This window comes from Rattus norvegicus, chromosome 7 (genome assembly GCF_021556685.1).
Source record: "Rattus norvegicus strain SHRSP/BbbUtx chromosome 7, alternate assembly SHRSP_T2T, whole genome shotgun sequence".
Taxonomy (NCBI): Eukaryota; Metazoa; Chordata; class Mammalia; order Rodentia; family Muridae; genus Rattus; species Rattus norvegicus.
The window spans coordinates 124,776,857-125,020,649 of record NC_141540.1 but is presented as its reverse complement, the minus strand read 5'-3'; the positions used below and the strand labels follow the sequence as shown (position 1 = coordinate 125,020,649).

General features: G+C 50.5%; 5 protein-coding genes and 1 long non-coding RNA gene across 19 annotated transcripts; 3 read left to right on the top strand and 3 right to left on the bottom strand.

Annotated features, from left to right (window-relative positions):
- The first annotated feature begins 900 nt into the window (after positions 1–900).
- Positions 901–5,905, top strand: LOC148004905 (uncharacterized). The gene is made up of 2 exons (XR_015624905.1): positions 901–1,087; positions 3,490–5,905. It is a non-coding gene; the product is annotated as an uncharacterized LOC148004905 (long non-coding RNA).
- Parvb (parvin, beta) lies at positions 4,987–92,057 on the bottom strand. 10 transcript variants are annotated; one of them, XM_087558272.1, is made up of 13 exons: positions 71,744–71,832; positions 52,982–53,071; positions 50,865–50,935; positions 43,604–43,706; positions 31,205–31,345; positions 29,012–29,127; positions 26,350–26,408; positions 22,066–22,085; positions 16,538–16,599; positions 16,074–16,142; positions 11,415–11,516; positions 7,740–7,812; positions 4,987–7,594 (listed from the first exon to the last, which is right to left on the bottom strand). In XM_087558272.1, coding segments are annotated over exons 1-13 (984 nt in total). In that variant the 5' UTR covers positions 71,745–71,832; the 3' UTR covers positions 4,987–7,517.
- Positions 92,058–110,575: 18,518 nt separating this feature from the next.
- Samm50 (SAMM50 sorting and assembly machinery component) lies at positions 110,576–134,764 on the bottom strand. The gene is made up of 15 exons (NM_001004241.1): positions 134,682–134,764; positions 130,896–131,006; positions 129,060–129,161; positions 127,417–127,504; positions 125,936–126,042; positions 125,393–125,523; positions 125,099–125,186; positions 123,444–123,572; positions 122,944–123,015; positions 121,704–121,790; positions 119,819–119,889; positions 116,826–116,893; positions 114,358–114,504; positions 113,799–113,940; positions 110,576–110,760 (listed from the first exon to the last, which is right to left on the bottom strand). Exons 1-15 carry the CDS (start codon positions 134,700–134,702, stop codon positions 110,715–110,717), a joined length of 1,410 nt encoding a protein of 469 aa, NP_001004241.1. The 5' UTR covers positions 134,703–134,764; the 3' UTR covers positions 110,576–110,714.
- A 2,858-nt stretch (positions 134,765–137,622) lies between these two features.
- On the bottom strand, positions 137,623–158,808 carry Pnpla3 (patatin like domain 3, 1-acylglycerol-3-phosphate O-acyltransferase). 2 transcript variants are annotated; one of them, XR_015624264.1, is made up of 9 exons: positions 158,564–158,808; positions 155,550–155,782; positions 154,183–154,248; positions 152,614–152,823; positions 150,287–150,347; positions 147,838–148,378; positions 145,864–145,996; positions 140,240–140,344; positions 137,623–139,680 (listed from the first exon to the last, which is right to left on the bottom strand). XR_015624264.1 is itself a non-coding variant. In NM_001282324.1 (9 exon segments), coding segments are annotated over 9 exon segments (1,278 nt in total). In that variant the 5' UTR covers positions 158,751–158,796; the 3' UTR covers positions 138,155–139,589.
- A 36,363-nt stretch (positions 158,809–195,171) lies between these two features.
- Positions 195,172–206,216, top strand: Pnpla5 (patatin like domain 5, triacylglycerol lipase). 3 transcript variants are annotated; one of them, XM_087556580.1, is made up of 9 exons: positions 195,172–195,288; positions 195,825–196,057; positions 197,649–197,714; positions 197,961–198,170; positions 199,640–199,700; positions 200,513–200,698; positions 202,662–202,788; positions 204,567–204,683; positions 205,279–206,216. In XM_087556580.1, the coding sequence occupies exons 2-9, from the start codon at positions 195,851–195,853 to the stop codon at positions 205,385–205,387; spliced, it is 1,083 nt and encodes a 360-aa protein (XP_087412706.1). In that variant the 5' UTR covers positions 195,172–195,288; positions 195,825–195,850; the 3' UTR covers positions 205,388–206,216. The 3 variants fall into 3 exon arrangements, with proteins under 3 accessions (XP_087412706.1, XP_087412705.1, NP_001123969.1); XM_087556579.1 differs by having other exon boundaries at positions 195,178–195,454; NM_001130497.1 differs by having other exon boundaries at positions 195,201–195,466; positions 205,279–206,205.
- Positions 206,217–212,169: 5,953 nt separating this feature from the next.
- Positions 212,170–236,189, top strand: Sult4a1 (sulfotransferase family 4A, member 1). Of its 2 annotated transcripts, none has more exon segments than NM_031641.2 (7): positions 212,170–212,371; positions 222,039–222,169; positions 223,788–223,868; positions 224,284–224,410; positions 227,636–227,730; positions 231,546–231,684; positions 234,750–236,189. In NM_031641.2, coding segments are annotated over 7 exon segments (855 nt in total). In that variant the 5' UTR covers positions 212,170–212,202; the 3' UTR covers positions 234,863–236,189.
- Positions 236,190–243,793: the final 7,604 nt, after the last annotated feature.

Here is a 243,793-nt window from a genome sequence, read left to right as displayed (position 1 = left end):
ACACCTCCAGACTCACAATGTCATAGGAACCATTCAGTCTGGGAGCTGATAGAGCCCCTCTTTACTGTACAGTTTTGAGTAAGCTGAGCAGGGCTGGGCTGGCTAGCGCGGCCCTGACTGGCTCTCTCCACAGATGTAGCCAGCTGGCAGCTGATTATAAGAGCTTCTCTTCCAGGCTCCGGTTAAGCAGGGTTTATGGCTGTTGACTGCATGACCTTCATTCCCCAGCAGGGAAGACAGAGCCCAGAGACTCTTCAAATCTCCTTTAGTGTCACTTTTTGTTATTGTCCCTTTGGGCGAAGCAAGCCAGACTGCCAAGGCAAGAGTCCGCACAGGAAGGTGTGTTACCCCAGGGCATGGAATGGGGGTGAGGAATGGGCTAAGATTACACCGGTGGGAGGAAATGAATTTGGGCACTGTGGTAAGGGTCAGGGCTGTGCTCAACAGGGTCTAGCCCAGAGCCATCAGGCTGGGGACAATTGATCCAGCACGGAAACAGATGACCAACCACTGAGGATCGACTCACTCAACAGCAGAGAAAGCTAAGCCAGTCCAGTAGCCTTGAGTGCAGCTACCAGTAACAGAGGATCATATTAAACCAGTCCCAGACCAGGGTCCACAGAATGGCTTGCTCCCCTGGGGGCGGGGTAAAGCATTTGTTTTAAAAAACAAAACAAGGCCAGGCCCTGAGATCTCCATCTTTGCCCAATCTGAAAGACAGATCGAAGCTCCAAGGGTGCATCCACTGCCTCTTCAGAGAAAGATCCAGAGGGAGCCTCGCCAGGAGAACTCCAAGGACATCAGCTGCTTCCATGCGACCTTCTTACCAGACCCTCAGCTCTTCCCCTGAAGCTCAGTCAGCACGTGGGATTCTTGTTTAAATCAGCCCAGAAGACAGGCGCTCTCTCAGGACAGGCAATACACACAGGCGCATGCGTGCATGAACACACACACACACACACACACACACACACACACACACACACGCAGAGGCTGCAGCAGAGAGGGCCTCCTCTACGAGACACCTAGCTCTTCTCTCTTATGACTGCTATCAAGTCAACAGGAGCCCGTGGACAGGTCGTAGCAGGTAAGCTTCCCACGTACGCATGGCTCGCAGTGTGCTAATGCATTGCTCCCCCTGGTGCACAGGGCAGTCAGAGGGTTCAAGCTCGTCATTGAACCTATAAGAGATTATCTATACATCCAGTGTGCTCTGAACTTTCTATTTCTGTTCATAGACCCCCCCTGTCATGGCAACAGTGGGCAGCCCTGTTCTAGATGCCTTGTGGGGACACCTGTACGCTAGTCCATGACCCTCTAGAGATCTACTTGTCTAGAAATCTAAGGACAATCCCTCCCAAATGAAACTGTAGGGGTTGACCCTTCTCTTGCAGCTGAGGAAGAGGCTTTGTGTGCTTGGTGATAGAGGCTCCTTGGACGCCAAGGCCACATATGCCAATGCCTGGACCTCAGTGCTTGCGAGGCTGCCTGCTGGGGAGAGAGGTCTATAACTGACCCTAGCGGTAGTGACCACAGCCCAGGCACCCGGTTCTTCTGAGCCAGTGGGTCCACAGAGGCTCCTGAGCGCAGAGTGCACGAGGATGTTAGTGCAGATGTCTCAGTCCTGTCTTCAGAGCTGTGGGTGCAATGGTGCCCAATTATTTCACAACTTCCTCCTGTTGAGAAACTTGACCCACGCCCCAGACAGCTTGCTAGCAAGTTTTAGGATAGACTAAAACTTGAGCAGGCTGTGGTTTGAACGTGTCCCTCACCAAAAGTTCACAAGTTGAGACTGATCCCCAGTCACATGCTAATGGTGTTTGGAGGTGGGGCTTAAGGGAAAGAGACAGGATTAGATGATATTCTGAAAGTGGGGTTTTCAGGCTTGGTGCTGTAAGAAAAGGGAGGACCTAAGCTAGAACCTTTATTCTACGTCTCCATAAACTGTGCTCTACCCTCTTGTCCTGGAAAGGCCATAACTGATGTCAATTCCACTGGAGAACGCACTCCCCAACCTCTAGGACCAGGAGCCAAACCACCTCCGTGTTTTATAAATTACCATCTTAAGACATTTTGTCATAACAACAGAAAACAAAACTGAGACCGTACCCCAAGCAACCGTGGACGCTGAATTGTTCACCAGGCACTACAAGTCATTTGATATGTCGGTCCACAAAGCCAGTGAGTCAAAATGTTCCATGTGTTCAGTGCAGAGAGATACACACCAGGCCAGACTCCAACCGTCCCTCATCACTGGAGTTCATGAGCAAGTGTGGCACAGCATAGATGTTCAGTAAATAGTTCCTTCTGTGTGGGACCAGCATAGGGGTCCCCACACCTTGCCCAGTGCAAAGACCACCCTTGATGGTGATGAAGCTGAAGCGGGGGCTCTACAACAGGCCTCACCTTCCCAGCTCTAAGAGATTGTCCGAGGTTAGCAGCATCCCGGCTCTAGCCTGGGAAAGGTTGCACAGGTCACAACATGTGTCCCCTTCCTGGTCTGAATTCCCTGTGGTCACAATCCCCAGACTGGTGGTGACAAAGGAAGGAGGGACCCCACACAAGCCCAGAGACTCCTGAACTGGGGAGTCTGACAACAGACAGCCCAGGAGAATGGAATAAAACATTTCTGTGAGGAAAAAAAAAGGGATACAAAAGCCTGGGCAACCTGTGGAGCCCTCAGCTCTGTGTCCTCTTCTGAGCTGGCTTTGAGCTCCTTTACATGCTTAACCACACCGTGCTGCGCTCTGTCACCCTAGTTGACTAGGAGCCATCCATACAGTCTCCTGATCCAGAACTCAGCTGACTCTGATCAATTAGGACACCCCCTACACCCTAGGAAAAGACCCTATGAGAATAACCAATCAGAAGGTCCCTGGAGGATCACATGTCACAGCTGGTCTCAAATCATTAGTGTCTAGCATGTGATCTTTAGAAGTTTTTTTCCCCCCAACTTGACACATTCTTGAGTCAACTTGGCACATACTAGAGTCATCTGGGATGAGAAAGGCTCAATTGAGAAAACACCTCTATCAGATTGACCTGTGGGACATTTTCTTGATTAATAATTGATGGGACACGGGCCAGCCCACTGTGGGCAGTGTCACCTCTGGACAGGTGTTGCTGGATTTTATAAGAGGGCTGAGCAAGCCATGAAGAGCAAGCCGGTAAGCAGCATTCCTCTACAGCCTCTGCTTCGGTTCCTGCCTCCAGGTTCCTGCCCTGCTTTAGAACCTGCCTTACTTCTTTCAGTGAAAGTGTCAGGTAAATTAGAAGCTGAATTAAATCCTTTTTTTTTCCTCCAGGTTGGCTCTGGTATCTACCACAGCAATAGAAAGCGAACTAAGACATCACACACACACACACACACACACACACACACACACACACACACACCCCTACCTATTCCTTAAACAGGGTCTCATGTAGCCCAGGTTAGTTTGAACTCACTGTACAGCAGAGGGTAATTTTGAATTCCTCATCTCCCAGCCTCCATCCCCCTGGTGCTGAGATGATAGACCTACGCCACCGTGTGTGATCTATAGTGTTGGGGCTTGATGTTGTAGTCCGGTCTGCTCTTCAACTCGAGGCTCTCTTCCTGTCTCAGCTTCCTAACAGAGACCTGGAGTATCTAGACAAGGATTCTACCAACTGATCTGTGGCCCCGACTGCTGAGGAAAGATCCCGCCCCCTTCATCAAGAGTAACAGATAATACAAAAGAAGATGAACTGACTACCCCAGGAACTGGCAGTTTACCTCAGGGTGTCCCAGACTGAGCACAGTAACATTTGGGAACACTAATTCTTTCTTGTCCAGTGAACTGTAGGACGCCAGTTGCAAGCCAAGCCTCCCCAACAGGCTGGTAGCTCAGAGTTGTGAGAAGCAAACCATAGCCAGACATTACAACACATCGCCTAGGGACACGGTGTTGGAGATGGCTGGTTTCTCTCCTTCAGAATTGGAAGGCTCTGGCGAATTAACCTACCAGCAGTCACTGAAAAACAATGCTGGGCTGGAGCCCAAGAAACCATCCAACGCCTAAATCCTTCCCAGCCACAGTGTGACATTTTTAGCTAGCCTTTTAAAAGAGTCTACGTGTGTGCACACATGTTCCTTTTTGTTGTGAATCAGGGTGCACAAACGTCATAGCATGTGCGAGCAGTCAGGGATCAGCCTCGGATGTCAGCTCTCAGGGATTCTGATGTTCCGTGCTGTGTTCACCAGGGTAGCTGGCCCTTGAGTTTCCAGAGAGTCTTTCTCATGGACTCCCAATACCTCACCCAATAAATAAAGCTGGAGATTCAAATTCAGGTCTTCCCAATTATACAACATGCACCTTACCCTTGGGCTATCTCCCAACTCTGTCTGTTTAAATAGTATTAGTCGCTTGCTGTCCAGGCCAGCTATGCATTTGTGAGCAGGGGAAAATGTTTTGAGACAGGCTCTCACTCTATAGCTAGGGCTACCCTGAACTATGTAGCCCAGGCTGGCCTTGAACTCTTTGTTTCCCAGTGAGCATCACTCTGTAGAGAAAATGGACCAGAAGCATGGGACTTCTTCAAAGGAGGGGGGAACAAAATGCCAAGTTAAGGTTGCCATCACAGGCTGGCTTCGACTTCCTACTCCTTCCACAGAGAGAGCAGGGGAGCCCATCCCCCATCCCTCCTGCTCCTCACCGATATCTTTTATCAGACTCCGCCTGGGAACATCAGAGGGAGAGTTCAAGCCAGCCTGGCAATGTGAAGTGATGCAGTCCCAGCTCTGGGCAGGGAGAACGGACAGGAAATGTGTGTGAAGCAGCTCTGCAAAGAGCCAGGGGCCAGCTGGTGTATCGGAGCTCATAACTAGAGTAATTCGGAGCACACTGTGACACCCCCCAGCTCCGTCTCCCGCCTGAATGTCTGGCACAGGAAGCCACGAGTTTGAGCTGTCGCAAGCACGCTGTCCCTGCTGTCTGCCAGGAGGGTCTGATCAAAGCACAGCCGGGGGTTTAGTGGTTTTTATTTAATATCCAGAAATCCAAAGGACACGTTGCTTCAAACAATTAAAAAGACAATGAAGTATTACTGCACAGGGGGGCGTCACCAATTTGGCTGCTTGGATATAAGATTCCCCCTTTGTTGGTTGGCCTGCGATGAGGATGCAGGGGCCCGTGAGCTCAGGGCTTGCACGACTGGGTGCAAAGTGGGCACGAGAGCTGCCTGGAGGTCCACAGAGGTCTGGAGAGCTGGAGGGGATGCGCCAATCAGTACAGGACAAAAGGGAGCAGCTCCAGCCTTGGCCTGCAGACCTGGGGGCAGGAATGCAGACCTGCCTGTCCCTTCCTCAAGACCCCAAGGGAGTGACAGATGATGACATTTCTACCAGTTTCATTGACCAGACCTCTCTTCAAACAAACAGTATCAGAAGAGAATGAAGATCCAAGCAGTAGAAAGTTCCAGAACTTCCTTGAATTAGCAGCTCAAAGAGAGGTTTTTGCATTCCAGGGGACCCCAGGGAGAACTGTGGGAAAGTTTGGGGGTGGGCACTGGTTACATGGAGGGGGTACTCCCTTTTTTCTGTCAAGAAAGCCTTGCCTTACATGGGTGACCCTGGAGTTGGCCTAGAAATCTTACTTATTGGTGCCTTTGTCCAGACTATGGTTTGAATGCCAACTCCATAGGAAGAGACAGCGAGGACAGCCCTTCGCTGGTGTGTAAGAACCACACTTCCATGCTCAGTCAATGGGGAAGGTCACGCCTTCATGGAACCCTGGCTTCCCGAGTCCTGCAGACAGGACCAGGCAGAGGAGCCTGCTTGGGTTCCAAGGGGGACATGTGTCCTCCAGATAGGGAATCCCAGAGAACCACCACCCTTCCCAGGACAATCCTTCCCTTCAGCAGCACCAAGCTCCCCGCCCCAAACCACCTGTGAGCAGAACAAACCGGACCCAGCAGCTCCCAGATGCTGCAGTGGTTCCGAGCCTGTGAGGAAAGCGGCACAGAACCTTCCAGTCCCGGATATTTTGTCAGTGTGGCTCTTTAATGTCACCGCATCCCACGGGGAGACACGGTAATGCCGTTTTAATTATCTCTCTCCCCTACTGGGAAGCCTCCTTCACCAGAGCGGCTATTCCAAGCCCTGTCCCCAGCTTAGCAACAGCGGAAGCAAGGGGAGACATTAAACTGTTTTCTGGAACTTCACTGTTGGTGTTCAGTTCAGTATCAACACCTCACCCTACAGCCCCGGTTTGTGGTAAGGTGGGGATCAGGAAAGGAAGGCTCCCTGTAGCTGCACGGATCCTGTCATATGGCAGGTGAGAGGGAGGAGTATCATGAGAGGGGGAGTGAACCATAGAAGCAGGATTCCTGAGACAAGAGCCAGCCCACCTCCAGAGTCAAGGGGAGTGAGTGATGAATGGCTTGAGGAGCAACAGGGTTTTCTCTCATAGGCTGTGTTGCAGAGGATGCCAGCAGCATCTATGAGGGATGTGGGCATTTCGTATGTCCCACTGCCAGTTAAGACACACCCCACAAACCTACTCCTGGCTGGTTGGAGGGAGGCTGCACTTGGAGACGGGGGTCTTGCAGATATCATGGGGTCATCAAGGTCATACAGGGGATGGTTCCACTTCGAAATGAAGAGGAGACTAATACAGGAGGAGGAATGGTGTGAAGGCAGAGAGAGGCAACCTGCCAGCACCTCTGTCTCCTACTCTCAGCCTCCAGAGCTGCCAGACGCACGCCTCTGTAATTCTGGCTGCCGGTAGCCTGTGGTCAGGCAGCCCTCATAATGGATTCCCTCCCTCTTGTAAAGTCTCTAAAAATGTATCCATTCCCTAACAGGGCCTCAGAGATGGAAGGTTCCAACTCCGAGCCGGCTCAAGCTGCATGTTCAGAGCCAGCAAGAGACCCAGACATGCCCTTGTACAAGCTGCCCTGGGGCCCCAAGGCATTCTGGGTCCTGAGAGTTCATGTAAAAGGTCAGTTAAAAATCAGCAAACCGCAAGACAGGATGGGGGTGGAGACACATGTCAGGAGTCTAAATCTTCTGAGATTCAGGAAAGAAAAAAACCCGAGAGGATCTTTTTACTGAGGCGAGACCCTGCTTCCAGGGAGAGCCCAGCCCAGGGGATTCCTGAGGACAAATGGGGCGGAGTCCCTGGAGCCAGGGCTGTTGCTGTAATTGCTCCGTGGGTTGGAGCACAGGTGGACAGCCCTTTCCAGCTGAGGGCTAGGCTGGGCCTTTGTTCTCTTTCATCTTCAGGGGAGGCAGAGAAAAAGAGGAAGTGAGGCCTCAAACTGGAGTGGGTGTTTGAAGCACCAAGTTCTCAATGATCTAATCAGCTAGGGAACCACAAGGGAAAAGGGTTTAAAACCAAACCAGGCAGGGAGCAGAGAGCAGAGGCATTACACAGCTAGACCTGGGAAGCCTGAGGCCTCCCTGAGGAGACGGTTCCTGGGAAATCAGGGACTGTGGATGGACACGACCATTTTTTTCTTGTCTAAAACTTGTCCCTGAAGAATCGGCTGCTCTGTCACTCGACGTCCTTGTACTTGGTGAACAGTGTGTAAAGGACCCGCAGAGTGGACTTGAGGTCCAAGTTCACGACGTCTGCAAAAAGAAATAGAAAGTGTGGACTACACATGCAGCGGGAAGATGCCTGCCATCTATCCACAGGACTTGAAGGCTGCCTGGGGCCACCCTGCCTCCTGCTGTCTCTCTCTCTACGCTCTGAGCTGCTCTGGTGGGCTGTTACCTTCAGGGCGTGCCTTGGGCTTCTTGAGTCCCCCGTCCAGCATCAGTTCAAAGGCAAAGGCCACGTTGTGCACCTGCCAGGGGTAAGACAGGAGCAGGGTCAGTGACATTAAGGTCCACGCCCCCCAACACCCGACCATGTTCACCCAATGCTTCCTTCTACACAGAACTGACTCTTTCTCTTTGTACAAAGCCCGCTAGGACACGGGACGGGACACAGGGAAAAGCACACACAGGGATAACTCAACATTTCCTCTTCCCCTAATCAGAGATCTGGGTTCGATGGAAGAATGGCAGCTCCCAGCCTGCCCTCCCCCCACACAGGATCCTAGCCAAGTGCTCCCTCTGAGCCAGAATCTACAACACGGTGAGAAATGACAGAGAGGGAGACTGAGGCTGAGAGAAGACAAGTCCCTGGCAAAGGCGCTCAGCCCCTCAGGGTGCTCCTCTGAACACAGGGCAGCTTTGTGCTACCTGGTCAGATAACTAAAGAGTTGTGCGATCCGGGCATTCCTGGCTGTGTTTCTGTGGGGTAACCGGCCCTTGAGGTAATTGGGGACCCTGTTGGAATTGAGGTTAGCTCAAGGACCAGCATGGAGGCCCCTGGCCCTGGCCCCTAATCACCCTGCCCTGCCCATCCAATTGGACACTCAACTGAGGCTTCCATTCTGCTAACGTCGGCTGGAGAAGCTCCAAGTGGGAGCCTCTTTGTCTGATTTAAAGGCTACAGGAGTCAAGGCCAACCAGACCTGCCCTGAGCAAAGGAAGATGGAAGACGGACCATCAAACCAGCAAGTGCGTAGCCGCCAGCTGGACAGGCCTCAGGGTTCACAGTGACCAACTGTCTCTCCAATGGTACACTGTCTGTCACTCCACCCTGAGTGAGCCAGGAATGCCAGCCATGTCCGTTATGCATTAACAGAAGGCAGGAACCCACAGGGTTGCCCAGTCTTGTGGTTCACTCCAGCCCCACCCCCCACTCCCACCCCAGTGCTAAGAGTGAATCCTGGGTTTCCTGTGCAGTTGGCAAATGCTCTCTGCCTTGAAGCTACTCCTCCAACCTAACGCTTGCTTTTGCCTTGTGGTTTTTTTTGTTTGTTTGTTTGTTTTGTTTTGTTTTTTTGTTTTTTTCTGAAACATTCTCATTTAGCCCAGGCTATCCTCAAACTAAGTACAGGAAGATAGCTTTTGACCTTCTAATCTTCCTGCTTCTGCCTCTCGAGTGCTGGGATTACCAATGTTTATCACTGTGCCTGTTTATACAATGCCAGGGCGTGTGTTTGCTGGACAGGTACTCTACCAACTGAGCCACACTCCCCAGCCCAAGATCTTTGGTTAATGATTCTGCTATTGCTTGAGGGAGAACCCCTTACACACCCCCACTCTGCTTGCCAAATCTTTGCCTCCTTCAACATTCTTGAGATGCCACCAAGATGCCTGGGGCCAGAACAAAGGACCTTCAGCTTCAGGTCTCAGAGCTGATCAGAGAAACTGCCTGCCTCAGTCCGGTGTACGGTCCTCCCAGCCCTTGGGACCAGGAGACAAAGACAGGTCAAGGTTTATAGAGGTGTGACAATCACTGCCATGGTGGCCCTCACCATGACCCCCAAGAGGAAGAGGTCAGAATAAATATGTGAATGTGTAAGAAAGGGACCCAATCCTCATGCCTGCCTGAGGAGGAGGCCCCATGTGCCTGCACAGTCCAACACCCTGACCTCCCGTCTCCCTGTATGCTCATCACCAGAGGTTTCCTTGATTTGTAGGGCAGGGCAGTGACCTGCATGGCTGTTCATCCTGATTTCAAAGAGAGAAAGCCAAGCTGAGGAACGTGGCTTCTGCCATCTGGACAAAGCCTTGTTTGGACAAAGACCCAGTTCTACTGGTTAAATCCACTGTTCCCAGCAGCCTCCTTAATACAGCCACATAGTGGTCTGAATATGCAAGAACCTGTTCACCAGACAGTCTGACCTCTGGTTTCTACAACTCCAGGAGCTCCGTGGTCCTAACAAGCTCTGTACCGTTCATCCTCACTGTATTCATTCTCCCTCCATCCCCAATATGGACTCCAGCATGCCAAGACCTCTCTAATCTGTCCAATTCTATCTCCACAGGCACGATAGGAACGGCATTTGGCCATGAGCAGACAGACTGCTTGGTGCCAGGAACCGGCAGATTGATAAACACTGGCCCGTTCGTTCTCGGCTGTCACCCTGGCTCCCACTGCGGTTGCCACCGTCTGCCTCCGTACCTCATGGGCCTCGCACTTTGGAAAAATAAAGTGGCAGGTGCCATGAGTCCCAAGCAACCCAGACTAGTCTCTGCCAAGTCCCCAGAAGTGAAGCACTAACTCTTCAGTGACAGACCTCACTGCAGAGAGCCTGGGAAGGACGGAGGGCATGGGAAGAGCAGATACGGGGGCATGCTCAAGGCTGGCTCAAAGCTCAGAAATAAAATATACATGCATACACACAGTCCCACCACACACACATATACACAGACATGTATACACACAAACACATACATACACACACATACACAAACAGGCGTATATGAGGATACATACACACATACATAAATACAGAAACACATATACACACATACATAGACATGCATACTTATAAAATGAATGCACATACATATATATACATACATGAGTATATATACACTCATGAACACAGAGACATATATATACATATGTAGACACACATGCTTATACACAGACACATAAATGTATATACATATACACATATACATACGTACACACATTGACACACACAATCATGTATAGATACACACAGGAACATACACATATATAGACATACAGACACATACACACACATACACACACACACACACACACACACGGAGCTTCAGATGACACCAACTTTAGATAGACAGTGTCTGGGGACTCTGCAGCATACTGAACCTCCACCATTGCTCCCTAACAATACAGAATGCAGCTACTTTGCACATCATTTGCATATTTGCATTAAGTATCATAAGCCACCAGACAGGATTTAACATCTACGGGAGGAAGTGCGTAGGCTTTATGCTTTATGCAACACTTCACTTGTGGGATTTGAGCATCTGCCTGCTTCGGTACCCAAGGGGGCCCTGGATCTGGTCCCCAGAAGATTCAGAAGGACTATTGTAAATATTTGAGAAAAAGCCCAGTGTGGCAGGAGGAAAAATAAAAGAAAATTGACATAACAGGAGGCATGTGCTGCAAAGCCACATGTGTCATCCTGGGACATGACATTTGGAGGCTCCCAAAACAGCGAAACCAAGGGGGCTATGACCAGCATCATTAAAAACAATATTAACCTGGGGGAAAGACATGTTAGGGACATGACCAAGCAACACACTTGCATCATATAGTGGCATGCACGCCACAAAGGGGTTTCCCAGTCTGTCTCCAGGGAGCTCAGATTGAATCCCAGATGTTGTGAGGCTTCACATTCTAAAGGATACCGATAAACACACACAGACACACACACACACACACACAGACACACACACACACACACACACACACACACACACACACACACGGAGCCTCAGATGACACCAACTTTGGATAGACAGTAACACAGTTGTTCATTGTCAGCAAGGGACATTCCTTCTACCTACCCCAGTGAGCATGGCTGGGGCCACTCCCAGGAAACAGGACACTTACCTTCTGGTCAAAGCTGTCAGGAGTCAGGTAGAAGTTGTGGAGGGGGACAAAGTAGTCTTCAAGGAGGCCCAGGAGTAGAACCAGGTACACACCATCTGCAAACTGCAGGCAAAACTCAATGACAATTCTGGGGCATGAGTGAGATGGACAGACACCCTACGTGTGTGCAGGAGAATGCGGGACTACCCTATAGGTTGCAGTGCCCGCTCCAGGACCCCAACTCGACCCAGCAGTCCCACCCTATCCTGTGAACCCTCAACAGAGTTCAAGAAAAGAAGCCACAGGTTGGGGGAACAGGGGGGAAGGGGAGAGGACAGGGTGGGCAGCAATCTGGATGTAAAAATTAATAAATAAATTCATTGAAGAAAAGGAAAGGAAAAAAGGAGAGGAGAGGAGAGGGGAAGGAAAGGGAGGGGAGGGAAGGGGAGAGGAGAGGAGGCCAGTGCCCTAAGACACCACAAGAGGGGACCAGGGGTACAGAACAAAGGACCTCACTCTCGACACCTATGTTCCTCTTTGAGCAAGCCAGGAAGAAGCAACAGCTCCATTTGCAAAGGTAGCAATTAGTGCCTGAGATTTATTACACCAAATTAACCGTTTAAAACAGTTTTTAATACTTTTTAAGATTTACTTTATATGAATGAAAGTTTTTTCCCTGTGTGTACATGTGTATATGTACCACATGTGCCCACAGAGGTCCAAAGAAAGTATTGGATACCCTGGAAATGGAGTTACGTACAGTTGTGAGCTGTGTGGGGACGGGAACTGATAACAGGAATATGAACCATCGGCCTCTGTCTCTAGGGGTTTTATTCTTGGGGGACCTCACACATGTAGGTCACATGGCACCTGTCCTCTCACACCCCAACTTCTGTTGACTTCTTCCCCTGTTTAACCATTTTAACTATGGTGACTTATACATCTTCACTGCTTAAAGTAGACAAGGTTTGTGTATGCTCCGCCCAGAGAGTGGCACTATTGGAAGGTGTGACCCTGTTGGAGTCAGTGTGGCCTTGTTGAAGGAAGCGTGTCACTGTGGGCGTGGGCTTTGAGACCCTCATCCTAGCTGCCTGGAAGTCAGTCTTCTGCAGCAGCCTTCAGATGAAGATGTGGAACTCTCAGCTCCTCCTGCACCATGACTGCCTGGATGCTGCCATGTTCCCACCTTGATGATAATGGACTGAGCCTCTGAACCTGTAAGCCAGCCCTAATTAAATGTTGCCCTTTATAAGACTTGGTCCTGGTGTCTGTTCACAGTGGTAAAACCCTAACTAAGACAGCTGGTAACCTCACTACTGTGCAAGAAATATTCAGAAGTCTTGAGTTTGAATCTATTTTTAAAATTTTTTTAGAATTTTTTTGTGTATGAGTGTTCTATCTGTATGTATGTATGTATGTATGTATGTATGTATGTATGTATGTACCTATATGCATGCCTAATGTCCACAAAAATCAGAAGAGGACATTGGATCCCCTGGAAATTAAAAATGGTTGTGAGCCACTGTGTGGGCACTAGGAACCAAACCCAGGTCCTTCCTCTACAAGAACAACAACTTCTCTTGACTGCTGAGGCATCTCTCCATCTCCCTTGATTCTTTTTTATTTATTTGTGCACACACACACACACACACACACACACACACACACACTATGGTGCACATGTGGAGGTCAGGATCAAACTCAAGTTGTCAGGCTTGGAAACGAGTGTCTTCACTGACCATTTTGATGAACCATTTTGCTGGGCCCTGAATTTGGCCCTTAAAAACCTATTAACATGCAAAAGGCAGCTTCCAATGGGACCGGTACTCATTGCCAGTGACTCCGGGAGAGAATGGCATGCCCACAGAACACCTCCACCAGACTTCCGGGATGCCCAGGCTGAACTCCGGAGAGGTAAGAGGGATGGGAAGCCTTGGAGGCCTTCAGCTTCCAGAGACTCCAAATAGGTAAGTGAGAGCCTGAAGCAGGGCAGGCGTCCCTCTGGAGACACTCACCCGACGGCGTTTACATGGAAAAGGGAACATCACAAATGCCTGATTTTAAAAGCCAGGAGCCTAGGGGGAAATCATCTCTAACAAGCAAAGGGCATCAAGTCATTGGTTAGCAGGTGGCAGGCCTTCTAGGAGACCACTCGGGGACCAGCCACCAAGCACAGATTTAAGTGGATTCCAGGGACAGCTAAAGCAGACTTTACCAACCTTACATTGTATGGTAGCCCGGAAGGAAAAAAAGAAAAGAAAAACAAGCAAAAAATGCAGATTTTTCCCCTGAGCAATGGCACCCTGGCTGTGTGTTCTGCAGGGTCACATAAGAGATGCTGGACGGGCTACAGCAGGCGTGGGTTAGCTGCCCACACAGTGCCAGTTTCCATGACCAGACCTTCGGAGGCCTCATGGTGCGTGCTGCTTTGTGCCTACAACTCCGTGTCTGATTTCATTTCTAGATGTTAACCCCCTGAGGAAACAGACAGGGCACAAATAACTGGGCTGTTCGCCTGCCATGCAGCATCCAATCCCAGGGCTGCTTTACTCCAGTGCAGGCCTCACACCTGAAGGGAAGGGAATTATTTCAACAGGGCTGGGGAGGGAACCAAGGGCCTTGAACACGCTCAGCAAATGCTACCAACTGAGCTGCACTCCCAACCCACGAAGGCTATTGTTGATAAAAAACAGTGCCAGGCATAGTGGTGCGTGTCTATAACCCTGGCACTCAGGAGGCTGAGGCAGGAGGATGACCAAAAGTTTAAGGCCAACCTGAGCTACAAAGTGAACCCAGGGCAAAGGAGAATCCCCTGTCTGGAGGAGACGGAGGGAGGGAGGGAAAGAGGGAGAGGATCAATATAACTGACAGACTGAACAGCAAAATAGCTTCAGACAGAGACATCCATCTCTCGCAAGAAGATGCCCATGTATTTAGGGAGGAAAACAAAAAACAAAAAAAAAAAACAACGCATTACACAACAGCTGTCCGGTGTGATCGACTGTTATTAACGGGAGTGTGTTGTTTTATGCATGAGCACTTTGAAACAGACCCAGGCGGAGTTGCGGGTGGGGGGACAGCAGGGAGGGAGGGAGACAGCTTTCCACTTTAGCTTCCCGAGCTTCAGAAAATCTAAAGTGTCACACAGCCAGTGTGCTGCATGAGCAAACAGCCAAGAATAAGTGATGAGCTTGCAAAGCACACACACATACATGCACAGGCAAGGCGTGCACGCACACACACAGACACACACACAGACACACAGACACACACACACACACACACAATCTGCACTGTCTTGCAGACCACACGGCCTACACCCAGAATACCCAGGAGAAGTGCTTGGAACAAAGCCAGGGGTGCAGCGCCCTGGGGGTGATAGATGAGGGCAACTTTTGTTTATTTTCTTTATCTTCATTTTCAGACATTTCTACGATGAACCTGAATTACTTTTTTTAATTAGAAAAGCAAATGAGAGAAGTTAAAGAAAGAGGAAGCAATAGAAGAAAATGCCCAGGGGTTTAGGAGGGATCAACAGCATATTAGGGATGTCTGCACCATGGATTCCAGCTCAAAACCCAACCACACAACTAAGCTGGGGAAAATTCAGTTGGGCCTTCCAGGCATGTTGTGTGCTTGGAGACGGTCACCACACCACAAGGGCGCGTCTGACTTGAGGAAGGAGTGTTTGAAGTACAGATAGATGGCAGAAGTGTTTGGTCCCTAGTCCCCAAATGGAGGCTAATTTTATTACTATTCCTGTAACATGTACGACATATGGGGCAGGGCATCAGGTTAGTGTCACAGTCCCTAAGTAATTTGAGGACAGCTTGCAGGAGCCAGTTGTCTCCCTCTACTCTGTGTGTCCCTGGGGATCAAACTCAGGTCATCAGATTTCTTCAGCAATTACTTTTACCAGCTGAGCCATCTTGCTGGCCCCAGGTCGGATGGGGCATTATTTCCACACTGTCACGGGATCAAACGTGAGGCCACCGTGTCTCCCCCACTGAAGCAGAGGGCACAGAACGTTCTAGACTCAGGGACCCTCACAACAAAGGACATGTGACAGGGTTGGATGAATGCTAAAAGTTGAACTGTCTCTCTCCAAAATAAGTTGGAATCCTAATCCCTAGACCCTGTGCCTGTGACATCATTTGGACACAGGGTCTCAGTTTGCCCTTGTGTCCTGAGGGTGGGCTCTATTCAAGCATGACATTTCCTTGCTCTCAGGCATCCATTTCTGGACCCTAACTCGGGGAAGCAGACGGGCACAGACAACCTTGTGCAGCACGCAGACGTGCAGACACAGATGCAGACACAGGAGGAGGCCACAGAAGATGGAGGAAACACATCTATGGATGGGAGAACACGGGACCCTGCCTGCAGAAATGCAGCAGAAGCCGTGGCAAGAGTGGGAAGGAGCTAGCCTGCCCACACTGTGACTCTGGACTCCCAGCCTGCAGAGCCCCTGGCTTTGGCCTTCCATCTCTGGTTGCCACAGCTCCAGAAAGCAGAGGGTCCAAGCATCCAGCTTGCTAGGGCTGGAGCAATACCGTGAGCTACACTCTGGGAGCTCCTCCTGAGAGAAACAAGGTGGTTCCGCCTATTCCCGCACCCCACCTGGGTTGAAAGCTGCTAGAAGCATAGGCCAGAGGGACCCTCCACCGAAGCCCCGCTTACCTGGGTCTCCAGGTCAGTGACCTCCAAGTTTAGCTTGTTCAGGTGTTTGTTCACAAACGTGATGAGAGACTGACGAGGCAGAGAGGTAAGGGCATCAGCAGCCTTCTCCAGACACCCTGACCTGAACCCCCAATATGGCAGGCTGACATACTCCAAACCCTCCCTCCTCTGATGGCTATCACAAAAAAGGTTGTGTCGAGCTCTGTGCTCTAAGCCAGCCCTAGTTTTAATGGCCCAGTGCCAGCCAGCACCAAGCTGTACGTTCCGTCTGGTCTACATGACCCTACTGTAAGAGAGCATGGCCACAGCACACATTGCTGAGAGGGGTCAAGGCAAACTTTAGAGATGTCAAAGGTCTCTCTCATCCCCATATCTGGGCCTGCCTTGGGTCTGCAGAGAGTCTAGACAGAGTCTGCAAAGGCACAGGTCCCATGGGGGGCAGGCTGGGGAGGGAGATAATCTACCTTCTTCACAAGGTTGAGCTTGTCCGGCGCGTGGTCGAAGAGCGTGTCGAAGGCATCCCGCTCTGCGTGACATGCAAGAGAGAACACAGAGAGTTCTAGAAAGGACTCCGCCTGCCCTGATCCCAACCTTCGACTATCGGCTCTAGAAATAGCCACTCTGCTCTCCCCGGATGCTCTGCCTTGGGGTTCCAGCTTGATCCCTCTGGTTTCTGCCAGAGCGGAGGAGCCCTCAGGTTGACCCTGCCCCCGAGCATAAGTGAAGCAGAAGTCGCAAGCTGTCTAGTGAACAAGGGCTGCGTGAGGCTGCCTTGGTAGCAGGAAAGCTTTGGGTATGGGCTACCAGGTCGCACGTGGGCACCCGCATGTTCTCATCACTCGAAGCATCCCTGACTCTCTTTTCCTAAACGCTCACTGTGACCCCCACTTCTTCTCTTGGCCACAGGTCTGCTGCCCCCATGCCTGATCCACCTCTTACCTCTGGATGGCCACAGCCTCTAGCTCCACTGGCCTCCTCTCCCTCCGCAGCCAGAATCTCTAAAAGTGCAGCCGGACAGCTTCTCACCACTGGCCCATCAAAACCCTGCCTCTCATGCTCTTAGACCAAGGCCCGTCCTCTCCCTCATGGGTATAAGGAGATGGCCACGCTCCTACATGTCTCCCAGCCTTTACAAGATGTCCTCTAGGCCCACCTGCATCCCTCAGGCACTAACATGCCCCCAGGGTCTTTGACAGAGCCTCACTGCACCCCCCCACCAGTTTGCTCTCCAAGGTCACCTCCTCTGAGGGACCCAGGCTTGTACTTAGCACATCTTGAAAATACAGTTTCTCCTTGCATGCTGTCTGCTGCACTTTCAGCTCTTAACTCTCCAGGAGAGGTGGATGATTCTCTTACTCCTGGCCCTGCCTCTGACTCCTGCGACAGGGAAAGCTCAGAGAGGGGCTGCAAGGCGGCTCACTTCTCCCTGAGGTACACCATGACCTCCCTCTTCCCCGGTGAACCACGACCTGCTCACTCTAACTGCCACATGTGTGCAAGCTGCCGCCGGAAAAGAATCAGCACAGAAGTCCCCATCCTTCCCTACTTGAGGCCACCCGAGGACAAAATTAGCATCTAAGAAGAACAAGTTGGGGAACAAAGGGGAACACTGGAACCCCAAGACTCCTCCCTAACCACAATGGACACCCCCAGCCCACCAGGGATGACAACAAAAAACAAATTAAATCTGAACATCTGCGTGTGCCTCTGGCTCAGGACACAGGCATTCCAAAGTGTCTTCGGGTGGCCTGGGGCTCATTGTATCAGTGTGGCACGCCCCTGGGGGCAGATTATAATGCTAGTGAGACGTGCTGACACATGAGTTTGTGTGAACTACACGTGACAAACACACACTCAGAAAAGCCTACTCTATGCAAATGAACCAAAATACCCTCGCTATGCAAAGGAGGGGAAAGCCTACTCTACCATAACAGGAAAGCCTCAGTTCTGCACTGGGAGGCGCCACTTTCTCCCTCGGAAGCGGATGTTCCTTAGTCGGCCCTCGGCCCTCGCTGCTGACTGTGTGTCTCGGCTCTACTCTTTGTTCAGGGACACAAGAACCTGGAATCCCTCCAGAGGTGCCCTCTTAACCCAAAGGTCTGCTTAGATAGATGACTGGAGCCCGGGTCAAGCAGAGGCCAGAGGACTCCAGGGCCAAGAGCATGCGGTATCGGGGGAGGGGAGGCACTGAGAGGGACCTGGGCTCTGACTTCTGTCTTCTCGGTTCTTGGGGAACTGTGCTTCTAAGAAGGAGCTAGCAGAGAGGCCTTCCACTTCCAGCTCCAACACAGAGAATTCTGGCGGGAAGGGCACAGGGAGACTTGTCCCACCTCGGGATAGGGGTTGCTGAGGAAGAAGAAGGAGGGGAACAAAGAAGGCTGGGGTGAGCTGAGAAAGCCAGGGTTCCTGGGAGAAGAGCCAAACAGAACAGTCTAAAAGAAGGCCCCTACCAACCTAGCCCCAAGATGGTGTCAGATTCCAGCTCCATCCAATCTGAGGCCTCTTCCTCAGCCTGGGGGAAGGTGAGAAGCTAAGTGAAGAGAAGAGGCCTTTTGAGTCCGCATGTGTTCATGAGCATGTGTCTGTCAGGGGAAGGGAGGCAGTGCCTTGCTCTAAGGGCTGGTGGGGACAAAAAGCCACCCTCAGTTAGCACCAGATGTCATCCATTTCCATAATCAGCTAAGTCAGATTATCCCCCAGAAAACAATCTGTAAAGGGGCAAAAGGAGCTTAGTCCTCTCAAAGCGGTGCAGCCCTGCAAAGCGGCTTAGGCAAAGCCCCAAGAGCTCAGACTCTTGACGTCACTGGTTTATTTAGCAGGGCCACTGCTGGGCAGGCAGAGTGTGTGTGGGAGGCTGCTGGGCGCCTCCCACGCTGGCTGCTTACCTGGGCCTAGAGGACCCACCATGTGACTCCATAGCCAGGAGGAGGGACCAGAGGTTCTAAAAAAAAGGATGGTGGGGACAGGGCAGAGCTGGGTTCAGATCCTCACTGTGTAACTTGAAAGCCCACAGACTTTAAGTCATTTCCCTAGCCAAAGAGCTCTTCCTCTGTAAAGCAGGGACAACTGCGTCTGTTCCCTACTACCCCTGTGAGCATCAAGAGTCAGGGTGGGGCCATTGGGACAAGCCCAACTCCCACGCATGTCTGGGTCCCCATCAACTTCCCTCCTGCACTGGAGAAGTCAGTAACTTAGAAAGTCATAGACAGGAGGGTCCCAGATCTGTACCCGGAGCCTAACTCAGCCTCATTTAGACTAGAAGGTTCTCCCTGATTTATGTTTCTGACTCCTCTTGAAAGCAGAGGCTGGAGCCATAGTGAGCTACATAGCCACCTGGCATCAAGGTGCTGCCCCCAGTACAAGGATGGGGGCACCTGCTTTCTACAGGTCCCCTCCTATAACCTTCAGCTTCTGGGGTTTGGCCAACTGTGTCAGGCTGGTCTCTGGCAGCATCCAAGTTTGCACCCATGGGCAAGAGGTTGGAAGAAAGAGTCTGAGCCAGGCTGGGTGGAGAGATGGGAAGAGGAAGGGCATTGTAGCCAGAGTGAACAGAACATGCAAAGAGAAACACCCAGAGCTAGAGTCGATTCGAGAGCAGGGTGGCCTGGGAGGGAGGCTGACAGGAATCGCATCCTTTAGCAGTGACCAAGGTGTGAACATCAGGTCAGAGGTTTGCTCTGCTGGAGTGGTGAATGGGAAAGACTGGGTCACAGCAAACTGAGCCTGGGATGAGGAGGGAGCCTCAGCCCTTGCCCACCCGATCCTGCCAGCATCAGAAAGGGCTCCCGAGTCGGGGAACCAGGGAGGAAGGGCCACTAGCTAGAGAAAAGGCAACCGGCAAAGGCGTTGCTATGGAGACCAGGCTCTAACCTCCTAGCTCCCAGGAGACTGGTTTCCAGGGAGAGAAAAACCTGATTGTACCTCGGGCAGGACAAGATGCTGATGGGAAGAGGCTGGGCACCCTTTAACCTTACTGGCCTTAGGGCAAAGTGACCAGAGAGGACACACTCCACCTTTGCACAGCACTCGAAGGCCAAGGAGGCTGAGGGAACTTGTTCAAGCAAAGCTCAGCTTAGGGGGATCAGCCTGTTGGCTTGGAACCTCCTCACACCCGACAATGGTTCAGGGAGGGCTGCTGATATGATACAGGCTTGGGGTGAGCGGCTGCCTACAGGGTACTCCAAGAGCCCTGAAGAAGGGAAGATGCGTCTCCATGTGCCCACAAGCATAACACTTGCACCAGAGTCCCAGGGCAAGGGAGCACACACACAAACCCTGAGGCTCCCGGGAGCAGGGCTGGCTCAAAGTTTGTCAAATGACTGTAGACATTACAAAGACAACCCAAGGGTGGTGGGGAGGGTGCATGCTGGTCTGTGTCTGGGGATCCCTGGTGAGCGACAGTTAAGCCAACACAGGAGAGAACCCTGGGTAATTTAGCAGGAAGGCATCTTAGGCTGAGAGGAGTGGGAGTGAGAGAGTCACAGGGTTGGGCCTGGACTCCCAGGAGGTGAGAGAACAAGACCACAGGGGATGTGATATCTGGAACATCCTTAAAGACCGCCATAGGAGACTGTGGACAGGAAACAGACATGACAAGGGGTGCTTTGACCTTCCTCCTCAACACTGTGTTCTGAAGCCAAAAGTAAATGCTGGGTGGAAATAAACAATGCACCAATGGTAGGAGTGTGACCAGACTCTGGCAGAGCAATGAGGCCAGAAGTGACCAGAAATCCTGGGACAGCCATGTGCTACTCCCCCAAGAGGATGCCTGGGAGCCCAGGGACTCACTGTACCAAAACTAAGGCTGTCAGCCGCGTAACCGGGAGACCTCCTTGCGTCAGCACAAGTGCGAGGCGGGGGCGGAACTAATTGCCTGTCACTGGCTAATAGCCTGCTTCATCTTATGCAGAGCCGGCAAGAAGTGAAGTGCGTACAGCCTCAGAGGAGGCTTCTTGTGGCCTCAGATGTCCCCAGCACTGTGACTGAGTCCTGGTGCACCTGGCTCTCCCCTCGGGAGACACACGCTGTGCACCTGACCAGGTGTTCTGACCAGCTGTCCAGCTCCCAAGATACCTGGCCCAGGCTCACCTCCCCCAGGCCAAGCCAACTCTTTTCAAACCCCCTGAACCTGAAACAGGGCCAATCCGAACACAGAAGTGACAACTCCACTCTCAGGTCCTCAGTCGTCATCTTCCAGCCTCTGAGATCCCCCGGGGGGTTCAGAGCCTCCTCTGTGTAGAGGAGGTGACAGGGAGAGACTGATCTCTAAACTAGCCTGCACCTGGACACCAGCAGGGGTCCCACATGACCCATGTCTGCCACCCCCCCACCCCCACCCCTGTCTCCCCTGGGAATTTTCCCAGCAAGCAGAGCACCTGTCCATCGGAAAGGCTCAGGAGCCACATGGCCACAGCTTTCTCTCAAACGCAAGACCTTCCTGACTATCAGAGCTTTCTGAGGAGATGGCTCATCCTTTATCCCTCCTTTACAAGCTCCAGGTCAGAGAAGGGTTTTGGAGGTGACACTTGCACCTCCACACCCAACCCCAAGGATTCCCTAGGGTCAGACACACACACACATCTAGAAATGAGCTGGGAGCTTCTATCTGGCTTCCATTTATTTTTTCCTCTAACAGCCTTTCCCCTTCCTGCCTGGCTGGAGAACACTCTACTGTAGCTTTCAGTCTTAAACTTCTCCCCAGCCTGTGCAGCCAGGCTTCACCTCTGGGAATTTAAATGAAGCCACAGGTTTTTGATCCCTTTGTCTGCCCTCTCTTGCCCAGGAGACAGGGTCAGGTGACTGGGTAATTACCTCCTTTTCTCCCTCCCTCCCTGCGGGTAAGCTAGAGACTTTCTCCAGGCTATCCCCTCCCTCCCTACAATCTCGCTCCTCCCACCCAAGTTCACGTGCACAAACTTGAGAACTCCAGAGCTTTCTGGACTGTGCGTGCCTAGGGGTCTCAGCTTGTCCCACCCCAAGCCAGGGTACTTACCAAACCGGCCCATCATGATCCTGTGAACAAGAGGAAATGGTCAGATGGTGACTTGGACCAAGTCTTATGAGGGGGACCAGTAGAGTCAACCAGACCCTAGCACTCAGCCTCAAGGCCCCCAATAGGAATGGACACCCCACCCCCATCCCGCTCTAGCCTCAAAGAGGTGAAGGGCGTGTGCAGGTGACTGATAATCTGCACAAGAGTGACAGCAAGCTGCCCTCATTCCTGACACAGTGATCACCCTGGATACCATTTGGAGGGGACAAACATAATGGATCATGGGAACCGGGAGCATGTGGACTCTGGCAGCCACGCCCATCAGATAGAGCAGTGTTTCTCAACCTATGAGCTGAAATCCTTCTAGGAGTGGAATGACCACTTCACCAGGATCGCATATCAGATATTCACATTATGATTCATAACAGTAGCAAAATTACAGTTGTGAAGTAGCAACGAAAAATAACTTTATGGTTAGGGGTCACCACAACATGAGGAACTGTATTAAAGTTTGCAGTGTTAGGGAGGTTGAGAACCACTGAGATAGAGGGCGGATGTGGAAGGAACTTGGGGCTAGAAAAAGCCATTTGAATGCTAAAGATGAGCGAGAATTTGTGAGAACTTGGAAAATAGGCTGGGAGACCTGGCTGGTGACGTTTCAGAGGGAATTTTAAGAGTCCTTCAAACACTCTATGGGGGTATTTATGTGATATTTTAAAGATAATCTGTGGCTCTGGTCAGCTGGGACTGAAGGATCAGCCATGATAAACAAGGGACCAGCATCATTAAGGTGAAATTTGGGAAGTGTTTCCTCAGGGCCAGCATTCAGAAGCTGTGTTCCAGAGGCTGCCTCTGGGGCTGGCATCTGACGTTGGTAATGTGTAAGAGGTGGTGCTGGTTTTGAAGGCAGGAAGGGGTCATGGAGAACAGCTGAGGCTTGGCACTGTGAAAGACCAGATGAGGCCATTGATGAAGGGACAGCCTCCACTACAGTAGAAGCCCTAGGATTGAAGGGGTCCTGGGGAAAGGCCGAGGCTTGGCAAAAAGTGGTAGGGTTAGAGTCCCTGAAGAGAGGCCAGAAGGCCATGAAGACCACAGCATTTCAGAAATGCCAGTACATGGGATGAGTACCAAGGACATTGGCAGGGGTGGAATGGAGTCAGAGTGAGCTGAGGAGACAAGCTGTGTATGTTGCAGAGAAGTGAGGTAGAGCTGGCCAGGCTCCTTGGAGCCCAGAAAATAGAGAGTCCCACATGTCAGACACTAAGCTATTTGCACTGCTGGAGTTTAGTTTTCCTTTAGGTTCTCTGTGACTGTGACCTGTATTGTCTGAGAAAGCAGGTTGAACAAGCCAGTGAGCAGCATTCCTCCATGGCCTTGGCCTCCACGTTTCTTCCTTGAGATCCCAACCTGACTTCCCTCAGTGATAGACTTCAACTGTAAACTGAGCTAAACCATGTCCTCTCTAAGTTGCTTTTGGTCATGGTAGTTTAAATAGGTATGGCCCCCATTGACGCATATGTATGCATGGCCCATAGGGAGTGGCACCGTTAAGAGGTGTAGCCTTGTTTGAGGAAGTACATCACTGGGAGGGGGCCTCCTATGCTCAATCTCCATCCAGTGTGGAACACACAGTCTCCTGCTTGCTACATTCTGATCCAGTTGTGGAACTCTGAGCTCGTCCTCCAGCACCATGCCTGTCTGCACACTGTCAGGCTTCCTGCCTTGATGAATGTCTTAGCTCATTATTGAGCTAAACCTCTGAAACCTTAAGCCAGCCCCCAATTAAACGTTTTCCTTTACAAGAGTTGCCATGGTCATGGTGTCTCTTCACAGCAATAAAACCCTAAGACAGTCATGGTGTTTATTTCAATCATGGAAAGTAAACTAAGATCGTTTGGCTACAGCTAACCTAACCATCACTTCTGCATTCCCTGGTCACAAGAATAGGGGTGGGTTAGACAGAACAAACCCTAAACTGGGGGTTGGGGGGGAGAGAGGAGGCTGACAGGCAAACAAAAAATAATCTAAAAACCCTCAGCTACTTCTTTCACTACCTATAACAGTCTTTGTCTACCTAGAACAGTCTTTGACTACCTAGAACAACCTTTGACTGCCTAGAACAGTCATTGTCTACCTAGAACAATCTTTGACTACCTAGAACAGTCATTGTCTACCTAGAACAGTCTTAGACTACCTAGAACAATCTTTGATTGCCTAGAACAGTATGTCATCCAGCAGAAATGGCTCAATAGATGTGTCTCCCTCCCTGACTCCAGGATGCTCCTGCCCCTGAAAAAGCCACTGTGGTTACAGAACTTTCCAAGCCCCCACCCTGGGCCTGATTTTACATTCTTCCCAATCTTCTTCTTGTCAACCTGACCCCCTCTCCCCAGGCCTGGAACAGAGGAACCATAGTTAGCATGCACCCTGCTCCCATGACCAACTCCAACGTGCACACACCAGAGTGCTGGACACAGCTGCTGGGCTGTTAGGACTGCATCAACCAACCCCTGTCTCTCTCTCTTTCTTCAGGTTTTGATGCCCAATGATTGTGGAGCCCCCAGCACCTTTTGCTGCCTTCTCTGGTCTCCCTCTCCCTAAGCAGACTGCAACAGACAGATTTGGCTTCCCACAGTTGTGCAGGTCCCTGGACTACTTGTTCAAAAGGTGGAGTCTGTTTTCTCAAATCTCTGACCCAAGATGACTTAACTCTTACCCACAGAGAAAAAAAGAAATGGTCCAGGAATCCAGGATGAGGGGACTCAACCTCTCAAAACATGACAGGAACTGGAGAGGAAGCTCAACCCATGAGGACAAAAGGCAGTATACAAAGCTACCTTGGTCCACCAGACTCTGGGAAGCCCTCACGGACATATCACAGGACCCGCCACAGCAAGGTTAGCAGGACCGCCTGGCTGAGCCATTCATATGGCTGAGTGCGGGCTTATGAGGAGATGCAATGACTTAGGGGTGGTGTCTCCAGAGACAGGCCAAGTCCCCACCAAGTCCCCACCCCACTCTCCATTCCTGAACTCACACTTCTGCAGCCACAGACACACAGTGCTGTCACAACACACATTGGCCTGCCTCCCTACACAACCCTACCTCCCCAGCTACCTGCCCTTCCCTGGACCAGAACACACACACACACAGATGCACACATGCAAGCACGCATGCACTCACACACACAGAGAACATGTCTTCAGCTTATCTGACAGCCCACTTGCCATGCCTGAGTGGATTCTGTACCAGCCAGCTGCTGGAAGGCTATACTGAATACACGGCCTTAGCATCTCTGCGAATGGAACTGGTGAGCTAGCCGACACCGTCCATGTTTTAAACACTGAAAAATATTTCATCAGAAGAAGCAGAGGTGTTGAGTTCCTAGGGTCCATTCTGGGGTACCATGGGGTCGCACACATGGTACGCTATCTGGTTGGCTATGAGAAGGTCAAGTCTCTCTAGGCTTTTGAAAAGTCTGGCTTTCTCAGAGACCAGAGGACTCAATAGTGTCCACCTTAGGACAGTTCTGACTGGTCACACGGTCCCTCCCTCTAAGAGAGCAACTGTTGATAGACAAGAGAAGAGAAAGACCAGGAAAAAGCAGGAAATGACCGGCCTGTGTGAGCTTGAGCCTCCGAGGCCATCCTGAGCTAACACACGTGGCAACCCCTGACATTCTTTCAATTTTTTTACTTGTGTATAATGTTTGTGGTGGTGGTGGTGTGTGTGTGTGTGTGTGTGTGTGTGTGTGTGTGTGTGTGCATGTACAGGCCAGAGACTGACTCTTCGCCTTATTTTTGAGACAGGGTCTCTCATTGAACTTGAAACTCACTGTCTGGCTAGAAACACTGACTGATGGGCTCCAAAGATCCCCCTGTCTCTGTCATCCCCATGATGGGGTTATAGATATATAAGCCTGTACCTGAATTGTTTTTTAATTGTTTTTTAATTTGGTGCTGAAGATTGGGTCCTCGTGCTCACACAGTGAGCACTTTTCTGACTAACCCATCCCATCAGCTCACCTCCTAAAATAAGGAAAATTAGGAACGAGAGACTCTCTGAGGTGAGAGACTGACATAGAAAACCTGGGAGAAACTGTGTGGAGAAAGAAGGCAGGCAAGTACTTGCACAAAGAAATCACACACTAAGACTAAAGAGTATGGAGGAATACAAGCTCCCATGTCCCAAGGCTCCCTGGGGCCTTGCAGGAGGCATGGGTCCCTGAGGGTCAGTTGGCATGAGGTACAGAACCCTGAGGAGCAGCCGCCATCCACTTACTCTGTGGTCGTGGTCAGCTCCTCTGAGATGTGGCTGGAGTGCAGCAGGCCTTCCCGCTTCTGAAAACCCCAAAGCAGACAAATCATCAAGACACAAACCACAGGGCAGGAGCAATGTAGAGAACACACATTGATCTCATGGGAAATCCCCTCGTGGGTGACCCTGGGCAGGACGCCAGCTTAGAAAGGACCACACCCCAGTGTACACTCCACACCTGGACAGGTATACTCCAGATGACCACAAGGGAGACCCTTTCAGTGCCTGGGACTACCCCCAAATTGTTCTCCAGGGTATCCTGCGATATGGTCACTAAACGAGACTTGAGAGAAAGATCCCAAGCAAGAAACACCAAATAAAGACCATATCCTGTAGTTGAGGCAGGAGAGATGAGTAGTTCATAAGTCATGCTGGGGAGACTCCAGAGGGGAAAAATTTGGGCAACTGGTCAAACAAGATCCCCCTAACATGTCTACCCAGGACTTCGGAACCTGCTTTTCCTTCGCGCCTTCCGATGCTAGCTAAGAATGGCCACATAGTGATCAGCTCTGCAGCTGGGGTGAATGGGCCACCCCAAAAGAAAAGAACAGAAGCAGAGGGCCATGGCCATGAACCAGGGACACTGAACACAGCCATCCTAGGGAGAAATAGAACAGGGCAAAGAGGGCTGCTTTCCTGAAGCTGGCAGTGCTAGGAAATCCACCTGCCACCCGGAGGCCCTAGTTAGTGGTCCTTCACCCCAGCAACTGTGGCAGGCACACAGGGGCAGCCCACATACATCAGGGGTTCCCAGAGGCTAGCCAAAGTAGCCACAACCACAGCTCCCTACTTGAAACACCTGAGGGACAAGACAGGAACCTGACTCCTAACTAGGCAGTCCTCTCACCCTTCCCTGAGCTGGCCCTAGGGATCTGGTAGTCTGGCCCTTGTTAACAAGTAAATGCAGCTGGAGACTTTGGCGTGGCTCACTCTCAGTCTCATTCCAACTGGCACTCTACAGAGCCCACCAAGGAAGACTCTGGGTATTTGGTTCACTTATTTGCATAAGCATGAATGAGGTGCCTGTTGATTGCTAGGCATTGGCGAAGTCATTGGTAAACTCAGAGACGGATAATTGAAAGGCTAGCAACATCATCCCAAGTCCATAGGCCGATCCTGAAGCCCTGAGAAATCAAGAGGTCTGCCCATTTCTTCCAATGCTGGGGGGCTGGGGTGGTAAACAAGGCTTGGTTCTCATGCCTTCCAGCCGTGAAATGCTACATGCCTGGCCTTGCCCCATCTCAAATAAGCTGGTGGGTCACCCAAGGAAGCACACAGACTGTCCAGAGGACCTCAGGAGAGGCAGAAAGAAGCTCTGAGTAGGGACTGGGGGACTGAGAAGCTGCTATCTAGCTGGACCTCCTTGCCCAGTTTCTTCTACTTTGGGCTCAGTGTAGACAGCCCAGGAAGTGCAGTCAAGGCACGGTATGCTGGAGGGGGCTTGCAGGGGCAGTCAGATTTTCCAAAAACCCAAGCTTGTCTTGGACCAGCGTGTAAGACTGAAAGAAAATACCCAGATGGTGAGGCCGCTCAGTACTCTTGAGGCCTGGGCTGACGTAGGTAGGTTTAGGAACCGTTTTCCCATGTGTCCTTGGGAAGCCTCTCCCGGCCCGCTGCCTATGAGCCAGAAGCCAAGACTAGGGCCGCAGGAATGGTCCCCCTGAGTCTGCGTCACTCTCGCTGACCACAAACATCCTGATTGGGAAGGAAGCAGGGAGAAATGGCAGGTGACCTTCCGCTTAATGTCAGACAGGGCTTTCCCAGCAGGGGACCACTAAGTTCCCAAGGCAGTGGAGAGGTCGGAATGGCTTCAGAAAACACAGGCTCAGCCAGGTCTCCGTGGACCACAGACCACAAAACAGATAAGTTAAAAATTCAGAGAACAGAATGTAGCTGAGTGTCTCCAGACGCATAAACACCGACCTACAGGTCCCAAATGTGACCGCAGCCCTTTGGCAGATAGGATGGTTCTTCCGGGCCAAAACGGGTTATCCTCACTCAGGGTCCCCAGCAGTTCAGGCCCATGTCTGGCATCCAGTAGGTGCTTAATACATGATTCCTGGTGAAACTGTGCCAAGTGTGGCCCACCTGTGTGCTCGAACACTAAAGCACACAACAGTACACACAGCAGATCCACTCCTGCCTCCCACCCCCATTAACAGGACCCCAGGTCCTGGCTCCCTTCTCTGAGTAAATCAAGAGAAATGAACCTTAAAAAAAAGAGATAATGGGAGATGATGGCTTATAATACAGAGCCAATGTGGAGAGCCTTTAATTTGGGCGTCGATTTCATTCTGCCGGTCACAGCCTCCTCCAGTGAGTAATAAGCACATTCAAGGGGATTGAATTCCGACTCGGTGGCTCTGGAGAGAAATGAACGCTGTCTCCAGAAATCTGGGAAATTAAACCTCAACACCCGTGTGCCGCTCTTGAAATCAACGCCATTGTTCCCGCTCCAATCATTTCTCCGAGAACCAGGGTGAGGTATGCATTTTGTCAAGAGCGGAAAATAAAAGGTAGGCTCTCGGGATGCAGGGGAGAAAAAAGCTGAAAAACCGTAAGGAGAAAAAAAGTCAGCTTGCCTCGGCTGGCGGAGATGGGCGACGAGACGGCCCAGCGTACTCACCCGGACGACCACCACCTGCACGGTGACGTGTTCAGGAAGGTGGATGGGGGCCCTGAAGTGCATGGCCAGGGAGACGAGGAGGTGCAGAATGGACACCAGGTTCTTCCCGTGGATAGCTTTGGGATGGAGAGGGAAGGAAACAGAGGCCTCGAGTCAGAAGCTGTAGAGAGCAAGGCACGCATCGCAAGGGTCTCTCTCTCTCTCTCTCTCTCTCTCTCTCTCTCTCTCTTTAAGACTTTATTTATTTATTTATTTATTTATTTATTTATTTATTTATTTATTTATTTATTTATTTATTTTATGAGTACACTGCCATTCTCTTCAGACACACCAGAAGCGGGAGGTTGGATCCCATTACAGATGGTTGTGAGCCACCATGTGGTTGCTGAGAATTGAACTCAGGACCTCTGGAAGAGCAATCAGTGCTCTTTTTTTTTTTTCTTTTCTTTTTTTCGGAGCTGGGGACCGAACCCAGGGCCTTGCGCTTCCTAGGCAAGCGCTCTACCACTGAGCTAAATCCCCAACCCCTCAGTCAGTGCTCTTAACTGCTGAGCCACCTCTCCAGCTCCTTAAGGGGACCTCTAGGGAAGGACAAAGAGACTCCAGATACACAGGGATGATAAGGGGCTTCTGCCTGCCGATGCCTGACTTGTCTCTGTCCCATTCTGGTTGCTACAAGGCAACTTGACAACCGTGGTTTTATTTTTTTTGTTTTGTTTGTTTGTTTGTCTGTTTTACAGCAGGGTCTTACTATATAACCCTGGCTGGCCTACATCAGCTGGCCTGAAACTCACAGTGATTCACCTGCCTCAGACTCCTGAGGGCAAAGATTAAAGGTGTGTGACACCATGCCAGGCCCTGAAACCACGTTTAAGAGCACTGCGTCTTTTGAAGAGAATGGCAGGTTACAGAGAGAAGGACACGTCACAGTCACACACCCACCATAATAACACATGTCATTATCATTGACAATGGGCTAACTTCTGCTGCTAGGCAATCGGCAGCCCCCATGGGGATGGGTGACAAGGATAGGGACTGCTCTAGGCTGCAGTCAGTCCTGGCTGTCTGCCCTGACTCCCCGAATGTAAAATTTCAGACTGGGTTGGAGTACACCTTTGGAGGGATTTGCAGCTGGTGGGACATCTCCTACCCACAGCCCCAGCAGCTGGGGAAGAAAGATGGGTCAACCCAAAGTTATGCCAAGAAAGCAGGGGCAGATTTCTTCCATCCCCATAGCCAAGACCTGGGCTCCCTATGCAGTCCCCGGAAACCTGGCCCTGAAAGGGCAGTCTCTGGCATCCTACCACATCATACCTGCTGTGCAAAGCGACAGAGGAGGTAGGGACATAAACAGGACAGAAGCCATCACCTTTTTAGTCATCTCATCCCTTCCTGCTCCCTCTGTGATGACACAACCCCCTCAAGCCAACTGACAAGTGACATTCCTGAGCTATCATGACCTCTTGGGCATCTACCTCAGTGGGCCACCCCCAAATAGGTTCACTTTGTGTAACTGTACTGGGTATTTGGTGGCAAGTCCCAACAAGAATTCCTTGGGCTAGACATAATCCCAGCATTCAGAAGGTAGAGACAGGAGAATCTGGAATTCAGGGCCAGCCTTGGCTACATATTGAGTCCAAGGCTAGCCTGGGCTACATGAGACTCTCAAAATCAAAACAAGGCCTGGGAAGATGACTCAAGTTCATAAAATCCTGCCACGCAAGCATGAGGACTCAAGTTGGAGTTAAAACAAGCCAACTGTGGTGCCACGCCCTAGTAATCCCAGCACTGGAGAGTTGGCAGTGGAAGGATCCTGAGCTTGCTGGCCAGCCCCACCTCACCGCTGGTGAGCTGCAGGTCTCAATGAGAGACCCTGTCTCACAACAAACGAGGTGCATGGTTCTGAGGTTGACCTCTGACCTCCATACACGTGCACTCGGACCCACACAAAATAAATCCTAGAGCTGTACCTCTGAAGGACAGACGGTCGGGGTGGGGAGCACCGTGCGTTGGTATATGATTGTGCCCGTAACTGGGTGCTCCCCAGAATAGCTTCCCCAGACCTCTCTTCTGCCACTGGCCTCTGGCAGAACAGATCGAGAGGGTACATTGATTCTTAATCACAAGACTACCTGGGATGATCAATGACAGATGACGCCTCCAACAGTCCCTCCCCACACAGAGGCCACTCACAGTCCACATTCCAACGCAGCGGCCAGCCGTGGGGCCGGAGCAGGTCTTGCACGGCTTCCAGAACTGTCTGCAACTTCTGCTTCTGCCCGATCTCAGACTGCGTCACCTCTGCCACATTCAGCTTGCAGTGTGCCAGCTTTTCTGTGGAGACAAGGACACTTGTCATTAGGCACAGTGTCAGAGCGGGAGGGGCTGGAGCAGGGGCAGTAGGGATCCAGCCTCTTAGCCCAAACCCCTGGGCCAGTAGTGCTGTGCTGAGCCGGGAAGCTCTGGACTTGGGAGGCCATTTCTACTGAGAGAAAGTTACACTGCAAGTGAAGGGGAAGCAAGGTTGAAGGCAGGGAACAGCTTATGTGCAAGAAATGGAAAAGAATCCTTCAAGATGTAGCTGGGGAGACCAAGTATGGTGACAGCCAAGCACCAGAAGCCTCGGTAGACGGAGAGAGATGGCTCAAAGTTTGGCCTCTGGCCTGCTGTTAGCTGGTACCTTTTAGATTTGCCTGGAAAGCTGGACCTATGAAACCGCAACCTCATGGCTGAGACCTGACCGTGACAGCACCAGCTGACATGACAACACGGATGGAGATGCCTCAACCCCTCCCCCCAGGTGTAGAGCCACAGGCTGCTGAGAGAAGGAATACCAGTCTTCTCCCGGGAGATGGAGCCCCTAACTGGTTATTCAACACCAAGTGGTCAGCCTTGAATGCACACACACATGAACAGCAGAAAATGGAGTCATTATGTTACATGCACGTGCACATGCACATACACACACACACACACACAAAGAGAGACAGACAGACAGACAGAAAGACAGAGAGACAGACAGACAGACAGAGATAGAGGAGGGATAAAAATAATAAAGAAGTAGTCATGAACTTGAGAGGGACTGGGGGACACGGGAAGGTAGAAATGGTATAAGATAGTACTCATGTATGAAATTCTCAAAAACAAAACAAAACAAAACAAAACTTACAGAGGTGGATTTCTGTGAGTTCCAGGTCAGCCCGAACAACATAGCCAACTCTGGGTCTGTCAGGGTTACATAGTGAAACCCTGTCTCAAAAGGTTGTCATCGGACCCCTACACATACACACACACTCCCCCTACACCATACAGTACCCCTACTATTGGTAATAATTTTAAAGCAAAAGATGCAGTCGGGGGTGCAGAAGAGGAGGTTCCTGGGGTGACTGATGCCCCGAGGGTGTGAGTAGGGGAAGGTGTCAGTGGTGTCCTACCCTGCGGATTTTCATTAACACAATAAGAAAATCTTAGCGCTGCCTCCCTGCACTCACAGGCGCTCACAGTCTCCCCTTCTCCCGGCTCTAACATTTTCACACCGTATGAAGTTTGATTGGAGATTTGCCGAGTTTGTGACTGTGTCATTTCTAAGAGCAAGCAGGAAGAGCTCTGGTGAGAACTGTCACATTCACTCGGAATTCAATTACCTGGACGAGACCCAGCCGCCTTCAATTCCCTTCGGGAGTGGGGGAGGCAGCAGGTGAGAGCAGGTAGCCACAGATACAGCAGCCAGCGCTCCGGGGGCTCAAGCTCAAAGTAGGGAGCCCTGTTCCCCCTTAGTCTTTAATTCCAAGATGCGATGTTTCCTGACAGGTCTCCTCTGCCAACCAGCAAAGGCTCAGACCCGGGGTGACTGCAGGCAATTTTCTAGAGTGTGATTACAGCGTCCTTAGCCAAGGATGCATGGCTGCCATCAGCCCCATTGTCACTGAGATCGTGAACCCCCCCTGAGGTCACACAAAGCTCTGCCCGACACATTTTAACTGGGCCCAGGACTTCAGCGTTCTTGTCCCCCGATTTCTGGCTCCTGCAGTTGGCAGGGCCAGCTCTTCTGCAGTCCTCAGGGTGAGATGGCACATGACCATCTACCACACACAGGACAGCCTTGCCACCACACACGTTCACTACACAAACAGCTACTGGGCTAGCCTAGGTGCTGGGAAAGCATGAACAAGAGAGGCCCTAACTGGGGAGACAGATGGATGTGACAATTGAGGACAGTAAAGAGACACGTGACAGTTTGGGCAGAGGTGAGCGTGAGGGAGAAAAACACTGGTGATCCCACGCTGCCTCTGGGGATAGGAGTGCCTGCGTCCATGGATTCTCACTACCTGTCACCTGTGTCACAGGGACACCCACAGCTACATGTGGGAACAACAAGAAAATACACAGCAAGCCACGCCCACAGGGGTGCAGCAACCAAAGGGCATCGAGCAAAGCAGAGCATCGGGGAAGGAAACAGGGAAGGAAGGTCAAAGAGAATCCAGAACGCCCTCTTGTCCCTTGCCACCAGCCATGTCACCTGGAATGACCAGGAGGAGGCAGAGAAGGGGAAGAAACTGAGAGCTTTGGGGAAGAGCAGAGCAGTGGCCTACAGGGGCTCCTCCCAGCTCTGAGGTCCGAGGTCTGAGACAAGGCGTTGGCTGTTTTCTTCCCGTGGCTTCTCTCCGTGTCCCCACATGACTGTCCCCACTGTGTACAGCTGTGTCCTAAGCTCCCACCCACACATGTTTTTTATGAGTCAGGGTCTCCCTATGTAGCTGAGGCTGGCCTTGAACTCTGGGTCTTCCTGCCTGAGCATCTCAAGTGCTGGGGTTGGGTGTGCAGCACTTCCCCATCCAGTCTCTTCTCCTAAGGGCCCTAGTCACACTGGCATCATTACCACCTCGTTCCAAATCGATTACTTCCTTGAAATGTGTCTCTAAATGCAGCCACATTCTAAGGTCTGAGAGTTAGGGCGATGTCTTAGTTAAGACTGTTATATTATCGCCGTGGTGAAACACCGCGCCCAAAAGCAGCACCAGAGGAAAAGGTTTATTTCGAGATACATCCCAGTCATAGTCTACCCTCAATGGCAGTCGGGGAAGGAATTCAAACAGGGCAGGAACCTGGAGGCAGGTGCAGATGCAGAGACCATTGAGGGGTGTTCCTTATGGTTTACTCGCCCTTCTTTTTTTCTTTTCTTTTCTCTTCTCTTCTTTTCTCTTCTTCCTTCTTTTCTTCCTTCCTTCCTTTCCTTCCTTCCTTTCCTTCCTCCCTCTCTCTCTCTCTCTCTCTCTCTCTCTCTCTCTCTTCCTCTCTTTCTCTCTTTCTCTCTCTCTCTCTTTCTTTCAAGACATTACATAATCCTGGCTGCTCTAGAACTCACTCTGTAGACCAGGCTGGCCTTAAACGCACAGAGATCTGCCTGTCTCTGCCTCCCGAGTTCTGCTTTCTTATAGAAGCCAGGGCCACCAGCCCAGGGGTGGTCTCACTCACTAATTAAGAAAGTGTCCTAAAGCAGTGGTCCTTACCCTCTCTAATGCTGCAACGTTTTATGCCGTTCCTCCTGTGGTAGTGACTTCCAACCCCCAACCACAACATTATTTTCATGGCTACCTCATAGCTGTGATTTTGCCACTGTTATGAATCACAATGTGAATATTTTTGGAGCTAGACGTTTGCCGGAGGGGTCACAACCCACAGGTTGTGCACCACTGCCCAGTAGTCTTGCCTACAGTCCAATCTTGTAGAAGCACCTTCTCTCAGATGAGTCCAGCCAGAGTCAGTGGACATGAAAACTAGCCAGCACTGACGTCAATATATGAACGTGGGATTAGGGGATATGACCTAGCCCCAGAAAGCTGGCCTTGCACCCCTAAGCGTCCATGATGCAGTAACTCTACAAAGCAGGGAAGAGAGAGTTCTCTGAATATCAACCACACATTGATCTGGTTGGGACGGCGGATGTGTCATCTTCCGACACAGAAGAGACAGAGAAAGGTTAAGGTGACCCTAGAGCACAGCATGCAACTGGGGGTGAAAGCGTACCTCAAAAGGGCTAAAGGTGTTCCAGTGAGTACCAGCTAGCCCAGGAGCCCCTAAGTATCCTACAAGGGCACTCCACCCAGCCCACCGCCTTGAGGTAAAGCCCAGCCCTGCCACAGGGATCCCCAGCTGTCCCCAGCACTCCTTCTCAAGAACAGGAGCTCTTCTCGGTGCTCTGATGGCTCAGCCTTGATGAATGCCACACTTCCAAGTCCAAAGGCCCATGTCCTCCACTTGAAACATCTCCTCAGGCCGGGGACGGGACTCAGCAAGCGACACGCCTGCTCTGTGAAGTGTGGGAAACTGAGTTCCATCCCAAGAATACAAAAGGCCAGATGTGTCCATGCACGTGCGCGTACATCTGTGTCCCAGCATACATCTGTGCATACATCTGTGTCCCAGCATACATCTGTGCACATACATCTGTGTCCCAGTATACATCTGTGCATACATCTGTGTCCCAGCATACATCTGTGCATACATCTGTGTCCCAGCATACATCTGTGCCCCACCATACATCTGTGTCCCACCATACATCTGTGTCCCACCATACATCTGTGTGCATACATCTGTGTCCCAGCATACATCTGTGTCCCAGCATACATCTGTGTCCCACCATACATCTGTGCCCCACCATACATCTGTGTCCCAGCATACATCTGTGCATACATCTGTGTCCCAGCATACATCTGTGCCCCACCATACATCTGTGTCCCACCATACATCTGTGTCCCAGCATACATCTGTGCGCATACATCTGTGTCCCAGCATACATCTGTGCGCATACATCTGTGTCCCAGCATACATCTGTGCGCATACATCTGTGTCCCAGCATACATCTGTGCATACATCTGTGTCCCAGCATACATCTGTGTCCCAGCATACATCTGTGTCCCAGCACACATCTGTGTCCCAGCATACATCTGTGTGCATACATCTGTGTCCCAGCATACATCTGTGTCCCAGCATACATCTGTGCCCCACCATACATCTGTGTCCCAGCACACATCTGTGTCCCACCATACATCTGTGTCCCAGCATACATCTGTGTCCCAGCATACATCTGTGTCCCAGCACACATCTGTGTCCCAGCATACATCTGTGTCCCAGCATACATCTGTGTCCCAGCATACATCTGTGTCCCAGCACACATCTGTGTCCCAGCATAGATCTGTGTCCCAGCATACATCTGTGTCCCAGCATACATCTGTGTCCCAGCATAGATCTGTGTCCCAGCATATATCTGTGTCCCAGCACACATCTGTGTCCCACCATACATCTTTGTCCCACCATACATCTGTGTCCCAGCATACATCTGTGTCCCACCATACATCTGTGTCCCAGCACACATCTGTGTCCCACCATACATCTGTGCGCATACATCTGTGTCCCAGCATACATCTGTGTCCCAGCATACATCTGTGTCCCAGCATACATCTGTGTCCCAGCATACATCTGTGTGCATACATCTGTGTCCCAGCATACATCTGTGTCCCAGCATACATCTGTGTCCCAGCACACATCTGTGTCCCAGCATACATCTGTGTCCCAGCATACATCTGTGTCCCAGCATACATCTGTGTCCCAGCATACATCTGTGCCCCACCATACATCTGTGCCCCACCATACATCTGTGTCCCAGCACACATCTGTGTCCCAGCACACATCTGTGTCCCACCATACATCTGTGTCCCACCATACATCTGTGTCCCACCATACATCTGTGTCCCACCATACATCTGTGTCCCACCATACATCTGTGCGCATACATCTGTGTCCCAGCATACATCTGTGTCCCACCATACATCTGTGTCCCAGCATACATCTGTGTGCATACATCTGTGTCCCAGCATACATCTGTGTCCCAGCACACATCTGTGTCCCAGCACACATCTGTGTCCCACCATACATCTGTGTCCCAGCATACATCTGTGTGCATACATCTGTGTCCCAGCATACATCTGTGTCCCAGCACACATCTGTGTCCCAGCACACATCTGTGTCCCAGCATACATCTGTGTCCCAGCACACATCTGTGTCCCAGCATACATCTGTGTCCCACCATACATCTGTGTCCCAGCATACATCTGTGTCCCAGCATACATCTGTGTCCCAGCATACATCTGTGCCCCACCATACATCTGTGCCCCACCATACATCTGTGTCCCAGCATACATCTGTGTCCCAGCATACATCTGTGCCCCACCATACATCTGTGTCCCAGCATACATCTGTGTCCCAGCATACATCTGTGTGCATACATCTGTGTCCCAGCATACATCTGTGTCCCAACACACATCTGTGCATACATCTGTGTCCCAGCATACATCTGTGCCCCACCATACATCTGTGTCCCACCATACATCTGTGTCCCAGCATACATCTGTGCGCATACATCTGTGTCCCAGCATACATCTGTGCGCATACATCTGTGTCCCAGCATACATCTGTGCGCATACATCTGTGTCCCAGCATACATCTGTGCATACATCTGTGTCCCAGCATACATCTGTGTCCCAGCATACATCTGTGTCCCAGCACACATCTGTGTCCCAGCATACATCTGTGTGCATACATCTGTGTCCCAGCATACATCTGTGTCCCAGCATACATCTGTGCCCCACCATACATCTGTGTCCCAGCACACATCTGTGTCCCACCATACATCTGTGTCCCACCATACATCTGTGTCCCACCATACATCTGTGTCCCAGCACACATCTGTGTCCTACCATACATCTGTGTCCCAGCATACATCTGTGTCCCAGCATACATCTGTGTCCCAGCACACATCTGTGTCCCAGCATAGATCTGTGTCCCAGCATACATCTGTGTCCCAGCATACATCTGTGTCCCAGCATAGATCTGTGTCCCAGCATATATCTGTGTCCCAGCACACATCTGTGTCCCACCATACATCTTTGTCCCACCATACATCTGTGTCCCAGCATACATCTGTGTCCCACCATACATCTGTGTCCCAGCACACATCTGTGTCCCACCATACATCTGTGCGCATACATCTGTGTCCCAGCATACATCTGTGTCCCAGCATACATCTGTGTCCCAGCATACATCTGTGTCCCAGCATACATCTGTGTGCATACATCTGTGTCCCAGCATACATCTGTGTCCCAGCATACATCTGTGTCCCAGCACACATCTGTGTCCCAGCATACATCTGTGTCCCAGCATACATCTGTGTCCCAGCATACATCTGTGTCCCAGCATACATCTGTGCCCCACCATACATCTGTGCCCCACCATACATCTGTGTCCCAGCACACATCTGTGTCCCAGCACACATCTGTGTCCCACCATACATCTGTGTCCCACCATACATCTGTGTCCCACCATACATCTGTGTCCCACCATACATCTGTGTCCCACCATACATCTGTGCGCATACATCTGTGTCCCAGCATACATCTGTGTCCCACCATACATCTGTGTCCCAGCATACATCTGTGTGCATACATCTGTGTCCCAGCATACATCTGTGTCCCAGCACACATCTGTGTCCCAGCACACATCTGTGTCCCAGCATACATCTGTGTCCCAGCATACATCTGTGTTCCAGCATACATCTGTGTCCCAGCATACATCTGTGTCCCACCATACATCTGTGTCCCAGCACACATCTGTGTCCCAGCATACATCTGTGTCCCAGCACACATCTGTGTCCCAGCATACATCTGTGTCCCACCATACATCTGTGTCCCAGCATACATCTGTGTCCCAGCATACATCTGTGTCCCAGCATACATCTGTGCCCCACCATACATCTGTGCCCCACCATACATCTGTGTCCCAGCATACATCTGTGTCCCAGCATACATCTGTGCCCCACCATACATCTGTGTCCCAGCATACATCTGTGTCCCAGCATACATCTGTGTGCATACATCTGTGTCCCAGCATACATCTGTGTCCCAACACACATCTGTGTCCCACCATACATCTGTGTCCCACCATACATCTGTGTCCCACCATACATCTGTGTCCCAGCACACATCTGTGTCCCAGCACACATCTGTGCCCCAGCATACATCTGTGTCCCAGCACACATCTGTGTCCCAGCATACATCTGTGTCCCAGCACACATCTGTGTCCCAGCACACATCTGTGTCCCAGCATACATCTGTGTCCCAGCATACATCTGTGCACATACATCTGTGTCCTTTAGGAGCAAGAATCAAGGCGCAAACAGGAGAAGCCCCTAAGGCTGATGAGCCATCTATCCTGGAGGGAGCAAAAGTAAGCGAAGAAACCCTGCCTCACACACAGAGGAAGGAGAAATGACACCTGAGTTGTCTTCTGACCTCCAGGTGTGCACCATGACACACACCTACATTCACATGTAGACACACATGCAAAAAAATATAATTCAAATAAGTAAAGAATGCTTCCTCCTCCTACTCCCACACACTCCTCAGGGTCCCACATGCTGATCTCACCGGACTTCTGGCTGCCCCCGTCATCCTGACCAGTCCTGGCTCCACCACTGAAATCAGCTTGGCCCTGTTGTTCAGCCAACGCCACTTTATTTGCTCTGTCTCTGCTTACATCAGAGCCACCAAGAGGTCACTGCTTCCATCAAGGTCACTCCTGGGATCTCTGGTCTCGGGGCCTCGTGAGGTACCACTGTTGCCCACACGGCCGGGCAAAGGATACGCGGACATCCTCTCAGCCTCCAATGCTCTCCCCACTGTCCTTTTCTCTGTCCAACCCACTCCACACAAGAGGCTTACAAGCTGCTTCTTTCAAGTACCGACTGGAGATATTCAAATGAGAGGGAATAACAACCACTTCACAATACAAAGGAAGCAGAGCCCCGGGCAAGCATCGAGCCTCGCAGGACAGGGCCTGGAGGAGCAACTGAATGCGAGTCACAGCGGTTTCGACTTCAGGCCGGGCAAGCAGAAGGTGGAACCAAAAAAGATGAGCCCAAGAGGTCACCAACACCTGCCTGCCTCTCAAAGATGGAGGCTGGTCAATTGATGGCGACCAACCACGGCCAGTAGACGCAAAGCCAGAAGTCGTCCAGCAATGATGAGAGGTGGCACCGCCCGGAGGGATTGCTCCCATGAAACAGCTTTGCTATGGTGAGTGTGTGTGTATGGGGGAGGCAGGGTCAGAGGCTGAGAGTGCTTGCTGCTCAGTCACGAGGACCAAGTTCAGATTCCAGCACCCAAGTCAGGTGGCTCAAAAATATCTGAACTCAGCTCCAAGAGGAAAGTCTGGGTGTGGCAGTGCCCACCTGTATTCCCGGCTGCAAAGGTGGAGACAGGAGGCTCCCTAGAGCTCACTGGCCAGTTAATTTTGCCAAACTGGTGAACTTCAGGTCCAGTGAGAGACCATGTCTCAAGAAATAAGGTGGATGGCAAAGACATCTAACAATGACCTCTGACCTCCACTCATACACACATACATGCATACATGCACCTGTGTACACACATGCAAACACACACACACACACACACACACACACTCAAGCCTTGCCACCACCATCTCAATCACCAGGTCCAAGAGTCAGAATAGTGCCTCGCTCAAAGCTCTGGAGAAGAAGCGAGTGGACCACCCGGGGTAGCCTCACCATCCATTGTGACCTTGTGACACACCATTCAGAGCTCATCGTGCTGCCTTGGCCTCACTTGGGGGTCCATCATCTCAGATGCTCAATCTGAACATGTGGTAAGCAGCTGGCAGCAGATGGAGCCGAGTATGTGTTTACCAAGGTTTCTGGCACACGAGTGCCCGTAGGAGAATATCAAAGAGCAAAGTTGAGCTCCAACGTTTCACCACAAAACCACAATGGCATCTTCAAAACCATCCTCACGGTCCAGCTGCATCCTTTAAATCTAATTATTAATTGGGCAATAGTTGCACACACCTTTAATCCCAGCACTCTGGAGGCAGAGGCAGGCGGATCTCGGAGTTCCAGGCTAGTCCGGTGTCTAGAGCAAGTTCCAGGACAGTCAGGGCCACACAGAGAAACCATGCCTCAACCTCCCACCTCAAATTAACGAATGTATTAGGTGTGGGAGAGCCTGTGTTTGCAGGCATGCACACAGCAGCATACACGTGAAAACCAAAGGTTAGCTTTCGGAAGTCAGTTCTCCCCTTACACCAGAGAGATCTCAGGTATCAAAGGCCGTCAGCTTAGGGCAAGCACCCTTCAAGCATCTTACTGACCCTCCAGCTTGATTCTTGAACCACAAAACCTTATTTGAAAGTTCTGGATTTGAGGGTTCTTAACCAAACATCCACATTCACTCTTGATCATTCGGTATTCAGCCCACTGAGGAGTTTGGAACCCCTCTCCAGGGAACGGTTGGTTCTGCTGTGCTAAACATCACCTCTGGGTGGCTGCTCTCGGCAGCAGGCTCCACACAGACAGACTCCCCAAATCTTCACCCATCATTCACTAGCTGCTCAGTCCATATCTCTGGCCTCCATGCTCCATTCCTATGGCAGCTTTACTCTCCAAAATACCTGTCTATGTCTGCATTCCACTCGGCTAGAGCCATTTCTGAAGCCTGGTTGCTTGGCAAACAGCTCCCTGAGTCTCGCCCCGCTCCGACCCCAAACCCCCATCCTATCCACTCTGCACCCAGAAACCTAAGTGACCTTTGTAAACACAGATCATGGTATGATCTTGTTCAAACCCCCAGTAGCTCTTGTGATAGACATGGAAGAAAAGCCCGTGTCTACCAGGTCTGACCCTGTCTATCTTCCCAGCCCAGCCAAATTCTAGATCTCATCTCCCTCCCTGCTCCACAAACCTGCCTCAGCCTCTGTGCCCTGCTTGCCTGGCCACAGACCCTCTGCTTCTGAGGTTAGATATGGAACTCTACTGGGCTGTGAGCTCCCCAGAGAGGCTACCTCGGCCACCCAGGCATTCAGCACCCTCTAATATCACTACTCCCTCCTTTGCCAATCATCACCTTGGCTAAGAATCTGACCTTCCCTATCGGCTGACCCTGTGCGTGTACAGCAAGGTGAAGCTATGGGCTCTGCACTGGTCCTGGCAAAAAGGCATACTCGGTAACACTAAGGAAAGCACATCAAGGCTGGAGTGATGACTCAGCCATTAAGAGTGCTGGCTGCTCTTTCAGAAGATCTGGGTTTAATTCCCTGCATCCACAGGGCAGCTGGCAACCGGCCATAAACTACAGTTCTAGGGGGATCTGATGCCCTCTTCTGGCCGCCACAAGTACTGCATGCACGTGGTACCCAAGACACCTGTGCAGGCAAAGCATTCATCACTTAAAATCAAAATAAATAAACTTTTAAAAAAGAAAAATAGACGAGTGATCTACATTGGTCCATCTTCTATAGGACAAGATTCCCAAGACCTTCAAAGATATCATAAGAGACAGAAGAGAAAAGGGGGAGGGATATTAGGGCAAAAGAACAGGGTAAAGTGATCGGTATTCACTGGATGGAAAGGCATTTGGAGAGGCTGGGTCCCTGGGCCTGCCCTTGTGCTGCTGTGGTAAGGAAAAACAGGACCTGTTCAGGACCTGTGCCCAAGGCACCCGATAAACAGCTGAGAAAGAGAAGCCAGTGGAACCTCAAGAGCCTCACCCCCGACCCCAGCCACCAAGGCGGCCAGAGATGACATCATAGCCCACAAGACATGCTCACGACAGGCCCAGCCCTGTAAGAGCCAGTCCTGGGACTGTGTCGTCCACTGTTTTTCTTTTTGAGAGAAGCTTTGGTATGAGGGCTAGGCTAGTCTTAAACTAGCAATCCTCCTGCCTCAGCATCCCAGGTGCTAGGACGACAGGCATGAATCACCGAGCTAGGGTGAGGCATCGTGAATTTAGGGCACTGCCGTTCCTCAGCCCCGACTTCGTTCTCCATTCTGGCCACTCTGCCCTCATTTCCCCCTGAGGCTCAGACCCCAGTGCTTCACATGGCCACCCACTTTAGCCAAATGGCACCCATATGGCCTTTAAATACCCTGGAGACCCACAGCATCTGTCACTGTCTGCTCAGACAGACCGAGTGCCCCAGAAGGGTAGGGTGGATCAATGTCTGCTTCATGACTCGCTGACCTAGAAGCCAGTGTTCAGCAAGGCTCAGGAACATTTGATGGTGAGGCTGTCTTCCTGACCATCCTTCCTTCCGCCCATCTCTCCTGAGAACGCACTCAATCATCCTCAGACAGAACTTGGGGGGACAGCAAAGCTGGGAGCACGAGTCAGGACAGTGGCATGTTCTCTCACACGGGTCTGTTGGAGACCAGCCCTCTGCTCCCCTCCCCCATCCTGATGGTGTTTATAACTAAATGAAACGCCAGTGGCCTGAGAGATGACATAAGGGACCTGACTTCTCTCTCTCCTCTCTGAACCCCATTTCTTTATCCGTGATGGCATGAGCATCCGAGAGGACCTACTGCAGCCCCAGGGCTGGGTACACAGGTCCAGCAGAGAAACCATGGAGACAGAGAGCAGTGAACCCACAGAGGGGCCACTAGGAGGTATAAGCCAAGCTTTGGGTCTGTTCCTAAGAGCCCAGGGCATGAAGGATGGTGTTACATGGCGGGGTCCTGGCACTCACCCAGAAGTTTCTGTAGCACCTGGCCATCGTACAGGTCCTCCTCCAGCTGCTTCACAATGATGCGCTCCTCTGCCAGCACGTCGTTGATCCAGTCCAGAAGCACCTGGGAGAGGAGAGAGGCGCTGTCAGAGTTGCTAGATAAAGCCAGGGTCAGGGCAGGTTCAGGTGGGCAGCGGACCAAACACACTAGGGCTACAAGACACCTGCCTGGTGACCTCGGAAGACAACAGGTGTCTCTTGGTCCACGGCCAAGGTAGGAGTAGAGAGCTAGACCCACACATGGAGCTAGGACTTCCTAACAGCTCCCAGCAGACCCTGGCAGGACCAGGCAGGCTGGGAACCTGCAGAGACCGTGGGTAGAAGATGACACCTATCTCCCAGCAGAAGAGCTCACAAGTCCACCTTCAAGGACGGAGCGCTTGAAGGCGTAATGTTTTTGTACACTGTGTGAAGTTTACCCTTGGGTTATTCAAATACTGAGTTCTCTGCCCTCGGATCTTGTTTCAGTCTGGACACGGCACTGTAAATGCTTACACCAAGAATCTCCTGTCTCACGTTTATGTAAACAACTCTTACCATTTATTCTCTGCCTTGTCAATAAATGCTGATCACCCAATGGCTGGGCAGAATAAGGAATAGGGTGGGACGTCCGCCAACCAGAGGAGGGAGAGAAGGAGAGAGGGAGAGAGGGAGGCTCAGATCAGCGAGGAGGGTGTAGGATTTGGAGCCGTGAGGAAAGGGTCTGGTAAGAGATCATGGAAACACACCTGAAGCCCAAAGAGCCAGATCAATAGTAATCTGCAAGTGTCATGGGATGTGTCTGGGAGTTAGCAGGCTAGCATAGAAGTTTAAATTACATCATTTAACTGCTCAGCTATGGAGGCGCAGTTTTAAATAAATAATTGGTTTTTCTGTGTGGTTATTGGGGAATAGTGTGAGGTAAAGAAATACAGACACCAGACTCATGAACTGCTACGTTTATATTGAAGACGTTCTACTTGCAGGCGCTAAATGAGCAAGTGCTGGGAAGAGAGAGGAAAGGGGGCCGTGAGCCATTACCCCCACCTGTCCCCTCCTAGCCTGCACTTCAGCAGCCCTGAGTCCAGAGTCCCGGCATGGCTTCTGTTCACCACACCCTGTAGACTGTTTGGCCAATGGAGAACCAACAGACTGCACCGCTCAGATCCCAGAGCTGTGTGATGGTCACCCCAATCCACTTTAGAATGTCTCCTGTCCCTGTAGAGAGACCAGGCCTGCCCCCTACCCCAATCTCCCGTAGTCAATGAGATTACACAGTATGCAACTCCTCCCTCATGCCCGGCTTCTCCCTCAGCGCAGTGTTTGAAACCCGTCCCCATTACAACCCCTATCTCTCCCCAACTTCTGCCCGAACCCTTTACCACCGCATGACACAAATGTAGGTACATTTTAGTTGTCTTCCCCACCGGCGGACCATTGGGGTTGTGTAACTTTCTGCGAACCCTCACAGTCAAGGTTTCCATTTTTCCAGACCTGACTCCACTCAGTGCATTGGGAGACATGCTACGGTAGCAAGCCACCTGCACTGTTGAGTGTCTCTTGGGCAGGGGGCTTCTCAAGGACAGCACTCATTCACTGTCAACTCCCAGAATAAAGCAGATGCCTGCCCAGGTTGCAGCCACGACTCTCAGACTGTGGCTTTTCCATGCCAGCCAAATGAATTAAGCTATCTAGTCGGACACCTTAGCCTCTAAGAGGGGGAGGTCTGTGACCACTCTCAGAAATATCAAAGTGCTCAAGATCCAAACGCAGTGTCTCATTACTCCCCGACACAGCAGTGATCTGAAAAACTCATCACAAAGTCCTGACCCATCAAGTCCTGACTAGCTTCCGAGTGACCACTGAAGACTAGCCCAGACCGATGCTCACAGGGAGCACAGAGCCTATGACACACGAGTGTCTAGGGTAAAAGGTCACACAGCCTTGTAGCCCCTGTGTCCAAGCACGAGGGGGAGGGGACAGAGTCGGAGCCCTCTCCAGCTCTCTGGCTGAGTGGACTCCAGTCTGGCTTGTGTTCTTTGGCCACTGGGCTGTCTCCTCTGGGCAAGGAAAGCTAGGAGGTAGGGCCTGGCTGGAGGAAACAGGTTGCAAAGGGTCATATCCTGGATGCCTACTTGTCCTCATGCTCAAGAGTCTAAGGTTTGCTCTCACACTGAGGGCTGCAAACCACAGCAAGGATTCCTGTTACAAAATGGTAAGATCTCAACTTCACAAGGAATGAAAAAGTGATGGCGTGACGAGGTCACCGTGGTTACTGTGGCGGCTTTCATCAACTGTGCACAGCCAGAGTCGCCTGGAAGAGAAAATGCCTCCACTAGCTTAGCCTGTAAGCAAACCTGTGGTAGATTTTCTTGATTGGTGATTGACATGGGAGGGCCCCGCCCACAGTGAATAATGCTACACCTGGGCAGGTGGCCCTAGGTGCAGTAGGAAAGCAGGCTGGGCAAGTCAGTGGAGCAGCACCCCTCCACGGCCTCTGCATCAGTTCCTGCCTCCAGGTTCCTGCTTTGAGTTCCTGCCCTGATCTCCCTAGACAATGACGGACGAGCTGTAAGTCTTCCCTCTCCAAGGTGTTGTTGGTCATGGTGTCCAGCACAGCAACAGAAACCCTCAGAGGACAGGAAAGGGTGAGTCTTCTCTGCCTGCTGTCAAGAAGGGAAAGGAAGCATGTGCCCGACTTCCTTCCCACCTCCATCTGGGAAAGCTGCTAAGCCCTTATTTCTAGGGTCTCCCCTGAGGATAAAACACGAGTGAGTGTCCACGCCAGGTGCCACCCTGGGCAGTGAGGATGAAGAGAGATGCAGTGCAGTCCCTGCCCACAAGGGCAGTTACCTGTCCTGGGTGTTAGGCTGAGAAGGGTGCAGGCATGGAAGGTGGACCTCTGTCGCTGTGTCTCTCTGGTCACTGCCCGACATGCTCACGAGGCTCTTGTCACTCTGCCCATCTCAACAATCACCAGAACATGCTGAACCCCTGTGTGCCACAGGACCTTTGCACCTGATGTTGGGCGGTGGGCTATGATGTTTGCCTAGGTACTGATTAAGTCTGCTTAAACACCACCTCCCTGACTTCTTTGCAGGGAATGGCAGAAGGGAGTGAGGGTTGGAGGTGCCCCCTTGCTGCCTAATTGCATTGCATATTCACTTGGCTCTCGTCATGCCTGTCTCCCAGGTACACTGCATGAGCTTGGTGAGTGAGCCATTTTGCTCAGCACTTGTCCCCAGAGGCTACGACAGGAGCAGACTCAAGGTCTCGAACAAACCAAAGAACCGCCTGGGGAAATTCACATCTAGAAAGGGCGTAGACCTTTCTATAGGACTTTGCTTCCGGATGCTTCCTTCTTCAAACGCAGTCCTGCTAGGAAATCTCGAGAGAATGCTTCCTCTACGCGCAAATCGAAAAGTTAGGGAAGGAAAACTAAAACGAACAAAAACCCCATATTTAGATCTCTGACCTGCCCCAAGCCCAAAAGCAAGAACAAAAGGCCAAAAGCTCAAAGAAAAAGAAGAAAAAAGTCTACACAATGGCCCAGGCTTTCAGGTCCAGGAGGCAAAAAAAATCCTCTCTGGTCTCACCGCCACCCCAGAAGAGGTGGAACTGACTTGGGGACACCACCCATCACCCCATCATTCTGCTCCCGGCCATCCTTCTTAATCTTTCGTTTTACAAAAGAGCTGTTAAAGATAGCATCAGCCATTCTTTTGGGGGAGGCGCTCGTCTGCGAGCTCCAAGTCCCGAGGGCGAATGAGGAGGACATATATTAATTACATCTTTACGCAGCATTCGATCACGGCCAGCTCTAAGAGCTTTGCTCTAACCAGAATAAAAAATTACTTTCCCCTTAGTTCCCTCTGAATTATAATCGGGTCTGCAGTCTGTCTTCCCCAGAGCCATGACAGTTACGGTTTAATCACTTCCAAACAGAGTCCTGGCTGTGTTGTCCCCCGGGGTATGGGGATGCGGACACCTTACAGAAAGGGGTGGGAGTCCGTGCGCCCTGACTATGGCAGAGCAACTTCACAGGACCCTAAGGGGAGAAAACAGCCACATGACAAGGGTAAACCTTTCCCAGTAACTGAACAGCGAGATATGAAATCTGCTTTTGGAAGGAGGCACAGTCCAGCGTGAGGTATCTTGATGCTTCTGGCTAGCGTGCTTAATAAAGGACTGCGTAATTGTGTTGGGTTTTTTCTTTCCAACACCAAAAGGCATCACCCCAACAGTAATTCTCTGACCTCAGGGGTCTGTGGTCAGCGTGCTATGACTCACTGCCCAAAGTCAAGCACCCCAGGTTACTGGCTCAGTCATTGATCATCAGAAAAAGAAAAAAAAAAAAAAAAAAAAAAAACCACCCTCCAAACGGCTTCCCTCCCAGAGATCAACAGTGCTAAGCCCTTGACCTCATGCATGCATGGGTCCCCTTAGGATCATCCTGCATCGGAAGCTAACTGGGGACTCTCCAAATGCCCTCATTAGCAGTGACCTGGGTGTGACCAAGAGTGTGTGCTGCAGAGATCTCACACTCAGGCAACTCTGAGGGTTCCCGAGCTCTGTGTCAGGCCCTAGGGACAAGGTCCAAATCAGACACTGAGCACAGAGGCCTAGCAGAAAAGTGCAGGACACTTTTAACAGAACAGTTAATGCCATGAAGTATCTCAGCCATAAGCCTCCAACACTGTCTACCTACAGGGAATCTGGTTGGTTCCAGCAGCACTAGAATAAACGGCCACAGGAAGAAACGCCAGCAGAGGACACCAGGGTCTTTGAGGCTCCTGGGCCCACAGAATACAGACAGGTCCATTTCTAAAGAGATGCCCATGACCAGCTCCCCATCAGACCTGGCCCCTCTCCGTACCCATCATCAGATAATGAATGGCACTCCACTTTCCTCTGAGTTGGGACTGGACCTTCACCCTTTAATAACCCAACAAGCACGACAGATGCTCAAAATAGTTTTTAATAGTCAACCTCATTCCAGCGCCTGCCCAGCCAGGGCCAGGGACTTCAGACAAAAGGCAGAGGGCAGCTCGCAGCACTGCAAACATGATAGTCGTAAAGTAGTGGGCGACAGAGAAGGCCACCGAGACACCAGAGGGAAGTCAGGGAGGGCAGACACCAGGAGAGGGAGAAACAAAGCCAGCCAGGCTTCCTCAGAAACTCAGCCCTGGTCCCAAAGACTCCGAGGGTCTGTGAAGGACAGACGGCCACAATGACCATGTCCAGCAGGACAAGACTGTCAGCCAGATTGTCCTCTGACCTGCTCAGACCAACATACCAGAGAGGTTTTAAGTTTTAAAATACCTCCATGGGGGTGGGGGCAGGCGTATGGGTCAGCAATGGAGCAGAGTCCTGGGTGCCTGGGTAGGAGATGGCAAAAGGCAAAAAACTGAACAGCACCCCCACAGTGGGTACCCATGGAGGTATGGCTGTCTGAGAACTCGCTCTGTAAACAAGGCTGGCCTCAGACTCAGAGATCCACCTGCCTCTGCCTCCAGACTGCTGGGATTAAAGAGGTGTGCCACCACTGCCCAATGCAATGGTTAATATTAATTGTCAACTTGATACAATCAAGAATCAACTGAGAGGAATGCTTACATCGGTTTGGCCTGCCGGCATGTCTGTGAAGGACTGTCTTAATTAGTAAGTTGATGTGAGAAGATCGAGCCCACCGTGGGCGGCACCAACCCCTAGACCTAAGGGGTCCAAATAGGATAAGAGTAAAGAAACCAGCTGAGCACATCAGGCAAGCAAGTAAGCATGCCTACATTCATCCTCTCCGCTCTCACTGTGGATGGGACTAGCTGCTTCAAGCTCCTGCCACCTTGGCTTGCCCACAGTGTTGGACTATAATCCAGAACTATAAACTAAATAAACTCCTTGTCTCCTACATAGTGAGACCCTGTCCAAAGGGGGAAAAAAGGAAAAAGAAAAAGAAATCACCATCTTTGGATAGCTGTAACAGACATTTCCAGTTCATGTTTCTACAAGGGCATAGCTGGCACGCAACCTTGATTCCCCTGAATCAGCCCTTATGAAAGCTCAGTCACAAGCGGTGGCCTGAGCAGGCTCTCTGCTACAGTGAAGGTGGGACAGCCAATAGAGAGCCATCTATTTCAGGACACTGTCTGTCACATGCAGCATTTCAAAGCACCTGGTCACCCAAGCCAATTCTGGATCTCCAAGGCAGGACACCATCTGCTTGCCTCTGTCTCTGGTGGGTGGCCTTCAGGAGCCCTACTATGGCTTAGATCTGAGCAATCAAAGCCTCAGGCTGTCCCTGGACGGGATCAGCCATGTGCTAGAGAAGAGCAGGCAGATGTCCCTGGCAGCCACGGAGACACAAAGCCACCTGCCTGTTACTGTGACCTTTGTGAACAAAGCCTTTTGCTGTCCCACCTGGCTCCTATTCACACTACCACACATGGTCCCCAAGTGTTTCAGTTTCATTCTGTCACTGTGTGAAAACATTCTGGTTAAAGGCAGTTGAGGGGAGGAAAGAATTTATTGACTCACTCTACCAGCTCAATCCATCTGAGGGAACTCAGAGCAGAATTCAGCTCATGAAGGAGCCTGAAGCAGAAACCATGGAGGGACACTGCTTGTTGGGTCACTCACAGGCTCATGCATAGCTAGCATTCTAATATAATCTAGGACTGCCTGCTGAGGGAATGGTGCCACCCACAGTGGGCTATGTCTACTGATATCAATTAACAACCAAGACCATCTCCCACCAACTACAGGTCAAGTCTGATCTTTGAAATCCCTCAATTGAGACTCCCTTTTCATGTAACTCCAAGGCTGAGTTAAGTTGACCATTAACTAGCTAACTTGGACACCAAGGCCTCTTCAGATGAGACTCCAATAGGGGGAGACAACAACCTGTTCCCCAAAACAACTTAAATCCACACCTCATGAAGCTACAGACAACCAAGTATGTAGGTAGGATATATTGGCTCAAAACAGACTCAACACAGTTCTTATGAGGACCATGTGACAGCCTGTAAAGGCCCTGGTCAGCATGCCCTAGCATGGGAGCACCTAGAAGACTCAAGTTCCATCCATTCTTCAGCCCACACTCTATTCCTCACCACCCCTTTCTAATGTAGCCTCGAAGACACTTTCAGGAGGCTCAAGTCTTTCTTGTATCCACAGGAGTCCGGATCCCCCAGAAGAAGGCCCAGAACCAACAGGGATGGTCCAACCACATCAGACTATGACTCACCTTGACCAACTCCTTGAACTTGGGGTCTTCTCTAGAGGTGGGATCGATCATGGTGCGCTCCTCATTCTCCTCTGCCGAAGACAGAAAGGACCAGAGTGAATGGGGGTTGGGGGAAGGGTTGACAGGGATGCCAGGGGTGAACTCCCTGCTCACCCACATGAATCAGGAGGCTGGTGGAAAAGCAGAGACCATCATGTTCTCTGTGAGAACAACTCACATGGCTCTGTCAGCCAGACAAGATCGGAGATAAATCATACGGGACAGCTGGTGGAGATGAAGCCAGACTCTAGCTCCTCAGTCTTGGGCTCCAATTGCTCTGGCAGCAAGTCTGAGCCACGACGGCATGAGTAGAGAAAAGACAGAGTAGCCTCAAAAATGCTCTACCGGAACCAGAGAGCTGAAGAGAGCTTTGAGCATCAGTACCTGGGTCACTGTTCAACTAGTCATACAGGAGGCTGCGTGGTGCCTCGGAACACAAGGAAACAGACGGGCAGGCAGTAACATATACAAAACAGTATTGCACAGAAGTACTAGAAACAGCCAAAACACGCAGAAAGATGACATTTTACCCCTTTCCCCTGTGCGTTCCCCCTCCATGCCTGGCTCTGACAGACAAAAGTCCGGTGGAGTTCACGGGGAGAGCAGGACAGGAAGGTGGGGAGGGAATGAAGGCAGAGTAGCCAGAACAGAAAAGACCAGTGTCCCACAGAAGCCAGGGTGCCGTGGGCTCGCTGACCACAGTGGGGGCTGGGAGGAAGTCCAGCTTCCCAGGCAAATAGCCCGGAAGCACCTGCTGCAACAAGCAGCTGCAGAAGCCGTGACAGAGGCATGCCCTTCTGTGGGGAGAGACATCACGAGCCAGTGGTCTTGGGTACCAAGCCATCTCTGGGCCACACCTGCTTCCGCCATGAGACCCTAAACGGCCTTGTCATGGAAAATCTGACTAGACGGGGATCTCCCTCTGAACCAACGTTTAGAAATAAGCAGTGTCCCAAACCTGCCGTCCACAGTGACTTGCTGCCAGAACAGCAAAGTCAGGAAAGAGTACCTTGGCTGACGCCCTATCAGCAAGCTGCAAGGACCCAAGGTTCTTCCACAATCACAGTTCCCACATGGCCAGCCACAGGTCCAGCATGGATGGATGGCTCTTTGTGGTAGCCAAGGAGATGTATAGGGAGTTTGGGATATGTGCCTAGTTTTTTAATTTCTTCGTGCTTTGAGACCTCATTGTCCTGAACTGTCTGGTTTTGTGTGTCAGCTTGACACAAGTTGGAGTTATCACAGAGAAAGGCGCCTCCCTTGAGGAAATGCCACCATAAGATCCAGCTGTAAGGCATTTTCTCAAGTAGTGATCAAGTGGGGAGGGCCCAGCCCATTGTGGGTGGTGCCATCCCTGTGCTGGTGGTCTTGGGTTCTATAAAACAAACTGAGCCAGCCAGGGGAAGCAAGCCAGTAAGCAGCATTCCTCCATGGCCTCTGCATCAGCTCCTGCCTCCAGGTTCCTGCCCTGTGTGAGTTCCTGTCCTGACTTCCTTTGGTGATGAACAGCAATGTAGAAATGTAAGCTGAATAAACCCTTTCCTCCTCAACTTGCTTCTTGGTCATGATGTTTTGTGCGGAATAGAAACTGTGACTAAGACAGACCCACTCATCCCAGGGAGACTGTCCTCCAAGGGTGACTGTCCCCTAGCCTCCTCTAGGGGATCATTGGGTTCCACACCCTGAGCCAATCAAGACTCATCTTTTCTCATCTCCTAGATCAGCTATCCGCTATCTCAAGCCAGAACCTTGGGCCTGGCGCTCCTAGAGTTACACTATCCAGTCCTCAGCTCAGTAACCAATATAACTCTTCCTCCCTCTCCTCCACTGCTTACCCAACCATGCCTAACCACCCCCCACCTCCCAACCCCCTGGGATCTGTGACCGTAAACAGTCATGTTCCCAATGCTAAGTCATCTACACCTGCATGCCAATAAAATCTTCCCCGGAAGACTGGGGTGGAAGCCTGCTTCTCCCTAGAGATCTAGGAATTAAGACTCCAGTTCTCAAGCATCACCCACCCACATAGGGTCTCACACCAGGGATGGACACCGAAGGAGGCCAAGTGGCCATGTTACCTAGCTGGGTGTCTTCAGGGTGAATGTCCACCAAAGCCGGGGCCATTGGAGAATTGATGGCGCTCTTGCCTTCTTCCTGCAAGTCGGTCACTGTGGGACAAAGAGAGACCAGGTCAGTATGCAGGGAGCCCAAGAGAAAAGTCCCATGCTTCTAACCTGCTGCTGACATGGGCATCCCTTCCTGTTGGGAAGCCCAGAGCGGCTGGGGAAAATACTCCCAGCCCAGACACCTGCCATTTTGCTTGACATCGAGCGGTTCTTGTTGCCTCCCAAGCATGACCAGTCTGTCCACACTGTTCTTTGAAACATGGGAGCTTCTAATGGTTCCCAGACCTGCCTGAGGCTGCTTTGATAGACAAAGCTTAGACACCCCCCCACACACACCCAGCAAGACCAGAGAAAATGGATGGAAGTTCTTTCTCTCTCTGGATCTGGGGTTCTAGACTCGAGGTGCCAACAGGCCTACTTGCACTCCGGGTGGTCAGAATTTAAAGTGTGCCACGTCCTTTAGGATGGACGTCTGATGAAGGTGCCGTGAACTCTTACATCCTGTACTTTCCTTAGAGGCTGGCATCTCAGATCAGAAGCTGCCTCAGCTGGACACAGCTCTCTGCTCTGGGAACAGTTAACCTCCTAGAGGGTATCCACCCACAGTCAGCCTGTGATGTCCCCTCTCACCTCCTCACTTCCCACCTTGACTCTGCAGTCATAACAGCCAGCCCTCAGTTGCTGATACTTGGGCCTGCATGGAAATCTGCTTGGACGATGTCCTGAACCCAGGGAAGGCACGTCCACACCCCTTTTTCTCCCCAGACACCCCACAAATTCTGCAGGTGCACGCACACATGTGCTCCAGGTGATAAGTTACTAAATCTTTATTACCGTCTCAGTCTCTCCTGGCCCCTGGATGGGCACGCTTCCTCCTAACATCTTAAATCTCTATAGAAGGTCATAGGATTGGGATCAGGGCCAGTGGGCAAAAGAAGAGACTAAGGAAGTGAGCCCAGAGTCTATGTTGGCAGTTTATGGGCCCTGAGGCTGCTATCTGCTCATAAGCAGTAGGTATACAGGCTGGGGGAGGGAGCAGTTGTAGGGTTCAGACTGTGCACCCCAGTTCTATGGCAACACACAGGATCCTTCATCTCCCCAGAAATTCCAATGGCCCTTGGTCACAGCTATGAGGTATGTGTGTGCCCAGGGAGACACAATATGACACAGGAGCCTGTACAGATGCAGGGCTTGGCCCTCAGATCCAGAGGTGACAGCCACAGCACCGCCTGCCACTTTTTATAGCCCTGAGAGAGGCACGAATCACTTGCTGGCCACACATCCTGCCTGAGATCTCTGGGAGCAGGTGTCCCACCATTTTGTACCTCCATAGTGGAACTCATATAGAGACAACCCCTCTAAATTCTAAAAGGAGACCCTCTTGTAAACCCATGTTCAAGGCCATGTTATTCACAACAGCCAAAAGCAAAATCAGCACAACTGTTCATGGATTTAAAAAACAAATACCAGTCACCTCAACACTTCAGCACCTTACGTGCTGGTCACCCAGCACCTACAACAGCAGGGGACGGGGACAATATCATGTATACCACAAAGGCCTGTAGGAGCAGGGGGCCCTACCCTGATGGCTGGGAGACCCCAAGCCAGTCCTGTTCACCCCTCTGACCCTACTGCCTCAGGTGGAGTTTCCTGTTTGCTCTGTTAGGTCTCCAGGCAGGCTGACAAACACCAATCCCCAGCTTGGAACAGGACACACGACAGGCTCTTGGGACGTGGCTGTGGATGCAGCTCTGGGGATAACCCATCCTCTGCCTCCAAAGGACAGATGTCAGCTCTAACATCATCAAAGACCCTGACGTTCAGGATTTTTTTTTTTGAAAAGGAGACCCTCTTGTAAACCCATGTTCAAGGCCATGTTATTCACAACAGCCAAAAGCAAAATCAGCACAACTGTTCATGGATTTAAAAAACAAAACAAAACAAAACAAAACAAAACAACAACAACAACAACAAAAAAACAGGAAAAATCATGATGGCCACACCCATGGGGATCCATAAATGTGACTCAGTCTTGAGAAAGCTCTTCATTGTTGAGCCATCCCTCCAGTCCCTACTAATCATTTCTTAATCCCCCAATCCTCACTGTGTGTGCGTGTGTGTGACTCTAGAGGGAAGCGTGCAAACATCAAACAGCTCCGTGAGTCAGTGACCACCAAGGGGTGTGGACTCCCCTTGCCCCACCTCCCAAAGATCCATCCTGGGGCACCAGAAAACAGACCCAATTCCAGCAAAGCCCTGCACTTCGTAGGTGAGATAGAGAGTACCAGAAAGAGGCAACCACAGCACCCTGGTGACCAGCGGTTCCACCCCGCTAACTTCTCAGAGAAGAGAACAGCAGGTCCCCTATGCTGAGGCCACGTGCAGTGGCTAGAGTAACAGTCAAAGAAGAATAAGAGTTTTGGTTGAGAATAAAGTTCTCCAGGGAGACTTCAGTGAACCACACAGGAGAATCACACGAAGGAGCCACCATTCCTCTCAGAAAGACCCCAGAGCATGGGGCTAGAAAGACAGCTTGGTGGGCAAAGTGTTTGCTGAGAAACCATAAGGGGCCGAGCCTGAGCCCAACAGTAAAAATCTAGCTGGCACTGGTGGTTCAAGCCTTTGATCCCAGCATTGAGGAAGCAGAAGCAGGTGATCTCTGTGTTCAAGTCCAGGCTTGGTCTACAGAGTGAGTTCCAGGACAGACAGCCAGGGCTACACAGAGAAACCCTGTCTCAAGACAAAAACAGGTAAACAAAGTCCCCACAAAAAAAATTCAGGCATGATGGCCCCTGTAATCCCAGGACTAGGGAGGCTAAAATGGGTGGCTCCTACCTAGGCAGGGGCATGAAGCCTAGGGCTGGGGGAGAAGGATGCAGGGTTGGGGGGTAGAGGGGTGAGGGGTGAGGTCGGAAATCTCAGTTGGTGACGTGCAGTGGAATGCCATTATCAAAGCACAGAAACTAGGTCACATAAAACAAAAATTTCCGTGCTGCCCTTGAACATCAAAAACAACGCTAAACAGGGCCAGGCACTGCGTGACCTTAATAAACAAGAAGTGCACACCAGAGCCTGCCAGGCTGTGAGCCACACGTTCTCCCTGGGGTGGTCCTTCCTGTTCAAGGCCTTGGGGAAACAGACTCAGAACCTAGGAAAAGTACTGAGAACTTGGCCAAAGCCACCAAGTCCCAACTCAAACCTTACTCTGCCTCAGGCAAGCCCCCTGCATCTCACTGTGCCTCAGTTTCCCCACTATAGCACAAAGGTGGGAAGGAGTCCCTGCTTTCTCTTCAGAGGAAGGTCTGGAGCCCTCTGCACCTGGCCTGGGTTGCACACATGGTGTATATTAAAACCTACGTAGGAGATAGGAGGGAGATGGAGGTCAGAGAGGGATGGAGTGTGGAGGCCAGCGAAGGCAGAGGAGTTGGAGGTCAGGGAAGAGGGAGGGGAGGACAGAGAAGAAAAAGCACAGAGTGTGACTGAGACAAGCCTCTTGCCTACTTATGGATCTCCAAAGCCATAGAGGGTCTTCTGTGACTGATGGTGGCTCCCTGAGGAGGCTCAGGAGAGACACTGTTGTAGAAGAACAAGGTGAACCATGGGAGACTCCCTGGGGAGGCATCCAATAAATTGGTCTTGAAGGAAGTTCAGACTTGGGAGCAGCTTTAAAGACTACAGAGCAGGGGCTGGAGAGATGGCTCAGTGGTTAAGAGCACTGACTGCTCTTCCAGAGGTCATGAGTTCAATTCCCAGCAACCACATGGTGGCTCACAACCATCTGTATTGAGATCTGGTGCCCTCTTCTGGCCTGCAGTCACATATGTAGGCAGGATGCTGTACCTAAAATAAATAAAATAAATCTTAAAAAAAAAAAAAAAGACTACAGAGCAATGTATGGTGGGAGGGACCCAGTCCAGGGACCCACAGAAACCAAGGGTAGACAGACTCCCAGTCCATTGCCCCGGCTTGGTTCGTCGAGGTCTCCCACTCTGCACTGAATGGTTTCCAGTGTTAATCCAATGGGCAGCTTCAGAGGACCCACCAGTTTTCAGAGGATTTTTCTTTTTAAAGAGTCAGTACCTTTTACCCGACCAGTAACCACCTCAACAAGCTAATGGGTTTCATCGAATCTCAGGAATGCTGAGATTTTTAAAGTTATGGTCCAGGTGCCCAAAAGGATTCACACTTCAAAGATGCCACTGGCCGTGCCCAGTCCCAGTCCTGAGGTAGGTTAATGATGGCACTCACAGGAACCTGCCGGCTGGCTTTCCCAAGCATCCTCACTGTTCTGAGGTGAGTGCCTTTCCACAGGCAACTCGGCAGCCAGACCTGAGGAGTGGGCGTCAACCCGGTCCTTCTGGCCAAGGGGCCCTCTTACTGCACCGAGTCTCCAGGACCCTCGGAGAGCCAGCTGTACAGAAATACCATCTGAGGACAAAGAGGAGGAAGCTAGGAGGGAGATGGAGGCCAGAGAGGGGTGGAGTGTGGAGGCCAGGGAAGGCAGAGGAGTTGGAGGTCAGGGAAAGGGAAGGGGAAGACAGAGAAGAAAGAGAGCGCAGAGCGTGACTGTGACGAGCCTCTTGTCTACTCACGGGTCTCCAAAGACTTGGCAAGGCTTAAAAGGCAAAAAGTTAGATGTGGGGACGCATGCCTTTAATCCTGACGTGGAGGAAAATGGCGGCAGAAGGGTCAGCTCAAGGTCGCTCTCAGACCCACAGTGAGTTGGGGGCTAGCCTGGCCTACTGAAGACCCTGTCTCAAATTTTTCTTAACCAAGATTTAAAAGAAAGCAACCTGGAGAAGAAAAGAAGAAAAAAAAAGCCACCTTTCCTGACTTACAGTCACAGAGGGAAGCTATGACTTCAGAAGCTCACCCGGGCACCTCCTAAGAGTAAGCTATTTATACCTCGGGCCAAGCCCGGTGCTCACAGCTTTGATTTTGGTTTTTTTTTTTATCCTTTTTTTTTGTATGGCTCCATTTATATATTTATTATTTATACCCAGGCTCTTAAGGAAAAAAAAAGGGGTTTTTTTGGCAGCCTTTTTTTTGTTGTTGCTTCCTTTTGACATTATTAGGAAAGCAGGGCTTTGAAAGCGGGCTGGGTGACAAACAAGCCTCCCTCTAGGTGGAGGAGCAAGGCCGGCCAGCACCTGCAGCCTGCCTCAGCTTCTCATTCCAAGGGATAGAGCACGTCTTCTGGAAAAGTGGGGCGCAAGACCCTCATAGTGGAAGGATACGAGAGCCTAAAGGGGGCTCGGGGATGCAGGCTCTGGGAACCAGAGCAACAGTGACCCCTTTTACTGATGTCCACATAGCAACTGCATCACACTGACCCCAGAGTACCATACATACTCTTCTTGGTGTTCACAGAGAACAAAGGACCATGGCGGGGGTGGGGGTGGGGGGCTCGGGGGTGGAAATCTCAGCAAACCCACTCTGAACCAGGATCAAAGCAAAAATCTCACAAAAGGGGCCATGCCACACCTGCTGCACATCAAAAGAAGAATTTGAAACCAGTAGGAAGCTGCCTCAATTTGGGCCACTTAACCAGCCCGCCACAGGCTGGTGCCCAGCAGTGCCCTGCCCAGATCTACTCAAAGACAGAGCACTCTACGGAGCCTCAGAAGAATGGAGGGGACAAAGAGTCCATTGCCTATCTCTCCCATCTCTGCTCTCAGCAAAGGACGAGCAGGGGCCCCACCCCGTGAGCCGGCAGCGAGACCCCAGGACACCTCTGATAAACAAGTCCAGGAAACAAGAGTTTTCCGTGAATTTTCTAACTCCGAAGACGTTCTAATTCACCGTCCACAAAGGGCTTCTTCAAAGCGGCTCTGAAAAGCAATCACACTGCTGTGTGTGAGGCTCTTCCAGCTCAGACAAGTCAAGATCTGACCTAAATAAGATCTAAGTGAGAGTGAAAATATCATCAGCCTGGGAGTTGGGACTGACTGCTGCCGGCGACATTTCCGACATCCACGGACACGCAAAAGGCAAGGGACAGAACTCAAGGAGGGGAATTATTCCTGACGGAAGACCCTGATGTAGAAGTCTGGTCCATGACACCCACCAAGTTCAGCACCAAATATGAGGACAGCAGGCAGGACAGACAAGGCCACACCCTTGAAGTGGGGCAAGGCTAGGAACCCAGGGAGAGAGTGTCTGACTCAGACAGGGCAAAGAAGGAATGATGTTCAAACATTGTGCAGTAAACATCAGAGAAATGGCCTCTTCACCATCAAGAGGCCCAGCTGGATGGCTGTTCATGAGAGATGGGTTTGGTCTTCTCACACGGACCATGATGGAGGGTATTGAGCACAGGACAACACTCTGGTGTGTTAAGTCAGTAATTTCTAAGACAGGGCAATTTCGGAACTGTGTTGGCAAGGCCTAGGAATAGGATGCAACGGGGACTTGAACCATTGATTTATGAGCTTGTTCTGCTGGGGCATAAGGTTCCATTCTACTTCACAAGGCACAATAGATTCGGACACTAAAAATAAAAGTGTGTGCATTTTAATAAGGTACATTAAAAAGGAGGCCATCGGCCCACATCTGAAGCCACTGCGGAAGACGTGTCTGGTTGAGACTGTCTAAGTAAGATCCCTAGAGCCTTTGGGATCCAGGAAGGCTGTTAGAGGGTGGGGCCTACCTCCAGCCCACCTGCTGATGGCCACTGTCTGCCATCATGCTCTGGCTCCAATAGCCAAGCTTACACTGGCTTACTCCACAGGTACCAGCATGATGCAACTGCCTGTGAGAGCTGTACCTGACACGGGGACACTCTGGGCCTTTGGGTCATTTTAAATAGAGGGGATGCCATCAGACTCAGCCATTTTCCCAGCACCCCAAGGTGTCCCTGCATTGCTCAGGGTGGAGATCTCCTGAGTAAAGCCCGTGGGGGTTTCTAATGATTCCTGATAAGAGGTTGGCCTCCCACAAATCCAGCAGTGCCCTCTCCTTCCCCACCCCTGTACCTTCCTCAAAGCCTGTTGGAGTCAGGTCCTGTAGATCACACACCCTACACTTCCTGATAATGGGAGAGCCCTCCTCTTATGTCTTTAGAAGTGCCTAGGATATACTCTGAGTGCACCTACCACCCTGGAAGGTGCTAGGGCCACTCTTCCAGGTTCCCACAGTTCACCATTCTCGTGACAGAGGCAAACTCTTAGCTTGAGGTCTCAGATTATCACCATGGTCATGCATCCAGCACAAAACCAGGCCCAGGATTCATGTACAGAGGACACATGGGAGATAGAGAGCAAAGGACTTCAGCCGGGGACAGCTACCCAGAACGCAGTTGGTGGCTGTCACCTACAGTTCACCTCCGGCCACTTCACTGATGGAAAAGTGGTGTCCCATTAAGGCTCACATTAGCCCAGCAGTCGTGGGTCACCAAGAACCCAATTACTACAATGCAGCCTTGATGAGGCAAGGAGAAGAAGGATGTCGCCTGGAGATTGGGGGGGTTGATTGGGGCAGCCAGTCTCGAGTCACCCTCAGCCTCTTCTACTTTGAAGGGCAGACCAACTATTCACACAGGCTTCTCTGACACAAGAGACGCCCATGGCAGGGAGAATGCATCTGTCTCAGGAACTAGGTCTAAACTAGGTCTGATGACCGCACGCTGCCTGATATCGCGTGTGTGTGTGTGTGTGTGTGTGTGTGTGTGTGTGTGTGTGTGTGTGCGTGCGCGCGTGCGCGCGCGCGCGCGCGTGCAGCTGAAGCTCAGAGCTAGAGTTAAACAGGCAATTCCTTCAGCCCCAAAACAGAGTCCTTTTCTTCCCCTCTGTCCCCCAGGGTGATCAGAAAAATGTTAGAACTACAGAAAAATGACTTGAATAGGAAGAAGGTTTCCAGGTTCACAATAAAATGTCAAACTTGGCATATAGGCCCCCTGGGCAGGCTGAATCAGGAGGGGGGGGCAGGGCAGCTCACTCACAGAGAACATGGTCCTTGAAGAATAAAAGGCAGCCTAGCTGTCTCCTCACATGCAAAGCATCATGGGTTTCTTCAACCCACCCTCTAGCCCAGCTGTCCTCAACCCGAGGGTCCAGACCCCTTTTGGGGTTGCACTGTCAGATATCCTGCATATCAGATATTATTTACATTGTGACTCATAACAGTAGCAAAATTACAGTTATGAAGTAGCAGTGAAAAATTTTTATGGTTAGGGGTGGGGGGTCACCACAGAATGAAGAACTGTATTAAAGGGTCATGGCATTAAAAAGGTTGAGAACCACTGCTCTAAACACAGCAGGGAGAATTCTGGAGGCTAGCCCATTGTCAGCCAGATGTGAGCTGCTACTGGTCTCTAACACCTTGGGTATGCCCTCCTCTAATCCAGTCCACTGTGCTCCCTAACCACTGACCCATCCAGTCCTTCCTCCAGCACAGTCCTCTACTGCCTCCAGAATCCATTCCACGGACCTGCCACAGTGTCACCAACCACCTGGCCCAGCTGACTTTTCCAGCACCTTTTCCTCTGCTCCCTCCGGTGGAAGCTGCCTCCCCTAAAGAGCTCAGAACACAGTGCCTTTACTTAGCCTGTGCACCCTCCCTGGTGCTACATCCCCAGGCTACCACTGGAACTGCATCCAGAACTTTCTCTCTGCCTGTGTGTGCCAGGAAGTCATCTCCCAGTTCTGAGCCCCGAGCTGAAGGTCCCTACAATCCAGACAGAGAAACAGGGAGGAAAGCTCCCCCTCCCCCATCACAGAACAGCCATGGACACAGCATCCCTCACCACAGGAGATGGATAATAGGTGGGCAAGATCGCAGGGCTGTTGTGACAACCGTCTGCTATATGGAGAGTGGCTAAGGATGAGATTTATCTCTCTCTGCCTCCTCCTCGCCCCATCCCAGAGCTGGCCATATCCAGCACTTCCTAGACTCACTCCACCTGAGCTCACCTGAAGAGAACCGAGTCAAATCCACGCTCTGGAAGGCTCAGCTCTCTGCCAGTGCCTAGGGCAGAGGGCCTCACCAAACGATGCTCAGGGGACTTAGAGGGTAGGTGCCAAGGTCACCAATTCTCAAAGGACCCAGATGTCAAATGCCACCCTAAAGATGAGGCTCAACCTATTCAGAAGCTCCTGGATTCTCTGCCCAGGCACCTGAGGTACAGGTAGTAAGGTCTCTCACAGACGCCCACCAGGCTAGAGGGATAAGCAGGATGAAGGATGACTCCTCCTGGCCGCTGACAACTCCGCAGAGGCACAGGCCCTCCAATTTCCCTGCAAAGAGCAGGTGTCAGACTCCAGCAAGCACAGCGTCTATGGGAGGCTCAGGGTCACCTAGGCTCAAAAGGCTGTGGTAAAGTTGAAAATGCAGGCCCAGGGGGAAAGGAAGACTGGAGGCACAACCATGGAGTGATGAGGGCAAGCAAACAGTGCAGGCCTCTGGGGAAGATCAGAGACCTCTGGAACATCAACTTCAGGTGCCCAGGTCACTACTAGGGTCAAACCCAGGGACTCACACATGCTAGGCAAGTTCTCTGTCATTGAATTACATCCCTAGCCCTTCTTTTTTGAAGCTGTCTTAGTTAGGGTTGCTATTGCTATGATGCAAGGGTTAATTTGGTTTACAATTCCACACCATAGTCCACCACTGAAGGAAGCCAGACAGGAACTCAGGCTGCAGAGGCAGGAGCTGATGTGGAGGCCATAGAAGGGTGCTGCTTACTGGCTTGCTCCCCATGGCTTGCTCAGCCTGCTTTCTTATAGAACCAAGGACCACCAGCCCAGGGACAGCTCCTCCCACAATAGGTTGGGTCCTCCTCCCTCAGTCACTAATTAAGAAAATACCCTAGAGACTTGCCCATAGCCCAACCTTATGGAGATATTTTCCCAATTGAGGTTCCTTACTCTCAGATGGCTATAGCTTGGGTCAAGTTGCAATAAAACTAGCCAGCCCAGTGGCTCAGGCTGTCCCGGAACTCTCAATCCTCCTACCTCAGCCTCTTGAGTGCTGGGACTACAGTATGTGATACCATGTCCAGCCAGGGTCACACTGCAGGGTCACCAGTGCATAGCGGCTAGTCTAGAGGACTTCAGCATCATGACTTGATTCCCCACCTCTGACGAACAGCTAAAGTTGCACCCTGCACCCCATCCCTGCACATATGGGCTCCCCAGCTCCATTCTCTTGGCCCTGACCCTAGGCTCAGGTGCTGATGACCAATGACTCTAAACCCCAGGCCACAGCAGGCCTTTGCTGTAAGCCTCGGAGTCCCTGGCTTATGACTTTTGATCCCACTTCCTTGCAAATCAATCACACTGCCTTTTTGACAAGTGATTTTAATTATGGTTGGAGGGTGGAGTGTGTGCAGAAGAACCGGGGGGAGGGGGAGTGCAAAAATCCAAAAGAAACAAACAACAGAAAAACAGAACTCAGATTTCACTGCCCACAGTGGTCACACATCACACTGTCCCTCTGAGAAAGTTGCACAGGGTGCTCACCAAAGCATGCTGGGAATGAAATCTGCTGGTCGCTCGAAGCAGCAGAGCAAGCCTGGGCAAGCTCAACACAGATAGAGAAATTCACTGTATAGAAAGAAAGCAGAAATGATAGCGAGAGAGTAACTCCTCAGCAGAGCTGGCTTCCCAGCTGTGGAACTAGCATTAATTAATCTGATCGGTAATGTCCCCACATACCCAGAAGTCCAAAGCGGTTCTGCTGAGAAAATAAGAAGATTAAATCATTAAGCCATTAACAACAACAACAAAAGGGCTCTACTGTACACCTGCCACGGGGAGACCCCCTCACTGGGCTGAGAGCGGGAACGCTATGTGCATGGCGCCCTCTAGTGGTCATCTGTACTATAGCTATCTGATGAGCCGCGGTTTGGGGGGCGGGTCCAGTTCATCTTCTTTGGCAGAGATAAAAGCTATGACCTGGATTGGGGGTGGGAGGTGGGCGGGACACTAGCACTGGACTCTGCAAGCTTGGCAGATGAGGAACCAGGGCTGAGAGCCTATGTAGACACGCTCCCTGCCCCTGACACTCTTGGGACTAACACACACACCCCACATGCTTCCCCAACACATTCTGTTCCCTTGCCATCTCCTTTCTTCCGAGGCATTGTCACAGTTTGGTACATCTGTGCCAAAGGTTTAGCTGCCATCACTTCTGTAAAGGGTAAGCATGTCACCTGCTTGTCTCCTGGCTCATGGCGTCACGCAGAGAGCACACAAACTGCTCAGAGAAAGCTGGCCGGTCCTCGGTGAGTTCAGGAGCCACTGGGCCAGCCCTCCTCAGCTTTAACCAGCTTTTTATTTGTTTTTATTTTCCCCATCTAGGTCTTTGGAGAAGGATCTTGAAACATAGCCCAGGCTAGCCTCAGACTCACAATCCTCCCAGCTCATTGGTCCAAATGCCGATATTACAGGCATCTACCACCATACCTGACTTAGCATTCCTTCCTAGGGACACTCATTGTAGCTCCCTGGACCTCTTTTCTCCTGCATCTTTTATGACTGCATGGTGCTTCCCCTTCTGTGATGAAGAAAAGGCCTTTGAATGCAGACTGGAGCTAACTCGGGAGTACAAGTGACCCGAGGAAAGAGAAACCACCATGAGCCTAGACAGTCTGGGAGATGCAGTGTGTTGATAGCTGGGGAGTTGGTGGGACAGCACGGGTCCTTCCCAGAACTGGAAGAGGTCAGAGATGAGAAGTAGATGAGGTCACTGAAGCCTCCAGAAGGCTGGAAGGCCCGGCCCTACTCTTGACTGATCATGACTTTCAGGACTGCAAGGTAACAAATGGACTCCCATTCTACAAACAGACTCCCATTCTAACTAAGGAGGCTCTGGTTCCTTGTTGCCACAGCCCTACAGAAACAAACAAGGGTGTGGTTGCACATTGCATTAATCCCAGCACTCGGAAGACAGGCAGGTCTCTGTGAGTTCAAGGCCAGTGTGGTCTACAGGGTGAATTCCAAGATAGCCAGGGCTACATAGGGAGACCCTGTCCCAAAAAGAAGGAAAGGAAGAAAACAAGAAGAGTAGCTACCAGCAGCCTTGCACTGCCTGATAGACTCTCTCTCGCTGGCCATTCAAGAGCTATTGAAACAGAGAGGCCTGGGTCGCACAGCAGAAAGACTTAAAAAAAGGAAGAGCAGTTTGACCTCAGTGTAGATAACGCCGCCCTGATCCTCACAGCAAGGCAGCCACTGGTCCTACTCCTTGACACTGAGGTCTGGGGAAGTTGATCTAGAAAACAGATTTCCCAACAAGCATTGACTTTTATGTGCAGAGACCCACATGATGGGACCCTCAGCACCTGAAGCCACCTCCCCCGAGCTAGCCTTTCAGAAGGCTTAGCCCAGCAGCCTTGGGCTAAAAGGTGGTTGGGCCCAGCTACCTCTAGCTTTCCTCCCTGCCTGGCCATTTAATAGTTCCCAGGAGTAGTCGGAGGGGTGCTAATTGCTTGCCCTTTGCAGTCACAGCTGTGCCCCATAAGCCTCCCTCCTCCTGAAGCTTCATGTTCTCTTTGTCCCCGAGGCCACCTCCTTGGCCTCTAACCAGCAGGGCAAGCATATTCTCTACCCTGCTCCAGTCCCTGGGTAACAAGTTATTGAGAACTGTGCAGACATTTTCAAACCCACACACAGGCCCCCAGCTTCCTTGAGGCCCTGGAGGAGGTGGCCCCAGAGCTGTGTTTTGAAGGTGGCTGGCCTGCCAGGAAGATGAATTCCATCCTCCTATTCCTGGTACGTGGGGGACTCATGAACAAACAGGGAAATATATCCTTTGCTGTAAGGGCCTGTGACCTGCTCAGGTGTCATAATCCAGGGGCAGGAAGTGTTGCTCTGCCAAGGTCCCTATCAGAAAGCTGGCCCCTCTATATTCTCCCTTTTCCTCATCTGGTCCCATTCTGCATCCAACTGGAAGTCCCCAGCCCAGAGGAATAAGAGAGATGCCAGGGGAGGGGTCAGAGACTTCAGGGATAGCTCCATGGAGCGGGAAGCAGACCCCCACCCAAGCCTGCCACCCACTTCCTCCCTGTAGTTGACTGCAGCAGGCTGGAAGGGTGTGGCCACTTGACCGGGGCAGGAACGTGGCCAGGGAAAGGCAGGAAAGTGCTGGGTCTCATTTCAGCCGAGTCAATTCTGAAGTCCTTTTGCACGCACACACACACACACCCACGCACAAATAAGAGCTGAGTACCCAGCATTGACTTCTCTCTGCTTCCTGCCTGTGGGGTGTCCTCCTGCCGCCATGGAGTGAAGCAGCAGCTCACTGAGCACTTCACATGCCAAAAAGGCATCATATGGTCACTTAACAAACAGGTTAACAGCCTGGGGGGAGAGGGAAGGGGGAGTTTGGAGCCCCTACTGAGAGCCAGTTAGCTTGACCAGCTCCTACCTCCCATTCCCACTTGCTGAGTGACCAGAGTCCAGTTGTTTAACCTCTCCGGGCTCCAGTGAAAGAAAAACTGTTACACGGACTCAGAGCTTGGTGCACATCAACTGTTCCAATGCTCCCACATTAAAAAACAAACAAACAAACAAACAAACAAACGAGCAAATGGATGCTGGGACACCCTACAATGGGAGGGCTTCTCCTCAGACCTGCCCCATGCTAAATGCCTCCCACTGGATGCTCCAATGACAAGGCAGAACTGGAGAGATGGCTCAGCAGTGAAATGTGGTACCCACCAAGTCTGAGTTCCTTCTATAGGACCCCTGTGGTAGACAGAATAGAGTCCCCTCTGACTGCCTCATGCTTGTGGTGGCATGTGTGCACACAAGCACACAACACACATACACACACTCACACAAATCCTAGCCATGGCTTGTCCCTGACAATGTCCCAAGTCCCATTCTTCTCGCCCCCAAGATCCCCATGGCCCACCAGAGTGACAAAAGCTTCAGCCGACAAACCAGGTCCTCATCTCCCTTGACTGCCACAAGATAGCCAAGGGCCCTCCTTTCCCATCACCTTTCCATGGAAAGGTTGGCCCAAGCTCCATTCTTGCAAAGCAACCCCCATAGACCAGGACCACAGCAGGGCTGGCTGAGCCTGGCCTCTGCTGAGGACGACTCACTGTCAGGAGCTTGCAGCTTCCAGGGGGTGTCAGTGCTCTCCAGGCCCACAGCAAGCAGCTACTGGCACTGCCCAGGCAGGGGGACGCTCATGTACCATATAAGGATCCCAGGGACATCACCATGACTTGCAACTGTGCAGCCCCTGAGGAAGCCACAGAGGCCAGGGCTGCTTGACAAGATAGCGCCACTGGCTGCATCATGTGTAGCTTCAGAACCACTGGAGCAATTCCACCTACCAGCTACTCCCCCATGAGCCCGGGTGGCACTGAGAATGGGGAGGACTCTGTGAGGAAGTGAATAGGAAATTCTCAACTCCGAGTATCTCCAGGGGTCTGGGCTGGAGGCTGGGGAAGGGCAGAGGTCTGCCGTATCTCGGGACAGCTCTATGAGGCCCCAGTGGAAGGTGATGTGACACAGGCACAGAGGGCCAGGGAGCAAGCATCTCCTGGTTGTCAAGTACACAGAAGACCAAACTTGAGGGTGCTGAGCGCCTGTCACTCGTTACCACGACAACAGAAATCAAATCTGAGCAGCAGTTTAAGCCAAGCAGAACTGCCTGTTTTGTGTTTTGCTTTTGTGGGGACAGATCTCTATACGAACTCCGAATGGCCTGAAACTCTAATCCCACTGCCTCAGCCTGGGATTACTGGTGTGTACCAGCAGTCTTGACTTCTTGGTTCTGCTTTTGTTTTTTTTGCAAAAGAAGGTTCTGGAAGTGGGGAAGAGGAAGCCACAGTAGAACTCCACGGGCTCTGCCTACAATATATCCGCTTTTCTGCAGTCACAGAACACTCTGCCTGGGCTCTGAGCCCTTCCTGCCACTCTGCAGTCAACTGTAAAGTGAGGACGGTAACCCTGACGTACCTCTCAGGTGCTCTGTGACCGATGAACTCCTATAAGGCCTGGCATCTCAGAAGATGTCCAGCTGCTATTGCTTATAAGTGTGACTGCAACTGTGTGTAATCCCGGTTGGGCAGTTTCAGACTGAGGACCATGCTTCAGAAACACCTAGACATCGTAGATCCATTACTCCACACGATCTCCCAAAGCCACCGAAGGAGGCTAGAAACACAGACTGGACAGGACTGCTGTGCCCCACCAGAAGTTCAGAGTCAACTGTCCCTGATCAGCAGTCACACTCGGCACTAATGACCCAAGTGCAGCACAACAGAACCTCAACCACATCACACGTGACCACGTGCTGCGTGGGGACCACGTACTGTGTGGGGCACACGCACTGCACTTTCATCCCTCAGGAGTTGCTCACATGGTGTGTGCCCAGACAAAGAGTGCTTGCTGTGCTCTGACGCCATGATGACCACTGTAAGAGCAGCAAGATCTTCCTGCCGCATCAGTCTTACTGGTCTATCAGCCTATAGCGGGTTACCAATGCTTCACAGACATTCCACAGCCCAGGTAGGTTCAGCAAGGAGAGGGGGAGCCACCCCGCAGGGAGGTCAACATCCCTCAGCTTTGGGACAGGCAGTCAAAGCAGCACCACAGTAGATCAGGGCCAGGAGGGAGGACCCACCAAGATGTGCAAGGTAGCAGTTGCAACTTCCCTCATCCATGGACCCTCTGCACCACCGGCCCACATAAACCTCTCCTCCCTTAAGCTGCCTGTCAGGTGTTTGTTGATGCAATGAGAACATTAACGCAGCATCCAGAGGAGGAAGGCGGGAGTGGGGGTTGTTTACAGTGTCCTTAGCCTGTACAAGAGCAGTGTCTCAGACGCTGCAGAGCCTGGAGGGGATGTGCTCTGAGGCCATGAGGAAACACCTTTTGCCTGAAGGCAAACCTGCACCTGGGTTCCTGACCCACGTTCCTAAAACCCTTGGCATTCCCCAAGCAACAGGAGCATTTGTTTTTTAATTTATTTATTGTTTGTTTGTTCTAAGGAGGCAACTTGTGGAAGTTCTTGGTCCTAGAAAGACTAGAGCAGCATGAGAAGCTTGGAAACACCAGCTCCTCCAATCTTCTGGAGAGGAGAGGAACTGGGGGCCAAGGTCCTCATCTGCCCCACCTTTGTGTGCTGCCTCTGTAAGATCCCTGACCTAGGGCAGTTTGTGAGGGCTCCCTCGTTGACAAGATGCACCCTGATGCTAGGACAGTGGCCTGTCTTAACAGATGCTCCTCTGGTCAGTCACTCAATATGGCCCTCCTCATCCCACTGCTTATCCTGATCAGTTTCCCAGGGTTCTGCAAATGAACCAAACCAAGGAGGGCATAGAAATCCCAGCAGCCCTGTCACAAGCTACAGCCTGCGCTTATGCCTGAAGTGGAAGTGGGGTGGTCTTGCGGGCTGAGCCTCAACCCGCAGCTCTGACGCTCTTTGGGTGAGCAGGAGGGCACCCCGCTGGTATGTCCAGAGAACTGCTTGGCGTGACAAGATATCCCCACATGCCTCCCTGCGGTGCACAGAGCCACATGTGGCCACCTGTCCGTGCAGCATCTGTCTGTCTCCTGCAGTTCCCAACAAACTAGCCAAATGCTGTCCAAATCGTTCTGTGAGTTTTGAGTTTACAAACCCACTTGCTAAAAAAAAAATCCGTAAGGCCAATGAAGCGTGTTCAGTCACTTGGGAACAAGCTCCGTGAAGCGGGAAGTTTAAGTTCCTGGGGTACAAGCACCCCACTACAGTCAAACAGACATCCTCTGCCTCCCTGGCTTCAGCCTTTACCTCTGAGAAGTACCCACGTCGTATTCTTTCAACACCTTGTGCTTTGGGTTGGCGACTGCTGTTTATAACAGACCTGGTGCAGTGGCCAGGGCTCCCAAACACAAGCCAACAGTGGTCTGATGGAGAAACCTGTCACAGAAACCTTAGGCAGCAGCCTCAGTGACAACTGGGATCTGAGGTTTCCATGGTAATGGAACAACAGAAAGAGAGTGGGAGACAGACTTCAGTTTTTGAAGAAACGTGTTATATCTCCTGAGAACCAAACTTGAATTCTTGACATGTAGCCAAGAATGGCCTTGAACTCCCTATCCTTCTGGCCACTACCTCCCCAGCGATTTGATCTGAGGTGTGTACCCCAACGCTAGGCTCTCAACAGGCTCGGTGCACGAAGATGTCTTTTAACAGTAGCACACATGAAGCCTGGTTATACGGTGATCTGCCCAACTCAAGCTCAGAGCCTCATAAGTAGCTGCTTCATAGATGGCGAACGCTGTGCTTGTGGTATCTTCATAGCATCCTGAGAGCAGATACACACATGTGCATGCACACTCGCGAATGCGCACATACACGCACACATACACACACATCTTCTAGCTCATCCCTAGTTTCTCCTGCCTGGCTATTTCAAGGGTCACCTGTTGAAATCATTCTGCAGGGAACCATGATGCATGCCCATGTTCCCAGCACTTGGGGGTGGGGGGGGGGAAGCAGGAGGGTCTCAAGTTCAAATCCAGCCTGGACTTCAAGTGAAATAGGGAGGGGAAGGGAGGGAGAATAAAAGGAAGGAGGAAGGGAAGGAGGAAGGAAGGAAGGAAGGAAGGAAGGAAGGAAGGGGAAGGGAAGGGGAAGGGAAGGGAAGGGAAGGGAAGGGAAGGGAAGGGAAGGGAAGGGAAGGGAAGGGGAAGGGAAGGGAAGGGAAGGGAAGGGAAGGAGACTAGTTCCTCTTGGCCTGATATTGAGGTTAATGATGCTTCCATGACCCTCAGCCACGAAGTCCTAACACTGAGCTCCCCGAATCTCTGGCCACTCTTCCCGCCTCTGTGACTCAGGGAAGAACAGAACATCCAACAGGATAAGCAGAAGAAGGTTAGAAAGGAAGAAAGTGTGTCATGGGATGTCACATCTACTCTCCCCTCCACTCTGCTCAGCATGCATGCCACGGGCAGAATGTCAAGCGCTATTTAAAGCCACATGACAGCAGGTCTCGCCTGTGTTTAATGACACACAGCCTGCGCCTGTCAAACAACCTCTCAGAAGTTCAGCGAGACTTCTGAGAGGAAGCTGTTCACGAAGCCGTAAGCTGAGGCCGTCTGCATGCGAGGCACGGCCCTCAACCCTCAACAGGGAGCACCCTCACGTCAGGGACAGGGGTATCCCTGCATCCCTACGAGCATATCTGGGTGCTGTGCCAGCTCGTTCAGGTCCCCGAGGCGGGTGATGGACGGTCTTCATTTTAACAGCGTGTATGTCAGAAAAGATTATTTATGCGGGCTGAAATCATATCCCACAAAACAACACAGAACCCAACAGCATCTGGAGTTGGGTACTGTGGACGCAAGCGGGGTCTCTCAGTCTTCCTCACTGGACAAGGGCAAATCCCCTTGGAGATCCAGGGTCTGAAAAGAACTACTGGGTGCAGAACCCAGATCATTCTACACTTGATCTTAGCCAAAAGGCCGAGAAGCGATAACCCAGATCATTCATCAGTCATTTTGACTATCTCTACCCCCATCATCCCCTCACCTCTGGGAAATAATAGCCAGAAGACCGATAAAAAGGCAGCGGCGTGGCAATGCATGCCTGTCAACCGGCACCAGGCAGGAGGAGCAGGAGTTCGATGTCATTCTTGGTCGTGTAGTGAGTTTAAGGCCATCCCGGCTACACTAGAGTTGATTTGATTCAGTCACTAACAGAACCCTGATGACTGTGGGTTGAGTAAATGCCCTTTGGAACTCTCGTCCACTTGGGGCCTGAGAATCTACTCACTTGAAAGTAAGGCATTCGAAGATAGGCTCAAGATGAGGTGACAGTAGATAAAACAGGAGGCTGCTGTTTGTCCCAGTCAGCAGACGCACAGAGAGAACGTCATGGCAGAGGCAGATACCCGGGAGGACGCCAAGAGATACGGGAAAGGCGTGTCACAAAGGGCAGACTTCAGGCAACGGCTGCAGCTGGAACGGACAGCAAGGATTCTCCCTGGCTGGCTGGGATGGCTGGGCTGTGGTCACCGCAGAACAGGGTGGAGCGAACCCCACTTACAGTACTAGGTGCTAACACAGAGCTAACCGTGTCTTGACGTCTTTCTAATTATTGTTATTTTCTTGTGGATTTTTTTTTAAAGCGGTGGTTCTCAGCCTTCCTAATGCTGCGACCCTTCAATACAGTTCCTCGTGGTGCCGTGGCGACCCCAACCATAAAATTATTCTCTTTTTTTTAAAGATTTATTTATTATATATATGAGTACACTGTTGCTGTCTTCAAACACACCAGAAGAGGGCATCAGATCTCATTACAGATGGTTGTGAGCCATCATGTGGTTGCTGGGAATTGAACTCACGACCTCTGGAAGAGCAGTCAGTGCTCTTAACCGCTGAGCCATCTCTCCAGTCCCATAAAATTATTCTCATTACTACTGTGATTTGCTCCCGTTCTGGACTGCAATGGAAATATCTGGGGGGGTGGGGGTGGAAGTTTGTCAAAGGAGTCACAACCCCACAGGTTGAGAAACACTGTTTTAAAGACTTGTTTTAGTTTTAATTATGTGTTTGTGGGGGGAGGGGTTTGCACACATGAGTATCGGCACCTGCAGAGGCCAGAGGCTTTGATCCCTCTGGAAATGAAATGAAAGGAGGCCGTGAGACACCCAACATGGGTGCCGGAAACTGAACCCAGGTCCTTTGTGAGAACAACGCATGCTCTTAAGCTCTGGGCCGTCTCTCCAGCCTGTACGTCAGTGGGTTTTTGAGACAAACTCTCCCTACCTGGTCCAGACTGACTTGGAAATCCCTACGTAGACAAGCCTGGCCTCGAACTTTCTCCACTCCCTTGTCTCCGCCTCCCAGGCTGGCTCTGTGGCTGCTGTTGGATTTTTGAGACAGGCTCTCACTGTGTAGCTCAGACTGCCTTGGACTTGCTGTGTCGTGAGCGCAGGCTGGCTTTGACTTGTGATGATCCTCAGCCTCAGTCCCCTTCCCTGGGATGGGCTCCAATTATTATTTTCAAGATCCCAGTTAGCTGAAATATAGTGGCTTACTATATAACTAAGAATGACCCCCTTCCCTAGACAAAGGGGCAGTAAAATTGGGAGAGATTCTGTCAAAGCAAAGTACCTGCCCAGAGAGGCTGGATAGAAGGGTCACCATTCTGGATCCTACTTCACACCACATGTCTGACCGAACTGTGACTCCCTAGAACCTGAGCCTATGGTCTCAGAGCTCTCAGGCCCCAAACCCAGGCTCTCTGGCCTCGGGCCTCACTCCTCCACCAGGCAGGCCTTGATTCTGAATGACTGTTTTAACCACCTCCTCCCTCCAGAGCACCCAACTTTATCCACCAGCTCCCTCCTGGAGTGGCCAAGTGAGGCCCACTGTGCAGGGCTAAGTCTGCTCCTAGCTCTGACAAATGCCCAAGGACTGCAAGGACAGCCCCAACCAAGGTCACAAAGCCTCTTGGATGACACATGGGCTCAGTGCGCCACCTGTCCCCCGACTTCTCCCTTGGCCAAGATCCAGCATGGAGTGCTGTCTTTGGAGGCTTTATAAACACAAAGGGTATTTTTAGTAGCCGTTACTGCCCCTCAGCGATTCCATTAGTTTCAGAGGCAAATAATTCCCTCCCGTGCAACTTGATAGGCTCATGCGACAATCACTCCCACCAACGAATACTTATTGAGCATGCCACCGCACGCTGTACCCTGCCTGGCTCATTACTTTAAAAAATAAATAATTTGCTTAGCTAATGATCATGAATCCTCTAATTTAATTTGCTCTTAAATGTGTTTAATTTTCCCATAATAGAACCGCACACTCGGAAACCAAGCATTTCTTCTGTGGTGAAACAGGCGGCAAAGAAGTGAAGAGAGATAAGGTCGGAGGGAAAGCCTCTGACCCTAGCACTCAGAGGCAGAGGTGAGAGGGTTGTGTGTTCAAGGCCAGCCTGGGCACCAAGGTGAGACTGTCTCAAAATACAAGGACGCAGGCAAGGGAATGAGGTTGAGCCCCACCCAGATCACTGAGCCACCAGGCTGGAATATGTGAGGCCTTGGAGAACAGTGTGGGGGAGCTGTCAGAACTTACTGAAATACTAGGTAAGCAGAATAGAGGTGGCTGTGAAGTGGACCGGAGGATTAAGTGGTACCCAGCTTTTACATGGGTGCTGGAGATTCGAACTCAGGTCCTTGTGCTTGCATGCCCTACATGTTTCAAACGTCTAACCATGCTTGTAGCAGACAGGCGACTCACACAGAAGACAATCCACAGGAAGTACCCACACTCTGGGAGCATGCTCAGTTGATAAAAGGCTTGCTGTCAAGCCTACAGACCTGAGTTCGGATCTCCGGTACCCGCATGAAAGTGGATGCTGGCTCACATGTAGCACGTCATCTCTGGGGAAGGATACGGGCAGATCTTGGGGTTTCAGTGGTCAACCAGCCCAGCCTAAATACCCAGCTCCAGATTCAGTCTCAAAACATAAGGTGGAGGGCTGGAGAGATGGCCAGGGGTTAAGAGTGCTAACTGCTCTTCCGGAAGAGCCAGGTTTGACTCCCACCACCTGTAACTTCAGTCCCCCCGGGATCAGATGCTTTTTTTTTCTGACATCTGATCACCAGGCACATATGTGTTGCAAAGACATACATGGAGGGGGCTGGAGAGCTGGCTCAGCGGTTAAGAGCACCGACTGCTCTTCCAGAGGTCCTGAGTTCAATTCCCAGCAACCACATGATGGCTCATAACCATCTGTAATGGGATCTGATGCCCTCTTCTGGTGTGTCTGAAGACAGCTACAGTGTACTCATATAAATAAAATTAAAAAAAAAAGACATACATGGAGACAATACACTCATTTGTTTAAAAATGAATTAGTTAATTAATTAACTAATACTGTGGAAAGCAATAAAGGAAAAAAAATTGAAGTTAATCTCTGGCCACACACAGAAAGGTTTATTAAACACACACACAGAAACACACACAGACTCACAGAGACAGAGATACACACAAACACAGGCGAGTACATCAAACACAGACACACAGAGAGAGATGCACACACACACACACAGGCTCACACAGAGAGACATAAACACACATACACTCACACACACTCACACACACACACACACACACACACACACACACACACACACACATGCATGCACGAGCCCACGCACACACACTAAAAAGGAGAGGGGACTAACTAGAGCGTCTGATCTATGGCATCAAACTGTAGCACAGACCAAGACTTGGCTGATAACAGTTCAGGGCAGCTGTCTCTCAGCCAGTGTTTGTCAATAAAGCTTTATTGAAACAGAGCAAGCCTCATCTGTTTCCACACCATCTATGACTACCACACAGCACAGTTCAGTGGCCCCCACAGGCTTTTGAAGTTGCACCTTTTACAAAAGACCCCAGCTATAGATAAAGTCTGAAAATAAAGAAGAGAAACTAGGCTCAAACTAGGCCAGTATCTACAGCAACATAAACTCAAGAAGTCATAACAAGGCGTGGCCTTGAGACCATCTCTTGATTAGCCCCACCCTGGCCAGAAGGAAGTCCAGTGAGATTGACTGTCCCCACACTGATAACAACAGACATTGAGTCAGGGAGTCCAGAAGCAGGCAGGTTCCTAGGGCCTTGTGTGTAACCTAGAAGTCAAAGCAGACATGAAATAGAACCCCAAAGGCCCAATGAGCTGGTTCTTGGTGGGACAGGTGGAGAGGCAAACTTCCTGACTGCTCTGCCCACTCCCTCAGCTCAGGAGGCTGGCACACATCTGCAATGGCAGCATACCGGAGGTTGAGGCAGAGGATAGACACATTAAAGGACAGCTTGGCCTACATGGTGAGACCCTGTCTCAAAATAAAGTGTGGGAGGCAGCTCAATGGTGCAATGCTCACCTAACTTGCACTAGAGCCCCATGCATGATCTCTGGTGTAGGAAAAACAACAGCAACACCCACCCGCCCTTCTGTGTTGTGCACGGCTATGCCCCTGACGAGCCACCTCCCAGGCAGCCACCTGTCTCCACTCACAGTTACAAGGTGCCACTTTGAATTTGATTTCCAGTTCCTTCTCTAGGGCTGTTGTGGGCCCCTTGGGCTCCCTACAACGTGCTCTGAAATGGTGTTTAAAATTAGATCACTCCGACACAAGGAAAATAATAACCAGTAAACAGGGCTGATGATTCGGGGACACGGCCTCAGAGGGCTCTTTACTGCTAGAGGAATCCAATATCTCCCATCGACCTCAGCACACGCTCACCCTGTGTGGCCTTCACCACCGTCACACCATGGGTAAATACCCCTGTTAAAAAGTCGAGCCCGTGGGGTGGGCACACACCTCAGTGTCCCGGTGCTTGACTTGCCTGAGTGAAGCCCTCATTCAGTCACCCCCTCAAAAGGGTAGAGCAATAGCAGGTTTATTAGACAGAGGCTAAATTTGGGCTCAGAGACTGAGTGCCCATGCTGGTCATGGTTGTTTGCCTTTCACTGTCACTGCCAATCCCTCACAGAAGTCTCCCGTGGGGACCAAGGCTCTGTGAGACCACTCAACGAGAGACAGTGATTCTTGCCTCTCTCAAGACCTCAGTTTACCTATCTGAAAAATGAGTCATTTCAGGCTAAGGAAGGCAGCAAACTACTTGGACCAGAAGCCTAGCCTGGCAGCTAGGATCTACAACAGTGATGAGGGGGAGGGGGAGGGGGAGGAGGAGAGGAAGAGGGTGGGGGGAGGGGAGTGCTTAAGATTCCCACAACCCCTTAAACACATCATCGGTTTTCTGAGATTTTTCAAATAGCCAGACTCATATTTAGATAGGAGTTAGCGTCCTGTAGGAAGGACAGGCCAAGGGCCCACGGGAGATCATGAGTTAGTCACACAGCACATGTGACCCCATCCCCAGTGTGACACCAGTCCCCTGCTGGTCTCAGAGAGAATGTGCAGGACACGTGGACTCCTCACTCATTCAACCTGTGATGTGCTCCAGAATGACCAATCTCCATAAAGATGGCCTCGGTCTCAGTCCAATCCCTGCTGCAAACTCTTAAAAGCCAAGGTCGGGTCAGTCGCTCAGCATTCTAGGAGCCCCTCCTACTCCTGGGGTCTCCTCACTTTAATAAATCTCACTCTGATCACTGATCACTCTTTAACCCTGTTGGGTTTTTTGTCCTTTTCAGGACACCACTGGCTTGGAGCATCGTCGGTGACTGTCAGGTGACTGTCATCATCCAGCACCTAGCTCCCTGGGTTGAGGTCACCAAAACCAAGAAAGGCTCCATTGCCCTAGCCCCTTACCCCTCCATCCCCACCCCCATCCCCAGTAGTGACTGGAGAGATGGCTCCATAGCTAAGAGCAATGGCTGTTTTTCCATAGGACCTGGGTTCAAATCCTACCACCTATAGGGCAGCTCACAACTGTTCGTGACTTCAGTGACTTCAGTCTCAAAGGATCCTGTGCCCTCTTATGGCCTCCACAGGCACTGCACACAAATACACATGGCACACAGACAGACATACAGATAAATCACCTATACACATAAAAAACTAAATTTCCAGAGGATCAAGAGAGCTGGCATACCCAGCCAGGAAGGCCTACCCACCCACCCAGGAAGGCCATTCTGCCTCATTCTACCCACCCAGGGAGGCAGGCTCTTCTGGAGTATTCTTCAGAGAATTGGATACCCTATCCAGTGAGGACATAGACGTGCCTTTTCTCCTCTCTGGTCAGCTTCTCCCAAGGATCATTCCAGATTCTACGTGACTCCTATCTGTCTCATGGGCAAGACCTGTACCCACCACAGCTGGGGCACAGTCCCCACCTTCCCCTGGCCTGAGGGAAACTTCCAGGCCCAGCTTGCTGCCTTCTGAATACTGGGATTAAAGGTATGTAATGTGCCTCTGCACTTGGCCATTTTATGCTCAGGCAGACAGACTTAGATTAAATAAATGATTGGAACAGGATTGGGGGGGGATTTATTTATTTATTTATTTATTTACTTTAAAGAAAAGAGAAAAAAGAAAAAGGCTAGGTCCCTGGACAGGGACCCAGCTCATGGTCTGGTGTTTGCCTCGCATGCAAAATGTCCTGTGTTCAGTGGTAAGCTCTAAAGAGAGGGAAGTCAGCCGGGAAAGAGGTGACAGTCAATGTCTACATTTGATCGAGCACTGAACCAACATTTTCTGACCATCAACACGGGGTCGAAGAACCATGCCATGTCTGGGGTTTGCCTGTTCTGAGACCCCAGCGAGAAGATCGTGTCTGCTTAAAGTCGCACACTAAGTGCATATCATCATCCACTCCCAGTGTCAAGCCTAGCATCCAGCCAGCATGAAACGAGTGCCAACCCGGGGATGGGGTGAGGGTGGGGTGGAGACAGAAGGATTCATGGGGCTTGCCTAATGCGATCAGTGCATTCCAGAGAAACCCTGTCTCAAAATGGAAGAAAGAAAGAAAGAAAGAAAGAAAGAAAGAAAGAAAGAAAGAAAGAAAGAAAGAAAGACAGACAGACAGACATGTACAGCACCTGAGGGACACCAACTGAGGTTACCCTATGACCTCTGTTCACATGTGCCTATGTGTGCGTGCGCGCACGCACACACACACACACACACACACACACACACACACACACACACAGAGCTGAAGGAAGGTAGATGTTGGCAACCCAGAACTCCATGTCTGTAGAGTTCTGCATCTTCCTTGCTCCATAGTGACAGAATTCAGTGTGTGTAATTCCCCTATTTAAAGAGCCGAGTCAGTGACTTTCAGAATATTCAGAGTGTGTGACCATCACCACCATCAACTTAAAAAAAAAATCTCCTCAACCCCAAAGCACTAGCACTCACTCTCTAACCCCCGGCCTCTAATGACCACTTGGCTACCTTTGGAACCTATGAATTTGGCTACTCTGGATTTTTCTCATCACACAATATTCGTCCTTCTGTGAACAGATTCTTAGCACCTTCCAGGTTCATCCATGTTGTAGCCCATACCAATGCTTCCTCTCTTTTCACTGCTGTAGACTACTCTATTTTGTGATTGTACCATGTTTTGTTTCCTCGTTATCAGTTACTGGCTCTGGGGTTGTTTTCACTCTGTGGCCATTATGAATATGGAACAGAAATTGAAACTCTCACATCCCAGTTCTGGTCACGCCAGCTCCCAGTTTTAAAAAGAATATATATAATTTTATATATGTTTTATACATAACATAAACTATACACTGTTGCTGTCTTCAGACACACCAGAAGAGGGCATCAGATCTCATTACAGACAGTTGCAAGCCACCATGTGGTTGCTGGGATTTGAACTCAGGACCCCTGGAAGAGCAGTCAGTGCTCTTAACCACTGAGCCATCTCTCCAGCCATATATATATATATACTTTTAAAGTATATCCTCCCCACACCCAAGGTTCTCTCAACATGAACATTGAGAGTGGCATAAAAGCAGATCTCTGGGAGAGCGAACTAAATAATAATTGTAGAAACGCATCCTCCCAATAAGGCCCGAGCAAACAAATAAAACAAAAACAACAGCAGCTGCATAGAATAAGATTGAAATTCCATGTGTGCTGCTCCAACAAAATCTCAAATCATTAAAATCTCATTATACTAATAACAAGTCTCCTGCATACATTTCGGGACAACACTCTCTCCCCCCTGGCAAAGGGCTTTCAAACAGCCACACAGGAAGTTGAAGAACGTCCTCATGTCCCCAAGAGGGGCACATCTTCCCGCCTTGTCTCTGTGGAAGTATACGCATGCCTGGAGCAGGTTATCCCGGGAAACAGAAGGCAGAGATGAGCCCCAGGCACCCAGCTCCTGCTCTCAGCCCTCACACTCAAGCCTTCCCATAGGAAAGCAGCTACAGAATGTGCCATGCTGGGTGGTCCCATTGTATCTTTTTGGCTTCCCCGCATGGACCTATCCTCTCTCCTGGCATCTCTTCTCTGTTTGATGGGAAGGGGTGGCACCTGGCTGACTGAGGTGAAACGCTAACAGAATGATGTTGGCACCTGTGTGACTCATGTGACACCCCCCCAGCCCCCGCCCTGCACTGCCTTATGTTAATATCCGCACGCCTGTAGGAGCACAAAGATCTCCTCACCCTATGCAGGAGGCCATGGTAGAGGTTGACTTATTCACCTCCCATCTCTAGATCCACCTAGCAGTCTGTCATCAGCCACTAGTGTCCAATGACTGTAGAAAAATGATCAGAGACTTAAAACCACTCAGACCTGCAAACTTAGAGTTCTGGGTGTCAGAAGACTAAACATGATTTGTCTACAGAGCCTTCTAGGCTGGGGGTGGGGGGTGGGACAGGGGGTATGGGACAGGGTATGGAACAGGCACAGGACACTGCTAGGTACTCTGGCTTCTCACTTCCTTATCCAGCTCCTAGGCTCCCTCTCCAGATCCCTCTCTGGTTGCCACCTCTCACTCTCCTCCAACAAGACCCTTCTTGTGGGCCTGGGGACGCACCTAGCATATGAGAGGCCCTGGGTCCAATCCCTATTCGTGAAAAAGAAAAGAAAAAGAAAAGCAAGAAGAAAGGGGGTGGGGAGGAAGGAAGGGACCAATGGCCAATGAGAGGGCTCAGCAGTTTCAGCATGGTAGCCTCAGTGGGGTGGGGAGAGAGGAGGGAGCAGGTGGATGTCAGCAGGTGAGGAATGGGGACATGTGTGCGGTGGTTTCTAGAATGTTCTGGTGGAAAGAGGAACAGGGAACTTTGAGGCCCTAGTCAACAAAGAGAACCTGCTCCACAGAGCCTTTCTCCAAACCCACACCTGGGTAGTGGGGATGGAGTCAGGGCTGTGTCAGGCTAAGCCCTTGCAGTACCACAGAGCTGAGGCCCAGCCCCTTTCTTCCCTGATGATCATCAAGGAGGCCATCCTGCTGAGGAGAAAGCAGCTCTTGGTTCATGAAGGAAGGTCCAGTTAGGTGGACCGGGCTCTCACGCCTGTGTCCTCAGGCACTCTGGCCATCCCTTTTCTGAGCTGAGGTACCCAGTACACAGCCAGCTGTCTGTCACCTGTTTTCCTGATGCTGTCAGGTCTAGGAGCCCTGCTCCTCCTGGGGGGTTCTGGGAAACAACGCTTGGGCTTGATAAGTACAAATGATGGATGAGTATCCTCCATCATGGCCTCCCTGTGACCCAGCTAACCCAGAACCTTGGCTAGTGGGAAGATGGGTCTCAAGCCAACCTTCATGAAGGCAGACACTGTCAGGATGCTATCACAGTGCCCCATGTTGCAGAAGATGTGACATGAAAATGACAAGACACTGGAGAGAGAGACGGGACAGTCAGAGCTCCATGACAGAAGACTGTGGGGCCTGCAGGACTGAGCCAGGCCCTCTCGGGCAGCAGCCTATAGCAGAATGAGACCTCCAGGGTCCAGTCCTCCACATCCCTCAGCACAGAATGCAGTCAGTCTCCTGTGCAGTGTCTCTCTGACTCTGGAGCTAAGTGTCACCCAAATGCCAGGGTCAGAGTTAGTAAAGGAGAGGATACATTCCCAGCTGGCCATGCCAAGAGACCCTCACCTCACCCAGCCTCTGCTACCCCACAAGGCAGGAATCCTACGTGGTGTCACTTCCCAGCTCATGTAGAATAACCCCAGGCACCATGCATGAGGTGAGCATGGGCTATGAATGTCAGGAGACCCAGAGTCTCAGTGGCCCTGTCACTGTCACCATCCACTTGGTTTCTGTCCTGGCTTGCTTTGTCTTTAATTTATGTGCTGCTTCTCTCATGGTTTAGGTAGTTTTCTATCAAGAATAAACACAAACCAGGTAGTGGTGGCACCAATAATTCTAGCACTCGAGAGACAGAGACAGGTGGATGTCTGTGAGTTCGAGGCCAGTCTGGTCTACAGAGTGAGTTGCAGGACAGTCAAGGCTACAGAGAGAAACCCTGTCTCAATAAATAAATGAATTAATAAACAATCAAATAAAATTAAGCACACATGCATGTGTGCATACACATAAGCATAAATCCACACGCTTATACACATGCACACTGTGACCATGGTTTGTAATGGCTGATATAAGGAGACACAGTCCACTGTGAGTGGCATCATGCCCTAGGCTGGGCCCTGGAGCATATGAGAGTAGAGAATTTGAGCTGAGCATGAAGTGTGCACACATTTACTCTCTCTCTGCTCTCACCTGTGTGTGTGATATGTTGTGATGTGACCAGCTATCCTGGCTGCCACACAATTATGAACTTCATAGAATTATAAGCCAATAAACCTTTGAGTTGTTTCTGGTCATGGTATTTTTATCACAGTGACAGAAATGAAACTAACACACACACATACATACATACATACATACACACACAAATACACAGGCACACACGTGTGTACACACACACACACTTTGAATGTGGACACCTATAATCCTTTCTTTGAAAGACAATGTTGAAGAAGAGAAGAAAGTAAAGTACAAATTAAACTTTGGGCAAGATTCCCTCGAATCTGATACTAAAACAGTTAACCCACAGCACAGGGGCTGAGCTGGAGGCCACTCCGTTTGCACACTTAAAGCTAAGGCCTGGGGGTTCCAGTTCCCTGTAGTAACCTGAGCCTTGGCAACGGAGCAGGCAGCTCTGGGTGGCTGAACCAGACAGCTGCTTCCAGAAGCCTCGAGACTCAAGCTTGCGGTGCACACAAGTCCTAAGAGATATAAAAATTTTTGTGGCCTCTTTAACTTTTCAACAACTTGATATTAAAGCCTAGATTGTTGGGATCTGTACATTTTTAAAGGAGAAGAAGTCAACGCTCCCTGGCCCTCTGGCTGGGCTGACACGCAATGGAGAGGCAGGCTGGAGCAAAGGCTTTCCCCTCACTGGCCGCAGGTTTAGGTATCTGCTGCTTGTGGCACAAACCACAGGCGCAGAGCAAGGGCTTCCAAGGGAGTGCTTTCAGGTCATAGCAGCTGGGGCTTCCGGGTCACGGGGGGGTTGGGGGGGGTTGCCATGTGTTTAGAGTTCACTGTCAATTTGACACACTCTAAATTGTCTCATTGTCAGTGAGGGACTCTGTAGATGGCATTGGCCTGTGGGTGTGTCTGTAGGGGACGGACGTTTTGGGGGGTAGTGCTGCATGTTTGTAAGTGTGCTGGTACTCATGGATATCAGAAGAGGGTGTCAGATCCTCTGGAACTGGTGGTACTGACGGTTATACGCTACCATGAGGACACTGAGAACCAACCTAGTCCTCTTCGGGAGCAGTCTATGGTCTTAACCACTGAGCCATCATGCTAGGCCCACAGAACAGTGGTTCTCAACCTGTGGGTCTTGACCCCTTGGAGGGGGGTCAGAAAGACCCTTTCACAGGGCTCCTCTAAGACCGTTGGGAAAGTACAGACATTTACATCCTGGTTCATAACAGTAGCAAAAGTAGAGTTATGAAGTAGCAACGAAAATAATTTTATGGTTGGCGGTCACCATAGCACGAGGAGCTGTGTTAAAGGGTTGCAGCATGAGGAAGGTGGAGAACCATTGCTGTAGGGGATTGTCTTGGTTGCCTTAAATGATGTGGAAACACCCAGCCTGAAAGTGGGCAGTGCCATCACTCCCTGGTGGGGGCTCTTAACAAGAGAAAGCTGAGGACTAAGCCTGCTGCCATTCCCTCTCAGAGCATAACTGCTGTGCCTAGCTGCTTCAAGTCCCTGCCTTGACTCCCAACCATGAAGGCTGTAACTTAACTGTGACCTAGAATGGATGCTTGTATTATGTTTGCCAGGGTGGTCACCAGAGCAACAGGAATGCAATTAGCATAGAGTTAGGGTCCGGGCACAACTCTGTCACCAGCATCCAGTCACCTGCAGTGGGGTGGAGCTCTGAAGGACAGTGCAGCCAGGGCTACTGAAAAGATCCGAGCCCAGGAAGGTTTCTGTCCCAACAATCCCACTCACACAGGTGGGGAGGCCCTGGGTTTCCAGCACCCTTTTCTGGAGGGCTCCAGCACACCCTCAGAATTCTGTTATCTAGCCAAGCTTGCTCCCAAGCAGAAATCCACTTGACCCCTTGCTATACCACCACTTATCGGCATTCTTCGGTAAATAACACTTCTTAGCAGCCACCCCTGCTGACAAGGCTTTTGGCTCCTTCCTCCATTCCTAAGGAAGTAGCTGCTATGTTCAGGACGGCAGACACAGAGTCTGGTAGAGATGAAGCCTCGGATCTACGCAGCCAGGCTGTGTACCCCCACAGTGATACCCTTGATGCCCAGTCAGCTACATCTCTACAGACTAGAACCAACTCAGCAGAATCCATCTACCTCCATTGGCCTGGCCGCCCCGCCCTCCACCCGGTAAGAAGGAGGGCGAGATCCCACAGCATGGAGTGTGTGTGGGTATCCTTGACACAGTCATGCTCGGCCAGGGCTGGTGGCGCACGGCTGACGGTACATGCTCTAGATGCAAACTCTCGCTCAGCCTGTGTTTACTTCTCTCTTTTGAATATGTGTTACTAAGAATTAATGATGCAGACGCCTGCGATGGATTGCTCATGTCTGCACTCTCTTACCCCAACAGCCATTTGCATAGACAAGATTAACACCATTAAGCCAAGCTGAGTTTATATTCCACTTCATAAGACTGGGATGTTTTCCAGCCCAAACGCACTCATTAGGCGTTTACTTTCCTAAAAAGTGAAACACGCAGCCAATGCAAAGAGAAGAAAACGTTTTCTTCAAGTGAGGGCAGGCTCTTTTTTTTTTTTTTTTCCTTTCCTGTGATGAATCATGTATTTGCCAAGAAGAAAATAGCTAGGTACACGGAGTTGACCTGGGCCAGCCACGGCGGGGCGGAATCAATCAGAGGAGCACTTTAGAACCAGCGCGGCAGGTGTTGGCCCATTACACTGTCTAAACACCCGTTAATTATTCTGAGGAGAGCAACCCGGTGAGCCGCTCCGGAGTGTTCAGTAAATACTAATTCCAGTGAGATGAGATGGGAATTCAAGGCAGGGTGCCTCTCAGGATCACTGGGTTGGATGGCTGGTTGACTGGATCTTTCTGGGAAAGCTATGACCGGCAGGCAGCAGAATCTTGGCATTGCGATAGAAGAAAAGGCTCGGAGAAGCAGAGATTGAAAGAGGTGAAGTTCTCAGGGCCAAGATGCACCTTTTTCTCTGCTGAAGCCTGGTTTCTTGAAATCTCAGGAGACTGCCAAGAAAAGCAGCCATTACAAATCAAGATGCTCCCTGGGGACCATAGAACGCACCAGGACATTTGAAGGAATGCCTAGGTTTGACGTTATGGTCAGAAAAATGATGACAAGAAACTTAATGAAGCCATACACAGCCCCCATGAAAGACCCTTCATGTTCTCTCTGGAGATGCCCAAGCCCCAGGGGGAGCAGTGCTCCTGGACCTGACAGCGTCAGGAAAACAGGTGACAGACAGCTGGCTGTGTCCTGGGGACCTCAGCTCAGAAAAGGGATGGCCAGAGTGCCTGAGGACACAGGCGTGAGAGCCCGGTCCACCTAACTGGACCTTCCTTCATGAACCAAGAGTGGTCTCCTCAGTAGGATGGCCTCCTTGATGATCATAAGGGAAGAAAGGGGCTGGGCCTCAGCTCTGTGGTACTGCAAGGGCTTAGCCTGACACAGCCCTGACTCCATCCCCAGTACTCAGGTGTGGGTTTGGAGAAAGGCTCTGTGGAGCAGATTCTCCTTGTTGACTAGGTCTGTAGAGCCTCAAAGTTCCCTGTTCCTCTTTCCACCAGAACATTCTAGAAACCCCAACGCAATGCCCCCATTCCTCAGAGCTGACATCCACCTGCTCCCTCCTCTCTCCCCACCCTACTGAACCTACCGTGCTGAAACTGACTCCTCCATCCACATCAGTCAGCCTCCCAACCATGACCTTCAAGGCCTCTAATGGATGTCACCCCCAAATAGGTCATTCTTGCTGCACCCCCAGGATCTCCCTCTGTGGCTGACCGTTTTCCCCCACGCCAAACCACAGCCCAGACCCAAGGCACCCCCTGCACTTTCCTAAAAGGGCCTTGTTGAGGGGTCTTCTCTGGGCACTCTCCTCCTCCTCTGCCTAATCACAGTCGTCTTTTATTCTCAGCTTAAGACATGCCCTGGTTAGGTTTCTCTGTCAGCCTTGATGCTCTTGGGAAGAGAGAGCCTTAATTGAAGAACTGCCTCGATCAGATTGACCTGTGGCGCTGTCTGTGAGAGGTCTGGACTGTTGATTGATGCAGGAGGGCTCAAGCCACTGTGACAGGCGGCCCAGGGCTCTATGAGCTAGCTGATTATAAGCCGCCTTCCTCTGTGGCTCCCTCCTCAGTCAATGGTGGATTGTGACCTGGAAGGGTGTCTTCGTTAGGGTTTCCATTGCTCTGAAGAATCACCATGACCAACTCTTACAAAAGCAAACATGTAGCATAATGCAAACCTCTATAGCCTCAGAGGTTCAGTCCATCATCACTGTGGTGCGAAGCAGGGCAACTTCCAGGCAGACATGGTACTGGAAGAGCCAAGAGTTCTCCATTCTGATCCAAAGGCTGCTGCAACAAGGGACTCTTGTAGGCAGCCATGAGGAGGGTCTCTTCCACACTGAGCTGTGCTTGAGCACTAGGAACCCTCAAAGCCCACCTCCACAGTGACGCATGTCCTCCAACAAGGCCTCACCTATTCCAGCAAGGCCACCCCTGACAGTGCCACTTCCCATGGTCAAGCATAGTCAAACCACCACAAAGTGTAAACCAAATAAAATCTTCCCTCGAGTTGGTTTTGGTCTCGAGTTGGTTTTGGTCAAGGTTTTATCACAGTACAATACTACAACAGGTCGTTAGCTCCAGCCGGAACCTCAGCCCCTCAAATCTAGCTGTGTACCCCCAAGATGTAGGGTGTGTGAGTCCCCACATCTACTCACCCCTTCCCCAACCAGACCTTGCTGTCCTGAGTAGGAGACCTGAGCCAGATTGGCTCCTGTGGTCCCCAGTCCCCAACCCGCTGTCTGCTACCTGTTTCCTGATGCCCTCAGATCTAGGATCATCACTTCCCCTAGGGGGACACTGGCTTCCCCTCCCCCTTTCCTATCTACTAGGACACCCCTAGGACATCCGACAAGTTGGTTGCATTATGTTTTCTTCTTTCACAGCATGAGTAAATTTCAGATGTTTGGGGCTGGGGGTATAGCCCAATGGGTAGCGTGCTCAGCTAGCATACACCAGTCCTCAGGTTGGACTCTTAGCCAGGCATAGTGGCCCATAGACACGGGGAGGAAACTTAGCTGGGCAGTGAGTGAAGGCAGTCAGTATGAAAAGCCTCGAGTCAAGCACTAAGATTCCAGTTCATGACTCTAAAAAAGGCAAAACTGTGAGATGGTTAAAAATTAAAAAAAAAAAAAATCCAAGAGTTGCCAGGCACGGGGGTGGGGGTAGGGGGTGGGGGAGACCCAGCACTCAGGAGGTGGAGGCAGTCGGATCTCCATGAGTTTGAGGCCAGCCTGATCCACAGAGTTCTAGGATGGCCAATGCTACACAGTGAAACCCTGTCTCAAAAAAAAAAAAAAAAAAAAAAACAAATCCAGGGCTGAAGAGACTGCTCTTCCAGAAGTCCTGAGTTCAATTCTCAGCACCACATGGTGGCTCCCAACCACTGTAATGAGATCTGGTGCCCTCTCCTGGTGTGTCTGAAGACAGCTACAGTGTACTCATATAAATAAATTAGTAAATAAATCTTTTTTTTTTAAATCCAAGAGTTTTGGGACCTTGGGGAAGGGAGGGCAAGACAGGCAGTGCAGTGGCAGGGATCTTTCCTTATACACTGTGAGAGCAGCCCTACTGTGAGAATAGCCCTACTGTCAACTATGGGCTTTGAGATGAAAACCTCTCAAGCTAGTTTAGAACTGAAATGAAGTTCCACACTGCCTGGAAGAATTGAGGTAGAGGGGGCATCTTCAGTCTTCACTCCATTATACTGGGAAACAAAAGTACATGCCGATAAATAGATAGGTAGGGTACATATGTAGATTAGACAGATAGATGGTAGACAGATAGATGGCAGATGGATGGATGGATGGATGGATGGATGGATGGATGGATGGATAGATAGATTAGACAGACAGATTATTGATAGATGATAGACAGATAGATAGATGATAGATAGATAGATAGATAAGACAGACAGATTATTGATAGATGATAGACAGATAGATAGATGATAAATGGATAGATAGATAGATTAGACAGACAGATTATTGATAGATGATAGACAGATAGATAAATGATAAATGGATAGATAGATAGATAGATTAGACAGACAGACAGATAGATGATTGATAGATGATAGATAGATAGATGATAGGTAGATGATAGATAGATTAGACAAATAGACATGATAGATAGATGATAGATAGATAGATAGATAGATAGATAGATAGATAATAGACAGGTAGATAGATGATAGAGTAGATAGATGATAGATAGACAAGATACAGACAGACACAATTGATAGAACAGATCCCATATGGGGCATCTTTCCTTAGCACCTAGCATACCCTAATACACACACATACACCCTGACCTCCAGAGGTTAAATTGGCTCCTGATCTCTCAGGACTCCAACTCAGACTCCCCATAGGGAGGCCTGAGTGTTGTAGGCGTTCCCTTCCGTTTTCCGACAAGCAGAGTTAGTCACACTTCCCTTTTCTGACTGGGCCACCCCATGACACCGAAATGTCTGGGCTGAATCACGCCCTGTTCATTCTTAGACACTTCCTGTGCTGGGTATCCTAGCTCGCCCCTTATCTTACCCACACCTCCTGGAATAGGACAAAGCATTTGTCCCAGTGGGTTCCTCCCCTCTCTGCCACTCTGTAAGGCAGGGTGGGGTCGAATGCCCATACGACCCCAAACCATGAATTTCACCGGCCATTCATCCCTTCACCCCTTCCAATGTCCTCAACTCAGGAAATGTCCAGAGTCCGCCCTGGACTTTCTAACAAAGGAGGAAATCAACTAAGTGGTCTGACTGGCAGGCTGGGAAGCCCTGTGCCCTCCCACTGGTCATTCCCTAGTAGGCATCGGTCCATAAGCTCCCATGGCCCAAAGTCAAGGCCAAGAGCAGTCAGGAGGGCCAGTTGCCAAGGCAACAAACAGGTCTGCAGAACTATTGGCAGCTCTCAGAGCTCAATTATTCAAGACCTCATTACACAGTATTCACATTAGCCCCTCCATTCCTTCTCCACTCCCCAGAGGACCACAAGGAAGCTACTCAGCCCTTCCAAGGCTAAGCCTTCCCTCCATGCCTGCCTCAGAGACCAATTAGGATTTGTGGCTTTCTGGTTATAGGGGTGACAGGTACTCCAACCTTGAGAACCAAGGCAGAGGGCCAAGCTAACTCATGGAATGGCAATACCAGAAGCAGCAGGCAGGAGAAGGTGTTGCTGGGTTGCAGATGCATTTAAACTAGGTCAGGCCCTCCCTCCTTCTGGACACACAAGATCTCACAAAAGCAAAGCAGAGAAGCACTTACAATTGGAAACTCAGGCCAGCCCCATTACCTCACTGGTGCGGCCCTTGTGTTCCAATCGTGTAAGCACCACTTTGGGAAAACTGTAGCAGGGGTGCGGAAGGCAGCTCAGTTGGCAAAGGGTTTGTGAGGACCAGAGTTCCGTCCCCAGCACTGGTGATTTTTAAAAGCCAGGTGTTGCTCTCCTGGAATCTCAAGTCAGTGGAGGTGAAGACAGAGGACCCCAGGGCTTGCTAATCCCAGTCAAAGAGCCCCAGGTTCAGTGAGTGAGTGACTTTGCCTCAAAAAATACAAGAAAATGCAGTGCTAATACCAGCACGCTGAAGGCAAGCCCAGGCAGGTCTCTTAAGTGCCAAGCCAGTCTGGTTGGTATCTATTTAGAAAGATAGATGAGATAGATAGATAGATAGATAGATAGATAGATAGATAGATAGATAGATACATACATACATACATACATACATACGTATGTACTAGATACATAGAGACATCGATTATAGATACATAAATGATAGATGGTAGACACATAGATGCATAGATGATAGATACACAGGTGGTAGATACATAGATAGATACATAGATGATAGATACATAAAAACATAGACAGTAGTAAGAAACTGACTTCCGCCCTGTACCTGTGTGTGCACAGCCCTGTGCTGTGTGTTACAGCATCTGTAACCATCCATGCTCTTACACACGCTTTTCTATACAAGATTTTCTTTCTTTGGTTTTATCCCCAACATTGCCGCTCCCATTCCCTGGCCCTCTGACAGTTACTGCTTAGGATCATGGGACTGCCATAGGCTTACATTCCAGGGCCCTGGAAGATTGAGCCTCTCTTCTACTTCCCAAAGGCCTTGGTATCTGAAGGACATCAGATTCACATAGATGGTGGGCCACAAAAGGGTGGCACACACCTGCAGTTCCTGATACAGGCAAGGCTGAGGCAGGAGGATCAGTTGAATCCAGGACTGAGTCCGGGACTTGGTGACACAGCAAAACACCAGCTCAAAAACAAAAACCAAACAGGGTGATGGAAAGAACTCGGGTCAGCCACTGTCCTCACTCGTGAGAAGAAGAAAATGGATTTCTAGGCAGGATCACAATGTTGACACTGAGAAACCAAAGACAGCAGTGGGTGACCAAGGGAGACAATGACGTAAGTCTCATTTAGGCGACCTGATGGAGACGCAGGCCAACCTGAAGGGTCTGCAGTGGAAGACTCGAGAAGGCAGGAGCCCATTTGCTTAGAAATAAGCCATAGGATAAACCCTAGGGAAGAAGACCAGGCCCGCCTGCCCGCAAGGAACTGGACAATCTAGTTTGGTAAAGGGGCATTCTGGGGTTGAAGGCCTGGGAAGACAAGTCCGGGCAGGGTGTGGGGGTCACAGTATCTTCACGGGTTCTATCAAAGTGTAGGTTGTACCAAACTTCCAGACAAGCTCTGCACTTCCCTACATGCCCTGCCTTTCAAGATACTTTGAACGGCCAGAGTGAGTCTGCCCCTAATTTAGGGCCTGGAAGCTCTTTTAAGAGTAAACATATCTCCCCACCCCACCTCACCCGGCCCACCCGGTCCTTCGGGGCCACGGGATGATTATCAGTCACCTCCTAGGCAGGGATTGTCTCTGGAGGCCCAGGCAGGCTTTCCAGGAGTTAGTCTGGCTCCAGTGGCTGGAGGAGACCCTCAGCGCGCCCTAACTAGGTGGTCCCTAGCAGGTGATCCCCAGGAAGTCAGTCTTTGAAGCTGCTTTCTACCTGTCCCGTCTCAGCAAGCCCCTCCCATTCCTGGTGAACGCCGGGAATCTCAGCCCAAGGGCAAGAGCCTGCAGGTCAAAAACAATAGAAACTTCAGGAGTGTTTCGGCAAGGAGGGGGAGGGCCGGGAACTGCAGTACCTTAGGGCACTGGCCAGGGCGCAGAAGTTACATCCCTTGCAGTTTTGTTTTTTAAAAGTTTAACAAGTAAAAATCGTCTTTAAATTACTTTCCAGAACAGGGGACATGACCTCCCCCCACGCCCCTCCCCCATCCCAACCCCCTGTGGCACTGGCTCCAGGCTTCCCTGGCTCCTGGACTATGTGTTCTGGGCCCTTTCGCTGACTCGCAGCTTAGGGACCGAGCCATGCTTGCAGACATCACGCAGTCAGCAGCCCTTCCTCTCAACCAGCATGTGTCCAATCACTGTGACGAGAGTGTCACACGACAAGGATGGGCACAGGAACCGTAGCTTGCTAGGCCTGTGTCCAGAGCAGGACGCAAGTCCTGGGCACCGGGCCAGTACCGCAAAGGTCGTAGGGACAGGGACCGGCCTGCCCCAAAGGTCGCTCAGCCTGAACGCGACGGGAGGGCTCATTGGCGCCGCCGAGGCGGGCTGAGAGCGGACGCATGGGGGACACCGCTGGCACCCCGCTGGCGCCAAAGGGACGCGGGGACCACACTCACCCTCCCTGGTCTTCTTCTTCCTTGCCAGTGTGCCGCCCAACTTGCCCAAGAAAGACTCGTCCTTCTTCATCTTGGGGGCCCGCGGGGTGGGCGATCGTGGTAGCGCGGAGGACATAAGCGAGTGCGCACCACCCACCGCCGGCCGGGGAGTGGCCAGGAGGGCGCGGCCGCGGCTTCCCCGCCCCTGCCTACTGACCCCGAGGTCCCGGTGCTGCAGCTGAGCTCCCCGCCGGCCAAACAGCGGGACCCTGCGCGTAGTGCCAGGCACGACCGGCCCCCTTTTGTGCGGCCTCACCGTGCTGGAAGCCCAGAATCAATTAGTCCCTCAAACATGTACGGTCTGATGTTGAGTCTCTGCCAGGATCTTGGCGCAGGACTAGGGCATCCCTTGAGTCGATGCTTGGGGGGTGTAGTGGGTGCCTTTGCAGGACAATAGCTTCATACAAGGCAAACTCAGCCAAAGGCTTCCATGGGAGCCAAGGGCTGGAAGAATCAGGGAGGGACAGTATAGGTACCTGGAGGAAGAGCACAGGCCCAGGGAAGGACGCCAGACTCACAGTCATGATGGTCAGCTTTGTGTTGCACAAAATTGATTGCTGCTGATTTGGGAACAGTAGGTGCTGAACAAGGGTGGGACCAGACAGGGGGGTTTACTAGGTGCGAAGTAATTGGGTTTCTAGAGACGCTGCGGGGTAGAGGCAGTATGAGAACTGAGGTGTAGGCAGAGGAAAAGCCAAATGGCCTGTGGCTCCAGGCGAAGGGTGGATGCATGGCTCAACAGAGATAGGAGCTATCAGGGCCCGGGCGAGGGTAAAGCTGTATGCAGCACCTAATCATGGGGAGTCAGGGTGGGGGCGGGGGCGGGGGGAAGGCGCGGAGGGCGAGTGTTTCTTCCTTCTCCCTTTGTACTGGCTCAGAGCCTCACTCCCTCTGCTGAGCGATTTCGGTTCAACGCAGGAAATATTCACTTTACGTTGGCCGAAAGGATGTAGCCAAGCTGGCCCATCAGCTGAGATGCCCCTGGTCTCACCTTGGAATTTGTCCTGGAGAATGGGGTGCCCAAGGGTGGGTTGGGGCCAGTGGGGATCCCAGGAGGAGAAGAAGGGTCGGAGAGGGCCAAGGTTTAGGAAGAAATAGGGAAGAGAGAGTTGTGAGGGAGGAACAGTTTCCACAGACCAAGATAAAAGAGTCACCTCCCTCCAGTAGGATAGGAAGAAAACTCACACCCTGGCCCAGTTCCTGGCTTCCCTTATCTCTACGAAGCCACCCTCCTCCTGGCAGCACAGGCTTTCCCTGGCCTACTCCTCAGTGCTAAGGTTGCCTTCCCTCTTAACCATGGGGGAGCCGGAGACCCCAGGATGCCGGAAATCTCAGAAATGCAAACTCCTGCACCCCACGCGATGGTTAATTTGATTGTCAACCTGATGAGAACTCCCATCACCTTGGAAACAGAGCTCTGGGTGTGCCCAGAGGATGATCTATCTCTTTTAGGTTGAGGAGGGAGGGACAGACAACACCCTGTCTCGATGGTGGGCAGCAGCACCCCAGGAGCCAGGCTCCAAAGTGAATAAAAAGGTGTGATGGCTATTCTCGGTTGTTAATCTGACTACATCTAGAGTTAATAACTAAAACCTAGCTGGCCGCTGGGAACACCTGTGAGGAATTAAATCATCTGAGGAGGGACAACCCCCATCCTAAATCCAGATCTTTTGTGGTGGGAAGATCCACCTTTAATCTGGACCAGACCTTCTGCTGGCAGCCTATACAATGGACGGAGAAGGAAGTTTTTGCTCTTTGCCTGCTTGCCCTGGCTCTCGATGGCAAAGCCCACTTCTTCCAGATTCCGGTCTATATTGAAAAGCAACTGAGACATCCAGCCTCAGGGACTGAACAAGTGCTGGATTCTTGCACTTGGTAGACAGCCATTGTTGGACTAGCTGGACCACAGCCTGCAAGCCACTCCAGTAAATTTCACACACACACACACACACACACACACACACACACACACACACACACAGAGAGAGAGAGAGAGAGAGAGAGAGAGAGAGAGAGAGAGAGAGAGAGAGAGGAGAAAGTGACCTGAGTAGACCCATGCCTTCCCCAATCCGATTTGCACCCTCAAATTGCAAGCCAAAATGAATCCTTCCTTAAGGTGCATTTGTAACAGGGAAAGCAGCTAACATAGATGACAAGGGCATGTCAGAGGGAAGGGGGACAGGGAGAAGGGAACTTCAGAGAATACTGGCAAATCCCCACAGAATGTATGTCAGGGTTAGGGACAGGAAGGTCTTGAAAGCTTCTCCAACTCAAGATAGAATTTGGATGTTGCTAACAAGCTGGGAGAACACTGAATGATCAAAATGGAGTTACCTGTGAGATGGAGACACATATGATCAGGACAGAGACTTTGGGACTGAGAGCTGGAAGCAAGCCGCCATGTATCCCCAGCTCCCATGGCTTCTAGGAATCCACTAGAGCAGCTCCCACAAGACATGCATGCTGTTTTGGGAGGCCCCAGAACTCTAAATGGAGGATCACTGACCAGGACGGAACGAAGGAGAAGGAACTGGGAACCAGAAAGAAAATGGAAGAGAGCTGTCTTGATCCTGGTAGGGTAAAGCCGAGGTACTGAACTCAGGCATCAGATGCTGTCCTGGGCACCTGTGGGGCCGTGGGCACAGGGCGGGGGTGGGGAGGTATTGACTCAGAAATTCATGTGACTATTTTATCCGAGATCAGCAAGCACACAGAAGTCTCAAATTCCTTTGTTAGTTTCTACTCTGAATACTGTAGAGGCAAATCAAATCCTGCCTTTAAAAAAGATTTATTTTACTCTTAATTACATCTATGTGTGAGTGTCTGTGTAGGCTTGTACACATGTGCTCAGGTGCCTCAGAACCCAGGAGTATGGATTCCCCGTAGCTGGAGTTATCGCTGGTGTGAGTACTGGGAACCAAACTCAGGTCTCTACAACAACAGCGTGGTGGTTCAAATAAAAATGGCCCCCACGGGACTCACATATTTGAATGCTTGGACCTCAGTTGGAACTGTTTGGGAAGGATGAGGAGGTGTGGCCTTGTTAAAAGAAGTGTATCACTAGAATCTGACTTTGAACTCCCATGTCATTACACTTAGTTGTCTTCCTCTCCTCCTTCTCCTCTTCCTCTTCTCCTCCTCCTCCTATTTCTCTCTCTCTCTGTCTCTCTCTGTCTCTCTGTCTTTCTCTCTGTCTCTGTCTCTCCCTGTGTCTGTCTCATGCTTGCAAATCAGATGCCTGGACATCATGCCTGTCTGTATGCTGCCATGCTCCTCTGAACTATAAGCCCTAAATTATGTTTTCTTTTATAAGTTGCCTTAGTCAGAAATGGCTCAGCAGTTAAGTGCATTGGCTGCTCTTCCAGAGGACCCAGGTTCAATTCCCAGCATCCACATGATAGCTCACAGCTGTCTGTAACTCCAGTTCTAGGGGACCCCAACACCCTCACACAGACATACATGCAGGCAAAACACCAATGCACATAAAATATAGATAAATAAATAAATAAATAATAAATAATAAATAAATAAATATGTTGCCTTGGTCGTAGTGTTTTGTTCTAGCAATAGAAAAGTAACTAAGAGAAGCAGTATGCACTCTCAGCAGCTGAGCCATCTCTCCAACCCTACTCCTGATTTTTAAAATGCCATACATCACAAAGGAGCTTCAGACTCTGAGCTCCTGACAGGGGCCCCTGTTTTTCAAGAAGAGAAGCCACAGACAGGGGATATTTGTTGTCAGGAAAACTGACACATGCTATACAGGACAGTAGAAACCAGAGTTTGAGTTGCATCTGAGTTGCAGAAACCAGAATCCAATGTTAAAGGCAAGTCTGTAATACCTGCTTCTTGGTGAAGTTTGTAGTATCCTTCCCTGGTGAGGGACGCCTTTCCTGGTCTCAGGCTGAGAGCTGTGCGCTCACCCAATTCTTCATGCACCGCTTGCACAGGATAAGGTGGTGTTCTAGTCAGTGCAGTTTGGAAGATGATTTGAGAGTCCTGCAGTGGTTAAAAATGGATTTTCAGCCCATAAATGCCACTGACAGCATTAGAAATCAGTCTTGGAGGCTGAGGAGATGGCTTGCTACAGGAACATGAGGACCTGAGTTCAACTCCCCCACCCGCCACATCCGTATCCAAAGCTGTGTGTGGAGGTGCACATTTGTAATCCCAGCCCTGAGGAGGCAAAGACACTTCAGCCCCACAGGCTCACTGCCCAGCCTGTCTAGAGGAATCAGCAAGCCCTCGTGCCAGTGGGAGACCCTCCTTTAACAAACAAAATAGACAGATGGATGGGCTACAGAGACAGTGCAGTGGTTAAGAGCACTTGCTGTATCCCTTTCATCCCAGCATGTGGAAGGCAGAGGCAGATGGATCTCTATGAGTTCAAGGACAGACGGGGCTAAACAGAGAAACCCTGTCTCAAAACACAAAACAAAAACAAAAACAACAACATTACCAAAAAAGAGCACCTTGCAGAAGATCTAAGTTGGTTCCCAGCATCCACAAGGCAGCTTATAATCTCTTAAGGCGATGTGTGTGTGTGTGTGTGTGTGTGTAAGAAAAAAAATTAAATGTTTTAAAAGATGGATGGGGCCCTGAGGAATGGTACCTGAGGTTCTCTGGCCTCCACATGTACATGCACACACACACACACACACACACATGTTCCACACACAAGTGCACACACACACACACACATGTTCCACACACAAGTGCACACACACACACACACACACTCATGCACACTTTGATGGCTAGAGTTTAATCTGCATTTTCTTTATAGAGAGAAAGGAAAAGTGTTGGCCTAACTTCCCCCTCTTGACCCTCAAGCTCTCCCTCCTGGCTGGTTTGTCTATCTGTGTGGTGTGGTCCAAGGAAGACTTTCCAAAATGCCAGACTTCAGCCAACATAAACACTAATCTTGCCTAAAGAGAGGACCTAAAGGGAAGCAGAAATAAGGACCTCGCTCCCATCTCCGCAGACACGATCTTCGGCTTCTTAGTATGCAGCACGCACAGCCCTCGTGGCTCCGAGGATGCACCCCATTTAGAGGATAATTAGGAAAATCGGGTTAGGCACAGCTGCTCCTGTCATAGAATCCACTTGACTGGCTTTTGATCTGTGGTTTCCAGAGATGCCGGGTCCCTATCCATAAGTGGAGCGAAGGACAGGAACACACACTTTCGGAGCTCTGACTGCACAGTGGCCCCGCGCTGGGCTCCACACTGTGTGGTCTCTACCAAACCTCAGCCACCTACCTTCCTGATACCTTCCCCATAAACCCAGAGTCGCAGAGCAATACACACAGATGGCCCACGGTCTGGAGTGCTCTCTCTGGAGTCAGAAGAGAGCTTGGCTATAAGAAAAGGAATCCCAGGATGTTTCGAACACTAGCACCTCTCACCCAGCCCCAAACTTCAGCATAAGCAGAACACATAGCGATTGGAGGTCAGGGGGGATGGGCAGCCAGCCAATGTTTGCACACCGTGCTATATCACTGAACAATATGCCAAGACTGGGCTGGGGCCGGGGCTCAGTGACAGGATATATTAGCTGCTTTTCTGTTGCTGTAAAAAAAAACAGCATGACCAAAGCAACTTAGAAAAGAGTTTATCTGGGCTTCTGGTTCCAGAGGGTTAGAGTCCACAGTGGTGGAGCCATACTTCTTACATCAGGCCACATTTGTATCCTGATAGACAACAAGAAGCTAAGTGCATACAAAAGAGCTCTGCCTGCATGAACACCTCACTAGCAAGTAAAAGCAGGTTGTCTCCATTCTCCACTAAGGTGGTGACAGGGCACGGCGGTGAGGGTGGGGTGCGGGTGGGAGCGCCAGTGAGCTCTGCTGGACACACATTCCCTAGCTTGGCCCAGGAGAGAATCTCACAGGTGTATACACACAAGGGAGAAGTCACCCAGGTATGTCCCACTGTTGGCATGTCTTTTTTTCTTCTTTCCTTTTTTTTTTTTTAAGATTTATTCATTTATTATATATAAGTACACTGTAGCTGTTTTCAGTCACACCAGAAGAGGGCATCAGATCCCACTACAGATGGTTGTGAGCCACCATGTGGTGGCTGGGAATTGAACTCAGGACCTCTGGAAGAGCAGTCAGTGCTCTTAACCACTGAGCCATCTCTCTCTAGGCCCATGGGAGGGGGCTTAAGGATCACCATTAATGTGGGAAGACTGCACATCCAAACCATCGCACCCCACCACACCTTCGAAGTTCATCGTGTTTCTGTTTCCTGTGACTAAAATGTTCCAAAAATATATGCATTTTATACAAACAGCTTTTAAAGGTTTGGGGAGAGGGAAGGAACCTCTAGTGGTGGAAATCTGACACCCTGAGATGTTCACATTGCTTACCTCCAAGCCTCCAAGCAATTCTGGCAGCATGTGAAGTGTGTCGAGAGGGGACAGGCAGAGCCAATGGATTTGCTGATGAGGAAAATGCTTGACTCCCCAGATTACACCGTGGAAGCAACCTCTCTGCACCTCGGGGTGGCATTCCGGAGCCTCCTGTAATCAGAACCTCTAAACTTGGCGTTCCGAGCCATGTTATTTAATCTGTTTGCTAATTTAGCGATTTGGCAGGAGAGCCGTCTGTGATTTTTCACTGGAAAGGCTAAGTGCATGAGAAGATAACCAAGACAGCCTGGGATCTTCAAACTGCCTCAGCACTCTCCCACCATGAGCGAGCCGTGGGGGGACTTCTCAGGAGCGAGCGGTAGAGACCAACAGCCTCTCATCGAAACGACTCTAGAAGCATCAGAGACAGCCCACATTTGCATTTAGCAGCAAAGCCCTCTGCATTTTCCTCTTGCAAACCAGGCAATTGAAGCCGCGAATACACTTCATGCTTTTTTGAATATTTTATAGGTGAGCAATGAGTGACTAACTTGGCACATGGTCTTCTGTGGCAATCCCTGAAGAGACTCTCCCCTGGCTTTTAAAGGATCTACAAGCAGGCTCCTTTAATTGTGCCTCCCTGACTCTCAGAACCCCCTCCACCAATAAAGAAAGTGAAAAAGACAAGTGCTTTTGCCCTGCCCGATAAATACTCTCACGTAGGTATCTGAATTTGTTTGCCCTTCTCCTGCTACATACATATCACTTGCCTGCAAAATGAGAGGCTCTGCTCTCCCCTCCCACCGATCTTGAGAACAGTGTTTTGGTGGAAGGAGGGATGATGAATGGTTGTGGAGAGAATTGAGGGGTGCTGAGCTTTGGGGTGTAAGCTTGCTCTGGACTGCTGAAGGTCGGGCAACCAAAGCACCTAGGAAACCACCACTGGAGGCAAGTGTGGTCTAGAGCAGGGCCTATGAGGGCAGCCTGGTACAGCATTTATCTTCACAGTGATAAATGGGAGGCCCAAGCAAAGCCACGTGGCCATCTACACAGATGGCCATACACAGGGCTGGGTACAGAGAAACTACTCATGAAGTTTCTCTTCATGGAGGTCATCTGAGCTTCCTTCCTGTGCCTCATAAGCTTTCCATGTGTTTGTCCCAGAGGTTAGAAATAGGAACACGTGAGCAGTGGTGGCACACATTAAATCCTAGCACTCGAAAAGGCAGAAGGTGGTGGATCTCTGTGAGTTCAAGGCTAGCCTGGTCTACAGAGCTAGTTACAGGACAGCCAGGGCTATACAGAGAAAATGTCTCAAAAACAAACAAACAAACAAACAAACAAAAAGAAAGAGGAATGCTAACCTGCAGGATGGCACTGAGGAAAGATAACCCCCAAGATAGCCTCATTTCCTGGTCTGCCTCATGGAGGTGAGAAGGAGGCTCTCCAAGATTCAGTGCAGGGGCTGTGGTGTGGCTCAATGGCCGAGCCCTTGTCTGGTGCGTTAGCTCAGGTTCTCCACAGGTGCCAGAACCAGCAGCATAGATACACATCAAAAGGGGAGACACTAGATTGGCTTACATGGCATAGGCTGGGTAGTCCAATAGTGGCTGTCCCTCACTGAACAGGCTGAGGACCTGGAGCTGCTCCATCCACAGGATGTGGCAGTCTGTTGTCGAACACCTGGAGGCAGTGGACAGCCAAGCAGATCGATGGTCTAGCCAGCCCTGAGGCTCGGTGAATGTGTCCTGCAAGCTTGACATGTGTCTCCAGCAGTGACCAACTCCAACAGGTCCAACAGGACCTGCCATGGGGGATCCAAGGATGGTAGGTCACACCTGCACAACAGCAATCTGAGGCAGGAGAATCACTGAAGGCTCCAGGCCATTTGGTGCTACAGAATGAGACCCTGTAGACAGACAGACAGCCTCACTCACAGATATAGGGAGAGGGAAGGGGAGGGAGGGAGAAAAGGAGAAAGGGAGGGAAGAACCTATGTGTTTGTGAATTTCACAGAGACATTCGAGATAGGTGTGCTTGTGTGTGTGTGTGTGTGTGTGTGTGTGTGTGTGTGTGTGTGTGTGGTTGCCAGATGGCCCAGCAGGTTAGACTGACCTCCAGAACCCTGAAAAGTTCCCTTTGACCTCTACAGACTGACTGACACGTGTGCACCCCCAATAATAATTTTTTAAAATATTTATTTATGTGTAAGGGCATTTTGTATGCATGTATGTCTGTGTACTACATGTATGCTTGATGTCCTCAGAGGTCAGAAGAGGGCACTCAACTCCTGGAAAGAAGAGTTACAGATGGTTGTGAGCCGCCATGTGGGTGCTGCAGATCATGCCTGGGTCCTCTGACAGAGCAGCCAGTGCCCTTAACCACTGAGCCATCTCTCTGGCTTGTAACAACAAGTTTTAAACACAAATGTGTATTTTGATGGAAGCCTGAATTCTGGAGGGACTGCTAGGGGTTTAGTCCAGGGCACTCTGCATGCTAAGCTCCCCCTGGGTCTGAAAGCACTATCCTTAACCTTGAAATGGTTTGTCTAGGTGACACAGCTGGTTTGAGCCCTTTTCATCTGGTGATGCAAAAAAGAACTCTAAGAAACACATTTATGAAGAGTAAACAGGCCTGATTTCAAAACCAATTAGAATGCGTCTTGATTGGGAAAATGAATACCCAGACAAGCACAGCACAACCATGGCTAAAAGCGCAGCCTGACTGAAGGGATTGGGCTTCATCCCCAGTGTCAGCGTTTCCTCCCCAGACACACACAGACACACACACACACACACACACAACACACACATACACACACAACACACGTACACCCACAACACAGACACACACAGACACACACAACACAGACACACACAGGTACACACAGACACACACATACACACACAACACAGACACACACAGACACACATGGACACACAGACACACTGACACATACACACACAACACACACACAGACACACACATACAAACACAACACACAGGCACATACAGACACACACACACTCATACACAGACACACACATACTCATACACACTCACACAACATACATACAGACACACACAGAGAGAGACACACTCAGACACACACAGACATACATACAAACACATAAACATACATACACACACAGACACACACACAAACACATACACATATAGACACACACAGACACACACATACAAACACAACACACAGGCACACACAGACACACACACACTCATACACAGACACACAAATACTCATACGCACTCACACAACATACATACAGACACACACAGAGAGAGACACACTCGGACACACACAGACATACATACAAACACATAAACATACATACACACACACAAACACATACACATACAGACACACACAGACACATACACATGGACACACACAAACACGACACACACACACAAACACAGTATAAACACACACACACATTCATGAACACACATACACACACAGACACGCCACAGCAGACCATTGGTAGAGGCCAATTGCCGAGCAGCTGTGAGCGGGTGACACTCTTGAATCACAAGTGTGTGGCATAGCTCAACTCGGTGCCAGGAATTTTCCCAGTACTATCAATATTAGTACTAGCAATCAGTAAAATGCAAGGTTTAGAAAGACTATTCAAACATCAGTGGTTTTTGAATATTTATTATCTAGCGTTTGACATATGAAGATTAGTGTTTCCTTCAAGAAACAGTGGACAGAGCAGCTTTAGGGAAGGAGACCATGCAAATCTCAGCAGTATGGTTCCCAACTGTGTGGCTGAAGATGACCAAAGTGTGCCACAGCCCAAACCACCTCATGACACAGAGGTCTAGCTCTCTATGACCTAGAGGAAGAACGCCAAGGAAAGACTTCCGCTCAGAGCTTTATGGCTCACTCAAGTAGGGACGCAGGTACACCTGACAGATCATAAAACTGCCTGAGGGACAGCTAACTCAAACATCCCAGCCCAAAGAGGGACAAACTAGCTGTGACACCCATGCTGTGTGACTTGGGATCAGTTTGGTTTTAGTTTGTTTGTTCTTATGTTTTTAGATTTAAAATTTTTTTTATGTGTGTGAGTGCCTAAATGTCTGTGTAGTATGTGCCTGCATTGCTCTCTGGGGCCAGAAGAGGGCATCAGCTCCCCAGAGACTGGAGTTACAGATGGTTTTAAGCTGCCATGTGGGTGCTGGGAATCAAACTGAGGTCCACTGGTGGGGGTGTGCAGGGGTGTTGGGGGGAGCTAGTGGAGGAGGTATGTCAAGACGGGATTTCTCTGCATAGCCCTGATTGTCCTGGAACTCAATTGGTAGACCAGTTTGGCCTCGAACTTGAGATCTGCCTGCCTCTACCTCTCAAGTACTGGGTTTAAGGGTGTAGCTACCAAACTCTTAGCCAGTGCTCCTAACTACTGAGCGGGGCTCAGTTTTTTAAAAACAAGAACAAAAAGGTTGTCATAGAAAGACAAATTGCTACTTTACTATGACAGGAAAGGGAAGTAGCAAGTGGGGGTGTTTGGGGCTATTGTCCAGTGAGTGTGAGGTTCTGCAGGTGAGGACTGGAGAGATGGTTAAATGGTTAAGAGCCCTCGCTGTTCTTCCAGAGGACCTGCATTCTGAACCTAGCCCCATGTCAGGTGGTTCACAACTATCTGTAAATGCAGCTCTGGGGTATCTGACTCTCCTTCCTGGCTCCCTGAAGGCACCTGCACACACATACGGACACATAAAAAGTTCTAAAAAGGGTGAGCCAGTATTTAAGACCCCAAATGGAAGGCTACTGGGTGAACTCTAAGAAGTACTCACCAGGGTGTAAGCAAAGAGCTAGGGAGGAAGGAAGACAGCACAGTCATCATTCAGGACTCCGGTTCAAACATCCTCAGATCAAAAGCATCTTTTTAAATCCAGTCTTGGTAGCACAGCCTATAAATCCTAGATGTCAGAAACAGATAAATATCTTTCTATACTTCAGGTTTTATTAAATAACAATAAATCGCACAGCTACAGCAGTAGCAATTTACCAACTAGTCCCAAGTTCCCTTGACAGCTGGCCATTGGCCAAGTCTCAACTAGTAATGCTGGCAGAGCACATATTACACGTTACATGGTAATGCACACATGTGACAGAATGACAACAAAGGGTTAAAGATGTCCTCCTGGTGGGAGAGCAGCTACTAATGCAGAGTCCTGAATCAGGCAGGTAAGATACTTACAACCCAGAGGTGGCTGTGCTCAGAGCTGCTGTGGGGTCACAATGTCAAGGTGGGCTGCAGAAGTCCAGGATCATTGAGATGAGGTGGAGAACTAGGTCAAGACAAATGGATGGATGATGAATTGGTGATGGATGAGTAAAGGAATGGTGAATGGATGATGAATTGATGAAGAATGGATGGATGACAGATGGACAGATGGATGAACAAATGCTACTTTATGATGAGTGGATGATGGATTAAAAGATAGATGGATGACAGATGACCAATAGATGATGAATGGACTGATGGATGATAGACGGATGGATGGGTAAGTGGGTGGACAGATGGATGGATAGATGGACAGATGGGTGGATGGATAGACAGATGAATGAATGGATGGATGGATAGATGGATAGATGGATGGATGGACAGATGGATGGATAGATGGACAAGCAGGTGGATGATGGGTGGATGGATGGGTGGGTGGATGGATAGATGGATAGATGGACAAGTGATGGAAAGATGGATGGATGGACAGATGAATGAATGGGTGAATGAATGAATGATGGCTGAGTAGATGGATGGATGGACAGATGACCAATAGATGATGAATAGACTAATGAATGGATGGATGAACAGACAGATGACCAATAGATGATGGATGGATGGATGGATGGATGGATGGATGGATGGATGGATGGACGGGTGAATGGATGGATGGATGAATGGATGGACAGAAAGGTGGATTGATGAATGGACAGATGGATGAATGGATAGATGGACAGATGGATAGATGGGTAGAAAAATGGATGGACAGGTGGATAGATGGATGGACAGACAGATGGATGATGGATGGGTGGGTGGATGGATGGATGGATGAATGAACAGATAGAGGGATGATGAATGGATGGGTAGATGGATGGATGGACTGATGGATGGATGGGTGGATGATGGATTGGTGGGTGGATGAATGATGGATGGGTGGGTATATGAGTGGACAGATGGATGGATGGATAGATGGATGGATGGATAACAGAAAGATGGATGGATGGCAGTTGTAGCTGGAGTGTCAGTAGATCTTGCCATGCTTAACTGAAGCCCCTGGGACAGTTAGTTGGGAGTTCCTGCCTATCAGTCCCTTCACATAGGTGGTGACAGTTCGGTAGGGAAATCTCTAGGACAGTATCTTCAGTGTCTTCATTAAGGAAGGCTGGAGATGATCACTGCTCAGTTGGTAGGGTTTGCAGCATGCACAGGTTTGATGTCCAGCTCATAAACCAGGTATGGTGGTGCACACCTGTAGCCCTAGCACTCTGGAGGGGAGGCTGAAGGGTCAGAACATAAGGCCATCCTCTGCTATATAGTGAGTTGCAGACTAGCCTGAGACCCTGTCTCCAACACACATAGACGCGCACACAGACACACACACACATACACAAACACACACAGACGCACACACACAGACACACACACAGACACAAACACAAACACACACACAAACACACACACAGACACAGACACAGACACACACATACACACACATACAAACACAAACATAAACACACACAGAGACACACATACACACACACAAACACAAATACACACAGACACACATACACACAAACACAAACACACACACAGATACACACACAGACACACACACAGACATACATACAGAGAGAGAAAGAGAGAGAGAGAGAGAGAGAGAGAGAGAGAGAGAGAGAGAGAACAATAACAACAAAAACTCTAAGGAGATTGGAATAAATCGTGCTCTTTGGGTAATGCCAACGTTCTCGGGATAAATATACAGAGCTGGTGCTTGGATGCAGGGCTTGTTTGTGCCAGGAAAACACTGTATCCCTAGGCCACACCCTAATAGCCTCATTGAGAATGACTGCAGAGAGGGGCACTGGGGAAAGAAAAGATATGCACGCGGCCCTTTGTGCTACTGGAGGGAGGCCCCTCTGCTCTGGAATTAGGGAGGAAGCCACAAGCACATCCTACAGGCCAGTGTCTGGTCTGTGTAGAATAGAAATGTTAACAAAAGACGCCCAAGTTCAGTAGCTCTGGTGCCCACGCACCTGATCATCCCCTTCCACGGGGCTTCTACTTCCTGCCCCAGAGGAGCTGTAAGGGAGCTTTTGCAGACAGACAGGAAACACTGAGGGCCCTGGTTGGGGACTGTGGAAATTCACAGGAAGGGTCGAATTTGAGATGACACAGCTCTAGTGTGGCTGCCTAAAGCAGTGGGTTAATGTTTCTGCTTTAATATCAGGTGGCAGTCGGCCCACCCAACCAGGCGGGTGTCATGCCAAACCCTGCCAAGTTTGGCTTCACCTTTTCGGAGTCAGGCAACGCATCTGTTTTCAAGCCCACGTCCAGACTCAAGGCCGCAGGGTCACTACACTGTGTTCTAATATGTCCAACGGTCGCTCTGCTGGCTTGGTATTTCAGGGAAATGAGGTTCGGAGCAGTAATTTCTGGCTATGATAATGAGCCGTAGAGATTGCTTTCGGGGGCCCTGACTCAATAGAGGGAGGTCACATTCCTGTCCACGGTGATGGATGGGTCTAGGCCTGTTATTATCTTCACTAGGCGAGGCACACTACTCTAATTGACCAGCCCATCTCCACCAAGACAGACACAGGAAGGCTTCCTCCATTAGGGACTGCTGGATCGAAGCAGGGCGTGGGGGAAGAGGCTGTAATTTTCTCAGTGGGTCAAATTTATCGAATGTACTTCCTTTTCAACAACGATTGCTGTTTATCTCCTAGCACGAGGATGGTGCATCTCCTTCTGCCCGCTCCCTCTTTGTTCTTAAAAGTTATCTAATGATTTGTTCGGGGAATCCTGCAATTTACGTGTCAGGGAAAGTGCCACATTTGAAGCCACACTCTGGCACTGAGACAAGTTGCCAGTGATTACCATGAGCCCCACTCCTCTCCGGGGCAGAGCATCCATCTATCCAGCACAGCTCCCCATCCCCACCCCCCGGAAAGCTGGGTTTGAGACAGCCTCCCATGGTTCCTCAAACCAAAATCTGCCCTGGAGAGGTGACATGACAACCTTTAACTCAAAGTGGAACGTCAGCTTTTAACATTGAACGTTGGGGCTCATCAGAATGGGGGAAGCCAGTTCCTTTCTCACATCTTCTACCCCCCCTCAGTCCCACCAGATGCCTGAGGCCTCCTGTCTATACCATGGGCCTCACCAATCAGCCCCGGAGCTTCTAGGTTCCCACTGGGTACCCTGCCTCCTGCCTACCCTGCAATCATTTCCTGCTATAAAGGTACCTACCCCCACTCCCCATTTCACAGGACTGGGAGGTAAAGAGAGAAGCAACACTAGCTGATAAAAGGCTTTTGCTCTGTTGTAGTGCCGGGAATCAAATGTAAGGCCTCCTACAAGCCAGAAAAAGAGGGGTTGTTTCTTTGCTTTTTTTGGAGACAGGGTTTCACTATGTAGACCTTAACCCTGCCTCTCTAGACCTATGCCTACTGAATGCTGGGATGAAAGGTGTGTACCACCACACTTGGCTGGAAAAGGAGGCTCGATAACAAGACCCCTGCAAGCCTTGGAGCTCGGCCTGGGAGAATCAGGTCTCGCCTGGTCTTCATGGTGAGATTCTTTCTCAAATACAAAACACAAAACAATTATTTCAGGGGGCCCACGAGGTGGAGACTTCCGGGATACTTCCCAGGTGTTACTGGTTTCAGGGGCTGCCCTGGGGCAAGTCACTGGCATTTGTGACTCGCTCAATAGAAGAGACCCTCTGCTCAAATCCTCCTGCATTCGGAATGCACATAGGACAGAACAGCCTCATCCCACCCTCACCTCACCCCACCCCAGGGTCCTAAGCCTGTTCTCTCACACCTGTGTTTAGGGGAGCTGAACCCTTGCCTTCTTGCCAGGGCCTTGGTGTCAGGGTGCCCTGCTGGCACCTGGCACTGGGGTTTCAGGGACCTGGGGACCTGGCAGTCATTTCCTTGAAAATAGGAGCTTTAATCAATGAGCATCAAGGAAAGCAAATGACTGCATTTGGTGCCAACAGAAATGTGAGCTTTCAAGAAAAATTGGGTTGGGGCATTTATATCTCACAGACACTGGCAGTCTCCCAGTCTCCAAGGAGTTTTATGACACAATCAGCGATGGGATTAATGTCATCTTTTTATTCTGGGTAATTGTGACATGTCAGCATTGAAAGACTGGGATCACTCAGGAACCTTGTGCCCCAATGACCACGGCAATGCCCAGAACTGTGCTTGGGAGACCAGAGCGTCAGAGGGGCTTTCCATGGAGATCAGAATGGAGGCAAGTTCGGGACAGAAAGTGAAGGGTCAAGGCTGGCAGCTCCTGAGTAGTCTTGGCTCAGACACTAGGGGATGGGCACCCGCACCACGGCCTCTTCCCTTAGTATCAAGACAAGGTTCAGGACAAACAGCCTTGCTCAGGATGCACAGATGACTGAGTCAACACGCTCCAGGCAAGGACTTTGGTGCCCTTGTAGAGCAGGCAAGTTGGCTCCCAGACTGATCCCTTACAGAGTGGAGCAGAGGTTAATTAAACACATCTCAAACTCTCTCCCTGCCTACATCTCTCCGCATGCTGAGGAGAAATGAGGCATTAAGCTGCAAAGAATCTGGGCCAAGGCCTTCTCAGGACTTGCCTGCCTTCCTTAGCTTTCTACCCAAGCTCCCTAAAGCCTTTTGAGAATCCCTGGCAGCTGGCTCTGGTCTGCCCACCATACCCCTCTGAAAAGGGACAGAATTCACCTCTACCCTGGCCTTCTGGCTTCCACTTTGCCCCACCTCCTTCACCCAAGAGCAGCCTGCAGGGAAGCCTGAAGATCAAACAGGGCGGGCCACACTGGAGACAGCCAGACTGCTTTCATTAATGAACCAGAGGCAGCTCCCGGGGGCAGCCCAGTCCTGATTAAAACCAGACTTTCTCAAGTGCCTTCCCTAGGTTCTCAAAGGTCACTGGGTCTGCAAATCCATGTCAGTTTCTGCAGCTCCCAATTTGCATTCTGAACACACCAGGTCCTAAGTGGATTCCAATCATCAATGGGAAACTGCAAACTGACATTTCCAACCATTGAAATGTTTGTGTGTGTGTGTGTGTGTGTGTGTGTGTGTGTGTGTGTGTACACACTCGTGTGTGTAAGCTGTTCCCCAAGACACAAAGTCATTAGCAAAGATATAAACAGAAGGCCACAGGGAGGACAGGAGCTGATCAGCATGCGACCATGGGGGTGGAGGGGGGCAGCAGACTCCATGGAACTGAGGTCCCAGGCACATCCTGTTTTCAAAGACTTCAGAGGAGACTTAACTCTTAAAATACATATATTATTTTTGTTGTATGTTCTGTTTTTTCAAGATGGGGTTTCTGTGTGTAGCCCTGGCTGTCCTGGAACTGGTTCTGTAGACCAGGCTGGCCTCTGCCTGCTGTGCACCACCCCACTGTCCAGCTTGTGTTGATTCTGTAAAGCTAAGAATAGCCCCAAGGGCTGCAGTAGTTAAGCACACTGGCTGCTTGGTCAGAGAACCTGGGTTCACTTCCCAGCATCCACAGGGTGGACTTCAATCATTTGTAACTCCAATTCTGGGGCATCCAACACCTTCTTTCTGACCTCCACAGGCACAAGGTACCCATGTGGCACACACAGATACATGAAGGCAAAAATACCCATGTACATAAATAAATCTTGTAAGGAAACAGAAAACTAGCCCCCAGTTACCACTTACAAAGACCTTAATCAGAGTAGGCAGACGCCCATGTCCCAGCGCTGGAACTCAGGACACAGCTAACCAACACACCCTCAGGCTCCACCTCCCAGCGTTCGGCCTGTGGCGGTGACAATACCCAGGAGCTGTTAGGGACATGCCTCAGTTGTTGAGTGCCCGCCCAATAGGCACGAAACTCTGGGTTCAATCCCCAGCGGTGCATAAATCCAACATGGTGTACTTGGGAGGGGAATGCAGGAGGACTGGATCAAGGTCATCCTTGGCTACATTGTACATTCACAAAAACTGCATCTATCCTAAACACATCCAGACTTACCAACATCCCGAAACAATTTAGTACAACTATTTTAGTATGTTTTTGAGATGAAGTCTTAGCTCAAGTTGTACTTGAACTCATGGTGATCCTCCTTCTCAGGTTCCTGAGTGCTGAGATCACAGATATGAATCACCCCTCTGGCCCAAGCCTCTACATTATAACCTATGTGTAACTCATGTCCTGAGGCAGCTGTGTGCACACGCTGTCCCATCGCCCTGATGTGGTGTGCACACAGGTGATCCCAGCACTGGAGGAGCTGAGGATCCCTGAAAGTTCAAGGCCAGCCTGGGTCTGCAACACAATCCTGTAACATTTTATGTGACAGCCCTGAGTATCTGTGGATTCTGGTATCCAAGCAGGGGGGATGGGTGTCTTGCAAAGGATCCCCGTTTAAAGACTGAGGGATCACAAACATCAAGTCCGAGCGAGAAAGGAGCAGGTGGCAGACAGAGCTGAGTGTGCTCATCAGCCTTGAAATACGGTGATCAGGCCCATCTGGGGGCCCGATGCTATCAAAATGTCCTTAAAAGAGAGCAGAGGCAGAAGTCCGGACTGCCAGCCCTGAAGAGGGAGCATGGGTGTCTTTAGCAGTCAGTCTTGCCCAGCAGCACCTGAGCCCATGGACCCGATGACAGCTCAGTTCCTGCAAGACGGCAGAACTGAGTCACACACTGACAAGCAGGAGCAGCCATGGCCGTCAGCAGACAGCGCACTTCGAGTCTGCCTTGGATTCCTAGTATCATACCAGCACTGGCAGGTCATGCTGCACTGAGGTGGCCTCCTGTGACGACAAGGCCAGGGTCCTTCAGGGCCACCCCACAGCTCAGCCCTACTTGTGGTAAGTGGGATCCCAAGAGTAGACTCTAGGAGTCTACAAGAAACAGGCTCTTGGGAGAGGTCACCTGAAAGCCCTTAGGCCCAGGAGTGCGCAGGTCAGACTGTCACATGCTCCTAGGAAAAGCAGGTGTCCATAGAGACACATGGCCTGAAAAACAGACCACAGCCAGGATACAGCTGAGTGTTTAAAATTTATTGACGTGATTTCCCATAAGGATGACGGCCCAGAAGCACTCAGCTGTGTCACCTCCAAACAGGCATGTAGCCTGGGAGAGTCCCGTTGCTCATCCACGCTGCCCCTGGGACTCAAGTTACAGGAACCGAATCCCAGCTCCAAACTGGACGCCATCACAAATCCTAAAAAGAAAGGGAGAGGTCAGCAGGGTGCTCCTCACATCGAGATGCTGCAGCCCCCACAGTTCCCTGGGCTAAGAACAGTTAGCCCCTGGAGAAAGGAGAAAAGACAGAAATGGAGCCCAAGACCCTCTGTTGCTCCATCCACCCAAAGGGACACTGTCCAGGTGTCAGGACCGGATGCAGAACCAGGGGCCCACATGTTGGCGCTAGCCCAGAACTCAATATGGTCCTGGACCTCACAATGACCCAGCAACTCAGCCTCAGAGTCCAGTCACCAGCCAGCCCTGTTCCTGACCCAGGACGACACAAAGGGTCAGCATGGGTGTGCTCTCTGGAGAGCTTAGCTCTAGGTGTCCTGTGTGGGCCTTCTCAGGACTGGCTGCAGGCACCACACCCAGTTCCGAGTGCTGGGCCACACTGGGCTGTCACGGCACAGGTAAATGGCAGCAGTCACACTGGCCTGCTGTGGAGCCCTCCTGATTAGAGGGAAGCTGTACCCCTGGAGGCTGAGGATCCAAGCCCAAGCTACACAGTGTACCTGTGCCCTCAGCACAGCTTCACATTCTTAGATATGAGGTCCCCAAAAGGGACCAGGGCTGCTTTGGAGAAACTCCCAGAGAAGTGAGCTTCGAGATAAACACAAGTTCTTCAGAGAACACACAGGCAGTCAGGACGGCCCTCTGTCACAACTGTAAACAGCTCAGATGCCTCTGCTGTGACACACACACCACAAAGCAAGGCCCACTGAGTATTCAAGGTGGCATCCAGAGGTACAGGGTCAGGACCCATCAGTCCCCTGCTGACCCTGTGGGCCTCCTCAGCCTCTGCCTCTAGGCCAGGTGCAAGCTGCCTTCCTGCCCCACGTGCTCACCCAATACCAGGCCCAGCAGGGGTCAGGAGAAAAGTCCACTGACGGCTGCTCTTAACCCCCAAAGCTCTTCATCCTGGGTGGTGTGCTGAGTGTGGGGAACAGCGCTCATGGGCCCCAAACAGAGCCCTTGTTAAGCATGGAGGCTGAAGGAAGGGGTAAGGAGGGAGAATAGAAAGAGGTGCACTTGTGAGCAGTCATTCCCCTGGGGCTTCAGCAACCCCACATTCTCTGTCCACCCATGCTATACCCCTCCCCCAGGACAGCTGGACCCAGTCAGGACGTTCTCCCCACCCTGGGTCCTCTCATGAAGTCCAGCAAGGTCCCATCTTGGGGCCTCTTGTCCTCCACAGCTGCAATGATGGTGTCCTTCCTGCAGCTCATGGAGCAGCTGGGGCAGCGCTGACTCACTGCTGGGTCTCCAGAGACCTAGCCCAAGGAGTCACGCTGTGACAGAACACTCAGGTCCCAGAAAAGACTGTACCAGAAACCATCAGGACAGAAGTCAGAACACTTCAAACTGTCACCCTCTGTAAAGGCCACAATTGCCAATTACAGAGCACCTGGCTTAACCCTGGGGGTGGGGCTACAGACAACGGTCCACCTGCCAACAGCCTAATTTTAGAAACAAGATAAAACTGAGGTCATTTCCCTCAAATGTTATCAAATTCCACTCTTGCCAACAAAGCTGCAAGCCAAACCACACGAGGGAAGATATTTCTGTGTTCAAGTCTGACCCTGGACAGCCTCCACTACCCACAGCAAACACCTGCCTGCAACCATCACAATGGCAGACAGCTGCCAGGCATCTTGGGCCAGTGTCTTCCCCCATTCAGCACAGCAGACTTCTTCTTTTTGAAGGCTATGCTCTCAATTAATCTTTGAAACATGCTTCTCGGATCTAACAGAGAGGGAGGTGCAGCTGAAGGGTCCTGAGCTGTAAAGAACACACACTAAAGGGCCATTAGCAAGAAGCTCAAAAGTGAAGGAACTGCTTGATGCACACTGCCATCCTGTGGCTGCTGTCAGTGTTACAGCAGCGTGGGCCACAAGAGGTGAGCTGTTCAGACAGCTCAGACAGCTGAAGCTGCTGTTGGCTAGCACTGGAGCCCATTACATGCCCAAAGTACATGAACTGGCCCCAACAGTCTGTAAGAGCAGCTGGCCACAGTTCCACTTCAGCTTCACCCAGGCTGAAGGACTGGGAACATGAGCCCTCCTCTCCTCACTGCACTGTGAAATCAGCAACTGTGGCATCAGACTGTAGGCAGCAGGCATGGAGGACAGAGGACACCACTAAGAGACAAGAAGAGTAGGCCAGTACAACACCAGCAGCCACAGGAGTGACAGACATCACAGCCAGACCACACAACAGCAGAGCGGGAGGGCTGCTCAGACAGGCTGCATTTCCCTTGAAGCTCTGAGCGCTGCCAGTCTCTGGATAGGAAAACAGACTCAGAGTAGCTAAGTAATCTATTCCAGGACCTACAACAAAGCAAGGTGGCATCTGGCCATGAGGGCCCTGGGAATTGATCTATCTTGGATAAAGCCATGTGACTGGTGCCCCGGGAGAGGATCTGAGCTTGTGTAGAATACCCAGGGGCTTGTATTGCTTCTCTGTGAGGCCGCTTGCCAGGAAGTGGCCCATGAAGCCAGGCACAGTGCCCTAGCATCAGCTTCCCAGGAACATGTCCTCACGTCTGACTTCCAGAGCTTTGTCACTAAAGCTTCAGACTTATAACAACCCTCTGGGTCTCCAGACCCTTGCACAATGCCTACAAGGTAATGCAAGAGATGGGATCTCTCTAACCCTGAATGGTGCTTGGCCTAATCCTCCTATGGAACACATGTCTATGGGTAGAGTTCTCTAGACCATAGCAAAGCTGTGGCCAGCCCCAGGCCGGTGTTGGCAGAGGGAAGCTCTCTACTGCTTTACACTTCCAGCAAGCAGGGGCAATACTTCCCACTGGTTAGCTCCTGAGTCAGAGCAGCAGTGTTCTTGGGAAGGGGTGGGCATCTCCCTTTTCCCTCCAACCAAGAGAAGCTCAGCAGAGGACCACATTCTTCCATGCTTTAGTGGACTATCCTGTCTCTCACTGAAGTGGCCAACCCGGAACAAACAGCAACAGAAGCTCCACAGAGCTGCAGAACTGACAGTGGCCCCACACACCTGTCGCCTCGCTGCACACCCATAGGAATGCAGTAGTTCAGCTCCAGCCGAGCAATGTTGCCAAGCCGGAGGACGATGCCTGCACCATAGGACCAGCGGATGCATTCAGCCAGCTTCCGGATGTGGGCTCTGGGGCCCTCACCTGAAACAGCAAAGCTGGTGAGCAGAGATGTGTGTAAAGGGTAGGGCCCCTTACAGCCAGATCTAGCTAGTGGAGACAGGTATGCGGCTGGTATCTGCATCCCACTCTCCCAGAGCCAGCCGAAGGTTTCAACTCTCTGGGTGTGGCTACCCTGACCTCTGTGCCTAGAAAGGATCTTCTAGCAGAGCTGCTGGGAGGCCCCACGCCACATCTCAGAGAGGGCCCCAGGCTCTCAACTGCTCAGCTGGACATGTGCCTGTGAGCATCCTCTGGACAGATGGTGCTGAGCTCTGGACCCTAATGACCCCGGAAGCCCTGACGCATGTCTGCAGCATAAGCAGCAGTCTCCCCTTTACATATGGCATCTTAAGGGATGGTACCACCCCGTATCAGGATACACGGCTGGGGCAGACTCACCGTAGTTGAGGTTGCACAGGTTGCCAGCATTGAGGAAAAAGTGAGTTCTGAAAAGCTCTCCGAAGCCACCCTGGCCTGGCCGGAAAGGCAGTGGGGTATAGAGGTGCAGGCCCCCGGCCCAGTATGCCTCCCCGCCCAGGTAATCTCCTAAGGAAGGAAAATAGAATGTGCTCACTCTGCCCTTAGAGTTCCTGCTTTCAGTTCTGCTCCACAAACTACGAGGGCAAGCCCAGCCGCCCTCCTTTCCAGGATCCTTCCACAGTGACACAGCTGAGGAGCCAGGGTTCCACAAAGGAATGAGGCTGCTGCCTGCCCTGTCTTCAGGGACAGGAGTGAAAGAGCGACCACTCCCCCTCCTACAGTGGCCACACTGAGCGTCCCTGGTTTCACTGTCAAGACAGTGTCTAAGCCAGGCCTTCTGGGGTCTGGAGAAAAGTCCCTTTTGGAGTCAGTCACTGTCTCAAATTACCCAGGAGAGGACAACTGCTGGGGTGACCTCCTTATCTGAGCCCCACAGCCTGTAGCTACTCCCACACTCAGGGAAGGAAGTGTAGGCCTCTGCAGGCCCTGAAGCCCGAGCCTCAGTGAGTTCTGCTCCTCCTCCCTTTCTGTTGCTACTTCTGAGCTGCCCGTGTTCCTTGACTCTGGGGCTCTTGCTGGTAGGGCAGGAAAGCTTCAGTTCTCTTAATTCCATGTTGGTCACCAGCAGAGAGGGGATGTAAGAAAACAGACGCAAGGGTTTCTAAGAGACTGGTAAACAGCACAGCATGTGAGAATGTGGCTAGTACTAGGGCTGTGAGGCCTTGCAGCAGAGGGGATGGCAGCAGAGCAGCCCTCTGTAACATGGGCCATCAATCTACCAATGAGTTCCAAAGGCATGCAGTTGCCATGTGTCACTTTGGAAATGTGTATGAGAGCTGGAGAGATGACGCCTGTTAAAGCCTAGGCTCACGATCAAAAGATGAAAAAAATGTATATGGCAGCCAGGCCATGCGGCACATACCTTTCCTCCCACCACTTGGGAGCAGAGGCAGGCAGAGTCCTGAGGTTAAGGCCAGCATGGTCTACATAGTAAGTTCCAGGATAGCCAGAGCTAACACACACACACACACACACACACACACACACACACACACTCACACACACACACACACACTCACACACACACACACATACACACACTCGTACATACACACACTCTTCACACACACACACTCACACATATACACACACGCACTCACACACTCTCACACACACATACACACGCACTCACACACACACTCTCACACACACTCACAAACACACACACACTCACACACACTCACACACACAAGTATATTTGTCAATATGTATGTCTTTGTGCACCACATGAGTGCCTGAGAGACCAGAGGAGACAATCAGACCCCAGAACTGGAGTTACAGATGGTTGTGAGCCGCCAGGTGTGTGCTAAACACCCGGGTCATCTGGCACAGTCAGTGCTCGTAACAGCTCAACTGCCTCTCCAGCCCATTTGTCATTCTGCATCTAAAACAAAACAGGGCCAAATTTAATCTTCTACTGCCATTCCTGAAAGTAACTCAGCAGCAAATCTGGAGCTGCTTCATTACTTTTTGTTTGTTTCTAACTCGCCGAGTGCTAAAGTCATACTTGGCATGCCTGATTTGAAGTCAATGTGCACGCATGTAAAAGCAAATGCTTGGGTCCTGAAAAGGAGAGGACCCCACAGAAGACCAACAGAACCAACTGACCTGGACCCTTGGCTCTCAGAAACAGAACCACCAACCACAGAGCATGCACGGGGCGGACCCAACCCCCCCCCCCCACACACACACACCACGTGCAGCTTGATCTTCATGTGGGTCCCAAGCAACTGGAGCAGGGGCTGTCCTAAAGCTGTTACCTGTCTGTAGGATGTGATCTAGTAGCAGGGCTGCCTTCTCTGGCCTCAGTCAGAGAGGATGGACCTAGCCTTGAAGAGACTTAAAATGCCAGGGTAGGGGGATACCCAGTGGAGTGCCCATCTGCTCAGAGGAGATACGGAGGGGAAATGGGGAAGGATTGTGGAAGGGGGTGGCTGAGAGGGGGCAGTGAACTTAGAGTTATTGTCTGTTTAATATAAACAACAAAACAGATCTCAAGAAAAAGTCACCTTATCCACAGTCACAGAGCTAAATTGATTCTGCCTGGTGAGACAAATTATCCAGCAAACCTTCAGTGTCTGGGAGTAAAGACATGGCAGATGAGACCCCCTGAATCTCCAGAGAGGGGGATGTGTCGTAAGGTACAGGGCTACTTGGATTGCTGGGTTTTGAGCAAAGGTTGCCCATGAAATGGTCCTATCCTTACACACAATGAATGAAAACCCTGCTCGCACTGTTGCAAACTGCTATTTCCACTGCCTCAGCCCCTCACAAACGACAGCCCATAGAGGAGAGTACTGCATGGCTCCAAGTCTAAACTCACTGACCTTCGCTCTGGGGTCCGATGCTGTGCATGCTAAATCCTCGGACGCTCGTGGGGCCTCCCAGGTAAAACCTGCAGTAAAGTGACAGATGGCATGTCATTAGGTGAAGATCCACAAGACCCACAGCAAGTGAGGCAGCAGCGGGTCATGGTTGGTTTGTATAACATTGTCTGCACACAGCAGACCACTAGGAGAGGGTAGGAAAGATGCAAGTGAGCAGGTAACGCCCATCGAAATCTACCTGAAACCCAACAGCCACTCCTTCTGGGGACAAGAGCAATGAGACACAGCAAAGACGCTTATGGGACCACCCTGTATAGAGGATAGGCAGCTGCCCTTGAGAGCCACCATGAGGTTAGCTCCCAATCAGTCATCCTACAGCCTCCCAGCCACACTGGGTCAAGAGGGCAGGGTCCACTTCACACATCAGTACTCATAGCACAAAGAGGGGCCAGATGATACCAAACACAAACAGACCACACAGTGGGTTACTTTGGTTTTCTACAAGAAGTCTACTGCATTCTAACTGCTTAGGATAGAACCCAGGGCTTCCCCGAAGGCTAGTCAAGTTCCTTATTGCCTTAAGCTTCTACAATGCTTTCTAACTGAGGGAGGATGTTCTAATTGTTTAAGTATATCTATATCCATATCTACCTATACTTATCAATATCTATACAGATGTATTTTAGTAAAGGTCTCACTATATAGCCCTGGCTGGCCTCAAACTCAGAGACACATCTGCCTCTATTCTTCTGAGTGGCGGGATATAAGTGTGTAAGACTCCCCCAGCTGGGTTTAATGTTCAGTGGCCATCCATGTGGAAAGCTGCTCTGTGCCTTGGGAAGAATGGTCTAAGAGGCTGAGACAACGCACAGGTAGCAAGGCACTACTTTTTCTGCCTCACAGAGGTCCCTCCAACATGCTCACACAAACTTGGAGAGCTCAGAAGTCCACAAATACTTTTACTGTCTGATTGCTAAGCAAGGCTTCCCTGAATGATCTGCTAGTATTAATCAATAATGCATGCAAATGGTAAGCTCTGTTCTTGGGTGCTTCCTAAGGTTTATTTATTTCTACTTTATGTGTATGAGTGTTTTGCCTCTATGTCTGTCTGTGTACATGTATGGCTGGTGCCAGAAGAGACCAGAAGGCCTTGATCCCCAGGAATTGGAGTTAAATATGTTGTGATCTCCCATGTAGGTGCTAGATCCCCCGAATCCACATGAAGAAACAGATGCATAACGTCCACTCACAATCCTGGCACTCCCATAGTGAGGTGGGAGACGGACAGCCACCTGGAAGGTCAGGCCAGTCAGGTGCAGCACAGTAGCAAGATCAAGAGACCCTGACTTAAAACAAGGTGAAAGTGAGAACCAACCTCCACATATGTGTGGGCGGCAAGTTGTGAAAGGTACCATGATTCCTGGTCAGGACAGGTCAAATCCCTGGGGACCCTAAAAGGGACAGCAGGCGCATTCCCAGCCTCCTAGATCAGGGTCTCACTAGCTGCAGCCCCCCCCACAAACCCCTGTAGAGAGGTTTGAGACAGACCAAGTCACATAGAGCAAAGCCCCAAACCCCTCCTCCACAGGTGAGGATGTGACCACAGGACACGTAGGCTCAAGACAAAGCAGTCGTAGCGACAGGACCATGCCCCCCAATATGTAGATGAGGTAACCCACCCAAAAAAATGTACTTAAGGGTCGTGTTCAGAATTAAAGGTGTGCGGGCTGGAGAGATGACTCAGTGGTTAAGAGCACTGACTGCTCTTCCAGAGGTCCTGAGTTCAACTCCCAGCAACCACATGGTGGCTCACAACCATCTGTAATGGGATTTGATGCTCTCTTTTGGTGTGTCTGAAGACGACTACAGTGTATATAATAAATAATTAAAAAAAAAAAAGAATTAAAGGTGTGCAAGAATCACTCCATCGTCTGAGAGCTTCTGTCATAAGAGCTGTAACACCACTGCTTGGGGAAGAGATCTGCTGTCCCAAAATCATGCCAGAAGCCCTCCTGCACCCCTCACTGGCTAGTCCTGCTGGCTAAGCCTGGCCTGAAATAGAGGTGGAACACACCTGCCTGAGCTTTCCTCCTTTCTCCTGGACCCGCCAACCTAGCCAGACTAGGGATCTCCACGGAAAACCTCCAGCATGGAGGCCCACACATATGCACCATGGCATATGTGAACCTGTACACATGTTTGTACTCACGTGCGTGCATACACACACACACACACACACACACACACACACACACACACACACACAAAACATTACTTATAAAGACTTTCTCAAGACTCGCTGAACAATCACTCCCTGATCTGTGTAGAACATTTAACAAAGGAGAAGACAAGTTGCACATAAAACCCAGCATAGAGGACACAGCTCACTCTTGTATACAAACACTCCTAACTGACCAAAGAAGGCAGACCACGGTGAGGTAGGCTTACCCTCCAGGACTAAGCATCCTACTTTCTTAAATGTGCCTTTGTTTTCACTTCTACAAGTACTACCAAATTCTTTCATAATAGTAATAAGAAAAAGAAAAAATGAGGAAAAAATTCTTCTTTATTTTTCAAGATAGGGTTTCTCTGTGTAGCCCTGCCTCTGCCTGCCATGTGCCGGGATTAAAGGCGTGCACTACCGTGCTTGGCCGAGAAAAAATTTAATACAATAAAGTTCCACAACAAAAAGCAACAAAGCAAGGCTGGACAGGGGGCTCCACTGACTGCTCTTCCAGAAGTCATGAGTTCAATTCCCAGCAACCACATGGTGGCTCACAACCATCTGTAATGGGATTGATGCCTCTTCTGGTGTGTCTGAAGAAAGGGACAGTGTGATCATAAAATAAATAAATTTAAAAAAAGCAACAAAGTATGAGTACTGTATACTTCAAACTCTGTTTCCACTTGGAAATCCAGGGCAATGTGATACTGTTCCCCTCTGTGAAAGTAAAAACAACCCAGAGTCGCAGAGGAGGTGCTGCCACACTGACCTGTCAGCAATGCTGGATAGCTTGTCACCGATGGGCACCAGCATTCCACCCCAGAGGGACGTGGAGAACACCTGTGTGAAGGCAATCAGTGTTTCTTTCTGTCTCCTTGAGAGCCAGCAGGAAAGGTTCTACTCTGCATGCCTTTGAATGCCCTTGGCAGGCACAGCAGAGCAACAGCCTTGGGGGACCAGGGGTGGTGAGATTGAAGAACTCAGTCAGAGGCCATCCACACTCCATCAAAGTCACAAAGTCACACAGGACTTAGCTTGTGTTCCTGCCAGGACAGGATCCTCTGACATGAGAAGTCAGGCCCGCAGGACTGATAGAGGAGGACAGCTAGCACCCTGGATATGAGATCCTACCTCTGCTCAGACCTACTCACCCGTCCACCCACCCACTAATCTTACCCCTTCTCCTTCCCCTTCTCCTCCTCCTGGATGCCTCAAAGGAGCCATTCTGCTGGGTTTTGTTCCCAGTTCTCCATCTCTTAAATTAAACATTTTATTTTGAGGTAGCCTCAGATTGACAGAGGTACAGCCCAGCTCCCAGGGTTCTTCCTCAGCTGGCCTCACCTCAAAGCTGAGGGGCCACCCTGCTCCTCAGTACCCGCTGAACTCAGGGCACAAACTGCACTGATGCCACTCCTCCTCTAGGAGTCAGGTGGGTACGGCCTGCACTAAGCCATTCCCTTCGCTAGCATCGCCACCCTTTCCTGTTCTCCATTCTGTCTGCTCCAACTCTGCCCATCTCGGCCACCAATCCTTCCTGTTCTCTTTGGGTTCTACCCTTGTGGTGGCTTGAATGTGCTTGTGTATTTGAATGCTTGGCCGCAGGGAATGGTACTTCTAGGAGGTGTGGCCTTATTGGAGGAAGTGTGTCACTGTGGAGGCCGATTCTGAGGTCTTAAAGCTCAAGATAGGCCCACTGTGGTAGTCCCCTTCTGCTGCCCACAGATCAGGATGGAGAACTCTGCTCCTCTATCACCATGTCTGCCTGCACGCTGCCATGCTTCCTGCCGTGATGATCAGGAACTAAATCTCTGAAAACTGTAAGCCAGTTCCTTTATAAGAGTTGCTGTGTCACGGTGTCTTATCACAGCAATGAAACCCTAACTAAGACGACCCCCTTACGCCCACCTCCTAATGTAAGAACCTAGAGTGTCTGGCAGCCAGGACACAGGTGGGTGAGCACACGAATGGGTAAGAGAATGATCAGATGCTATGTGGGTGGAAGGATGCGTAGACAGAGGAGTGAGTGGGTAGGTGGCAATGGGTAGGTAAATGGATGAACAGATGAGTGCTTCTACAGAGTAAGCACCATGGCGCCCTCCCCCCTCAAGCCCCAGGTTGGAAGACAAGAGAAGACGGCTGGAGACATGCCTTGCCAAACTCCTAAAAGCCTGGAGCAGGAGGCCACATGGACAGGTAACAAAAGGCCGTTACAGCAGCAGGAGGCAGATGAGGAACAAGTGCCTGTGAAGGAAGAGCCTCATCCCTCTGACAGAGCCCGTGAGCCTGGGTGGAGGGTGCAGCTGTGAAAACCAAGGTGCTCGGGGCACCACTCTAGAGTACAAACCCACAGGGAAGCAGTGGGTGAAGTGTGCAGCCAGGGGAGCCCGGCTGGGGGTGGGAGGGAAGGGGGGCAGGGAAATCAGAGCATGGCTCCACACCACAGGCAGGGGCAGCAGGGTCTGAGCAGCACCAACAGGAGAGGAAAGGATGATGGAGTTCTGTGGTACCTGAGAGTGAGGACCCAGTGCAGCCTGGCGGGCCACACACATGCTCACTGGGGAGTCTTAAGACCGGGGTTAAAGCACCACAGCACTGGGCTAAGACCAGTGCTCCAGGCTCAGGGTCCCACAGGCAAGCATAGGCTGCAGACTCACCGAATCCAATACAAGCGGCTTATTCAGCTGAAGCTCAAAGTCTTCCTTGATGAAGCTCACATCTCCTCCAGTGTAGCCTGCCAGCTCCTGAGGGAAGAATCCACAGGTCATAGGAACATGGGGCACTAAAGCACTGCCTGTGCCTTTCTGAAGGCCCTGGCCTGCTCAGCAGCTGAAAAGAGGGAGCTACTTTCGTGATTTACATACAAATCTCATCACTGGTTGCTTCCCCTAAAACTGAAGATTGGGCACTGTCATGGCTGGTTGTGTGTCAACTTGACACAAGCTAGAGTCAACAGAGAGGAAGGAGCCTCAGTTGAGGAAATGCCTCCGTGAGATCCAGCTGTGAGGTATTTTCCAATCAGTGGTCAATGGAGGAGGACCCAGCCCATGGTGGGTGGGGCCATCCCTGGGGTGGAGGTCCTGGGTTCTATAAGAAAGCAGGCTCAGCAAACCATGAGGAGTAAGCCAGTAAGCAGCACCCCTCCATGGCCTCTGCATCAGCTCCTGACTCCAGGTTCTTGTGTCCAGATCCCTGCCCTGTGTGAGTTCCTGTCCTGACTTCCTTCGGTGATGAACAGCAATGTAGAAGTGTAAGCTGAGTAAATGCCTTCCTTCCTCCCCAGCTTGCTTTTTGGTCATGGTGTTTCATCCCAGCAATAGAAACCCTGACTGAGACAGGCACCCTAGGGTCCTGCTGTACCACAAGCACCACAAGCAGCAGGATGAGACTGGGTGGACCATCAGAGTCACAGTCTCACCCAGTCCCGCACACCTGCAGGCCAGCTGACCACATCACCTCTAAGGCACTAACACTACTCCCCACAGGCACCAGGGCCAGCACTGCCCTCAACTGGCCTTGCAGGTCTGTTCATGACAGTCCTGCCTACTACTGGTCCTCCAACTCTGTTCCAAGCTGTTGTGTGACACCACCAAAGAAGCTGCCGTGTCAACAACTGTGGCTTTGGGCAAAGACACAAGATAAACTGCAAGGAACAAGGGCTGATCTGAGACCAGGATCCCTAAGAGTGGAGTCAACAACCCTTGCAGGCAATTCTAGAGTGGTTTTTCCCATCTGTGATGCTGGATGAAACCCAGAGCCTCCCTCAGGCAGGCTCAGTAGGCAAGTGCACTACTGAGACACACACTACTGGATGAGTTTGCCAACTACAGGCAAAGCAATGTGTTAACTTATGCACACTGCACTGGCTCCCAAGTGAGTGGCCTGGTGAGATGCTACCTGGTTGACTTTGAGCAAGGCCCCTCTTCTTGGCAAGATAGATGAATTCCGAGAGTCAATGACCATGGCATGCTGAAAGAAACGAGCAAAAGGCATCCTCATTGTCACTTCAGGCAACTCCAGGACAACAACACTTGCTGTGCACTGGGGTCCGGCTGTGCTGAGCATGCCCACATCCCTGCACCTGTTCCTGTCCTCCCAGGACAGCTTAGAGTTCTGAGATGGCACACCCAGAGGCACCAGGGCATCTCCCACTGACACCGACCAGCTTCGTTCCCTCAGAGAGCCCAGCAACCGCCCTAGGTCACTGCATTTCTTTTAATTTCGGTTTCCACTGATGCTACTTACAAAAACTACTAAGAGGCAGTGGATATGGAACTGGAGGCCATTGTCCCAACCACCCAGTCTCACTGGCATCTCAGTCAGTCCCACATCAGCAGAGACTGGCCAGTGGGTCACAGGGCTGTCAACACATTCTCCACACAGAGAGCAAGTCCTACCGAGAGAGACGACTTCAATGAGTGTCCACTTTCCTTCCGCACAGCGAATGACGCAGTCCGCGCGAGGCAGCCCAGTTCCCGCCACACACCCTCCCACTTGACAGTGTGACTGGTCTTGCATAGTGGAAACTGTAAAGACAGGGAAGGAAGCCTCGTTCCGCTCCGTCCACACTGGGATAAGCTGCTGCAAACCACCCTTTGAAATGAGGCACCTCTGAGCAACACACTTGATCATTTCTTTCCTCAGCTCCAAGGATGGATCAGGCCTGTGCCCTGTGGGGGAAGTAATCTTCCTTCCCCCAGCCTCAGGACCAGACCCACGACAGACAGTTTTGAATGAGAGAAACTAGGGGAGGAGGAGAAGGAACGAAGAGACCTCACAAAGGCAGATGGGGAAGGCTGTAGACTGAGCCAGAGCAGTGCTGCTGAGCTGCAGGTGAGGGAACAGGGCCATAGCCAAAGGCTGGGGTGACTCTGTCAACAGCTGGTATCATTCTCATCACAGTAAGACACACACATGACCTGGCACAATCACCTGGGCCCCATAACTGGCTCAAGGCAGGTCCAGTGAGCTATCACTTGGATTGCATCAGACCCAGAAGAATGTGGAGACCAAGCTGCATGGGGCCAAGAGTTTTCTTTCCACAGCCAGAGGGAACAAAGGCCAGGTCCAAGGAGCCACCTCTTGCCTCTCAGCAGGTCTGCCCACAGCCTGCCCCACAGCCTGCCCCAGACTCTAGCTCAGAACAGCCCCATTCTCTCTGAATGTCATGATGTCAGGGAGCTTTGGGACTATCTGTGACTTTACTAGCAAGGACACCAGGTGCCAAGCTCCCCAGAGTGCATCCCAGTGAGCTCTGCAGCCCACAGGCCTGGAGGAAAACACATGGCCACCGCCGAGGGTGAGGGGACACCAACTGAAGCCCAGGCTATACCCCAGTGTGCAAGAGTGTGGCCCAAAAGTGTCCACCTCAACACACAGGGCAGCACACAGACCCGAGGAGCCTACAGAAAGTCAGGGAACAGCAGTCACTCAGCCCCAAGGGGCCCCAAGTCTCATGTTTTTCCCCCAGATGCCTACAGAAGTGAAGCTTCCCAATTAACTTCTTTCTGTGCAAGCCACTTGCACAGAGCAACACACCACTGTCTCCAGAGTAACTGTCACAGGGCAGATGGTGCACCCTTACAGTGCCCAATCACACTTAGGGTGGCCTGAGACGCAGCAAGCTCCGCCCGCCTGGTCTCGTCCTTCACACGGCTGCCTCAGAGGCTGCAAGAGGATGTCTCTCCCCAGTGCGCCCACACCCACCCACGCCATTCTACACTCCAGCTCCTCTCATACCTGCTGTTCTGGGCGGAAAGTGTTTTCACTATTTCAGAGCTCAGAGTATGCTCTTTAAAAAGATTAGAAAAAAAGTAAAAGGGGACACTGAGGAGAAGGACGGGAGAAAGCACTGGATGCCAGTCAGTCAGGAGCTCAGATGCACGTGACCAGTGTGGACACCAGCCAGCTCTGTCCCCTGGTTACCTGCATTAGCTAGGGAGGAGGCCACCAAGTGGTGAAGTGTACCCTCACCCACCCATTTCCCTCTCTAGTCAATAAGCTCGCTATCTGTGCGCCCCCACCCCAGCCCAGCCCAAGCTGGTGTACTCACACTGTACTCAGCAGACACTCCTCTGTCCGTCTCCCGAAGTGAGCTCCATGGGAACTGCCCGGTAACTTTATATAAGTTTACCGAGAAGCTAGGAGGCAATGGGACAGAGCTTTACAGGGAGGCACGGGGCTTGTGCACAGCTAAACAACAGGCCCCACTAGACTACACTGGGGTTCACCCTCAGGACAGCAGCTGGGGAGGAGGCGCTGGCCGCCAGGTGTCATTCACACTCCAGCCATCCACTTTAACTTTTACACCAGGCCAATGGGCCCAAGGACATGCTTGGGTTCCTACTTTTTCTCGAAGTTCCCAGGCTGTGGCTTGAAGAAAGACAGGCCGTAGGAAGTTTCTTTGGTTCCATAAGAAAACTGGAAAGTCACTTTTTCTGCACGTCCCAGAAGATTGGGGAGTTTGAGGCCGAGTACCTAGGGAGGAGAAAGGATGAAGCTGGTACTAGACTAGTGTAAACAAGGCTTTGTTTCTCACAAGGCGCCCTTGTCAAGCACACAGCACCCCACAAAGGCTGACCCACAAAGGCCACACTGAACATCTGGGAAGCTGGAAGGCAGTTGTCTCCTGCCCCAACCCCAAACCTCCAGACCAGGAATCAAAGCCAGACCATTCACATGCTCATCTGTCGAAGTACAAGGGTTATGATCACTACAAATGACCCCCCAGCTCACACCAACCAGTTCTAGGGAGGCCGAAGGAAAACTGAACATCACACCAAGTCCGTACACCAACCAGCAGGTTCCATAGCAACTCCCTGTTTCTCCAACAGGCACATCTCAAAAGCTTACACTCAGAACTCTCAACACCGATGAAGTCATGTCCTACCATACTGCCTTCGTTGTTTCCAACCATGGTGTTGTAACTGCCCGTCAGTCTCCTTAGCTCTGTAACTTCAAAGGTGACATCTAGCCCATTTGGCAGGGCATCTTCGCCTAAAGAAGTAAGTATTAAAAAAGGTCAGCAGGCTCCGTAGTAAAGGCACTGCCACTGCAACGCCTGCCAGGCTGGGTTCAATTCCCAGGACCCACTGACTCCTAGAAACTGTCCTCCGAGTGCCACATACGTATCCACATACTTACACATACTTGCACACATACGTACACACACACAAACCAAAACAGACCTCTAAACCTAACACTGACTCAGCTCTCTGTGCTGAAAACAGTTCCAGCTGGGAATGGGCCCACTACAGGGAAGTCCTTGAAAAGTTCTGAGTCCTGTCCAGCCAACATTGAAGCCTGGGATTCACTTAACAGTGAGGATTCTGTAACAGTACAGCTAAAATGCCCCCCACCCAGCAGGGTGTGAGCAGTGTCTGCACTGGAGGTTTTTACCTCACAGACCACCAAGGCCTGGGGTGCTCTCTGCAGAGTGAAGCAAAAGCCTGCAAGGGTGTGGTCTCAGAGGAAGGGAGAGCGCTTGCCTTCCACCCAGCACACCTGCCAGGTGTTCCTGCTACACACCTGTGGTGATGTTCACGTGGTCTCAACAGGCCGGGGGCAGGAGGCATAGGGTGGGGGCTGGGGTAAGAGGAGCCTTGGTGCTGATCTAGTTTTTGTTTTTGAGATAGGGTCTCTCAATGCAGACCTGGCTGGCCTAGAACTCACCATGGAGACAGAGAACCCCAGTCTCTGCTTCCCAGTGCTGCCACTGAAGGAGTGTACCACAGCAATCCTGTTTTCAACCCTTACTACTCTGTCACCCCTACTTTAACATCTCACACACAAAGGTTCATTTGTCACAACTATCAAGCACACACACATAATTACCATTCCCTCAAGCCCACCATTCACAGCAGGGTTGGTGACATGTAGTGTGACGTGCACAATGACGGGCTACAATGCCCTAAGCTAGCCTCTGCCGTCAGGGAATTCTAAGGTGCAGCCAGGGTAAGGGCTGCAGTCACAGACAGAGGGGAGCTGACCAGTGCAAGGCCATGTCCACCAAGTGCCAAGAAAGGCACTGAACTGACTGGGGAGGCGGGGCAGGCCTGAGTGCTTGACCTGTATGACTCACTCCTGGGCCAGAGACAACTTACCTGAGAGGCTCCCAGCCTCCACCTCATAAGCTAATGGACCTGAACACTCACCAGGGTCCGCAGGAGCTCCCATCTCTTATCTGCTTCATACTGAGCCACCCCTCTGCTGCGATGTAACCCACAGGTGTAGCAATTTTAAAGATGGCTAACTAAGTCTGAGACCTGCCGGAGAACCCTTTGGGTGCACTCTGCATCTAACCACATGGTTGCTCTGTGACCCTGGAGGCTACAGAGTGGCATCAGAGGGACACTCCTCCATGATACTTACCATGACACGTGTCTATCAAAACATCCACTTGTCTAAAAATTCCTAGGCGAAGCAGTTTTTCACGGGCCTCATGAGACCGCCGCATTACCTGGGAGAGGAACAGACAACAGAGAGTGAGCTCTCCTAAGACACAGGAGCACTGAGAGCCACGTGACCTATAAATGCTTGCATGGTGGGAAACGCCTGTCAAGTCCCATGAGGAGGCGGTGAACCTGACTGAGACAGCCAGCAGCCAGCACAGGGAGTGCCCAGACACAGAAAAGGCCAAGGATGAACAGGAAGAAAAGGTAACAGACAGGAAAGACAGGTGACAAAGTGACAAGGTGGTCCTGGGAGTGAGCAAAGGCTGAGAACTTGAAGGAAAATAGGCACATCTCTGTAATCCCAGCACTCAAAGGCTAAGGCTGGAAAAGCTAAAGATGGAGGCCAGCCTGGGCTACACAGTGACATGATATCTAAACAAAGAAAAAAAGGAAACAAAACAGGAGAGGAATGGCAATGAATGAATGAATAGACAGACAGACAGACAGACAAGACAGTATTTGAGGCTGGTGAGATGGTTCAGTAAGTTGTGTTTGCCACCAAGCAGAGTTTGATCCTGGGAACATATATACAAATTGGAATAATGAAACCACACTCATGTCCAGTGGCTGGCAGACCTTAGAGAACGTGGTTCTCAGCTCTGGGGAGTGGGCCTTGCCCATTCCCCTGCAGGGGTGTGGAATGGAGGATCTTGTAGGAGACCAACATGCTGACCCTTGAAGTGACAGACCACATGCCCTTTGACATAGTGACTCTACTTGTACCGTGCACACTGTGACACAATAGTAAGACACTGAATGCACAGCCATCCATGAGAGCCAAGCACTCAGGTTAGTTAATATCCATCCACAGAGAGACACAGCAAGGACACAGAGTGTTTGCAGTGAAGATTCCCACACATGTAGACAGATAGGACCACACCACAATGACAAAAGAGAATGCCACCGCTCCCAGCCACCTGGGTTCATCCTAGTGGAAAACATACTTGGAAGAACCAGGAGGTGCCTGAGTTGGCCTCTGGGAATGGTCAAGCCGTGCAAAGGAAGTGAGCACACTCACACTAACATGCTGTGACAGTTACACCCGTGACAGTTACACCTCTTTATGGAACTATCCTAAAGCAGCACCTTAAGCTTTAAGAACTCCAAGTTTTGATTGCTGTTTTGTCAACACTACTCAAGGTTAGCAAGAGGAGGCCGAGAGAAGCCAGTGGACCAAGCCACAAGGAAACCCTTCTGATGGCCTCTGTTAGGTAGCCCAGTGTGGTCCAAAGGCAGGACAGTCCCCATAGCACAGGAAGGAGTCTCTAACAACAGAGCAAGGGCCTGGGATGTGAAGAGGGATGTGGAGAGGATCCCACGGTGCTCAGCAGAACCCAGGGATAGCGCCGATGCTGACAGGCAGAGTGCAGGAGAGGCAGGCGGAGCAGACAAGACTTGTCCTTCCTCAGGATGGACAGAGGTAAGGACAGCCGAAAGCTTATGTAAACTGTGGGAGGCCCTCTCCAGGCTTGGGTCCCTCTGCAGTGAGAGGCTGGGGTTGTGGGTCTCAGATTCTTCAGAAGTTACAGGCAAAGTGTGCCACACAGAGAACAAACTCACCTCAATGAGGTTTTTAGCCTTAAAAACCTCTCCGATTTCACATATGATGATGTCATCCTTGGTCCGTTCAAGTCCATCAAAATGAACATGCTGAACCACCACCTAAATGTGACAAGGGGACAGAGTCACCACGCCTGGCACAGGAAGCAGCTTGGGAAGTAGTTAGAGGCCGGGTCTGAGGCAAAGGGCAAGGTCTTCTCAAGTACAGTAACTGTCTTACTCCTGACTTCATTCCTTTTGAACTTTGACCTGTCTGGTTGTTTGCTTACTTGTGTGTCTGGGAGCACATGTGTGCCCGGTGCCCACATAGGCTAGAAGGCAGTGTCAGATTCCCTGGAGCTGGAGTTGCAGTTGGTTATGACCTGTCTGCCACGTGGGAGCTGGATATCCAAGTCTCTGCAAGAGCAGCACTCTTAACCTCTCTCAGAACCATTTCTCCAGCCCTGCATTCTCTGTTCGTTTTGCTGTCGGCCCCTGTACTCCTGTTTTAAGATTAGCCTTTGCCCAGTATGTACTGCTTGGTAAATGAGCTCTGGCCTCCCCAGCCAAATAACCCAGGATCACCCTAACAAGCAGTGAGGCCCAACCTTCTTAACCTGGGTCACACCCTGTCTTTGATGTGGGATGAGGATCCTTCAGAGGTCACAAGGCAGGTAAAGAATGACCTGGACTCTTCTGGGAGAAAGGAGCAAATAAAAACTCCAGAGCTGGGCTGTAGCTCTGTGGTAGAGCACTTATCTGGGATGCCATCCTCTGGTAACATGCCTTTAATTTCATCCATCTATCTATCTATCTATCTATCTATCTATCTATCTATCTATCTTTTTTTTTTTTTTGGAGCTGAGGATGGAACCCAGGGCCTTGCGCTTGCTAGGCAAGCACTCTACCACTGAGCTAAATCCCCAATCCCGCCTATCTATCTATCTATCCATCCATCCATTCCTTCCTCCCTCTCTCCCTCCCTCCCTCCCTCCATCCACTTATTCAAACATAAACATTTGTCTTAATCAGGGTTTCTATTCTTGCACAAAACATCATAACCAAGAAGCAAGTTGGGGAGGAAAGGGTTTATTCAGCTTACACTTCCACATTGCTGTTCATCACCAAAGGAAGTCAGGACTGGAACTCACACAGGGCAGGAATTGGAGGCAGGAGATGATGCAGAGGCCATGGAGGGGTGCTGCTTACTGGCTTGCTTCCCATGGCTTGCTCAACCTGCTTTCTTATAGAACCCAGGACCACAAGCCCAGGGATGGCACCACCCACAATGGGTCCTCCCACCCTTGATCACAAGTTGAGAAAATGTCTTACAACTGGAACTCATGGAAACATTTCCTCAAGGGAGGATCCTTTCTCTGTGGTAACTCCAGCTTGTGTTAAGTTGACACACAAAACTAGTCAGTATAATATGTATATAGACATAAGCATAATTTGAGTCTATCTTTGAAAAACTTTTTAAATTTAAGTGTGAGTGTTTACCTGCATGTATGTACTTGTACGTGTGTGCAAGGCTGTCAGATCTTCCAGACTCTAGAATCTAAAGCTAGAGTACAAGTGGTACATATGGGTAGTGGGAACCGAATCTAGGTCATCTGAGCCATCTCTCCAACCATAAAAAACCTTTTGTTCTACTTTTTTCAGTAGAAACAAAATGTGTTTGCCTCAACTAGCCACATCAACTGTCACCCAGGAGAATCTGAGGAACAAGGAGCTACTGTCCTGAAGTCAAGATTCTCTATTTGCAAATGGTGACATGTTAACTCCTTCACTTCTCCATAGGGGCTTACCAAGAGAACATTCCAGAAACAACATAAAGATGTACAACAGAATACCCACATCTTTGTTTTCCAGGATTTCCTGTTTTGCTTCAGGTTCAACTTCCACAAACTCCGCTTCCTCCCCCAGTGCTCCAAAGTCAGTTCCACTTGATGGGAGAGGCTCCAGACTCTGCAAAGGACAGAGGGACCTGTGAAAAGGGACCTGTGAAAAGGAACCTGTGAAAAGGGACCTGTGAAAAGGAACCAAGCCTCTACCTTTAGGCTTCCAGTGGTGTCAGGATCCCATAGGTGGGCGTGTGGGGTTGGGGACAGGATGGGATAAACAAGGAAGGCCGGTGCAGGCCAATGGGCAGGTACAGGTCCTGGGACCATGCTTAATAAGCATGTTCACTGGGGGCCCTGGCACATGCTTATCAATGGACTAGAACGTAGGCACTTTACACAACCCAAATGCTGGCAGTGCTGTACACCACCAAGCTATACTCCCAAACTTGTTTGCTCCTTTTCTTTCATTTTCTGAGATTGGGTCTCTCCTCACATTCCCTGTGTAGCCAAGACTCTCTTTGAAACTCCTCCTGAGCCTGCTCCTGCCTCCAAATGGTAATATGAACTGTCACCACCTCAGAACAACACAAAGCCGACCATGGTGGCACATGGCTATGATCCCAGCCTCAGGAGGCTGAGGGAGAAGACGTTCTACCACTAAACAATCACAAGAGCAACTTCTTAATAAGCTTCTGGGGGTTGGGGCTCGATGAGCACGGCTGAGAAGACTGGAAAACGCAATTACACATACATATACATAAGACACACATAATGCAGTGCTTTATCTATGTGTATGTGGAACATGTAATCTGTTCCTGTGAGTGAACACCCAAATCACTGGGACACTTAGTGGTAGAGATATCCAAGCATCCCTGAAGTGGACTCAGATAACAATTCAGGGGACTTTCAAGAACAGGCAGGCAGTATCTGGCTCTTCCTGTAGTCAAGCCCCTCTTCAGAGCACACAAGTGCTGACATCTTTGAAGCAAAGGGACTCTGGGGCTGCCACTGCCTTTTCCTCCTGGAATACTTTAAAGGCTTTCTGCTACGTGCACCTGTACACAGGTTGTGTGTCAGGAAGGAGGCCAAGAGTACCACGACTCCTTCCACATCTGCCCTAAAGACTGGTCCTCAGAGGACCTATGGGGAGGCACCCCTAGACTCCAAGCCAGTACAAGTATCTTCATCATGAAGACACATTGGTTCCCTATACAGTCTGAAGATCCACCTTAAATGTCATCTATCTTAGGGGAGGTGAGGTACTAAGACAGGAACACAGGCCTTGAATTTACTGTAATCCTCCAGCCTCTGACTCTTGAGTGCTTCAGTTATAGCACAAGTCATCGTGCCATGCTAAATATCACCGCTGAACCATTCTGACTCTGTGGTATATGTGCAGGGTCAGAATTAGGCTCTCACATACCCAGGGATGGTCTCATACTCACTACATAGCCAAGAACAGTCTTGAAACCTTGATCCTTCTGCTTCTAAGTCCCAACTTTCTGGGATTACAGCCACCATGCCTGGACCCAAAGGGATACCTCTTAAATGTTAGAAACTTGTAACTTCAGATGGTTTCCCTCCTTTTTTTTTCTTTTTTTTTTTTTGTACTCAATTCCTAATTCATAGGATACTGATTAAATGGAAAATTCTCTTGTTCTTTTACTTGGTGGGGGGAAAAGGAAAAAAGCAGGTGTATGCCTAGAACTCTAGCACTCAGGTCAGCATTGGTTCCACACCAATTGGGCACTTACCAAGGATGTCGAAAAATACATCATTTCATGTCACTATCCACTGGTTTTCTGCTGTTAGTATTTTTAAAACTAAAACACTATTAACTTCTCCTAAGTATGAAACGTCAGGGAAAGTAGGACTGTGCATGTGGATCCACTCTTAAGCCAACAGTTGGCAAATACATGCCTTGTATGAGCAAAGTCTGCATTCCATTATTCTAAAAACGCCCAAGAGTTCCTAAAATGGCAAAGCATGGGACCACCAGCTCCACAATCTGGAGGGCAATGTCAGAATGCGACGTCACTGTGGTTCACACTTCGGCCATAGCTTGGTATTTCTCCAGCACTGTTTACTAATGGAGACTCACTCGTTACTTATTGTTTGTTTTTAGACAGTGCTGGCCAAAACTTCACTGAGTAGACAAGGCTGGACTTGAACTCATAACAGATTCAACTGTATCTGCCTCCTGAGTGCTGGGTGTGTAGCACCATGCCTGGTAAATGGATCTGTAACCCCAGCTACTCAAAGGTATGAAGGATTCCAAATTCTGGGCCAGCCTGGACTACAGGCTGAGCTCAAGGCTAGCCTGGAAAGCCTTGAGTGAAGGAAAATATTTAAAGAGATCTATAGATATAGCTCAGTGAATACTTGCCCAGAGGGTACCTGTATTACTAGGGAGGAGCTTATCTAATAGGTTTCTGCAGTATTCAGGAAGGTACTAGAAAAGTAATTGAACCTGAGTTCTAAGACATGATGATTTTGGTAGGTAAAGTTGGGCATGGCCATGAGCGATTGAATAGGGAATAAACCCAGGGCAACAGGATAGTTCAAATAGTTCTTCAGCACTGAGAGAGTCTTGTGTTAAGTGCTGCTCAAAGTAAAGGGACACTACCAGAAAAGGAGTCACAGGGCAAGTGACTGCATGATGATGGCTCCAGGGCTCCATGTCTTGATTTTAGGGCATTCTGAGGCTCTGCAGCTCTCATTCTCTGGCTTTTGGGGAACAATTTAAAAAATGAAAGTTTGGCAGTAAAGTATCCAACATTGGTAACACTGACATTGGCTGTCGGTTCGAACTAAGGTACTCCCCCCCACTCCCCCCCAAAATGGAGTTGGTTATCAAGGAGAAACTAAGCAGAAACTAACTTGTTCATCAGACCTTAGGAGACGTGAGAAAGTGAACTGGCAATATCCTCAAGAAAGCAACAGTCAAAGATTCAAAGACAGTAACTGAGCCAAGGATGCTGACACATGCTTGTAACCCCAGACCTTAGAAGCTTAGACGAGACTACTAATATGAGGCCAGACAGGGTAACAAAGGCAGAGACAGGGAAGGAGGAGATGCTCAGACAGGGCAAGTTTCTTCTATGGTTTGCTCTGCCCATTTATGGGAAGGGAGCTCATCCTGTTGTATAGAACAAGATGCTGCCCAATTCTAGGTGGCAAATAAAAGCCAATTCAAAAGTGATGACGGCTCAGCAGGCACAGGGGCTTGCCCCTCAGGCCAAATCACCAGAGTTCTATTCCACATAGTGGAAGGAAGAAAACTGACTCCAACTGCTGTCTTCTGACCTCCACATGCGCGCACACACATTTTTTAAGCAACAGTACTGGGTTGGAGAGATGGGCTCTGCAAGTAAGAGCACCAGCCGCTCTTGCAGAGGGCCAGAATGGTTCCTGACACCTACAAGGAGGTTCACAATCCTCTGGAACTACAATTTTAGGGGATCAATTGCCCCCTTTTGGCCACCTCAGGCTCTGCACTCAAAGTGCACTTACACACATGTGAATACTCATACACGTAATAGTAACTAAAAATTGTAAAACAAGACTGCAAAACAACTTGTGTCTTGTCTTCTAACAGACCCTTCTTCCACGCCGTGGTCCTATCGAGGCTGGTGCTGTGAGGTCACCCGGAAAAATTCTGCTGAATGACCTTGGGCAAGTCACCACCGACCGAGGACTACCACAGCCTCCGGCCCAAAGCAGCTCCCACACCCTCGCTGCCGCCCTTGCCCCAGGCGCAGGCGCACCTGTCCCGCCCGGCCGCCGCGGGGCCTCTCACCCTGGCGTGCACTGTCCCCATGGCTCCCTCTCCGGCTGCTGCCCCACGGAGGTGCCCGCGCCCAACCCAACTCAGCTACAAACACAGACGCGCGGCTACAGGTCACGGAAGCTGCGGGCCGAGCGCCGCCATGTTGTACCGCCCAGGGCCCGCCCCCTGACTAAGGACCTCCGCTCATTGGTCCGTATGAGACCGTGACCCGGATGTTCATAAGAACGCCGGGAAGCCCAGTGCAAGCATAGAGCCTGCAGAAAGCTGCGGGTATGGGCAGAGCTGGTCTGTGGAAGGGCAACAGAGCTGCGCCCCTCGTTCCATGGTGACCTAACCTCGGTCTAGTCCATGGAGCCTCAGTTACACTTCTAAGCCGTGACCAGAAGGGCGCAGGGAAGAGAGAGTGTGCTCCTGGAACCGAGCATGGAACCTGGTTCGGTTCAATTTCGTAATACCTTCAAATGATCCAGTAAAAAGGGTCTGTGCGGGGCTTGGGAGTGGGGTGTCTTTAGAGAGAGTTCAGTAGATGAAGGTACTTGCCGCCAAACCTGACAGCCTGATTCAATCCCTCAGATCCACATGGTGGAAGGAGCGAACAGACTTTCAGAAGTTGTCCTCTGATCTCCACAAATAAACACACAAACTTAAAGAATAAATAGCACCTTCGCAGACTCCTCAGAAACGTATTTGTGTGGCATTATATTTCAACTAAATTATAATTACCTCATCCCTTCCCCTAATTTTTTTTTCCGAGATGGGTTTCTCTGTGTAGATCTGAGTGCCCTGAAACTTGCTCTCTAGACCAGACTGGCCTCGAACTCACAAAAATCCACCTGCCCCTGCCTCCCAAGTGCTGGGATTAAAGGCATGGGTCACCACTGCCCACCCAAATTCATATTTTTAAAAAGAAGTTCTTTTCTCTGCATTCGTGTTCCCCTTTCCCTTAATCTTTCCCTCCCCTACAGCCCCTTTCCCCACAAGGCCTTGGTCCTTGGGGCCAGTGAACTCGCTCATTCAAGAGCAGCTTCTCGATAAACCTTCCTTTAATATCGTCTTTAAAAAGAAGTTGAATGGAGCTCTCTCGAGTGTTCAGGGTTCAAGTGAGGGCAGTTACATAGTAAATCAGACAGCTGTGTGTTTGTTTTGGTGGCAGAAACAGCTACTGTGCTTCAAAAGAACTAATAATAAAAGTCACAGCTCTGAACTGCAGTTTACTGGAGATAGGGTGGGGTTCCTGTTCTCTGACCTGCAGTCAACCTGACACCACTGTCCTGGATGGCTGAAGCTTAGCTTTCTTCTCCATCCCCTCCCTCCAGGAGACTCCTGCACCTTTTACTACGTAAGCAGCATCCTCTGGCATCCGAACCTTCAAAGTCCTTATTCTTCCTGCATGGAAAGCCGCAGAAACCTCCAAGCAGCCTGGCAGCCAGCTCTGTCCCTGCCATTGCCTCCCTACCTCAGCCTATCCATCTGGATTCCCAGTACCGGGTCAGCACTGCAAAGATGGGGCCCGTGCTCTCATGACTGGCACCATGCAGGGACTCATAGTAATTGCTATGTTCCTATCCTAACCCAAACTTGAGTACCCAAGGGCAGTGCTTAACTTTACCTCCCCAAACACAGACTTCAAAACAGAAGGCTGGGTGAGACCAGCCTGGTCTACATAGAGAGTTCCAGGACAGCCTGGGCTACACAGAAAGACCCTGTCTCAAGCAAGCAAACAAACAAAAAAATCCTAAGGACCCAGAGTCATTCTCCCTTCTCTCATATACAACGTCTGTTAATACCACTGGGTGAGTAGGACCCCTGTCACAATTTTTGAAACAAATTTGAAGCAAGCTTTATTAAAGACGGGCCAGGACAATGGACACTAGCTAGGTCCATACCCAAAATTCCAGACTATGGCACCAAATTGCTTACAAAGGCAAAGCCCACAAGGCTTTGTATTTGTCTTCGTCCATTGGAGGCAAGCATACATTCTGACATACTTCCTGCCTGCAAACCTCTCACTTAGATGTGATCAACACATCCTGTGCAGTCGGGGCAACCAGTCTTGTTTGCAGAAGCAAAAACTCGTAGTTTCTTTTCATACATGGACAAAAGCCTCCAGCAGTGCAGGAAGTTATCTGTCCACGGGCAAGGTGGGGCTTACAAGTTAGAGGCTTTAAAAAAAAGGGGGGGGGGGTGTCTCTTAAGCACAGTAATTTAAACTTAAGACATTATTTTAGCCCTCACATGGTCTCCCTTTGTTAGATTAAAAAGCAGCTGTAGAGGGAGAGAAGACAGAAGGAGTGAGCCTTGGTCTGACCTTAGGATCATGTTTATTAACAATGAGGGAACATTTGTCATTCACATGTGCAGGTGGCCAAAATGGGTACAGAAGCCCCTTATAGAGGTAGAAATGACTTCCTACTTTACAAGGGGATGCTGGGAAGTGTAGTCCTTCATCAGAAAACTCACTGCCTTACACCCTTGTTGGCATTACACTGGGGAAAATTGAAGCCTTGAGCACTCTATCCATGATCCAAGATTTTGTTCTGGTTATCCCTCAATGTTGGATGCCCTATCCTAGATGTGCTTAGTCTTCGAGGTGGTCCTCACTGGCCTCACCCATAGTCAGAGAATCACAGGCACTCAGCCCTTTGTCACAGTTATTTGGTCCAGATTTCCCCTCAGTGTGTTCTGGAGACCATACCATTGTCCTTTCCCAGTGGCTCCTAAAGACGCACATTCCAGAAGGCTGAGGCAGGAGAATGGAAAATTTCATGTGACCCTTAGCTCATAGTTCCAGATCAGCCGGGGTATATAGCACCAACCCAGTCATGCATTTGGCAGTGTGGAGGACCTCTAGCCTGCATGCTTACAGCAGAGGACACAAACTTACAGAGAAAGCAGTCCCACAGGCCTTTTTGGTTGTAAGAGGAGAGAGGCAGTAGAGACAGAGTGTATATTTTTTTTTAAAATCACATTTATTTTTTTGTCCCCCACATTTATTATGGACCCTTTCCCCTTCAACGGTTGTGGTTATTTTTGGTGTATCCATTCAATCCTTCTGTTTCTCAACTAATTTGCATGTTCATTTGCATAAACATGCTCACACCTGCTTTTTTTTTTTTTTTACTTTTTTTTTTCCTTTTTCTTTTTTTCGGAGCTGGGGACCGAACCCAGGGCCTTGCGCTTCCTAGGCAAGCGCTCTACCACTGAGCTAAATCCCCAGCCCCTCACACCTGCTTTTAAACAAGTGAACCAGCTTTGCTAAGGGCTTACCAGTCAAGACATTGCTCCCTGCTCCTCACTGTTGATACCCGGTGTTCCTGAGGATGGAGGGACTCCAAACCAGTGGGAGTTTTGTCTGATAGGGTAACAGGAATAGTCTCTGCTGGTGGGAAACTTCCAGAAAGGGGGAGTTCAAAGCAAGGCAGAAGTTTCTGCTATTTTTTGTTTGTTGCTTTTCTTTTAGAGGCAGGGTCTCATTTAGCCAAGGCTGACCTCCAACTCCCTAAGTATAAGTAGTCAAGGATGACCATGAACTTCTGATCCTCTTGCCTCTACTGCTTGAGGGTTGGGATTACAGGCATATGTCACTGCCTGTACCGTGTATCTGGTACTGAGATTGGACTCTGGGCTTCACGCATACTAGAGAAGCACTCTTAACAATTGAGCTGGACCCCAGCTCCCAGTTTGTTTTCTTCCCTTGGGGACAGTCTTACCTTTTCTGTGTAGCCTAGACACTTTGCCTCTGGAACCACATTCTCTCCCCGAGATCCTTTCTTATCCAATCAGGATCAACCCAGTGGAGATTATGTGTTCCATGGAGGGTGCAATTCCTCCGGAAGTGCTTGCATGAACCCAGAGCTCACTAGGACCCTAGGAGACTCAGGCATGGGAGACACATGCCTTCACTGTCACTGCTTAGGAATATGAGTAGAACCTTGTTTGTTTGTCTGCTTGTTTGTCTGCTTGCTTATGTTCCAATCTAACCTCTGAATTACAGGAAACACAGGCCACACCCACAGCTTATTCGGACACCTGAGAAAAGGGGGTACTTATCCCCATTAAGGCTGCTGTAGTAGATGGGAAAGGAGAGGTGGTAATGGTCGATGACTATACAAAGATTTGGAGACGGTGGAGAAAGCAAGCCAAGTTCATGTTGAGGCCGAGGAGGCAGAGGTCCGCTGCGTTTCCCACCTGTGTTGCTCTGGCCCCACATACAAGAGATTTTAAGGTTAATTCTAGTCACAGTTCACTGATCATACATGTAGTTCACCACGCATTCCCTGGTGTGTTTCTATAAAATGCTTTATAAACTATTTTAGTAAGAGCCAAAGGTATCCTTGAAAGTAATAAGTTATATGGTAGGCCCTTTTCAGAGACAGCCACAGCTCATCCCATCACACTTCCTGAACAGTTTTCCTTCCAAGATTGCACAAGATTGCCCGTTTGGATTGCCGTTTCCAAACACTGAAGCCCTTGGAATCCCCATAGATCCACAGGCTGAGAGACGGTTTGACCGTTCTCTCTGCACTAACTCTCAAGCACCAGACTTCACCCAGACCAAAAGTAGTTTTCTAAACACCAAATTATTGTCTTTGGTTTCTATGAACTACCTATTTAGCCCAGATCCTATGATCCTAGGGTCACAGGCAATGAGGTTACCACACAGCACCAAGGGGGCAGCTGCACAGGCTCAGCTCCTGGAGAGAAATTTCCTAGCTGCCTCCAAAAGTTAACAGAACCCTTCCCAGAGGGAAACAGAGAGACAGCACCCCCCACCCACCTATCATCTAGACACTGTTGCTCTAGATAAAGGTCAAACTGGACTTGGGGTGGAAGGCAGAGTGCCTTCAGCTATGGCCTCTCCTGGAACCATCCACAGGGAGAATGCCCAAGTTCATCGGAAGCACGGAGACCAGCAATTTACAAACCGGCAGAGCTGCCTTGGGGTTTGTGGAGAGATGGGTGATATCCATGCTTGAGTGTTTGATGGTTATCCTTGGATGCTCTGGATCTGAAAGGAAAAAAAAAGTAAGGTTCCAGGCCCTTCCCAAGTATCATAAGAATATGATTATCCAGTCTCTGCTCAGGTCTCCTTCTCACAGATACTGACAGGCACCTCCTGGGACATTGCGAATCCTGGCTTGCTGGGAGCACAATATTTTCACCAGAGAAGTGAGTCCGCATCAACGGGGTTACAGCCCTTCGATACAGTGGAGGCCAAGGAATTGGAATTTTCCCAGGAACCTTATGTTGGGAGAGAAAGCAGGAACCTTGCAAAAGAAACCGAAGCCCAGACAAAGGTGGGCAGGACCACACCCTGATCAGGATTGTTTAAACTTAAGCTTCCTGTTAGTATCCTAAAGATTAATGGGTGGGGGCAGGGTGGCTTGAACCTTTTTATTTTCGAATAAACCTGCTTTCTCTGCTACTGGTTTCTTTAATCAGCATGTTGGGGACAGGTAGCTGAGCCTGGCTTGTTAGGACCGTCATGTCCCAAGCTCTGACCCTAAGAGCTCTGGGAACAACAGGGAGGCCCATCTAACCCACATACCCTGCACCAAAGTCTTTACCTGGTAGAGGGGAGCAGGCACATGGTCATTCGGGCACACACCTGGGATGTTGCCCACTGTAGCCACTGGATATCTTCATGGATATCAGGGAGCCACATCACCAGCCTGTGGGAAGGAAGCCAAGGACACTATTGGCTTACAGGTGATTCTGGCAGGCTCTTCCCAGGGACCTAGCAACAGACACCTAGCAACAGCTTAGGTCATCACCTGCCCCCATTACTACCTGAGCTGCCACCAGGTGTAGGCAGCCTGGTAGCTTGGAAAGGGACTGCTCGTTACCAGCCCCTCTCCCCTTCTTATTCTCTCTCATTTTCTTTCTCTCTCTAGTCCCACATGTTCCCAGCCAGCCTCCCTTTCTCTCTAACTTTCTCTATCCACCCAACCCCGGCCTCATGACTCTGTCTGGCTCCCCTCCCTTCCCCCACAATAGATTTCCCTTATACCAGGTCTGTTGCATGATGGGATTTCTCAGGGAGACACCTTGGCAATGGGCTCTCTGGGTGACCCCTTAACCCTGTGTTATATTTCCTAACAGAGACCCTATATGAGTACTCTGCATAGAATAAACATGCACATATATGTACATGTGCACAAATATCACATGCACACATGGGCTCACTGTATCAGCCTAAAGATTAAACCAGAGGGCTGGAGAGATGGCTCAGCGGTTAAGAGCACCTGACTGCTCTTCCAGAGGTCATGAGTTCAATTCCCAGCAACAACATGGTGGCTCACAACCATCTGTAACGAGATCTGATGCCCTCTTCTGGTGTATCTGAAGACAGCTACAGTGTACTCATATATAATAAATAATTAAAAAAAAAAAGATTAAACCAGAAAAAAACGGTCAGTAAAAAGCAGGCCTAGGAGTGGAGAGATGGCTCAGCGGTTAAGAGCACCTGACTGCTCTTCCAGAGGTCCTGAGTTCAAATCCCAGCAACCACGTGGTAGCTCACAACCATCTGTAATGGGATCCGATGCCCTCTTCTGGTGTGTCTGAAGACAGCTACAGTGTACTCATATATAAAATAAAGAAATAAATCTTTAAAAGAAAAAAGCAGTCCCAACAGTGACTTTTATCCAAGTGAGCTGCCTGTGTCACCTCTAACCCCAATGTGATACCCTCCCTAAGGCATATTTGGGATGTCATCACAACAGAAAACCTTCAAAAGTCTCTAAAGCACACAGGCCATTTAAGGTGGCCAGAAAGCTCCTGGGAATGAGTGGGAAAGGCCGCAACATGGGGTCAGTCTACCTAAGTTCTCAAGGGTTGATGGCAAGTGCTGGCTGAGGTCTAGCCTAGGCTCTCCAGAGGGGCCAGCTGTGCATGGCCACTCTGAATCCAACTGTAGGACCACAGGGGCCGAACCATCTGCAGACTCTGGCAAGAGGTAGGTTGCTGGTAAGAGCCTCCCCCAAAGCAGGAGTCTGACCCCAGAGGGGTGTTTGGGAATAAAGATGAGATGGTATGGGTCAGGAGACCACCCCGCAACACCCTTCTCTTCTGACCAGGAGCCCATGCTTGCAAAAGCCTGTGTAAAGCACTGGACAAAGCCAGCTCCCAGTCCCAGACTCCAAAGTAACCACTGGACAGAAGACCCACCTACAGGGCCCTACACTTACCAAATAACCATCACTTCACAAACTCCCCTCCCTGCTCCCTTAGCAGTCTCTACTGGAGCTCAGCCTAGCAACTTCACCCATGACCCCCTCCTGTGACATTGGTGAACCCACCCAGAGCTGCCTTTTTACAAGACTTCAACTTTATGGGATTTATTAGATTGGTGGAGAAGCTGTTCAAGGGGGACATGGGGTCAGTAAAGCTGCCCAAGGATTTTGATGGATAAAGGTTGGGCCTGTGCAATGCACTAAGATAAAAATGTGGGGGACAAGACACGACTAGTTCACTGCACATCCTATCCTATGTGAGCAGACCCACACAAGCAGTATGCTTGCCAAGAGAGCAAAGTGAGAAGCGGGGAGGCAGGCCTGGGCTATTTATTTCTTCTCTGAGTCTCTTGACATCTCGACAGGCTGGCCTAGACCAACTGGGCTTTTTTTTTTTTTTTCTTTTGCCTCAGCAGTTGGGCTGGTTGCAAGTACGAACTGCTGACCTGGCTAAAAGATTCCAGTAGCCTCAGCCAGAAGGGGAGGGAGTCGGACACCTCGAAGCACTGGTAATACAGTCAAACTTGGCCTTGTATCCAAGTCTCCAGGAAGGCCAAGGAGGAAGCACCCCCAAGGGAGACCTGCTTCCCGCAGAAGCAGGCTGCACCAGCATTATCCTGGGAGTCATGCTGATGTTGCTGACATAGGAACGTAAGTGGGGTGGGGGAGCGGAGAATCAGGCCTTACACCCCGACTGCCTGGGAGAGGTCTGACTTGAGTTTAAGGTCAGTGTGGTCTACACAGTAAGTTCTAAGCCAGCTTGGGCTACAGAGTTAAAATTCTGTCTCAGAAGTACAGACACATGGGGCAAAGAGATGGTTCACAGGGTAATGATGTTTTCTGCCCTGGCTGACACCTTGAGTGTGGACTATGGAAGGAGAGAACCAACTTCTAAGGGTTGTCCTCTGACCTCCACACATAGGCTGTGGCCCAGCCACAGCTGGGATAGCTGGGATGGCAGGACACGCACCTAAGCACAGTGGTGCATATCTAGCGTCCTAGCACTAGGAGGTTGAAGCAGGAGGACCGAGAATTCAAGGCCAGCCTGTCTGTTCAAACAGTGAGACCCTGTGTTAACACACACACACACACACACACACACACACACACACACACATGCACACACATGGGCACACACAGACACAAAAATCAATCCATACAGACTAAAATAAACGTCAAACTAGCCCTCAACATACAGACACACCCACTTCCACAGTCACACCCCCAGTACCCCTCTCCCAGCACACACAAACCAAGCCCAGAAGGCTCAAGTAAAGGAAACAGAAGGACAAGTCAGAGCATAGACGTTCACTCATGCTGTTAATGTTAAAACTCCGAGGGTGGAGCTAGAAGGTAAATCTGAGAAGACTTCAGACTGGAGGCAAAAGGCCAAAGGACTGAAATATGTAGAAAAGAGAAGGTCGGATGCCAAACAACGATGGGACACGCCTTTAGTCCCAGCACTCAGAAACCAGAACAGAACGGGGAGCGGGGGGGGGGGGGGGGGGGGGGATCTCTGTGAGTCTCAGGCCAGCCTGGTCTACAGTTCCAGGATAGCCAGGACTACACAGAGATACCCTGTCTCGAAAGAAAAACACAAAGAATTTGAAAAGAAAAGGTTCCTGAGGCCAGAATTCAACCCGGTGGCAAAACATCTCACAAGAGTCTCAGGAAGAGAGGAGGAACAGCCACGGGAAAGAAGGAACGACAGACACAATTACAGGAGGTCGTGTCCCCAAGCCAGGAGAGAGAGAGGGCCTTTGACTGGGAAAGTAGCAGTCTGCAGAACAAAAGACTGGCTGAGGAGGGGCAGAAAGATTAGGACCTTCAGGCCGTGGAGGAGAACAGGTGGAAGTCATGAATAGCACAGGGGGCCCCAGCCAGGCCCTCAGAGGGCAGACCGTGCCCGAGGGTCTGGGAGCAGCTGCCGGGCTGCAGCTCAGGTGTAGAAAACAGGTGAGGCTCTGAGGAGGCTGGCAGATCGCTGTTACCGTGGGGATTTAGGTAGGCTCCGATTCAGAAAAACAAGGAGGAATGCCAAGAAAAAGAGACAGGATCCAAAGAAATGGAAGGGCAGGGCTGAGTCATGTCCCTGAGGCACCAGCCCAGGGGAGACAGGGTAAGGACATCAGGAGAGGTCCAGAGCAAATGACACATCCAGAACCTCTAGATATCATACCCTTCTTTCCTTCTCTCCCCTCCTCCCCCCCTCCCCCCTCTCCCCCCTTCTCTCTCTCACCTTTCCTGTCTCTCTCCGTCCCCTCCCCCTTCCTCTCTCCCCTTTTTCTCTCCCTTCCTCTCTCTTCCGCTCCCTCCCTCTTCCCCTCTCTCCCTGTCTTTCCCCTTCTCCCCCTCGCTCTTCTTCCCTCTGTCCCACTCTCTCTTCCCCTCCCTCCTCTCCCCACTTTTCCCCTCTCCCTTCCTCTTTCCTTCCCTCCCTCCTCCTCCTTCCTAATGGCAGCATGGGGATTGAACCATGCTAACTATCCACTCAACCATTGAGTTACATCCCCAGACACATTTTGGTTATGAGACAGGGTCTCTATACAAAGCCCGAGCTGGCCTTGACTAACTCTGTGGCCCAGGATAGTTTTGAATTCCTGATCCTTCTGCCTCAGCCTCCTGTGCTGGGGCCGAAGGTGGGAGCCACCACACCCAGTGTTAAAGATCTGAAGCATTCTGAGCGACCGCATGATGCTCAAAACATTTCTGAGATTTTTACCTGTTTGACCTTGCTTAACTGGTAAGCCCGTGCAAATACCCAGAATTCCAAAGTAGCAACCACAAAACCAAACCCTGAGAAGTTTCCAACAAGGGAAATCAACCTGAAAACAAATTCCCAGCGCCCCTGCTAACTGGACACGTGATCACAGTACTCCACACCCAGGACCTCCCAGGCAGTCTTCTGTTTCTTCAAAGGAAAGCTGAAGCCCAGAGAGGCACCTTCATTAGTCCAGGGCCACACAGCAGTGGAAGGGATGCAGCCAGATGTTGAACCTGCTGTTCTGATGACTAAACTGTAGATTGCTGTCTGTATGCAGGTGAGGTCAAGTGAAATAAAAGGCTAGGGTCCTGTGATTGGGCAATGAAAAAGGAAGATGGGGCTAAGAGTTTCAGAGAGAGGACAGAGGACAGACAGGGAGAAAGACAGAGGAAGATGGAGGAAGAAGATGAACCGGATCGTCGTGGCTTGAAATAGCCACAGGTAGCTATGACTATCATAGAAGAGAATAGAATAATATAGGGCAGCTTGCATCAGTAACAATTGAGTTTTGAGTTCTTTGTGTGGGCCTTTTGTGGGATGAGAATTTGCTGTTATAAATCTGACTGATAATTTACAAGCCTCTGGAGTTTTGATTTTACTGGGTTACAGGGACGGATGGCTGGGAACCTCTGGGGAAACAGGGAAGACCTGGGATTGCAGCTCCCAGTGAGGGAGGGGAAAGGGCAACTAGAGAGTAGCTGGCGATAGCATGGATTGTTTTTAATTTCACACTAAACCAAGCTGCTGCTCTGCTGTGCTGTTTGAGAGGGAGCCTGTTACCAAGTCCCAGGACCACCTCACTACTGACTCTAACTCAAATCATGCAACCATGGCCAGAGGAGAATGGGCCTCTCAGCTAAGTACTGTGATTCTAAACACAGGCCCAATGGATAGATAGCAAGGACTTGTCTCTAGGCCTGGCCTTCTAATTCACCAGCTTGGTAGCTACAGAGTGGTGGCTTCTACCTCTTAGTTTCCCCAGAAGATCATGAGTGGCTGGGACCAGATGCTAGTTTAAAGCCATAACTATCTCTACAGATCTCCAGAAGACTTCGGAGCGTATACCATGTTGTGGACAGCCATGGCTCAAGGAAGGACGGCCTCTCGCTGGGGTCCAGTCATGTGACATACAGCCAGCCTGGGCAGAAGACACTATCAGCTCACTGACTTTCACACGTGCCTCGACGCTCACCTGTGGACTGCAGCGATGGCCGACTCCACGGGCAGAGTGCAGGGCAGCAAGATGTAGGACAGGATCCTAATGGGCAGGAGGTTGCAGACTTTGTTCAGGTAGCCCCCCCTGTCTTTAATCGCTTCAGTCAGAGCTAAAAGAAAAAGGCAATTTGGAACTATAAGTCTGAATGGCTCCTGAGAACGCCAGGATTCAAGCCCCTCTGATGGGGCTCGGATGGGCTTTGAAATATAGGAAGCCTGAAGCAAGCCAAAGGGCCAGCAGCTGCTCTGATGGAACAAGCTGGAGCTTGTGAGCTGTTTCTCTCACAGCGAGGGTGATTAGGTCGGACTCAAGCCAGGCGTGGTGGTTCTAATCCCAGCACTTGAGAAGCTGAAGCAGGAGGATTTCAAGTTTGTGGCCGATGAGGGCTACACAGTGAGACTCCCTCTTTCTTTCTTTTTTTTTTTTTTTTTTTTTTTGGTTCTTTTTTTCCGGAGCTGGGGACCGAACCCAGGGCCTTGCGCTTCCTAGGTAAGCGCTCTACCACTGAGCTAAATCCCCAGCCCCGAGACTTCCTCTTTCTACCCCATTCCCCTCCCCACTACTGGCACATATTTAGGTCTATGACTCTTCAGTGTTTCCAGATAAGTTTGAGGGAGCACACGGCTCCCCCTGACCCCACCCCTCAGCTGACTCCCTCTTCCACTGATGACCTCCTAATACTTTCCTTTGAACAGCTACTGCCTGGAGGGCAGACACTGGGTTTCATTCATGGCTGAACCAGTCCTGGGCCAAGCAGGAAGCTGGTTTTCGGACAAGACTGTCTGACTTGGTGGATCACACCACTGTCACACCATTACCAGGCCACTTCTGTAAACAACAAACACGGCCTCCTCACACATTTGGAGGCTGGAAAGCCATGTGTTAAGGTGCCAACAGTCTCTGGTGTCTGGTGGAGGTCCAGGACACGGATTGCTAAAGGACTGGAGGCTATCACTGACCTGCTGTTTTTTTTTGTTTTGTTTTGTTTTGTTTTTTTTCTTTTTCAAGACAGGGTTTCTCTATGTAGCTCTAGCTGTCCTGGAACTCATTTTGTAGGGCAGGCTGGCCTTGGAACTCAGAGATCCGCCTGCCTCTACCTCCCAGGCACTGGGACTAAAGGTGTATGCCACCACCACCTGGCGGGGTTGGATTTCTTTATGGCAATTTCCAAGCTCACTTGGAAGGCCTTGCCCTCAGGAGTTGTTCCAATGCTTGCCTTCCAACACCATCCCCTTGAGGGGCTCAGATCTCAGTATGAGAATTATTTTTGTTTGAGATAGGATGCCATGTAGCCCAGGCTGACTCAGAATTCACTCTGTAGCTAAGGCTTGCCTTGGATCCCTGGCTTCACCCCTTAAGGACAGCCTTACGTTCTGCTGTCAGCGCAGGAATTGTGAGGGACACGAACATTTAGAACATTCAGGATCGACTGGACAGCCAATGAGATAAAATGCATCACATGGAGGTTTAAAACTACGGCTGAAGGACGAGGGAGCTAAGGAGAGACAGACGGACAAGGAGCAACAGATGGACAAGAAGACAACAGTGACCCCAAAGGCATTCTGAAGGAAGACTTGGGAGACTGAGGCTGGACCCCAGGTCCTCCCTCATATCCCCGGCTCTTAACTGAGCTGGAGGCAATAGGGAGAAGTTTGGCAGGGTAGGCCCGGGTCTGACTGCTGGGCTGGGGCCTGTGTGGGTAGCACTGGAGTCACCTACATCAACTTTCTCCTGATCATGCTCTCTAAGGACAGGAAAGGGGGGGGGGGTCTCAGAAGGTAGCAGTGGCCATCTTGTGCAGTAGCTGGAGATATCCCCACAGCCTGTCCTCCTAACCCAGAGAATTCTTGTGGGACAAGTGGTATCTTTCCTCCTCACAAACAGCAGGCAGCCCACTCCCTTGCACCGGCTGGCATGCCCTCGTCTCATCCTGCCCCAGAATAGCAGTACCTGTGCTGAGCTTGGGGGACAGCATCTCCCAGATGCTCTCATCCGACGGCACAGCTGTAAGGCATACACAGCTTACTGGCACCTTGTTCCCTGCTACAAGGTGGCCATTTTCCAAGCAGGGTATCATGGTTTCTGGCGCCATTTCCTTCTCCAAGGACAGACTCAGGCTGCGCTGTGGCCCATTACAGATGCCTAGAGAGAGAACACGGAGATACTCATGGAAGGAAACATAGAGGGGGAGATAGTCGTCATCTACCGGCCCCATTCTGCCCCTGACAGCAGGGAAGGCGAAACAATCCAGCAACTTCACACTTGCTGCAACCCCATGCAGGCTGTGGGTTAAGGGGTCCATCTTGAACACCAGAGCTGGCTCTGTCAAGTAATGGCCGCGTGACTTTGAACAAGCATCTGCGGTTGTGATTCCTCAGCAGAACAGTGCGGTGTTTGCAGTCCGGCAGATGGGAGTGTGGTTTGCGGCTCCTGGCGGGTTCGCTAGCTCACTCTCTAGCTGTGTGGGTTTCTCTCTGCAACTGTTCATAAGCTTTAAAGTAAAATACTACAGTGAGCAAACAATTCTTCTCTCACAGCATGAGCGCAAATTCCAGGCCCTGAACAACAGCAGAAGCCATTCAACAACTACTACAACCATCAGTTCTAGGAATGGCCCCATAGGCTCAGGTATTTGATTCCTAGGTGTGGCCTCGTTGGAGTGGGTGTGGCCTGGTTGGAGTGGGTGTGGCCTCGTTGGAGTGGGTGTGGCCTTGTTATGTGAAGTAGCGGAGGGCTTTGAGGTCTTATATGCTCAAGCAACGTGCAACACCCAATGCAACACAGTCTCTCCTTGCTGTTTGCAAGATGTAGAACTCTCAGCTCCATCTCCTGCACCATGTCTGCCTGGGCAATGGCCATGCTTCCTGCCGCGATATAATGGATTAAACCTGTGAACTGTAAGCCAGTTCAGAAAAATGGAATGTTTTCTGAAGGAAATTAAATGTTTTCCTTTATGAGACTTGCGACGGTCATGGTATCTCTTCGCAGCACTAGACAACTGTCAGCTGAGGAATCACAAGCACAGACGCTTGTTCAAAGTCACACAGTCATTACTTGGCAGAGCTAGCTCTGGTGTCCAAGATAAAACTCTCTGTGACATGGCTATCGCAGAGTCCCCGTCTGTCCTTCTCTCTTTGACTCTGTCTTTCTTCCTCTCCTGTGCTGTTTCTTTCCTTTGAGCCACGGTCACTATACAGCTCAGGCTGGCAATATGGCTGCAGAGGCTCTTGTCATGGCCCTGTGGTGACCCGGTTCAGCATACGGGAATGCTCTCTGTAATGAATACACATCTGTCCTTACAAAAGTATTTTCTCCTCTGTCTCCATGAATGTGCTTCTAGGCCACACATGCTGGGCAAATGTTCTACCAATCCCTTTTTTTCTTCCTTTTTGCTTCTTTTCTTTCTCTTCCTTTCTTTTCCTAATGGGTCTGACAACTGAACCCAGCACCTTCTATATACTAGGCATGCGCACTAGCACTGAGCTATAGTCCTAGTCATGTATTATAGCTATATATATACATATATATATAATATATATACACACATTCATATACACACATGTAATACACACATACACACATATTTAATACACATACACATATACATAGAACACACATACATACATATATAGACATAGACACACATACATACATACATACATACATACATACATTCATACACACACACACACAGAGTCTCACTAAGTAGCCCAGACACATACAAACCACTAAGGAGCCCAGGCTGGCTGGTTTTCAGTTAGACCTTGAACTGCAATCCTCCTGCCTCAGCCTCCCAAGCAGCTGAGATGACAGGCCCATGCTACCAGGCCTGGTTTATGGCATGGGCATGCTTTAAGAAGGGGTGGCTTTCCTCACTGTGTGATTATAGGACATGCCTGTGTAAACTGAGACAGTCATAATGTCAAAATGCCATCCCACTGTGTGACTACATATACACAGCCCGACCTGGTTGCCCAGGTAAGCTTGGATGACTCAGGGGGAAGGGCCTGCTAGGAAGAAGCCTCGTTCGTCCAGTGCACAGAACCTACATTTGGCTAGGGAGCAGATTTTAACACCCTCATCTGGAAACTGTCCCTGAACTCTGTCAAACAGTCCATTATATGCTAAGGGCTCACAAAACAGCTCAAAGAAAAGGAAACAAGCTGCCTGCAGAGGAGGGGCCACACAGTGCCATCAGGCTTCCCAGGTTCAAATCCCAGCTCTGTATCACGATGGCTGCCCCTGTCCTGCTGACCTCTCCTCCCCAGCCATCTGTAACATGGGCAAAGTTTCCCCATCCCACAGGGCCTAAGAAGCTGGTAAAGTAAGGCTCTGGGAAGGCCATGAGCCTGGATGACAGAACAGAGCGATTCTGCAGTAATCCCCAGCCAGGACCTACCGTTCTCTTCCAGGAACCGGAAGGCGTCCAGGTACCCTTGAAAGCACAGCTCTCCCATCACCTGCGAGCAAATCAGGCAGGTGAACCACTGGGCTGTGACTGCCACATCCTCTGAGAACCTAGGACATCCAAGGCTTGGAGGCGCTGTGAGGGGGTTCACCTAACTCTGTGCTTCCCCAGGTCTCAGCTCCAATGTCTTCTCTCTATTCTGTCAGCAGGAGCAGTGCTCCATGTGGCCTCGGCCTGGGGCTAAGCCTTATCACTGTAGCCAACATGTCCTTGGACGATCACCATTGGGCATTATGATTGGTGAGCAAATTGGGTACAGGCAGCCAGGTTCTCTCAAAAGACTAGTGGAGACACGGTTGCTGCACTAAAACGCCCATCAGAAAAGGGACTGTGGTGACTCCTTGCCACAGTGCAAATCAGAATCATGATAGGAACCAAAGTGAAAAGAGTTCTGAACCAGGAGCAGGGCTCATCAGTGTAACGCTTGCCCAGAACCCACCAGTGAAGACATGGAGGTGTGGCTCAGCTGTGAGGCCTTACCCATAATCCACCAGTGAGGGTTGGGGGCGTGGCTCAGTGCTCAGCCTTTGCCTGGCATATGTGAGGCCCTGGCCTCCATCCTCAATACCACAAAAAAGAAAATCCAAACATCTTGCACCTTGCTCCTGTTTCATTTCAAAATATTTAATGTGTGCACGGGCGCGCGTGCGCCCATCCACATGTGCACATGGAAATCAGAGGACAATTTACAGGAAATTGTTACTTTCTCTTGATCTGTGGATTCCCAAGAATGAACTTGGTCCTCATGCTTGGTAGTCAGCACCGTTAAACACTGCCATTTTATTGGGTCCATGGGTTTGGGTTTTTTTTGTTGTTGTTGTTGTTTTTTTTCTCTGTTTGTTTTTATTTTTGAGGCAGGGTCTCTTTCTGTAGCCCCAGTTTAAACTCACAAACATCTATTCACTTCTGTCTCCTGAGAGCTGGGATTAAAGGAATGCAGCACAACACCTGTTTGTGGGTGTGTTTTTAAGATTTTTATTTATTTTTTGATACAAATATTTTCTTTTGGGGGGGGTTGGTTGGGACAGGGTTTCTCTGTGTAGCCCTGGCTGTCCTTGGAACTAGCTCTGTAGGCCAGGCTGGCCTCAAACTCACAGAGATCCGCCTGTCTCTGCCTCCCTAATGCTGGGATTAAAAACCTGTGCCACCGCTACTCAGCACATATAGGTATGTTCATGTGTATACAGGTGCTCACAGAAGCCACAGGCATTGTGTTACAGGCAGTTGTGTGCCCGTTGTGGGTATTAGGAATCAAATTCAGGCCCTCTATGAGAACAGAGAAGGATCTTCACCTCCAAGCCATCTTGCTAGTACATTTTTTTAAAACCTCTTTTTAAACCTTATTTTATATATGAGTGCTCTACCTACTTGTACGCTGGCATGCCAGAAGAGGGCCTCAGAGCCTGGTATTATTGTGAACTGCCATGTGGTTGCTGGGAATTGAAGTCTGGACCCCTCAGAGACTAGCCGGTGCTCTTAACCGCTGAGCCATCTCTCCAGACCTCAATTTTTTTGTTTCTAGGACACCCAGACTCAACTCGAGCTCTCCATCCCCCTGCCTCAGTCTCCCAGGTGCTGGAAGACAGGTATGTACCGCCCTACGTACCCTTCTATGGGTAGGGTCAACTGTTGACTAGGCACAGTCTAGACTCCCTTAGGAGATGGCCTCTAAGCATCCCTGTGGGAGTTTACTGTGATTGTGTTAATTGGGGCAGGAAGACCCACCCACTGGGAGTGGCTCCACTCCCTGGCTGGGATCTGGGATTTTGCTGCTTGAGAAAGGAAGCTGGGCTGCATCACACATTCATTACACCCTGCTTCCTGATTGTGGATTCCATGCGACCAACTGCTACAAGCCCCAGACGGCTGACTTCCCTGCCGTCCCTGCCATCGTGGACTGCACCTTGAACTGTGAGCCTGAATAAATTTTTTTTCCAGAAAACTTCCCCTCATCAGGATTTAAAAAAAAAATAACAACAGGAAAAGAACCTTAGACACCATCCACTACCCCTGACTTCTTAGCCCTGAATTCCTGGAAGAAGAGTCTGAACTCAGGGTCTGTACATGTGATCCCTGGCAGAGCCTATGACCGGGGGTGAGGGGTGGGGGTGGGGGATATATGATCCCCCAGCTTTAAGACAGCAACCTTTTTGAGTCACCATCATGGCATAATCTATTTCTGTCTGCTCATGGAGGGACTAACTGGTGTCCCCAGCTATTTGGGGGGGCAGAGAGTGGCACCCCAGCACCCGGCTCACCTTCACATCAGATGGGAAGAGTGCTCTGGTCAGAAGATGAAGGTTCCCAGTGCAGAGACGAAGACTGAGGTTGGTGATATTCACCTGGAGGAAGTTGGTGGACTTCACTTTGGGACAGATGTCATGCTCACCATAGAAAGGGGACACCGTGATGGTGGTTTTGGCGTCCAGCACAGGGACGTTGTCACTCACTCCTCCATCCACGTACCGCTGTAAGGAAGGGGAAAGGGAGGGTACTGGGCTTAAGTGCCTCACAAGACACTGCAGCCAGTATGGTGGTCTGGGAACCACTCTTGCAGGAGCGTCTTTCTGACTTTCAAGGTTGCTCTGTACTCTTGCAAGGGATGCCCACCATGTAAAAGTGCCTGGCAAAGAGACACATGGAGGTGAGAGTCCACCCCATGGTGTGCTTCTCAAGGCCTAATGTGGGGTGGACACCCATAGGTGAGTCCCTATCATGTGCATAAAAGGACCATATAAACTAAGGGTGTTATATGTACTGGGGACAGTATGTGATATGAACCCTGCACCAAGGAGACACATGACCATAGGTTCAAAACCAAACTCCCTTTGGAGATCTAGGACAAGGTATTTAATTGAGTCTGTTTTCCTGTAATACTTTTCTTTTGGGGAGAAGGGGTTACAGGCTGGCCTTGAACTCATGACCCTCCAGTCTCAGTCCCTAATTGCTGGGATTACCTATGGAAGTCACTGTGTCATGACAGAGTCTTATGTAGCTAAGGCTGGCCTTGAACTCTTGACTCTCTTGTTTACAGGATCATCCAGGAGTGCATTTTAGGGACTGTAGGGACATCACCATAATGCTCCTGGGCCCCTTCCACTCAATTCTGGAAAGATCACATGCCTACATTATGTCACAAGAAGACTGGGGATCAAGTATCAAGATCAAAGATTTGCTTAATTGCCAGGGTCCCTAGCAGCCCAGCTCTGGGCTATACATACACATTGTATATATACTCAGGTATATAAGTTTCCTCAAGAAACTTAAAACAACAACAACAACAACAAAAGAAAACGTAGATTGTTTCACTGTTGGGTGTGATGACACTTGTCTTTTAGTCTTAGTACTTAGGCGACAGAGTCAAGCAGAGGCAAACTCTTGTGATTTTAAGGCCAGCCTGGTCTACCTAGAGAATTCTAGCCAACGTTACATTGTTACAAAGTTACAAAGTAAGGCCCTGTCTAAAAGATTAAAAAAGATATAGACAGTTAGCCCATATTTCCACGGAAAGCAACTACCTAACAAGAGTAGTTTAATTCCTAAGCCTCTTCTACTTTAACTAGGCCACCAGGAGCTTCCCTAGGGCACTCAAGAGCAGATTAAGGGAGCCAGGCCAGTGTATCCGACAGACAGTGGACAGGAGGTGGAGGAACTCCTGGGGGTGTAAGTCTGTGGATCAGTCTGCCAGGAATGCCTAGGTATGGCTTCTGTCCTCAAGACTGAAGATCCCATCTCTCCGGTTCGGTACAGTCATGGGAGCCAGAGTCTAGCTCACTACAAATGGCGGCCTCAAACGCTCAGCTGCCCGACCATCCCCCAGCGCTTACCTCACCTCGGAAGGAAGGAGGGATTAGGCCAGAGAAGAGAGGAATGAAGCAGGAGCACACCAGGGCCTGTGAGAAAAAAAGAGTAGACACTCTCAGGACACAGCGCCTCTCTGTGCCCTTCTATACTTCCCCAAGTGAGCAGTGCAAGCAAAATGCTCTCTGCACACAGTAGGGTCTTTGCTGTTGTTTGGTTGTTTTGGGTTTTCCCAGATAGGATTTCTCCTTATCCTGGAACTCCCTCTGTAGACCAGGCTGGCATCGAACTCACAGAGACCCACCATCCTCTGCCTCCCGGGTAATAGCAGGTTTGTTTGTTTGTTTGTTTGTTTGTTTGTTTGTTTTTCTTTTTTTCGGAGCTGGGGACCGAACCCAGGGCCTTGTGCTTGCTAGGCAAGCGCTCTACCACTGAGCTAAATCCCCAACCCCTGTTTGTTTGTTTTTTTAATACCTGGGTGAATGAATGACATTCATGCTTGTCTTTGAGGTTCTTAGGTCTTAGCCACAATGCCAGCTTCTTAACTATACCATTCACACAGTTCAATCTTCTGTCCTTGACCCCCAAGGAGGACCACACTGTTGACTTGGTGGCATAGGGGGCTGGAATCATACATCTCACCCAGATGCTACAGGAAGCACGAACCCGGGCTCTCCCTCAGAGCTCTCCTGAAGCCAGTTAGAGGTCATATAGAACCGTGGTTCCCTAGGCCACACTTTTTGAGAATCACTGTTCTGGAGAGCACACTGTCTACTGAGAACAGATCGGTGTTGGTAATTCAGAAGCTCCTAGAATTTCGAATGGAGGACCAGGCATTCTGCTGGACACTTGAGCATATATATATATATATATATATATATATATATATATATATATATACACACACACACACACACACATACACACACACACATATATATACACACATATATATAATAAAAAGGGCCAAATGTGGCATTTTGATATAACAAAAATGATCTTCTCTGTGCTAGATCTGGCAATAGAAGCAAGTAAGAATGGTTCCACCCTAGAGAAGCTTTATTCAAAAAGCCAACCTTACTGCATACCATGCATATGCTGAGGTGTGGGGCACACCCAGAACCAGTTCTCTGAGTCTTAAAGAAAGAAAAAAAAAAAAACTTGTGGTAGGGTGTAGCCGCACAGTCAAGCACCTGCCTGATATGACCAAGGCTCCATCTCCCATCCCAGCACTGGAAAAAGTAAGAGAATTAAGAGTCCTGACATAGTAAGGCTTCTAGGTGAACGCACAAAGTCCCTGAAAGCATAGTATTCCCATGGCCCCAGTCCACAGAGACAATGGTAGCCTGTGCTGCTGCTCCATCGACCACACCCAGAGAGGCAAAACGCTTACATCCACCACTTCGTCTTTGGAATGGAACTCAGACACCAGCACGTTCTCCCCATCGGACACTCTGGTGAGTGAGATGTAAACCTTGCCAGAAATGATCTGGTGGACGTTGTCTGGGAGGGTCTCCTGAAGGCCGTCTCTGACGCACTTGTTAATGTTGAAGAACGGGTGGAGGGTGCCGATGTTGCGGCTCCTGGCTTTCCGCACGAGGTCCATGAGGATCTCCATGATGTGATCTGGGGACAGAGGACGAACACGTAGAACAGGATTCTCCACAATGGAGAACAGAAACCACACGGAACTCTTGAACTGTGGCTGGTCCCAATTAAGACACCATAAAGCACATCCTGTGTTCCCGTCATGATTGGGTACATTTGAGGTGGCTATAGGTGACAGCCTAGGTGACATTATCTCATTAACAGTAATTACAGTCATTACAAAGATATTCTGGGCATGACTCAAAAAAATCAATTTCACCCTTGTCTGACAATGGAGCAACTAAAAAAAATATAAAAGCCTGTATGGTATGTGGTGTATATTCCTTAGATGGTGCTGGGGTAGGCCTTCCAGTGGCCCTTGCCCATGAGAACTCCACTTGCATGTCCATAAAGCCACAAGCCACCAACACGTCAGCACTCCAGCCTTGGCACAAATGGATTCAACATCAGAGGGTACAGAAGAAAAAATAACGCAGGCCTGGACCTAAATGTTAATCTGACCTCTGCCCCTTACAGAGGAAAGCACGCAGCCATCTGCCTATACCTCAGAATGACTTTAATTTTTTTTTTAAAAAAGATTATTTAAGTGCATATGTGTGTATAAGCTTATGTGCACCACATGTGTGCATGGAGGTCAGAAGAGAGCATCACATTCCCAGGACCTAGAATATAGGTGGTCAGCAAGCTGCCGAGCAGGTACTGGGAACTGTACTTGGGTCCTCTGCAAGAGCAGTAAGCGATCTTAATCACTGAGCCATCTCTCCAGCCACTAGACTGCCTCTTTCAAGGAGAGCAGAAATGTATTCACTTTTGGAGACAGGAAGGATTGAGTAAAATAACATCTATAAAATGCTCAACCCAGAAAAGGCTGCTGAGTGACTAGTCTCCGTGTAAGCCTCTGAGCCCAGACTTCCCAGATTGCCCAGTAGGTAGGTACACGGCATACCCACAGCCCATCTGCCCTCATTCTTCACACCACGTCCCTCTGGCCCACCCACTCTGCCCTGGCCTAAACAACATGAATCAGAGTTCCAGAAGGACAGGCGTATCCCACCCTGTCCTGATCCAACTCTGACTCCCAGCAAACCCTACCCATTGCTGAGCCTTGCCTGAGGATGAACTCATGGCGGCCGATTGCATCTGCCTGCTCTGCCGAGTCCAGCCACCCCGATGCCCCAAACACCTGTGCCTGCTCCAAGCCCTGGGCAGTGCACCTTACACAGCTCCCACCAGAGATAATCTGTCATTCTGCCCTCTCTGTGATCTGACAGGACAGCCCCAGGCTGCAGTTACAAACACCCTCTTTATCAGTGGTTTTCAATCTTCCTAGTGCTGCAACTCTTTAATACAGTCCCTCATGTTGTGGTCCCCCCCTATGTTGTGGTCTCCCCCCACCCCAAACATAAAATTATTTTCCTCAATACTTCATAATGTGATTTTGCTGTTATGAATCATGATGTAAATATCTGTTTTTCCAATGGTCTTAGGCGACCCCTGTGAAAGGGTCATTAGACCCCCCAGAGAGGTCGTGACCCACAGGTTGAGAACCACAGCTCTATACAAAAGTGGGTGTGTTTAAGATTCCTGGGACCCGATGCATTTAAACCTTGTCCCAATAATCCATCCCTGTTGGGACTCAGAGCCCCCATAAAGGAACTGCCTTTAGTGCTGAAGCCCAGGGTGTGTCATGGCCACTGGGCTGATGTAGTCTTCCCAGAGGCCACTCTTACTGCCCTTTACTCCCCGTCTCCCTCCCTCACTGGGGAAGACAGACAAGCAGGCACGCAGCCAGATTTGCTTGTCCTCTAATCCCAGAGTCGCATCAGCTCAGGGTCTGCTCACTGATCCTGTCCAATGGCAGAGCTCCGCCCAACAGCAGGGGCTTTCCCTGCCTGCCAAAGTCTCTGCCTGCTGGCTCTGGCCAGCAGAGCAAAGAGTAAAGTGTTAAAGAGGCCCAGATCAATGAGGGTTGATGCGGGACATTATCATGCAGCCTCGAGACCTCTCCCGTGGGCACGTAGCCAAGCCCTGCCCACAACCTCAAAAGCATCCAGCTATGACTCTGGCGAGGGCATCACATCCTAGTAGTTTAGAGGGAGAGGAGCGTAAATTCGTCTCCTATCGCTCATGGGTGCATGGGCAAATGTTTAATTAGGCCAAGATTCAAATGCCCAGAATGTCACTGCCAGTGACATCGATCTGGGAAGGGCCGCTTGCCCAGGCTAGTGAAGACAGGAGAGGGTGGAACTGAACCTGTCTGGGAACCCATTCCAGCTTCTAGGGAGTGTTCCGAATACTTCTCTAACCCATGCACCCCGCCCCCAGCAGCCACCTCTAAAGGCGACCGGAGGGTTGGACTGCCACCAAGGATGTCCTAGTCTGGGTGCCTTCTGCCCCTCTGGCGGCACCCACTATGGGTCTCTAGCCAGAGCCACACAGGACAAACCTTTTGCGGCTCAGGGACCAGAGAACCCAACAAACCTGAGTCGTTCTTTGCTGTTCTGGGACGACCCAGCTGGCAGGACCCGAGTTGGGGACCCATTTCAAACCAGAGCGCTGGAGTGGGCCGGGAAAAAGATGCTCAAGAGTCTCCTGTGCAGAATGCGTCTGCTCCCGCGGGCCCAGGGAAATTCCACGCCAGGTGACAGGCCCCGGGTCTCCAGATGGGTGCCCAACGACACTGGGAAGGGCGAGAGCTCTCTGGACAGGTTTCTTTGGGCACCCCGGAAAGTGTTACCGATTCCCCAAGTGGAGCGCCCCTCCCCGCACGCGGTGTTTGGGTAGTGGCCGTGGACGCACCGAGAGGGAGACTGCACACGAAGGTGACCGCGTGCAGTGCACCGGCCGAGCAGCCGAAGAAAGTGCGCGCTTCGCGGAGGATGTGCGGAGCGCGCTCGCTCAGACATAGCGTAGCCCCGATGTGGTAGAAGCCTAGGAAGCCGCAGCCTGCGAACGACAGGCTCCAGCGGCGCTCTGGGTCGTACATGGCGCTGGAGGCTCCGGAAGGCGATGCAGCTCAATTCTGCTCCGGGCGTTGCTGCTCTGAGCTTAAGGAGCCGCAGCCGCCTAAGCAGTCCTCGGGTGACGTCAGCCAATGCCCCGCCCCGCTCGGACCATGCAAATAAGCCAGTGGGAGGCCCAATGGGCGTACTGGACTCCTGCCCCGCCCTCGTGGGCTTTCCCTAATCGTAGGCTTGGATGCTCGCTGGGCAAAGCGGCTCTTTTCATTACCCTTTTTTTTCAGATCCTGGATGGCATGCCGGTGGCACTCTCTCCTTTCTTTATTACACGACAGATGCCACCATCCACATATGGTCTTTCCTTTATTTTCTTGTAGGGTTTCTGTTTTTGTCGTTATTTCTTTTGCTTTCTGTACGTTTTCAATTCATGGAGAAAGATTTTCTTCCTTTTTAAAAGATACTTAGGCTCCCCCACTCCACCCCATGTGTATGAGTATTTTGTCTGCATATATGTCTGCGCACCACGGGTGTGCAGTGTCCAAGGAGGCCATAAGAGGACGTGAAATCCCCTAGTACTGGAGTTACAGACGATTGTGAGCCATCGCGTGGGTGCTTGGAGTCCAATTCTGGTCCACTGTAAAAATAGCTGTGCTCTCAACCGCCGAACCACCTTTTCAGCTCCTGTTTAATTTTACAGTACTAGAACCGCGACCCTCCTGCGTGCTAGGCAAAGGCTTTACCACTAAGCTGCACCCAGCCCCTTTCTTCTTTTAACAAGCCGTCTCTGTCAGTTACTCAGCTTGGACTTCAGCCTCTGACCCCTTTGCCTGAGCCTCATAAGTAACTAGGATTACAGGAAGACAACACCAGGCAGGAAGGACCTGAAGTTTCCATGCCGAAGTGTCACTTAGAAATAAAAAAAGCGATTGACTGGTGCCAATGAAGGCAGGAGTTGGGAAAGCTAGGAGTTAGATGGTTTCTGGTCCTGTCTGTGACTGTTCTATAGGTTGATGTCAAGGCGATACGTGATTGGACAGTAGGGAGTGGGGCGGGGACAAAGTTTTTGTAAGGTGGGGAGAAGAGGAAAGGGGGTTGGTCAAGAAGGAGTCTACGGAGGAGAATGGTTCAGATTTAGGTGAACTAGATATCTATGTACCTACCACATTCATGTTTGATGCTCGTGAAATCTAGGAGAGAGCATTGGAACCCCTGGAATTGGAGTTACCGACGGTTGTTAATCACTGTATAAGTGCTGGGAATCTAACCCAGGTCCTCTGGAGAAGCAGTGTATACTCTTAACCACTGAACCATCTTTCCAGGCCTATAGTAAATGGATTGATACAGTTTTAGGCAGAAGAAAAAAAGATTAAAAAAAAGTTACAAAATCCCTCACCCCACAGAACAAAATAAATTTCTTTTAAAAATACTTTTTTTTTTTGTTTTTTTGTTTTTTGTTTGTTTTTTTTTCCGGAGCTGAGGACCGAACCCAGGGCCTTGCGCTTGCTAGGCAAGCGCTCTACCACTGAGCTAAATCCCCAACCCTACTTTTTTTTTTTTTTTTTTTGAGATGGCTGTTGTGGCACACACCTTTAATCCCAGTTCTTGGGAAGCAGAGGCAAGTGGATCTCCAAATTCAAGGTTAGCCTGGTCTACAAAGTGAATTCCAGGATGACCAGGGATACACGGCACATGTGTACAGTAAGGAGTGGTGTGCAATCCTTCATGGTGTGTAGGATTATAAAGCTACCCCACTGAGTCATGTCCCAAAGGAAGAGACTTGGTACTTCAATTCCCAGAAAGTTGAATCCCCATATTCATTATGGAAAACAACGGCAGAGTTGAAACTAGGGGAAAAAATTAGTTTTACATCCTTTCTCATGGTTCATGTGTCCTTTTGTCCATCTTCCTCTCTTGGTCTCCTGTCTGAACTTTAGAAAAATATAAGGATCCACTGGCCACACATTGCCCTCTTGCCTATGCGCCTGTGCTGAGAGAGACCAGGAAGCATTCTTCCTCACACCTGATAAGCATCATTTAACCCCCCCCCCCAACGTTATAGCCTGCTTCCTAGTGCTCCGAAGAGAAAAACAGATGTGCGAGGCTCACTGTGAGACTAAGTGTACGTGTAGACAGCACAGTGCCAGTTACTTCCTTCTCCCTCATCCCAGGCCTGCGTCTGCCCAACACCCAAGCTCCTCCGCTAGCCCTCAGGAAACCCCGAAACCCAGTAGTCTGATGGCAGTGCACTGGGCTGGTGACATCTCCTGTGCTGAACTCCCCATTCTGGCCTCAGGGAGTTTCCCCATAGGTCACTGTCTGTTCCCACAAGAACATTTGACAGTTCTGCCCATGGTCAGAGTGAAGGCTCTGTAACAGGCCTGAGCATTGCAAACATGAAGCTGGTAGGTCTACCCCTTTCCCCCCTCCCTCTCTCTCGCTGAACTGTTAGAGGACACTCCTAAAGCTGGCCACCAAGGCCTACTCCCTTATTTGGCCACTTCCTTATGCCTAAAACTCCGAGGAGGTCTGGCTATCAAAACACCAAGGTCCGTCAATCAAAGTTCATTATTGGCTACACTGGCTAGCATGTCCAATCAGGACTTACCAAGTCATCCTATCGCAGACTTCCCCCTTTTCTCCTTAAAACCACTCCTGCAGAAATTCCTGCTGCTCTCTTTATCAGACCACAGGCAGCCCATCCCCATCCAACCCATTTGCCCCTGTGGAGTAATAAATCTCCTCTGTGCTGAGAATTCGGTGTTTGGTTGTGTCCATGACTGTGTCCTACTGGTGTCACACACATATACTGCACACACACACACACACACACACACACACACACACACACATCTCACACACATGCGTGTATAATGCCTTTGAGTCTCTGTGGTACTGATAGAAACTATGATGCCTTCACTATAACAACTAGACACCTAGGAAACAGAAGACATAGTAGATTTGAATAGATAAAAATTTGAACAGAATGCCATCATGGTGGGAAGACATAGTAGATCGAATAGATAAAAAAGGTCTTAATATTTAGTTATGCCAAATAATTTAGGTTTGAAACTATTTGGGGGCTGTAGAGATGCTTCAGCTGTTAAGAGCACTCACCAGTCCTGCAGGGTCAGGGGTTCAGTTCCCAGCTTCCACATGCCAGCTCATACCATGTCTAATTCCAGTTCTAGGGAATCCAATGCCCTCCTCTGGCCTCCCAGGGCCCCCTTATGCATGTGGTATGCATATACTCATGCAGAATCACACGACACACAGAAACAAAAAGTAAGCCTATCTCTTTAAAATAAAAGTTTCCATTGTGTGTTGGAGAGACTTAAAAATAACCATGTAGGGGTTGGGGATTTAGCTCAGTGGTAGAGCGCTTACCTAGCAAGCGCAAGGCCCTGGGTTCGGTCCTCAGCTCCAAAAAAAAAAAAAAACAAAAAAACAAAAAAACAAACATGTAATCTTTCAAGCGACTGCAGTGGTCAACCTTGCCTGTTAACCTATATGCAATCTAAACCATGTAAGAGCCATTCCTCTGGCCATGTCTGGGAGGAGTTCTCATTTACCTAAGGAGAGAAGACTCAGACCAAATGTGGGTGCCAATTGGAACACCCATGGTGTCCCTCTGAAGTCCCACACCACAAGAAGAAAAACAACTAGGCACCTGCAATCCTCTCCCCACTCCACCCCCACCCCCGTGGTGGTTTGCAATGCAATTGGCTGCTTCCCAGTCTTGCTGCATGCCTTCCCACCATGATGGCTTCTACGGGCAGACTGAAGCTGGAATAAATCTTTCCTTGGGCCAGCAAGATGGCTGTACAAAAAAAGGATGCTTTTCACCAAGGCTGATGACCCAAAGCTCCATCCTAGGACTCATTCAGAGCAAATCTGGCAAGTCTTCCATGGTTCTCTCTCTCTCTCTCTCTCTCTCTCTCTCTCTCTCTCTCTCCCTCTCCCTCTCCCTCTCCCTCTCCCTCTCCCTCTCCCTCTCCCTCCTCCTCCCCTTCCCCTTCCCCTCTCCATACCCCCCCTCTCCCCCTTTCCCTCCTCCTCACCCCTGCACTTCCCACACACACACACCAAAATAATGTAATTAAAAACAAACGGGGTTGGGGATTTAGCTCAGTGGTAGAGCGCTTCCCCAGCTCCGAAAAAAAAGAAAAAAAAAAACAAAAAACCAAAAAAACCAACCCCTTCTTTTTGTAGGTTGCTTTTATCAGAAACTGTTGTCACAGCTACAGGGCAAGAAACTGACAGAGACCAAGCTGGCTCCTGGTTTTCCGCAGTGGCTCCTGCTGTAGGAAGTCTCCCGACATGCTAAGATAACTGAGGAGCTCTAACTTCTAGATCAGGGTCTTGCAAATGTCCGTAGTAGATTGTTAGCCTACAGCAAGTCTCCAATAAATCTTAGCAAAGGTTAATATTACTGGACAGGAGATATCCACCTTACTGGCAGAGACTGAGAACAGCTCAGAAAGAAGCAGCCACTGTGATTCTTTAAAAAAAAAAAACGATTTATTTATTTATTTATTTATTTATTTATTTATTTATTTTATGTATTTGAGTACAACGTCGCTGTCTTCAGACACACCAGAAGAGGGCATCAGATCCTACTACAAATGGTTGTGAGTCACCATGTGGTTGCTGGAAACTGAACTCAGGACCTCTGGAAGAGCAGTCAGTGCTCTTAACCACTGAGCCATCTCTCCAGCCCTATGACTCTTTTAGTATTCATGGATTCTGCATTTTTCATGTTGCCTATTTGCTGAAGTTTAATTATAACGCACAAACCGTCATTTGTGAGTTATTTGTGGACACACACATAAAGATGAATAGAAATGTGGGCTCCTCAATTCATCCACTTCTGTCTGAATGTAAACAGCAAGCCCTCTTGTTTGGCTCTCTGGCTATAAACAGTGTCCCCCTGGTCTGGCGACAGTCATGCTCTCACACTGGGGACTTTCTTTTCAGCGTTTTGACTGCTTCAGGTGGCCTGCTGAATATCTGAGGCTCTGCCTAGAGTTCCTTGGAGTAGGGAGGCTGGAATGTATCTTACAGAGAGAACGTGTTTAAATGAGCAGGAGGATCAGTAGTTCAAGGTCATTATTGACCAAGAGCCGGCTACAAGAGACCCTGTCAACAAACAAGCAAAAACAGAACAACAGATTTCAGGAGGAGGGGCCACAAGTAGAACAAAAAAGATAGGTGCACAAAAGGAAGTTTGTTTGCCTGGTGTGTGGTGCATGCTTTAATCCCAGCACTCAGGAGGCAGAGGCTCATCTCTGAGTCTGAGGATAGCCTGGTCTACAGAGAGAGAGTGTCAGAACAGCCAGGGGTACACAGTGAGACCCTGTCTTAAAAAAAAACAAAAAAGACACAAAAACAAAAACCAACCAAACAAAAAACCCCAAATCTAAAAAAATCCCCCCCCCCAAGATCCCAACACAAAAACAAAAATGTGGCTGTGTATTGTTTTGAAATCGGCTGGTTTTCATCGGGAGAGACTAGAACTGACTGTGTGCTGAGGCCCAGTTTTTGCTCTGTGTATGTGAGGGCCTGAGGTCACTCTCAAACCTTGCAAAAAGGAAAGGAGGCACTGCATGCCCGAATTGGCCTCCGGAAGTTGGGAGGTAGATGCTGAGTTCTGTGTTTACGGGACTGGAAATAGAGCGAGTGGACTGCTTTGACCACACGGGGTTCAGATGGTGGTGAGAGGCTGTGGAGGACAAATCTCTTCCTCTCAGCCCTGCTGAATATGTGTGCCAGCCTCCCTCACCCAGTTACCCAACCCTGCACCCAGGGCCTGACTGCCTGGAGGCTCTCAGTTCTCTGCCAACTTGTCAGATGTCTTGATCATCCTCTGGGAGGTTTTCTGCAAGTGGGAGGCAGACTTGATTCAGCCCGGGACTGAAAGGGAATATAGTTGTGTTGGGATGTGTGAGCTAGACCATCTGTGACTAGAACCTGCACCCTGAGTTCTACACACAGTTCAGGTTCAGACCGAGCCTACCTGCTCACCTGCCTACACCTTATTCAGCCCTCGGTGATGCATTGGGATAAGGGTCCAGCCGCTGGTCGGCCCAGTCTTTTTTTTTTTCCGGAGCTGGGGACTGAACCCAGGGCCTTGTGCTTGCTAGGCAAGCGCTCTACCACTGAGCTAAATCCCCAACCAAGGTCAGCACAGTCTTATTGCTTCCACCTGTCCCACCTGTGTGCCACCAGCCCTGACCGCAAGTCATCCCTTTGCTCCTGTTTTCAACTGTAAAACACACATAGCCTGAGAAATATAATTCCTACCTTTTCTGAATGTGACTCTCAATGCCCTTGAGCCCCATTCCTGCAGAATAACCACTATCCCTCTCCGGGACTCTTCTGGTCTTCACACATTGACCTTGTCCATTCTTCGGCCCCTCTGATTCCTGTGCATTTGACTGATGGCTTTGGTTTGCTGCCGTGTGCCACTGTGGTATTAACAGAGGCAGACACTGTGCTTTTCCACGGTGCCAGAATTCATCGAATAACGACAAATCGGCCAGCCTCTCTGTTTCCTTGCTTTCTTGTGAGCTTGCTTGGCAACGGCGGCTGGCCTCGCCCATCAGCAGCTCTATACTCCATCCAGGTGTTTACGTCTATACGCGTTTTGCCTGCAGAGACCAGAAAGGGGTGTTGGATCCCCTGGGGCTAGAGTTATAGACAGTTGTGAGTCACTGAGAAAGGAACCATGCCTGAGTCTTCTGGAAGAGCAAGCACCCAGAGCTCTTAATGGCTGTGCCCTCTCTCTGGGCCCCCGTTACGATCTTAAACATTAGTTATCACTAACACTCAGACCACACCCATGAAACGTAGGTTACAGAACAGTTAAGAGAAGGAGAAAGCAGCTCTAGGGGTTCTAGAGGCTTCCCCAAACCAGAGGCTGAACTGATACAAGTCAGCTGACCTCGCTTAGGCTTCAACTGGCCAGATAAGGGACTGACCTTATCACTCAGTCCGGGGCTGTTCCCATACTGGCTGCCAAGGTACCTAATAGGTTCTAACAGAAGAAGGTTCCAAAAGGCCAATCAAATACAGAGTGCTGTGCTGAATCAAGCCCTGATTGATTTGAGTGCCCATTCATGCAGCAGATGGATGCTGCCTTTTTCCTGGGTTTAGCGTCCCTTTCTCGGGTGAGAGGTTACATCATCTGGCAGTGTGTTGCAAGCTCCTGGTCTGATTTCTCTCCAGTGGTTTTGATGGGATTCAGCATGATATGGCCACCGGTGATCATTTTGTGTTTGTGTGGATAAGCGATTAATCAGCCAGCGCTGGACCGACAATGAACTTACTCAATGATCCACGGGGCTGAGTCATCTGCCTTAGCACTTTCTCTCAGAGGACCTGACTGCTGTTGGATTCATTCCAGAGACAGAGGACTCATTCCAGGCCAGCCAGGGCTAAGAGCCACTGTTTTCACTGAAGAAGAACCCTACCTAGGCAAGCATGCGGGTAACCTTCCCTTGTGCAGACGGGCTTACGTGTGTGTGCCCGATCAGCTTATTTAGCAAGATGTCCTGATGTACAGTACACAGTGCACTTCCTTCTGTTCAGACATACTAGCAGGTAGTCCAGTCTAGCCTGGCAAGGATGAACTTGAATTCCTGATTCTCTTACCTCCACCTCCTCTTCATAAAAAAAGATTTATTTATTTTTATTTATCTGAGTACACTGTAGCTGTCTTCAGACACACTAGAAGAGGGCACCAGGTCTCGTTCCAGATGGTTGTGAGCCACTGATGGTTGCTGGAGAATTGAACTCAGGACCTCTGGAAGAGCAGTTAGTAAGCTTAATCGGTGAGCCATCTCTCCAGCCCTTACCTCTACCTCTTGAATGCTGAAATATGCCTTCATCATCATCATCATCATCATCATCACCCTCTCCCTCCCTCTCCCTCTCCCTCCTCCCTCTCCCTCCTCCTCCTCTTCCTCCTCCTCCTCCTCCTCCTCCTCCTCCTCCTCCTTCTTCTTCTTCTTCTTCTTCTCCTCCTCCTCCTCCTCCTCCTCCTCCTCCTCCTCCTTCTTCTTCTTCTTCTTTCATTCATTGTTATTGTGTGTATGATGTGTGTGTGAGTGCAGGCACACACGTGCCACATCTCAAGTGTGGAAGTCAGAGGACAACATGTAGGAGTCTATTCTCTCCTTCCACTGCTGACTCTTGTCATTCGCAACAACAACTACAACAACAACAAATGACGCCATGCCTTAGGGACTCGAGAGATGACTCTGCTCTTAAGAGCACTTGTTGCTCTTCCTGAGGACTCAAGTTGGTTTGCACACCCACGTCAGGTGGCTCACAACTACCTGTAACTCCAGCTCCACGAGATCTGATGCTCACTTCTGGCCTTCTTGGGCACACACAGAGACTGCACATGCGTGTGTGTGTGTGTCTGTGTGTTTGAATGTATATACAGGTATATGTATATATCCAAGCATATGTATATGTATATAAATGAAATGAAACTTTAAAAAAGTGTTCGGAGAATTTCAAGTGACAAAAATCCATCCCCCAAGAACAAATTTATTTGTTCGTTTGTTTTGGTTTTGTTTTCCAAGACAGGATTTTTTTTTTTTTTTTTTTTTTTTGTAGCCTTGGCTGTCCTGGAACTTGATCCATACACCAGGCTGGCCCTGAACTCAGAGAACGGTCTACCTCTGTCTCTGTCTGGAGTATTGGGACATCACACCCAGCAAGAAAAAGCTTTTTTTTTTAAATCATTTTTTTAAATGGGTCAATTTAATAAGTGTATGGACTATTTGTCCAGTTGCTACTGCACTACCAGCCAATGGAATTACAAAGGAAGCCCACGTATTATAGTCACTGCCTCAAAGGACTAGCACGTTGTCTCAGTTAGGGTTTTATTGCTGTGGACACACATCATGACCAAGGCAACTCTTATAAGGACAGCATTTAATTGGGGCTGGCTTACAGGTTCAGCGGTTCAGTCCATTATCATCAAGGCAGGAGCATGGCAGCATCCAGGCAGGCATGGTGCAGGTGGAACTGAGGAACTGAGAGTCCTACATCTTCATCTGAAGGCTGCTAGCAGAATACTGGTTTTCAGGAAGCTAGAATGAGGGTCTCTCTTTTTTTTCCACGTGAAGAGGTTTAATGAGAGAAGAAGAGTAGAGGAAAGGAAAGGAGACTGGCCATGGGCAAGTGGTGGGAAGGAGTAAAGGGGCAAGAACAGAGAAGGACAAAGAGTAAGAGCAGATGAGGGTCTTAAAGCCCAAACTCACAGTGACACACCTACAAGGCCACACCCAGTCCAACAAGACCACACCTACTCCAAGACCAGCCTGCCCCAACAAGGCCACACCCACTCCAACAAGGCCACACCTATCCCAACAAGGCCACACACACTCCAACAAGGCCACACCTTCCCCAACAAGGCCACACCTATCCCAACAAGGCCACACCCACTCCAACGAGGCCACACCTCCTAATAGTGCCACTCCTTGGGTCAAGCATATTCAAACCACCACTCATGAGTTGTATTCTTCTGGAGTGTAAAGATGGTTATTCCTACTTCAATACACAGAAAGTGGAATTCAAATATTGCTACAAAAGCAACCAACAAATCAAACAAACAAAAACCTGTGATGGAATTGAGACTAGAAAAATACTTAGCTCAATGTCATCCCTCATGACTGCTGTATCCTTCTGCCTATATGTTACCTTTTCTCATCATGCCCTGCCTTTTTTTCCCAATTGATAAGATATAATTGCCCACCTAAACATACAAAGCTCTGTACACATCCATCCCTTATGAACATTCATAACAACCTGTAAAGGTACAGCGTGGAGTCTTAACACCAGCCTCCATGCTCTCTCTCGGCCATGCCCTGCTGTTTTTAAGGCTGCATAATATTCCATTGTCTGGACAGAACACATGCGTTTGGTTCCTCCACTCCAGCCCTTCTCCTCCTCCTCCTCCTCCTCCTCCTCCTCCTCCTCCTCCTCCTCCTCCTCCTCCTGCCCCTCAAGTCCTCAGCCCTCAGTTATTTCCTAGGGCTGCAATCCTCCTAAAGTTGGCCTTGCCATCCACCACACAGGACAAAGGACATCATCCCCTTGTCCTGCACATGTTCCCTCCCCCAATTCTCCTGAGTCTTAGGGGTCAGAACTGCACATCCTAGAGTGTTGAGAAAGAGGAGGATTTGTTTGAGAAATGTGACAGTCTGGCAGGCTTTTTCCCTGAACATTGGAGAGTCCGATGGGCACACCCATTCTGAAACCAACCACTCAGTTTGTGGTCAGAATCTTCCAGTGGCCAATGACAATGGCTCACATCTGCTCATCTCGTCCCCCTCTCTTACCCCCTTCAGGATGTCCTCAGACTTCTAGGCTGGAGGACTGACTGTAAGGGTCCCAGGACACCAGATCCAGCCACCTGTCACCTTGAGAGTCAATCAAGGACAGATGACAAGGAAAGAAAGGAATGTGTTCAGTATAGTCCACATGGGGAAAGAAGAGGGGCCCGCATGCTAAGCCCTCTGTGGAAAGCATCAGGATTGTCCACAGAAATAATAAACACGGGGTTGGGGATTTGGCTCAGTGGCAGAGCGCTTGCCTAGGAAGCACAAGGCCCTGGGTTCAGTCCCCAGCTCCGAAAAAAAGAACAAAAAAAAAAAAAAAAAAAGAAATAATAAACACAGGCACAAAGCAAGCAGAGTGGGCCAGAGGGATGGCTTGCAACGGGCGAAGGCACTTGCCACCAAGCCTGACAACCCACTGCTGTTGTAAAATTATATTAATGGTTTCTTTTCCCCCCAAGATATCTGCTAGATATCTTGCCAGAAACACACATCCCAACTCCTGGGTGGCCCAGTGTCTCTGCCGCCACACACGCTCCCCAAGTCAAATCGCCACAAGAAAGAACACACACACAATAACCTTTGATCCAATTGATGAGATGTAATTGCCCACTGAAACATACAAAGCCTGTACACATCCATCCCTTAAGAACATTCATAACAACCAGTAAATACACGGAGTGGAATCTCTATGTCAGCCTCCATGTTCCCTGTGGTCTCTTCCAGTCTCCTGTCCTTTCCGTTCCAGTCTCCTCCTCTTCCCTCAAACTTTTCTCCCACCCATCCTTCCTTCTCAACCAATGACAGGCCTCATTCTATCTTTTGCCTGCCTCACCTGTATGACATCATCCCACAAACCACATTGATCCCTATGCCCCACCTGGTAGAAAGAGAGAGCTGACTCCCATGGGGGAGTTCTTTGACCTCCACGCACGTGTACCCTGTCCCCGACACACATGTGCAATAAGAAAGAATAAAATGTACAGTAAGTAGCATGAAGCCCAGTGAGAGTGAGGGCAGGCTGATGTTGACCTCAGGGCCAGCTCCATGGGGCACAGCTACTGTTCAGCAGTTCACAATCCCCGAGGAGGGCAATTCGTCCATCCTCATGAGATGGCTATGGTGGATGGCCTTGGATTTGGGGGTCCTTGGGATGTGAGAAAGGCTAGAACAGACTCAGAACAAACCAGGCAATGGAAGCAGAATAGAGTCAGAACGGTCACCAGTCTTTTACCACTATGTAGGCAGTGCCCTTTGGACAACCAGGAGATGTGGATTCTAAGCTTCATCCACAGTGTGACAAGAGTCACCTGCAGGTTCAGGGCTCACAGGAGCTGTGTTCACAAGAGCTTCTTTGCTAAGCACTGGACAAGGTTTTTCTTCATCTGAAAGCTCGAAAGCCCAGATACCTGCAGGTCAGCATGTCCAAACAAAGTGGAAGTGTGTGCCGCTGCACTGCTGCCTAACTGTAAAGGAATCTGGGTTTCCTTCCCTACCCAGCATGGATGGGTAGCTTTGTCTGAGGATCTTGCAGAGATCAAACTGTGGGGAGCTACCAAAGAGTCACAGGGGCAAGGAGAGAAAGAGAAGAAGCTCGGGGGTCCTGCTGGGCTTGCCAGTGTGCTGGATGTCTCCTGGTGCTAAGGAAATGGCAGGGAGAGGTAGCCAGCTAGGGAATCAGCTATGGCCGCCTCGAAGGCTGAAGCAGGCGAGTAGAAAGCATCTTCCTGCTCAGAGGGCCGCACACCTCTCTGGCTTTGCTATCTGTCCCCACCATTCTGTTCACTTCCCTGTGCATCCAAACCTGTGATGAACCAGCCTGTCTAGTCTCAGGCTTTAAAGCCATCATATAGTAAAACACACACAAAAAAAAACCAAACTGGGTTCACTCCTGTTTATGATCAAATCTGTCTCTCAAGGATTGTGCTACGCCCCACCCCTTAACCTTAACTACAAATAGTTCTGTACTGCCTGCTCCAGGAAGACAATCATGCCTCTATTACAAAAGGTTGTTACGACCACATCGTTAATACCACAATTGCTCCGCCCACCTTGTTATGACCACCTTGCAATCTCTTGAACCCTGCCTTAGAGACAGACGGTCCCCGGTACATGAATAGCAAAAGCTTGCTTTAATTATTCCGGCTGTGCTTTGGGCTGCGGTCTTCTGGAACCTGTGGGATTAACATCTGCAATCAGGCCTGGGTTCTTCCATTCTAGAACCTTCCTCATACTTCTTCCTTCCACCAGTGCTCTCAGCTAGAGCCCTCCTCCAACACTTCTGTCCATGGGTTTCAAATGGTCTCTGCCCTGCCAGCCCTCCCTCCTGTCTACTCCCCACTCTCCCTTCCCTTCCCCTTCCTTCGCTTCTTCCTTTCCCTTTCCCTCTTCTTCGTTTCTTCCTTCTTTATAATGACCAAAACTAAGGCCTCACACTGCGTGTTAATCAGGTTTTTCCATTGTTGCAACAAGCCGGAATGGAAACAAAAGGCGAAGCGTTTATTTGGTCCGGGGTCTCAGAGATCACAGTCTGTGGTGGTCAACTGGCTCCAGGTCTCTGGGCTAGGAGAACACCAAGGCTGCAAGGCACTGGGAGAAACCCGCTCACCTCACCTTGCAACCTGGAAGCCGGGTGGGAAGCATGGGGGTGTGGAAGGCACCTGGGGACAGGGTTGCACCTTCAGTGACCTCCTTCCTACAAGTTGGCTTCGCCTCCCAATTAGGCATCTTTTCTAGAAACTGCCAAGGTGCTCTGAGCCCTCAGAGTGCAGTCACCTCTCGGTGACTGGATTTACCAGATGGGGACTAAGTTTCCAACACATGAGCTATTGTGGGCAGGCACTTTGTATTCAAATTCTTGTCTTTTCTTTTTTTTTTTCTTCCAGAGCTTAGGGCCAAACCCAGGGCCTTGTGCTTGCTAGGCAAACGCTCTACCACTGAGCTAAATCTCCCAACCCCTGTATTCAAATTCTTAGACAAGCACCCAACGTCTCAGAGCCACAGTCCCTGTGGCTCTCGTACCTTTTAAAATCAATATTGTAGGAGAGTAAACGCTGAGCCTCCCGTGTCTTTACAGTGTCTGCTTGCTCTCTCCACTCTCTGAACATCCTGTATCTTCACATGGGCTCCAGAAAGGAAGATATTCTGAAAGGACATTTCTCTAGAAATCTTATGTTGGGAGCCAGAGGAGAACCTGAACTCCAAGGGAGAAATCTCACGGGATTCAAACAACTTGCCAGCCAACCTTGCAGGGTGAGACTGAAGCCCATACAACGATGGGTCGATGGTCTGGGCTGTATCCTAACCCAGACTGCTTAGATGTACAAATCCCTGACTTTATTTAAACTTTAACCTCACTTCGGGGCCACCAGGACAGACTTAAAGGAGTTTGCTCTGGGTCTCTCTTTCTACTGTGGCCACTGAATAAAGCTTCTTTTTCCACTATTTTAAAGAAGATTTGGGGGCTGGAGCCATGGCTCAGAGGTTAAGAGTAGTGGTTTCTCTTCCAGAGGTCCTGAGTTCAATTCCCAGCAACCACATGGTGGCTCACAACCATTTGTGATGGGATCCGATGCCCTCTTCTGGTGTGTCTGAAGACAGCTACAGTGTACTTATATATAATAAATAAATCAGTGTTTTAAAGAAAAGATTGATTTATCTATTCATTTTCTGTATATGAGGGCTCAGTTTGAATGAATGCCTGCAGGCCAGAAGAGCACATGAGATGCCATTATACACAGTTGTGAGATACCATATGGGTGATGGGAATTGAACTCAGGACCTCTAGAAGGGCAGCCAGTGTTCTTCATCACTGAGCCATTTCTCCTGAACCCCACCCCACTTTTTTTTTTTTTTTTTGTGAGAGTTTCTCTTTGTAACAGCGCTGGCTGTCCTGGAATTTGCTTTGTAGTCCAAGCTGGCCTTGACTTCACAGAGACCTGCCTGTCTCTGCCTTCAAGTTCTGGGATCAAAAGCATGGGCCATCATTAGCAGTTGTTTTTCCCACTATTAATTTGGCTCTTTTTGTTCACTTATTGATCATGGGTGGCTGAGCCTGGCTTACAGCACAGGCTGTGGCCCTCAAGTTTGATAGTCAAGTGACCAAAAGGGGACAAAAGATACATTTATATTTTGGGGGGTAGGTGCCATTTACAGTGAGCTGCCCCAGGGTGCAGAGGACCCTGGGAAATTCCCAGTAGCTGCTGGAGTGGTTTCCTCCAGCCACACTTTTCCTCACCCAGTTCTGCCGGCCTCAGCTGCCTTTACCCCCCCCCCTCCCCCCGGTAAAGGAGGAAGATGGTTTCAACTCCATTTTAGATTCTCAAGAAAACTGGGCCTTTGACCGGCGTCTCTCTCACTGGACCACCCAGGCTTGGCTTTCCTGTTTGCCTTCTGTCTCTTTTGAGCAATTTGGGGTTCTTTTGAACCACTTGGGGTGTTGTCATATAGTGATTGGCTTTGCCTTCCCCTCCAGGGTTCTTTCGATGAACAATATTGGGGTGTTATTGTTAAATAGAGAGACATAGCTGTTAATCCCAAAGATGGGAGGGGAAAGACCACCCACCATGGCCAAATCAATTAAAGCAATCAATTAATTAAAGCAAGCTTTTTTATTCTTGTGTGAGGGCTGTGTCTCCTTAAGGCAGGGTTTAAGAGGTCAGCACTGAATATGAGGAAGACAGGGCTTTTACAGCTCGGGGGTAGAGGGTTTCCAAACGGGGGATAGGGCAGGCAAAACAGGCAAGATTACTGGAGCATTAGGTTATATGCATAGCAAGTTAGTCCCGTTTGAATCAAAGATGTGGTTGCAAGGTGGGCATAACAAGGTAGTCATAACCGTAGGTAGTCATAACCACAAGCAGTCATAGGTGGACATATAACCTTTTGAAACAAAGGTAGGGTTGCAAGATGGTTAGAAACAACGTTTTGAATCAAAGACATGATTGGTATTCCTGGAACAGGCAGCGCAGAGCCTGTAGTAAGGTTATGAGGTGGAGCATAGTGTGGTCCTTGAGACATGGACGTTTAATCATAAACAAAAATGAATCTAGTTTGTCTTTACTATATGATGGCTTTTAAGCCCAAGACTGAGGTAAGCTGGTTCTTCAATAGCAACCACCAGTAGAAGAGAGAGTGAGCAGAGGGTTCTGGGAACCTGACCATGACTCCATGTCAGGGGCTGCAGAGGTGGACACACTCTGCCATGCCTGAAGCCAGAGCTCCCTGGAGATGCGCTTAGTCCCCTTTTAGCTTGGGCTTGCTTCTTCCCTGCAGAAGCCTGTGTGCACTTCAATCCTCCCAGAGGGGCCCTGTTAGCTCCAGGAAGGAGTACGGCTTGATTTCTTCAGACTGTGAAGTCTGACTTCCTAGAGTGAGTGGTCCATGTTTTAAAGGGACAAAACCATAATCTATCAACAATGCCACTCGAAGAACAGGCCTTGTCAGGTTAGAGGTTTCATTTTTGTTTTTGTTTGTTCTTTTAAGCAAATCTGGGGTTCTACTGAACTATTTTGGGGCATCTGCCACTTGACAGGAAAGTTGGGGACTCCTTTGAGTCCTTTGATCACAGTTCGTATTGGGCTGGGGATTAGACCGGGGCCACGAACTCTAGGTAAGCGCTCTACCAGCTGTACTTCAGTTGACTAACTTGCTCCAGATGCCAGTTTCCAACATTCTTGGCCCATTTTTGTGCCTGTCACTTAAAACCTTTGGAATGTACATCTCAGCAGGTTACTTTGGTGGCAATCTAATGAATCTTACACCTAATGAATGCTATGCGTGTACAGCAACTTGCCCACCTCAGTGAGCACAAACAGGAAGGGAGAGAGAAAAACAAGGGTGTCACTTGATACTGTAAAGGGTCACTGATAGAATTCTCAAACAGTGTGTCTCCAAACAGAGGAATCGAGAGGCCTCTCTTCATTTTTAAAAAGTATTTATTTTTATTTCATGTGCATTGGTGTTTAGCCTGCATGTAGGTCCATGTGAGGATCCCCAGAAACTAGGGTTACAGACCGTTATGAGCTGCCAAGTGGGTTCTGGGAATTGAAGCTGGTCTTCTGGAAGAACAGCTAGTGTCCTCAAGTTAGATATATCATGTCCTCTCTCCCTGTGTGTGTGTGTGTGTGTGTGTGTGTGTGTGTGTGTGTGTACACGGTGAGTGCCATGGAGACCAGAGGTATCAGATTCCTGGAAATGGAGTTGCAGGAGGTTGTTGAATGGGTGCTGGGGACCAAACTCCCGTCCTCTGCAAGCACCATACCCAACGAGCCATCTCTTCATCCCCTCTCCTTGCCAGGGGCCTTTATTAGGGACACTTAAACACATTTATGCAGGCAAAGTCACCAGGAATGTCTTGTCCAATCCTGGGCAGGCTTAGTCTGAGGTCCTGCAGCACATGTGCAAGAAAGAGTGACTAACCATGTCCCTAAATGATGAACTTACCATCATGGCCAGCAAGGCTTACTTTCTCGATGGAGTGACACAGTGATTTTGGCTGGTTTCTCTGGGGTACTTTATCTGAAGCAAAATAAAATGCTCTGTTTGTTTAGGGATCTTTTTTGTACTTAGTATTAGACCCGGGGCTTTGTGCAAGATGGACAAGTGATCTACCCTATGTTTCCACCCCCATGGAACAACTAAGGAGCATTAACAGCATTTAGAGCCCCTCAGCATACGCGATTACCTTCTCCAAAACAAAGCTGCCCAGAGCTATCGATGGTGGCCAGCCAGAAGCATGGAGAAAGGCTCCTGGGGCTAGAAGCTAGTGAGGAAGTGAGGAGAGAGAGAGAGAGGTTTTGGCAAGAGGGCCCAAGAGGAACAGGCAAGGATTCTAGCTTTCTATTTTTCTTGGCTGCAGTGGAGAGATGACAGGTTTAACTAGGAGAGTGCCCTGCCCTTGTTTGTAATCAGGAAGATCTGGACATTGGAAATCAACAGATGGAATTCAGTGGGTCCGTGGCATCCCCACCTTGCCACCTCGAATGAGAATTTAGTATTTTCTTCAGATAGTGGTACAGACGGTGACCAGCAGCATCAGCCAGGCCTGCTGGCCAGTCCCAGACAAGAACCACACACGTCTCTATGCCGCTCTCAAAGGTCAAAGTTGCAACGTTGTTTAGCAATCTTAATTGGCTTTATTTTCCGTTCTGGAATTGGGCAATGACTCTGTAAATTGGAGTAAGTGTTCTAAAGAGCCAAGGAGAAGGAACTGATTGGGGAAAAACATGCAGAATGGACTGCTTATTTCAAAACCACTTAGCAGCTGCTCATGATCCAGACAAGAGGATCATGAGTTTGAGGTCATCCTAGGCTACAGAATGAGCGTCTGATCTCAAAGTCTCATTTGCGGGGTGTACCAGAGTGCATGCCTAGTGTACACAGAGCCCTAGCTCCCATTCCCGGTGCCACATAAACCAGGCGTGTTATTTGACATCTCAGCAGTCAGGAGATGGTAGTGGGTAGGTGTGGTGATCAGTAGTTCCAGGTCACCCTTGGCTACCCAGGGAGCTGGAGGTGAACCTGAGCTATGTGAGATCCTGTCTCCAAAAGAAGAAAATGGGAGAAAAGGAAATACCTTCTCCTGCAAGGCGAGGAGACAGAATAGTACAAAAATGTCTGATTGTCTAACACAGAATCGCCTCTTTTGTGTAAGGCTTAAGATGGAGAACGCCACTATCGTTCCAACTGGAACTCGTCTGTTTAGGACTTTTGTGCCATTAATTTCTCTAATCAGATAAACAGTTTACACCTTGACCCGGTGACTGCTTAGCACCTATGAGTGCATTTTGGTTTTTAGCCTAGTCTGCTGGAGTTCAGAATGAGGTCCCACAAAGACGGGAGCCGGACCTGTTGATGGGCTTTGGACCCTTCCTCAGAATCCAGGTCTGTGTCAGTTATCTTACTATGGATGTGATAAAGCACAATGACCAAGGGAAAGCTTATAGAATAGAAAGACCTTATTTAGGCTAATGCTTCTAAAAACACTGGTTCTCAACCTGTGGGTAGTGAGTGACCCCTTTGGGGGTCATGCTTCAGGTATCTTGCGTATCATATCTACATTACCATTCGTAACAGCGGCAAAATTACAGTTATGAAGTAGCCAAGAAATAATTTTGTGGTTGGGGGGTGGGTCACCATAACATGAGGAACCGTATTAAAGGGGCTAAATATTAGAACCACTGCTCTAAAGGGATAAGAGTCTATCATGGCCAGGAGTCATGGAGGCAGAACTGGAGCTGCAAGATCTGAACCAAACAAAAGTGAGAAGCAGAGAGAGTGAACTGTAAGCAGGCCAAAGCTTTAATCTCTCTGTCATGCCGGTGTCCCGAGGGAGACTGTATGGAGTCAGGTCGAGGCCAAAGTTTATTTATCCTTGGCAATTCTTCAGTCTATAACTCCTTACTGTTCTAAGGCCAGAAACCACTGGCCTCTGGTAATAGACTCTTTCTGTTAGCAAGGGGATTAAAAAGAAAAAGAGCTTAATTGTTAGGGCTCCTTTCTCTCTGGCTCAAGGACCTCTCGCTGGCCAAGAGAAAAGGAAAGAAGAAAAAGAAAATTATTTACACAGACAAGATACACAGACATAAACCCATGCACACATACGCACATCCTAATAGGGCCCAACACCTGTCTTATCAGCTTTACAAGTGTTCATGCATACTTCTACACATCTACATATGTGTGTATATATACATACATATATATAGATGGATACACACACTATATATGTATATATATGGATATATATATCCATATATATATATATATACACACACACACATTTGGTGGATGGGATGGAGCCCCATAACTCTGGCCTTCTTATTCCTTCTCATACAAAAATTCTTTAGAAAACTACCTTATAGATAAAATATCACACAAAAGGGAAGTTAGAGAAGGATGCTGCTATTACGTTCAAAGCAGCTTTTCATTCTGTAAACTCATTATAAGTTCAAAGCAACAGTTTCACATGACCTCGTTTTATCACAGTGCACACCTGTGCCTTCATCCTTGGACCTGACCTAGAATGAACAGTCCCGAGCCTGTTTCTCTTTCTAGTGTAATTGTGAAAGCTCACTGTATTCTTTATTATGCAGCCTTTACTTTCTATTCTATGAGGAGTGGGCACATTCTGTGCTTGATTCTAACTTTATTTCATCTTTCCGGCAAAACAGATAAAACCATTTCCCAAAAACTTCCTCCCTAAGATTATTTGAATCAAATCAGGGATTCTATTAAAAAAAATCATTAATTCGTCGAAAGAGTACCAATTCATCAAAGTTCACTTTCAGGTTGATCTGCAGGAAACTTGCTCTGCAGGGTGGGCTGTAGACCAGGAATCCTTAGGCTCTGGAATAAGGCAGGTCAGCAGTGAGAAGCAATCCTGCGATGAAGTCTTTTGGGATTTTGCCTCTCAGAGCTCACACTCATCGTAGGCCGAGTAAGACCAGTTTTCCATCTCCAGAAAGCATACTTATTCGTCTGTAGCTTCTCTTCGAAGTCTCCTGACACTCTCACAGCTCACCTCCAGTGACACGCTTCCTCCAGGAAGGCACACCTCCTATACCTCACCAGATAGTCCTCAGAGGCCTGAGACTACAGGGCCATTTCTCATTCAAATCCCCACAAGGCCCCTTTGTGCCCTGCTCTAGGGGATGGGTGTCAGCTTTCTTCAGAGTTCTCCCATTTATCCTAGCTGACTGCCCCTCTGCTCCCCCCACTGCCCCTCTGCTCCCCCCACTGCCCCACCAAACAAAGAACACAGCCACCTCCCATTTTCATGTGCAAATGTCACACGGGAGGAATGAGAGCTCAGGGAGGGAGGGAGGGAGGGAAGACTGAACTCGGTCTGCACAGATTCTTATCACACCCGTGCCTCTGTTTCGGCTGGGCAGAGAATCCTCCACAAAGCCTTTGTCTGTTCTTTGGGCCAACAGCTTTTGACCCAGGTCACTGCGTGTGCACACTCTGTGCCCATCTACAAGTCATTCCTCATTTCCATATAATTCTCTATAACCTCTATCCTCCCCCCACTCCCTATAGGGGAAAAAAGGTCATAAAAAAGCAAGAGGAGTATGTGGTGTATATAAGTGCCTGCACCACAAGCACTGGTGGTGCGCCCTTCCCTTTGCGTACTGATAAGCCTGTCCGTTTTTCCATGTTTTCCCAACAGGAAGAGGCCCTGTGCTTCACTCTGAATGGGCTCCGTTGGTTCAGCCTCCCATCGCTTTATGGCTGGCTAATTTTGGTAACTGTTAGCACAGGTGATGAGCATTGTGTATTGTGATTTCCAGAGGTACTGATCCTGGAGGAATCTGACTTCCTGCCAGCCACTTCTTGACAGTCTTTGTTCTTTGTTTCTTAGACCTCTTCTATGCCCGGGCATATGCACAGGAGCTTGGCCCAAAGCCACAGCCTTCTGCAACTCTAACACACCTTATAGTTGGTGATTTCTAGATACCATTCATGATTATTTAGTTGAACATTTGGGGTTTGACCAGATACATGCTGTTACTTTTAGTTTATTTGTGTTACTGTTCTTGTTTCTATGACAAAGGACTGGGCCAAGGCGGTTTGATAAAAGGAAGGGTTTAGGCTGGGAAGATGCCCCCCCCCCCCAACACACACAGTTAAGAGCACTTGTTCTTCCTGAGGGCCTGAGTTCCATTCCCAGCACCCACAAGGTGGCTCAAAACCATTTGAAACTCTAGTTCCGGGGGAACCAATGCCATCTTCTGGCTGCTACCAGTACTGCACCTTCATGGTGCTCAGACATACATGCGAGGCAAACTATCCTTATGGGTAAACCAAGAATAAATAAATCTTGCTTAAAAGGAGAAAGGGAAGAAAGGGAAGGGTTTGTTTTGGGTCACAGCTTGTGTTTACAGTCCACCATGGCAGGGAATGCATGATGGCAGTAGTATGAGGCCAATAGTCACATTTCAACCAGCGTCAGGAAGAAGGGAGAGATGGATGCTGGTGTTTCTGTCTTATTCAGTGCTGGACCCCAGCCCAGGGGATGATACAGGCTACATTCAGGTGAGTCCTCCCCTTTCAGATAAACCTCTCTGGAAACTCCCTCTTAGACATGCCCAGAGACTAACTGCCGGGCCATGTCCCTGGCTCCAAGCTATGGATAAGAGGCTGTGGCTGGGTTCCAAGCTGGAGTTGTAGGGGTCTCAGCACTGTGGGTGGCTTACAACTGCCAGGAGATCTGATGACCTCTTCTAGAATCCATGGACACCCGCACACATGTGCACAAACACACATAAATAAGAATAATATATTTTTAAAAGGCTTGTATGTAAATCTTTACCTCTGGGCATCCGTACATGTATACGTGAGCATTGTTTCTTAGTGTGTCTACTGTCTGTTAGTTCACGTGTTCCTGATTATGGAACCTGGGAAAGTAAAGGAAAATCTTTTCATCACAGTAGCTTGTCGGGGGGACAAGTTGGGGTTCTGGGATCAGAAGATTGTGATAGGACCTCTGACTTTGAGGGCAGAACAGTTGCTGGTGGTGGCCAGGTGTGATGGAACCCAGCTATTATTATTTATTGGTCCTATCGTCACAGCCAGAGTCCAAAATAAGCCAGGTTCAGCCATCCATCCTCCATAAGCCAATTGAACTAATGAGACATAGAGTGAAATGCAGAAAAAAGAGATTTATTCAGTGTGGCTACATGGGAGGAGAGACAGATCCAACCACCTCACAAACCCACTGTGTTTTATGTATATGGGTGTTTTGTCTACATGTAGGTGTGTGCACCATGTGTGTGCCTGGTACCCGTGGAGGTTGGAAGAAGGATTTGGATTCTCTGGGATTGGAGATATAGCCAGTTGTGAGCTACCATGCGGGTACTGGGAACTGAACCTGGGTCCTCTGGAAGAGCATCCAGTGCTCTTAATCACTGAACCATCTCTCCAGCCCTGAGGTAAGAGCTTAAACCGAAAGCAAGAGGTATGCGTAACTAATCAGGATGGCCCATGTGTGGTCTGGGCCATGCTAGTCCACTGACTAGAATTTTCTCCCAGAGAAAAATCTACCTTCTGGCTAGACCCAGTGTTGTTTCAGGCTTCTTTCCTCATATCGAAGATTTCCGAGGGACCTCTAATTTTTCAGGGACAGTTATTTCAACAATCAGATCACGAAGGGAATGATACAGGATGAGACCATTGAAGGGGCCAGAGAAGCTGGATGTTGAGGGCTCCATGAAAAAGGGACAAGAAAGGGGTGGAGAGAGAAGGGATGGTGTAGGAGAAAATATTAAAATCCTAGTCTGGGATTTCTACCCTGCCTTTGGTTATTGAGTTCCGAGAGAGAAAAATAGTCCCACACATAGCCCATATATATATATATATATATATATATATATATATATATATTTTAAGATTTATTTATTTATTATATATAAGTACACTGTAGCTGTCTCCAGACACACCAGAAGAGGGCATCAGATCTCATCACAGATGGTCGTGAGCCACCATGTGGTTGCTGGGAATTGAACTCAGGACCCCTGGAAGAGCAGACAGTGCTCTTAACGGCTGAGCCATCTCTCCAGCCTGCCATTATATTTTTAATAAGCCTTAGTCAGCACCGTAGCTGGGCAGCGGCCCACCCTCCATGCTGATAGAATCTGTTTCCCTATCAATAACCCTGAGTTACAACTTATTGTTTTTCTATGATCCATCTTGATTGCTTTCAATTCCAATTGGGCAGCCCTCTGGGCCACGTTTCTATGGCTAACCTATCCCAAGGCGGCTTCTCCTTTCCTCTTCCTGCACATTCTTCCTTTATTCCCTGGTGGCTTCTTCCTCCTCCTTCCCTCCTCATGGTCCTCTCTCTGACCCCAAGCCCTCGAAACCCAATCCTGCCTATGTCTCTTCAGCCCAGCTATTATTACCTTTTGGAATCTTTATTTACCAATCACAATTAACTAGGAGCAGGGTCACTTAATGTCTAGGGCAGGCAGTTGGATACCCGAGCCTCCCCGGTGGGCAGCTCAGCGGGAAGGGCCTGAGGCATCTGGGCATCCTGCCCTGTCAGGTACCTGCATTCATTATTTCTTCCCTCCTTCCTTCCCTCTGTCCTTTTAATTTTTTTCACTTTATTTTCTGTATGTGGCTATGTTGCCTTCATGTTTATCTGTGCCCATGTGCATGTGGTGCCCTTAGATAAGGCCAGAAAGGAGCATTGGATCTCCTAGAACAAAAGTTCCGAGATGGTTGTGAGCTGCCATGTGGGTGCTGGGAATTAAATGTAGGTCTTCTGGAAGAGCAGCAAGTGCTAGTAACCATTGAGCCATCTCTCCAGCCCCTCTCCTCCTCCTCCTCCTCTTCTTCTTCCTTCTTCTTCTTCTTCTTTCTCTCTCTCTCCCTCTCTCCCTCTCTCTTCCTTTCTTACTGTTTCATTTTGTTTGAGACATGTCTGGTTATGTAGCCTAGGCTAGCCCCACACTCATGGCAATCCTCCTGCCTCCATCTCCCAAATACTGGATCATGGCATAAGTCACCACACCCAGCCCTTTTGTTCTTTTTAGGAGCCAATGTCTCACCAGTTTCCCAGGCTGTCCTCCAACTCCTGGGTCTAATCCTCCTGCCTCACCCTCCCTTGTGACTGGGGTTACAGGTAGGCAGGTGCCATCATGTCTGCTTACAACATTGACTCTTTTTCATTTTGTTTGTTGCTGTGTGGTCTAGACACCAGCTCCGAGTTTTAGGTCCTCTATCTCTACCTCTGGAAGTATAGGCATACACCACCACACCCCACTCCAAAACAGGAATAAAGTGTGCTGGAAAGAATTAGCATCTACAGTTCTACGATGCGAATCCCCATACAGAAGAACATTGTGTAATCACTTTTTAGAAAGGGTCTCATGTAGCCCAGGCTGGCCTTGAACCCATTATGTGGCTGAAAATGACTGAATTCTAATGTCCTTGCCTCCACTCCAGAGTGCTGGCATTGCAGGAGTTAGCTGACATGCCTGGTTTTACGGTGTGCTGGGGACTGAGCCCAGGGCTCCATGAGAGCTCTCTTCCCACTGAGCTATTCATATCCATCAATCAGTCCTGTCAATCACGAGTCATTGTCAAGGGATGTGGGATCCTTGGTGATAAAGGACACTGGCTTCCTAGGGAGGCACTGTAGAGGGCTTCCAAGGAACTAGAGTCTAAGCCAGCGTTAAAATCATGGCCTCCTAGCCTGGCGGTGGTGGTGCCCACCTTTAATCTCAGCACTGAGGAGACAGAGGCAGGTGGCTCTTTGTGAGTTCAAGGCCAGCCTGCTCTGCAGAGTGAGTTCCAGGACATTCAGGGTTATGCAGGAAAAAACTAAACCAAACACACACACACACACACACACACACACACACACACACACACACACACGAGAAAGAGAGTGGGGGGGAGAGAGAGCGAGAGCGAGAGCGAGAGCGAGAGAGAGAGAGAGAGAGAGAGAGAGAGATCACCCAGTTAGAGAATGGGGGATGGGTTAAGGACCTGACTCATTTCTGCCCTGGGAACCAGGTCAATGCTATGGATGGGGCTGGTGGGTCCTCACTGGTTGCAAATCACTGCAATTCAATGGGGAGCTGGGACTGTCCCCACTGTTAAGTGGAGGAGGAACAAGTCATGCCTTCTGGCAGGATAGACTTCAGGCTGACCCAGTGAGCAGGGCAGATGTGAGGCACCAGGTCGCCCTAGACAGGACATAAACGGCTGCCTCAAATGAAGGGCAGTGCAGGCCACTGGCTCAAAATTCCTGGCTGGGCATTCCCTCCAGAAATAGGAATAGCCCTAAAGTGGGTATTTCTGTAACCAGAGAGGCAGGAGCCACAGGGCCTTGGCCTCCTGGGGACTTGTATTGAGCCAGGGACCAGAGACCAGGGACCCAGCTAGCTTAAGGTCATAAAGGGTTCAGAAACCAGGCCCTGAGCAGCACCCACCTCCCAGTGACCTTGGAGTCTGAGAATTCGTCATATTTAAAACTGGATTTTCCTTGGTGATTCATGGGGAGAATTAATAACAACAGAAAGGCTCTTGGGAAGAGAATATAGCATGAGGTAGATGCTCCTTTGTTTTTGTTTGTTTCCCAAGACAGGGTTTCTCTGTGTAGCCCTGGCTTTCCTGGAACTTACTCTGTAGAGCAGGCTGGCCTGGAACCCAGAGATCTGCCTGGAAAGTGCTGGGATTAAAAGTGTGTGCCACCTCCCACTGGGATGGACGGTGTGGATGTTAGTGTACCAGAGAGGGGTAGAGACTCAACTTAAGGGTGGAACTTGGACTCCTGGATACCTGAGTAGGGAGAGGGACTCCAGACTGAGAGGGGAAGTGAACCCAGTGGCGCATACCTGAATCCCAGCACTTAGGAGGCAGAGTTACCAGGACCAGAAGGTTGAGGCCAGCCTTGGATATGTAGGGTATTTGAGATCAGTATGGGATTTGTCTTACACACACACACACACACACACACACACACACACACTGGAGTGGGGAGAGGAGAAGGAGAGAGACAGAGACTGCTAAGGGCTTCTCTCAGGTGTCAGGATTGTCAGGTGACAAATCCTTGCAGGTTGGAGGTGAAGAGGCCATAGTCTCCAGACCCTGCCCTTACTCCTCAGCAGCTCCCTTCTGTCCTCTTGGCTCCTCTTTGCTTGCTCTCTGGGTCACTCGTCCAAGTCATGGCATGAGAGGTCCCCAGACCATAGGAGCCTGGCACCTCCTACCCTCTAGGCTCTCTGGCCCTCTGCCGGCCATGTTCCTTGGGCACCCCTTCACCCCACAGGGCCGCAGAGCCTGGCTGTCCAGTCCCGAATAACAGGCACAGTGGGCTCAGCACCCACCCCATCTCCCCAGTTAGGAGGCCTTTTGCTTCCTTCTACTTGGAGAACGGAGCACAGTCTTTGCTAAGGTGTCCTGAGTGGGTTCAAATTCTGGAGAGAGACCAGCAGACTCCAGATCACTGTGGGAATAAGGTAGGGGAGGTCGAGAAGGAAAGACCAAGCTGAGCCCTGAGCCTCCCAGGCAAGTGTGGCCTGAAGAGATAGCTGTTCTGGGAAGGGTGGCATGATGACCTACCAGCCTTTACCCTGGTGTTGGAGGAATCCAGGGGCTGGCAGTGTCTAGAGCTGGCTGCCTACATTCCTGGCCTAAGTTCAAGGTGACAGGAGACATTCTAGCCTGGGACATGGGTGGGGTGGGTGCCTAGGTCCTGGAATGGGTGTGAGGCTTGGCTCAGGCTGTGGGAGCTGTCACAGGGCCTGCCCTTCCAGGAGTGTGGCCTGACCATCAGCACTGGTCACTTCATGTCCATCTGACTTGCCCAGGGGAGCCAGTTTGATGTCGGAACCCCTGATGCTTGTATCCCCAAGGCCACAGACCCCTCACCTGCTGAATACTTGCTTCTGAGACAGCCTCGGGGCTGTGCACCTTGGGGCTTCTGGGCAGTGGGTGCAGAGGAGTTCCTTATTGTCCTCAGGACGGGTCAGTGGGAACAAGAAGGAGAACCTTGCATGTAGTCCTCAAGCGACCTCAGCATGGCATTCTCTCTGTGGCTCAGTGCCCTATCTGACTGCCGGAGGCTGGCCTGAGCACCTCAGACCATTCTGACCCTGCCCTTCTCTCTTTGTCCTCATTTTAGTAGGCCGGTGCCAGCTCCTGGCTCTGGCACCTGTTTTTTGTAGGAGCCGCCCACAAAAGTGTACCCTCGGGCTTGAGGGATGGCTGAGTGGTTAGGAGCACGGACTGCTCTTCTAGAGGTCCTGAGTTCAAATCCCAGCAACCACAAGGTGGCTCACAATCGTCTGTAATGAGATCCAATGCCCTCTTCTGGTGTGGAAGACAGCTACAGTGTGCTTATATATAATAAATAAACTTTTTTTTTTAAAGTGCACCGTCAGCCCTTCTGCTGGCAGCCATCCCAGACGTCCTGCAGAAGCTCTTCCCCATCCTGATCTTGGCTCCTCAGTCTCAACTTCTGCAGCCCCACTCATTGTGGTCTGGAAGATAGCACGCACACACACACACACCGCCCCTCCATTATGAGAGCTCATCTCCCCTCTCTGTAAGTAGCACCAAATGCCCACATTCCCAGGAACTCCTGGAGAACAGTTGAAGTGGAGGCCTCCGCCAGGAGCCATCTCACACAGTCACACCTTCTCTTCCCTTCCTGAGGCTGCTGTGGGGCGGGCTGACATCTCTGACCAGTCATGAGCAGTGTGATCTAAGCAGTTCTCGACAGGCTCCTGTCTCCCTGATTCACTGGACTGAGTCCCACTTACCCACAATTCCACTGGCTAAGACCTGAGCAGATGTTCAGAGACTCTCTACCCAGGTATAGGAGTGGTCAAGGACCGCATGCTGAAAGGCATGCTAAGACGGGACCGTGTGCTCTGCACACACTATCCTTTACATTTCATATATGTTTATGCATTGATGCACGTGTGTGTGTGTATGTGTGTATGTGTGTGTGTATGTATACACATGTGGAGGTCCGAGGACAACTCGTAAGTTGGTTCTCTCCTTCCACAATGTGGGTCTTGAGGACAGGCACCCAGGTCATCAGGCTTGGTTGCCAAGTGCCTTTACCCACTGAGCCATCCTTTCTAAAGCCATGGTAACACTGTGAGGGAAGCCCTGCCAGTTGCTGTTTATAGGAGTGGGGTGTCTGTCTAGTGAAGCCAGGGCCTGCCCTGAGTAGTTGGTGGGCCAGGGATGTGGGGTTAGGTTTGGGAAAGGATACATGGAGATGTTTTCTGTGGAGTGGGCCCCAGTCTTATGGAACTGAGTGAGGGGCCAGAGACCATGCTTTGCTTACAGAAGGAGTTGGGGACACAGTGTTAGCGCCTTAGCATCCCTTCTAGGCTCCGCCCAACAGCTACCTAGCAACAGCCAGGTAGACCTGGCTTGCTGTAAAAGAGACTGGCCTCCCTTGCTCTCTCTGACTCCCTGACCCTCTTCACTCTCTCTGACCCCCTTCTCCCTCTCTCCACACCTCTCCACATGCTGGCCTCCCTCCCTCTCTCTCTCTCCCCCCCCCCTTTCTCTACTTCTACTTCCTTCTCAACTCCTCTTCCCATGTCCCCAAATAAACTTTATTCTATACTATACTATACTATACTATACTATACTATACTATACTATACGGCTGGTACCTTGAGGTAGGGGGAGAGATGCGTCAGCATGGGCCTGCGGAGGTGCCCCCTCCCACCACACCATAATCCTTGGCTTTATAAAACTCATCACAGAGACCTGTGAGGGAGGTTGTGTTCAGTGGGCAGGGGCAGGAAGTAGAGTTAGTTAGCTGTAGAGAGGGGAGTGTGAGTGTGTGTGTGTGTGTGTGTAGGTGTAGGTGTGTATGTGTGTATAATGTGCACATGGAGACTAGAGGTTGACATTAAGTCTATCTTCCTCCACCAGCCTCTAGCTTATGCACTGAGGTGGGTGGAATCTCACTGAAGCTAGAGCTTGCCAGTTAATCCAGGTAGCCATCTTGCCCCGGAACCCCCTGTCTCTGCCTCTGAGGCTCAGGAGCTTTTACGTGAGTGCTGGGATCCAACTCAGGTCTTGACACTGGAGCGGTGGAAGCACTATCCACTGAGCAGTCCCTTCGCTCAACAGAGTTAGATTTCCCTTTGGCCGTTGGAAATGGAGCATCTGAATCAGGATGTTTTGTTTAAAAATATAAGGAGAGGACTGGAGAGATGGCTCAGCAGTTAAGAGCACTGACTGCTCTTCCAGAGGTCCTGAGTTCAAGTCCCAGCAACCACATGGTGTCTCACAACCATCTGTAATGGGATCCGATGCCCTCTTCTGGTGTGTCTGAAGACAGCTACAGTGTACTCATACATATTAAATAAATAAATAAAAATGTAAGGAGAAATTTATTTATATCAATAAATAAGATGTTTTGTTGAGATTCACCCCACTTCTTTCTTTTCTGCTTTCTAGCCTTTTGTTCTTCTTCTTTTTTTTTTTTAGCTTTTTAATATGGCCGGGTAATTTAAAATAACAGACAAGGTTTAGATCCTCCATATGTATTTTGGGGTGTGGGGCACATGCTGGGAATGAACCCAGGGGCTCACATGTGTAAGAGCCTTCCTCCTGCTTGTTTCCTGAGTACAGGGACTGTGGGGATGCACCACTGCCCCATGTTCAGTGAGATTAAAAGGTACTATTTTAAGCAATTCAACATATTAAAATATCTCATTTCAACTTGGAATCAATCTAAGGAACAATAAAATACGTTTCTCCTTATGCTTTCTAGATCTTCTATTTGTGTAAAACAATCTACCACGGAGCTCAGCCCGGCCCAAGCCCTGAGTTCTATTTCTATGGACAGGCTTAGTCTCCAATTCAGTTATTTCGTCCTTTCTTTCTTTTTTTTTTTTTTTTTTTTTTTTTTTGGTTCTTTTTTTCGGAGCTGGGGACCGAACCCAGGGCCTTGCGCTTCCGAGGTAAGCGCTCTACCACTGAGCTAAATCCCCAGCCCCTATTTCGTCCTTTCTAAAAGAAGAAAAGGCCGTTTAGGATAAAGACAGAGGGTCTGTAGTGGGAATGCCTGAGATGTCAGGTAGCTGGACACCCTCTGTGAGACACCAGTTCAAACCGGCTCAGTCAGTGCTGAGACTCAGGCTAAGTGAGCAGCAACCATTAAGAAGGAGGTGAAGGCTCTCACTGCGGCCATCCCTGAAGATGGGGCTTCTGTATGTGGGTGGCATCAGACATCAGCATTCGCTATACAGACTCACAGGCCCCACTGGGTTCAGACTGAGGCACAGGTGGTGAGGACCATAGGATTCAGTCCCCAGCTGAAGCCATGCATGGAGGTAGATTCTCGCAGCCACACCTGTTCTACAGGGAGAAGGACGTCCCCCAGCTGCAGCTCTGAGGGGTTAATGAGCCAAGTCCTTAGTGTCTGCTCCCTGGGATCCAGAGGCGGGGGGTGTCTTCCTGAGTCCAGGCACAGAGACAACTGTGGGAGTAGGTGATGCTGGGCTAACCCTAAGTCTCCAGTTGTCACCTGCAACTGAAGGGGCGGACTGCCCAGGTGAGTCAATGTGGCCCAGTTCCTGATACAAAGGAACTACTTATTCAGGAACTACTAGCCCCCATAAACACCTACAATACGGATAGGGCTGGGTTGAACTGCCCCATATGGCTCACAAGTATGCTGACCTTGCACCAAGCAAGAAGTGAGGGGTACCCAGAGAAGCAGACCCGCTGTCCTTTCCTTTGAAAATGGTTGGCTCATACTCATTCATGCAGCCTCACTTCCTGCAGGTGCCCGTCTTACCCCGTTGGTGACCTGTTCGTGTCGTCAGAACAGTGATACTGTGCTTGTTGAGTGTAGGGTCACCTGTGCTGGGCTGTTCCAACAGCTGGGCTGTATGAACTTGCTCCTCTTCGGCACCTGCCTATGGAGGAGGCAGCCTGTTCCTCCCACTGCAAGAGTAAACTGAGGCACACATCAGTCACCGCCAAGAAAGAATCAGCATCGGAATGCGCCCAATTTTGTCATGGACACAAGAGCTGAGGGCACCCTGCCTCACAGTGTTTGGAACACGCTGAGGTTTTTCCTCCCATTAGCGAAGTTAGGTCTTGTGAAATCTCAGGGGCCTGGGGGAATGAATGGATTCTGAAAGGAGCCAGGCTAATATAAGGGACTGAGAAGGAAAGGAAGCCCCACCCCCGGAAGCACAGAGTTTCCCAGTTTATATCCTGAATACCCTGTTTACAGATACCAGAGACTTAAGCTGGAAATGCTGGTTCACACCTGTGATCCCAGCACTGAGGAGACAGATGCAGAATTACCGTGAATTTAAGGCTAGCCTGGACTTACGGAGAGTTTCAGGCCACCAAGGGATCTAAAGTGAGACCAAAAACAAGCAAACAAACAAACAAAGCAAAGTACAAACAACAAGTCCTCCAATCCACCAAAACGCTGCATCCCACAGCTGTATGATATTCTGGAGTTCCTACCGCACTATCTGGCTGTGCGGGGCTCTTCCCCGGCCGCTGTTATCTGTCAGCCTGTCAGTACCATAGTTGATTCTGTTCCGATTTGCTGATCCATTCATTCCCTTCAGGGGTTGAGATGTTCTTTGCTCTGAACTTCTGCTTCTGTTTGGAAGGCCTGCTGCTGGCGGTCAGTGATGTAGGCAGGCAGGTAGGCAGAAGGGTCCGGAGCCACTGAAGGGTGAAAGTCCTCTTTGAAGAAGGCTGGGCTTTCAGATTTTCCCTCTGCAGTGTAGCAATGAGAGGAGGTGGAGAAGTTTGTGAAACTGGGACCAGAGCCATCTTGCTGGAAGCAGGAGATAGCTGGAGGTAGTTGCAGCTGCTGGGTGAGGGGTGACAGGCTGGGAACACAAGGAGGAGGAAATCGGGGGCTGGAGGAAGGAGTTGAGGAGATGCCTGTACCATAGAGTGTGGCAAGGGGTGATGGTAGGGACTTCCACCCTGGCATAAGGAGTCAAGTGACATTGGTGTTGCTGTCTGTGAGATCAGGTTTTAATGGGGATTGGGAGGAGACAGACAGAAACAAACAGAGCATATTAGGAGCATTCATAAGATGGAGGAGCTTAATTTATTGAGTAAGGTGATCATTTTTTTTCCCCTTCAACATCATGATGGTCTTAGTCTCCTTTTAGAGACTTTATCCCAACAGCCCTTCATAAAAAATCCTATGAAGGGTTCACAGCCACATGCGGATGTTTTATAAATGAAGTCAGGTTTCCTTCACCATCACGCAGGTGGGAGAATTGCCTTGTGCCTCAGTTTCATTTTCTTCTAACTATTTTATAGTTTCAATGTCTTTTCTGCATGTGGGTATACCTAGTAAGTATTCTTGGAGGCCAGAAGAGGGTGTCAGATCCCCTGGAACTAGAGTTACAAATGGATCATGAACCACAATGTGGCTGTAGGGATTCACACCCAGGTCCTTTGCTACAACAGTCATCTCTCCACCTTCCCACCCAATGCCTCAGTTTCTGATACAGTTCAAGCAGGCTAGCTGCGGCTTTAAGCAAGTTCAACTCTGAAAGAACATCTTGGTCACCAGGAGTTAGACACCAAGATTGGCTGTAGTTTTTCTTGGTCAGCTCATAACTAACTCCTTACCTTCTTGAACTCAGGTCCTTCTCAGCCATCTGCTGTGCACCAGGGTCTATGCTGGACCCTGGACATGTCTGGTAGAGCCTCAAGGTCCTGGGATGATGTCTATACTACAGAGGTCTCCAAGGTCCATAGACGGAGTGTTTTGTGCATAGGTTTTTTGCTTGCTTGCCTTGAATATAATTTCCTTACCCATCTTTCCCAATGTGTTCTGGAGCAGCCATGGGCCACCCAAGATTGCCTCCATGCATAGGCAGATTATGGCTGTTGACACAAGGCACCCCAAGGACGTTGTGTGTGGAAAGCTATGACTCAGCTCCCTAATATACAGGTAAGGGATCTAGGACCCAAAGTGTCAGGGAGCTGCCTCAGCCCCAGTCCTGGCTTTGGAGATTTTTGTACCATAGAGTCCTAGGTCTTGGGCAGAGTGCTTTTGGGGAACCATGCCACTCTGGAGTCAGGTACAGCATCTAGGGGAGAGGATCAAGGAACTGAGGGGTGGGATGAAGAGATCTGCCTACTGCCAAGGTCATGGTCTCTCTCTTCCTCCCTGCCTAAGGAACCAGCTTAATGGCTTAGGGAGATTATCATATGTTCACATCTGTCTCCCTTTCATATAGGTATGTCCAAACAGATGACCCTCCCACTGTTACCACAGCAATTCCCACATGGGGAAAGCTATCTGGTCAGATGGGCCCATCAAGGTCACTTTCTTTAGAGTTCTTCCCCTCTGCCTGGCCCTACTGACTTCCCTCAGACCCTACCATAGTCTCTCCTACCTTTTCTACCCCTAAAGCTTCCTAGACAGAGATAGGGGAACAGATCTGAGATCTCAGTGTCTCTCTGCATTGAGACAAATGTGGCAATGCCTCTCTTATGACTGGAAATTTTGGGGTGCCACAAGTTACTGGAGGAAATTGAGATCCTCTCTCAGAGTTCTTCGGCTCATTAAAAGAATTTAAGAATGCTCAAAAGGAATCTTGAGGAGAAATTTGGTTAGTATCTGAAAGTAAAACCCCAGGGCAGGCAAGCTACAAATCTCAAGTGGCTGCCTGGAGGAGGAAGATGAAGAGAAAAGTTATGTGCTTGTGAGTTAGGCCCAGAGGTGTTGCAAGAAACTACATAGCAAAAGGGCAGTGGCTTCAGAGAAAGAGTAGAAAAAGCTCAAAATGCCTGAGAAAATATGCTCACACTCTGAGACAGAAAGAGGAAGAAGTCACCAAGTCCCACAGAATCTCATGGTGGCTCCCTAGCAAGAACTCAAAACCAAGGATTCTGGGAAGGAAAACACAGTATCCCATTAAAAGAATGAGTATTCTTCCATTCTCTCCAGCATAGTGTTAGGTGACTCTGCATCCAGGGTCAAAAAAAGGAATCCCTTAACCAGCTGATTAACCGGCCCAAATGTATTAACTCATGTTTTGAGTAGCTTAGACAGGTCTCTATCTGCTAGAGGAAGATTTCATCCTCTTGACCAAGAGGGAACAGACTCTACAGTGTGCATTCTTTTCTTCGCATCCTTTTCTTTCAGGCAAAAGCAATGCGCTAAGCTTCACTGCCTCAGTGGGGTTTAGTAGGGAACTCAGGTTCCACAGTCCCCTCAGGGTGTCCTCTTCTCACCCCAGTTAGCCTGGCTTATGGGCTCTCCTGGATCCCTTGTCTAGGTTTCTGCTGCTCCATTTGCAAAATGGGGCTAGTGGTATTTATTATCTCACAGGGCTGTGATAGAGACAAGACAATATTACCATGAAGGCCTCAGCCTAAAGCCAGGGCAAAGAGTATGGAAAGAAAGATGGCGGACAGGAAAGAAACATGGGGGGCGGGGAGAAGAGCCCCTCACTCCAGAATCTGACTGCAAGCCACTGGTGGCCAAATTACCTCCAAGGCTGGTGCTCATCTTCCTGAAGTCTCAAACAAGAATGTTGGAAACAACAAGGTATGGGAGTCCCTCAAAATAGCTCAGCTGGTGAAGGGGCCTCCTGCCAGGTCCCGCCACCTGAGTTCCATCCCTGAGACACACATGTTGGGGGAGAGAATCAACTCCCTACCACAACTGTCCTCTCAGAAGCACATGTGCAGCATACGCACACACACACATTCACAGGCACGTATACACATACATACACATTCACACACACACACATACAAACACACACATTCACAGGCACATATACACATACATACACATTCACACACACACACATACAAACACACACATTCACAGGCACATATACACATACATACACATTCACAGACACACACATACAAACACACACATTCACAGGCACATATACACATACCTACACATTCACACACACACACATACAAACACACACATTCACAGGCACACACACACACATTCACAGGCACACACATACACACACACTCATATATTCACAGACACACACACACATTCACACATTCACAGACACACATACACACACTCACACATTCACAGTCACACACACACACTCACACATTTACAGGCACACACACACATTCACAGGTACACACACACACACTCGCAGGCACACACACACACACTCGCAGGCACACACACACACACACACACACACACACACATAAATTAAATGCTTTAAAAAAGCACCTCCTCCCTTGCCTTGTGTGTACACTGTCCTCTTCTTTCATGACTGTCTCAACACTTAATAAACTCACTAATTTGGTCCGTTCTCTCTTTTTTTTTTTTTTTTTTTGGTGCCGGAATCAGGACCTGGCTTTATCTGGGTGGAGTCCCTAAGCAGAAAGGAACCGCTTCAGGCTGCTGGCAGGCAACATCACCAGCCACAGTGCACAGTTGCACAGGCGTGTCCTTAACCTTTGCCCTCCAGCCTCACCTGATCCTCCGAATCTCACCTGGAAACCAGCTTCCAGGTGCCCCTTGCCCTGCGGGGAGTCTGGGCGAAGGCCTGTTGCCCCATCCTGGCTGATACACGGAGCCCCGGCAGGGGGTACAAGCCTAGCTCTGTTACATACGATCCATCTGTTGTCAGCCCCTGGATACAGAGAGGTCTCTTCCCACCTTCCATCACCCTGGACTCCCCAGAGCCCTGCCCTCTCGGACACTTTACCTGTGACCTTTCTGATAGTTACATTTATTTATTTTTTTCACACCACAGAGTGACGTTCGCACTTAAATTACATTTGTTTATCTTAGTGTGTGGGGGTGGTGTATGTGTGGAAGTCAGAGGACAACCTGTGGGAGTCAGTCCTTTGCTTTGGCCATGGCTATCCTGGCGGGTGGAACTAGGGTGGTCAGGGTTGCCAGCACTCTTATAGGATGAGCCACCTGGCCAGAATATGAGCCCTCTTGGGGCGATGTTTGTACCAGGCAGCCTAGGGTATCTCTCCTTATTGGTTACTCCAACGCTCAGTGGAAGGTCCCACTGAGTTCTACTCACCCCATTTCTTTACTGGGGTCCTCTGCTCACCACCCCACATACTGCTGCTACCTTCCTCCCCTTGGCATCCGGGGGTGCACTTCATTTCCCCGACCCTCATGGCATTCCTAGCTTGACGTCCATGTGAATACTTGGCTGTGTGAGCACCTGTCACCTCGCCTGCTCAGACATATACACTTGTGAGCCTGTTCCATGATAGGCGACTTTGTGGCAACTATAGAGAGGGGAGAGCATGTGCATTTGAAGGCACTGTTCTATACCAGCCTTGCTAAGCCTAGATCCCAAGCCTCCGGTCTCCCGCCTGCCATGCTGGTCCTTGACCTCTGGCCTGCAGGTTAGGCTCAGTCCTTCCTGATTGTGCCTCTTTCCCTCTTTCAAAATGCAGACACCCCGAGATTAGGTGGCTGTAATGGGGAACTGGGTGGGTGTGCGGGTTTGTAATGTAATGCCTGGGGCCAGCCATGTACACCTGGAGAGGGTGGCGGTGCCAACCTCTCACTTGCTAAGGCTATAGCTGACTCAGCTTAGGGCGGAGCCAACCTGCTGAGCCTCCTGGAGCTCCATCCCCACCCAGGCTGGGTTCCATCACATTGGGGCCCCGTGAACATTCCTTCATGCTCCAGCGCAGCACCAAGGCTGAGGAGTCTGCAGTCCCGCGTCCCAAGCGCCCAATTATGGACTTCCTGGAGGTAGAGGGCGGTTGGAGCCTGTCCTTCTCAGGCTCTGGCTACCTGGGCCTCTACCACGTGGGTGCCACCGAGTGTCTGCGCCAGCGCGCGCCGCGCCTCATCCAGGGTGCCCGCCGTTTCTACGGCTCTTCCTCGGGCGCGCTCAACGCCCTGAGCATCATCTGTGGCAAGTCCGCAGGTGCTTGGGAAGTTCTCAGGGTCTAAGGACTCCCGCAGGGAGCTGAGTCTGGCGGGGTGTCCCTGTGGCTTTACACCCAGCAGCCTCTCAATCTGAGAACTCTGTAGTCACTTACATCTCTAAAGATGGGATCCTGGTCTTATTTAGATTTGGGACACTACCCCTAAGGTTTTTGTTTTGTTTTGTTTTGTTTTGTTTTGTTTTGTTTTGTTTTTTTTGAGAGTATTGGTTACCAGGACTGGGCAGAGATGTTAAGAACTGACTCCCAGGCATCCCTGAGAGAAGTGGACCATTGGTGGGTGCGGGTGGCCCTCGGTGGTCCCTGGTCACTGAGGCCTTAGTTCCCACTGCCCTGCAGACTTCACCTGCTCCAATCTCCTGGCCATGGTGAAACACGTGGAGCGGCTGAGCCTGGGCATCTTCCATCCGGCCTATGGACCCATTGAGCACATCAAGAAAAAGCTGCAAGACGACTTACCCGACAACAGCCATATTGTGGCCTCCCAGAGGCTGGGCATCTCCCTGACCCGATGGCCTGATGGTCAGAACTTCATAGTCACTGATTTTGCCACTCGGGATGAACTCATCCAGGTGAGCCAGTGCTGCGCTGGAACCTGGGGTTGCGGGAGGACAGTCCATGTAATAACAGAGTGAGCCTATGTGGTTTCTGTGGAGGCGTGCGTGCGTGCGTGTGTTTGTGTATGTATATGGAGGGGAGGAACAGTAGCTAGACTGTATCCAGGGCTCTGTAAAGAATGAGGTGGAGAGGAACCTGAAGTGCTCCTGGGGCAGACTGAGGGCCAGTCAGCTTTCATAGTCAGGACCTCTAAGTCTGCTCAGTCCACAGGTATCTGCTCTGTCCTGCTCACCCCCATTTTCCAAATGTTTTCTGATTGCCAGAGCAAAATATTTACTGAGTATCTAGTATGTCTGGACACTATTATATGCTGTGGGTTTTGGTTTGGGCACATATGAACACTTTACCTTCTCAGGGCTTGTGCCCACAGAGTGTATTTCCTGGGAAGGGGTTAGGAAAGGGCCTATGTATGTGAAATTCAGTCAGGAGACTAAGGCAGGCAAGGAATGGAGCCTGTTCTGACTGGACAGGTTCTAGCTTAGGGGGATACAGAAAGTGGGGCCATAGCGGTAAGTTCTGAAGGGATTTGGGTCTTCATACTGGAAGGCCTCAGCACTCTGTGAAGAGTCCTGGAGTGCCTCAGTGTGCCTCTGTCTGCCCTTCCTGTCATGGTCTCTGTCATGCTCCTGATGCTGAGGTCCAGACAGACTTATTCTCATCTTGGGGCCCTGTACCTGACACCGGGACAGTCTGAGTTAGGAGGGCCCCTGTCTACTGGGACGTAGGTGTTTGATTGTCAGTGTGTACCTGAGGGGATGTCACTCGCTGTGGGCCGATGCCCAGGGAGGAACTTCAGAGCTGTCCTGGTGTGCTTACCTGGACAGCTCATATAAAGCGCTCAAGGGAATCTCAGCTGTCGTTAACTGCAGCCACCTGTGGGAAATTCACATTTCAAACCCTCAGAGCCAGGCCTGTGTCTGCTTCTCCCAGGGACAGTGGGAACAACGCTCTTTAGGGGTTTCAGGTAAGGGTCTGTGTGCTCTTGAACTTGGAACCCTAGAACTACAACAGTTGCCCAGCTCTGTCCCCTAGCATAGTCGACCATGCTGAAACTGTCCTTGCCTGTCATACTCGGCACGTGTCGGCACATGTTGCTGGCGTATGGCAGGTAAGACCATACCTAAGCATGCACAGGACAATATGCACAGCCCTTTACAGCACACGGCCAGCACGGGATCCCCCCTCCCCTCCCCCACACCAGCAAGACTTCTCAGGCCTTTTATTAGGAGATGGTGTCTGTTGTGGGGAAAGAGAGCCTGGCATTCCTTCTTAGAAGATCATTTGTTTGGATCACCTCTGAAGACACTCTTTGGGAGACACACAGAGGTGTTCGGTGGCACCTTCTGGCCAGACCTGGGGTACGACATGTGTGTGAGTTGGTACCAGTGCCTTGGTTCATATATTATGGGGGGCATCCCACCTGTGGTCTCCAGGCAGCTGGGGTGCCCTCTGCAGAGAGAGGAAGGCGGCTTCAAGGACGCTTGCATTCATGTGTTCTTTTGACTATGGGGTAGCACTGAGAAGGACGATGCTCTTTTCTTCCAGGCTCTGGTCTGCACCTTGTATTTTCCCTTTTACTGTGGGACGATACCCCCGGCATTCAGAGGGGAGGTGAGTTTGTCCAGGAGGGCCCCTGTCTCCATTCCACTCTGGGCTCCAGGCAGCTAGGACAAGGACTTGTCCAGAGGTGGACGTAGAAGTGAGGAGGCTGCCCGACAGTAAAGCACCTACTGTGTGCCAGGCCTCCCCCACCCCTTAGAGAAGCTCAGAAGCTAGGCTGGAGGGGGATGGGGACACCAATCAACACGGTGAGAGTGAGGGGAAGATGGTGTGGGCTAACGCTTCCCTGCCTTTCAGCGCTTCATTGACGGGGCCCTGAGCAACAACCTGCCCTTCTCCAACTGTCCTACCACCATCACCGTCTCTCCTTTCAACGGGACAGTGGACATCTGTCCCCAGAGCACCTCATCCAGCCTTTTTGAGCTAACTGCCTTCAATGCCAGTTTCCAGATCTCTACCAGGAACTTCTTTCTGGGGTTCAAATCCCTGTTTCCCCCCAAGCCTGAGGTAGGTCACCCTACATGGTCCTTGCCTATGACCCATCAGCTTCAGTTACTGCCCCATCTCAAGTCACACAAGGCCTGGAGCAGAAACCTTCAGCTCACATGGGTTCTGACTCTCCTTCTGTCCCTTCCTTGGGGAGGCCCAGAGTCCAGCTGTGGCCCATACTCAACTGGCAGGCTCCGCGAGCAGAGACAGTTAATTCCCCACCTTTTTCTATATTTATTTTTATTTATGCATGTGCATGTGTGTGCGTGCATGAGTGTGTGCAGGTGTGTGTGTGTGTGTGTATGTGTGTGTGTGTGTTTATGTGTGTATGTGAATGCAGTGCTTATAGAGACAAGGAGTGGACATTGGATCCCTGGAACTGGAGTTGTTGGCAGTTGTGAGCCACCCAACAAGGGTACAGGGAGTTGAACTGTGCTCATCCACAGGGGCAGCCAGTGCTTCCCCATTGCTGATCAATCTCCTCAATAGCTCATCAGGTTTTGCCTTTCTGAGACAGAGTCTTACTACATAGCCCTGGCTGGTCTGAAACTCACCAGGTAGACCAGGCTAGATCTCAAACTCACAGAGATCTACCTGTCGCTGTCTCCCGAGTGCTCCGAGAAGGGTGTGTGCCACAATGGCCTCCAGCCCCTAGGGAGTTTCACTTCCCAGAGGACACAGGCACAGGCAGGTTAAGTAACTACTTCAGTCACAGAGTCCAGAAGTGGCAGAGCCAAGATTTACTCTGTTTTCCAGCATGGTCTTGACATTGAACTCCCAAGATTTTAGCCAGCACACACACACGTGCATTCATTCTCTCTCTCGCTCTCTGTCTCTGTCTCTCTGTCTCTCTGTCTCTGTCTCTGTCTCTCTGTCTCTCTCTGTCTCTGTCTCTGTCTCTCTGTCTCTCTCTGTCTCTCCCTCTCTCTCTCTCTCTCTCTCTCTCTCTCTCTCTCTCTCTCTCTCACACACACACACACACACACACACACACACACACACACACAGTGAGATGGCTCAGCAGGTTAAAGAGATCCCTGATGTGCAAACCTAGTGGTTGAGTTTGATTCCAGGAACCAACACAAATGGGGTAGGAAAGAGAGGACCCCACAGAGTCGTCCTCTGAGCTCTACTTTCACACCATGCTACATCCCCTGTGGAGGATGTAGGAAGAGGCTGCCCTGGTGGAGACCCCTCAGACCCTGACCCAGGCCTGTCACTCTGTCTATTGGAGGGAAATCTCAGCTGGAGGCAGGTGTCTGAGCTCTAGGTAAGGCGTGAGCTGCCCGCTGGGAGGAGACATCAGATCTGTGCCTTGTGCACTCTGGGTCTCCCTGACCAGTATTGTGTTTCTGGGGTTCCTGAGCCCTGCAGAGGGTCATTGGGGCAGCAGGCTGGGCTGGAGCTGTGTCTGGTGATATGTCTCCAGCCTATGGCTTGTGGCTAGAGAACCCCAAGCTCTGTCCTTCCTCTGCTCTGTGTCCCAGGTGGTGGCTGACTATTGCAGACAAGGTTACCTGGATGCCCTGAGGTTCTTGGAGAGACGGGGTAGGTGGCAGAGGGCAGTAATGGGATGATGTTGGGTGGACTCCATCTCTCTGGCATTTGAACCCTGGGATCTCAGTGCCTGCTCTGGGTGTGGCTGAACCACAGAGAGGAGTCTAAAAGGAGACTCCAAAGATTGGAGCATGGTGATAGAGACAGGAGTGGGTGACAGGGGGGACTTCCAGAATAACGGGGAACTGCGGCAGAGAAAGATCTAGGCCTGAGGGGATGGGGGGGGGGGAGAGTAAGCAGGGAGAACTTCCTGGAGGTGACAGCTGAGCTGGGTTGGGACCGACTATAGAGTGTCTGATTGGGATGGGAAGACAGAGTCAGATGGATGGAGGGGTGCTACACTCCAAGGGGTATGTTAGCTGGCAGGAGATGCGTAGTTCCCAGGACTGGAAAGCACGGCTGTCATCCTATGAGTCAAGGTTGAGAGATGAATCCAGGCTTTAAAGCCCAGACCTATCCTCTATCCCAGCACTCCACTCCAACCTGCAGTGCCTTCCTCCAGGTCAGAGCTTGAGAGTTCTGCATTTAACCCTCAGGACAGTAGACCTTAATTTCTTTTTACAGAGGGAAACTCAGGCAGAAGGGCCGAGGCTCACATCGCTGGTGGGTGGGAATAGGGCAGAAAGAACAGGATTATATCTCTGGGCTGGATGGACAGCAGAGCAGGGCCCATTGGGGTCCGTTCTGCAACCCAAGTCCTGGAGTTGATTTGAGCACAGAGACATGTAGAGAGTAAGACACCATTTCCTTTGGAGGTTGCCACTGTGCCTGACTATCAGATCTTCTTCTCCTTCTCAATCCAGGACTTACCAAGGAGCCAGTGCTGTGGTCGCTGGTTTCTAAGGAGCCTCCAGCCCTCGTGGAGGGGCCCAGGGGAACTGACCATAACCAGGGTCAGGAGGCTGGTCTGATTGTCAGGTGGGACATCCCCAATGTGCTGGTAAAGGACGTGCCCAACTTCGAGCTGCTGTCACCGGAGCTGGAGGCTGGTACTGTCCCCTTCTCATTCCCCTCGCCCGCCTGGTCATATCTGCCAAGCCCTTACCAAATGTCAAGTGTCGCTGAGGGTTTTTTCTGTGTCATCCACTCTTTATCAGTGGGGAAACAGGCCCTTAGAGGAGGAACTCAACAGCTCTTCTTGTCTGCCATTAGGGTATTGAGCCCAAGTCTGTGCCTGGGAAAGACAGGTCTGTGTTCAGGCCACAGTGAGGTACCTAGGGACAAACAGACACACATGGCAGGTGGCATCCCACAGACACCTCAATGGGAGGTGCCAGTCAAAGAGGAAAGAATGAGGATTTGGGCAGAGCTCACCACATGGGCAAAGGCCTTGGGACTGGAGAGGCTGAGCTGGTAGGTCTCTGGGATCATAGCATAGTGGTTGGGTGACATGGCAGATATAGACTTGGGGATGACTGGAGAGGCAGGGGAAGAGAGCTGGTGTCTTGGTTACTTTTGTATTGCTACGATAAAATACCATGATCAAGGTAACTTATAAAAGAAGGTATTTAATTTGGCTTTACAGTTCTGTGATGCTGGTAGAAATAGCTAAGAGCTCTCATTTCAGCTTTCTTCTCTCTTCTATTTTATTTTATTTTATTTTATTTTATTTTATTTTATTTTATTTTATTTTTTTGTTCTTTTTTTCGGAGCTGGGGACCGAACCCAGGGCCTTGCGCTTCCTAGGCAAGCGCTCTACCACTGAGCTAAATCCCCAACCCCCTCTCTTTTTAAAAAAAAAAAAAGATTTATTTATTTTATTTATATGAGTACACTGTCGCTGTCTTCAGACACACCAGAAGAGGGCATCAAATCCCATCATAGATGGTTGTGAGCTACCATGTGGTTGCTGGGAATTAAGCTCAGGACCTCTGGAAGAGCAGCCAGTGCTCTTAACTGCTGATCCATCTCTCCAGCCCCTGTCTCAACTTTCAAGATCCTGGTAGGAGTCTTTTGAAATCTCGAGCTTGCCCCCAGTGACACGCCTTCTCCAAGGCCACGCCCCTTAATCCTTCTCAAACACTTCCACCAATCAAGGAGCAAGTATCCAAATCTATGAGGCCATTCTCATTCAAACCACAACCGAGGGGGTAGGGGTGGGGTGCAGTGGAGTTAGATGGGGAGGGCAGTGGCCAAAGAGAGTGAGGTGATAGTGAAGGTTCAAGAAGAGGCATTGAGGAAGTAAGAGATTGATTTATATCCAGAAGGCTTTTGGTCATCACTGAGCCCTAGGTCCAGGCTTCTGAATTTGGAATCAGTGGGGTGTGGTTACTGCCCCTGTGCACTACAGCTGGCTGGAGTAGGAAATGGGAGGGTAAGTCTAATGGTTAGATACCCCGGGCTCCCCACCCACTCACTGCCTTGGAGGAATGTTCTGTTGGGAACCCACTTCCCAAGAGTAGTGCCCGATGGAGTTGGGTGTTGTTTCCTTGCCTGCAATCTGAGCTGCAGTCTGGGCTACCAGCAGTCTGCAGTGGCCTTCTGGCTCCTGCTCTGACCAGTCACTCCCACCCTGCTTAGCATGGTAACTAAGGGGCTTGGGCCTGGCAACATGGAGGTTGGGGCTATTGCTGTAAGAAAGGGCTGGGGAGACTCGTTTATCCAAGGCACCACCATGAACTTCTCCTGGTTAGGAGGACAGGAAAGTAGAGCTCAGTACCTGAGCCTGACAGGCTCTGCCTCTTCCTGGAAGAGACTCTCCCTGGGCACTTCTGAACTACCCTTAGTCTCCTCTTCTGGAGGGGGCCTCAGTGGGTTAAGCGGGGTGTGTAGAGGGTGACCCCTGCTGGCAGCTATGGCTCCATCAGTATGGAGACGCTGAGGGTGAATACTGTCTTCATCTCCTGGGGACCACAAGGCTTGATGGCCCCAGGGTGACCTGGGGTGGCTAGGGGGAGACAACTCCACAGCCCGAGGGTACCAAGGAGTCGTGGGCCTCTTCCTGTCTTGCAGCATTGAAAAAGGCATGCAAGAGAGACTTCTGGGCCCAAATCCAGTGTTCAGTGCCAGGGAAGGTGCTGACCTACCTGCTTTTGCCCTGTACGCTGCCCTTTGAGTATGCCTATTTCCGGAGCAGGAGGTGAGATAGCCTGGGCTGAGGGGGAGGCTTGTGGCCAGTGAGGGTGACTAGGTGGCTTGAGATGGCACCTTCCCCCACACTGCCTGCCATGGGTTGGCCCATGGAGTGCCTGGGTAGGCTGTGCCAAAAGAACTGCTAGGGACGTGATCTTGTTGGCTACACCGAATTTTGGCTAGTACTTAGGCTGTTCTGTGACCTTCTGCCCTCTGACCCATGGCAGAGCTTCTGTGACCATGGGATGATGCCCTTGGCGACTCTCTCAGCTGATCTACCTCAGATTGGCTGTGTGGTGTAGGCCCATTCTCCTGACCTCTCTGGGTCATAGCACATTTCCTAAAACAGGGTTTGTTCAGGTCTGTCTGGCTGCAGCTGAGCATTCCCTGCTGGGTTAGTGGACTATGCTGCTTCCTGTGCTCACTCACTGGCTGCTGAGGGTGACATAGGACTGGGTGTTAGCCTGGGGTGAGAGAACCAGGCTGATCCTGACTTGGCTCCTGGTCTGGTGGAGCACGAAGCTCACAGCCAGCCACACCACCTGTGCATTTTGAGTTTCTAGGAGAGAGCCATGTTAGCATGGAGCTAGCCTGACACATACTCAGAGCTAGCCTGACACATACTCAGAACTCTTTGTTCAGGGGAGGCAGGCAATGACATCTGAATCATAGTTTTAAGGATGGGCCATAGTCTGTTAGGCAAAGAAGAAGAAGCCTTCCAGGTGGACAGGGTGTGGTGTGCAAAGGTCCTGGGGCAGAAGGAAGTCAAGCATAGCCTAGGAACCCAAGGGGAGGAGAGTATAGGGAAAGCTGGTGAATGTATGAGCTAGGACTAGAGAACGACCAGTGCCAGACACACAGACACATGTGGTTTGTGGTCAGGTGAACAAGCTTCATCAAGACACAGAGGCACTGTAAGGAGAGCCAGTGTTTTCTCTGAGAAAGGATCCTTGTAATCTTACAATCCAGAGTGTTTTTGTAATCCAGAGGATTCTGTAATCCACAGTGGTCTTGAACTCAAGACTTCCTCTGCCTTGCATTCCAGCTATGTGCCCCAGCACCTGAGAATCTGTGCTTCTAAAAAGCCTCTTCCTTAGATACTTATGATGGTGAACCCCAGAACTCTTGTGTTGGACTGCCTGGAGTTAGTGATCAGGTTGGCACTGGTGTTAAACAACTAGTGGCCCAAAGCTGGGAGACACCATCCTGCTGACAGCCTCACCCCACACAGAGCTGTTTGCTAAAACCACAAGCTGATGAAAGGAAATAAAAGGGATATAAAATCTAGGCATCTCTGTGGTATGGCCTGCTGGAAACAGCTCAGAACGTACCACGTCTGTCCTTCCGGTTTCCTATGATCCACACACAGGGCATTTGGAGCAGAAGACACTGGCCTTTTCATGAAGGGAACGTGGATGAGTAACATGGGGCAGGAAAGAGGGATGGAAAGAGATAAATAGGGGAAGGGATTGTAGGCAGATGGTCCTCATTTGGAAGGTGAGCAAAGCTGAGCCCCAGAGAGGTCCTCTGAATCCCTAGGTTGCAGAGCAGAGTGGCCTCTAAGCTAACATCACACCACACTCTTCCCACCGGAACTCTGTGGGAGTTGACCCCATGCCCCTTCCCTCCCTAAAGTTCAAAGTCTACTTCAAGTCATCCGACCATGCATGTTCCCCATGCGGTCATCCGGAGATGATCTTGCCTAACCTGGGCACTCCTCCTTCTCCTCTCTCATCTCTGATCATCCCCGGGCTCCCTGAGAAGCTGACACTGCCCTTCTCACAGGCTGATGCAATGGTTGCCGGAGGTGCCAGATGACTTGTATTGGATGCAGGGCCTACTGAAGACTACCACCCTCAAGGTCTACTCCATGGCGAAGTCATGGCTTCTCAGCTTGGGCAGGTGAGGCGGGGGAGGGGCTGGAGGGTTAGCACACTGCCCTCATTCACTACCCAGCACTCAGAACCCAGCACCCAATTCATAGAACTCAGCACCTAGCACTTACTGCACAGTATCCACCTAGTGTCGTGCACCTAATACACAGAACCTCACACACATACCGTGTCCTTCTGTCTGTCCAGCTGAGGGTGCTATGTGTACTGCCCAGTGTCTGGGATCTCTTAGCCAGTCACGCTGGCCAGTCTGGACAGCCTGCTGGGGATCTTTATCATGGCTCTGTGGTTGGAATGTCTCCACCCCCCCACCCCCCAGAGCCTCAGCAAGGCTGGCTCCAAGTGGCTGGGGACTGCTGGGCTCTTTTCTGATTGATTTCTTGCTGCCGGAGACCCAGTGTCCCACCCTGTCCCTAGCCTCTTTGGAAAAGCCCCCCTGGTATCCAGCTATTCTCTTGTTTGGTCCTGCTGAGGACTTGAGAGTTCCTTCAGAGGGCCAGGGATGAAGGTAGTCTGCTCCCTGTAGGGGCTGCCCCTTATGGCGCACTCTACCTTCATCAAAATCCAGGTCTTGAACTCACACATGGTTCCTCCTCTCTCTACAGCCCACTTGTCACCAGTGCAGACGCTGGTCTCCTCTGGCAGCAGCAGGGGACAGCTGCTGCTGGGAACAGGCCCTTGAACCACAGGTTGGCGGATTGTGCACTGGGCTAGGCCAGCCACATGTGTGACCCTCTGAACTCTGTCCTTGCCCTCGTCTTGTGTGCTTACGCCTGCTGGAGTGACTCTGGCAGGTGGCCTGTGTTGGAGCATCCCCCAGGATCTCTGAGCTCAGCTCCTAACTCAGAGAGGTTGCTGAATTACTGGCATAAAGACCTGGCTTCCTGTCCATGCTGTGTCATGTGCTTCTTGTGTGGGCAGGTGGTTTCCTGGCACGGAACAAGGGCTCTCTGCAGCTGTTCCTGGGACCTTGATCCCCCAGGTCCTCTCTGGAAGCTTCTAGCCTACTGTGTGCTCAGGCCACTGCCTTTCTTCTTGTCAGTTTTGTCAGAGAAGAAAAGACAGAACAAGCTAAGACACATCTCAGTTCCGGGTCTCCATGTGAGGGACACAGAAGGCATAGGTGTCTAGCAGACGTGTGTTCTGAGCTAGGCTGGGACTGGAGATGGTACCCCAAGGCTATGATCACGGTACTGACTGCTCTGACAGGGCTCCCCGCCTCCTTTCTCTGATCCACACTTACCTAAGGGGTTAATGCCCGTGACAAGTACAGATGGAAGGTGGTTGGCTGGGGAGTTCATTCTAGGGGAAATCCTGGTCATAGATGCTTCTCATGGGGATGGGGCCTACTGCCACTGCAGCCTGGTTTCTAGGGAAGGTTTCTGGGTGGCACACGTACCAAAGGTCCTCTGGCCTCTCCTCTGTTCTTCCTATCCCTAAAGATAGGGTTGGGGACACTCTGCCAAGTGGGGATGGTACTGTAGAGAAGTGGAGGTGCCGGTGAGAGAAGAGATTATGTAATAAATGCCGAGCGGAAGAAATGATGTGTCATTCATTCATTCATTCATTCATTTGGCTCTCAGGTGGAACGCAGGTAGGAAATCCTTCCACGAGTCCTCTCAGGGGCGCTTAGAAAGGGACACAGTGGGCGAGGACATAAAGGCAAGTGGAGAGACAGGGGTGAGGCTGCGAGGAGGCTGCTGTTGAGCTGAGGTCTGAAAGGAGGCCAGGAGGTATGCGAGGCCCTGGGTCTGGCAAAGAGATTGAAGGCCTTGTCACAGCATGGCCATAGCTCATAGTGTGAGAGAGGATGGAGGCCATGTTGAGAGCCACAGGCAGGAGGCATCACCAAGGGCTTTGGAGATTTTAATTATGTGTCTGTCTGTCTGTGTGGGCTTATGTGCACCACTTGGGTTGGTACCCACTGAAGCCAGAAGATGGCATCCAATCCCCTGGAACTAGAACTCTAAGCGTCAGTGAGACGTTAGGGGAACTGGGGTCCTCTGCAGGAGTAGTGAGCCTTCCCTCTAGCCCCATCACCAGGGAGTTTGGATCAGGGGAGGGGATGAAGTAATAAATGAAGAGCTGGTGTAGGGTTTGGAGTGCAAGCCCCTAATCCAGCAGTGAGGGGGCAGAAGCAGGGGAAATATCAAGTTCTAGGCTACCCTGAGCTACACAGTAAAATACATCTAAAAGAAAAATAATCCCACCTGTCCTGAAACCTCAGAGGTGTGAGGCACACAGACAGGGCAGGGCTGAAGAGACAAAGAGAGCAGAGCAGGAGCAAGAGGCTCTCCATCCCTGGCGGTGCTGAGACGGAGCCAGCCTCACCTCCTTGCTGTCTCTCATGTCTCCCAGGTGGGGCCAGACACAGACTTGGTCCCTTACATGAGGGAGGGACTGTCCTCTTGGGGTTAGGTGGTTCCAGAAGGCCATTCTCTGCCTCAGTTGAGCTGGGGGTGCTGACATGCCCCTACCCTCCGATTCCAGTCTGAGGCTTTTCACCCTGATCAATTAGGGCTCCAGGCCAGGGGACTTGACATCCATGAGAACATTCTCATTCCTGTCTTTTGTATCTTTCCATGGACCCATCCTCTATGCTAAAGACTTCTCAGCCTCTCTATGCCTTCTCCTTCCATATCAGTTCCTCCTTCCATAGGGGACCTGCTGGGATGATGGAAATGTTGGGTGAAACCAACACACATAGTGGCATTGGGGATGGATCACAAGGCTTTACTGATACTAGGCAAGCATTCTACCAACAGGGCTATATCTGAGTCCCTTTGTATGTATGTGTGTGGTATTCGAGGTGTGTGTGTGTATGTGTGTGTGTGTGTGTGTGCGCGCGTGTGTGTGTTCATGTGTAGTATGTGTATGTGGGGAATGTGTTATGTGTGCAGTGTGTGTGTATGTGGGGCATATGTGTGTGATGTGTGAGTGTGTGTGCATGTGTATAGTGTGTATGTGATGTGTACATAAGTGTGTATGTGTCTATGTGTGGCATGGGTATGGTATAAGTGTGTCTGTGTGGTATGTGTGCATGTGTGTGGTGTATGTGTTTGTGTGTGTGGTATGTGTGATGTATGTATGCATGCGTGCGTGTGCGTGTGTGGTCTATATGTGTTCCATGCATATATGTGTGCAGGAGCAGAGGTCAGAGGAAGACTTTGGGTGTCTTCTGTCCCCTCTGCCTTGTTATGTTGAGACAGAATCTCTGAAGTGGGAACTCATCCTTTTGGATAAACTAGTCAGCTAGTGTGCTCTTGGGATCTGCCTGTCTTGACTGTCAGTACTGGGATTACAGGCATGCACAGTCATACCACATACTTTTTTAATGTGGGTGTGGGATTCAAAATCATGACTTAATGTTTGCTTGCACAGATAGAACCTTCCCCTCTGAGTCATCCCCTTGGCCCTTCTTACTTTTTTTAAATGATGTCATTGTGCTATGGTGTGCATAGAGTGAGCTGGAACTTACAGTGAAACGGGTGTGTTTATCATCTCCCACAGTCACTTCTATCCTTGGTGTTTTAAGACAGTCTCATGTAGCCCAGGTTGGCCTCACACTTACTCTGTAGTTGAAGATGACCCAAATTTCTGATTCTCCTTTCTTCCAGCTCCCAAATGCTGGGATGACAGGCATGTGACACCATGCCTTACTGATCACTCGAGAATTACTTTTAGGTTGTGCCTCTGTCTTGGGAAGTGAGTTTTCAAAGAGTTCTTATCTCTTAGTGATCTGTAGGGAAATGTGCAAGAATGAGATAATGTGCAAACACCCTAGTGTGTGTGTGCATGCATATGCATGTGTGCAAGCTGATAAAAATGAGTTGACAATTGACATTGTGTGATGAGATGTGACAAGTGCATATGCACTATCTCATTCCCTTATATTTTATGTTTGGCATTTCAAGTCCAAGAAAAAGTTATTTACTTATTTAAATTACATACATTTAGGCCAGCCAATTTAAATAAATTTAAATAACATTTCTCATTTAAATCTCTATTCATCCATTAACCTATGTATGTATGTGTGTATGTATGTGTGTATGCATGTATGTGTGTATGCATGTATGCATCTAAATATCTATTTCCTGTGTGTATGTGTGTGTGTGTGTGTGTGTGTGTGTGGTGTGGTGTGGTGTGTGTGTGTGTGTGTGTGTGTGTGTGGTGTGGTGTGTGTGTGTGTGTGTGTGTGTGTGTGTGTGTGTGTGTGAATGTGCCACAGAAACTGTTTGGAGGTCAGAGGACAACTTGAGGGATCCATTCTCTCCTTCTACCACATGAGTTCTGGGGATGAAAACCAGGCCATATCTTTACATCTTGCTAGCCCTACCTTAAAGCTTTTAATAGTACGGGGAAATAGGAAAATATGCCTCAAAATAATGTTAAGAGAAGCTGGGTTGCTGTGTGCTGGGCGGCCAGGAACGAGCTTCGGGAGTTCAGCACCGTGGACAGTGATAGGCGCTATGCCTCTGTGTCAGCTGCTGGGAGAGCTCCGACATCCCATCTACACACTTCTAATTGTGGCAGCCTTACTCCTACTGCTGGTTCTCAGCACTTTGCTGTCACCTTGAGAGCCTGGCATCTCTTTCTGTTTCACCAGGGTCTCTTTCTTTCTTCTTTTCTCACATTTGTATAGTTTTTGGCACACGATGCTTGCATGGGGTTTCTTGGCTTTGTCTGAAGGACTTTTTTTTTTTTTTTAATTTTTCATAAATGTTACCCAAACCTCAGACTCCAGGAGTTTGTCCAAGTGTGTGTAAATAGAATGACTTTGTTTCAGTAGCCACGTCTACCCCAAACCCACTAAACTCACTTCTTAGCTCCACTGGGTTTTGTTTCTTTGTTGAATATTTCTAGGAATGTCTTTGTTGAGGGAGAGTTCCTTTACATTCTTATTCTGAAAAAATTTAAACCCATTGAAAAATTTATTGCTACTGCAGAAGGCAGGCTGCCCGTCCTCCAAAGATGCCCACCCTCTAACCGGGAATATGTTAGAGCAGCTCTATGTCAGAGTGGAAGGTGGGTGTGCGCAGCCTTGAGGTGAATATCTCAGAGCCAGGGATCAAAGTTTCCTCCAGGGTGGGAGAGGAGGATGGGGGAAGAGGGGAGGCTCTGGGGGTGGGAAGTGATCAGAATCCCAGGCATGCAGGCAACATATAGGCAGAGTCAGTGCATCCCTGTAATCCTGTCAGAGGCTGGGCCAGGAGGACCTGGTGTTCAAGGCCACCACTGCCCAAGTTAACACCCTTAGACTTCTGTCTGCAGACACTGGTTCTGATTGAACTGTTCGTGGAATCACACAGAACCATCTGACTTGAGTGCCTGGGCTTCTTTGCTCCACACTGAGATGGTAGCTTACCAGGGATTGGCATGTGTGTGGGTTAGCTTTAATCAACCTGACACAAGCTGGAGTTATTTGGAAAGAAGGAACCTCAATTGAAAAAAAAATGCTCCCAATCCTAAGGCTGTGGGTTTTTTTCTTGATTAATAATTGATGGGGCCCAGCTCATTGTGGGCGATGCTACCCCTGGGCATGCGTAGTTCTGGCTTCTATAAGAAAGCAGGCTGAGCAAAGCCATGGGGAGCAAGTCAGAAAGCCTCCACAGCTTCTGCTTCAGCTCCTGCCTCCAGGGTTCCACTTTGAGTTCCTATCCCGACTTCCTCCAGTGGTGGTCTGGGACCTGTGAGCTGTAATAAGACCTTTCCTCCCATGCTGCTTTTGGTCAAGGCATTCAGCAGGGTGATAAAAAGGCAAACCAGGGAGCTGAAGCGATGGCTCAGTGGTTAAGAACACTGGCTGCTCTTCCAGAGGACCTGAGTGTGATTCCCAACACCCATATAGTGGTTCCTGACTGTCTGTAACTCCAATTCCAGGGAATATCCTTTATCCTCCTGGGTACCCTGTGCACAGACATACAAGTAAGTACAGTAAACAAATAAATAAATAAAACCAAACGAATGGAAGTAGTCTACGGCATTCATAACATATGAGAAATAAATTCTTCACCCCTCTGTGGCAGGATCCTGCCCAGTGCTTACAGACTGCTAACACCCCAGATGCCTCCAGCATCTGCCCACTGCGTTGAAATTGTGTGAAGCCATGTCTGACACAGCCAAGATGCTTTCTTTAAAATTAAAAAAAAAAGGCAGCACATTTTACATTTATGTCCTGTGTGTTAAGTATGCAAGTTGATGTGTATGTGAAGGTCAAAGGAAAGTTTGAGGGAGTTCTCCCCTTCCGCTATGTGAAACAGGCTGTCAGGCTTGGCAGTAAGCGCCTTACCCACTGAGCCATCTTGCCAGCTTTGGGATGCCTTCTCGGCGCCATGAATTCCGGTCTACAAGTTCTCTTCTTACTCAGTGGGGCTCTTCCTTGCCACCTTCGCTTCACTTCGCATGGACCACACCCGAAACAACGGCACCGTGTTCCAAAGCTCCTTTATGTAACGCCAATTGCTTCCTACGATGCAGGTCCCATGTCCCCTCTCTGCACCCAGACAGGTCTGTCCATTTCCTGTGCTGGACAGCAAAAGGAGCCAATTTGCTCTGCCCCATCCTTGCCTTGAGAAAGGCTCTCCTGTATCCTATCTAAGCTAGTGTCAAATGTACTAGGTAGCCGAGAGGCTGGCCTTGAACTCTTGATCTTGTCTCCACCCTCCAGTTGCTGGGATCACAAGTGTGTGTACAAGCCCAGCTTTTGTTTGTCTGTTTCCCTTTTCTCCAGCGCTAGGGAACCAACCCCAGGGCTTCATCAGAGGGAGGAGCTCGGTTTTCAGCACCTTGGGTTCCTGTTAGCTGCTTCCCCCAGACGTGGCTCTGGAAGTAGGATTCCCATTGTCTAGGAGGATGCGGACCTGGGCAGGTGGCGGGCGCCACCTGAAGGGTCCTCTCTGTTTGGGGGTTTCCTGAGGGCGCATCTCTGCTGGGGTCCCCTCTATCTGGGGGGTCCTCTTTGCCTGGGGGCCCACTCTTGGGTTCCTCTCTGCCGAGGGTCTTCTCTACATAGGAGTTTCCTCCCTGGAGGAGGGGGGATCGCCTCTGTCTGGGGTATCCGGGGGGTGCTCTTCTCAGCCCGGAAGGGCCCTCTCTGGGGTTCCGATCTGCAGGGGGAATCCCCTACTGATGGTCCTCCCTGCCTGGAGGTCTTTTCTTGGGGCCTTCTCTGCCGGGGTTCTTCCTGGGGGAGTCCTTTCTGGCACCTCTCAGGGTCTTTAAGTGCTGCCTTTGTCAGCCGCGCTCTGATGAGAGCTTTTCCATCTCTGGCATCAGAAGCTTCTGGAGGTGCGGCTTTCCGAACCCCTGCGCGGACGCCTCCTTTTTGCTCCAGGGCGTAGGGGACCCTGACTAGCACGGATGACTGACAGGTACGAACAGGACGCACCTTTGCGGCAGGCGCGGGGCCTCGGCCACCGACGTCACGGGGCGCGGCGTGCGTGGGTGCGGCCATGACGTCATGCCCGCGGAGCCCCGCGCCGGCGCCGTGACGTCACGCCCTGGAGCTGCGGGCCGGGCCGGGCGGCAGCATGGCGGAGAGCGAAGCGGAGACCCCGGGCACCCCGGGCGAGTTCGAGAGCAAGTACTTCGAGTTCCATGGCGTGCGGCTGCCTCCCTTCTGCCGCGGGAAGATGGAGGACATCGCCGACTTCCCAGTGCGGCCCAGCGATGTGTGGATCGTCACCTACCCCAAGTCAGGTGAGTCGGGATCCCCACGCCGTACCCGTCGCCCGCGCGGCTGTGTGACCTTGGGCAGGTCGCTTAGCCTCTCTGTGCCCCAGTCCTGTTCGGCTCCCCGTGCGTTGAAGGCAGCGAGGGCAGCGGGTGCGCCTCCAGTGTGGGCTCTGTGGGGGATGGGACCGCCCTCCGCTGCCCCTGAATCTTGTTTACAGGCTGTCACCCAGCAGGACCTGGGCACCTGGGTCCCCAGCAGCCCTGCAAGGTAGAGCTTTTCGGTAGAGGATCAGAGAGGGGAGGAGGCTTGTCCAAGGTCACACAGCTGGGCTGGGATGTGAGCCATCCAGCTCTCCAGGCCTGGTGTAGAGATGGCTATGTGGTGCCTTTTCTGGAATCTGTAGGACAATCTTAGCCGGCTCGTTCGCCGCCTCTGTAGGGCGTCCTTGGAACCACTGTCCTGCAGGCTCAGGGTAGTTGAGAAAGTGGCTGTCCACCACCCCGCCGTATCTAAGCAAGCGGTTACAGGAGAAAATATAAGCAGGGTATCTCCCAGGGTGGAGTCCAGGTTCCCAGGGCAGCTGTCCATCACCCTTACCGAGTGGTGGACGCTTTCAGGGTAGGGATGGGGGTGCAGAGGCCCTGGGGTCAAGGCCAGGAGCAGGCACTGACCCACCACTGGGCATGCAGCCAGCTGGACTGTCCTGGAAGAGGCATGTCAGGAGACAGGCAGGGCTGATTGAGGCTGCAACCACCCCACAACCTCATCCTGGCCCTGGGTCCCTGCTGGCCTTAGCTAGGGTTGGCTTTCCGAGAACTCTCTATGTACTGGTCATCCTGCTGGGTGCTCTACATCTGGATTAGTGACTGTACCTGGTGTTGTCTCTTTTAGTTCAGTGCCTGAGATGAATCCAGGGCCCTGTGGCCCTATGGTTCATGTATGCCCTGCCACTCAGCTAGTTGCCCACCCTCAGGGTGGTACTTAAGGAGGAATCATGATTGTACTGTCCTTGCCACATAGTGTAGGAGTGTGCTCACGGGTAAAGAAAGATTCTAGTTCCTTCCTTGGACCCTGGACATTGTGGGAGACTTGGTTTTCAGAGCCCTTAGGACCAGGGGGGTGTGGCTGGGGTTGTAGTGGAGCTTCTGGAGGAGAGGGATAGAGCATGAGTTACTTATTGGGAGGGAATGGAGAGGGACTTTGACCCAGGACACCTGAAGGAGTAGCCAGGCTGGAGTCCCAACTTAGAGGGCTGGGGAGGGTTAGACAAACCCTGTGCAGGAACCTGGTGGGTTCTGGGAAGCTCCCTGGACACTGCAGAGATGAGTCAGATGGGAGACGTGTGTGTGTGTGTGTAAGTGTGTGCATATGTGTGTGTGTGCGTGTGTGTGTGTGCATTAATATTTTGAGGCAGGGTCTCTCTGTGTACCCCAGACTAGCCTTGCCTTCCTGCATCAGCCTTCCCAGTGCTGGAATTGTTAGGGTGTACTATCACAGTCACCCTACAGGATGCCAGTATTTTTGTTGTTTGAGACAGGGTCTTAGGTAGCACAGGTTGGTATTGAACTTGCTGTGTAGCTGAGGCTAGCCCTTGAACTCATGATCGTCCTGTCTGAGTCCTCCACCACCACCCTTGGCTGGATGCTGGTTTTCTGGGTAACAGACACATCTTGTGCTTCAGGGATGGCAACTCTGCCCTCCCCATCACTTCCTGGGAGCTGCCTTCCTGAATCGTACGGCCCTATGGCCTGGTGTTTCTTGATGGATGCCCCTGTCACTCCCTGTCCCTCTCCCCTCAAGGCCACCATGCTAGAGCACAGATGAGTTAGGAGCCACCTCCAGGCTCTGTGCTGGCTCAGCTCCTGAACTCACCCACTACAGTTGAATAGGGTAGATTGGGAGTCCCACAGCACAGGTGGGGACTGTGGCGCTGGTAGTCACCTGGGTGGCAGGTTCCAAGCTGAGTTCCTCGGGCTCCGTTGGGAGGAAAGCTTCCTTTTCCGAAGTCAGGTGACCAGCTCTGGGTCACTCTGGGGTCAGTGCCTTGGCACCAATATTGCTGCTGCAGGTGCCAAATGCTATGCCCAGGGCACTGGGTTCACTAACCTCACCTCCAAGAGAGGAGCCACTGTCAGGGTTGAGCCTGGCTGCTACCACCTCTCACTGTGCTTCCTGGACCCACTGACCTCCAGGGCTGAGAGTCTGGGCCCGACAGTGGGACTGGGGTCCTGAAAAGCAGCCCAGCATTAATCAGGCAGGGGAGTGGTCTCAGTTGGGAGAGAGGAGGAATCAGAACCAGATAAAGATAGCCTCTTTGGTCTTCTGAGAGACAGGGTGGACATATCTCAGGTTCTTTGCCTCTGGGAGAGAGGTGGGAGTCACTGGTCATTTCCCAACCCAGTGCTGGGGGAGGGTATGGCTACTGTTCTTTTAACATAAGCCTCCCTGTGAAAGGGCTGAGGCCAGGTGCCTCCATGCCATGCATCAAGGAGCCATCTACCTCAGCGTCCGGGGCCCCCCACTGTCTGAAGGGCATTGTCTACTGGAAGAAGGCAGGTGTCAAGGACCTAGGTTTGATGCTAGTTAGAGGACAACTTCCAGCCTGTCTAAGCTGGACTTGGAGCCAAGTCATGTGTCTGCAGAGTGTCCAGGCTTGCTCTAGGTGGGTATAGCCAAAGCCGTTCTTCACTTATCTCCTGGCCTTGGGATGAGCAGCCCAGCCTGGGAAGGCCATTGCATTGGTAGACATATAGAGAACAGCCAGAAGCCTGGGTTGACCACAGCGGGTCACGTGGCTCTACCAGAGTGACAGCATAATTGTTATGACTGAGTTGTCCCCGGGTGTCCTCCATGCCCTTGTGAGGTCTTTGGTGTCCTCACTTGTCCTAAGCTCTTCCTTCAGGAGCACCTGCCCAGCTAATAGACGCAAGGTGTCATCTGCACCAGTGGGCAGTAGGCATATCCTCCACCTGAGTGAGTGTCCACTCAAGAGAGCTGCAGGTCCCGGAGATTGGCACTGTGGGGAAACTGAGGCCCAGAGGAGTGGTGTCTTTCCTGGGCTCTTAGAGTCCCTGGAGGACCAGGCTGGGCATCCCAGTGAGCTTTCTTTTGTCATGATAAAATAGCCTTTGAGCAAAGCAACTTGGAGGAGGAAAGGGTTTTTTTCAGCTTACAATTTCTGGTACCAATTTATCATTGAGAGAAGCCAGGATAGGAATCCGAGACAGGAGCCTGCAGGCAGGAACTGTGGAGGAGCACTGCTTGCTGGCTCTCTCACTGGCTCATGCTCAGCTGACATTCATATACAGCCCAGGACCTCCTGCCTAGGAATGATGCCGCCCACAGTGGGCAGGGCAGGAGCTCCACATCAAGACCATCCTTCACGGACATACCCATAGGCCACTGTGAGCTGAGTGGTCCCTGGGTTGAGACTTCCTCAGATGCCTGTGGGCTGTATCAAGTTAACAATGGAAGCAAACCAGGACGACTGTGGACGGGGTTCCAGGTTCTTGGGGTTTCTGAGGTGTGGCAAGGTGGTGTTGCCTGAGTAGAAGGAGCAAGTTGCACTTGGTGACTGGAGCTGCTATGTCCTCTTGGATCCAGCGCAGGCTTTGTTAGCAGTTGGGACAGGGGAAGGTGTACCCTGAGAGAGGAGGTTCCCAGTCTCATCTGTCCTGAACCAGAGGTTGGAGGTTGCCGTCTTTGGGAACATGGACACCGAAGAACTGATCTGTGGGATAGAACAGAACCAAGGGGAAGAGAAGTGATAGGTCTTCTCTGGGGAAATAGATGGGTGACTTCTGTTCAAACAGACTGCCTGTCATCTGTGTCTCTGCCTACCTGTCCCTTCCTCCACCCCTACCCTGTGTGTCCCCATGCATGTGTCTGTCTATCTGTCTGCCTGTCTGTCTCACCACCACTCCCCATCTCATATGTGCACACACACCTGGACTTCCCCTCACTTGCCCAGCTGCTTATGCTTCCTCCTACCCCTGCCCCGCTGGGAGGCTCCCAGCCGAGGTAGTAAGGCTTCCTGTAGTATAGTGGTTCTCAACTTGTGGGTCATGACCCCTTCACAGGGTTCACATATCAGACATCCTACTTATCAGATATTTCTATAACAACTTATAACAGTAGCAAAATTACAGTTAGGAAGTAGCAACAAAATAATTTTATGGCTGGTAGGTTACATGAGGAGCTGTATTGAGACTCGCTGCTCTAGCAAACAGAGACCCACAGACACTTAAGTGCAGAAAAAAGACACTGAGTAGTGTCTTAAGTGTTCCTTTTCATGCCCGATGACTTCTGTCTGCAGACAGTGAGGGTAATACCTTCTCAGAGAAAGCAGCGTGGGGGAGGGGTTGGTGGGAGTGCTTTGGGAAAGTCCAAGAGTTGGGATGGCAAGTGTTGGGCTGCAGGGTCTAGCGGAGGAAATGGCTGTGAAGTAGAAGAAACGTTTTATAAAATGATGCCATGTAGCAGGAAGACAAGTGACGTGGAAGGTTGACATCCGAGTTCTAGAAGAGAGCGAAGAGAGTGGGGCAGAGATGATTGATGCGGCTGTGGCTTTCAGAACTTGGGTGGGAGTGGCAGGGATATGCTCCTAAGAGATGCTGTGATTTCCCAGTTTGGTATCAGGTATTCACAGTCAAACATGTCTGAGGGAATTTCTCCAGAGCAAGGAAGAATTAAGGCTCTGTCCCTCCCTCCATCCCTCCTTCCTTCTGTCCTTTCCATTCTTCTGAGACAAGGTCCTCTATACACATACATGTGTTTAAAGCACGCATGTGCATGTGTGTGTATGTGCACGCAAATACACACAGAGTCTCACACACACAGTGTCACACATGCTGTCACACATACACACAGTCACACACACAGTGTCACACACACATACACACACACGCACCAGGAACATGTACATACACATATATAAAGCGTCATGAGAGAGAGGGACCATACTTACATTACTTTTATTGCAGCATGTAGTTATGGTTATTTATTTATATATTTATATATTTACATATATATATATTTATTTATTGAGTCAAGGCTTCTCTGTGTAGCCCTGGCTAACCTGGATTCACTCTGTAGTGAATTCACTGGCCTTGAACTCAGAGGTTCACCTGCCTCTGCCTCCTGTGTACTGGAATTAAAGGGATCCACACCCACACCTGGCTGGATAAGTTACTCTTCATCCCTCACTGTAATTAAATTTATCATAATTGGGTATGTGTTTCGGTAAATAATAAAAAAGCATAATTTGTAGAGCTCAGTGCCGTTCAAAGCTTTGGAAGCCTGCCTGGGGCTTTGAGTGCATCCCTGCGGGCAAGGGGTCTGTTTTAGATTGAGCTGAGAATGCCCAGGTTAGACCTCCCTGAATTAATGATTATAGAAAACTGGACACAGGAAAACCAAGGCACTGTATGAGATGGGACACCCAATTGCTCTATGACTGTACTGACTTGACACAAGCTGGAGTTATCGCAGAGAAAGGAACCTCCCCTGAGAGCAAATGGCTCCATGAGATCCAGCTGTAAGGCATTTTCTAAATTAGTGATCAAGAGTGGGAGGGCCATTGTGGGCGGTGCCGTCCTTGGGCTGGTGGTCTTGGGTTCTATAAGAGAGCAAGCTGAGCAAGCCAGGGGAAAGCAAGCCAGTAAGCAGCATCCCTCCATGGCCTCTGCATCAGCTCCTGCTTCCTGACCTGCCTGAGTTCCAGTCCTGACTTCCTTTGGTGATGAACAGCAATGTGGAAGTGTGAGCTGAATCAACCCTTTCCTCCCCAACTTGCTTCTTGGTCATGTTGCTTGTGCAGGACTAGAAACCCTGACTAAGGGGTTGGGGATTTAGCTCAGTGGTAGAGCGCTTGCCTAGCAAGTTCAAGGCCCTGGGTTCGGTCCCCAGCTCCAAAAAAAAACAAAAAAAAACAAAAAACCAAAAAACCAAACAAACCTGACTAAGACAATGGTGTACCGTACACGGAGCAGGTAGGTGTCCGTCTACCTGCCTCTCTGTCTGTCTGTATGCCTGTACGCATGCGTGTGTATGTATGTTCCTAAGAAGTACAGTACTTCTCTCTTGCTTTAAGCACATGTTTAGTTCCACATTGTGCTGAGGTTTTCTGGGAGGAGGGGATGTGTTGAGGTCCTGTGGGAAGGTCAGTAGATCGTCCGAGATATACAGACTGAATGATAACACATTACATGGAGGTTGGTGGGTAGAGCCAGCTGAGCCTTGGCCTCTGGGAGTAGGGTCTGGGGGAAGAAGACAGGCTTTTCTGTCATACATTGCACTGTACTTAGGTTGGTTAAACTGGATAGCAGTGGGACTTTGGTGAATGCTCTCAATGAATACTAAAGGGCCCATCCTCAGGAACCTTGGCGTGCTGGGCCCTGTTCCCATTAGCATCTTATCTTCTGAATTCTGGGAATATTTTGCTGGTCTCCTTGGGTGTGTTGACAGGCTGCACCCCAAATTCCTGGGCAGGTCCACTCCTGAATTCCAGGGCCTTCCACAGATCTCAACTCAGGACTCAGGTCACAGTGTCCTGTTAGCTACCACCAGGACATGGGTACTTTGTCATTCAAGCTTTGGCTGTGTCAGCGAAGTGAGCTGTGCATGGCATTGGTCCACCGACAGCACAGTCAATGGAGAGTCTGGCTGCTTTCCCAACTGACAGCTGTCTCCCCTGCAGGTTGTGTATGCTGGGGTGCAGCAGGCTGGTAGCTCAGAGGCTCCCTCCTCCAGGCAGCATGGGAGGCCACCTCATTTGTGTTTTTCGATGTGTTCCAGCATGACAATTGGCCACCACAGCAGCATGAGTGCCTGTTGGGACTTCCTGCTATCCTTGTTCCCAAGTACTTGTATGGGTTTGGCTCCAGACCCTGGTCCCGCTCTTTCCAGCTCTGATGTGGCCTTACTCTGCACTTGGCGATCCATGGAGAGAGAGGTACCTCTATACTCTGCTCCCAAGGCCCAGAGTTGATGGCTGGAGGACCCACACAGGATCTCATCCAGGAGCCATCCCATCCTGTTAGCCTATTGCTGGGATGCAGTGTAAGGTCCTTAGGCACGGTTGTCCCAGCTGGGGGTGTGGTGCAGTACCCATAATCAGCATACTCATACTCGGTGTTAATCAGCCACTGAGCGGCCTTGACCCGAGCAGGTCACTTGCTGGCCCATCCTGTGTCTTCAGTAGAAGGGAGGCTTTGCTTTCTTTATTAAAAAAAAAAATGTAAAAGCTTTACTTCTTCTTAGAGAGTTTCATACATGCATAAAACACATTTGGTCATATCCGCCCTCTGTTCCCCCCTCCAGACTTCCCTGGGTCCCTCAGTGCCTCTCCCTCCCAACTTCACGGCTTTTAAAGAAACAACTCACTGGGGTTACCTAGTGCTGCCTGTGTGCACACGGGTGGCGGGAGGTGGGTTGCTGCTTCGGCTCTCTCGGGTGCCGTTCCTAGCACGACTTTGTAGTGGAGGTAAGGGTGCACTTATAGATGGAGGTGGTTTTGAAATACAGTTCAGGGCTGTGTGGGATGTGGGTCTATGTGAGCTAAAGGCAGGATAGAACATGTTAAAAATCATCCATGAAAATGGACCAGGAGAGAAAGACTCATTTCAGGGCCTTTCTTGGATGCTAGCTGAGCCTGAGTGGACAGTACTCACCAGGAGTGACAGGAAAGCTGGGTCACCAGGGCCTGGGCACTTTCTGGCATTCCAGGCTCATTGTAAATGTGTGCATGTGTGCATGTGTGAAGGTATGTGTACATGCATGTGTGTGCATGTGTGTACATGTATGTGCGTGTGTGTGTGTGTGTGTGTGTGTGTGTGCGTGTGCGTGTAGACATGGTTTAAGTTCTCACTTTTATGAAGTGCACAGCACCCTGGAAATAGATGGGTTCCAGGTCTAAGCCCTGACTCTACTACCTTGAAAACAAGTCGGACATGTTTACTGGATAGCCTCTGAGAGGTGTGTGGGTCTCTCAGGAAGTAGTCTAGGTGTGAAGTTTCCTACTCACTGCTGAGAGTAGGAAAGCTCAGGTTTGGCCACACCTGTAGTGGGGGTCACGGTTTGCCAAGGTGTGAGGAACGTGAGGCTGTTCAGTGTGAACAGCTTTTGAAGGTGTGGATTGCTGAGGTGCTGGAGAAGGGCTCTAGAGAAGATTCCACCTCCACTGGCCTGGTGGGATGTGTGCATTATCCACAAGGCCTGGCCTACTGTGGGAGGGTCTGTATGGAGCCACCTTGGGAGGACAAGAGAGGAAGGACCCAAAGCTCAAAGAGAAGGCCTATGCCTTGGGAACTGGAAGGCACAAGGGCTGGAGAACTTCAGACATGCCTGCCTGCCTCCCTCGGCTTCCTGCTGGCTGTCAGTTGGCTGACCTGCCTGGCCCTGAGGCTCCAGCTTAGACTGTGTGCTTCTGCAGAGCCCAGACATCCTGCTGGATGTGACACATGCACAGGACTTAGAATGCAGTGGGGGCAACCAGGCTTAGCATGGTGGGAATGCGGTGAGGGTCTGGATGGCAGTGTGTGCTGCGAGTGTCCTAGGGCTTCTGAGAAGGCAGGCTGTGGGGGTAGAGACTCTGTAGCCACCTGAGAGGATGAGTTTGTGAGGAGGGAAGCTAAGCCTGGACAACGGTGCCTTGTGAACAAGGGGAAGTTTGTGGAAGTAACATAGGTTGGAGACAGTGGGATCTGGTCTGAGGGGACTGATGGTCCCCAAATCCAGCAGGGGACCCAACCATGTCATGCTGCTTTGGGGAGATGTGGGTTTATTCACAGGTCCTTAGCCCCTTGCGCCACTATGCCCACGTCTCCTGGTGGGTCCCTCTCTGCATTGTGTATGTAGCTCATGTGTGGGCTCAGCTCTGGCCTTGGCCTTGGCCATCTCCTGCAGTCTTGTGGAGCAGGCTTTGTAGAGCAGGCTGCTGCAGGCGGAAGTGGTTTGTGTCTCTTCGTAAACACAACTTCTACATGCCTCCCATGAGGTGCAGTGAGAGACCTGAGGCCCTGCTCCTCTTCGTCTCTGAGTGAGTGACCACTTCAAGTAGCCTCTAGCTTCACCTCCATCTCCTCAGCTCCTTTTACAGGGGAGCAGTCAGGGTTGCACCAAAGTCCTGGCTCCTCCCCACCTTGGGTGTTGTGTGTCCGTCCTTCCTTGCTCACGTGTGTCCCATTATGTGATCATCAGTGTTTCTAGGCCTTGTGCGTTTCATGAATGACAAAGCCAGGAATGATCTGGAACGCTCCTGTTGACTTGTTTACCTCGAGGAGCATGGCGGCATATAGTCTTAGCTTAGCAGACCCTGGGCACATGAAGGAATCCTTGGCAGCTGAGGTCACACCCCTCCCCTCTGAGCTTGGTCACTCCTGAATCCGGTGGGAAGTTTAGCTCTTGGAAGCCTCAGCTGAACTTGGTACCCACCATGGTGGGTGGCAGGCACGTCCTGCTTGTTTTCCCAGCTGTCTTGCTCCAGTGAATGCTGAGGAAAGCTGCATGCTGGGCACTGCTGGCTGTGGTGGCCTCAGGCCTCACGTCCAGCTTGGGCCTCTCTCTCTGTCCCTCTTCAGGTCCCTCTTGCTCCTTGAGCTCTGTGCCTACTTCTCAGGCAGCAGGAGTTTTGCTGACTGTGAGGCTGGCCCAGTGGCTCCTCTGAGCACCCTTCCTTGCCTCTCTACCCAGGTACGAGCTTGCTGCAAGAGGTGGTCTACTTGGTGAGCCAGGGGGCTGACCCTGATGAGATTGGCCTCATGAACATTGACGAGCAGCTGCCAGTACTGGAGTACCCACAGCCCGGGCTGGACATCATCAAGGTACCTGTATGACCCCTTCCTACAGTGGCTTCTCAAAAGGCTCCTGAGAGCTCATGGGACAACTGAGGGCCTCCTGGCAGTTCCAGCTGGCCAGGGGAAGAGACTGACAGGTCTGAGTTTTTGACTGTGACCCTGGGACCCGTCAGGTACAGGTGACTGATGTCAGCGGCTGGAAGTCTACGAGGTGGAGAGGAAATAACATGTGTTTGGTCTTGGCCTGGAGACCACTGGTGATGAAACAGATCCTGGTCCTTTCCTCATCTGTCAGGGAGCCAGGAAGGACATGTTTGAATAAAATCTTTGGTATCAAGAATGAGATTAGTGGGCTGGAGAGATGGTTCAGTGGTTAAGAGCACCCGACTACTCTTCCAGAGGTCCTGAGTTCAATTCCCAGCAACCACATGATGCCTCACAACCATCTGTAAAGAGATCCGATGCCCTCTTCTGGTGTATCTGAAGACAGCTACAGTGTACTTATATATAATAAATGAATAAATCTTTAAAAAAACTTTAAAAAAATGAAATTAGTTAGATGTGGTAGCTTCTACCTATTCCCCCAGCACTGGGGTGGCTGAGGCAGGAGAATAACATCAGTTTGAGGCCAGCCTGGGTTGTGTGATGAGATCCTGTCTCAACAGTAAGAGGGTTTGTACATTCTGTCCCTTAGAGGTATCTGTACCTTTCTTTCCACTCCATCCCCTGCTGCCTCTGTAATTCAGGCTTTGCAGCCCTCACCTCACCCACCCACCTTTCTGCTCGATAAGCATTGTGGGATATATCTCTGAGAGCCCACATGTCATGGCCACAGATGCTTCCTGCTCTTCCCAAGCTTGTTCCTGACTAGCTGGCCCCTGGGGGTTGCCCTCCTCTCTATGGTGTGTACTGGTCACACTGACTCCTCCCCGGGAAACACTGGGAGTGTGGGGTGCCTCTTCTCTAAGTGCCCATGTGTGGGTGCTGCTCTTGCATCAGGGGTGGTAGTGAGCTGACCGTTCCCACCTCATAGGGCAGGGAGTCGTGATGGCTACAGAGCTGCGGGCAGTGCACAAGGAGGTAGCAGGCATCTAAAGAACATGCGGAAGGAAGAGAGGGACAGGGCGCTGACAGGATGAGGGCCTCTGCACAGAGGGTTGAGGAAGCCAAAGCTCCTGCCCATGATCCTCTGGGCTGCTGTGAGGTCAGAGTTGAGGATAGCTGGACACTTTAAAGCTGGACATCACCATGTTCTTACAGGCACAGTTTTATACCTGTGCTTCATGTTTCCCCTGCCCCGCAGACCCTTCCTCATTCTCAGCCACTCAAATCCAACCCCTGTGGCCATAAGGGTTGGACCCCTCAGGCTGGAGAACAGGGATTCTCAATACAACTCTGGGGTCCAGCCAGCTGGGTACCATGTCCGGGTGGCTCAAGTGGGTAGTTGGTTAGAGCATATACTAAGTCTTGCTTGGTCAGGATCCTCCCAGACCTGTTAGAAAGGTCCTGGGAGGAGAGAAGAGGTGTGTGTGTGTGTGTGTGTGTGTGTGTGTGTGTGTGTGTGCGCGCGCGCACCCCCCCCATGTGTGCACACATACATGTGTGCACACATACATGAATATAACAGCCACACATCTTCCCACAGGAACTGACGTCTCCCCGCCTCATCAAGAGCCACCTTCCCTACCGCTTCCTGCCCTCTGACCTCCACAACGGGGACTCCAAGGTAACCTACCCCACATCTCTCATCCCCCACTTCCCCTAGGCCTCTGCCCCAGGCCTATCACTCACTATGCCTGCCCCAGGGTCCGTCTTGGATCATGTCTGTAGCTCTTTCTCCATGCTTACCAGGTAGTAAGGGGTGTTCTCTCACAGTTGAACATCGGAGGATGGAGCTCACCGTGCTCCCTGTGTCTGGTCTCTGTCCTCAGTCACACAGTTCCCAGGCTACCAGCCCTCACCAGGGCATCTGTCTCCTACAGGTTATAGCAGTGCCCAGGTAAAGCATTGCAGTAAAACAGTCATGTACTTACCCGGCATACTCAGCCTGTGGGGGCACAGCCCATCAGTGCCTGGAATGAGCAAGGGGACGCCTCCTGGCCAGCAGGAATCAGGGTGACCCATCTTTCTGCTACCCGCAGGTCATCTACATGGCTCGCAACCCCAAGGACCTGGTGGTATCTTACTATCAGTTCCACCGCTCGCTGCGGACCATGAGTTACCGAGGAACCTTCCAGGAGTTCTGTCGGAGGTTCATGAACGACAAATGTAAGTCCCGGAGGGTGCGTGTGCCCTACCCTGTAACCGCCAGCCAGTGCTAGTTCCCGGGAGCCTGTAATGGTCCCTCACCTGCACCTTTGCGAGCCCTCTGTGCACATGGAGCTTGAATTATCACCGAATGGAGGGGGCGCAGAGGCTCGGGGGCTGTGGATCTTAGAGGCAGTGCAGATCCTGGGACTTCTGAGACCTGCTCCCCACCCACCACCCTGCAGGTTCTCCAGTTACACATCTGTCCTTCCTGCCTGGGTTCCTTGTGAGGTGAGAATGGTAACTTTGAACTTCGAGGCTCAGATCTCTGTGCTGTGAATGGTAGAGACCCGTGGGAAGGCTGCCACTGGGGGTGAGTCATCACTCGGGCTGGACTTCAGGGACTGGAAGTAACACAGAGCAGGGTGATTGGGATGTATACTCCCTGTTGGCTCCTTTCTGCCTGCACCCCATCCCATCCCATCCCACTTGTCTTCTAGGAAGTCAGGGACTGTAAGAGAAGGCAGTCCCGTCCCCATCTCTGTCTTTACCCTGCAGGCCATCTATTTCCTTGGAACCACTGTAGCAATTCCTCTTTGGCTATGCTCCCACCAGTTGTCCCATACTCCTGGGCATTTTGTGGCTGACAGGAACAGTGTGGTGTGCACTCAGTCACGAGGAAGAGGACACTGAACCTGTCCTTTCCCTGGATCTGAAAACACATTAACTGCTCCATGTGGCTCATCGGGGGTCCTGCAGGGAGGTTGTGAGTCAAGATGAGAATAGAATATGAAACAGTGAAGCCTTGGGTGCTGTAGGCCTCAGGGTAGCCTCCAGGAGCCTCCTACCCAGGCTGTGGTGCAGACACCGTGTAGAATGGGCTGCAGCAGGCACAATAGGCTGCTTGCAGTTGGAAACCCACAGGGATCCAAAGGGTTTCCTTCTGTTAAACATGACTTCAGCCATGGCCTATGCCCAGAGCTGGTGCCCTATTCCCATCTGTGTTGGGAAACTGCAGCACCTGTTCCTTGGGGTCCCTGAGCCTACTGCAGGTTCCCACCCAGCTTTTTTACCTATGTACTATTAGGGTGCCCCATGCAGTCTCCCAGGTGTTTGAACAGCCCCCTCCCGGTTCATGGCATCGTACCTTCCAGTCCTAGTGCCCATTCTGGCCTCATAGGTGCCCAGGAATAGCACCTTCATGACGCAGGAGTCTGCCACAATCACCTTCTGTACTCTCAGCCAGTGGTGTTAACATCTCCATGCTCAGTGCAAAGCCCCAGGTTCAAGGCTATGCACTCTGTTCTGAATTCTATTCAAAGTGTCTGACTTGGGTGCTCACTTCCCTAGCTCTGCTCTTAGCCTCTCAGTGACCGCAACATGCTGACCTTTCTTCCCTGATCAAAGCTCAAAAGAGAGTGGCCGCTCAGAGAAGGAGCATTAAAACATTTCCTGACCATGACGGTGGCACAGGGCCATAATCCCAGCTGCTCAGGGACTAAGGCAGGAGATGTGCAGGCTCAAGGCTGGCCCGGGCTACAGAGTGAATTCAAGGTCAACTTAATGAGACCTTGTCTCAAAATGAAAGATAGTAGGAAGGCTGGGGATGCAGGCAGGCTTGGCTAGCATGGCAGGCCCCGGGTTCGGTGTCCCCAGTACAGGACAGAGTAGAGGATGGAGTAGCACCATGAGGAAGATCTGAAGAAGAATGTTGGTGGCCTGAGACTGCAGATCTGGGGATAAGGGATGTCCAGGTCAAGTGACATGCCTGTGGAACCTCTGGACAGGGCCAGTGGTATAGTATGGTGCACTTTCTGGACAGTCTTCCTCTGACACAAGCACATGGTGGACAGGATCACTTAACAGATGCTGTGTTGTCAGTGGTCTGACACTGACCCATGCCACATGGGAAGTACTCGAAAGGTGACCTCTTTCTAGGTGGGGCTGTGTTGAGCAGCCCTGCAGGCCCTGGTTAAGTGGCTTCATGGTCTTACTATAGCGAGGTGTGGAGAGAAGCAGAGAATTGTGATAGGGCCCCTTCTCTGGAGGCTCAGTTCCCACTAGCATGTGTGTATCTCTTTCCTCTGTGACCCCAAGTACAGAGACAATGGGATGTTCTTGATCTCCCTGGTAGCAGTCAGCATGCCTTGCTTGGTTCATGGTCCTGGCTGGCCTTTCTTGTATAGCATCAATGGGGTCCAGGACATCTGGAAGTCCTGTGCCTTCTCCAGGAGTGGGGAGAGTTTCCCCTTTCTTTACCAGACCACTTGCCTTCCTTCTGCCCCAGGACCTCATCTGTTTGAACTGAGCTGCACGGATCCAGATCACACGGATCCAGACCAGGGTCCAGGCTCCCATGGCAGATGACCCCTTGTGACCTGGCCTGCCACTGCCCTTTCCTGAGACTCAGCTCTGTAAAATGAATAGATTTCCTAAGAGGAGTTTGCAGAGGTCAGGCAGGTGTGTCTGTGCAGGTCCACTGTGCCCCAGTACTCCTTACCAGGGGGCTTGCGGGCCCACTGTGCCCCAGTACTCTTTACCAGGGAGCTTGTGGGTGGCCCTGAGGGTAGAACCCCACCTATGCCTCTGTGTCTTCCTACTACTTGGGTACCACTTGTGTATAGCATCTCACGGATCCCTCCTCTGGGATCCCCCATGGCAGCATGGCATGAAGACCATTGTGGGACTGCACAGTTTAGCCAAAGAGATGGGAGCACAGTGGAACTTGCCACTAGGAATGCTGTTACTGTACCGAGTCCTCTTACACCTGCCAAATGCCTAGCCCAGACCTGAGGTGCTGTGGCACGTGTTGCCTGTGTGACAGACAGCGCAGGGTTCCCACCTCTCTTTAATTGCAGGTTTCTCTGAGAATGCCTGGAGTCAACCAGAAGTCATGGGGCAGGGCCTTGTTCTGGAACTGTCTTAGAGCTTCACATACCCCAGCCTACTCCACTGGCCTCTTTGTTCTGATTTCTCCAAGCGTTTTCTCTCATTGGCACTAGCTTATGGACCATGTCCTCTTATTTTCAGAACACCTCCTGCCTTGTCAGGGCATCCGAACTTGAGTTGGGTAGGGGTGAAGATCATTGACAGGAACAGGAGGGCCGAGGGCCTTTAGTGGTTTCTTCCTTCTAAGAGGCCCTGTAGTTTCCATCCCAGCAGCTGAGCAGGAGCCGGGCATCCTGTGGGGGCAGGAACACCTGCACAGTTCCATTCCTAGCTGTGCCCCTTTCCCTGTTTCCACAGTGGGCTATGGCTCCTGGTTTGAGCACGTTCAGGAATTCTGGGAACATCGAATGGACGCAAATGTGCTTTTCCTCAAGTATGAAGATATGCACCGGGTGAGTAATTGGGGGTAGGTACTCTGTCCATCCAGCCCAGAGACGCTGTCCACGGTGCTGGAGCTGTCCGTGGTGCTTAGGGCTTCTGGTGTCAGCACCAAGTGGAGACAATGGAGAGATCTGTTCAATCCCATCCCCCAGGGGTGCATGTGGGCTTACACCCCTGGTCCAGCACATGGCCTCTGTTGGGACAGGATGGTTCCCAGTGATGCCATGGAAAGCCTGTTTCTTAGCTTTAGTGTCCTAGCAACAGAAGCAGGGTCTTGGCCGTTCTCGTTTGCTGTCTCAATACCATCACTTTGGTGACTGTGTGAGGTGGTATGCCGTGGTAGTTGGGACTCTTTGCTTTCTGCTCCGGATTTTGGGATGCTTGTGACAGTGTGTGTTGGCCTGTGCTGCCCCCTCCCTGTCTCTCCTCGGCACTCAGGGAAGGAGGTTATCATTGTTTGATGTGGATATGAAGTCTTACTCTGTGCAGGCTCTGCTGGGTATGGCTGTAGAGGTGGAGGACACTCAGTGTGTGAGCATTTTAGGTGTCTTGACAGTTGTGTTGTCTTTTCCCCCTCCCTCCCTCCCTCTTTCCCTCCCTCCCTCTTTCCCTCCCTCCCTCCCTCCCTCCCTCTCTCTCTGTTTTTGGAAGAAGAGTTTCTCTATGTAGTCCTGGATGCCATGAAACTAACTCTGTAAACCAGTTTGGCCTCAAATTCAGAGCTCTGCCTGCTCCTACCCCCCGAGAGCTGGGATTAAAGGTGTATGCTACCGTCTCCCAGTGGTTTATCTCTTAAAACAGATCAAGAGCACACCGAGCCTTGACCTCGCTCCCTCTCAATATCTTACCCTTATCCTCGCTTCACTGCAAACCCTCACCCTCCTGTCTCAAGCCTCTCGTTGCCCTGGCCCCACAACTCCCAAGCTGCTCTGTCATGGTCTGCAGTGATTCCCTACTTCATGACAGCAAGTAATGGTCACTGGGTTCCTGGAACCTAGCCTTCTAATGATATCTGACACGACCTCTCTCTTCTTCATTTGGCTGCCAAGATACCATTCTTATCTCCCATGATCCCCTTCTCTCAGATTTATTTATTTGTTTATTTATCTATTTATTTATTTATTGCCTGCATGTAAGTATGAGCACCACGTGTGTGCCAGGTGTCTGAAGAGGCCAGAAGAAGGTATTGGGTCTGGAGGTAGGAATGGTTGTGAGCCACTGTGTTTATGTTGGAAACCAAACTTGGGTCCTCTGCAAGAGCACCCGGTGCTTCTAATTGCTGAGCTGCCTGTCCAGCCCCACAGCCTGCGTCTTCTAACTGCTGAGCTGCCTGTCCAGCCCCACAGCCTGCGTCTTCTAACTGCTGAGCTGCCTGTCCAGCCCCACAGCCTGCGTCTTCTAACTGCTGAGCTGCCTGCCAGCCCCACAGCCTGCGTCCTGCTGTTCTCCCATCTCCTGACTGCAGATGCTCACACCGCAGGCCTCCGCCCTGGCCTTGTTTCTCATCTTCTGTTCGCTTCCTGTGGTCTCATTCCTTTGCCAAGTTTGGAACACTGCTGCCACTGGGTACACTGCTGGATGTGGGTGTCCTGAGACACATACCTGTGTCGTTTGTCCAAGGGAGACCGAGGCCTTGTTGCCCCCAGACCAAGCTTTCACTGTCCTTCATCTCGGTTCATGGCAAGCAGCTCTGCCTTCCAGGGTTGCTCAGGCGGAATTCTCTCTTTGTCCCAGCATCACTTTCACACTGTGCATCTGTGTCCCAAGCCCCTTTGGCTCTGTCCTTAAGTCCTCACACTTAAACAACCAGTTGTGCCCGGGTCTGCTCGTCTTTCTGTCTGTGCCTGCGTCTCTTCATCCTGTTACTGAGTTATAATCTGATCCTTTATGCCCAGCTTCCTCCCCAGTCTTTCTACCAAGTTCTGTCATCACTGCGACTGTTCCTACTGGTGCTAAAAATTCGTCATTGTTCGCCTTGTCACAGCCGTGGGCTGTGGGCGATCGTCCCAATTCCTGGATACCGTAATCTCCCGACTGCCTCGTTATTGCTTGAACCTGTCCCCTGTTCTGTGCCAGGCCTCTGCATTTGCTCTTGCCACCCAGACGTTCTTCAGATATCTACGTGGGCTGCCCTCTCACCTCTGTCTCAGCGGCTCATAGGCTGCCTTATCAGCAGGCCCCTCACCCTTTTGTGTGTGTTCATGTGTTCAAATCAATAGCTGACAGGTTTCAAGCTCTCAGCCACTGCTTTCAGAGTGAGAGAGTGACCTGCAGGGTGGAGACACCTACTCCCTTCCACAGGAAGATTGAGGTGCTGAGTGTCAAAAGCCTGTGCAGGCCTCTTGCTACAACATCCTCAGGGTACACAGGCCTGGGCTGCAGAGAGCTAGGTTCAAGTGTCCTCTTGAGGTTCTGAACCAGGGACATTCAGGGCCAAGCCATGCTGCTCACTGTGTCTGGGGAGGGGGGATGGATGGGGAATGGGATGGTTAATGGGAAGGGCTGGAGCAGAGGTCAGAGAGCCTGGAGGTATGTTAGAGCGTGGCAGCCTGAGTGAACTTGCACATGACCTTGGAAGTCTGATCAAGAACGTGTTGAAGGTGCTGGGTGAGGGGCTCATGAAGGGACCTGAGTGACGATGGCTGCTGAGCACAGGGAAGGGCTGAGTAGAGGTTGCAGTGGTGTTGTATCCACTGTAACTCCTCATTCGCCATCCTGGATATCCCCTCTGCTGTGACCCTAGGCTGGGCTTGTGCATTGGGGGCCCATGAGTACCAGAAAGCATGCTGTAGGTGCAGTAGAGGGAAGGCTTGTGCTGTGGGGCTTGCCCACACAGGGGTGCTGGCTGCCTGGTGGGACCCAGCCATCCTGCTGGGAGAGCTGCAAGGGGTGCAGCGGGCACCAGGCTGACAACCTTGCTAACTGCTGCTATTGGCAGGTGAGAATCTCAGGGTAGTGAGGCCTGACCTTTAACTCCACACCCAAGGGAAGATTCCTGGTAGCCTGGATACCCAAGTTTGCAGAGAACTGCAGGGGGATGGGTGTATTTCAGGGGATTCTGTCAATAGTCTGTGATTTGTTGATCCTGACTCTGGTTTAGGGGTAGGGGTGTGCTTCAGGAGTCAGTTACCCCATGAAGAGCAGGAAGCCAAGAGGGACCAGGGGTTGGGGATTTCTTTCAAAGGTGCACCCCTAATGACTGCTTTTTCCAGCCAGTTCAGTCCTCCTCAAGCATTTTCCTAATGTCTGAACAAGGCTGCCAGTGGGCTTTAGGGGACTTAGAGGAGTGACAGCTCAAGGACCCCACTGGGAATAGGTTCCTCAGGATTTCCCAGGGAGAGCATGGCTGCTGTGGGGGCATGTGGTGTGCCTGTTCCAGCTATACTCTGACTTCAGTTGTGGCATTGTGGGACCCATAAGTGGTTTATTGTCCAGTGTGAAATTTTGTAGGACTAACTTTTCTGTAGGTAAGGTGGCTGGAGCATGGGCCACTGGGGCTCCTGTGGGTGCAGAGGATTCCAGAAGCTGGGTGGTAGCTAGATCTTGCCAGTGGTGGGATATTCTTTATTGCTGTTTATAAATGAGGCGCAGCTCTCATAAACCTCTTATGTATCCTCCCACCTCCCTCTTCTCAAAGCCATGAGTTCAAATCCCAGACTTGCAAGTTTTGAGTTGAATGGCCAGTCAGCATCTTACCCTCGTGGCTGATTTCTAGACCGGTTGTCAGACCTCCAGGGAAGAAAGCCATGAGTACCGTTCCCACCTCAGCCCTGTGTCCTGATGCTGCCTCTCAAGGGCTGCTCTGCTCTCTCTCCTTATCTTCCAGGACCTGGTGACCATGGTGGAGCAGCTGGCCAGATTCCTGGGTGTGTCCTGTGATAAGGCCCAGCTGGAGTCCTTGATCGAGCACTGCCACCAGCTGGTGGACCAGTGCTGCAATGCTGAGGCCCTGCCTGTGGGCCGGGGTATGTGTCTCCTCCTTCCTCCCTGCTCAGAACCTTCTGGATTAATTTCTCCCTGGGTAGCAGCACTTGCTGGCCGGCCATTGCCTATGGAGGGCATGGTCCTCCAAGAGTAGAGCACGCTTCGCCCGCCTGCACACGTGGTGCTATAGTTCAAAGGGGCAGCAGCTGCTGGGGCTGGCTCAGGCTCTGGACAAGGTGTGTTTTACACAGAGCCATTCCCGCTGTCTCTAATCAAATGTCCACAGAGGAGGCGTAAGGCAGGACTGTGGTGCCAAGGTGTTTTGCAATACAGAGCAGGTTACTGACTTAGAAGCTTCCCTCTAGTGTCCGTGAGTCATGAGCTGTGGTGGATTGGAAGATGGATTCCATGTGAGGAGATGCCCTCTTCCCTTCCCAACCCAGAGGATGCTGACCAAGAGAGGGGCTTCCGGGTTTGAGTGGGACACGTGACAAAGACCAAGCCTAAAGGCAGCCAAGCATGGGTAGTCAGAAGCCAGATGGAGGCGGGACACCTCCATGGTAGCAAGAACAGTTGGTGGGCAGGCAGACTTTGGGTGAGACATTCCAAACAGTCCCCTCCCAGGGCCACTGAGTCAGTTTCCCAGCTCTTTAGGCCATGTGTTAGCTGCCGCCTGGTGGGGCAGCTTAGGTGCTGAAGTCCTGGGATGTCTCAGAGCAGTGGCCATTTCCACAAGTCCACTCTAGGTAAGTGTGGTCTAGGGTTGCAGCCAGCTGTCAGCAGTGTGAACTGGACACTTCTAGAGGGTGAGAGCTATGAATGGAGATCTTAGCACTCCACTTTGGGTGGTGTCTGAGGTGCACAGAGAAGCTGGGCTCCAATTGCAGCCTGGCTGCCTCCAGGTATGTATCTTCTGTCAGCTCTGGAACAGCTGTAAATTCTGTAAGTTCCGGTTGCTAGGGGTCACAGTCAGTTGCTAGGGCCACAGGCAGTTGCTAGGGGTCACAGTCAGTTGCTAGGGCCACAGACAGTTGCTAGGGGTCAAAGGCAGTTGCTAGGGGTCAAAGGAAGTTGCTAGGGGCCACATGCAGTTGCTAGGGGCCAAAGGCAGTTGCTAGGGGCCAATGGCAGTTGCTAGAGGTCAAAGGCAGTTGCTAGAGGCCAAAAGCAGTTGCTAGGGGCCACATGCAGTTGCTAGAGGCCAATGGCAGTTGCTAGGGGCCACAGGCAGTTGCTAGAGGCCAAAGGCAGTTGCTAGAGGCCAATGGCAGTTGCTAGGGGCCACAGGCAGTTGCTAGAGGCCAAAGGCAGTTGCTAGAGGCCAAAGGCAGTTGCTAGAGGCCAAAGGCAATTGCTAGGGGCCACGGACAATTGCTAGAGGCCAAAAGCAGTTGCTAGGGGTCAAAGGCAGTTGCTAGGGGTCAAAGGCAGTTGCTAGGGGTCAAAGGCAGTTGCTAGGGGTCAAAGGCAGTTGCTGGGGGCCAATGACAGTTGCTAGGGGCCAATGACAGTTGCTAGGGGCCAAAGGCAGTGGCTATGGGCCAAGCGCACTGGGCCTTGCTGGAGAGAAGGATGAACTCTGCTCCTCCAGAGAGCAGCTCCCCAAACCACATCCCTTGTCCTGTGGCTGCATCTTCACAAGCATTCATTATTTTATTTGCCATTCTTTAGTTTTGCTTTCACCATATTTTGTTAACCCCTTCTGGGACCGTCTCCTCAGCCCCCTTTTGTTTGCATGTGAGTGTGTGGTTTGTGTGTAGCTCACCAGGTCATGTGTGCTCCGCTGGGCGCCCACACACTCCTTCAGAGGCGTCTGCTCCGTCTGTTGGCCTTGGTTTTGCTTTACTTCAGTTCTGTGGTTTTGTTTTCTTTTAGCACATTGCCTCTTTACTCAGAAGATCGCCTTGAGGTGGCGAGGATGCAGGGGCTCGGGGAGCCGGCTGCATTGCTTAAATTTGGTTCATGTCACAGCATAAATTGTCTTGATTCCAAATCCTAAACCAGGTGGGTGACTCCTCTGACAAGCTCTCCGCTGGGAAAAAAAAATAATCATGGAAAAAAATATATTTATAGTGTGGTTGGTCTAGAAGCTTCTAATTTGGTCCCTTTGGTATTGTTAGAAGGTGACAAGAAGAATTTTATTTTACTTTTCCAACACCGACGGATGATGTCTCATTAGCAAAGGGAAAGTCCTGATGTGTAAGTTGTTTTAGCTCAGCTACTGGAGGGCTGCGGCTGCAGACCTGAAGCCCTGCTGGGACAAATTCCATGCAGGTGTATCTGTTGGAGATGAGAGTTCTGACTTTAGAGCTGCCGCCCTCCTCCCCCAAGTCCCACTTGTATAAAAGCACAAAGCCAGCCCACAAACTGTTTAGAATACAAACTCCTAATCTTCCCCCGCCCCCTTCTCTCACACACACACCCTGCTGCACACGTGCACACACACAGGAATACATACACACACAGGAATACAGACACACACTCCCTCCCCTCCTCCCCCAGCTCTAGGCAGTCTAGGACAGCAGCTGAGGCTGTGAAGAGACTCACTCACTCTCCGAGTGACACATTTTGTATCCAGGCTGGAAAACCAGCTTGTGCCGTGGGCATTTTCATTCATTTTAAGACCTCCCCAACTTTTTTTTTTAAACTCAGGCTTCTAGAAATCTCCACCCTTGATGCTTTCAGGAGAGCTTCCTGTTGGCTCCTCTTTTTTTTTTTTTTTTAATTTGCAAATTCTCCAAAGGCAGCCAATACACCAACGACACGCACTTAGCCCACAGTACTTCCTCTGAGGCAGGTTCATGGCAGGAACGCCTGCCGTGGTAGGTTCTGGGAGCTAACCTAGAACAAGAGGTGAAGTCCCGCTCAGATCGCAGGTGCAGGTCTGTGTGATGCCTGGGACATAGTTGACAGGAGACAGAAGGAGAGCTTCCCCCAGACTTAGGGCAGTTGGTTCCCCTGAGTCTCCCCACAAGCAAGACTGGTCCAGCTCAGGTGGTGCCTCCCACGTGGCAGGCCAAGTTCAGAGGGATCTAGCCATTCCCGAGGCTGCCTTTTGTTCCGAAACTGGTGGATACAGCCAGCTCTACTTTGGTCTGTGTTGCAGGAAGAGTCGGGCTGTGGAAGGACATCTTCACTGTCTCCATGAACGAGAAGTTTGATCTAGTGTATAAACAGAAGATGGGGAAGTGTGACCTCACGTTTGACTTTTATTTATAATACCAGAATCCGCAAACTTGCATGCTCACGGTCCCCAGACGCTCTACTAGCTAAAAGTCCTGTTTGCGTTCATTTATTCCTTGCTGGACACTCCGGAAGTTGCTTGGAAACAGCAGGGGGCGAGCCTGGTGGAGAGAGCCGAGGAGTGAGATGATGCTGTCTACAGCAGCCGCCTGGCCGTAGCGTTTGAGTCTCCACGTGCTGGCCATACCACACGCACGGGCAGGCAAATGTCTGCCCCTGTACCCCATGTTATTCACTGTATTTTATAGCGCTTTTCACTGAAAATCGAAATAAATATGTCAACCAAATGCAAGTCCATTTCCAAGGGGGAGCAGGAGCGAGCTGTGCCGGGATGCTAGGAAGCTCTCAGGGGTCACTGTAATTTTTATAGTCTTCTCTCTAGGCACAGCCATCCCACCTTGTCCCGAGATCAAAGGACAGGTTGGGGGGAGCTGGAGAGGTGGGTGTAGCCTGTGGAGTTCAGTTTTCTGGAACCATCCTGACACCAAGCCAGGTCCTGTCCCAGGTCTCTGAGCCCAGTACAGAATGTTCTGGAAGGGAAGCTGGCCTGAGGCTGCGGATGGCATCTGAAGGCATCAGTGGTGTGTGAAGCGTACCCACAGACACCAGACTGCACCAAGAACTAGTATATCTCATAGCCTTCACTTGCTCCCCAAGGCCGTGACTGGCACACTCCCAATGGCAAGAGATATGACATACCATGGTTCTGAAGTCCCTAGTCATCGTCACGTCTGTGCCACCTGTGCCAAGGCTCTCGCTCGGGAGACCCAGTCTGCAGGTTGACTGTCCTCCATGCAGATAGGATTGGCAAGCCCACCTGTCTGAGGGGGCACCTTAGCCCTCAAGGGTGTCTGAGGGAGCAATGGCCCCATGTACTGTCCACCCTGACACCTACCGGCTCTGTCTTCCAGCTCCAATTTGGCTCAAGTGATGACCAGATGATGGGTGGACCAGGAGATTGCTGCTTGTGGGGACCAACTTATTCTGTTCCTTACCAGGATGGGAAGAGTCTTAACGTGGTGGGGGGAGGCTCTGGCTGTGGAAGGTGCCTGCTGTGCGCCATCTCTGAAGCAGGTTTGGTTGTAGCAGCGTTACCTCTGTCTAGAGGAAAGCTTGTGTGGGTCTGGTGCATGGTTCTCTGAGGTGGGCATGGCAGTGCCTTTCCTGTGTGTCTGGGGAGGAAGGCTGCTTTCTGTGAAATTTTCTTTCTATTTTTCTATTTTTAGTACTGTACGGATGTTCTGGAACCACACACGGTACTCTGTGCTTGCTTGCATCTTTAATAAAAGACACCTCCCCTGTCTGCGTGTCTTGTCTGTGTGCTGGGTGGAGAAGGGTCCCTGAGCGTTCTCCTTAGACGAGTAGGAACCCCATTCCTGCCCTGTCCCCTGGGAGTGGCCACAGTGGGGAATGGCCCGGAGTAGGTTCTGATGAGGCAGAATTTTGTTGTTTCACCCCCGGGCAAGCTTCAGTGAGAGCTGAAGCCTAGATACTACTTCAGTGACCTTTGACCCCCCCGGAAGTGAAAGGAGGGGTTTGAGATTCTGGTGTTCCTGTGGATCTCTTCCACCTCTGCAGCTTGTCCTTCTCTGGCTCCCGTCCAGGGCATTGTGGGATGGAGACTGATCAAGTCCTTCCTGGCTGTCTTCCCTAGTTCTATATAAGAGAGTGAAGTCTGGGCACCATTCCTCTGTAGAGAGGGAGATCCTGGGGTGAATGCAAACTCTGGATAGCCATCTTTGGGTCCCCATACTGTGCCTAGAAGGATCTGCCCTTAAGTCACTCATTTCCAAACTCGACACACACACACACACACACTAGGGAGTGCAGGGGAAGCTGGGTGATGGAGTCCTTTGCCTGCTGTACTTATAACCCCTCGGCTTATGCAGGAGCCTCAGTGCTGCCGTGGCACCGTGCTAGCCAGCAAGAAGACCCAGCCTTCTGAAGCTTTAGTTCCAGTCAGGGATAAGTCAAGAAGACTTAGGGTTAGGTCAGGATTAGGAGCGATGTCGTGGGGCCATTGAGACCAAGATAGCTCAGTGGGTAGAGGCTGTGCCGTGCCAAAAAGACTGGCGTTCAGCTCAGCAGTACGCAAGTGCAGCCACCTGTAATCCTAGCACTTGGGAGGTAGAGATGGGATTCACAGGACAAGCCAGACCAGCCTATATTGGTGAGCTTTAGGCTGAGTGAGAGACGGCCTTAATTTATAATGCGGTGAGCAAGCAAATAGGACATTTGCTGTAAATCCCCTGCTCCCCACGTATACTTGTGCACCTGCGTGCATATTTATGTAAGTATGTATGCACTCCACACACATCCCCTCCCCCCATCTCCCAAAAGACTGATGTTGCAGCTGGTAAGTTTACATGGAGGACTTGAGCTTAGTAGGGGATTGTGGGAGAGCAGGGCTGGCAAGCCCCCAGGGTGCCCTACACAGGGGCTGTACAGAGGTGAGCTGGGCATCTGCTCACAGAGTGCCCCCTAGAACATGAGAGCTTTGGGAAGGCCTGGAAGATTTAGTCAGGAGGATGTTACCTTGTCAGTGTTTCCTGGGCCTCCCTGATTGTACCTTAGTTGTCCCTTGTCCAGATGCTGGGTTCTGGAGCATCCCTGGGAGTCCCAGGTATTCCCACATGGCTCCTGCCTCTGCCGGAGCAATGGGAACACAGGGTGAGAGACAGGTATCTTGAGTGGATTTGGAGAAGAGCTGTGCTGGTGTAGGAGCATTGAGCTGGGCTGAGGTTAGGAGCAGGCTATGCAGAGAAGGGTGGAGTCACAGGCTAGAATGACCCTCCTTATGTTCCCTGATGGTAGGGCCCCGAGGGCAGGTCAGTGGTTGCCTGACTTGGGTTCACAGAAGAAAATCCCAGAAAGCAGAGGTGTCAGCTCTTCTTTGAGCGCTCCTACTCTGCCTCACCAGTTTGGTTGGTGTGTGGGGCCTCTCTGCACCTAAACGCCTTCCACACTTTATAGTCAGTGAGCTACTCAGGCACCATAACTCGTCTTGCTCACTCTGTGCAGTAGTCTGGAACACCACCCGGAGGGAGGCCACTTTGGAAGCTGAATAAATTATACAAAACCTTTCCCAAGCCCAGCACTGTGTGACTCACCTGTAAGCCCATCAGTGGGGAGGCTGAAGCAGGACGCTTGTGAATTCAATACCAGTCCAAAACTCTCCAAAATAAAAACAAAACAAAAACAAACAAAGAAACAAACAACAACAATAACAACAAAAACAGAACTAAAACTTAAAGGAAAACCCTTATCTAGCAAGTCCTGCCCATCCCCAAGCTGCAGGCCAGCCAGCGCCACCTGGTGGCTGTAGTGGGATTGTCATCTCACAGCTTGGGCTTAGTGGTTTTCACAGCCCAAGGGGTGGGGAGTGGGGTGGGAAGGACACCACCACCCTATGTGGGCACACACACCGCTAAGAGCAGGCCCCATCCTGCTAGTCCTTCTCTGCGTAGCTAGCCAAACCTGCCCTGCTTGGAGCTGGGTATCCCCTTCCCAGAATGCCATCCATTGCTGTACACTGCATGCTGCATGTGTTAGGACAGGGCGGCACCTCAGTGTGGGTATAGCTATGGAATGACCTCTGACCCTAGCAGCTCAGTGCTCCCATGACCTAAGCGCCTCAACTCAGAGCAGTCCTTTGTGTCCCCAGCAGACGGTGTCCCCATTAGGCCTGAAGGACCCTTAGCATGGTCACCTCCCTCCCCTTAGCTTCCCAGCCCTGCACCTCCACCAAGGCAGCATCCCGTCCTGCACTGCATTGGTTCCTCTGCACCCCTACCCCTGCTGACCTCCTAACGCCCACGTCACCTCCTGGCATCCCCCTTCCCTGTGGACAAGGCTGTCCTGGGAGCAGGGATGTGCTGCCTAGCCAGCAGCTGATGAATGAATAGCGTTGCATCTCAGGCCCAGGATGGGCTCCGGGCTCCGGGCTCCTGGCTCCTGGCCTTCCCAATGACCAAGGAAGACCCTCCCATCCCTGTAGGTGGAGCCTGTGAGTCACCACAGGAGCCTGTGCCTGGTGCCCCTCCTCCAGGTCCACACCCAGAACTCAGTCTTTCCCCGGGCATTCCACTTGCCACCCACCTCTCCGCTGCGCGTCATTCGCCGAGCTCCTGCTACTGTAAGAGTGGGTGCTGCGGACAGATGTGGCCATTCTACTCTCTAGATCTTCGCTCACTTCCAGTCCTCTCCTCTGTTCTTCTAGGGCAGTGGTTCTCAACCTTCCCAATGCTACGACCCTTTAATACAGTTCTTCATCTTGTGGTGACCTCCAATCATGACGTCATTTTGTTGCTACCTTATAACTGTAATTTTGCTGTGGTTATGAGTTGTAATGTACACATTTTTGGAGACAGGTTTGTTAAAGGGGCGGTAACCCACAGGTTGAGAACCACTGCTTGAGGAGCTCGTTGCTCTGCCAACCAAAAACCAGGCTCTAGCCAGCCAGGCAGATGAGAGGAGCCTCACAGGGGAGCAGAGCCAGGACCTTGAAGATTCAGAACAAGCAACCTCAGGAAGGGTGGAGATATTGCTGGGTGTAAGCAACAGGCAGGAGCAAGGTTTGGAAACGGGTGGCCTAGCAGGGAATGATGGGACAGCATAGGGAAACAAGAGGAAGCTATTTCTTTACCTGGGTCCCCCAGCCCCTCCAACTCTCTTGGGGTCATAAGGACAGACCTTTCATCTCTGACAAGGGGTCCCAAAGTGCAGCCCCGGGAGCCTCCTGTGACTTTGGGCACAGTTGTCTGGAGAGGGTAGCAGATCGTGAAGCTTGCAACTGCAGTCCAGTGGGGCTGGGGCCAGCAGGAGACAGCCGGAAACATCTGCCACACAGTGTGGCCATAGTCATGGTCTCCGAGGCATGCTGGGCTTCTGCCAGCTCTTCACATAGGAGGACCATCTGGCTCATGCTTGGATCCTGGTGTGGTGTCGACTCTGAGTTTGAGCTGCAGCCCTGAATCCTGCCTCAGAAGGGAGCCTCCTGCCGCCGCCACACGAGGGAGCTCGTGTCCTTTTCACGATGGTTCTTGAGAAACCAGAAGTTGCTAAGGTGTTCCTGAAAGGCAACCAGGAAATGTATCCTATGGTTTTAAAAATTATTATTTGTGTGTGGGTGTGCACACACATGAGCACACGAATACACGTGTTTGCAGGCATGTAAGGCCAAGAGGTTCATGTTGGGTGTCTTTTTCAATTGCTCCCTGAAATGTCCACCTTGTTCTTTTGGGATGGGTCTCATGGAGCCTGGAGCTCACAATTCGGTTGGGCTAGCTGGCCTGTGAAGCCTTGGGAGTCAACCATTTCTACTTCCGCACTTGGCTTTTTTTTTTTTCCGGGACTGGGGGCCGAACTCAGGACCTTGCGCTTCCTAAGCAAGCGCTCTACCATTGAGCCAAATCCCCAACCCCCCCCCTTTTTTTTTTATGTGGGCTCAGGGTTCTTACACTTGGGCAGCACGTCCTGTAGACTGAGCCATCTTCCTGGCCCCAGCATCTTGTATTTTTTGGAGCCACTATCTTTACCTTGATGTGTGGTGTTGGGTACCAGCTGTGAGGAAGTTGAAAATGCTTCATGGCAGGCCATCTTTGTGGAGGCACACACCCCCTTGTTTCCCTGTGTGCCCATGGAAACCGCTGGTGAATGGTTACAGCCATTCGGCTGTTGTTCCTGCCCACTCGACCTTCACAGTCTGCTACAATGTTCAAAGAGGGAGGGAGCTCTTCTACTGGGACTTCTTAGCCGCGTCTCAGTCCAACTGCACAGAGCATGAAGGCTTTGAGCTTTCTTTTGGTGGACATTTCATTTTCTGTAACGTAGCTGCGATACAGTGGCCCAATAGCTCTTACTTCCCTTGGTGTTAAGAATGTTTGGTGTTAGCAAACATTAGCAAAAAAATGAGACTGGAGAGATGGCTCTGGGATTGTTAAGGGTACTTGCTGCTCTTGCAGAAGATCCCAGCTCAGTTCCCAGGTGGCTCACAACTGCTGTAACTCCAGTTCCAGGGGATCTGCCCTCTTCCAGCTTCTGCAGGCACACAGAAATAAGAACAAAATGAATTAAATGACCACCTGTCCAGCCCACTGCTTACGGGATTCAGCTTGTCTGGGTCCCCCAGCAGTGTTCTGCCACCAGCACCCCTCACCCTGATAGCGCACCATTCCTTGCCATGGGGTCCTCCGCACCACACTCCGACTACTTGGACTTCATGTTGGCCTCCCTCACTTTATCCTGTTGGAAAATTTTCCTACTTCTCTGTTTGGAATTGGGGGTGGAATCCAAGGCCTTCAAAGACCGAACGTGTGTCCCCCAGCCCACACCATAAATGCAATCTTAAGGATGAGTCTTGACTTGCTGACTGGGCCCCTCCCCTCAACACACCGTTTTATCTGTGATGTTAATTAAGAGCATGGGCAAGTGAGGCTGGCAGGCTGGTTACTGTCGCTGTCCTGGATCCCTACCATACCTGGGACAGTTACAGAGGGAGGTAAGGCGGGAGACTGCCTTAGCCTGTGCTAAGGACCCTGAGACAAGATGTGGCTACAAGTGTTGTCCCTTGAGGGGAACATACCAGGACTTAGAGCCCCGAATTTGATAAAAGGGAGAATTTTCTATAACTCCACACTGTCTGTTTTCCATTTCTTAACCCAATCTTCAGTTTCCTTCCCGAAGTGGATGTTTAGGGTCCCAAGGAGACCGGAAGTGGAGCGGGAGGCCTTATTCATCCCTCTACCAGCCCGCTCCGTGTAGTCTTCCTTTCCTATCAGGTAATCAATAGACGCTTGTTAGCTAACTAAAGGCAAATTAAATGTTAAACAGCACTAATTACAAGCTGTTGCAAGATCCCAGCTCTTAGCAAAGAGAACGGCTGGTGATTGCCGGGGTTTGTTGCTGCCCTGGTGGATGAGTCGTGAAGTTGCTCCTCTCTAACTGCAGGTTCCGGAGGGGGCCGGGCCTCCTAAGAGGACTGCAGCGCGATGCGGGGTGGGGTGGGGGCCGGGGATGGGACAGAATCGCGAAATTCGAAAATCCCAGTGCATTTCATTGTGTGGTCTTGTTCAGGGGCAAGATAAGTGGATTTCCCTTCCTGTTTCCACGAAAGGGGAGAGTCAGCAACTATTAAGTGGGGGGAGGGGCTCAATGGAACTTCAGCGGTTGGGGGGGAGGGTGGGACAGATAAAGTACCACACCGGGCCCGCACTCTCCGTGTTGAATTCTGAAATGCTCTAGGAAATAGCCCCCATTTTACAGGCTATTGTCAGTTATTGGTGGTGACAGTGTTTTAAATGTGCGATTTAGTTTCTGGCTGATGGAATTAAAATGAGGAGGCCTATCATCTGTCAAGGTAAATATCCAGAGGCGGAGGGGGAGAGCGGGAGGGAGGGAGAAGATGGAGGTGGGGAGGACTATTTTTAGTCAAGGAAAATAACTGCAGCAGGAGCTACTCACACCTCATTTATTTTAATTTTCAATTATTTTAGATTTATCTTATGGGTGTGGGTGTTTTGCTTGCATGCATGTGAATGCACCGCGTGTGTAGGCTTGGTGCCCACAGAAGCCAGAGAAGGCATCGGATCGCTTGGAAATTGTAGTTCCCGATCCTTGTGAGCTACCATGTGGGTGCTGGGAACCGAACCCATGACCTCTGGATGAGCAGCCAGTGCTCTTTAGCCATCTTTCAACCCCTCCCCCTTATTTATTTTTCTGAGATTTCTTTTCCCCTAAGGACACCTGAGTAGAGTCCTGTCTCCTTTTGGGAGGCCACCAACAGCAGAGTGTTCAGACTTCCTGGTGATGCTATTAGTCCGTAGCAAGGTGGGGGCATTACTGCCCCAAACCTTCAGCATTGGCCTCCTTGGAGAGCAGCCCAGCTCCTCAGGGCTGGGTCACTTCTTCTGCTTGTTCTTCAGTGCAAAGGTATATAATTTCTCCTGCCCTCTTCCTGGCCTGACAGGGTGACAAGCTGCTCGCTCTGGTCCCCTCTCTTAGACATGCTACTGGGAAGAAGGTTGTCGTGAATGCCCAAACCTTCAAGAGTGGCCAGAGGTTCCGGCCATGCAGCATCCTTCTGTCTTTTTCAGGGGAGTCTCCAGAGGCCTTGGGCAGCAGATGCACGTGGTGGATAGAGAAGTGTGGGCAGTAAGTTTCCTGGGAGGTGAGTGTTAGAAAATATAAAAGTGGTGCGATATGTGTGATGTGGCCGGGGGTGGGTTGGGGTGGGGGAATACTTGGGGGTCCCTGCCAAGGTGTCCCCCTGAGAAATCACATCATACAACAGGCCTAGTAAAAAGGAGACTATTGTGGGAAGAAGGGGAGCAGGGACCTGGAAAAGGGGTAGGGACAGAGAAAGGGGGAACAGAGAGGGACAAAAGGAGAAAAGGAGAGGTGGTTGGGAACAGAGAGAGAAGGGGGGAGGGAGGAAGGAAGGAAGGAAGGAGGGAAGGAAGGAAGAGGAGATAGAAGGAGTAAGAAGAAAAAAGGGTAGCTTAGCGAGCAGTTCTCTCATAAGAGGCCACACCTGGCAGCTGCAGAGCTGGTAGTAAGGGCTGTGGGCGGGTAGCTGTTGGGCGGAGCCTAGCGGAATTGTCTGTAAGCCAACAGCGAGCCCCTCAAGTTCCCGGTGTAAATGGTGCTTTGCGGGATGGGGAAGGATGCCAACACCACGGTCCCCGTCCAGGCCCCACCCTTTTGAAGGCAGCCTTTTGCGGGGCATCCTGCACCTCGTCCCCTCACCCCTGACTCCGAGGGAACCAGCAGGGTGCTTGGAAAATTATCCCAGAAGAGATGACAATCATTAAATTGCCACCCGGGGCCACTGTCTCCATACAGAACTTGCTGTGTTTGGACAGAGATCAAACCCACACTAATAGGTGTTATGGTTTCATTGGGCAATAA

Coding starts and splice junctions, on each gene's coding strand:
- Parvb (XM_087558270.1), bottom strand. CDS start 67,001: ATGGAGCTTGGGCCAACCTTTCCATGGAAAG. Junction 53,072..66,970: donor GCCAACCTTTCCATGGAAAG/GTGATGGGAAAG, acceptor TTTGTCCCACAG/TGACCGACTTGCAGGAAGAA. Junction 16,143..16,537: donor AGCTCAACCTTGTGAAGAAG/GTAGATTATCTC, acceptor CTGCCTCGTCAG/TCTCTCATCACGTTTGTGAA.
- Samm50 (NM_001004241.1), bottom strand. CDS start 134,702: ATGGGGACAGTGCACGCCAGG. Junction 125,187..125,392: donor CCTGGGAACTTCGAGAAAAA/GTAGGAACCCAA, acceptor ATTGCCTCCTAG/CTTCTCGGTAAACTTATATA. Junction 113,941..114,357: donor CCTGTGCAACCTCAACTACG/GTGAGTCTGCCC, acceptor TTGCTGTTTCAG/GTGAGGGCCCCAGAGCCCAC.
- Pnpla5 (NM_001130497.1), top strand. CDS start 195,214: ATGCTCCAGCGCAGCACCAAGGCTGAGGAGTCTGCAGTCCCGCGTCCC. Junction 202,789..204,566: donor GCCTATTTCCGGAGCAGGAG/GTGAGATAGCCT, acceptor CCCTTCTCACAG/GCTGATGCAATGGTTGCCGG. Junction 204,684..205,278: donor TGGCTTCTCAGCTTGGGCAG/GTGAGGCGGGGG, acceptor CTCTCTCTACAG/CCCACTTGTCACCAGTGCAG.
- Sult4a1 (XM_087558842.1), top strand. CDS start 212,203: ATGGCGGAGAGCGAAGCGGAGACCCCGGGCACCCCGGGCGAGTTCGAG. Junction 212,372..222,038: donor CGTCACCTACCCCAAGTCAG/GTGAGTCGGGAT, acceptor CTCTCTACCCAG/GTACGAGCTTGCTGCAAGAG. Junction 227,731..231,545: donor AGTATGAAGATATGCACCGG/GTGAGTAATTGG, acceptor CTTATCTTCCAG/GACCTGGTGACCATGGTGGA.